This window comes from Lissotriton vulgaris, unplaced genomic scaffold (assembly GCF_964263255.1).
Source record: "Lissotriton vulgaris unplaced genomic scaffold, aLisVul1.2 SCAFFOLD_2192, whole genome shotgun sequence".
NCBI classification, from domain to species: domain Eukaryota; kingdom Metazoa; phylum Chordata; class Amphibia; order Caudata; family Salamandridae; genus Lissotriton; species Lissotriton vulgaris.
In genome coordinates this window covers 1-288,358 of record NW_028253192.1, presented here as the reverse complement: position 1 = coordinate 288,358, position 288,358 = coordinate 1, and the positions used below count along the sequence as shown (strand labels likewise).

General features: G+C 45.4%; 1 protein-coding gene across 7 annotated transcripts; it reads right to left on the bottom strand.

Annotated features, from left to right (window-relative positions):
* Nucleotides 1-91,178: 91,178 nt before the first annotated feature.
* Nucleotides 91,179-284,302, bottom strand: LOC147661126 (mitogen-activated protein kinase kinase kinase 7-like). 7 transcript variants are annotated; one of them, XM_086951306.1, is made up of 13 exons: nucleotides 284,169-284,302; nucleotides 283,140-283,264; nucleotides 265,098-265,226; nucleotides 253,020-253,150; nucleotides 241,498-241,579; nucleotides 223,950-224,077; nucleotides 222,343-222,502; nucleotides 199,561-199,602; nucleotides 187,497-187,564; nucleotides 149,537-149,651; nucleotides 131,162-131,223; nucleotides 115,666-115,781; nucleotides 91,179-93,885 (listed from the first exon to the last, which is right to left on the bottom strand). In XM_086951306.1, the coding sequence occupies exons 1-13, from the start codon at nucleotides 284,258-284,260 to the stop codon at nucleotides 93,705-93,707; spliced, it is 1,431 nt and encodes a 476-aa protein (XP_086807432.1). In that variant the 5' UTR covers nucleotides 284,261-284,302; the 3' UTR covers nucleotides 91,179-93,704. The 7 variants fall into 7 exon arrangements, with proteins under 7 accessions (XP_086807432.1, XP_086807433.1, XP_086807430.1 ...); XM_086951307.1 differs by having other exon boundaries at nucleotides 187,497-187,561; XM_086951304.1 differs by lacking the exon at nucleotides 199,561-199,602 and adding an exon at nucleotides 198,004-198,084.
* Nucleotides 284,303-288,358: the final 4,056 nt, after the last annotated feature.

Here is a 288,358-nt window from a genome sequence, read left to right as displayed (position 1 = left end):
ACTGTCGCGAGGAAACCCTGTTGAGCCGTGTTGGGGGCGTAAAGCGACATTAGTACCAGCGGTCGCCCATCTAGGCGTCCCTTCACTGCCACCAATCTCCCCTCCTTGTCTATGTGTGAGTCTTCAACGTCAAACGGGATCCCCGGTCTCACCCATATCAACACCCCCCTGGTGTAAGAGGAGAACCCCGTCGCGTAGATCTGGCCGCGCCACCGCCTGCGCAGGGTGTGTACCTCAGGGGCTGTTAGGTGTGTCTCCTGAAGGAATGCTATCTGCACCTTGTGCCTCTTCAAATATGAGTATATCATGTACCTGCGCGAGGGTGTGTGTATTCCGCGTACATTCCAAGTACAGATTTTGACCTCAGCCATCAGTATTCAGCATGTCAGTTTCGCCCGTTCTCCCCCCCCGTTCCACACACCCCCCCAGGGAGCTCTCCACCATCCAATCCCAAAACATCCCCACACTTGTCCGTGTAACACCGAAATGAGTCTAGTGAGCACCTTGTCAGGCCATGTATGCAGCATATCACAGAAGGGAGAAGGAGGGTGAACATGAACTGGGGAAAATACCATAGGGTCGGTTGCCAAACGTGCAGCCGTCCAAACATTCTACAAAAAGTACTAACAATCCATTCTGGGGGGTTGCTACCCACAAAGCCCTCCATACCGGCAAACCCGAATACCTGGCAAAAAAACTCAAAAAAGCAGGCGAATCCAGGAATCTGAGAAGCTCTAACTTCCTCCTGCTCATCCTACCTGAAACTAGAAAGAAAAGAACAATGGACTGCTCTTTCACGGGTAACGCCCCCCAAAATTTGGAACTCCATCCCCCCGCACATCAGAATCATACCGTCTTTTGTGGAATTCAAAAGTCAACTCAAATCCCTGTTCCTCAACTGTTCCTTTGGTTATGGATTACACGGAACAGACAGCAACCACAGAACTATGCGACCACATTGAACCTTGAAACCAAAGAAGATCTGCATTACAATTACGCAGCTCTTACTCTGACACTCGTTGATTGTTAAAACCTTTCATATGTCATGCTTTTGTTAATTATATGTCTTCTCCTACTGTAAAGTGCTCTGTTACCTTTGGGTCTTGACAGCGCTATAGAAAACTTCTTAAATAAAAAAATTAAAAAATACATTTCACGGCCAAGACCTGGAACGAGCTCCTGGTCAACATCAGAAATGCCCCCACTCAGAACATCTTCAGGACGACACTCAAGACCAGACTCTTCGACTGAGCGGAGCTGCTTCAACCCAACTCCCCTTCCCCCAGTGCCTTGAGACCCTCACAGGTGAGCAGCACGCTTTACAACCCCCTGATTGATTGATTGATTGATCCATCTCTTTCAACCACAGGGCTGTATGTTCCATACCTTTTGCTATCTAAATGGCATATTCTAGTGTATGTCTTTCATTAAAAGTTTGTCTTTTATTTGTGGTGCAATTTACTATCTGGTCCCTTATCAATGAATCATTCAACAGTTCAAACCTGCAAGATTCAGCTAAACCCCTCAATGTTACAGGATAAGAGGCAAGGCAATATCTTTATCATCTTTTTTGTGCTCTTGAAAAAACAATTATGACTTTCAAGTACCACATTAGTTTTTGGAGTAAAATGCAATTCCAACATTTGAATTGTCATTTCATAGATATTGCTTGGTTGGCCACCTCCCATTCAGGCAAGTTCTCATTATTTTCCCTTCCTTCCACTCATAGATGATGAAGCAATATTGTTTGATGTCTCAACGGACCATACTTGTCCCTAGACCCATGCTAGCACATAGGTTAAAATAGCTTTTTCCACTGCTTCCAAGGAATAATGGGATCACCAGGCTTCAGTAGAAATGGTGATGGAGAAAACAGACTCTGGTCTGCCATTGCACCTGGAAAGAAACTGAAAAATAAAAATCTAAACTATAAATTTAAAGTAATAAATTAAAACAATTACTATAACAACCTAAAACAAATAGCAGGATCATTTGCTATTATCACGTTCTAGTCTTCCTCTTTTCTTTTTCTTCCTCAACTTGTTAGGAATAGTCTTTTTTCTATTGCTGTAGTTACCCTGTAAGCACTTCCGGTTTCGATAACTTTAAAAATGTTCCACAGTAAGTAAGTGAGGGGTTGCTAGTCGCAGGTAATAGCTTTATTTAAGTCTTTTGGGCATTTGAAATATTCTGATAGTTATTTAAACTAAAGGTTATAAATGCGCTATATTGGTGTGTAGAAATGTCAGTTGGATCATGAAATCGATTTTTAAAAAATTTTAAAATGTGGGCATTGCGGCTTCCATTACAGATTTTATTGGCATTCTTGTACTTCCGCTTAGCACGCACTACTGCGCGTCTTGTAAAAGGTTGCTTGGCAACCTTGAAACTTTAGCGTGCATGTGCCCTCGTGCAATCAGAACGTTATACATTTCACACACACAGAAGTCTCCTTGTGTGTGGACTAACAACCGTCAGGAAGGTTCATATTTTAATTCCAAGAAGCTAAAATGTAGGGCCCCTTGACAATAACAGTACGTATTAAAAAATACATCACTGTAAATCAGTTTGCGGTGGAGAATAACACCAAAGGTGTGAAAACAGCAATTTTAAACACACACTGTAGAAAGTGGAAAGCATCCAGCGGGCCCCAGCACAGCTGATATAAGCGTATTTGCGATTAATCAATCAGGGGGGTTTAAAGCATGCTACTCACCTGTGAAGATCTCAAGGCGCTGGGGGGGTACAGCCCAGGGTCAGCCGAAAAGCCAGGTCTTGATGCTCTTCCTGAAGGTGTGTAGGGTAGCGTCTCATGTTGACCTGGTGCTTGTTCCAGGCCTTAGCCACGATGTAGGGGAAGACTCTTCCACCCGCTCTGGTTCTGCGGATGCATGGGGTTTCTGCTTGTGTGAGGTCGGTGGAGTGGAGGTTTCTCTTGGGTACATGGAAGGACACTCTTTCGTTGAGGTATTTGGGACTGGTGTTGTGGAGGGATTTGCAGATGTGGGTGAGTAGCTTGAAGGTTACTCTCTTCTCGACTGGGAGCCAGTGGAGTTCTCGCAGGTGTTGGGTGATGTGCTCATGTCGTGGGATGCGGAGGATGAGTCTGGCTGCGGTTTTCTGGATGGTATGGAGTTTGCGTAGCAGTGATTTGTTGATTCTGGCGTAGAGGGCATTTCAGTAGTCCATTCTGCTAGTTATGAGTGCCTTAGTGACAGTGCTTCTGGCTTTGGGGGAGATCCACTTGAAAGTCTTGCGGAGGGTGTTGAAACAGGTGAAGGCGACAGCTTTGATCTGGCGGGTCATGGGGAGGGAGGAGTCGAGTATGATGGAGAAGTTCTGGGTGTGGTCCGTGCGGGTGGGGGGTTGCCAAGGGCGATGGGCCACCAGGTATTGTCCCAAGCTGAGCGGGTGGGTCCAAGGACGAGGACTTCTGTCATCTCCAAGTTGAGCTTCAGACAGCTGCTGCTCATTCAAGCTGCGACGTCTTTCATTCCATCTTGGAAGCTGCCCCTGGTGGTTTTGGAGTCCTTCATGAGGGAGAGGTTTTCATCAGGGTGGGATACTATTCTGAGTCCTTGCTGTCTGATGATGGCAGTGAGGGGGGCCATGTAGATCTTGAAGAGTGTGGAACTGAGCGATGATCCTTGGGGTACTCCGCAGTTGATGTTTGTGGGTTCGAGAGGAAAGGAGGGAGTCTTTCCTTTGGGTTCTGCTAGCGAGGAAGGAGCGGAGCCCGTCGAGGGTGGTTCCCTGTATGCGGGCGCTCTGGAGTCTGGCTGCGAGAGTGCAGTGGGAGACGGTGTCAAAGGCTGCAGGGAGGTCTAGCAGGATGAGGGTCGCGGTGTGGTCTTGGTCGAGGAGCGTGCAGTGAGAAGGGCGTTCTTGGTACTGTGGTTACTGTGGAATCCGGGTTGGGAAGAGTCAAGGATGGTGTTCTCTTTGATGAAGTTTGTCAGGTGGGCGTTGATGATCTTCTCCGTGACTTTGGCTGCGGAGGGGAGGAGAGAGATGGGTCAGTAGTTTTTTAGTTTCTGTCGGTCTGCAGAGAATTTCTTGAGGAGGGGCTTGCCTTCTGCGTGTTTCCAGTAATTCGGGAAAGTTCCAAATTCGAAGGTGGCGTTGATGGTGTGTCGTAGCCCGGGTGCTATGGCGGCTCTGTGGAAAATGTGCAGCAGGCAGGGGTCCGTGAGGGCTCCTAAGTGAGTGCCCTTCATGGTTATGGTGGTATCTTCGGTGGTGACCGGGGTCCAGGTGGTGATGGTGGGCTGGCTGTTGTTGCTGGAGGGAAGGGTGGTTTCTGGAGTCTGCTCAATGAAGTTGTCGTAGAGGGCCTTGATTTTTAGGTGGAAGTAGGAGCCAAGCTTGTTGCAGAGGTCCATCATTTTTTGAGCTGTCTGCCGGAGCATCTGGCTTCTTGGAGGTCGGTGGTGAACAAGGTGGCCATTCAAGGGACGTGGTTTGTTGGGGTTGCAGGGAGTGCAAGCTTGTCTGCGCAGCTGGTGATCCAGCTTGGTAGTTTCTTGGCTGCAGAGTTGGCGTTGGTCGGGGTGGGGGGATTGTGGATGAGGGTGGAGTTGAGGTGCTCCTCTGTGACCTTGCTCCAGTTCCTTCATGGAGTGGGTTTGTGAGTGGTGGCAGTGTTGAAAGCGAAGTATACGCAGTGGTGGTCCGTCTGGAGGGGCTGCATGGTGTGGCTGAAGCAGATGTTGTTTCCTCCTGTGAAGATGGGGTCAAGGGTGTGTCCTGCTTTGTGGGTAGGGGTGGTGATGAGCTGTTTCAGTCTGAGAGTGGCAAGATTGCCCAGGAGGGCGGAGGAGTTGGGATCGCTGTGGTTGTTGAGGTGGAAGTTCAGGTCTCCGATGAGAATGTAGCCCATGGAGACGATGGCGTGGGGTGCGATGAGGTCAGTGATGGTAGTGGTGAATGAAGTACGAGGCCCGGGGTCTGTAGGTGAGGGTGCTGCGAAGCGTAGTTTTAGGGCTGGTCTGGATCTGTAAGTGAATGGTTCGGTGGTGGAGGGGGAGTCGCTCATGCTGGAGGTGGAGAGTCGAAGGGAGCTCTTGTAAGCAATGGCGAGTACTTCTCCTGGGAGGTTGGGGCAGTCCTTATTCGGATCTTGTATCCATCCGAAATGGTGGTGGCAATGTAGGGGGCAGATGAGGCGTTGGTCCAGGTTTCCGTAAAGAAGGTGACGTCTGGCAAGAGGGTGTCGAGGAGGTCCCAGATCTCTACAGGATGTCTATGCAGTGAGCGCACATTTAGGAGGATGCACTTCAGGGCTTCGGGTGCTGGCATCTGGTGTGGGTACATCGGTCGTGAGGGTGCGGAGGATGGTGAAGGATTGCCGGCAGTGTCGGCAGGAGAACTGGCCGTGGGATGGTGTTTGGCATAGACAGCTGGCAGTTGTTGTTCCTTCCGGGGTTGAGTGCGAGAAGGACATCTGAGTCGCAGCAGTGGGAGGTTGGGGAACCAGTGTCCCTGGCACTGTGCGTGGTTGTGTTGCGGACAGGCGCAGACAGGTTTGCCCTTGGTGTGCCAGCAGCACTCCTGCTGGACGCGTCCCCTGCGTGGCTGCCCAGCAGCCGTCATTAAATAGGGAAGGGGAGGGAGGTGGGACCGGGAACCAGCAGGGGGGAGGGGCCGCGGGGGCAGTAGCAGTGGGAATAACAGGTACAGAGGATAACAAGGCACAATAACAAGACACCAGAGGCACAAAAACAGAACACTGACAAGGACAGAACAAGACGGGCACAAACACAGAGACAGACAGCAACGCCTTGAACACCTACCAGCAGATGTGAATCGGGGTCAGCGGCAGTGGCACAACAGCAGAGCTGCTGGGGAAGAGAGCAGGTCTCTGACACATAACTTCACGCAGAGACACAATCCTAATAAATGAAAGTCTTACCGATTTCCATACAGTTCAGTTACAGTATGCATGCAGTACACAGGCTGCCACTTAAGATTCATTTTTCATCCAGAGGTGGAGATGTCTTTACCTGTCCCTTGCACAGGATCTCTTTGCCATATAAAGAAGAATGCATCTTCAGTATTCTTTAAAACATCTTAATTTCTTTAAACATCTCAAGAGTAGAGAGAAATATCCTATTCTCCCCAGCAACTGTCGCCCATAACATTCTCTTTTTTAAAAAAAATCTATTTATTAAATTTTGTCGAAAAGCATGTCAGCAATCACCAATTACTTAGATACATTTCCATCAGGAAGAAATAATTATCATACACTTTTACATAAGAACATAACACAGTGCACAGATATCTTCGTCGCCCAGGGGATGGGGTGTCGCCATACCAAGTGTCATAATGTAGATCTTACTATGTTTGTGTGATCATTTTCCATTGCAATCAATAACATGTGCTTTCCTCGATCGCCACATTACAAGCCAAGAGGATCTATCTGGATGCTAACTCGAAAATAAACTTAACTAAAAACAATACAAAAAATAAAAAACAAATCAATAATCTATGACTGCCAGAAATGGATGTGGTTCAATTATATGTTAGGAGTTAAGTGCCGACACTGTATTGGGGGGGACCTTAGAGGGGGTTAAATCCAGTCCTTCGCCTAGAGCATGTGGCGCAGGGCTTTCGGGGCAGCCTTTATGTGCATACTTATTCATCAGTCTCCGTCCCATCACCCTGGGGGTCCCGGCCTGATCCATGACGAGTGTACCATGACCTGGCGATATCACCCCACGGCACCACATATGGCTTATGCCGTTTAGTAATCTTATCCTCAGAGATTAGTACATGTTCCTCCACAAGGACCCAACAAGTGACATCCTTTTCCCATGCGGTAACCAGGGGTGGTGTCTTAGCTTTACAATGAAGCGCAATCCTCCTCTTGGCCATGAAGAAGGCCAGATCTACAAACCTGTGCCCCAACTCACAGGATTTAGGTCTCGGAAATAGGCCCAATAGACAGACCTCCAAGCTGCACGGCAAAGTGCGATTCAGCACTACATTAACCAAATCTACAATCTTGTTCCAGTAGTTCGAGAGCATCGGACAGGACCAGATCATATGGTCAAAGTCCGCGTTCCCCTATGAACACCTAGCACAGGCTTGGTTGTCTTTATTGTAAACCATATTCAACCAATGTGGTGTAAGGTAGGTCCTGTGAAGGATGTTGAACTGAAGGGCGTTAAAGGCCGTATTCCTCAACACCTTCTTTGGGCTTGCTAAGACTCTCTGCCATTCCCTATCTGTCAAGGATCGTGACAGCAGTCCCTCCCATATTTCCCGTAATCCTGGCAACGACCTAGGCGCCAGGTCACTTATGGCTTTATAAAGCCAGTGTACCAGGTGCCCTGCGGAGCCCAGAGTCGCCACCGCTTCCAGTGCCAGGTGGGTATCCGGCATCCCAGAGGCAGCTCCCCAAAGTTCAGACACCGCCCCTCAGAGTTTATGGTAGTTCAGGAATTTGCCCCGGGGAAGTTCATGATAAGTAAGAAAATCAGCCAACAGGAGCCACTCCTTATCTCTGTAGCATTTGCCCACCGTATGAATTCCCACCTCCCCCCAACCCAGTAGTTGTCGCTGTGTAGGGGGGACCCAGCCCTGCCTGAGAAATGCCCACAAGTGGAAGGCCCGGGGCATACAGTCTCGTCTGAGAACGGGACACACATCTTTCCCAGCACTTCACCGCTACTGGTAGCAGCGTTCCCATACTAGGTATCTTCTGGTGGCGGTTGAGAAGCCTGGGGAATAACCTTATATGCAATACCCCAGTGGAAAGAGAGAGTGTAGTTAAGTTGCTACCATCTAACCATCTTGCCAACTATTGGAGTTGGGCTGCCAAATAGTACGCTTCGAAGACTGGGGCCCCCAAAGCTCCGTCCGTAGGTGGGAGGCATAGGGTCCGCAACAACACTCAATTACAGCCACCATCCCATATGAGATCTCTGAGAAGCCCATCCAATGCCCTAAACCACCATTTCAGTATTAATACTGGAAGATTAACAAACTAATACAGGAGGCAGGGAATAGAACAATAATTTTCGATAAGGCCAGCCGATCCATGAATGGTAATTTGAGTGTGCACCAGAAGGCCACTTACGATTGCAAAGCCCTCAGGGTGCCTCCGAGATTTCCATCAAATAGGTCTGCCTGCGTATGGTATACCTGTATCCCCAGATATTTAACAGACACAGGTGCCCATGCCAGAGTAGCCGGTAGGCTCAGCGGTCTAGGCATGGCGTGGTGCATTGGGAACACAAACATTTTTCTCCCATTCACTCATTGACCGGACATAGCGGCAAACTCGTCGAGGATGGCAAGCACTTGGCGGACTCCTGAAGTCTCATCCCGCAGATAGATCAACACATCATCCGCATTAAGCGAAATGATGTGAGGAGACCCACCGAGCGTTATCTCCAAACCCTCGCATTCCCTCCACATTCTCGCCAAAGGTTCCATGGCAAGAGCGTAAATCAGCGGCGACATGGGGCATCCCTGCCGGGTCCCCCTATGAATGGGATACGATGCCAAGATCATGGTACCCGTTCGCACACGTGCCATGCGGTTTCCATAGAGCAGACAAATCCACTGTAACCATCCATCTCCCAGCTGGAAAAACGCCCATTACCGCAAATAAAAAGTCCCAGCGTAGGGTGTCAAAGGCTTTTTCTAAATCGATCACCACTACCACTGCATCAGGATAATCTCTCAAGTCAGGATGAAACATAACATGATATAATCTTCTCAGATTACTGGGCGTGGAATGGGAGTGGATAAAACCACTCTGGTCTACATGTACCAGTCGGCCCATGTAGGGTAGGAGTCTCAGGGCCAAGAGTTTACTCAAAATGTTTAGGTCAGTATTTAACATAGATAGCGGCCTGAATTCCGTTAATCCAGGATGGGCCAATTTAGATTTGGGCAGAGGGATCACTAGCACCTGCCGGAGTGGGGACCGTAGGCGCACATCACGTAGTGCAGTGGCACACATGTGCTCCAAATGCGGAGCACGAATATCCATATAGGTACTATAAAATTCGTCCGGGAGGCCATTTGGCCCTGGTGTTTTCCCCCTTGCCATTTCCCTAATAGCTGCCCTGATCTCACCCACTTTTATAGATGAGGCTAACTGATCCCGGTCTTCGTGGTCTAATTATACCAGTCTTTGCTCGTCCAAATAGGCTTGTAACTCTTACCCCTGGGATGGCCCTGGAAGGCCGTACAGGGACTTATAGTAGTCCTTAAATGCGTCATTGATTAACCTTGGGGAGGAGAGAATTTGACCTCGGAGGTTCGTGACACTCCCTATGGGTGAACCCCTACCCTCAGGTCTGACCAACTAGGCCAGTAGTTTACCAGCTCTGCCCCCCTCTGAGTGCTGTGTGACCTGAAACTGTTTAAAATCAAGGGCTCTCAATCTGTCCCAGGTAGCACTGTAAAGGCTACCTGGGACAGATTGGTTCTCAAGGTTTTGGACCGTCGCCGCAGTTTCCCTATCCAGTGTCAGGTATTGGGCCTCTAAATCTATCAGTTCCTGGGTGACCAATCGTCGAATGCCAACAGTCTTGCCCAAGCAGTACCCCGTGTCACTACTTTAAACGCTTCCGATTCTATCAGGGGAGAACTGGCAGTTCCCTGGTTGACAGAGAAATAGTCCATCAGGACCCCAGAAAGACCCTGACGGAACCCCTCGTCATCTAGCAGTGACGGGTCTAGCCGCCAGCGGGGGATCGGGGATCTCTCCAGGATCGGGGTAAACCCAACAAGTAAAGGGCTATGGTCCGAAAGGGATCAAACAAGATATTCTGCGTCAGTCATCATGGGTGACAAAGTGGCAGAACAAAAGACCATGCCCAGGCATGTGTGCAGGTCATAAAGAGAAGAATAATAAGAATATTCTCTAGGCTCCTCGTTATGTAGTCGCCATACCTCATGAAGGTCCCAACCCGTGGTCCAGGTTCTGGGAAACAGCCTGAACAACACATTTTTAACAACGAGTGGCCTTAACAACGACTCGTAAACAACGACCTGCAACTGAACCACGACCACCTCAACAACTACTACAACGAGTAGCCTTAATAACGACTACAAACACAAACAAAAATTTAATACGTTTTCATGTATCTTGTGAGGCCAATAGATGGCGCTGTAGGATTGTTTAACATGGTTTTTATGCTGACGTGTTTTTTTTTAAATCGATTTAAATAATGGATTTGGTTTTAATTTTACATTTTTTATGCTGCAAATTAAGTTACCATTCTAGTTGTGACCACTTTCACATCCCAGCTTCACTGTGTCATTCTGTGTGATCTCTGGCATTTTGCATTTTTTAATTCAGATTCGATTACTCGGTGCTAAAAAAAAAAAAGTATCCAGCAGCTACTGAAATATATATAATCATTTCAAGAACAGACCACACGGCACTTCCGCTTTCTTTATCCGATTCTAGCAGGGGTTTTTTCATCACTACGATCACCCTTAACGCGAGGTTCATTAATTTATTTTCCACCATTCTTCTCTATTTTCTGCCATTATTTCTGTATATATAAGAATGGCTCCGCTACTAGCATTTTCCTGTTTGATGACAACATCCTAAAACAAAGTGGCCCTGTTAGCAAAGTAAAAAGAGATTTAGCTGAATAAAATGTCAAAACCAGCAATATTTTACTGAAATACAAGACTGGAGATTAACAGATAGTAGCATTGTAGAATAGTGACATTAAAATCTGAGATAAGCGCCTAAGTGTAAATATTAGTATTTAAAAAAAAGAAAAACAATGTAAGAATGGTATTTTAAAAGATATCAGGTTTTCATTTACACCAGTTTAAAAATATGGGTAGATTCGGTTTAAACGTCAAAAGAATTAAGTTTGTGGTTCAGTTAAGTCGTGGTTCAATAACTTAGTGGTTAGCATTTGGTCGTTGTTTAGCCTTCGTGGTTTAGGCACCCGTGATTTCAGAGGTAGTTATTTAATCATACAACCCCAGATTCTTAACCCTTTAGCGGTGGCAGCCGCCAAAGCGCCCCGCAGAGGAGGGGTGGATATATCCCGCTGAATATCGTAAACACAGTTAAAGTTGCCTCCCAGTAGGAAAGTCTCATGGGAAAAACCGGCCAGCGCCCCGGACAGCCAATCTAGAAAGGGGAACTGTTCTCAGTTGGGGCTGTGCACACTGCCCAATGTGATCTCCATGCGCCTAAGAGTGCCCATACCCACTACAAACATCCCCTCAGGGTCCACTACTTTCCCGGTAAGCTGAAAGGTCACCCCTGGCCTAATCAATATCAGTACTCCTCGGGAGAATGGGGAGTACGTCGTAGCAAAGAGTTGGCCCTGCCACCTACGCCTCAAGCGGGAGACCTCCGCGTCAGTGAGTTGGGTTTTCTGGAGCAAAATCACTTGTGCCCCCGCCTCTTGATATAATTAAAGACAATATAATGTTTAGCTGGAGATCCCATGCCCCTAAAACCATAATCCCGTCTGGGCTATCCGGGGATGCAGCCATCAATCCCGTATGTAAACCCCTCCATCCCCCCCACCTCCGACCCCTCCCCAAACTGTAACCACCCTACTGGCATAGAACAACAAATCCCCTCTAAACAACTCTCCATCCCAAGAGCGGACTGACAGCGGTCAGCTGCCCAAACACACAAGCAAATCGCATAGTGAAAAACTCACACCAAATCGGAAAGATCCAAGGCTAACTGCGCTAGGACCTGCGAGGGGCACAGTGTGCCGGGGAACCAACAAAGCAACCAAAAAACTATGTTCACAGGGCAGCAGCCTTATTAGTCCATTCCAACCCATACCCGGGAGCGCCCTCCCAGAGATACCCCCCTCCCCAAGTCACTCCCAACATTTAGAAGAAGCCTGAGTGATCTCAAACTCAATCCCGTCCAGCCAAATTTTAAAGGATATAAAACCACAATGTAAACAGGCAGGAGAGAGGAAGCAGGAAGGAAACCATCTCTCACTCTCTAAAACCACCAGCCCTACATGTCATTCGAATGCTGCGATTTTATTATGGGCAGCATGCTGCCAGTGGTTCGGGAGGCATCCGAGTCAGTTTCCTCTTCGCCATACTTTGTTTCTGAGTCCGTTCCCACAGAGGAGGCCCCAAAACACACCATGAGGGAGACAGCTTCCAGCGACGCGACTCTTTCCATTGCATCTGGGACGGACTCGGCTTCTCGAGTTCCGTCATTTTTTCGATGCTTCTGCAACCGTCTCCCCTGGCAGTCCGCACCAGACGACCTATGCTCCTGACGCGGCTGTGAAGGACGCCCCGCGTGGTAGGCCTCAACCCAGTCCCAGGCTGCCTTCAGGTCCTCACAGAAGTGGGTCTTCCCATCGAGCATGATCTTGAGACAGGCCGGGAGCATCAGCGAGTATTGGGCCACCTCGTCCCGCAAAGCCTTTTTAACTTCTAAGAAGGAGGAGCGGCGGCGCTGGACCTCCAACGTGTGGTCCGGGAACAGCGTGACTTTACTGTTCTCGAAGAGAAAATGACCAGCCTCCCGTGCCCTCCTAAGTAGCAAATCTCTGTCCCGGAAATGGAGCAGCCGGGCCGTCACTGCACGGTGTGGTCGGCCAGGCGCCGATGGCCGAGCAGGGACACGATGAGCCCTTTCCTGGGTGTAGAAGGGAGAAAGGCCCTGAGGCGCCACAACGTCCCTCAGTCATGCTTCCAGATAAGTGACCAAGTGTTGTCCTTCCACTCCTTCCGGAAGGCCCACCACGCACACAGTGTTTCGGCTATTGCACCCTTCTGCGTCCTCTGCCCGTTTCTCCAGTTGACCTACCCTGTTGGTCAGCTCGCCCACCTGAACCGACACAGCCTGCTGGGCCAGTGCACACACCTCTAGGGATGATTCCGTTTGCTTCACCCGCTGAGAAAGCTTAGCATGTTCGGCCCGCAACAAACCAAGACCAGCCGCCACAGTACTAAGGTCTTGATGTTGGGTCGCCTTGGTGTCCGCTATGGCCGCGAGAATTTTGGCCAGTTGTTCGTGAACCGGCACCTCCGCCTGCTCAGCAGCAGTGTCAGTCGCAGGAGAGTCCATCTTGCTGTCCTCTAGATCTGGGGGGAGACCGACCTGCTTTCCCCATGGTTTCCCCATGCCTGGTATCCCCCTTTCTCCACCTGGGCCCGGGTGCGGAGGATCTTAAAAAGACAGGAAACTGTTGGTTGCCTAGCTGGTACCCACCACTCCAGGGTCGTACACCGTCTCACGGGTCCCACTGGCGCCCTTCCGGTATTCACAGTTCAGGCCAGAGCCCTGTATGACCCACTCCACTCTCAGAGCCAACGATGGCGGTGCGGACAGTCCACCACAATCACATGGTCTCCTCCCAGCAACGAAGGGGGCCCGCCTGCACCCACTGCCAAGGACCAGGGCCAAGGACACCTTTCCAGGCAGTGTGAGTGGTACCGCTCCCAGGGCTGTCTGCCAGCCTAGTTCATCTGCAAGCGGGCGCTGTCCAGGATCTGCTCCCCTCGGGATCGGGCTAACGTAGTAGTCCCCGCTCCCAGCCAGGGGACCAGTGCTTTGCTATGAGTGCCCCAGCAGCCCGCCACTGACCCCCAGAGATGCAGCAGCGTCCACTCCACTAGTCCTGTCCTTTTTCCCATCTCCAGATCTCACCGGCAGCACCCACCTTCGTGGCATGGCAGCGCCTGTATCTCCACACTCGCCGCTGCACAGGGAGCGTCCTGCGCCGCTCCATCGGTCCACTCACGGAGCACACCCAGCCACCTTGGGCACCTCATGGCAGGGCTCCCCGGTCCCGGGTCAGTGTTCCGTCCGGGGCAATGACCCCCAACTCAGGGCTGCAACTGCATACTCCCGATCTGGAGGCCCATTCACGGATCCCATCCAGCCACCTCAGGTGCTTTCCAGCGGGGTTCCCTCATTCGCGGGACTGTCTGCAACCAGCAGGGACGATCCGCCTCTGCCCGGGGCAATGACCCCTAACTCAGGGCTGCAGTCGCGTACTCACCACCGAGTTGCGCATCGGCAACAGGAGCCGCCATCTCGGGCCGGGCTGGCCCGTCCGCTCCTTCACAGCTGGCATTCGGTGTCGCTCCTGAGGTGCCCCTGTGGGAGATCCAGAAGCCCCACGGTTTCACAAGGGCGGGCATGTCGTCTTCGTGCACCCCCAGGTTTGATTGAGATCGCCTTTTACCCGTAAAAATGAGGGCTCACGCATCCGCCATCTCCGGCTTACAAGCTACGCCCCGCCCATAACATTCTCTTATCATAGAATTCTACCAGTCATCAAGGCAATCTTTCAGATGACATCCCCACAAATAAATATTAAAGTAATAAAATTCCCCAGCAGCAGGGCTCTGAACTGACCTTAATCAAAAAGTCTTGCAGGATGAGCGGGAAAAGTGCCCGTCTAGCCGGACCGGACCATCCAGACAATAGCGCTTCATAAAGTTATAAAGAGAAGCCCACATAGAGTGCGCTCTCCAACCTTCTGGAGACTAGTTCTTCGCTAATGCATAGCAAATCTTAATGCAGAGTATAATCCATTGAGAGATTGTTCTCTTTGCACAGCTTTACCCTCCTTTGCTCCGGCCAATGAAAGGCTGATCATCCTGTCAGTGATCATCAGTACGATCGATATCGAAACTAAGGGTCCTCTTTGGATCCAAACAATGAAGCCGTTCATGCTCCTTAGAAGGGTGAGGTGGAGTACAGAACCCCATAAGGGTGATTGCTTGACTAGCATATGAGGGGTCACTTCCTTGCATAGAAAAGAGGCATGTGTTCTGAGAACCAGTTGTCCTGAATGAATGCAGTAAAATGAGGGTAAACTGAAAAAGCCTGAGACTCACTCAACCTCTGGCCTGAGGCTATGGCCACCAAGAAGAGAATTTTGAGAGTCAAAAGACTGAGAGGGCAGTTATTCATTAGCTAAAAACAGATGAGCTCATCAAAAAGGTGAGGACCAGATTTAAGTCCCATTGTGGCAGTACGAAGGCAAAAGAACGAAACATGTATTGCAAAGCTTTCAGACACCTAGTCACAACGGGTGAAAAACAGTGAAAGCTGATCCGGCAACTTCAAAAAAGCAGCGTTAGCCACCAAATAACCTTTAACAGTGGCCAGAGCCAAGTCCTTCTGGGCTATGGAAAACAGAAACAGCAACACCTTAGACAGATGGGTATAAAAGAGGTCAATGCACTTGCCTGAAAATGAAGCTGCAAATTTGTCCCAACGGCAGGCATATAGAGATTTTTTGAGGGATACTTGACTGCCACAATAACATTCACAACCTTGTGATGAAGGACAATAGTGCTCAGCTGCTGCAGCTAAATCTCTAAACATGAAGAAGGAGTGTGCATAGGTTGGGGTGGAGGAGCTGGCCCTGCTTCTGTGACAAAAGATCCTCCCAAAGGAGCAGCTTGATCAAAGAATGAATGCTCAGATCCAAGAGTTCTGGATAACAATGTCTCTGTGCCTAATCTGGAGCCATTAGGATGACTTGGGCCTATTCGGTCTTGATCTTCTCAAAGAGTCGCAGCACGAGTGCTATCAGGCAGATAGGCGTACAGGATTCCCATGTTCCACTCTCAGTGAAATGCATTTCCCAGCAAGAGGACCTGTGGAAACTCCATCCACAAGTGCTAACAATGCACATTGTCAGCAATGGTGAATAGTTCAAGCCATGGTTCTCCTGATTACAGGAAGAGACCTGAACCACCTCTGGTTGGAAATGCCTTTTGTGGTATGCAACACAAAAGGGGGATGATGGACGGAGCGTTTGAGCAAATCAAACACTCACCCCCAGTAAACTGATCTGGGTTTAATCCATCACCATTCTTTAGCTCACTCAGCCACCCCAGTTCAGACATGGCCATATGCAAATCAGTCTGACCCTGTGCCTCATGGGAACAGTCCAGCCCGAACTACCAAGCCATGTCTTCCCTGGACGAGAAATAAGCATCCTGGGACCGGTTTCAATTCTCAATCCTCATCAGCCAGGCTATCTTGAATCCAGTGGCCAAGTGAGCAAGGGATTAACGTCTGAGCATACCCTGCCAACTTAGGGCGAACAAAGCGATACAAAAGGGGATGATGGACGGAGCCTTTGAGCAAATCAAACACTCACCCCCAGTCAACTGATCTGGGTTTAATCCATCACCATTCTTTAGCTCACTCAGCCACCCCAGTTCAGACATGGCCATATGCAAATCAGTCTGACCCTGTGCCTCATGGGAACAGTCCAGCCCGAACTACCAAGCCATGTCTTCCCTGGACCGGAAACAAGCATCCTGGGACCGGTTTCGGATTCATAATCCTCATCAGCCAGGCTATCTTGATGGACTAATCCGTCCATCATCCCCTTTTTTTTCTCCTTTTGTGGTATGCAAGGCATCAACCGCTGAGTTTGTCTGCTATGGCTTTCAGAGATCCTGCCAGGTGTTGTACGACCGGGAATATGTCCTGACGTTATTTCCAGAGGGGCAGTATGTGGGCATGACTGGAAGAAAGGTTAAGCAACACATCTGTGAGCATAGAAGCTCCATCAGGTGCAAAAAAGTCGCTACAAAACTCACAGAACATTTTTTGACAGTCAATCACACCACAAATGATTTAAGGTGGACGATAATTGAGCAAATACTATCAGGTGACAACATAACCCATCGTCTATTCGAAAAAGAACCACGCTGGATATATCGTTTATCAACTCATACATCTGGATTGAACGATAATATACCATGGTCCACTGTGAGGAATAGACAATGAATTTTATGTTCTCTTGATTCGACAATAAAAGAGCTGTAATTTCAAAAACATCTCATAAAAACCACAGATATTGATCTAACATGTGGGTCCCTGAGTAAATAATTGCCATCTCTCTTTAGTCTTTCATTGACGTTTTAATTGTCCTTACCTAAAATAAAAACAGACACCTCAGGGCGATGAGTTGAATGCCCATCAAGCTGTAATGTAATAAATATTTCATAGATATCGACCAAACATCTTGGTCCGTGAGGAATAAAATGACTACTAAACGCTAACTCTTTTAAGTTTGCACTGACGTTTTTTGTGACCTTTTTCCCAAATATACATATATAAATGCTCACTTATGGGAACCAACATGATGTCAATAAAGTTTGCAGACTCCACCATAAAATTCGGTATTCCCTTACATTACAAATTATTGCCTCTTTTCACACAATCCCTTAGGGAGAAATCACGAGTTCAAACAACACGTGCCCTCGTAGTCCAATGAACAGGGCCATGTTTAAATACACGAAAGTCGAGGAAACAGTATCCTCGGGACACCGTGCAGGAAGGATAGGTTTCTAGCGGGCTCATGCCAACTGACAACTAAGTGATTAGGAACGGCGAACTTTTGCCAATTCTTCCCAATAACCGGGCGCTTTCACCCACATACTCGTGGTATCTGTAACAATCAATTTGGGCGTTTTCTTTATTTCCCAACAGAACGCCCGTAGGCTGCCCCCCCATGATGTCCATGAGGCTACTTTAGTACCTTACATAAGTAAGTTTACTATTGACTCGTTTGCATGTTGGGCACAATGGTTATATGTAAATATTTTTGGCATCACTGGCAACTATGATTTACGGACGACCTGACCTCTCGCCATATTTAATATACGTGAGTCCATGAAATATGAGTGACTACTTATTTATGGTGACCTAACAAAAGTCACAAGAGTGTCCTTATAAATAGTTCAGGTACGCTTATGACCCATTGTTAATAATAGCGGAAACGATAAATAACAATGGAACACGGTCACCAGTTTCGACCTGGGCTTTAAACTCCAATGTAGACTATAACCAATGCATGCTAAATATGGCACATTTAACAAACGAACAGAGACGAATGATTACCTGAACAGAGCATTACTATTACTGTGCTATGTCTTTTTGTTTCAGGTCTTTACACAGAACGCTGTAAAATAGAAAGATACAACCGTGAGTACGAAGCAATCGCATTGGAGGGTCTGGGAAGGGTGCATCTTAGCGTGTGCAGACCTCCCGTCCCCCCCCAACTTTGATCCTGAAGAAAACCTATAATCACATAAGGTTGAAACATGTCGACCACCTTTTAATTCACATTTTGATACTACGTGGCCAATAGAACCATGAGAAGTATCCCATCAGCTTTTTAATTGTGTTACACTGGCTCCAGAATACATTCATTTGATGAGCACATGATGTACACCTTTTAAAACCTCACAATTTCATTTATTTTTCACCCCCTCACTACACAAAAAAAACAGCTCCGCTGCAATTGCAGGTGTCGCAGCACACCAGAGTGGCATTCGGCTACTTGGGTGGGCCCCGATGATGAAGCATGTCACCGACCAGGTCGGTGAGTGAGGGGTTTCTTATAAAAGAAAATAATCCCTTTTTTTTTCTTTTTTCTTCATTCTTCTCCGTTCTGGATTGCTAGTATTTTCTGTCCTGGTGACTACTCCTTCCTTTGTTTTTTGCAAGATAATTTAGGGGTCCAAGGAGTAGGTATCTAAAAAATACCCTTACTCTCTCTTTGGTATGAGCATCCTTGCACAGTGCCCACTACCTCACCCCAACCTGCTTGCTTCAGTACCTCATGGCAATGGTGTTTTTTATGAACACCTGAACCAGCCTGCCTTTTATGGATGGTAGAAAGGCTTTCAATACCAAGCGGACAGCCCACAACTCCAACAAGTTGATTTGGAGGCAGGTTTTCACTGGAGTCCAAAGTCCTCTATGCTCCACCTCTCACAGATTGCCACCCCATCCCAGAAGCAATGCATATGTTATCACTGTGCAGTCTGGGCGGAGAAGGGTCCTATCCTGAACTGATCGCAGTTCAGTAGCCACCTCTGCAGGTTTCTTGCAGGGTCCTCCAGAATCTGGACTGAGTCTGAGAGATTTCCCTGATGTTGTACCCACTGGGACTCAGATCCCACTTCAGAGGCCATTGTTTGACATTAGGGTAAAGGAGGCCAACTGACCCAACAGCCTCATAGTGGCTCTCACAAAAAAACAGACTTGAGACTAAAACATCAGTATCATAGCCCAAATGTCCTGGGATCTGCGCCAGAGACAAGGTGCGAAATGTTACTGTGCCTAGAATAGCTCAGATGAAAGGAAGCTTTTGGGAAGGAGTCAGATTTTACTTCAGAATGTTGATAAAGAGCCCCAATGAATAAAAAAGGTTCACTGTAGTCTGGAGGTGGGTGAAGACTGCCTGGGATGAGCCTGCCTTCAAAAGTCAATCATTTAGTTAAGGGAAGACTGGGATCCCAACCTCCGGAGGTGAGCAGCAACCATCACTGTAGTGAACACCTGAAGGGAGCTAGTGAGGCTGAATGGGAGCATAGCAAATTGAAAGTGCTTGGAGTGCACCGTGAACCGCAGCTAAGGTTTGTGGGACGGTGAAATGGAAATAAGTGTCCTGCATGTCCAACGCTACCATCCAGTCTCTAGGGCAGACAGGATCTGGGCAAGGGTGAGCATCTTAAACTTTCCTTAGAAAGGCATTGAGAGGGCAAAGATCCAGAATAGGATGGAGACCTTCATCTTTTTTCAGCACTAGAAAGTAGCTGAGCTAACAACCACTGCCTACTTCTGGTGTCAGAACCCTCTCAATGTCTCCCTTGGCCAAAAGGACCCACACTTCTTGGTGCCACAAGGACAGATGATCCCCCAACAAATATTGTACCAACAGTGCCATTGGCAGTGGTATCTCAAGAAATGGTAGTGTGTAAACCGGCTGCACAATTTGCAGCACTACCTTGAGGTGACTGCTTTCCATGCCAATAGAAAGTGCTGTATCTTGCCTCCTACCGGATGACTGTGTATTGTAGAGGGAGTACTAAAGAGGTCTGGGGGTGGTAGTGGGAGAGGTGAAGGACTTGGCAGAACAATGCTCTTTCTGTCCATACGGCCTGTGGGAGATTCTGCCTTGGCTAGAAAAAGTCTGGGATGCCTGTTTGTCTTGAGGATATGGGTGGTACTATTGATGCTGAAAGCCACAACCGTAGTCTCAAGTGGGGCGAAAGGAGGCATGCGGCTTGTGCAGAGCAGCAGCTAATCCTACAGATGGAGCTGTGACTCATCTGTCCTTTAATCACTCTAGCCCTTCATCCACCTAGTCACTGAACAGGTGGGAGCCATCAAAGGGTATATCCATCAAACTTGATTGGCCATCCCCCAAACAGCTTGTGCATCATAGCCAAGCATGGCATCTAAGGGCCACTGTAGACCCCATTGATATTCCAACTGAGTCAGTGGTATCAAATCCACACAGCATTGTGAATTTGACAGTGACCAGGCCATCAGCGTTGGCCTGGATAATGATCACTCGGGCCTCATCAGGGACATTGGGGAGCACATGCGCCACCAAGTCCCACAGCCTGTGAGAATAAAATCTCAGAAGACAAGTGGTATTGGCCAAACCCAGGGACACGCTGGTGGAGGGAAAAGGTTTTACTGGATGTGGCCAGCCTCTTGGACTCTCTGTGTAAAGGCAGTGGGGACAGCTCCTGGATTGAAACTCGCTGAAGATGCCTGGTCCACCACACTTTCAGTAGTGGGATGTGGTGTCAAAAACATGGGATCCCCAAAATCGAGCAATCCAGGCGTGGCACTAAGTGGATCCCTGAACAAGGCTTGGTCTAGGATCCCATGAGAAAGTCCATAAGGGCAATTATTAAAGGAAAGTGTTGGCTCTGAGCTTGCTGTCCCGGCTGGAGGATGCCATCAATAAATTAGTTTTCAGTTCCACCAATGGAAGCTGAAAGTTGTAGTGTGTGGTATGACGCGACGATGTAGAGCGTGGCGGCCATTTTAGGCTGATAGGGCGGAGCCTGCGACATAGACAGACATGCCCCAGGCGCTCTTGCCACATATAAAATAAAGTTAATTTACTTCCCTGCAATCACGCTTGCTGTGGTCCTTTGGGGTGAGCTCCCCTCCTACAATTGACAACGAGGTCGGAAAGGGACCGCGAGAGGTGCCCCAAGCCACTGCGCCACCCGCAGTTACTGTGAACCACGGCCACGAGGAACAGCAGGCTGCCTGCAGGCACAGTGTGGAGAGGAGAGCGCGGCAGAGGAGCTCAGCCGCACTGCCATCGCAGCCCCACCACAAGGATTGCTGCCCCGGCTCCGGCTAGCAGAGCCCACCAGCGACTACAAAGGGGGAGTTGTGCTCACCAGTGAGAGCGGAGACAGTGAGTCCAGTCCATCGCTCATCCAGCACAAGGAGCACAGACTCTACAAGGAGGTCCTGTAGGCCGAAGAGCACCCACAGTGAGTAGATCGGCCTGCACAGGAGGAGAAGGAAAGAGGGGGAGACACCCACCAGAGCAGGGAGAAGCCAAGCACCACGTCCAGAGTAGTCCTCTGACTGCACCTAAGGTCCTGGCCGAACAAGCCCAGCATGGCGCGGGGGCGGCTCTGCGCTTCCTCAGAGCCCCACACGCCAGAATGCAGAGAGAGCGCCAGGGAGTCCCGAAGGTGGTGAAGAAGTACCCGAGAGACAAGCTGTGATGTGCACCCAAGCCTCCTCGCTCACGACACCGGTCCCCTTCCTACCCAAGCCGGGTGATCCCTCAATGAAATGAGAGGACTGGAGGGAGTTCTTCTTGAACTATCTGGACGCGTTAGAGGATGAGAATGGGAAGCATTTCCCAGCAGGAGAAGGAGGAGAATACTACTCCACAACTTAGGCCCTGAAGGCATAAGAGTCTTCCAGAATCTAGTCCCTACGCCACGACAAGCGGTTGACAATGACGTGTTTCAACATGCGATAGAAGACTTGAACAACCACTATAGACTGGCAGTGTGCACGTTCATAGACAGGTACAACTTCCAACAAAGAAAACAAGATGTGGGCGAGTCCATAGACGAATACGTAGCAGCGTTAAAGAAACTGGCCATCACTTGTAAGTTCGGCACATTGCATGATGAATTCATCAAAGACCAAATTGTCATGCACACCACAAATTCGGCGATCCAAGATAAGCCGTGGGTAAATGGAGACGCGTCCCTGAAGGAAGTCATTGCCATGGTGAAAAAAGCAGAACTATCCAAAAAGTGCACAGAGGCAGCAAAAAGGGAAACCACCACAAGAACCATGGTCAACAGGATCTCCGAAGCCAACCCACAGGACAGAGGCAAGGCAGAGGCAGGAGACACGAGGACACAGACCAAATGAATGCCCAAATCATCGCCAATGAAGAGATCCACAAATGACGGAAAGAACAAATGCTACAGGTGCGGCAGCCTGTCCCACGCGTCCCAAGAAAAACGTTGTCCAGCTTTCCGCACCAAATGCATGTACTGCAGAATAATGGGACACTACGAGACAGTGTGCCGCCGCAAGCAGAGAAGACCCACCGTCAAATCCAATGCACAGGAGTCAGATGTGGAAGGGGAAGCAGAAGAAGATGAAGACAACGTGTTGTGCGTTGAGGAACACATACTGGGCATTGACTGCAACCGCTCCAAGAAACCACAGTGTGACCTGATCATTGGAGGAGTACAAATAAAGATGGTGGTGGACTCAGGATCCCCGTACACCATAATACAACGCAAGGTATGGGATGATTGCTTCAAACAACACCTGGGACCTCACCTGGAACCACCGGACATTCGACCTGTCACGTTCACGGGAGAACCCATTCCCATGATAGGGTATCGAACATTGAAATTTGAATTCAAGGATCGCAGTGAGGAGTGCAAGCTATACGTCGCAGAAAAGGCCCCTCAGAGCTAGGATGGTTGGACCAAGGTGATCTAGGCATACAACTGAATCCTGGCGTTACTACACAAGTTCTGATGACCAGGCCTGAAAAATCGCCAGACGTCACTAGAATGAAGGAGGACTATCCCACAGTGTTCTGTAGCAAGGTTGGAAAATTGACGAAGTCCACGGCCAATATCGAACTTAAAACGGATGCCAAGCCCGTGTGCCACAAAGTGAGAAACATCCCATTGGCAATCAGGGAAATGGTACAATCGGAGCTACAGAGGCTAGAGGACATTGGCATCATTGAGCCAATAGATAGTGCGGAGTGGTTGGCACCGCTGGTTGTGGCAAAGAAACCCAACGGCAAGGTCCGCCTGTGCATGGGCCTGAGAGAACTGAACAAGAACATAATAGTGGAAAAGTTCCCGCTACCAAGGATAGACAAAATGTTGAACGAAGAGAGTGAAATGGTTTTCCACCATCGACCTCGCGTCAGCGTACCATCAAATAGCCTTGCATCCCACAAGCCGGAAACTGACGTCTTTCATAACTCCGTTTGGGTGCTACCAATTCCGCAGGTTGCTGTTTGGACTAGCGGTGGCGGCGGCTGTATTTCAGAAACTTATGCACAAACTGTTCAAGAACACTGAAGGCGTACAGTACTTTCAAGACGACATCTTGATAATGGAAAAGAACAAGGCAGACCATGATGCAAAACTGTCCACAGTGTTGAAGGTCTTGGAACGTAATGGACTCACGTCAGAATGGGAGAAGTGCCGAGTTGGAATGACGTCTGTCACCTACTTGGGCCACGAGATCAGCGATCAGGGCGTCACGCGATGCACAATGCTCTTGCTATCAAAAGTTTCCCGACTGGTGCTCGGGAAAATTTATAAGGTGAGAAATCTGTTGTTTGAAGTCTCTATCAGAAAGTTGTGTTACAAACTGGTATTGTTTTTTGTATATCTGACATATTCCATTGACATTTACATAGTACATGCCAACACAGAGTGTCGAGGAGAGAGAAAAAGGACTGTTTACCATCTTTATTTGGAGGAAAAAGCTTGGTCTTTGGCTCAGATTTATTTAAGTGTAAGGGAGAAGGAAACTGTACCCACATTCTTGCTGTACGATGGGTAGATGCAACAAATTTTAAGGATCCAATAGTAGTAATAGATGGCTGTACCTCTCCCCTCAGTTACTGGTCCTATGCACAAACGCATCAGTAAAGAATTTTTAGATGGCAGATCAGTTAGTATCCATGGCCACTACAAATTTTGGCAGATGCGACCCATACTTTGAAAAATATGTTGCTAATTATGGCAAGGAAGGATGTATATCAGTAACCTTCACAATTCGACAACTGATATGGAACAAGAATTGTCTGTATCTGAAAAGATCTATACACTTGTTGTGAGCTGCTTTGAACCACTACCACTAGAGATTAAGAAACAAGGAACAATGTCAATGCAAAGCAATGATGCTATTACATATGAATATGCCTTGAATGTTTGGCCAGCGAATAACTACAAGGTTAATGGAGCAGGCACTCAAATATTTTAATATTGGTTATATATACGCACCTGTAGCATTCAGCTTTGCTATGTATAATATGTCTGACAAATGTACACATTTGCAAGGAATAAGGGAAGAAGAGCTACTTGTATTGTTACAGAAAATACCTGAAAAACAGAGTGAAACTGGAAGAGGGAAAAGGGATTTTTGTAATGGATGCAATACAGGTGGGGTAGTTAGCAATTCAATAGGTCTCGTAAGTAAAAATAAAAGACTACATTTAGCCAACGCATAGGGAAACAGCAGACAATCAGTTGTCTAAAAGCTACCGACAATTGGATCAATAGCAAAGAACTGCGAATGTTTACCAGGAAACATTAGACAATACAATACATATACCACAAAGTATAGCTGGCATGGATACTGCTATCAGGGAGCGGAGAAGCGAAATGAATATAGGCAAGCATTGCCTCTTCACTCTTCATCATATGGCAACATGGGTGAGTGCAAAGATGTGGAGGATTGCTTTGGGCAGGATTGACGCCGTTGTTAATGTTTGCCCCGCCAGTTGCTACAAATGCATCAAAGGAAAACACCAATAAATGCTGACCAATTACATTTAGCTACTATTAACTCACCAGTATATGAATCAGGTGACTCACTGATTGCAGCCACTATAACCAGTCATGATGGTCAGATATCTCAACACATGGATGCCCAACTCAATTTGGGGTGGGGGGATATGCATGTTTTTTTGAGGGGAGGCGCACACTTGGCCTGAAGTATTTTTTTAAGGGAGAGGGGCACGTGGTCCCCCTCACAGAATAACTTTTCGCCCCGGGGACCCAATTTAAGTTATAGGGGAGGGGACCCCGGAGTACCGTTTTTGTTATCCGTCATGTTTGACGATAAACTAACATTCTAAGCTCATGCCAATGCCACCGCCTCGTCATCTTTTTACACACTGAGAATGATTAAGAAACTCCTACCCTTTCTTCCACCCAGCACAGGTAAAACCCTGATTAGCATCCTAGTCATGTCCAAAAGTAACTATTGCAACAGCCTGCTCTTGAATGCCCAGAAAAAGATCACAAACTACAGATGGTGCAGAATGCCGCTGCAAGGTTAAAAACAAGTACCCCCAAGTACAAATCGATCTCCCTGGTGGTGCAAAACCTTCACTGGCTACCAATCACAAGTCGCATAAAATTGAAGGCCCTCTGCATTGCCTTCAAGGCCATTCACAACACCGGACCGGACTTTCTAAAGAAAGCTTCTGTGCTCACCTGCCAAGCAGAACCCTATGTTCCTCAACTGCCAACCTCCTTATGATTCCCCGCACAAATAAGGTTTCCTGGCGCAACAAAAGATTCTCTGTTGCTACGGCCAGACTGTGGAATACCCTCCCCCAGCAAATTAAATCTTGCCCAACCCTACTTGCCTTTTTTTGGAAAAAGGCATTCAGGTTATTAGCTTTTATATTTCATGAGTTATCTAGATGCTGATTTGGATCGAAAAATTCTATTAAATCATTTGTTCAAAAATATTTATTTATATCTTATCTTGTTTTACCTTTTTTCCATATCTTTTCTATTGTTTATACTTATGTAGACACTTTTTTTGTTATTTTTTCTATACACATATTTATACATCTAATACATTATAGTTACTATACAGTAGAATTTTTTTTTTTTTAAACTTTCAACAATACGCAGAAATTATTCCCTTCTTGCCTTCACGAAGCTAATAAAAACCTGGCTTTTCAACCAATGAGCAGCACACCACTGTACTACCGCCTCTTCCGTCTATTGCGCTGAGACACCCACGGGTATTTGTGCACTCTAGAAATTGCTTAAATAAAATAAATAAATAAATATAAATATATATAAATATATTTATATATATGGAAATGCACTGTTTCAGTTTCATAAGTCTTTATTTCGATTATCAAATCATAAAAGACAGAAAGTATCAAAGACAGGATAAGAAAATTGGTAAAAACCATCATAACAATCATCATTTAAAAAGTATTTACCCCTTCACTGCGGCGGCTATTCCGCCCGCAGTACTAAGGGGGTGGGGCGGCCGTGCGGCGGCCGGATGCTGGTGACGGAACCGCTCCGTCACCAGCGTCGGTGGCGCTGTGCTTATGACGGAGCGGTTCCGTCATGGCCCGCCCCACTCAATGGAACGCTCAGCGCAGGCGCGGAATTCGCGCCGCGCAGGCGCTCCGAGCGGGCCATGACGGAAGCGCTCCGTCATCAGCACAGCGCCACCGCAGCTGATGACGGAACGATTCCGTCATCAGCAGGCAAGGGGTTAAACAGTATAGTAAAGACTTTATAAATATAATACCCCATAAAACATTTTCCATATTAAAATACGTTTGGGTTCCTGGTTTGAATAACCCATGCCCACCCAAGGTATTTTGCAACACCAACCGCTACCAGCTCAGAAGTGTTGGTACGAAATATCCTCATGGCTTTGGTGCTCCCTTTAATTTCTAGCCTACAGCAAATAGGCCTGATCCATTTCATTCTTGGGGCATAATATGCAGGGCAGGCAAAAAGAAAATGGCCCACACTCTCCGGATGGTCTAAACAGAAAGGGCAGGTATCGTTTAAATTGGCAGACCACTTTTTGGTAAAAGAGTTAATAGGTAGTGACCCAACTCGGAACTGGTGATATAATTTCCGGTTGAGAGTCTTAGTAATCACATCCCAGTAGATCTCTAGGGAGGGGGTCACTTTATGAGCCAGGAAAAGACCTGTTAGGCTAGTGGCATCAGACTGTACAACAGAGCCCAATACAGATCTTTGAAATCCTGTTTAGAGGGGAACGTAGAACTCCCCGGGGAGGCCCAAAGCTGGTTTAGACCCATCTCTTCCAGCACCAGTTTCACTTCCCTTAACCATGATTTTACCTTGGCTAGTTCGTTGGCAAAGAGGCTGAGTTCTGAAGAAGTCCAGAGCCGTTGCCACAATGCCAACAAACAATATCGAGCCAGCTCATTAATGGGTTTACAGCCCAAATCTAACAACAGAGGTTTGATAGGTGTAGATTGAGGAAGACCTACCAAATTCCGCAAGAATTTGTTTTGGGCTGTAACCAGGGAGGTTAGATCTTTGAAACCCCAAAGGTCGGCACCATACAGAGTGGCTGCATTTATTTTTGCTTCATAGATCTTAAGTACTGGAGCAATACGTTTGGTCAAGGACTTCTTATGCTCCTGGATTAAACAACCCGTGAGGCGTGCAAATTTAAGATATATTGCCTCAACCTGGGGTTTCCAGCAAAGGCGATAGTCTAAAGTCACGCCCAAATAAGTCATTACCTCCACTTGTTCGATACGGGCACCTTTTAGACTAACCGAGCTTTTAATGGGGCGGTTTTTACTAAAGACCATAAATTTAGTCTTACCAACATTAATTTGCAGATCGTTTCCCCTGCAAAACTCATCAAACCTGTTGAGTGCTGTTTGCAGCCCCCCTCGAGTTTTTGAGAGAAGCAAAGTATCGTCCGCGAAAATTAACATCGGGTACTTTGTCCCACCCAGAGATGGGGCATCAGTCGGGGTGTTAGCAAAAAACTTAACTACCTGATTGATAAACAAAAGAAAGAGGGTGGGGGCCAGCACACACCCCCGACGGATGCCGCGTGTTACTGGAAAGCTATCGGTCACCTGCCCTTGTTTTCCCCATCTCACCCTGGCAAAGTTATCCTCGTGTAGCCTAACCGCAAATGTCCAGGAGTTCTGGCGGCAGGCCCATGGATCTAAGAACATCCCACATTTTCTCCCTTGGCACAAGGTCAAAAGCCGACTTGAGGTCCACAAAGACGGCATAGATTGCTCCTCCTCCCGACAGAACAACCTTCCAGTACACCATGGTTAGTCTAAAAACCTGGTCTATTGTACTGGTGCCGGATCTAAATCTGGCTTGCATTGGGGAGAGAATGTTATCCGGCTCCATCCACCCCTGGATTCTTGCGAGGACCATCCTAGCAGCTATTTTTTGGATTGAATCAATTAAACTTATCGGGCGGTAATTTCCCGTGGCCGATCGGTCCCCTTTTTTAAAAAATTGGTAAAATTTCCGCCCCTTTCCAAGAGTCCGGGATCCTTGCCCCTTTAGCGAAGGCATTAACGAGCATGGTTATATAGGGAACCCAAATATGTAAATTAATTTTAAAAAGGTCTTCCGGTATTGCATCCATCCCTGGGGCTTTCCCTGATTGTACTACACTGAGGGCCTGCTCTGTATCGGAGGTGGTAAAAACAAGCGTGAGGCTAGAGCTGGAAGGCGAGAATACTCCCTTCACCTGCTCTGAATGGTGATCTATATTTAAAGCCCTAAACTGGGATGAGTAGAAAGCCCCCCATTCATCAGGAGAGACGTAATTGACTGGAATTCGGGAGTCTAGATTCATACCCCACTTTACAATTTCCCAAAACTTGATTTGGTTGGATGATTGACACGCCAGGAGGAGCTCGGACCAGTGATGCTCATCCCACTCTTTCTTCGCAGCCCATTGAGCTCTTTTATATGTTTGCCGCGCCATTTTAATGTCACCAGTGACTCGAGATTTTATCGCTTTGATCAGACTGCAACGCGCTACCCTGCAACTCTTATTATACCATTTATTTTGGGTGCCTAGTGCCTTTTCTTTCCTTAGATTTGGCGGTTGCGTAAGAAGGGTTTTAAGTTTTGAGAAGCACTGGTCATCCAGGTCACTAATCTGAGGGATAGCCCTTAAGTCATGCAGGTCACTAATCTGAGGGATAGCCCCCAAACTAATCTGAGGGATAGCCCCGAAAAAATGCACTGAAAAAGCAAATGTTAGGTGAAAATGTCTGTTAATACATACCATTTCAAACAAACAAATGTACTGAAATTCGCAAGTTATAGTTATTGCACGCAACTATAACTCGGGCCCTCGTTATATACTGCTTATGACCTCACATATTTCATCACTCATGACATGATCTATGACATCATTGATAATATGACCCCAGCATCTGAAATGAAATCATTGATGACAACACTACATGGTGGGGCGTGAGATATAGTTACTTGAGATAACTGTAACTGGTGAATTTCAGTGGATTTGTTAGTTTAAAACTGTATGTTTTGACTGACATTTCACCGAACTAGAACTTCCCTTTAACCTTTGATTGTTTTTCAGTGAAAGTTATTTTAGTGGAAATTTAGATATTATTACCATACCTAGCTATAAAGCCACTTGAAATTTTGTTTTTTTCAGGGAATTTCTAGTTAGTTTTTTTTAACATGAATTAATTTTATTACCGTATGTAACATCAACCTTATGCAGCCTTCAGCCATGCGCGTCATGGAGTTAGGCACAAGGGCAGGTAGGCAGCCGACTCAATGTTGTGCATGGGCTTGCATCCAAACCCTCTTTGACAGACAACCCCATGGCACAAACGGCTTTTGTCCATGCACAGTGGGATTTGGCCACAGGCCTAGTCCTTCGCTCAGCCCCCCACTGGTGCCCAACCAGTCCTCTGCTCCCAAGTCATGTTCAAAAGGGGGGCTAAGAATAGGGACTGGTTGTCGTTTTAAGTGAGGCAGACCTACTGACTTTGTCAAAGGGTCAGAATACCAAAATATAAACAGTGGGACTATTGGATTCATGACGGGATCAGGATATCATCAAATATAAAGCACATGTATTGTTGTCTTTGCTAAAAACAATTACCAATATTTACAATGATATGTATATTTGAATAATTCATACAGTGCCATATTTAATAAAAGTCATTGTCATACAAAATGTAATAAAGGGTACATTTAAAAAACACACCAAGCTGTATTTGACTCTCTTGTTTAAAGTTTTTCAAGCTGCAAAGTGCAGCCATAGAATCCACCACAAGGGCCATATGCACTCCAGCTGAAGAGCATAGAGCTGCAGCTAGTAGTACTTTCAAAAAGGTATGGTAAACTATCCTGGAGTCATGGATTTAATGACCCAGGAGACTTACTATTTATTTTAATGAAACCTTGGAACAAAACTATGGTTAGATCATGCAGGGCAGCAGTTCTGGCATGCTTTGATCCCCGGAACACCGAACTAAATTGTGCCCTGGTCAGGTTTTTGGATCAAGCAGAAAAAAGAGTTTGTGATGTGATCGATCCAAGTAACCTTCCATCAGAATAATATTTACTACTTTTATTTATACTGGACTGGAATTCGCACTCCTTTTTTTACATATGTACACTTTTAAATATTTTTTTATCTTTTTTAACTTGCAAAGGTTTTTTAAATCAAGCAATAAAAGTCTTTAAAAAATATATATATATACATATATTATTTTAATGTTGCTGGGGGCCTGCCTGCTTCACTCACTGCAGGACCCAGAACATTAAGAAAAATGCTTGGTGGTACTCCTACCCATTCTAGGGAGATCACCAAGCTCCTCCCCAAAAAAGTTTAAAAAACCCTCACAGGGCTCTATGAGGCGCTCCTCCAAGGAGCATTGAAAAATAAATGAGCAACTACTGATGTTCATTTATTATTAATTTCTGTATTTTATTTTGGGTGTCCCAGTATCCACCCAGGACACCCAGATACTTATTTATTGTTTAGTCCGTGGGAGAGCCCAAGGGCTCTTTTGCCCCACCAGCCTGGGTACCAGCATTTATTTATTAGGGAGAGGGGCATGCAGGACCAGTCTGCGAACATTTACAGATTTTGTAGGCCCCAACCCCATAGCTGTATTTATTTTTAACAGGAGGGGGCGCATGGCCTCCCTTTCCCAAGCCTTTTGTAGAACCTGGGAACCCCATTCCTTGGGCCCGTATGGACTGTTAATATGAGGAGGGTGACCCACACCCCTCCCCAAGCCTTTAAAGGCCTAGGGACCCAATCCCCCAGGGCCTAAAATGGGTGCCCAGAGGTCCATATGAGACACCCACAATACACAACATTGCGGCTGTGGGGGGAGCCCCAGGCCCTCCTGCATGCACCAATCATGGGTGCATACATTGCTCCAGCCTGGCGAGAACAGGTTTTTTTTCTCTGTTCTCGCCTGGCAGGAGCAATGTCTCTTTACCTGCCTGCAAAAGCACAGGCAGAGAAAATAAATGTGTGCTCCCACCCAGTGAGGGCATTTTTGCAGCTCTCGCCGGGTGAGAGCAGACAATTTTCCCTGCTCGCACTCTTGCAGGCAAGGAAATTGTGTCCCAGAGGTGTGTTCCACAGGACATAACAGAGAAGCTGGCCCGTGGGGATGGGGTCCCCAAGGCCTTTCAAGGCTTTAAAAAATATTGCCCCACCCCCTGATCACTTGACAACCCTTGTGCTTTTATACTATATATAAGTTTTTTTGTTTTTTTTAAAGAGCGGGAGCTAAGTTTTGAAAGAAAAAAACGGTTTGCCACAGATCTAAATATCCACTATAAATTTGAGGTGTTTTAAAAAAAAGATTTAAAAAAGGTTTTGATCCCATGGGGTATCTCTCAAGGACTAGAGGGAGCAAGGTATCCTTATCCAGCCCATGTATACATTTTTTTAATCCTTTTTCCTGGGACTCGGGGCTCAGTCCAGAGTCCTAAGATGGCTGCCGCTACGAAGTTGTTGATGTGGTGGCAGACAATCACACTTCGACTCGTGATCGGCCAGCTCTGTAGATCCCCTGCATCCCTATATATCTATATTTTTAAACCTTAGTTTCTCACAAAGTCTTGAACAGAATTACAACAAATCATAAAAAGCACACTTTCTGAACCAATATCTAACTTTCTGCCACACGCGGTGCAATTTCCTTCTGTTGTTTTTGCAATATTGCGGTTCAATTATCAAATGGAAAATTGCATGGGGAAAACACATTTTGGGGCCCTCCTCCCTTTGACAGATCACCCTGAAACTTACCAGGAAGGACCTAGGGTGGATAAGACTTTTCCTGTAGAGTTTATTGAAGATATTTCAAACAGTGCCAAAGTTATAAGGAAACCAAAAAAGGCTTTTCATATGGAAACATGGTCCCAATTATAACTACCCAGTGGTGACCATCACTGGGATGGATGGATGGATGGATGGATGGATGTATATATGAATAAGTTACTTACCTTCAGTAATGCCTTACCTTGTAGAAACAAGATCTAGCTGCAGATTCTTTACCCTTGAATTATCCTCAGGCGCCAGGCTGGATCCGGAACCTTTTCTACAGCCGTAGCTCTGCACATCAGTAGAGGGCATCGAACAACTCCATAACAACGTCGTCCACCGGATGCGATGCTGACAGAGTCCATATAAGCCCTTTCTTGACAAGATGATGCCAGTTTCATCCTCTTCTCCTTTCGCGCTACGTAGCCATGTTTAGAAACTGCCATGATAACAGTGTGCCCAAAAATAATTTTCTTTTTGAAAAACGGTCATAATTGTTTTATTTTCATGTATATTGTTCTTTTTTTGTATAAAGCACAAGAGAACATAGAAAGGATCTCGAAAGAAAAAAGAAGAATCAGGTTGCAGAGTGGAGAGGATGGGTAGGTCGGTCAGGAAACTGTGGCTGGATCCGCTCTCTACCAGATAAGGCGTTACCACAGGTAAGAAACATATTCATCAGATGAAGACATCCTGCCGCAGATTCCTTACCTTTAAATGAGATACCCAATCAATAGACCCCTGGGTCTAGGAAACGATTCGAGGAGAGATCCCCAACTAGGCCATTCGGTCTCTTATAAGAAGGAAGAGGGAGACTGGCTGTCAGCAAGGGAGCTGAGAAAGAAGGCATCTCACCAGAAACATTGAGGAGAACCGCATACAGAACTAAATCCGCAACTTGTGCATAAACATGTCGCCAAAACATGGGTCAAGACACCATGGCAGAAGAATAAAGACGAGTTGGAAAGAACATTCCACAGAAACATAATACTACATTGTTCCGTTAATGTCAACCGGGCCAAGAAAACGAAGCAGAAGCCCAAGGAGAATAGATAAAACTACTGAGCCAAAGCTCCTAGCCATATAAGGAAGCAATGCAGAGCACCAACTAATATTATAAGAGAGCATTGCAAGCAATAACAACAATTAAGGCCACAGACCGCACATGATCAGAAGAAACACTGCAAGAGGGAAAGGAGCTCTCTGGACTATCCAATGTAGAACCCTCTGGGACGGATAGCAGAGAGAGAGAGTTCAAACTAAACATGCAGAGGCCTCCCCAGGGTACTGAGAAAAGCACAACATAAGTCAAAACACACTCCTCCTTAGGAAAGGCAGAAGATTACTCAGTATGGAGATACTTAACAAAGGAAGGTATAAAATATATGGATAATATATATATGCACACATCTATATAAACTTATGAAGGAATGACAAGAACTAGAAAATGAGAACATTGGTATTCAGGATCCAGAAATAGAATTACATATTATTACACATCATGAACTAAATGTATGTAGCAAAGCCAAGACGGAATTTAAACCAAGATCTAGATTTACACCAATAACACTGAAGGAGTCCGTTGATATATTTAACAATTTGGTGACTCAAGAAGTGAGGAATCTGTAAATCAACACAGAAAAAAGATAAAGCACAAAAATGATATGTGAAAGAATATGAAGCATTATTGAAGAGACTAGGAAATTTAATGAATTGTGTTATCAGGAACTCTGATAAAGGAAGGAATCTGCCCTTCTGGGCTATGAATAAATATATGAATGAAGCATATAACCAATTGAACAATCCTTTGTGTTATTCAAGGATCACATATGATACTTTGAAATTGGTGAAAAAAACACGATACAATGGTGAATTGATAAACTGGAGAGATCAAGGCTTATTGAGCCATGAGGAGTAACAGTTTCTGTATATATACAAAATTCCTGTGCTTTATTTAATACTCAAAGTACATAAAGATAGAATTCATCCTCATGGGTACTCCAGAATTTTAGCGATAGGGAATGAATTTGAAAGTAGTTCCTAATAGGGAACAAACATTACAACACAACTTTTACAATCCGTTGCTATTACATCACATGCGTTACAACGCATGCAATGTTACAACGCATAGTAAAAACTGTGCATACCATTACATCACATGCGCTTTTACAACGCATGCGATCACCACCCCCTTTTGTACCACTTTGTTCGCCATAAGTTGGCAGGGTATGCTCAGACGTGAGTCCCTTGCTCACTTTGCCACTGGATTCAAGCAAGCCGGGCTGAAGACGGCTGAAATGCAAGAAACCGGTCCTCGGAAGCTTTTTCCGGTCCAGGGAAGGCACATCACATATTTACTTAACCTAACCTGAGCTCGATCTTCTGTCCTGCCCGCCCCGGTCCGACTCGGCAACCAGTGCCGTTGAGCGGAGGGCGGGTCAGGCAGAGCCAGGTCACTTCCGCTATCTCACAGCGGTTAGCGCTCTAGTTTGCTGCACGTTGGGAGGTATTTAGGCAGCGAGGAGCAGGCGGCATTTGCGGTAGGGAGGACGGTGGCAGTGTCTCCCCGACCCGCTGACGCCCCGGTCTAGAGCAGTAGACTTACGCTGCATTTTATGTGATTTTAAAGGTGAATGTGATTGAAAACTGTAAAAGGGATTCCTGACACAATTTAACAGCGCCGTGTTTTAAACTGAGGCTGTTTCCTCACAACGACGTGCACCTTGGACGACGCAGGAAGCAGGAACCGGGAGCAGAGACGGCGACGCTGGAACCACGAGGAAAGAGGTAAGGCAGATTGTGCTTCGGGTGGGGGTAGTGGCTTAGAGTTGGGCAGTGTTGTTGTGTTTTAGCGTTAGGGGTAGTGTAGGGGTTGGTGCAGTGCGGGAAGTGTTGTAGTGTCGTAGTTTTTTAGGGTTAGGGGTAGTGTAGGGGTGGGAGTAGTGTGGGTAGTGTTGTAGTGTTTTAGGGTTTAGGGTAGTGTAGGGGTGAGAGTAGTGTGGGTAGTGGTTTAGGAGAGGGTAGTGTCGTAGTGTTTTAGGGTTAGGGGTAGTATAGGGGTGGGAGTAGTGTGGGTAGTGTTGTAGTGTCATAGTGGTTTATGGTAGTGTACGGGTGGGAGTAGTGTGGGTAGTGTTGTAGTGTTTTAGGGTTAGGGGTAGTGTAGGGGTGGGAGTAGTTGGGGTAGTGTTGTAGGGTTTTAGGGTTTAGGGTAGTGTAGGGGTGGGAGTAGTGTGGGTAGTGGTTTAGGGTAGGGTAGAGTCATAGTGTTTTAGGATTATGGGTAGTGTAGGGGGTGGGAGTAGTTTGGGTAGTGTTGTAGTGTCAGTGTTTTAGGGCAGTGTAGGGGTGGTAGTAGTGTGGGTAGTGTTGCAGTGTCAGTGTTTTAGGGTTTGAGGTAGTGTAGGGGTGGGAGTAGGGTGAGTAGTGTTGTGGGATTTTAGGGTTTAGGGTAGTGTAGTGTTGGTATGGGAGTAGTGTGGGTAGTGTTGTAGTGTCATAATGGTTTAGGGTTGTGTAGGGGTGGGAGTAGTGTGGGTAGTGTTGTAGTGTCAGAGTGTTTTAGGGTTTAGGGTAGTGGAGGGATGTGAGTAGTGGTTTACGGTTGGGGTAGTGTCATAGTGATTTAGGGTTAGGGGTAGTGTAGAGGTGGGAGTTGTGCGGGTAGTTTTGTAGTGTCGTAGTGTTTTAGGGTTTAGGGTAGTGTAGGGGCGGGAGTAGTGTGGGTAGTGGTTTAGGGTAGGGTAGTGTAGTGTTTTAGGGTTAGGGGTAGTGTAGGGGTGGGAGTTGTGTGGGTAGTGTTGTAGTGTCATAGTGTTATATGGTTTAGGGTAGTGTAGGGGTGGGAGTAGTGTGGGTAGTGTTGTATTGTCGTAGTGTTTAGTGGTTTAGGGTAGTGTAGTAGTGTTTGTGTAGTGTAGTGTTTTAGGGTTTAGGGTAAAGTTGTAGTGTTTGAAAAAACTACGCATACCATTACATCACATTGCTTTTACAATGCATGCGATGTAATGGCTATCTACGTCGTTGTGAGGAAACTGTGGCTATTTCCTCACAACGACGTGCACCTCTGATGATGCAGGAAGCAGGAACTGGGAGCAGAGACGGCGACGCTGGAACCACGAGGAAAGAGGTAAAGCTGATTGTGCTTTGGGTGGGGGTGGGGGTGGTGGTTTAGGGTAGGGTAGTGTCGTAGTGTTTTAGGGTTAGGGGTAGTATGGGGTGGGGGTAGTGGGGGTAGTGTGGGTAGTGTTGTAGTGTCGTTGTGTTTTTGGGGTTTAAGGTAGTGTAGGGGTGGGAGTAGTGTGGGTAGTGATTTAGGGTAGGGTAGTGTAGTGTTTCAGGGTTAGGGGTAGTGTAGGGGTCGGAGTAGTGTGGGTAGTGTTGTAGTGTCATCGTGTTTTATAGTTTAGGGTAGTGTAGGGGTGGGAGTAGTGTGGGTAGTGTTGTATTGTCGTAGTGTTTTAGGGTTTAGGGTAGTGTAGGGGTGGGAGTAGTGTGGGTAGTGTTGTAGTGTCATAGTGTTTTAGGGTGCAGGGTAGTGTAGGGGTGGGAGTAGTTTGGGTAGTGTTGTAGTGTCGTAATGGTTTAGGGTTGTGTAGGGGTGGTAGTAGTGTGGGTAGTGTTGTAGTGTCATAGTGTTTTAGGGTTTAGGGTAGTGTAGGGGTGGGAGTAGTGTGGGTAGTGTTGTATGGTCGTAATGGTTTAGGGTTGTGTTGGGGTGGGAGTAGTGTGGGTAGTGTTGTAGTGTCAGAGTGTTTTAGGGTTTAGGGTAGTGGAGGGATGGGGTAGTGGGGTAGGGTAGTGTCAGTGTTTTAGGGGTAGTGTAGGGGTGGGAGTAGTTGGGGTAGTGTTGTAGGGTTTAGGGTAGTGTAGGGGTGGGAGTAGTGTGGGTAGTGGTTTAGGGTAGGGTAGAGTCATAGTGTTTTAGGATTATGGGTAGTGTAGGGGGTGGGAGTAGTTTGGGTAGTGTTGTAGTGTCAGTGTTTTAGGGTAGTGTAAGGGTGGTAGTAGTGTGGGTAGTGTTGTAGTGTCATAGTGTTTTAGGGTTTAGAGTAGTGTAGGGGGGGAGTAGGGTGAGTAGTGTTATAGTGTTGTAGGGTTTTAGGGTTTAGGGTAGTTTAGTGTTGGGTGGGGGTAGTGTTGTAGCGTCATAATGGTTTAGGGTTGTGTAGGGGTGTGAGCAGTGTGGGTAGTGTTGTAGTGTCAGAGTGTTTTAGGGTTTAGGGTAGTGGAGGATGTGAGTAGTGTGGGTAGTGGTTTACGGTAGGGTAGTGTCGTAGTGTTTTAGGGTTAGGGGTAGTGTAGGGGTGGGAGTTGTGTGGGTAGTGTTGTAATGTCATAGTGTTTTAGGGTTTAGGGTAGTGTAGGGCTGGGAGTAGTGTGGGTAGTGTTGTAGTGTCATCGTGTTTTATAGTTTAGGGTAGTGTAGGGGTGGGAGTAGTGTGGGTAGTGTTGTATTGTCGTAGTGTTTTAGGGTTTAGGGTAGTGTAGGGGTGGGAGTAGTGTGGGTAGTGTTGTAGTGTCATAGTGTTTTAGGGTGCAGGGTAGTGTAGGGGTGGGAGTAGTTTGGGTAGTGTTGTAGTGTCAGTGTTTTAGGGTAGTGTAAGGGTGGTAGTAGTGTGGGTAGTGTTGTAGTGTCATAGTGTTTTAGGGTTTAGAGTAGTGTAGGGGTGGGAGTAGGGTGAGTAGTGTTATAGTGTTGTAGGGTTTTAGGGTTTAGGGTAGTTTAGTGTTGGGTGGGAGTAGTGTGGGTAGTGTTGTAGCGTCATAATGGTTTAGGGTTGTGTAGGGGTGTGAGCAGTGTGGGTAGTGTTGTAGTGTCAGAGTGTTTTAGGGTTTAGGGTAGTGGAGGGATGTGAGTAGTGTGGGTAGTGGTTTACGGTAGGGTAGTGTCGTAGTGTTTTAGGGTTAGGGGTAGTGTAGGGGTGGGAGTTGTGTGGGTAGTGTTGTAGTGTCATAGTGTTTTAGGGTTTAGGGTAGTGTAGGGCTGGGAGTAGTGTGGGTAGTTGTTTAGGGTAGTGTAGTGTTTTAAGGTTAGGGGTAGTGTAGGGGTGGGAGTAGTGTGGGTAGTGTTTTGTTTTAGGGTTTAGGGTAAAGTTGAAGTGTTTGAAAAAACTACGCATACAATTACATCACATTGCTTTTACAATGCATGCGATGTAATGGCTATCTACGTCAATGCGAGGAAACTGCGGCTATTTCCTCACAACGACATGCACCTCTGATGCTGCAGGAAGCAGGAACTGGGAGCAGTGACGGCGGCGCTGGAACCACGAGGAAAGAGGTAAAGCTGATGCCTTAGCACCAAGCCTGTTGTTTAAAGAAAGAAATGTAATATAGACATTTATATGCTTTTGAATCTGTGGAGTAAAGCACACCTGCTGTATCTTATTTGTTATGTACTCGTGACCTACTGGATTGCTAGGTCGCGGATGAGCGCAGATGTGCTTGCCTTTGGCACGCCTTCAGTGCACCAGCGGGTGCCATTAAATAGGGGAGGAGGGAGGGAAGCTGAGCTGGGAGGCGGGAGGGTGAGTGGCAGGGGGAAGGGCTGCGAGGGAGCAGCGGGGGGAAACGAGCAAAATGCGCAAAAACCGTCTTACAAAAAACTGTGACAAAAATAGTGACAAATTAACAGGATTGACAATACTTATACACCTACAATAAGACAGCAGAGAGAAGGATGACACAGGAAAAAAAACTGGCACAACAAGGCAGGGGGGCAGCAGGCGCAGGCTCGAACCCTACCAGATCCGTATCAGCTGCAGCAGCACAACGGTGGAGCTACTGGGGGAGAGACCAGGTCCCTGACCAGGGGTCAGAGGTCTTGCTTGCTCATCCCAGCAGCAGCCGCCATTAAACAGGGGAGGAAGGAGGGAAGCTGAGCTGGGAGGCGTGAGCATCAGGGGGGAGGGGCCGTGGGGGAGCAGCGGCAGGAAACTAGCACAACACTCAAAAACAGTGACAAATTAACAGGATTGACAATACTTATACACCTACAAAAAGAGAAGCAGAGAGAAGGATGACAGTGGAAAAAAACTAGCACAACAAGGCAGGTGGCAGCAGGGGCAGGATTGAACCCTACCAGATCCCTATCAGCGGCAGTGGCACAGCGGGGGAGCTACTGGGGGAGAGAGCATGTCCCTGACCAGAGGTCAGAGGTCTTACTTCTTTATAAAAAGTAGAATATTAGAAAAGAAGATGTTTATGGGAGTTTGATTTAAAAAAAAAAAAAAAAAGAGTATCACAGTGAGATGAAAAGATATATCATAGGAGTAGTGTAGTCACAATTAAAAGATAAGAAAATGTTGTCCACCTGTATATGAATTAGAAAGAAGTAATACTTGTTAGGTATGTATTGGAAAGTGTTTGTCAATGTGGTTTTGAACTTATATGACCGCTTGGCATATGCTTAGATTGTGAGACATGGTTCTTGTGGTTGCACATAGCTATGTCTACACAATGGGACTTTTGAGTTTACTTAACCCCTTCGATGCTGGTGACGGAACCATTCCGTCATCAGTCACGGTTGAGCTGTGCTGATGACGGAATGGTTCCGTCAAGACCGCACCCTGTTCTGGAATGTCCAGCACCGGGGAAGAATCTGCGCCGCACGGAAGCGGTTAAGATGCAGGCACTACCCTTGCACACATTCATTCACTGAGGCATATGGCTGAGATACCCGCCACCCCCTCTCAACACAATCCCCAAGAATTGGGAAACCGGAAACCGTTCTTGAACTTTTGGAAGGCGGGAAGGGAGTCACCCTTCCCGGCCGTATTTATTTAAAATATGAAACAAAATTAAAACATTAAAATAACAGTTTCATATTATGTACAATTTCATTTCCACATTACGATGTTTGGCTAACCTTAACAGATCTCTAATACAAAGGTTCTCCTAGCCGAACTAACATCCTACAAAACATTTGACTTGAAATTGTACATCCTAACGTTACGGGCCAACGGCAAGGTCGTAACCGGTGTCAGATCCCTAAACCAGAAATACCCCCCTCACTTGTGAGAGGAGTGACCGCACAGAGGCGTACCTCAAGTGCATCTACCAATTTCCCTTTGTACTTGACGGGGGCCCCAATAAACTCGACGCCATTTAACGGTCGTTCGAGGACTCGTGTGAGGTGTCTAAAAGGTAGCGTAAACCCCCTCCCGCACCCCACACAACTTACCCATCTGCCGTCGCAGATGTCCTGGCCCCGGGAAATTCCCCAGGAGGGGCCGTAGCCCCTCCTATCCAGGAAGGGGCCTTGACCACCTTTCCTTTCCTTCCGGCGGCCTCTCCTTAGACAGGACCGCCTCCCCGTTGAGGGGCCAATTGGCCACCTCCCCCGCGCGCTCCCATCCGTAATGGGTGACGCCCCCTCATAGGGATCTTCGAATTACTGCTCACCGATCATGACCTTACCGCCCGACCAAAATAAATACGACAAGTCTAACTAAGCTACTGAGATTACAAAGCAAACATCACTTATTACCAAGCGTGGATACTGTTCAATCCTTGCTCCAAAACTTTATTTGCAAAATATACTGAAAATAACCAATCTTTATTGCATCTTAAGAAATTTCAGATATCATCACAACCTGTAAGAAAACAGAGAAAACAAAAGATACTATATCAACTGTATTCACAACGAATCGCTGTCCTCAGGGGCTGGTGGGTGGGTCAAAATTGGCTCTTCGTTCCGTCTCGAGCTCACGTGCAGCGGGGAGGTGCAGCTTCAGAGCACAGGAACAAGAGGATGCTTTCTTGGCTTCCGCTCCTTTTATCCGTCTTCAGGGTGGGCGTGAACCCGCCCCCGCCTGCCTCCGAGGGCGTGGCCGGCCGCGTCGGTGTCTAGGCCAGCCCACTCTAGGGCGGGAAAAAGGCGCGCCCCGGCTACGCCGCTTCGGGCATACCAGCCGAGACTCGCCTCCCGCCCAAGATGGCTTCCCGGGGGGATCGAGGTACTCCACCATACGTTCGGGGGGACCGAATGGTCGCCCCTTTCCATATGGCTGAGATACCCGCCACCCCCTCTCAACACAATCCCCAAGAATTGGGAAACCGGAAACCGTTCTTGAACTTTTGGAAGGCGGGAAGGGAGTCACCCTTCCCGGCCGTATTTATTTAAAATATGAAACAAAATTAAAACATTAAAATAACAGTTTCATATTATGTACAATTTCATTTCCACATTACGATGTTTGGCTAACCTTAACAGATCTCTAATACAAAGGTTCTCCTAGCCGAACTAACATCCTACAAAACATTTGACTTGAAATTGTACATCCTAACGTTAAGGGCCAACGGCAAGGTCGTAACCGGTGTCAGATCCCTAAACCAGAAATACCCCCCTCACTTGTGAGAGGAGTGACCGCACAGAGGCGTACCTCAAGTGCATCTACCAATTTCCCTTTGTACTTGACGGGGGCCCCAATAAACTCGACGCCATTTAACGGTCGTTCGAGGACTCGTGTGAGGTGTCTAAAAGGTAGCGTAAACCCCCTCCCGCACCCCACACAACTTACCCATCTGCCGTCGCAGATGTCCTGGCCCCGGGAAATTCCCCAGGAGGGGCCGTAGCCCCTCCTATCCAGGAAGGGGCCTTGACCACCTTTCCTTTCCTTCCGGCGGCCTCTCCTTAGACAGGACCGCCTCCCCGTTGAGGGGCCAATTGGCCACCTCCCCCGCGCGCTCCCATCCGTAATGGGTGACGCCCCCTCATAGGGATCTTCGAATTACTGCTCACCGATCATGACCTTACCGCCACAGGCCGGATAGTTGACCGGCTATCCGGACCCCCCACAACACTCCTGCCTAAAGGTCATGTCATAAAGTCTTTAGCCAGGCTATCAGGTCTCCTATGAGTAACTCGTTCCCCATCCGGGACAAATGAACACCATCCCCCAAATACATACTGTCCCCTTTAATACAACCATGCGAAATAGAATGCAGTGTACTTGAACGGAACAATCTACTCACTTTATTATTAATTTTCAGAGCAAAAATAGAAATAGCCCCCCGCCACACTTTTCGTGGGATCATATGGGACCATGCAATTGTGCACCCTGGAACTCTTCTCGCCAACCAACTTACCGTGGAAAGCATCGCCTCAAGAAGAAGTCGTCTACCAGTGGTCACCAACTCATTGCCCCCAAGATGTACTATGACTACAGACGGCGGTGACCTCGTCCGCCCTAACAAACCCTCGAAAAATGATCGAAACTGGTCAATACAGAGCCCGCCCTTTCCGTAGAAGGACACACTGTACCCGTATTCCCCAGCCACGTGAATCATGTCACCTGCTTTGAATACGTCCGCGGCACGCCTCACGTATGAGTGGCCCACGACCCACACCTCCTTTTTCACAGCCGGTAATGTCTGACCGCTGGCCCCCCGGTGTCGGGTCGACTGCACAGTCCGCCCCGCCTCGTAGGCTTGCGCAACTGAAAATCAAACAAAAACAAGAAGCGCGAGTACATCATTACAGCTTCACAACATGTGCAACCGCACATACCTCTTATAACAGTTCGAGGACCAACGCCCCACACGTTTTACTTGTTCAACATTCAGACCCCTGGCTGTAGCCTCCGTAGCAGCCCCTATCCGAAAGGAATGGGTCCCAAAGTCGCCGGGGTTCAAGCCCGCGGCCGAAATCGACATCGCAAGCACCCGCTGAAACTGAAACCTCGTCAGTGGGGTGGCGTCAGCGTGTCTTAACAAGGTCCCCCCCATGCTGCCACCCTCTGCGCTAAATATTCCTCTACGCACACAACAGGGCACATGGAAGACCCGGGGATCCTCTGGATGATTACGCAGTCCCCGATTGCACCCTGATCGGATTTGGACCTGACAAACGAGACCGTCATTGTCTCCTCCCTGACCTGAATGTGTTCCCGGCACAGTCCCCCCATCGTATCCTGCTTGTTCTTTGCCACTAATTCGCTTACCCGCATAGCCCCATGGAATGCTAATGCAAATGCGGCTCGGAACAACACTGCTTCGTACTGGGATGAACATGTTACCGGTAGCACGGACAATAACAGGGCCAACCTATCCAGACCTATCGGGTGCCTATCGTCTACTCTGCGACCCTCAAGGCGTTGCCACCCACGTAGCGCTTTCTGCACAACGAAAGACGCTGTCGGGTCCTGGATCCCATGAGCCCTTGCCATAAAGGAAATGGCGGCCCGATGCCTCTGGGCCGTAGCTACTGACTTGCCTGCCTGATGTAAAGAGAGCAGGAATCTTACTACAAACTCTTCCTGACCCCAAAGTTCCCCCCCGGCAGTACCCAAAAAGGCCCAATAGGAACGGAACGCCCCTTCATATGCCTTCCTCGTCCTGGGTGCTAAACTCTCTCCCACGAGGTCTTGTAGTTCGGGGCACCGAGAGACCAGAGAGCTTCGGGAAAGGGTGCCGCCACCGGGTCCGCTGTGGGCAGAAAACCCCAGAAGGCCTGCATACGGAAACGAGAAAGCGCATCAGCCGCTTGGTTCATCACCCCCGGCACGTGTCGCGCCCTAAACAGTACATTCAGTTGCATGCACAACAACACAATTTCCTTGAGCAGTCTCAGAATCAATTTGCATCGTGCTGCCTGACTATTGATACACTCAACCACGGTCATGTTATCAGACCAGAACACCACAGAGTGATCCCTAAACCCTTCTGGCCATGTTTTCAAAGCCACCAGAATAGGGAACAGTTCGAGAAAAGCAATGTTACTCGTCAACCCGCACTCATGCCACCATGACGGCCATTTTTGAGCCGACCATTGTGTACCCAATATGGCGCCAAAACCCATACTCCCCGCCGAGTCTGTCCAAAGCCCCAACTCCTCGGAAGACACCGCTGGTTTGTTCCAGACAATTCGACCATTGAAATCCGCCAGGAATGCAATCCAAGTTCCCCCAAATGCGCATGTCCTGGCGAACCTCTGCCGAGAGTCTCGTGCGATGATGTCCTTCCTTCAAGCCGACCATGGATTGTGCAATCGAGCGGGAAAAAGGGCACGCCATCGGCACTACTCTTAGGGCAAAATTCAACTGACCCACCACCTGTTGCAATTGATGCAGGTTTACTTTCGTTGCACGAATACATGTCTCAAAGGATAACCTGAATTTTATCACTTTTTCCTTGGGTAATCGAAAACAACCTTCCACCGAGTTGAGCTCGATCCCCAGAAACTCGATCAAGGTCGAGGGACCCACAGTCTTACCTGGCGCCAAAGGCACACCGAATTGATTCATTAGGACACAAAAATCATGTAAAGCCTGTCCACACTCAGAATCCCCGGCTGCCCCCAAAAACAGAAAGTCATCGAGATAGTGCATTACATGTTGAAAACCTGTCTTCCTCGTGAATACCCACTGCAGAAAACAACTGAACTTCTCGAAATAGGCACATGAAATCGAGCATCCCATTGGCATACATCTATCCATGTAATAGCGACCCTGAAACTGAAAACCATGTAGACGCTGATCGTCTGGGTGTACCGGGAGCAACCGGAACTCTGACTCGATGTCCGATTTGGCCATCAGCGTCCCGGGCCCCAGGCGATTCAACATGGCAACGGCCTCATCGAAAGATGCGTACCGCACCGAACATACTTCCGGGTCTATCGCGTCATTCACGGAAAGACCACGTGGGGCTGACAAATTATGTATCAGCCGAAACTCACCCGGGTCCTTCTTGGGGAACACCCCTAGAGGAGAACACACAAAATTAGCAACCGGTGGCAAATCGAATGGACCGGCGACACGACCTCGAGTCACCTCTTTCCCAATCTTTACCTGCACCACCGCCGTGTGCTGTAAGACCGACATTTGATTCTTACAGTTTGGTACCCCCTGAAAATCCCCCACTGGGATGCGGAAACCATATGAAAACCCGTTCCGTAACACCCCAGCGGAAGCATGATCCGGGTATTCGCTGAGCCAAGGAATCATTGCCATGGTATCAATCGGGGTCGGTAAAGGCGCCCCTCGGACTATATTAGACCTGTTTGGCGCCTCCCTTACCACCGTTATCACCCGTTTTGGCTCTGCACATGGACTCAGGATGGGATGGCTGCCCGCACCCACCACACTCATGTCTGAATTTGCATGACCCCTGGGGCCTGGTACATTTGCCTCTGTTAAAATTCCAACAGATCCCCCTTTTACCTGTGTTGCCACTCGGCTTCGAGTGGTACTCGTTACCTGCACCCGTCCGAAAGGGTGTCCCAGAGTTTTGGCGGGAGGATTCCCCCCCGTTACTCCCTACCAATGGCACCTTCAACATCCCCGTACTCTCCATTTTTTGCCAAGACACGGAGTCGTAACAATCCCAAGACAACAATGGGTTGTGTTCTTTAGCTTTTCTAAACAGATTATCATAGCAGAACCACTGATTGCCCCCATATGCCACAGAATACTCCATAATACGCGACTGATAAATGGGTAACTCGGTCAACAACTCAGGCCTGCGCTCACCCATAATGGAAGTAAAAATGCCCCACGCTCTGCCCCAAGTACCAATGGTCTCGTCGACCTTAAAGGCGGCCATTTTTGCGCGCCAAACACTCGGATGCATGAGCTCCTTTTGACTCTTCACATGCTCGATCTCGTAATGGTCGGTAAGCAATGAAAACATGTTTACATATTTATCCGCCCAAATCAATTCCTTGATTTCTTGTGGGACGTGCTGGGCAATCTTCTCCTTTCTAGAAGGTACAGACCCCTCCCCCGCAATCGGCAATGGCCGCTTACCTGAAGTAGACCCCACGCTTGTCGCCGAACTTGGGCCTGCTGTACTTCCAGCCACCGGAACCTGTGGGGGAACAGAAGATGGCGCCTTCGCAGCCACCCTAGATTCCCGCAGTTGCCTCATTACTGCCCGGGCGTCGTCAGCCGTGGCGCCCTCGCTATCGTTTCCCAACCACGCTGCCAATTGTGCCGCTAACTCGGGGGGCATATCCTCCCTGTTCACGGGGGTGACCACCACAGGGATTGGATTCCCTTCTTTCGGCACCGGGGTTGGCTCCTCTCGAAGGGTTTCGGGAACCGGGGTCTCTCCCCCAAGTGCTCCCCTTCTGGGCCTCTTGCTTTTTCCACCGGGGATTGTTCCCTGTAAAGGCCGTTTCGGTCCTCCCTCCCCGTCCTTAGCCTCAACCTTTTTCTTCAGATCGGCTATCTCCTTCATGAGTATGCGGAGCATCTCCTCGGTACCGACCCGCTTTCCGACTTTCTTGGGCATTCTCAGACGGGATATCTGTAAGACAAAAAGAGAAATTACAACACTCAAAATTGGCTCTTCGTTCCGTCTCGAGCTCACGTGCAGCGGGGAGGTGCAGCTTCAGAGCACAGGAACAAGAGGATGCTTTCTTGGCTTCTGCTCCTTTTATCCGTCTTCAGGGTGGGCGTGAACCCGCCCCCGCCTGCCTCCGAGGGCGTGGCCGGCCTCGTCGGTGTCTAGGCCAGCCCACTCTAGGGCGGGAAAAAGGCGCGCCCCGGCTACGCTGCTTCGGGCATACCAGCCGAGACTCGCCTCCCGCCCAAGATGGCTTCCCGGGGGGATGAAGGTACTCCACCATACGTTCGGGGGGACCGAATGGTCGCCCCTTTCCAATATCCATGCACGCATCTACCTACCCAGTCATTACTCATGCACTCATCCAAACACCCAGATAGTAGTGATATACTCATGTAAACATGCAGGAAGTAACTATGCAGATATGGAATGACCCATGGAGTTCTGATACACACAGGGAATCATCTAGGTAGTACCTGCATCCTCACAGAATCACCTAGGTACTATGTATGTACCAATTCAATCATCCAAGGATTATTGATGTATTCAACCACAAATTCATGTTTTTACAAGTTTTACTGAATAATATGTACTCGTTTAGAACCATCTCGTGAATCTATACTACTATTATAAAGGAAGAACTTTGAACCTTTGAGGCCGGTAAACTCGGGAACCACAGCGCCAATCCACACATCCAATACATTGTTTTAATCGTCAGGGTGTGCAGATGGACATAGGCTATATAAACTTAATAAATATACGTTATTTAAAAAATTTACAGAAAAAAAGTAGTCCCTTGGAAGAAGCGCCGGCCGCGACGTGCGTGCTGACGTGAGGAGCGCGGGGAGGAGCGGCGTCCAGGAGCGCGACGAGGACCGGCGGACATGGCGCGGGGAGGAGCGGCATACAGGCAGTGAGGAGCGGCAGACAGGCGGTGAGGAGCGGCGGACAGGCGGGGAGGAGCGGTGAGCGGCGGATGAGGAAGGTTTTAGTTAGGAGCAGTGAGCAGCGGAAAAATGAAGCAAAAATTACAATCGTGAGCAAGAGGAAGCAAATGGAGCATTACAAAAGTGAGCCAAACGGTGCATTACAGGCGGAAAAAGTTACGTGTGCAGGTTACAAAAGCGTACATCGTGAGCAAGAGGAAGCAAACTGAGATTACAAAAGTGAGCCAAAAGGTGCATTACAGGAGGAAAAAGTTACGTGTGCAGGTTACAAAAGCGTAGAAAGTAAACATAGAGGTATAGGAGGAAAAAGTGACGTGTGCAGGTAGCAAGAGGAAGCAAACGGAGCATTACAAAAGTTAGCCAAAAAGTGCATTACAGGAGGAAAAAGTGACCTGTGCAGGTTACAAAAGCGTACAAAGTAAACATAGAGGTATAATACTGCAATATATGGAGGAAGGCTCCGGGGGACCAACGTACAACGTCGTGGCGGGTGGGGGCCCTGAAGCCTAATTGCTCCCGGACAACATCGGGACGGGCTGCTAGTTATATATACATAAGCTGTGCCATACTCTTGGATGTAGTTGGAAGAATTAGTGAGGTATAAGCTTTGATCAACATTAACGTGCAGATTGGTAAATGCACCGTTTCCCAAAATGTAGATCTGATAAATTTAAGTAGAATAGTACTGAGATAGTAAATAGAGCACTAACACAGCAGTAGAGAGGCATCCAACATCTACTATGTTGTGTTTGTTTTTATAGTGTTGAGGCACTCTATGTACTTGTACACTTGGGGCTAAATTTAGACGAAAGCAATGCAGTGTGGAGCTGCAAGTCATTTGACTGCATCACGCTGCATTACAGCACTTAAAGGTTTAATTATTTATGAGACCATTCTTATCCAAACTACACATCCATTTCAGGCTATAGTACGTATGGAGCCAAAGTCAGGCAAGTTACCCCCAACAGAGCTGCAAAATGGTCTAAATGGTAGAGTAGTGTATTTGCCATTAGATGTCAAGAAAACATTGAAACGGTAGGGGTAGATCGAGATTTAGAGGAAGGACTAGTAATTCTTGTAAAGGGTGTGCCTACCAAGAACAAGAAGATATGACAGGAGTTAGTAGAAGTTACCACAGTTAAAAGAAACAACTTTAAATCTCGCACAAAACAATGTTTACTATAGAAATGTGGAAAGCCTACAAGATATCACACATATGGAGAATCAGACATTTCCATCAACAGGTCAGAATGAGAAGGTGGATCAGTCCAGGACAGGTGAAATTTATGAACATTATAGCATCCACACTGTGCATTCTAAAGAAGATATTAGTGATGTCATTGGGCAGTTTCAAATAAAGGAATCAGTAGGAGCTCCATTAAATGTGTTAGGAAAAAGTTTAGAAACTCAGTGTTTCCCGCATCCTTTTCCTACTGGAGTAGGTGGCACTTGTATTACAATTTAATAAACCAAATGGCATATCAGCGTGGGTCTAATGAATATTGGTATCAGAGCTATGGTGAACTCAAGTGCATGTTGAGGATCCTTGGAGCACCTACTTGGTTGCTGATGCTGAGTTGTGCTGAATATGCTTTGGATGGCCTACTAGAATTCTTGCAGGAGGCAAATTCAAATATAAAAGACATTCATCGGAAGACACCAGGAGAATTGTGCTCCGTAGACCCTGCAAATGTTTGAGGATTTTTTAATCACAGATTTAAAGCATTGATAGCTTTGATTTTGAGCAATACCTCCTCTTGGTGAAGTGATTGCTTTATTTTGGTATAAAGAGTACCAAGCCAGAGGTGCTCCCCATATTCACATGCTGTTGTGGGTAAAATATACCCCAAAGTTTAGAACAGACAGTGATGAGTCTATGATGTCTTTTATTGTGCAGTATTTAACTTGTTCCATCCCAAAGGAGAGTTGTGCAGCATTTTAAGACAAGTTCTATGATTCCAAAATCATTGATGCAGAAAGTACTTTCAGAGAAGATACAGAGCAAATGGGACATTTTCTAGAAGATGTTGTTTTGGATTCCCAAGACCTGCCATCTCAAAAGGAAGTGTCAACAGCTTTTTGTCTGCAGTCAGACATACACTTACAAAGATATCACCAAAAATACATACAACCTAAGAAGAACAGAGGCCTCCAAGTACATTAATGACTGCAACCCTGTGATTCTGAAGATGTGGAATGCAAACATGGATGTGCAGTTTGTTACAGACAACACAGATGTAAGATGTGGGGGAGATTTCAGCAGAAAAGAGCCTTATGAAGAAATTGTACAGTTTTAGTTTGAAAATGCTTGCTCACAGAGAGATAGGCTCCTATGGATGTGGAGACTGGTTATGCTCAGCTAGTTTGTTTTCTAAATCTAGAGGAGTTCTATGGGTGAGTTTAGGGTTTGCTTATACTCGTAACAGAGTACTGACATCTTTTCGTGAAATTCAATATCTTGCAGAATTTGAGCCACACCGTACAGATATTTTGAACAGTAACATGCTGGATACGTACTATCCAAGAAGAAGTCACCATCTGGAAAGGATGTGTCTTAATGAAATAATTCAACATTATACTTTCAGAAGTAATGTCAGTGAAAACATAGATGAAGGCAAGTTTGCTGTGCCTGGATGTGAAGGATGTTTGGTGAGACTTCACAAAGGAAATGTAATCAACCATAGAAAGCTAAGTTGCCAAACTCCAGATAAAAGAAAGCTTTTCTATTTAGCCTTGTTACAGTTGTTTGCGCCATGGCAAACTGAAAGTGAGCTACTTGAAAAATGTCACTGTTATGAAGAATCTTTCAACGCTGGGAAAGACAGCATTGAGTGCTCTGTGTTTCACTGTAGCTTCAAATGTTGAGAGATGAGATTGAACAAGAAGAAAAAAATGCTGCTGAGATAGCAAGAGAGAGTTCTCAGAGCAGTCAAAGTTAGAAACACCTGGAAGTCAAGATCCACTTGGGAAGCCAATCATTGAAAATGAATCTGCAATATCTATGAATGAGGTGGAGAATGCAAAGCAGCAAATAAGATAGTAAACTGTGGATCTAGAACTACTAAGACAGCAATTGAATGCAGATCAGAAAGACATTTTTGAAGAGGTAAAAGGTAAAGTAGAACATGGGTTTCTCCATGAGAATAAAAAGTTTGCATGTTCTATACATAAACCAGTTCTGTAGTACATACGTGGTCAAGCTGGAACTGGAAAAAGCTTCTTGATAAAAGTACTGACAAGTTATCTACAGAAGAGAACAGAGTCCAATTTGTCGTGTGTAGTCACTGCACCAACAGGCTTAGGTGCTCATAAGGATGTATGATGGTACAACGCGGTACATAACACTGCAGTACCATCACAATGCAGCTTTTACAACCACGACTTGCTCTGTAGGGTGCTGGACTTAGGAATAGTATGATTTACTATTCCAACTCCCGCCTATGTACAGTAGGGAAGGTGTTGGAATAGTAAATCACACTATTCCTTATTTTAGAGCGCCCTCCAGCGCAAGTCATAGTAACCACTTGTGTTCTAAAATCCGCGTTGTAATGGTACGGCTGTGTTATGACTGCGTCGTAATGGTTGTTTACCGCTCATAATGTTAAACGAGTAACCCTTCATCGATTGTTAATGCTGCCTGTTAAACATGACAACAAATTACAATACAATACAACACATTATCTGGTGATGCTTATCATGAAGTGGGGAGATTATTAAAGAAATGAAAGCTACTAATTATTGATGAAGTCAGTATGGTGTCTAACATAATGCTAGCTTTTATACATTTAAGAATACAGCAAATATTAAAAACTGACTATGATGTACTTTTTAGAGGAAAACAGTAAACACTTAATAGTTTTGGGAGATCTGCTACAACTAATTCCCGTAAAAGGACAACCTGTATGCAACAAACTACTACACAATGGAACAAGGAATTCACTAGTAAAAAATTGGAAATGTAAACATTCGGGAAAACATTCAATACAAAGTTAATCCAAAATATGTGCCAAGCATCAGATATGCATTATGCAGATATACTAAAGGATATATGAGTGGGAGTCCTCACAAAAGAGGGAAAGACAGTATTACAAAGCGGTCTCATCATAAATTTGTTAATAACTGATGTTTCAGCAGCTGAAGTAATGTACAATTTTGTTAAGGAAGAGAAGTCTATTGTTTGCTTGATGCCAACTCTTGAGGAGTGTAGTAAATTCAATGAAAAATTACTGCAACTGGATAAAAGAAGAGATTGTCGGAATTAGAGCAAATGAATCATCAAGAGTTACAGTGCTACGAACAGGAAAACTGCAATCAATGTTAGAAAAGTCTGTGTTGAAAACTGCAGGATTAGAAAAAGTTACATATCTGTAAAAATTGTTGTGCAATCTTACGTCATAATTTAAATGTTGAAGAAGGGCTAGTGAATGGTGCAACGGGTAAAGTTATGAATTTTTTTAATTATCCAAACAGAAACGATGTGGAATACTTAGCCATAAAATATGATGATATTTCTGAAGTTAAGCAGTTTGGTAGATGTGTTGTACGTTTCCTAGTTGTGAAAGACTTGCTTGTCCAGTGAAAGCAGTTCCCACTGTCTTTACCGTATGCAGTAACTATTCATAAATTGCAAGGTTTATGTGTAGATACTGGTCTTGGTAATATTGGTATTAGTGTTAAGCATGGGCGGAAAATCCGTTCCGCTCGCGGATTTTGCGGATTTTCGGTAAATTCGCAATCCACGAACGCTCGCAAATTTACCGAAAATCCGCAAATTCGCACGCAGCGGATTTTTTTTCTTGGTGATACAATTTTGCGGCGTGCGGTGTAAGTTCGCAATTGAGAACATGTAGGTGCGACGGGCAGCAACAATCTCGCACTCGTGAAATTACAAAAATTGCAATTCTGCACAAGAAATCTACTAGCAAGCAGCATAGACCTTCTGAAAATGATGATTTTTATCAGAATAACTCCTCAGGTTGACATTTGCCTGCACTTTTTTGGATTTGAGGCCTTTTGATTTTCTTTGGGTAACTTTTGGATTAGAAATCAACTTTCTCATATAAGCTTGTTGGGGGCATTACAGTTGCTGTAATGCTGTTCTGCAGAAAAACGAGTTTTGCAAAAGTGAAAGCAGGTTCAAAAGTTCAAACTCATCATTAGTAACCATTCCCTGTAGTGCTTCCTGACAAGGGCCCCTCCAGAGTTCAGTTGCTAGTTGCAACAATTGTATGACCCTGCTCAGACCCTCACAGCAGGCTCATAGAATAGCTACAAGTAGGCCACAAAGGTCCTGGAAAAAAAAATTGCACTGCAACAGAAAGCAAATTACAGATAAGGAAGCAGGTGCCAGACTGGAATTTTAAAACAGTGACACATTAATAAATCAACCCCAAATTAATTCATGTCAGTTGAAGCAGGCAGGTGTGCTTGCTTTTTCCCCCCATAATCTACAGTGATGATGAACCAGAGGGTGGCATTGATGTACCAGAGGGTGGCATGGGTGAAACAGGGGGTGGCAGGGGTGAAACAGAGGGTGCTGGGTACCTGTGATGATGAACCAGACGTAGAAACAACATAATCGTGACCGTTGCAAGCCGACATGTAAGTTCGCAATTGCGAACTGGTACAAAACCCTCGCGAACTGTCAGAAATCCTTGCGAACTGACAGAAATCCTTGCGAACACAAAAAAAAATCTGCAAATTCGCGAGAATTCGCGGATTTTGCGGATTGCGAGTTCGCAAATTCTCAAAATTCGCAAACGCCAGATTCTCAAAATTCGCCCATGCTTAATTAGTGTATTTAAAGAGGGAATGTCATATGTTCTTTTTCACAAATTAGAAAATTGGCTGGTTTATTTTTGATTGGTTTTGCCGAGAAGAAAGTAAGTGCTGATGTGAGCTGTTAACAGAGTATAATCGGTTAAGAGCTCAATATGCACCTCATTTAAGCCAGTATCATGTGGTTTAAAAAGCAATACTGTGACCAAAGTGGAAAATATCTACACAGTCTATCACAGTTGAACAGAAAAGAAAATCAAAAAGGAGGACAGAAAAGAAAACTAGAGCAAAATGATGAAATACAAGGCTATCACTTTGATAATAAATCTGAGTTAACTATTATGCAAATTTACTGTTAAATGGACTATTTAATTTGCCTCATTTTACAAATTCCATTAAAGAAAAGGTAGATGAAAGAATGTCTTCACAACTGTGTAGTTTACTTGAATAATTAAGAAGTGATAGAAGTATTATGCATTCTGCGACTGGAATAAGAAAACTCACTGATGACTGTATTGGATCAGTAGTGCTCTCTCAAAATCTTCAGCAGGATGCTCAAGAATTTCTAATAGTAATGCAAAGACTATTAGATGAAGAAGACGTGAATATCAATTAATTATTTGATTTAACTTATAAATGGACCCATAACTGTGAAGATTGTGAATTTACGTCTAGCACTAAATCAATTCAGAATGATTCATCTACTTAACATTATCAGATTGTGAAGCGGTGCCATTTGATATTTAACTAATAACACCCATCAATATATGACCTGTCCAAACTGTAGATCAGAACTTATGTCAACGTTGTTTCTACAGAGGTATGGAATATCAATTAATTATTTGATTTAACTTATAAATGGACCCATAACTGTGAAGATTGTGAATTTACGTCTAGCACTAAATCAATTCAGAATGATTCATCTACTTAACATTATCAGATTGTGAAGCTGTGCCATTTGATATTTAACTAATAACACCCATTAATATATGACCTGTCCAAACTGTAGATCAGAACTTATGTCAACGTTGTTTCTACAGAGCTATGGAATATAAATCACAGTCATGCTACAACGATGCAGAGTGCGTATCTCAAGCGAAACCATCTTTTCCACCTTTTATCGGGTCTACTGGTCCCCTGCGAAATTGTCAAAATCTTCCGGAACTCAGTATGTTTGTTTGAGATGTCAAGATCCCCTAGCAAATGACTGCCATATGTTTTTAACTTGCCCAGCAATCACCAAATTTTGGATGGACTTATGTGAATTTCGGACGATGTAACAGGAATTCAAATAGAAGTGACATCTGTACTTATATTTTTTGGATTAGGCCAAGTTAGCATTTTGGTTTCAAATAAAATGGCCGCAAGATAAATTTTTTATGTTATCTTATTGGGTAGACGAGAGATCTGCAAACCCTGGAAATCGGCTGTTCCACCCCTATTTTCTGAGTGTAAAAATAATATCATACATATAAGCCAACTAGACACGGCATGTGACCCTAGAAGTCGAGAGAAGGTATGGGCCATGATGGTTGACTGGTGTCAGAGGAATGAGGTCCAATGATTAAGTCAATAAATAGCTGTTGGTTCTGGTCCCCTTCATCTGCATGATATGCGTGAGAGGGGTAGGAGTGGAAGCAGCTAGATTTCTTGTGTGGAAAGTCTCTATTTCCCATCCGGCCCTCCAGTAAGGGAAAGGGAGTATCGCCAACAAGTCAATTCTCGCAGAATAGGACCAAAAAAAACAAAAAACGATGCAGAGTGGAAGGTACTAAGTTAGGAACTAAAATAGAAAACTTTAAAGCTGCACAAGTTTCCATCTTAAAAAGAACTTTCACAACTATTGCAATCATATTTCATGAAGGAGTTAATATAACATCTAGACACCACAACAATATATTTAAGATGTCAGACAGGATGGACAGAGTGCAATAACAAACAATTGACATTTAAATCGAGGCTACCCAAAAAGTTACCAAACTCATATCTGCGGTTTCTACAACCGAAGTTCTAAGGAGAATCTAAGATAAGAAAATGTGGTATTGTGTTGAACTATGTATGGATTATGTGTTTCTGAGACATTATTCGGCCTATTGGGGGTATTGTCTACAGCAATTTGTTAGAAATGATGGACTCTTTTTAACTGCGGGAAAGGAATTTATAAATATTTGAGGACTACAATGTGTTACTACAGATAAAAAGTAAATGGAGGTACAATAATACCAGTAGCCTTATGTTGCATGTGAAAAGTCTCTTAGCCGCTAAATAAAAGTCCCATTTTGTTTCTGCTACAGCAACTTCTACAATGTACTATGAGTTCTGTTTTTCATACATTGACTAAGAACAGTCCTTGTCTTGGACCTTTTCATTTGTGGCGCATCACTGGTCAATTCTCAATTTCTCAATGTGTATCAAGCTCTTCCAGGTTCAACTATATTTCAGGAGTATGTACTATGTCATGATTCTTTGTTTTCTGCTTTTTCGAATAAGCAGTTTCATCTTGTCATTTTTCACTGTATTGATTTTTGACACTGCATTGATATATCATGAATACCATGCATTCTCGTGTTTTTTTCATTATGAACATAAATTACCAAATAATTTCATGTTGACAGTGTGTGTGTGTAATAAGGGGCACTCTACAATGCTTTAGCATTACATATTTCTTGAAGTACGTATATTTTTGCGTTTTATGGACATGTCTAGCAATTTTTCACTCTTATGCCCTCAGCATGTGAGTCATAGTTTGACTCGCACGATCTTATCATCACCCCTTACTTGCATTTATTGTTCTACAACTTTTGATTGTACCATTTATGTACTTCAAATGTTCAATAATCGTCATATTTTTTTCACTAAAAGGAGGCACTCCCTCGCTCCTTGCGTCATAGTATCTGTAATATGGAGCGTTCGCATTGCTGCATCAATGAGTATTTAGAAATGTTTTAAGAATGTGGAATTACACTGTTTATAGGTTTTATAATTGTTTACAGTGATGTCATCTACATGCGATGCTCAGTTCAACTTGCATAAATGTACAAACTTCATGTTTGAGTTTATTTGACTGTTTTCTGAACGTGGAATGTTCCGGATTGTGTGGTTGAGGGACGCCTCCACGTAGCTCTGAGCTTCCTGTCCCTTGGCTCCTCCTCCCCCCCCACGAGGCTGATGGCGATTGTCTCGGCGTGCGGTGTGTTTGCAGCGCCTGCCGAGTAGCCTTTGAAGCAGCTTCTGAATGCGGTGCCGTTGGATGCCGTTGGTTTTTGTGCCGTGCTGTGCTGTGCTGAAGTAGCAGGTAGAGAGAGAAATTCTGTGGCGATGTGAGGTGAGCTCGGCGGCTTCATACAGCGGCTGGCTCTCCTGCTACTCTGTCTATGATATATATCCTCAGTGACTGTTTGGAAAATGATCGGTTAAAGCGTTGGAACTCGGATCTGAATACCATCACTGTAGGCACCGACACAAAAAGTTTGCTGCTTCCTTGCTTTCTTTTGCCATTTCATGCAACCCGCCGCTTTTGTTATTACTATTATCCTGTTGGTAGTCCCCCCGCTGCCGTAGCCTTGTACATCTCGCAACGGCCGCAGTGTGGGTAAGACTGCATGTTCCAGCATCCTTAGCGGCAGGGGTCTGGCATTGTGTATCTGCAGACTGCAGTAGCTAGTGGTCAGTGTGATCTGGAAATCATTGACTATTGACTTTGACTTACATCAGCGAGGACTTGGTGTTTGGGGGTCCTCACCTCGCTCTACCCAGGAACACTTTGCCAGCATCTTCCCCTCGCCGCCGCCGCCGCACTTAGGACCTGTGCGCGGCCGCCGAGCAGGGGAAAAGACTACGTTTCCCAGCATTCCTGGCACCAGGAAGCCGGACGAGAGCACGCCCACTGTACGCCTGGTGGCGCTAAAAGCGCGAGAAGACTACCCGCTCGCGGGCGTCGCCGGGCTGAGCCCGGGGACGACCAGGGACGGGACGGGCCACCCCCTGTGGCTTTGCTGAAAGGTACTGTAACAGACTGGATATGGAATTGTAATAATTGCATTCTGGGAAAACGGACAGAACATTGCATTTGTTCTAATTACCCTGCTTCGAACTGTGCAACGCAAGATAGCAAGAGGGCTTAAATTACTAATATAGCTATTTGTAAAACTATGGCGACTAAACCCAAAACTCGCTCGGCGAAGAGTAAAGCTGGAACACCTCTTAAACCAAAAAATCCCGACCTAGGGCCTGGTGAAGCACCCATCCATAAAGCCACTCCAACGGTCATTGACCCAATGCTACGAAAGGTCGCAGGGGATATTGAGCGCGCGGAGAGACGTATATCAATGACTTTAACTTCCCTGCCATTGACACCAACTCAAACTGAGGATGCAATCCAAGGTGATAGATCACCTGAAGGGATCTGTGATCACCTGAAACTCTCTAGACACCATCCCATGTGCACAACTAGTAGCGGAGGACCAAGCACCTATAAATATAGATACAAGCATAACACCTAAACCACCCTCCAAAAAACGCCAACACAAAATCAGACAAACAAGGGCTAAGAAAAAGAACAACAAATGCAACAAGTCAAAAGATATAGAGGAGGAAGTCCTAATAATAGAATCTAAAGCCGCCCCACTTCCTCCGAGGTGGCTTGACCCTATAATTCTAGAGCTACAAAAGCATCTGGAGACACTTATAACTAGTTTAATCAAACCACTAGTAAGTAAGGCAGACAAAATAGCTAGCGAATTGCAAAGACAGGGCAAGGCAAGGGAAGCCCCAATAACAACACAAAATGGTAAAGGGATTTCAACAAATAACATTCCAGCCCAACGACCAGCACCATCCAATAACTGTGTTAGCTATGATCAATGCACCATTGCTCAGGTGCATGTTGCGACTGATGGGGCAATAGCAGAACGGGGTGGGAGTGTTAATACACATGGAAACTCGGACAGAAATAACATTCAAAGACAGGGCGTGGGAGGGCCAAGGTAGACAGACAACATCGGCACCTCATATCAGGCAAAAAATCAACACCATTTTACCGAGCAAAATACTAGAGCACAAGGCCCACTTCCATGTGTAAACCTAACCCCGGAAGCAAGCCCTTTTGTTGTTATCTTCACAGGGGTCCCAGGGCTAGGACGAGGGCAGAGAGAAACTTTCACAGAATTTAAACAAAAGATTTCAACCTGGTTAAATATTCATAGACCCTTAAAGGGAGGAAGAGGGGGGAAGATTTTAAACTTAAGGAGAGCACAGAGGGTGGGAACCAGAAAGAAAGAAATAGAGGGGAATTGTGTCATCGCCAACTTCAGGGACCCGAATCTTGTGGAGTATATACTAACCAATGACAACAGAAACACCACTAGCACTATAAGGACCATGCCTTTAGCATATTTTTACCCGAGGAAATTGATGACACGCCAACCAAACTTTCACTTCATGGGGAGAAATAGATTCATAGAGGGATACGATCCTAGGCCCATGGAGTACGGCATGCAAAATATAGCATACCAGGGAGGTCCCCAATGGACAAATAGATACAGCCCCTTACAATACATGGATGAAAATGAATGACTGAGGGAAGTAGAGAAGGTTAAGGGAGAAAAGATTGTAACACTGGTAAGAGGGGAGGGGGTGGAGGAAAATGAAGCCACCCTAAATATGGCAGAAACCCCAAACAATGAAGCAATAGAAATAGGGAGGGCTGGCAACGAAACGATAATTGATCCAAATCATGTCATAGGGATTGCGAATAGTGGTGAAGCACAGACACGAAAAGTGAATATTCTGACATGGAATGTAGCGGGTTTAGCAGGTAAATTTGATAACCCTGAATGGAGGAATGAGATCCAGGGATTTCATATCCTGGCATTTCAGGAGACATGGGCAGTCAGTGCGGCTCCATACCAAATAGAGGGCTATAAGTGCTTTTTTGTGCCCGCACAAAAAGACAGGCCGGGTAGAGCAAGAGGAGGGTTGGCGCTCTATGTCGATCTAACATTAGAAGGTAAATGGACTGTACCATCTTGGACATCACTTACCTTGCAATCGGCTATATTCCAGAGTAGAGCGTTGAGGGTGCAGTTTTTCAATTTTTATAACCCGGGACCCATAGATGGAAAAAATGGCGCTCTCAATGAATTAGACGAAAAACTTACACACGAGGCTGAGCTAAAGAAGGGGGGGGGGGTTCCAATGACAATAGTACTGGGCGACTTTAATTGTCACCTCTGCCCAGTTCTGCTTCAGGACCATCCATATTGGGACTCTTGCCCCTTTAATGAGGGGCCTCATTGGAAACATAATCAGGAGGGCACACAATTAAACGCAATGATAGAAGCCCATTCATTAGCACATACGATGGACCTAATAACCCCAGAGGTAGAGGGGACATATGTACCAACTTTCAAAGGCAGAGGGAGTTCTACCATAATAGACTACATACTAATATCCTCCTTTGCCAGAAATAGGATTGTGATGGCTAAAACTAAATGGAGCCCCTTTAGTGACCATAACCCTCTCGTTCTGGAAATAAGACACACCTGTGGGGCGGGTAAACCCAAAGGGGGGGGAAATTAGCCTCGAAACAACAGATCAGGGAAGGCGACTTAAGTGGGCAAGGGTAGACTCTCAAGAGTTTTATAAATCTCTTGTCCAAAATGGAAGAAAAGAGATAGGAGACTGTCTGGACCCCCTAAAAGAAGGTCCAGAAATAACGGAATCCTTCATAACCCTTACAAGCATAGTAAATAAAATGCTGGAAGTCAAAGGCCTGAGGAAAGAGCTGAAGAACCCACGCTGGTTCGATGAGAGCTGCTCCAAAGCATTAAGGGATCTAAAAGCCTGTCTTAAAGTTAAACCAAGGAATAAGACCGACGTGGCCACTTGTAGATTAAAATACAGAACCAAAGTAAAAGAGCGGAAGAAGCTGCTTCAAGCAGAAGTGTGGGCAGATCTTAGAGAGGTGGGAGAAAACAGGGATTTTGTAGAATTCTGGAAAATTGTAAATCGGCCCTGTTTTAATGAGAATTCTGCCCCGGTGATTAGTAATAACATCCTCCCAGAGGAATGGGTCAACCACTTTCAAGGGTTATACAACAAATCACACCTAGCAATTCAGGAGGGCGAATGGCAGGGTACGCGGAGTGATAAAATAACCTTCTCGGTAGGGGAGATAATAAATGCAATTAGTGGATTGACCCCAAACAAAGCCCCTGGTCCGGATGGTACCCCACCGGATCTATATAGAAGTAATATAGATCTATGGGCACCAATTTTAACAAGGGTGCTAAATGCAGCCATCAAATCTGGCCTACCACGCTCCTGGTCCACGGCACTGATTGTTCCCATATTTAAAAAAGGGTCCAGGGATGACCCTAAGTGCTATAGGCCGATTTCGCTCATAGATGTTTCTGCTAAAATTATGGGGCAAGTGATTTTGAACAGGCTTATGGAGTGGACGGCGGAACATCATATCTTGGCAGAAATACAATACGGGTTTAGGGAGGGTAGATCGACAAGTGACCAGTGCCTAAATTTGTATCTCTTGACAGCTAAGTACACGAAAGCAGGCAGGGGCACGGTCTATATGGCATTCATGGACCTAGCCGCGGCCTTTGACAATGTCAATAGGTCTAAACTATGGACCATGATGCATAACCTAGGGATAGAAGAGGGGCTGATCAATATCCTGAAAGAGCTGCACTGGAACACCACGGCCAAGGTTCGTTTCAGTCAAGAGGGGGGCGAACTGATCAATTTTTATGTTCAGGGGGAGTAAGACAAGAGTGCATATTAGCCCCTTTTCTTTTCTCCTTTTACATTAATGCCTTAGAGAGTGCCCTCATCGCCCTAGAAGATGATTCCTCCAAAGTAGGACAGCGTCATGTCCCAGTACTATTGTACGCGGATGACGCGGTCCTGCTAGCCAGGACCCCAAGGGCTTTGCAACTCCTGGTGGACGGATTCGTTAAGTTCATGGGGGACTTGGACTTGTCTGTCAACCTAACAAAATCCTTTGTCATGGTGGCCTGTAAAAAACCTACTAACAAGAGCGTGTTCAAAATTGGGTCACAGACTCTGGGCAAAGTAAAGACCTTCCCCTACTTAGGGCTGCTAATGGACGGGGACATGCTATTTAATCACCTGCTCGAGGCCCATTGCACCAAGCTTGTGTCCTCAAATGGGGCAATTTTGAGCTTTGCCCGTAGATTGGGACGCTGGTGCCCAGAACAGATGATAGCGTTATATGCCTCAATCAGTACAGCTAATGACTTGTATGGTGCTGAGATATGGGGCTTTAGGGACTGTAAGCAACTTCAACAGCATGAAGATAAATTCTTTCGGAGAATCTTAAAAGTCCCGCAAGCCATCCCTGCTGAAATTGCCCATGATGAATTGGGGATGCCATATATTTCTGATATTGTTAAACTAAGGCCAATTATGGCATGGATGAAACTTGGACTAACCCGGAGGCAGCTCTGACCAGGGAAATAATTACAGATTGCTTACAAAGAGACAAGGCCCTACAAATCCCCTGGTTGAAATATGTAAAAGACTCTTTAACAAGTATTGACCAGGGCCAGCTTTTTAATGATCCCTCCTTGATTGTAAATAGTTGTAAAATGAAGGTAAAAAAATTGCTTTTAGAAAAATATGTCGCTGATAGAAGAAGTTGTGGCCTGGCAAAGAAATCACTAGCAGCCTATGACCTTGTAAGAAATGGAGGGGGAATGGAATCATATCTGTTTCTTATGTATAGCCAAAATGATCGGTTTTTAATGTGCCGTTTTAGGCTCAATTGTTTACCAAATATTTTAGCTTACCCTGCTGGTTTTACCGTATCAATTGAGCAGAAGGGTGCCTGCGGCTGCGACAATAGGTCTCCGCAGGACTTATGTTCATTTTATAGTAACCCCAGACGATTGTTTTTGGTAGACATTTTAAAGAAACAGAAATTCCGCCAAGCAAGAACTGCATTGTTGTTTTTACAGAAAGCCACTGATCCCCACACCCTATGTGCCATTTTAAGCTTTTTTAAAGTAGCAGTAAGATTGAGGAATACAAGAAATGAATTAGTGTTTAAAATTATACGTGCCCCGTGAATCATATCCTCTCTTCTCTATTGTTGTTTTTAACATGAAAAGTTCAGGAATGATATGTAATGAAATCGAATGAAATTTTATGTAATGTGCTTTTATGAGGAATTTTTATTCTTCGAAATAAAGATTTACTGAACTGAACTGACTGTTTCCTTTAGTACTTATGCCCTGCAGCTTTCTACAGTTTCTCTTCGAGTCTTTCTTATATTATTACTAATTAAGCGGAGGCTTCCCCTCTCTTCTTGCCTTAGTCGCGGACCATACGTTAATATGAGCATTTGCATGAGACAAAGCATCGGTTTTCAAACAGAGAGGCTCCTGCACTCTTCACTGTAGTATTGGGTTGCACGACTACTTAAGCATCAGCTTTTGGAGTAGATGTTGGACTGGGCACACACCGCTCTTTCACTGATTTCACTTGGATTGTTGGTAAGTGTGAGCACACGTTTGCGTTTTACTTTTTGTTTCTTTTTACTCAAAATAGCATTATTTTCTCTGACAGGGTCACATTATTGTTATTCATTATTACTTTTTGTTCAGAGTAGGTTGTTTACACCACTCTGTACACAGCGACTTTTCAGCCATTGGCTCATTTACAGACCCCGCTGTTTGGAGGTATTAGACACATTCATTTGTCACAACTAAACAACAGCATCCATTAGTTGCATGTTAATCTATTGAGTGACAGCACCCGAAGGGGCACCTGGTGTCTAGGACTATGGTAGAGCATGTCAAAGATACACGCTAGTTGATGTAGGAAACATGCATAGAGGTGTACTTTTCATAATCAAGTCTTTTAATTCATGACTTGCCAAAGTTAATTTTTACATCACAATAGGATTGTGTTTGGTGATGGCTTCGTTTGTGTCCTGTGATGTTCACCTTTCTTTCGCACTTTTTCGAAGTCGGGCTGACTATCTGGCTGTTCACTATCATATCTGGTGAGAGCGATTTACTGCATTCTATGTCTTTGATGTTCGCCTCACGTCATTCAGTGGCAGTTTTTTGCACTTTTTGTTTGGTCGAGTTCAGTATGATGTATTCTTATTACAACAACTATTTGCTTGTAGATTACCCTGATGAAGGGCTATTGTGTATGCCCAAAATGCTTTCGGAATTGTTGAATCAACATGGGAACTGCACAAATATCATCTAACTCATGCAGAATAAACTTACCTGTGATGTGCTTATGTTTGTACAATAAAACATGAATGAGCTAAATTAATCGCTTCAGTGATGTCTTAATAATGGACCTTTGTACATTGGAATGTTGCTTTTGGGTTTAAAATTTGAATATATAGTTAAGTGTGTTCATTACTTGAATGTAAATGGTATATACTCCTTGAGTAAATCACAGTAGGGCCCACTGTGTTTAGGGCATAGGTCCTAGTTTTCTCCTTCCTTTTGAACAGGGTGTCAGAGCGGAGCCTCCTTAGAGGGTGCACACTTTAGAAATCTACATTGTTTCTTCTGCACATATTGTATTACATATTGGTTTACCAGAGTCCAACACAGCTGGTATTTTGCTTTTCTAACAAGAACAGTTTAGACACCATTTTGCTTAACAGGGGTGATGTTTACAAATGAATATGTAAAAATGAAGACTGCTTCATAATTGTTGGACATTTTGTACCAGACATAATAATATCAGTCCAAAACCACAAAACCCTGTCTTGTGGACGTAAAGTATGTCAGTATGCCTTGCAATAGATACGTTTCATGTCAATAATTACTGTTGCTCTCCAATATCGTTTTTTTCTGGGGTGTATTACTGCAATACGTCCAATATCTTGAAAAAATATATATGGGCCAACGTCTCTTGACAGTCACATAGAACAGCATATGATGTCTGAAACCTTAATCTACAAAGTGCATCCATACACCAAAAAATGAAAGTTTGCAGAAAAAGTACAAAAAATGTGTGGCGAACAAAATGACACCTCACGGGAACACCACCTTCGGGGTAACTGGCAGGTACTCAACAGACTGGGCCCCTTTTCTCATCACTGGTCGTCGTTCAGTTCGGAAAAAAAAACAGAATGTGTCCAAACAAAAACAACCAAGAAGTAAAAAGTGCGCAATAGCAGAAACTATCACTCTGCTCGTGACAGAAAAGTGTTAAAATCAACAGGCACACTCTTTGCAACTTTATTCCTTTCCACTCATTCATTTACTCAGGTACTACTGTTGCACTGATCCATTCACTCGCGCACTTCCAATGCACTCATCTATTCACCCAGGTACTAACCATGCACTCATCTATTCACCCAGGTACTAACCATGCACATATCTAATCACCCAGGCACTATATATGCACACATCCAATCACCCAGGCACTACCCATACACTCCTTCATTCACTCAGACATTATCCAAGCACTCATCCATTCACTCAGGCAGTATGCATGCTGTCTTCCATTTACTTAGGCACTACCCATACACTCATCAAATGATCCAGGCACTACCCATGCACTCATTAATTCACTCTGGCATTACCCATGCACTCATTCATTCACCCAGGCACTATACATGCACCCTTCCACTCATCCATTCACTCAGGCACTATGCATGCGTCCCTCCATTTACTGAGGCACTATCTAATCACTCGTCTAATGACCCAGACACTACACTTGCACTCACATATAAAATCACTCAGCCAGTACCCACATACTCATCCATTCACTCAGACACTACCCATGGACACATCCAATCATGCAGGAACTACCCTTACACATCTTTTCATTCAGGTACTGTGCATGCACTCATCCATTCCCTCAGGCACTACCAATGCACTCATCCAATCACCCAGGCACTGCCCTTGCACTCATTCATTCACTCATGCACTCACTCCGACACTATCCATGCACTCATCTATTCACTCAGGCGTTGCCCATGCATACACCCAGGCACTACCCTTCTACTCATACATTCATGCAGCCAGTATCCATGCACTCATCTATTCACCCAGCTATTATCCATGCACTCACTCATTCACTCAGGCACTATGTTCCACTCTTCCATTCACTCAAGTACTACATATGCACTCCTTCATTCAGCCACGCACTACCCATGCACACATACAATCACCCAATCACTAGGTATGCAATGATCCAATCACTTGGGCACTACTCAGGCACCACTGCAGCACTCATGTAATATCCATGAACCAGTTGTGCACTCATTCAATTATCAGTACACCAGTCATACTGTTATTCCAACATATATACATACTTTTTTTTAAATTGTAAAAAGCAGCTCCAACAGGAAAGTTTTTTTTTTATAAAGCTTTTTTTAATGTTTTTAATGTGTTTTGTTCTTTTTTTATAACAAAAATCGCAACTAGAATAGCAGAAATTGAAGAAATGTGCACTGAAAAATGTGCAAAACATATAAAAGAGAACAATTAACATATATGCAGTTTTGCAGCATTCTGAATAGCTCTAAGAGACTGCTCACCAGCACTTATGACAACATTACAGTCCAAGCAGTACGTGGGCATTCTGGACATCTCTGAAGCCATATATGTTGCAACACTTTGCACCTCAGAAGGAAGTTTTAGACAAGGAATTGTTGTTGCTGCCACTCAAGTAGATGTCCTCCAGCCTCCCTCTGCTTGATCACCAGTTGGAGAGGTTTTAATGATAGGTTTTTAGATGGTATAAAACATGGATGTTGTCCTACATAAACATTTCTTGTTCATCCCTCTGGAAAAGGCCCTAGAGCTGATTGTGCATTTCATAAGTTTGGCAGCTGTTTTTGAGTAACCTGATGGGATTGTAAAAAAATAAATCCCATGCAACACTGGATCTCTTTATCTTCAGTCATCTACCTCGTCCACATTCTGGTCCAGCTGTTGTTCCTGCTGACCCCATCTACTGGCTGTGTTGCCATTTCTGCTAGAGAAAAAAAGGCCAAAAGGTTTTCAGAGGAGAATGAATCCACTTGCTCAGAATGGAGTTTCATGAAAGAAGATTCAAGGAGGAGGAGTGGGAGTGCACTTCCTATTGATTTTACTGAAAATTATATTATCCAATGATATCCCTTGTTTTGCCGGTCATGTGATTTTCGTGATGACCGAAATATTTGTTGTTACCGTGGTGAAACAGAATTGCAAAATACAATTTTAAAGTAATTTTCTTTAAAACTGGAAAGAAAAGCCAAACTTTTAATACAATAACATTAAACAGATACACTGAACTTGGTGACAATTCCTCTACATGTATGTTTTAGAGTTGTTAAAAAACATGTGCTATCCGTGACTACCGACATCATTGAGACTATCGCGGTCTTCATGGAAACAGGAAAACGGGTTTGGAGGCGACTATTATGGAAACTCACTAGAAAAATAGGAGTCTAAAAAGTGCACTAATAAACCTCGAATGTTAAATATACTGTAGAATATGTCTATATATATGTTTTACACTTTGTATAAACCATGCGCTCTTCGCGACTACCGTCATCACGATTACCTAGGTAGTCACAAATAAAAAATATTTGGGAGAGGTGGCTTTCTTCTAAATTGATCATAGAAAGAAAAGTTAAAGGAATATTCTGCTATATATTTAGAGTTAATCTTTATTTAAAAAATGTCCAAGTGTTTTTTTCAGTAGGTAAGATACATTTACTGATGACAGAATCTCCACTGTAAATGCAACTATGTTTTGCCAACTTGTCATTTGAGATGTCATCAGTGATGTCACTGCCCAAGTCATGAGTGATGTAATATTTGAGGTCATAAGCAGTGCATTTAGTGGGCACGAGTTATAGTTCGCTCAGCTAAATATAACTGCTGAATTTCTCTGGTTAAGTACGAGTGAAATGCCAGTCTAACTATAACGTCCCTATAAACTGTTTTTTTCAATGAATGTATATAGATATATATACACATACACACACAAACACAGAAGAAACACTGTACAATAACAGGTGTCTAAGAAGGGTACATATTCCTGCCACAACGATGGTCATGGGCCAAGATGGAATTGCAGCTAGTAAGCAATCAACCAACCACATAGCCTTGTATAAAAGAAAAAAAGAGGGGGGGGAATCCCAGACCCCACAAAACAAAGAAAGGAGGCAGAAAACGACTGAGCTGTGAGAATTAGGTGGGTGAGAGGCCGGTGAAAAGAAAAACAACAGGGGAGGAACAACCCCGGTAGAATAGAAAAATAAGAGAACTGTAAAAAGTCCAACACAGGGAGGGCTATGCAGACAACAATACCCAGTCTGAAATAAAGAATAACAGATGGAGAAGGGACCTGGCTGAAGCAGTAAACAAGTTGGCGGCAATAGTATGGAAAAACCAACGCCACAAGTGAAGGTTCAAACCAAAGAACCAGTGTAAAAAATAGAAGTACCAGATGGCGAGGCAGTGACTACAGCCTAACAAGCATCGAGGCTAGCAGCAAAAGGAAAGATTCACGTGCACAGGATGACCTGTGCCTGGAAACAAGCCATTTGTCTTCATAAGTGAGGGTCCTGAGGTCACTCAAGATCATATTTGGTATGCTCCTTAGTTGAAGGGAGAGGGGGCCCCCCAAAGGGTTACAACTGGATCCGCGCTCGTGAAAACTCCCTGAAAAAGAATCCCAAGGGATCACCAGCTTCCGCACAAACCAATCCAGAGTGAGTGGTCAAGAAATCCATGTTCGAGAAGAAATGAAAGATGAGAAATAGCCATAAACCCCAAAGGGGTAGAAGGCTCATCTGAAAAACAGCCAGGCCAGTTACTGAAGGTAGGGGTTGGCATCCCAGGTGTCATGAAAACGTGACCAACAAAAATGCACCAAAGCAAAAAAGCAACAGTAGCTTCACGCAGGGCAAAAGAAGAATAAAACAGGCCAACCAGAATGAACACAGATGAGAAAGGATCGGCAGAGTAGGCCACCCATTAACAACGGTTCACACAGAAAAGAAATCAAAAGAGATTATCCCCAGATAGACTGAGTATGGGGGAAAGAGGAGAACGGTATAGCAAGCAGGCTTAAAATTTTGCTTCACCCGAATATCCTGAAAACAGGGTAAAGCAAAGTCAGTTTGAGAGTCAAACAGATGTTGACCATAGAAAGGCTTGTCCACCACGGTGGATTGAACAACCTCAGAATATCCAGAGGTGCGTAGCCAGGCATGCCAGCATAGAGCTACCGAAAGAGCCATAGGTCGTCCGACAGAATCGGTGGTATATATGCCACAACTAACAATTTAGCTGCCTGCTTTCTATCCTATCTATCCTGGAACATCTGAGTAAGAGGGTCCCAGGTGTCATCAGAGACAGAGGGGTGAAGGCGCAAGACTGAATCCCACAAGACATGAGAAAATGTGCTCAAAACTCGAGCAGCATTAAGGGACCGCAAAGTGGAACTGGTGGCAGAAAAGATATATTGACCAGGAGGATCAAGACTTTTAGACTCTCTGTCTCGAGGGAACGCCGGCCTGAGGTTGTTCAATCCGCGTTGGTGGACAAGCCTTTCTATGGTCAACATCTGTTTGACTCTCAAGCTGACTTTGCTTTACCCTGTTTTCAGGATATTCAGGTGAAGCAACATTTTAAGCCTGCTTGCTATACCATTCTCTTCTTTCCCCCATAATCAGTCTATCTGGGGATAATCTCTTTTGATTTCTTTTCTGTGTGAACCGTTGTTAATGGGTGGCCTACTCAGCCAAGCCTCTGATGTTGGGGAGGCTGTAGCTGTTTGAACCACAAAGCTGCACAGTGTAGGTTGTCTGCAGAGGCAGATCTGGTCTTCAAAGGTAGGGCGATCCTATGAGCTATAGACCAGTCCATGGAGGCCCTTGAAACGGGTAAAGCACAAGAGCTCAACAGAATATCAAAAAAGGCTTCACTGAAAGGGAGCACAGGGTCCGCCCCCATCTGGCCCTGATGAAGCACACCAGTGGCCATCTCTACAGAAGGGAGCTGAGGCTTCCAACCACTGCAACCCTCTGCAGAAGCTCAGCGACAGTAGATCTAGCCCTAGTAGTGAAGCTAGGAGGAGCAAATAAGCACAAGGATGGGGAAGAGTCACGGACATTAGCCTCACCAAGGTCAGACACCTAATGAAACTCTAGAGGAGGCGGAGTAGTGTCACTTTTGTCATCACTGATATCACCAAAATACTTTTCTCCCAAGGGGAAGATAGCAGAGGGCTCATCTAAAAGCAGAGGAAGGTAGCCCGAAACAAATTGTTCTGACGCGGCTACCAAAGTTGAAGAGTCAACACCTTGGGTTGCGGAAGAGAGACAAAGTAGGGGCGATCAGCACTGTTGTTGCAGATACCAGCGGACCCGACACTGGCTTCACAGATGGGAACCCCCGCCCCCCCCCAAGAGCTGTGAATCGGAGCCATTAATGGGTTTGATCATAGATTCAGCAGGCCTCGCTGACACCAAGGGAGGACCCATCGGCTTAGAGTCAGTCGAGGCTTCACCGACCTCCTTTAGGCAGAGACGCGCACCAGAGTGAGGGGGAGAACAAAAAATGACATGGAGGGAGAGATAGTATACCCTCATTTGATCCAGAGTCGACCCAGCACTGGGAGGCACCGAAAGGTGTGGGACAGATTCTTGCTCCAACCCGAAACAGGAAGAAGAGGACGTGGTAAAATTGGCAAAGACCATGGTACTGACTGCCTATTGCTTGACTTACCAGCCAACAGCGAGGGCCAAGGACTTCGAGAGCTGGCCCTTGAGCGGTCCTCAGACAGAGAATTGGAGCACGACTGATGAGGGACCTTCGACCACCGCACCACTGACAGTATCATTCGGCACTCCTGCAATGCGGACAACCGAAGCTGAAGACATGAGCCACACCCTTCTGAGTCACGGTACACACCCATACACTACATGCAAACAGAATGAGGGTCGACATCGTAGTCCACAGGACCCCGAAAACATCCAGAAGAAAGCACACTGTTTCGTCGTTGTCGGGATAGGTAAAAAAAAATGACCAGAGGTACAGCTCTTCGGATCCGTGTAGAAGCGCGTGAAGGAAGAAACTGACGTCAGGGGAGGGTTTATAGGGACTCTGTAGACATCACATCTGGTGAACGATGTTACGAAGTCATTCGATGCCCTCGATTACCCAGAGGCATTGCTGTAAAAACTTTTCCGGATCCAGTCTTGGTCCTGGGGATAATTCAAAGGTAAAGAATCTGTGGATAGACGTCTCTATCAGATATATATCCTACCTGGATGGAGGTAGAATATAGACTCCTGCATATGTAAGGGCAATAATCTGATGTTCACCATTTTATACTTTCAATATAGTTTGCATGTTTATTATGAGTTAAATGCTGTAACAGCAAATCAACACAATGTACCTCTGCTCAGTGCAAGCTCAACAAAATGTATTCTGGATTTCCCCATTACTGCATCGATCATGAGGTCAATTAGCAGCTGTGCCTTGTAAAAAACAAGTTAGGTAGTATATACACTCATCCTCCTCAACCTGGGGCCATAAATCGGATGAGAACACAGAGTCCGTTGGAACACATGCTCCCTGTTGCTAAAAAAACATCCATCAGACACAAACAGAGCATACAAAGACTGGACTTAAAATAAAATTGTGCAACTTTTGTAGATTTGTTGCATTTTCTAATAAGGGTTTCAGTGTCTAACCACAAAAGCCTGGAAACAGTTAGACTGGCAAGGAGGTTAGGGAGTGCTCAAGAGTTGTCTTTTACATGTATATAAAGCTGTTGTTTGTGTATAGTTAGAGAGATTTAACACTTGCATTTTGAAGCAGTTACAGTGACATTAAACCTTCTCTGAATACGTTGAACTTCTGAGGGGTGTATGTCTTGATTCAGGAAGTGGTGTCTACTGTGGTTCATATTATTGCAAGTTTAACCACAACAGGGGCAGCCCAACTTACCTAGGACCAGGGGCAGAAGGACATGTATAAACAACAAAGGTACCAGGTGATTAACCTTTTTACATTGAAAAAACAATAAATGCAAATTTGCAAAAACCATTACACTGAGAGATATGTGTATACATGGCAAAAGTGAAAAAGGAAAGGTGTACACACACACAAACTAAAAAATATTTGATTCATTAGAATTTACATTTTTCAAAAGAATCCCAACACAAAGTAATAACATACAGTGACATGTAATCCAGTTAAACTTTTTGCAGCAACTAACCTGATGCTGAAGATTAACCTGCTGGATATAAATTCTAAGCAATCCCATTCTGGGAATTCATATGTGGTCTCACCAGAGACCAGGATTGCTAGCCTATCCTCACCTCAGGTACATCTGTATGAAACTATGAACCAAGACTCAATCTCCCGGGCCAACCCCTACGTGCGACCTGAGCCTAAAAACATATCCAGCCTCATGTATAATTTGCGCGCAAGGGAATAGTATGAGAATTTGCAGGCTCCTGGGTGTAACTCCCCCCAGATATTAACCAACTGCAATTGATCAATCCACGAGGAACACTTCTGCAATAGTAACACACTATGTTCTTCTCAGTGGGGCACATATCAATATTGCAGCTAAGCACCATATTATAATCGCCCCACATATTTAATTAGAAGGTTTTATATAGCGCTAACATGACCCTTTAGAGTATTAGAGCGCTTTACAAGTGAACATAGGGCAAAGACGAAGGAAAACAGTTATTGCACCCAGATACAAAAGGACACAAAAGTGCATGCATAAAAAACGTAAATACAGCAAAACATCAAAAACAGACGGCCAACAGCACTACTGCAAGTAACGGAAATGATCAGGTGAATTTGCTCATGAGTAAAGGATTCAGTTCTTTCTTTGCTCATGAGTAAAGACTTTAGTTCTTTCTTGAATTAAGGGGTCAGTCTTGTTTCTGGGAACAATGAATTCCAGATCCTCGTGGGCGATCCCATAGAAGGCTTGGTTGTATGTTTTCTTTTTGGGAAAATCTTTGTGATTTCAGCAGAAGAGTGCTGGAGCTCCTGGAGGATCTATTATTGTCCGAGAGCACTAACGTCTGAGACCGATATCTTGAGGCATTGTAGTGAAGGCCTTTGTGAGTCATACAAGCGATTTTCAACTGAATTCATGCTTCATAGGGGATCAAATTGAGAGTGTTAAGGTCAGGGGAGATGTGATCTGCAAATGTCTCAAAACCCATTGATTTTGCCAGTGCCACGGTTCGACATCCGCCAACGCTGAGATCTGTGGGTTTCACGCAAGGAGGCTAGAGGGGGCATACAGTATCTCCAGATGAGCTCTTGTGCGCTGTCTGTCCCATGCCCACCGAAGGGTTTCTACTGTATCATGCCATCCCTTGGTTTCCGGTATCCCTGTTATAGGTCCACTTGAAGGGGGACTGGTGTTGCTATGTCTGTTTCCACAGCCACATGGGGCTGAAACGGGGTGGGGAGTAGCCAGTATTGTAAAACATTAGCTTGTGCACAGAACGCATAGAGCGGTATATCTGGTGCCCCCCGCCCACCCTGCGTGAGGAATGTGCGCAATTCCCAGGAAACACATGCTTGCTTCTCCGCCCAGACCTAGGAGATTAAAAAGGAGCGCATAGTTTTGAAAAAGGCTGGGGTGAGCGGAAGCAGAAGGTTTAGAAGAAGCATAGAAACTTGAGCAATATAACCATTTTAGCAATAGCTACCCGGCTGGTGAGGGATATAGGCAGTTTATTATGCTTTTATTTTCCTTTCAAGCCAAGAGATAGCGCTGCCATAATTCCAATTCCAGATTTGTTGCTCATCCAGACTAAGCCAGATACCCAGATATTTCAAAGGGCCATCTGCCCATTTCAATGGGCACTCCAGGTCGAAGAGCCTGGTTGTTGTGGTGAGAGGAAATAAGGTGGATTTGGTCCAGTTTATGTGTATACCAGAGAGGCCGCTGAATTTTAAAAGTTCACTGAGGACTGGGCCCAAGATAACCTCCGGGTCAGTGAGATATAATGTCATGTTGTCTGAATGAAGTGAATTCAGAAGGCCTCTGCTACTAAATCCCAGGTCCCTATCTGCGTCATTCTGGCTAATCCTCAACGCTATCAGCTTCATCGTGACAGCGAAGAGGAGGCGGGGAGGGGGCAACTCCGACAGGTCCCACAGAAACTACTGAAAGGGCTCGAAAGCATACCATTCATGCGCAGTCTGGCCGATAGTGCCGTATAGAGCAGTTTAATTTGAGCTATGAATTTACGGACTAATCCCAATCCGTTCCAGAATAGGCAATAAGTATGGCCATTCAAGTGCGTCAAATGCTTTAGTAGCATCAATGAATGCCACCAGCGCCATTGATTGTGGATACAGATAGTGTAGCACTGTGAAAAAGGTGCAGATGTTATGAGTAGTGGAATTTCCAGGGATAAACCCTGGTGTTCTATTAATCCCTACCCCCTATTCAAGCGCTTATGGCTTCCCTCTCATTAACTGCACTACCCCTTGCCTTTGGCACACCAATGAGTGACAAGCAAGGGGTGTAGTACATAATGTATACTCATTTATTTAATCTTATTTGTTTTACTGACGCATGTCTATTCATGACACGCGTGTTGTACCTCTTTCTCTCTCTCTCTCTCTCACTGTTCATAGTTGTGAGCCAACTGAGCCATGCCAAACACTGGATAAAGGGTCTGTCCCTTTCTTTGCGCGAAGTCCTGACCTACATATTACATTTGAGGCTGCGGAGAATGATTTAGTCTTTCTTTTCTCCTTTTTCCCCACTCAGGGCGGGAACCCACGCAGGACTCCTTCCTGCCTTGGTACATCCACCACGCAGGTTGTATGTGAAACATCTTTCAATTCTGATAGATTTCTCTTACCAGTTGATGAGCATACTTAGGTCCTGAAGAATTGCCGATAAGGCATGAAACATGTTGACCACACCACAGGCGAGGGTTGAACGAAGCCAAACCCCCTTACTTTTGAGCTTCGGTACCCGTCCCTTCACTATTTTAATAAGGCAGTTAGCCACATGAATAAAGTAACCTGAAGTGGACTATACTGACCTTTTTTAACCTTTCCTTCACGCTCACTACTTCACCCCCCAGGCCCCTCACACACACGCATCTGTTGGCCAGGAACAAAAGAACTCCACCAAAGAGTAGCACCCCGTGCTACCCGTCAGGCATTGCACCGCCAGCCTGTCACTGGAGCAGGAGGCCAATGATGATACAAAACAACCATCAGGTAGGATGACAGCAGTCGTCCAGCTTTTTAGTTGTGTGAGGCATCCTAAGTTCCGATATGGGATTACCTTTATTCCCTGTCACTATTTTACACAACTTTCAGTGAGAGAGTCACTCCTCTAACCATTACCTTTTGGGGAACTTTGTACATTCTTTGGTTTCCAGTTTAGTAGGACACGTACACTGGACCCCGGTAAATATTGTCCTCAATTTGTCCCTCCTTGTTGTTAAATTGCTCTGCGTGGGTCTCCCCCATGGGACTTTCAGGCTACCAACAGTGAAAAATTCTCACTGCTTTGGCCCATCTCCTAATCAGAAATACTGATTAGACCAGAATCACAGCCTGCACTTCTCTGGCTAGCATATATCCCTTACCCCAGCCACCCTCCATCAATATGGAGGATGTACCGGGCCTCAGTTTTGATGAGGATGCCATAGCCGAAGCCTTAAGAACAGCGCCACCCCTGCTCACTAACCCTACTGCCTCTGCCCCTGGCACGTCCAATGATGAATGGTTGACGCTAACCGAGATGAAGAAAGAACTAATAAGAATTACTATACACGGTATTATGATGACAGAATACCTTAGGAGCAACATAGCCCCACAGGGACTAATTGTGAACATCATCCCTAGACTGTTCCTAGAAGACAAACAATTTAAGGTCGATTGGTGCCAGGTGTCATGGAAATGCACCAAAGATTTACTTTTCCTAATCTCACAAACGGCGAAACGCCTATCTGATGCCTTACTAGAAAAAATTCCGGCTTTGGAAGCCACAATGAAGAGTACTATCAATAAGAATAACAAAGCTGCCTTCACCACCAAGCTAGCTGAGATTAATCAGGAAATGGCAGATCACCACGAATTTCTCTTGAAACCGAAAACAACAAAACTCCAAAAAGACATTACAAAGTTTGAAAAGGAGAAAGTCTACCCTTACTTAAAGGACGGCTTCAAAGGAAAAAAGACCAACTACTCCTCCGATGACAACTCGGACAACAACAATAGACGAGGTTCCACGAGTAGTGACTCTAGTGGAGGCTACCCTGCAAAAAACACTCGGGTCCCACAACGCCCCAACTGGCAACAAGGCTACCAACAAGGTCCAATGTTCCACTGCCCGCCACATATGACACCTCCATGGCAGTACCCCTTCTTTCCACAAGGCCCACCGCAGTTTTACCCTTTGAACCCGCCACCTTTTCAAGGCAGAGGTTGGGGCAGAGGAAGAGGGCGAAAGCGAGGCGGGCAGAAAGGGGTACAGTGACAAGACCAACCGACACCACAGACCATGATGGAAACCAGGAGCACCACCTCCAGGGGGAGAAAAGTCTAATTGTCAACCTTTCAAATAGGGTTCTGACTCCGACGGAGAAGAGCGTCTTGGAGAAGGGCCTTGGATTTGTCCCGACGCCCACCCCAGACAGCTTTCAAGAGATGATTGAAATAAGACAACTCTTTAGGAAAGTACGCTTACGAGCCTTTTTTGACGACAAACCAGAGCCGGCTAGCCATGACACCGGATTAAGAAAACCCTCTACCTTCACCCCCACTGATGGGATGGTCCCCCCAGAAGTCCTGACATTCGAACGAGCGGTCCTTGCTAGCCTGAAGAAAAAAAACACACGTCAAACAATTTCAAAACTTGACGAATGCGGAGAGACAAGCATCTATCACTTTAGGCAATGATGACTCTATTGTCATCAAACAAGCAGATAAGGGTGGCGCCACGGTCATCCAAGACTATGAGGATTATGACCTCGAATGCAGACGACAACTGTCCAACAAAACACCCACTACAGACCCCTTACTGTGGATCCAACGAAACGGCTGACGACTACTATCATGAGTCTAGTAATCGAGGGAGAGACAAATGAATGGATTACTAAAAAGGAGGCAGACTTCCTCATCACCATGGAACCAGTCACGCCCTACTTCTATACCCTGCCTAAAATTCATAAGGGTACTACCCCTGTCCCCGGGAGACCCATCATCTCCGGAATAGGGTCACTCCTGGAGCCATTGTCCCAATTCTGTGATGTCTTTCTACAACCCCTGGTGAAGAAAATTCCATCATATCTCCAAGACACCAGACACGTCCTTCGCTTGATCAACGAAGTGGACGGTAGAGAAGACGTTGACATCCTCTTAACCTTAGACGTGGAGGCCTTATATACGAACATCCCGCAACAGGCAACCCTGGAGGCCGTTGAGTCCACATTGAGGCTGGAAGAGTGGTCATCCCCCACCCCGATCTCCTTCATCATGGAACTAGCCAACATAGCTCTAACAGAAAAAAATTTCAAATATGAGTCACAGCTTTACCATCAGATCCGCGGAACCTCGATGGGTTCTACTTTCGCACCGAGCTTGGCCTGTATATACATGGCCACCTTCGAGAAACACTACATCTACCCATCTGATCGCAACCCGTTCCTCGAAAACCTCACCCTATGGCGTCGCTACATCAACGATATTTTGGTTTTCTGGAAAGGTGACCGAACCAGCTGCGAGGCTTTCTGCGCATGGATTAACCTTCAGGATCCTTTTTTGAAATTCATGGGTACCATTTCCGAACATTCTTTACCCTTCTTGGATCTGATGATCCAGTTGACCCCAACAGAAATCACTACTACCCTCTACAAAAAAGAAACCGACAGAAACAGCCTCCTTTTGTATAATAGCCACCACACCAGAGCCCTGAGGGATAATCTGCCATTTGGACAATTTTTGAGGCTCCGCAGAAATTGCACCTTGGTAACGGACTATAAACAAGAAGCCACTTCCTTACAACATAAACTCCAGGACAGGGGATATCCGACAAGACTTCTTTAACAATCAGTGAAGAGGGCGCTCAACAATAACAGAGACTCACTCCTGGAAATCCACACTAAGGAGATAGAGGACACCATCACATGCGTTACCTCCTACACTAAAAACTCTACGTTCATCAAAAAAACAGTGAATTCCCATTGGGGGATCTTGAACACGGCAGGCTTGGACATCCCCCGGCCCCGATTTGCCTTTAAAAGAACATCCAATCTCAAGGACACTCTGATCCATACTCGTCCTAAGAAGACGAACACTCGTCCTCAGAACACCCTCTGGGATTTGCCTCCAGTTACGGGCCACTACCGATGCGGCTCATGTGTGATATGTCCCCAGTCAACCCAAGGGAAAACCATAGTGCTGTCAAATGACTTTACCTGGCATCTGAACAAACATACGAACTGCAATAGTTCTAAATGCATCTACATGCTGACTTGTCCATGCAAGTTAAACTACATCGGTATGACGATGCGCACTGTAAAACTGCGCATTATGGAACATAACAGCAACATTCGCTGCAAGAAGACACACACTCGGCTATACGAACATTGCAAACAACAAAGCCACCCTGCTGAGAGCATACAATGGACTGTCCTTGAATGTCATACATCAATCAACCAGCAAGCGCTATATAGAATCGAACAGCGATGGGTGCATCGTCTACAGACAGACACACAGGGACTTAATGACTCTGTTCCCTGGAATATGCTAGCCAGATAAACCACGCTTGGATGGCCCTAGTAACAGTATAGGCAACACAGTATCCCTTCACTTTTGACATATGGGACCAACACATATTTGTGACCCACCCCCCTTAACATCTTGATGTTCTGACATATTGCATTGCTTGCTCCCCTTGATGCACTATGCCTTAGGCATCTCATCTCCTATTTCTAGGACTGTTAAGAAACTTTCTTCACAATCCGCCCTTTTCTAAAATAGAGAGGTTGAGCACCATAAAGTTCACCCGCCCCTTGCCAACGGGCGAAACCAATACAAAGAAATCCCCCAGGCTTCTTTGGCAACAGTAGAGCCCGTGTCTTTTCTTAATACCCTTTTAGATCCATTTACACGGACCCAAAACACATAACTTGACTCTGTGCCATGATGGGTTACCAGGTTTACCAGGTTCCCTTACCGGGAGTATCCCCAACCCCATTGGAGTGACACAACACCTTCATTCGCCCTAACGGGGGCAACCCCACTCCAAGATGGCGCTCAATTTGGACGCTTCTGATAGTATTGCCTTCCCCTCCCCGCCTGACACACCACGCTTGGCCACGTTACCTAGCAATGCTCCCTCAGCCACGCCCACCCACGGCGAACGCGGAAGCCCGCATTCAAAAGCTACTGAGACTCTTGCTCAGTTACCGGCTGTCCTGCGATCCCGTTTCGCCGCCGTGGTAGGGGTAGGTGCCTTTCAGCATGTGCCTCGAGCTTATCAGGTAAGGGGGGGTGACGGGCTGAATGGGGCTAGCCTGCGGTATCTTCCGTTCGGTGGATCTCCCAACGTAGCTTTGTGCTGTTTGGTTTCCGGTGCCCCGGTGAACACCCGCACGGACTACTCTTGTCCTGGGCTCTGCCGGAATGCTTTTCCCGCTGGGTGCCGCCGGACTTTGGGCAGACTCGTTTCCTCCTATGGAGCGTTGCGGCGATCACCTTCCGGGAGCAGTGTCCCCATTGGTGGTTTGATCGCGATCGGCTCCGGGCGGCGGGCCTGTCCGAGGGCCGTCTGGTGCCCGCGGAGCTATTGCCTCCGCAGCCTGCCTGGTTCGGATGACGTCCCCTGGGGTTCCTTAGGGTCCGTGACTGGGTTCCATACTGCTCGATGGCTAGCTCAGCCTATCTCTACCGCAACCCTTGATGTCCTTAATTACGAGGACAATGTAACTTTGTTCATCTATGCCTCCCCCCCCCCCCCTTTTTATACCCAGGTAATTACCTAACAGCTCAGGCCCCACAAGGACAGTCTGTGGGGACCATCCACCAGGGATTAGGGGTAAGAATTTTTCATTATCATCACACCCTGGCGTTCTATTAATCCCTACCCCCTATTCAAGCGCTTATGGCTTCCCTCTCATTAACTGCACTACCCCTTGCCTTTGGCACACCAATGAGTGACAAGCAAGGGGTGTAGTACATAATGTATACTCATTTATTTAATCTTATTTGTTTTACTGACGCATGTCTATTCATGACACGCGTGTTGTACCTCTTTCTCTCTCTTTCTCACTGTTCATAGTTGTGAGCCAACTGAGCCATGCCAAACACTGGACAAAGGGTCTGTCCCTTTCTTTGCGCAAAGTCCTGACCTACATATTACATTTGAGGCTGCGGAGAATGATTTAGTCTTTCTTTTCTCCTTTTTCCCACTCCGGGCGGGAACCCACGCAGGACTCCTTCCTGCCTTGGTACATCCACCACGCAGGTTGTATGTGAAACATCTTTCAATTCTGATAGATTTCTCTTACCAGTTGATGAGCATACTTAGGTCCTGAAGAATTGCCGATAAGGCATGAAACATGTTGACCACACCATAGGCGAGGGTTGAACGAAGCCAAACCGCCTTACTTTTGAGCTTCGGTACCCCTCCCTTCACTATTTTAATAAGGCAGTTAGCCACATGAATAAAGTAACCTGAAGTGGACTATACTGACCTTTTTTAACCTTTCCTTCACGCTCACTACTTCACCCCCCAGGCCCCTCACACACACGCATCTGTTGGCCAGGAACAAAAGAACTCCACCAAAGAGTAGCACCCCGTGCTACCCGTCAGGCATTGCACCGCCAGCCTGTCACTGGAGCAGGAGGCCAATGATGATACAAAACAACCATCAGGTAGGATGACAACAGTCGTCCAGCTTTTTAGTTGTGTGAGGCATCCTAAGTTCCGATAAGGGATTACCTTTATTCCCTGTCACTATTTTACACAACTTTCAGTGAGAGAGTCACTCCTCTAACCATTACCTTTTGGGGAACTTTGTACATTCTTTGGTTTCCATAAACCCTGACTTGTCAGGTCTTGCTATTAGAGGAAGTAGAGGTTGCATCCTATTTGCTAGCAACTTCGCATAGATCTTGGTGCCAATATTTATTAACAATAAAGGTCGATAGGAATCTAAAGACTGGTTTGATTCCCAAGTTTCAGTAGTGTTTGGACTATCGCTTCACGCATTGATGGGGTGAGTATGGCAGTGGTCTGGGCCTTCTTGAACACCTCAAGAAGGTGGGACACCAGTAGATCAGCCTACACCTTGGCGAACGTGGCTGTTAAGTCGTTGGACCCTGGGGCTTTATCTTGAGACAGGCTGCTAATTACCTGCAGAATAGCATTGGACGTGGATGGTACATCCAAATATTCTCTATGTGCCCTCCCAAGCCACAATAATTCAATGGATTCGAGGAAGGGTTGGAGCTCCTCAGGTGTCGACTGATGGCTAGCTGCGTATAAATTGGGGTAGAAATGTGTAAATCGGTCCAGGACCTCCCGGGGGCCTCTTATTAATGTTTGATCTTTGCCCATAATCTCAGACAGGTAAGTGGAGTGTGTGTGGCGTTTGAGCACATTAGCTAAGGTTTTACCTGGTCTGGCCGCCTCCCCGTAACGTCTAGCTTGGGTATATTTTTCCATGAACTTCACCTCACGCTGTGCCTCTTCCCTAAATTCCAAGGGGAGGAGACCTTTAGGTACAGATGAGTATCATCCGTGTACATATGATAATGAATATTTGATAAGCTCAGAATTTCGGTAAGAGGTTCCATGAATAAGTTAAAGAGAGTGGGTTAAAGGGAGGAGCCCTGCAGGACCCCTAGCATGACAGGGACTGGACTTCAGGTAGCGATTATTTGACCTTGAATCTTTCAGATCTGTTTTGGAGAAATGAGGTGAACCAGTATAGGACATATCCTGATAAGCCTATTCTATGTCTCAGAAGATCGAATAGATGGTCATGTTTAACAGTATTGAATGCCAAATATAGGTCAAGAAGGATTAGGAGGCAAGATTAGAAGAAGACCTGATCAAAATCTGCAAATCAGTAAAGTCAGGTTCCCCACGGGACCCATCATCTCCCAAACGGTTGGCCGACAGCTTGATGACACTCGAACCATACATTAGGCATCTGCTGGATACCTCTTTCAACTCCAGCAGTTTGCCTATGGAATGGAAACAAGCTGTTGTGCTCCCCCTCCGCAAAAAGCCCAATATCAGCTTTGATAAGCTGGAGAATCTGCGTCCCATCTCCCTTCTACCTTATTTCTCCAAAGTGGCGGAGAAGGTAGCCAACTTGCAATTAATGCAATTTGTGGAGAATACGAGCCTCCTACACCCCACCCAGTTTGGATTCCGGCCCCGACACTCTACGGAGTCGGCTCTTCTCATGGCAACCGAAACCATCAGGCAGGGTGTTGACGAAGGCCACACCATGGCCCTGATCCTATTAGACCTGAGCGCCGCGTTCGACACTGTAGCTCATTCCATCCTGCTACAGTGTCTGAACAAGGGAGGGGTAGGAGGCGCAGCTCTAAAATGGATCCAGTCGTTTCTATCCGGACGTGGTTTCCAAGTCAGATTGGGTGACTGCTACTCAGAGCGAGTGGCCCTCGACCAGGGGGTCCCGCAGGGCTCGTCTCTGAGCCCGACACTTTTTAATCTCTATGTTGCGCCGGTTGCCACCATAGTGGAAAGTCACGGCCTGCGCATGGTATCATACGCTGACGATACACAGCTCGTCATCTCCCTATCGCGAGCGCCCGGTCTGTCGGCAGACATCTTCAGAGCATGCATGCAAGATCTTGCTGCCTGGATGTCTGCCAACTGTCTCAAGCTCAACGGAGGCAAGACCGAGGTGCTGGTGGTGGGGGGAGACCAAGCAGCCTGGACATCAGAGTGGTGGCCACCCTGCCTAGGACCCACACCAGTCCCATGCAAGGAGGCGAGGAATCTCGGTGTTTGGTTCGACTCTAAACTCACTTTCGAACCTCAGGTCAACCGTGTGATCGGCTCATGCTTTGGGACCCTCAAGACCCTTAGGAAGGTCTTGGAGTTCCTTCCCATCAAAGCTCGCCAAACACTTGTGCACGCCATAGTCACCTCCAAAATGGACTATGGCAACTTGCTTTACTTGGGGACTCTCGAGAAGAACCTAAACCGTCTGCAGGTTTTACAAAATGCCGCAGCCCGGCTGGTCCTCAGACGGCCTAGAAGATCAGCCTCAAAATCCACGCTTCAAGCACTACACTGGCTTCCGGTGAGAAACAGGGTGAAATTTAAAGCACTCTGCACGTGCCACCGGATCATCAACGGAAGGGCACCCCTCCCTTTGCACGATCTTCTGACACAATATGAGCCCGTGCGTTCCCTCAGATCATCTGGCACGCGTCGCCTGGCCATTCCTAAGGTGTCCAAAGCCAGGATGGGTGGCCGGTCCTTCAGGTACCTAGCAGCGTCCAGTTGGAATAAACTCCCTATAGCGCTCCGCCTGGAAACCTCAGAGCCCACCTTTAGAGCTAAACTGAAAACACTTCTCTACTCTCAATAGTGTTCCTCCCTCCCTTCTGCCTGCACTGGGATCTCAGCGCGGGGACACGCCGTCGGCGTCACCATGCGCTCTACAAATCTCCCTATATTAATTTTTGTCCAGAATTTTCAGTGCGTCATCCACTATGTGAATCAGAGCAGATTCGGTATTGTGCCCCAGGCGAAAGCCAGATCAGAAATGATCCAGAAGGCAGAATTGTTCAATGGGGTTGCAAAGTTGGATGTGCACACATTTGTCCAGGAGCTTCGCCAGCGTTGTAATGTTCGAGATTGGGAGGAAATTGTTTAGGTCTGTGTGGTCCGCAGACGTTTATTTAGGATAGGGGACATCTGCCCCCACTTTAAGCTTTCTGTTATAACTATTTGAAGAAGAGAAGCATTACCAATCTTGGTCCATACTGGCAGTAATAAATATATGACCTCTTTGAAGAAGTTAGAGGGCAGAGAATCGACGTAGTGGTTAGAGAGATTCAATGCTGCAAGAATTTTAAGGGTTTCGCCTTCGCTATAGGTTTTGAAGGAAGACTATGAGGCATTGTTTTGGAGTGTGAGTCCTTCCTGATGGGCAAATGGTTAAGGCTCTCAGAGGGGGAAAGGGCGGCGTTAGTAGAAAGAGTATGATGCTCCTAAGCAGTCAACAGGTCAACTTTCATGTTTTTGGTCTTCTCAAGGACGGGAGCAAATTCCTCACTAGGTAACTAGTAGGTTCCTGCTTAGGTTAGGCCATTTGATTGTGATTTAATAAGTTCAAATAGTGTTTTGGTTGGTTTTCAGCATGGTCTAATTAGTTTCTAAAGAAGTTAGCTATCGACTTTCTAATGTTTTTGTAGGTGTTCCTGGTAGCTCTCAGAAGCTTAAATTGTCAAGGAATGGAGAATTTCTCCACCGAAATTCAACTAGTCTTCAGGTACGTCTTTATGTATTGAAGTTGCCATCGTACCATGGTTTGGAGTCTTTGGTGGACATTCTTTTTAGTTGTTGTAGTGCAATGGAATCTAGGATAGTCGTCATGGAGCTGAAGAAGTGGTTTGTAAAACCCTGTACATCTGATATGTCTTCAGGGTAAGGCAACAGGTTCCCACTGAGAAATGTCAGTTGATCGATGTTAGTATTTTCTAAGCTCCTTTTCCAGATTTTAGGTTTCATTGGTAGAGTTTAGTCTTACAGCTTCATTAATGAGGAATGTGATAAAGTAGTGGTCCGACCAATCATAAGGGAGGATCAATTCAAGTTGGAGTCAGCCTTGGCAATAACAAGATCGAAGATTATTCCTTGTCATGCGTGGGGCTGTTGCAGATTTGAATCAAATCAAGGTCCAAAAGTAATGTCTTGAGGCTTTTCACGTTAGAGTAATTTAGATCATTCCAGTGTAGGTTGAGATCTCCGAGGAAGATTTGGATGCCTTGTTGACCTGTGTTTGCAGTAATGATATCCATAAACTGTTCAATGAAAGCGAGGTTGTCCTCTGTAAGGTGACAGAACATGTGCAGAGTGCAAAGTGGTCTGTTACATGTGATATCAATACAAAAGTATTCACAAGATAACAGCTGAATGAGACTTTCACAGAAAGGCTATTATGGTGAATGCAGGCAATGCCACAATCAGATCTGTCTAATCTAGTGATAACGTGGTTTAGAGGGACCAGTATGTCAAAGATGGGTGTGGACGATTCATTTAACCAGGTTTCAGTCAAGATTAGAAGGTCAGGATCATGTGTGAGGATAAGAACAGCTATGTCAGCCACATTTCTTGAAGCCGATCTACAGTTAAGAAGTATACATTTGAGATAAAGGTTGGGGGTAGCTAGGGTGTATTGTGTGAGGGTAACTGGCTTAAGGTTGTGCTTATTAATTCCTCCATGTTTGGGTCTTGGATCTCTATGTGGATTAGGAGGGATGGTAGGATTAGGGCATGCTTGTATGTGTTATCAGGGAGAGATGAATTGTGATAGTCTTGCAGAAGATCATAGGAGCGGATGAGAGAATGGATATCATTGCCCAATAGATGGTCAGTCAATCAGAATGACTGAGTAAGCACACTGGGGTATGGTAATCTTCTCCATCTTGGGTGCATGTGCTTCAGAGAAGGTGAGATCATGTTGGTTGGGAGGTGTGTGGAGTGCATGGTTGGGAGGTGTGTGGATTGCATGGTAGGGAGGTTGGGAGAATGGTCACTGTGAATCGAACTGCTCATAACCACATCCTTATTAAGGTGTCTAAACTTGGGCGACTAGGATAAGGCCAAGCAGGCTTTGTAGGTCTGCTTAGAATTGTTGTAGAGTGAGATCTTGTCAAGTCTGGCGTCTAGTGAGGGGTGTGTACAGAATACTTGATTTGGGGCAGGGGGCGAATGGAGGGGTGGAAGTGGGGTTTAAGGGGTTGGGATAGGCCCTAGGCATATGTGGGGTATCAGGGAAGGGAAGAAGGATGGGGGAGGAGGGGGGGGTGGGAGTAAGAACGGGAATAGAAGGAGATGGATGGCGAGACAAATACAATATTGGTGTGGGGAGCTGGAGACCGGTCACTAGTCAAAGTTGGTGGTCCAGCTTAAATCGTTGATGCAAGTAATTAGTTTAAAAGTTAGGAGATTCTCTCGGAGTTGAATTGGGTGTGTAGTGCGGTTACGGGTAATACATGGCTGCATAGTGGGGGACTCTGGTGATGTGTTAGAAGTGGTTACTGGGTTTGGAGGATGAGAGGTGGGGGAATCAGACCAGATAGCCGTTTCCTTGATAAAAAGAAAAATATCAAGTAACTCCAGGTTGCGGTTGGATGATTGTAGGAGGATGGTCCCATTATTGTATATGGTGATTGCTACTGCCGCTCTATAAATCGGTCAGGGGACGATAGAAATGCTGAGACCATGAGAGGTTTTCCTAAAGGTGAAGCTAAAGAGTAAAGGGATTTCCTCCATTGAGCTCTTCTCTTCATGCAAAGGATGAGGTCACTGGTTAGAGCTCCTTTGTTCATGGAGAAGTAGGGATCCGAGACCAGGGTCTCGGTGTGATTTGAGAAGTCTATGTTTAAAACTTTTGGAAGCTTTTTTTGTCAGATTTGGTAGGTACTCAATAGTATAGGCACAGCTTCAGTTTGGAGGCAATGCTTTTTTGAAAATGAGGGGGTGAAGGGAGGAGGGGAAGGGGAACAGGGATCATTTTAAAGGCCACGTGTTGGGGACTAGGTAAGTAGCAGGTTGGGATGAAGTTAGGGACAATCGGTATAACAATTAGTAAATGATGAAGTAAAGACAATTAGCAAATCATGAAGTAAAGATCGTGGGGTGAAGGCCAGGGGGACGGGAGAGATAAGAATCCCTAGAGGATGCCTGGGTGAAACGCAGCAGGGAATGGGTGTAAAGATAGGAATCACTAAAGGATGCACAAGTGAAACGCAGCAGGGAGGGGGAAGAGGCTAAGAGGGGAACCTATCAAGAGAACGTATCAAATGGCCTCATCATAGGGCATCAAAATGACCCTAATTACACATTTTACAGCATAGTTGTAACGAACCGTTACAAAAGTGCAGGCTAGAACATGCCTGCGTACAAATCAAGGAAACAGACAAATGGTGAATGGCTATAGGATGTTATAAGTCCCCACATGGCCTTGGGGTAGATTGAGGTTAGTAGGCAGAAGAGGCTCAGGTTAATAAGGGTGAAAGAAAAAAGAAACGAAAGAGGGCGCGATTGCATGGGCTTGGTATGTGTTTCTGTGCAGTGAAGGAGAGGAATAGTACCCTTCCAAGATGGCTGCCCGCTCAACCTGAAATATACTTAGAAGTCCTTCTGTGTCAGGGGGCTCATGCTGCTGCGTTTTTCTGGTGTTCCCAGTGCTCCAGGAGACCTAGCTTGGTTCCCATCTTGAATCCACAATGACATGCCCACCATTTCAAACAAGCAAAATGGACCCTATATGGTGAAAGTTTCAGAGGGGACCCACAAAATGGTTAACTATGTCAAAAAATATTTTCTATTATTATGTTAAATTAACCTACATCACAAGCCTGCTAACTCTGTTAGAGACGTAGATGAAGAAGGATAAGATCCATGGGGAGCTTGAGATGGCTGATGCCACCCTAGTGACCAAGCCGATGCAGGAGCCCGCAGGGGCAGGGTCCGTCCACGATGAAGTCGCTGTGTAGTGTAGTGGCCAGCCCAAACCCAGAAGAGTGGGATCGGATGCACCGGTGTTCCCAACCTATGTCCGAGACGCGAGTCCAGATAGCTGAAATGACCCACAGGGGACAGGATCCGTGCTGGCGGCGAGTAGTCCGGTGGACAATGCCAATCCCAGGAGAAGGAAATGAGGTAAGCGTCACAGTGAGGAGTGTCTTCCTCTTAGGCTAGCACACACCAGTGTCTGGACCCCCAGCGTCAAGCTCCAATGACCTGACTGCTCTGGCGGGAGAAGGGGGAAACTAGCCTTGCAAGCCGCACTCACAATTGTCCTTTAGTGTATCGGTAGAGGCCTCCACCACAAGCCGAGCACCCAGTCACCAGTGTCCTCTTCTCAGCAGTCTTCACCTCAGGCGAAGAAAGCGGAACGGTGTGGTGGCGAACAACACAAAGTCAGCAGAGGCATAGTAGAACAGACAGCTTGGAGCCACTGCAACAAACAAGTGTGCCCATGAGCAAAAACAAGTTTCTCCTAAGGTATTTCAGCAGTTGCACAAGTAAATCCAAGATGTGTGGGTGGATGGCCGGGTATTGTCAGGTAATCACACAAATGTGGTTCCACACCCAGGAGCTTCCTTGCTGAGCTACTTCTTGGCAGCCATCTTGTGTATTTTGTATTCCCTGTACCTTAACACCCATTGAGCGAGAACGTTGAGGAATTACATTTGTCTTACATTGGGAGCATACACTTTGGCGATTGTAAAGTAAACCCAAAGCAATGTTCAAGGCGCCAGAGTATAGAGCCAATCTGGGTCTACAGACTTCTGCATTTGAACAAATAGTACTCCTGGGGCCACACAGATCACGGTACTTTTAGCAAATGAGTAATCAGTACCCAGTATTTGACCACCCCAGCCATGACTAATGCAAAAAGAGGAGTTTCTTGGATACACAATATATGGCATTTCAGCTCTTTAGACTGGAATGCAGACGATATTGTTTGGACAATACCACCATGCCTTTCAAGTTTCATCCAGTTATGCATTGAACAATAAAGCATTCGTGCCCCCCAACTCCCTCCCTTCACAATCGCTCTATTCCTTCTCCATGTCTGGCTGGAGAAGTAATAGGATCCCCCATGCAGCAACACTTGTAGTACACAGTCTTATCACAAAGCAGATAATCATTAACCAGCATAGGTCTTTCCACAGCTTGAAGCCCAACTTACTCATCACACCATTACCATTCAAACTTATCACTATTACCCAAATAAACAGCATTCTGTCCCAGATGGATCAGTGCAGCTTTGGCATGTTTGATTGAGAAGATTGCACAAAAACGAACCAATAGTGTTAACTTCAATGTTCTTGGGACCCTACTTGCAATTTAAGGCCTTCACCATAGTAAAATACAGCTCAATCACCTCTATGGGTCAATCCCAGAACAATTCACATAAATAAATTGCTTTGGGGCCCACACCTTTTACAGTGTCATATGAGCATGTCCACCATCATGGGAGTCACCACTACACCCCAACTCAAAAGATCTAGCGAGTCTTCTGCATCTGAGAACAAATCTGCAATCTCATTCCCAGTGGCTAAGTTCTTGTCTGGAATGCAGGGATTGGCTGTGCACCTCTACCACTACGTTTTGTCCAGATGGTCACAAGACTTCTAGGTTCTTCAGGATCATGGTCACTCTCTCTCAGCCTGTTGATTTTTGTCTATTCCTTTGTCCGCAGGAGACACTCAACTGCCCTCCAACCAGTCTCACACAGCAGCCAAAGGTTCAATCAGATGCACTTTGTTCAGTTAAGTTGTTGATCAATGTTCTGACTGTGATGGCTGACAGAGCTGTTAGAAGAATGTTTTTGAAGAGTGATGGGGGACATGGGATAGAGGGGCAACCAGCCTGCTAGCTTTCACAAGATTGAGAAATTCAGGTGGTGATAGTTCATTGAAGGACTGTAGAGGCTGTGTTAATCTTCCTATAGAGAGATTTGTTGGAAATTGGTTAGTGCTGTTGTTTTTTTTGCTTTAAATATGAATTTGACATGTCTGCTTTTGTTGTGTAGAGTCGCCAATTTGTGACAAACTTTCTGAGATATGGAATGGGTTCTTCAGTACATTTCGGAGTGTGGAATTCTGTAATTTATAACATTCTTTATCGAGGCATTTTACGTTGTGGATTTTGCTTTAATAGTAGTTTTTTCTATTATTCCCTTGTGATCTGTTGTATCTGTGTAGGCTTTTTTTCTCTAGAGGGTTGCTTATTTTGAACCAGGTCAAATTAAGTTTTGAGATTTGTTGTTTCATAGTTTTTAAATCTGCATTCATCCAAGGGGCTTTTTTCTATTGTTATGCTTTGATGTTTTTGGTGGTCATAATATATTATAGGCTTTATGTAATAATCCACTGAGTTTTTGAACAAGTTTATTGAGTCCAGATCCGGGTTTGGAAGTTAATAGAGTTTTTAGTTCCTGCAAACTCAGCATTCTAAAGTCGATATGTACTTGCAGGTAAGCAGAGTTTAGCTGGGGTGAGTTGTGATGTCTTGTGCTGGAAGGTAAAAGGGCAGTGGTTTGACCAGGTGACTGGAGTAACCCTTTAGAATGTGAACAAGCATTTATTGTAAGGTATTGCAAAGGAGCTCTTTGGAAGTGTTAGATTTTGTGCTGCAGAAGCTGGAGGCTGAAGGTGATGTGCTATTGATGATTGTGTTAGCAGTACAGACACTGTTGGTGTGGAGGGTCGATATTTTGGTGTGTGTGTGAGTGGTGGGGAGACAGTTTTAAACCTTGGGAGATGGGCTGTGGAGTTGTCCTTGTATTACTAGGACTATTGTGTAGTAGAGAAGGGAATGGGAGGTTATAAAGTGGGGTGTGAAGTGGCTTTCTTTTGCCTATTTTGAAGGTGGAAAGGGGATGGATGAGAGGTGCGGGTAGAACAATGGTTGATAGATGAGTGAGTCATGTTGTGTATTTGTGGACTGAGTGGTTGGGGTCTGTTGCTTGGAAACGGAGGTACAGATGGGTTAGAGGTTGCCTTATTTGTGCTGGTATTAAGTGCACAGCGGACACGCGTTGGTAATCTGAAATGGATGAGAATTTGGGAATGTCAGATGCTTTACAAAGAAAGGTTGTGTGGGTGTTTGGGCTTGTATTGGTTTAGTAGTATTGTCTGATATTGGTGTGTGACTTGAGATGTAGAATTTGCACGTGAATGTTGAAGGAGAGGGGAAACGGTTGGGTGTTAGAGCAGAGACTGAGGAGCAGAGAGGGGAGAAAATGAGGGCTAGAAGTAGGGAGAATACAGGGAAAGGCAGGTTTATTCGAAGAGAGAACTAATAAAACAGTGCTGTCATGGACTTTGGGTGGCAGGAAGAAGTGGGGTTGCGTAGGGGGAGGATATGGAAATGGTTGATCAGAGGGTTGGCATGGGTAATATTTGACTAGGCAAAGGGTAAGGAAAGGATTTAAAGAGAAGAAGAGTTTGAGGGGCATATTGATAACTACAATTTGGGTTGCCGCATAATGGGGATAGGTGTTTTGGATTTGGGTTTAGCACAGAGCTGTGGTATGGGTAGAGGTGACGGGTCCCTTGTGTGGACGAAGGTAAAGAGGGGTATGTGGGAGTGTCTTCCAGAGGTGGATAGGGCTTGGTGGGTGAGGGCTGGTTAGAGTGATTTTGTTTGCTGGTAGTGGTAGATGTGTGATTGTTGAGATTGTGTGCATGTTTGTTGTTGTGGATGTCTTCTGGATAATATGGAGGGGTACAAAAACAGGCAGCATAGCTGGTCATAGGCCCCATCAGTGTCAAACAGGGAAACCTTTGCTTTGACACCCAGGCTTTGAGACCAATATGGAGAGGGCTAGTATAGGAAGGTATTGAGGTCACGTTGAGTCCAACATTGCTGAGATGCAGTGCTCAAACGGGATGATATCCAACCTGTGAAATTGAATTATTGTAAAAGTAGTGTCTCAGGTGCCAACCGTATAAGAACCAATATTGGCCAGATGGAAAGAAATACAGTGAAGTGGCTCATGGGGCTCTTCCACTTTATTTTCTTCCATTTACTGTAGTGCAGCTGACCAGAAAAATGTTAAACCCAGCTTGTTCTATTTTTAATACTCCCACATGACATCATTGTTTTATAATGTGATCTGGAATATTTATTAAAAATGTCAAATTGTTTGACAGAATAATCACTTACCATAGAATACATTCTACTCAATATCAAGCACAGAACTGCTTCATAGAAACACAACGTCTGTGAATGTTTGTAGCAATTTGAAAGAGACAATAGGGTGCTTGTAATGACAGCCCAATGAATTTAATCTACAGAACTTCAGGTATTTGATAAATCATGGTAAAAGGTCAAGGAAACTCAGATGACAGCACAGAATATGTGCAAGTGTAAGCACATTTTACACAGAAAAAGATTAACTAAATTGTAAAGCCAATGTGAAGTAAATAAAAGAAATCCATACAGTGCAATGAAGAGGAAAGAAAGCTTTAACCACATCAGGAGTCACAGAAATTAGAAAGCAAATCTTCACACTGAATTACTACATACATGATTGTGGTCAATAAACACTTAGGTTTCTGCCGAACTATTCACACCAGCGTCAGGCGTGTTCAAGTAACTGTGGAACAACACGGAATAACACTCATTGCATAGGTACTTGTTATACAATTCTGAGGCCCTTCATAATGTAAACATAATAGAACACATTGTTTAACTGCATATGTACAATCAGCCCAGCATTTGTCTTCACATTAACTACCCTAACTTTACAAAACTGTTCTGTGCAATATCTAAAATACAAAGCATACTTCTTTCTTTAAAAATGTTGTTTTAGAGTATGACACAGCAAAGACCTTTTACATCTCTATAGGATGCAAATTGTTAATGTACATAGTTACAATTGCTTATGTCTCACCTTCGGAGTCATTTGAGAAGCGAACAAAGAATGTTAGGAACTGAATAACTTATGGAAGTGGAAAGAACAGGTAAGCATAAGAAATTGCTGTATGAGCAAAGCTCTCCAGCTAATAATCTTACATATTTTACATTTAATTTTGAATAGAAAGCTAAGGCCAAGCGTATATGCTACCATAATTCCACTGTACCAGCACACAGCATCCATTAGAATCTGAATCCATTTTGGCTGCATGACACACAAGCAGGGATCTATGAGAGGGATAACTAAACTATTCTTAATACTCTCCAGTTATTTTTGCTACCAATTTAATTTTGCTAATAATATGTATGCCGTTAACTTGATCCCAATATCAGTTTCAGCCAGCTAATGAAGCGATTTGTTAGGGTTTCAGGAATGATTCTCCGCCCCCTTTTTAAACATAACCAGGGTGGAGTTCAAATTACTTCCTCTACGCCCTAGCTTGCCAAGAACACATTTTAAATACACTGAAATACTACTAGAAATAGCCTACCCAGGAGGTGAAGTATGTATGCAGTTTCATTATTTACAAGATTAGGGAAGGAAGAAAATCGCATTATCATAGACATTTTGATATTGGCAATTTCCTACTAGATATCCTATCCCTAAATAAGCATATACAACAAGCCACAGAGCAAAATGATCACAACAAAGCTTTAATTGTCTTTCTTGCATTATGGAAACACCTCAGCATTTTTTGCCTGTCATTTGTGGCAAAAACAAGATTTGACATGATCATACACAAAAAGCCCCCTGTACTTTATTAGAATTAGGTTGCTGAATTGCGCGCCAGCAACTCCGTTTTACAATGTAAAAGTTGACCACACAATTCATGTCCCAGACTGTTAGTGACACATTTCACTCAAACAGAAGACTCAGATGTTCTATTCTGTGACAAGTAAATATCACAATACTGACCAACTGTAATCAAATACATTTAAAAAAATCCATGAACGTAATTTGATTTTGGCGATGCATCTTTCAGAAGCTATAATCAGATTTGCACTTCTGTTGTATTATTTCAAATACAAACACTTAAAAAATAAATCAGTTATGTAATGTGTAGGGAATGATTACATGAGCAACATCATACACTTCATATTAAACTGCCTTCTATTCAAAGATACACTGACACAAAAAGATACACAACATGCATATACATCAAATTTACAAGAGACCCATTTTGTTCAAAGTATCAATGACACATATGAGACAGATGTCAAGAGGCCAATTACTGGACATGAATGACCATTCGTTTCCTCAAAATAAAACTGAATGTTGGAAGTGATAAAAGATGCACACAGTTACTAAAGCACTGTATCCAAAGGCTTGAGCTTCATTCTTGAAGAATAAATGCAAGTTAACAAAATCTGAATAATGGTACTGTTTTCCCATACTTAGTTAATTTTCTGCAGTGAAATTAATTGGTAGATACAATTCCAAGCCTTTAAACACCTGTCAAATACCCAGTAATTTACCAAACATACGATACAAGAACAAGATGGCTCTCGCACATGAAAGGTTATTGTACTGAGCCAAACCTTGGCACTCCTTGCCTCCTTCTGCTCCTTCCGAGCAAAGATTCTCACAATTCACACCCTCTGTTAAAAGCCTGGCTGAACTTCACAGTCTGATTCTGAAGGTGTTGAATGCTGCCAGGTGTTCCAGACACTGTGCTACCCTGCAATCCAATGAGTTGCCAGAACACGATGTCCATCATTGAAAAGGGAAGGATGCATTGTGTAATGAATGCCACAAGCTTGGACATCCAGGGCACAATGAGATGCTGCCCTATTTAGACATCATCCTGTGTGGGCACTGAAAGTTTTATCTTCCTGCATCACGTTGCCCCTCAAACATCCAGTGCGAGTCAAGAGGTACCTTGCCGTTTTTGCTGCTGACTTCGTATCACTTCCAACTGTTTTTTACATTGCTGATAGTATGTAGAGAGACTTTTGCTTTCATCCAAAAGCTTTTTATGCTCTTGCACTAAACGTGATGTGTTCTGTTGGTCTTTTTCATCCTGGTCCAGTTCTGCTATTAGTTCTTGCCTAAAAAATATTTTAAAAAGCGTAAAATATATAACCTGCAGTAAGCAACCATACAACATCCAGATATAAGCCACACATGTATAATCTCATTTGAAATTAAATTTGCTGACAGCACAAAGTATACATATTTGTTGACAAAGCAATAAAGGCAATTAACAAACAAATCTTAAATGCGTGCATTTTCTTGGGGCAAAAAGGACAAAAATATCTTCATGGAGATTCTGGTACCCTTCACCCTTGCTCTCCCTCCTCTAGTAGAGGAAAATTCGAAAGTTCTTCTGGTAGGACCACACACATGATGCGAACCCCGATGTCGTGCTGACAACCATCCTTAACACATTTTATTAGATGTTTTTCTGATAAGCAAAACTAAACAACAAGCTAGGATATAATGTACATGGATGAGTGGGTGGATACTGTAAATAGGGCTGAGCACAGCTAAGAATAACAAAATGTTCAATAAAGAAATCGCTCTACTCTGCAATTTTGAATACATTCGTTTCAAAATAATTGAGAATCTTAAGACAGCATATGCGAAGAGGCTTCAAACTAATGACCTGTCTACAACTGCCAGCAGAGAGCAAAATCTTTTCTAGATGAAGCTTTCAACCACTAATGCTTGCAAACAGTACGCCAAAGAGTCCACATCACTGTCCTATAAATGTCTGCAATGCATTTGTGACTCAGGAAGGCAGTCAATGTTGCCTTGGTTTTGGCGAAATAACATTCCTGAAAACCCTGTGATCCCATCAATTAGTAGTACACTATCTACCTGGCTACTGTGCCTATAGCCACTTAATTGTACAAAGGCCAACATACATTTTGATAAAATGCTGAGAAACTTTGAAAGCAGTAGCTCTTTTTCAGGTACACATCCAGACCTCTGTAAATGTTCAGATAATGTTTTCTTTTTTGATTGTGGCTGGGGAAAAAAGGATAATGTTACTTACCCAGTTAGCATCTGCTCTTGGCATGTAGAGCTGTAGATTCAAATGTTTTGCATACTCCTGCCATCTAGTGTTGGGCCAGATGTTTGCAAGTTGTTGATATTCTTCTACGAAGTCTTTTCTAGTCACAAGGTAAGGTGACTCCTCCTTTCGGTGATAGTGCGCAAGGGCATCGACTCCATTGTTAGATTGTTTTCCCACAAGAGGGTGAGAAAGGAGTAAGTAAGTGTAGTGTATAGATGTTCATGCGTATAAATGTATAATGAAGAACTGCAACAACTACAGGTACCCAGGGAGACATGTGGGCACATGTGAATCTACAGCTCTACATGCCAAGAACAGTTGCTTACTTGGTAAGTCACATTATCGGTTTGAGTGATGTGTGCTGTAGATACACATGCTTTTCATAGATTAAAAGCAGGATATGCCCAAAGCATGGCTAACCTGTAGATGTTGCAGTTCTTTGGAACAGTGTTTTAAGTACTGCTCGGACTACATTAGCTTGTTGGAGTGCTTACACATCTATACAATAGTGTTAGGTAAATGTGTGTGGTGTAGACCATGTAGCTGCCTTACATATGTCAGCTAGTGGAATGTTAACTTAAAAGACCCTGTGATTGATTCCACTGACTTGCTAAGCACTCTTGTAGGGGGTGCATGTGAAACCTTGCATGGGGTACGTTTTCTATGCAAGACTCCATCATTCCTAGCAGTTGCATGAACACTCTGGCCGGTAACGTCAGATTGGGTTGAAACTGGTCGAATGGTAGTCTGAATATTGAGTATTTTGGCTACACTGGGAGAGGCTAGAACCTTGACTGTGTCTAGAGTGGCTCCTACATAAGACTGCACCTGTGAGGGATGCAGGTGAGACTTCTGTGCATTGATGGTGAAGCCCAGTCGACGAAGTAGATTTATTGTGTTCTGTGCATGCTACAGACAGTTTGGTAAGTACTGACTTTGATGAGCCAGTCGTCTAGGTAGGGGAAGACATGAATTAGTTGTCTTCTTAGATGAGCAGCGACTACTGCTAGGCATTTGGTAAAAACTTTAGGCGCTGTAGTCACTCCGAAGTGAAGTACCTTGAACTGGTAGTGCTTGCCTGCAATCACAATCCTCTGGTATTTGCGATGATCTGGATGAATTGGAACATGAAAATACGAGTCTTTCAAATCCAGAGTAGACAAAGTCTACTGCTTGTAAAAGTGGGAGTATTTGTTGAAGTGTCACCATGTGAAAATGCTCTGACATTATGTAATGGTTTAGCTCTCTCAGATCTAGAATAGGTCTTGGGGAACCGTCCTTTTTGGGGATGAGAAAGTACAGAGAGTAAACCCCTGAGCCCTGATACTGTATCGGAACTGGCTTGATTGCTCCTTTTAGTAAAAGGGACTGGACCTCTTGTTTTAACAAGTGTATGTGTTCTGGAGACAACTTGTGAGAGCAAGGTGGAATGTTTGAGGGATTGCTGTTAAGCTCCAGGCAATAACCATGTTGGATCATTCCAAGCACCCATTTGTCTGTTGAATTGTTGAGGTTTTCCCCCGTCAGGTGTGGTATAATCGGCGGAGGGGGGGAAGCATGGCCAAGTCACTGCTTGTTGGGAGAAGGAGAGTTATGGGGTATGTTACCCATACCCCTGCCCTTGAAGTTGTGGCCTCTATAACCACCTCAGAAAAAAATCTCTTGAGAGAGAGGACTGGTTCTTACCCTTGTTAGCCAAGGTATTTTGATCTGGGATGTGGTTTTTGACCTTCTTCTGTACGAGGAGCGACAAAACTAACCCCTGTTGGATGCAGTCTGAAGTGCTCCAATAGATTTTAAAACTTCGGTGTCCTTTTTCATTTTCTCGAACGCCTGGGCAACGTTCGGGTCAAATAGGTGTTCCTTATCAAACGGTGTGTTAAGGTTCGAATGTTGGACCTCAAGTTTAAAACCTAAAATCCTAAATCAAGTGTGTTCACTGAGCAGTATGCTGGTGTTAAATCTCTCTATCTGTGGTGTCTGGGGCACCTAGAACACAGCGAATAGAGAAATTAGAAATGCGTTTACCCTCCTTCACTAAGTACTGTGCTTTAGCCTTATGCTCGTCTGGGAGATATTGGAGCAATTGCTCCATTTCGTCCCAGTGTGCTCTGTCATTTCTGACTAAAAGGCCTTGTGAATTTGCAATGCGCCATTGATTTGCTGCCAGAAGCGTCAATTAATTTAGACTATTTATCTGGCAGAGGAGCATGCCCTGATGTTTGAGAATTTGCTCTCTTACGAGCATTTGAAACGACTAGGGAATCTAATGCCACTCGTCCCTTGATAAAAATGAGGTCTGTAGGCGAGGCCTTATATTTTTTGTTCACCCTATGCGTTAAGATGCAGGCTCTGACTGGATCTTTAAAAATCTCCTCAGCACGTCACATCATGCCTTTAAGCATTGGAAGTGATTGTTTTGACCTGTGTGTGGATGATAAGGTCTCAAACAAAAAATCTTCTTCTAGTGATTCTTTGTGGACCTCTACCCCATGTGCAGCCCTGGCAAGGAGTTCTTGTTGTGATGCATTGTCATCTGGAGGAGATGGTTTGGCTGGGTAAAAGGCTGGATCAGTATCACCTGGGGGATCCACTGTGTAATATGTCCATGGATCTGTTGGAATATTCATACCCCCCCCATCATCTGCATCATCGTCATGATGAGATAGAGGAGAACCCTGAGGTGTAATTTGCAAAGGGTTCTCAGTTGGCGATGGAGGTGGAGGCAATGGTATATGAAAAGGGCTTGTTGCCACAGAGTTCTTCTTCAAGGGGATTTTTTCAGTGCTCTCTTCTTGAATCTTGCAATTCTGAGGTGGCTTTATGTGAATATGGCCAGTGTCAGGGTTAATAGGGAGCCTCTTTTGCTTCGGATCGGGTGGCAATCGGATAGTACCCAATTTTGAATCCAAAGGGGTCTCTGTTTCGGAGCCAAATTCTTCGGTGCCAAAGTTTTCGGTGTCGACGGAGGCTGACCTTTCAGCGCAGAAGGTTTTGTCTCTGAAGGCTGCTTGGCTTTTGGCGGGGGGATTTCGGCTCCAAGCCGGACTTGTGCTTGGAACCGGAGGCTTTGGATTATGAGGAGGACTTTTGTCGACTGTACTGAGCCATAAGGCTTGATTGGTAGTTTTGGTGCCAGGCCCGAAGGCGAGCGTCAAACTTGGTCTCAATGCTGACCTTAGCCAGGAGGCAGAGGTGGTGCCAAAGCCTTGTGCTTTTTCAGACTTTGTGGAGGCAAGGGGTCTTCGGTACTCACGTCACCATGTCCCTGTGACAGTTCTTCGATGTCAAGGTCTATCTCGAGCTCCGAATCGGAGTTTGAAGAAGGCTTCTTCCTCTTCTGCTGCTGATGACTTGATGTCTTCTTGTCTGGGGCCTTCACCAAAGATGTCCGGCGTGTCTTCGATGCTTTGACACTGCATTTCACGATGTCAAGCCTCACGATCGCGAGGAGTCTTTTTTTGATCGGAACGATCTGCAAGTGTCGCAGTCTTCTTTCTTTGTGCTCCAGAGAAAAGCACAAGTTGCACACTTCGTTTGAGTCGGTGCGCAGGTACTTCGCGTGGCACCGAGCCCAGAATTTAAACGGAGTCCGATCTATTGACAGAGAGCTAACTGGGCGCGGTTGGGTCTTGAAGGCTATCCACAAAGCTTTCCGATCGAAAGTCGATTCCGATGTCGAAATGATAAGCGAAGTAGTGGGAAATGCATACGGAAACAATACAGTTGAGGGACGAGAGGATTGCATGTCGAGGGGAACACCAAGAACGGTTTTGAACCGGAACGCAACAATACACATCCGAACCATACGCACTATCACCGAAAGTAGCTCAGTGATCAATGGGAAATAGATTAGAAAGCTTACCAAATACTTTACTTGAGCAGTGAGCTTTAATTGGACTCTTCAGAAACATTAATGCATCCTAACCAAGTGTTAGTGGGGAATTTACCTGACAAACCTTGTTATTTTTGTTTACAGATGATAATCTACAAGGTTAGCTATCCACAGGCCTGTGTTATTTTTCCACAAGTTAACTGGTGTGATTTAAATATCAAGTTTTTGAAATGCGGAAACTGCAATTTGACATTACATAAATGTTCACAATTGAGTGGATAAAATGGTAGGAACCTTGAGGTAAATAGTGTAATAAATTGCTGAACCACATTTATGTATTCATTTTAACATGTTCATTTGGCTTTCTGTATGTGGGCAGCGGGATACAAAATTAACATTCCGAGTTGCTGGGGAAATAAAAAAAAGGTTTCCAGCTGGCTTACATTTCAAGGAAATAGGAGAGGTGACCATATACAGAGACTTACAGATATCTGTACACATGATGAACACCCCTAGTGATAACGCGCTTTAACAGTAACAAAAGGAGGTGACAATCATTGTTCGCTTATCTAAACGGAGCCCAAATGGTGTAAACCTAGTCACTTCATGCATTTTTGCAGAATTCAATATCCTACAGTAGTGCATGACCAATTCTGCAACATTTATAATTTTTCCTATTCCCAATGGTTTGCCCTTTCCAGAAGTGAGTGCACAACTAGTGCTCTGGCTCATTGATATTAGTATAAGTAATTTATCGCAGCGGTTTTTTAAGCACTTGGGAGAAGTCCAACTGGGGAGGAAAGGAGCAGAGCGGGACTCCATTACCCAGGAGCCCTGCAGCCACTGCCAACGCGCTCCACCCCCTGACACCGCCACCTGAAAACTGCTTGCGGCCCCCGCTTCGCGGGAGCCGCTCGCAGCAGTTTTTGAAGCACTTGGGAGCAGTCCGGCTGGGGAGGAAAGGAGCAGAGCAGGACTCCATCGACCAGGAGCCCCGCAAGCACTGCCAACGAGCTCCACCCCCTCCGCCACCTGAAAACTGCTTGCAGTGGTTTTTGAAGCACTTGGGAGTAGTCCGACTGGGGAGGAAAGGAGCAGAGCGGGACTCCATTGACCAGGAGCCCCGCAGCCACTGCCAACGCGCTCCAACCCCTGACACTGTACAGCCTACATCATTGGGAACTCCCCCCGCTTCGCGGTATGCGCGCGGGACGCGCGCCGGGCCAAGGGCGGGCCCGTTTTAGCCTGTTCGAGGCCGGAGCAGGCTGGGCTGGGCCTACCCTCTGACATCGCCTCCAGGACATTGGCCCCCTGACTTTCAACTTCCAACGGTAAGACCAAATCTCTGGAACAAAGAGCTGTGAAACTTGTCAACCTGAGGAGAGGGCCCTCTCTATAGCTATGGCAAGTAGCATTGTAAAGGAGAAAAAGGGCCGAAAGGGGGGAGATCAATGGGAACATTGGATTATTTTATCACAAAAGCCTCTAACGTGATTGCCCAAGAGATAGAGTTAACAGAACGACGGTTATCACTTGGTCCAGGGACAGCGAGGTGCCTAATGGAGGTTGGACACTTGCGGGATTCCCCTTCGCCTCAGGCCAGCAAAAATGTCGGTAATAAGGATCCACCGCTGTTGGGTAAAGCTATCGTGACCATGGCGGGAGACACTGTGTCTGAAAACAACCTACTTGGCAAGACTGCTCCCCTTAAGTCCAGTAAGGAGCCACCTAATGACAAACAAGGTCCTAAAAACAAGAAGAAGGCAGGGGGCCCACAAAAGGGAAATCTTTCCATGGGAACAAGGCCAACAAAACCGGTACCAGAGGGACAAACTTGTGGAACAAAATGCGGAGGTGGAGACGGAGTCTGTGACAACTCCAGTGACTCCGAACATCCCGGATACCTCTGAGGTCCCCGTGGTCACCTTGAACAGCGCCTTTTGGGAGAAAGTGGGGACTATCATTCCTGATTGCCTAACGTCTGTAATGAATAGAATGTCAGCTATTGAAGCAAATTTAGTAACCATCATTAATGCTTTAGACCAGATCTCTGGGATTTCAACAAGCACCAAGAACACCAATATGGGGCACTCGCCCCCAACCCTTCCTGGTGTTACTCCCAGAAGTAGTGCAAGGCCCCTAACAGACCTGCAAAGGGCTGAGGTGGACGGGAACTCGCTACCAGCCAAATCCGGCTCTGCTATGTGCCGGAGGGACCACGGGGATAGGAGCCTACCATCAGCTAAACTGGGACCGATTATATATATATATATATATATATATATATATATATATATATATATATATATATATATATATATATATATACACACACACACACACACACACACACGCACACACACACACACACACACATATATATATATATACACACACACATATACACACACATACACACACCATATGGGCAAATAAGGTATTGATGTGGAAAACAAAATTTGATGATAGAAATTAAATTACTGTACATATTTTTGTATTTTAACAAACTCCCATCTTCAGGGGTTAATTCCTCATGCTAACTAGGGTGCAATGCCTGCAATTGGAAGGTAAACCTGTGGGAATCGATTAATGACCGTCAGTAAAGATTTAAAATTGCTGATCATTTAAGTTGATACTTCAGGTTATCCACATGAAGTCCATGGAGGTGAATAAAACTTTGCTGTTAGACTTTGTTCAAAACCTTGTTTTATCTTCACATATGCATAAAAGAAATTATAATGTTTTATAAAAATGTTCACCCTTGCTTCCAGATGTGAATTTTGTTGTTGTGGAATCAAGTAGACTTTCCCACCAAGGAAGTATTTTGCAGTTCTCAATGGATGTGTACCAACTGAACAAGTTACTTACCTTTAGTAACAATATATCAGTAAGAAACATAGGTTAGTTATAGATTCCTTACCTTACAATTATCCCCAGGTGTCATACTGGATCTGGAAAGCTTTTCGGTAGCAGTATCCCTGCGTGTCAGAAGGTGGCGTCGGGTCACTCTGCGTTAATCGTGGTCGCTGGGATGGCGTCGCGGTAGCTACACAGACACCGCCCTCGCGCGCGGATGTCAGTTCTGTACACGACTTTCTATGCCAGAAGCGCAGAGCCATGCAGGACACTGACCACTGGTGCACAACACTAGGGCCCGGAAAGAATATCCGCAACCCTGGAAATCAGTTCGCAGAACGGAGAGAATGGGTGGGGCGGTAAGGAATCTATAACTAGCCTATGTTTCTTACAGATATATCATTACCGAAGGGAAGTAACTTGTTCATCTGAAAGAAATAGTTAGTTATAGATTCCTTACCTTAGAACAGATACCCCAGCAATACCAACCCCTGAGGTGGGTCTGCGAACCAAGTTCACACCAGAAAGTCCTGGAGAACAGAACGGCCAAAGAAGCCGGCTCTCCGGACTTGGCTGTTGAGGCAGTAGTGTTGCAAAAACGTGTGCAGCGATGCCCACGTAGCTGCCTGACAGATGTCATTTAGAGGAACTCCTCGTCCCAAAGCAGTAGTGGCTGCAATCACCCTGGTGGAATGGGCGAGCGGCCCTCTGGAGACTCCTTCCTTGCTAGCGAATAGCAGGCTTTGATACACAAAAATGACCCATCTGGAGATAGTCTGCTTGTGTACGGCCCGACCTTTCTTGGCGCTCATGTAGCCAACAAAGAGCTGGTCATCCACCCAGAACTGTTTGGTGCGATCCAAATAAAAAGAAAGCACAAATTTTGGGTCCAGACGTTGGAGCCTCTCTTCCTCTTTCGAAGGATGCAGAGGCGGAGAGAAGGTGGGCAACGTGATGGTTTGCCCAATGTGAAAGGAGGTGACAACCTTGGGAAGGAAGGATGGACGAGGCCAGAGGACAACTTTGTCCGGATGTACAGACAGAAAAGTAGGCTTGGATGAACGGGCCTGGAGCTCGCTCACTCACTCACTCACTCCTCTGGCAGATGTGATGGCCACCAGGAATGCAGTCTTAAGAGTTAAAGCCTCAGAGGACAGTTGTGAAGCGGCTCAAAAGGAGCAAACATTAAAAAGGTCAAGACCAGGTTCAAGTCCCACTGAGGCATAACAAAGGGAATAGGAGCAAAGAGAAGAGTTATGCCTTTTAAAAAACGATTTACAACCGGGGACTTGAAGAGAGAAGGCTGATCAGGAAGCTGAAGAAAGGCAGAAATGTCCGAAAGATAGCCCTTGATAGTGCCCAGAGCAATGCCCTGCTGGGCCAAAGAGAGAAGGAACAAGAGACCCTCAGAAAGAGGGGCAGAAAGGGGATCCACAGCCTTTGCTGTGCACCATGCCACAAATGTGTTCCAATGGCAGGCGTATACAGTCTTAGTGGAGGACGCCTGGCTGCCAAGATTACATCACAAACTTTGGGAGGCAAGTCAAATGACGTCCACTGCCGACGCTCAATCTCCATGCAAGGAGGTGGAGGCTGGAGAAGTTCGGGTGGAGGACCGTCCGCTGCTGCTGCGACAGAAGATCGTCCCGAAGAGGCAGTCGGATCGGAGGATAGATGGCCATGAAGAGCAGCTCCTGATACCAGACACTTGGTGCCCAATCTGGAGCCACCAGAATGACTTTGGCCTGGTCGCACTCTATTTTCTTCAGCACTATGGGCAGAAGTGATATATGCGGAAATACGTATAGAAGACCACAACTCCACTCGCAACGAAAAACGTCACCTAGTGAGTGCCGGCTTGGAAAGTCCAAGGCGCAGAAGTGCTGACATTGCGCGTTCTCTTCGGTTGCGAATAGATCTAACCAAGGCTCTCCCCACTGTTGAAAGAGGCGTTCAGGGAACCTGCCAGGTATTGAACCACCAGGGATATGCCCTGATGCCCGTGAGTCCTTTAAACGCTCTAGAGCGTTGTCCGCTTTGTCGCCAAAAAGGTTACGTCATTAAAGGGCATGTCCATGAGAGTATTCTGGACATCCCCAGAAAAGTGGGCTACTGACGTGGAAATCGTCCTGCCTAGAGCGTCGGCGGTATCCAACCCAAAGGTGCCTCAAAGGAACTGTAACTCACACTCATGCCACGCATTGCGAATTTTATTTTATTTTTTATTTAAATTTGTTTTTATTGTTGCAGTAAAGTATTTCAGTACAGAATAAGCAGACCGCCGGCGTGGCTTCAACATTCAGCCACGAACAGCTATGTGTGCAACGTTTTCTTGCTATATAGAACTGGTATACATAAACATGACTTCGGTGTATCAGTGCATTATAATCATGCAAAGGCTCCTGTAGGCTGAAAGGTGATGGGACGGTATCGCCATAGGGGCGATGAATAAGATCAGATGGGTACTTTCATGCCGTTACAGCGCCGGATCTAGATCTGTACTGTGCACTCAGCAGTGTTACCAGTGAACAGGGGGGTAACGAAACTGTGGGAGGGAAGCATGAAGGCGCTAGCAGGGTCTAAGTCGGGAGATAATGGCGGCGGGTGTCGAGGGGTGGGGGGGGTGGGGGGGGGAGAAACCCATGGATGGCCGGACCTGCGAGAGGTTGCCTAGGATATAGGGGGTTATCGGGGTCCGACTCTGGGGTGGCTCACTTCAGGTGAAGGCTACCGGTCTTCTCGGGTGGGGGGAGGGGAAGGGTCAGGCGGGTCTCCAGCCTGCGTGGACTGGCGGAAGCTGTGGAGGAGCATGGCCCATTCCATGGAGATGGGAAGCTTGCGCGCGCCTTTGGCTTCTTCTTCCCTTAAAGCGTCTTCCTCCGCTGCCGCCCATTTGTTAACCGCCCCCTGCCAGTGTGCTATGGGGGGACCCTCTGGGGATCGCCAGCGCATGGTTATACATCTATTGGCTAGTAGGAGCGCTAAGGACACGAAGCGCCTATGCACCGGCTCACGTTTAGAGATGTGGAGGATGCCTAATGCACTGGATTCCCAGGTGGCTAGTGTAGTGAGACCCGTGAGTTCCAGTAGTGTGTTGTGCACCCCCTGCCAGAAAGGTTGGAGATTGGGACAGTCCCAAAACATGTGACGGAAGTTCGCAGCTGGGGAACAGCATCTGGGGGCACAGGAATGGCGTGGAGGGGTAGTACTTCTGTAATCGCGCTGGGGTGAGAAATGCCCTGTGTAATATATAATATTGAATATTTTTGAAGCGGGCATTTCTAGAAACGCGCTTAGGGGCCTCAAGAGCTTTAGTCCACTCCGAGTCGTGTAGAGCACGGCCTATGTCCTCCTCCCAAGTGGCTCGTAGGGTCGTCAGGGGGGTGTATGAGAGCTCCCGGATGGATTTGTATAGCCATGTGACCAGGTGGCGACCCACCCCCATATGTAGGATAGTATGTATTACTGGATGCATGTCTGGCTCGCCATTTTGGAGATTGAAATGGGGTCGGTATCCGTCGAGCAGTTGCCTATACCTGAGGAATTGGCCTGGGGGGAGCCCGTATTCTGCGACCAGGCGGTCCAGCGGTTTCAGCTGACCCTCCTCGAAGAGTGATTCTAGATCTGTGATGCCACAGTGGGACCAGTCGGCGAGTAGTGGGGCCGCAAAGTAGGAATCCTGCTTGGGGCCGCCTATTAGCGGCAGCAGCGGGGAGTATGGGGGTCTAGCGGGAGACAGCCGGTGAATCCGTAGCATACATCGGCGCGCTATCGTCACCTAGAGGGGGTAAGTGCGCCGCGGCTTGGTGCCCGGGAGGAGCAGACGGGTGAGTTCCGGAGTCACGATTCTACCGGTAGGGGTAACCGTCTCCTGAGGGTAACGGTCCGCCGTCCAGTAGGATAGCCACTGGAGCTGTGCTGCGAGGAAATATGCCTCGAAGGATGGAGCTCCGAGTCCCCCCTGTGTTGTGGGGAGTTGAAGAGTTTTCAGGGCGACTCTGTGGCGGCCTGCTCCCCAGATGAGAGTTCCTAAGAGGGAATCAACGTCGCGAAAGAAGGATCTGGGTGGTATCACCGGCAGATTTGTGAAATGGTAGAGGAGCCGGGGGAGCATCACCATTTTAGCAAGGGCTATCCGTCCAATCGGGGCCAGTGGCAACTTATTCCAGAAGGCGACCGTCGGGCGCAGACTCTCGAGTACCTTGCGGTGATTGCCCTCAAAGATGTCCGTCGGAGAATGGTATAAGCGGACTCCGAGGTATCGGGGAGCCTCCGTGGACCACGAAAGCCTATGTGGTCCAAGGTCTATGTCTCGGGGGGGTAGGTCCGGGTGTAGGGGGTAAACCGTGGACTTGTCCCAGTTGACTTGTAGACCCGAGGCAGTTGCAAAGTCCGCCAATGTGGCCCCTATGGGGGTTAGGTCCATTTCAATGTCTCGGACATATATGAGGAGATCATCCGCGTACATGGACACACAGGGGGTCCAGTCTGCAAGCGGCACTCCCCAGTCCATCCCCTCCTGACGCAGTCGAACCGCCAGCGGCTCGACCGCTAGCGCGAACAGGAGGGGCGATAGGGGGCAACCTTGTCTTGTGCCTCGTCGGACTGCAAACGCCGGTGAGATACGTTTCCCGATACGAACTCGAGTAGTGAGGTCGGTGTATAGGAGGCGGGTGTATGCCAGGAGCGTCGGGCCGAGATTAAGGCGCCGCAGGACCGAAAATAGGTAGGGCCAGGTGAGGGTGTCAAACGCCTTCTCTAGGTCCATAATGAGGCAGGCAGCGCGGGGAAATCTGTCGCGTACCTGATCTTGGATATGGAAGACTCGGCGGAGGTTCTGTGAGGTATTCCTCCCGGGAACAAAGCCGCATTGGTCGGGGTGGACCAGCGGGCGTATGACCTGCGCATAACGATCAGCTAGGATCTTCCCCAGGATCTTACAATCAGCCGACAGGAGTGTGATAGGTCGGTATGACCCCATGTGAAGCGGATCTCTGTGGGGCTTAAGAAAGGTGACAATCACGGATTCCCGTAGCGACTGGGGTAGTTTCCCCAAGTGGAGTGACGCCCCGAACACCCGTGATAGACGGGGAACTACCAGGGGAGAGAATGTTGCGTAGTATTCTAGTGGGAAGCCGTCCAGTCCTGGTGCTTTATTTCGGGACATGGCGCGTATCGCTTGGGTAATGTCCGAGGGGATTATCTTGGCGTCTAGTGTGCGCTTGTCGGAATCCGATATCGTGGGCAGCGTCAGAGGGTCCAGAAACTGATCTACGGTAAATGCGGTACAGCATGTCGGGGCTTCGTATACTCGTGTATAATGGCGTTGGAATGCGAGGAGAATCTCCGCTTGCGATTGCACCAGTACACCCTCCGGGTTGAGAACGTCCGTGATCGGCTTGATTTCGGTGTCCTGCTTCGCCATCCAGGCCAGAAGAGCCCCGGTTTTGTCTCTGTCTTTGTGCACCCGAGAGGCGTATGCCCTGAAGTTATACTTACGGAGGTCAGCGCAGGCAGTTTGGTATTCCGTTTTGGCCTCTGCCGTGAGCACGGCGTGTTCCTCCGAGTCATCAGGCCGTTTAGTGAGAGCAGCTAGAGTTTGTTCCGTCTGTAAGAGCGACCGTTCTAAGGTGCGGCGGACCCCCACTATCTGTTTGATGCATTCTCCCCTCGCCACCACTTTATACGCGTCCCACTCCACTAGTACCGATGACGCTGTGTTCTCGTTGTGCATAAAGTAGTCGCTTATGCTGGTTTTGTGCGCGTCTCTGAAGACCGGGTCCGTTAGGCAGTCTCTGGGGAGGCGCCAGGTGGGGACCGGTGGATGCGGGGGCGCCAGGTAAGCCGCAGTATGTGGGCATCATGATCTGAGAGGATCCGTCCCAGATAATCTGTAGACGTAACCTTAGGGAGGATCGGAGCAGAGCAGAGGAAACGGTCCAGGCGGACCCGAAGATTGTGTGGAATCGAGTGGAAGGAGTAAATGCGAGCCAGTGGGTGTAGGTGTCGCCATGCATCAGTGAACGCCCAGTGTGTGGTCCATGCCCTGAAGAGGGCCGCCTGCCGAGGGGCCGGGGAGTGTGTGGGGGGAGGGTGTGAACGGTCCAGTGAGGGGTCTAGTGTGCAGTTAAAGTCGCCTCCCAGCACCCATGGGACAGTGGTGAACTGGGCCAGGACGCCCGTAAGGTGATCCCAGAACCGGTCCTGATCTGTATTAGGGGCGTATATGCTGCCCAGTAGTACCCCTTGCCCATCAAGAATTCCCTCCAGAAGCGCGTATCTGCCCTCCCTATCTACTACTCGCCGGAGCGCCCGGAAGGGAGTACCAGGCCTCACCCAGATTAATGCGCCGCGTGCGAACGCTGAATATTGTGTGGCGCAGATGGTCCCTCGCCATTTGGCTTGTAGGCGAATGAGTTCAGTAGCGTTAATGTGCGTCTCTTGTAAGAACGCTATGTTGGCCGCCATGCGCCGTATGTAGGAGTATACAGAGTAGCGCTTGCTGGGTGTGTGTAGACCCCGTACATTTAGTGTAAGGATACTAATGTCAGAGTGGGGGACAGCCATTGCTAGGGTGACGTGGTTGGGGGAGGGGCCCCTCTACAGTTCCCGCGTGTCGCCTATGTGTGCGTGTCGTGTATGCTCCTGCGCGCCAAGCTTCCTTAAACGTGGGGGGGGAACTGGGGAGGTGAACAGGAACTAGAACTTCGGGTGGGTAACTGTCCCAATACTGAGGATACGTCACTGGGGGTGGCATATCCAAACTAGTGTCCCACTAGGGGAGAAAGTCAACAGTAGTTTGCGGGGGTGGCAGCATGTGTCTTCGCTGGGCCTGTGCGCGGGTCGGGCTCTAGTAGGAGAAATATCTATCGCTCGCTGGCGCTTACAATTATCTAGTAGGTCAGTCTAGGCTTCTAGACGTCGCGCATCATCACAGGCAATCAAGAAAAGGATATGTCAGGTGACAGTTCAGTTGTTCACGAGGAAGTGACAGGTTGGCTGGTGAGGGCAGCGTCCAGAGTTCATGCCACAGCAAGGGGGGAGGAGATCGGGCCAAATCCCGACATGGTTCCATCGCTGTCTCGATCTTTCTCCGGGGTGAATAGGTGTGGCTGACCTTCCAAGTCCGAAGCAGGGGGTGACAAATGTAGTTCAGTGACCGCCCGCAGGGCGTCTCGTCGTTCCTGCATGATTTGGGTGAGATCGGGTGAGCCCGCTGGGGAGGACGCCTGGCTCTTGGGGTGGCCAGATCGCTCATGGTTAGCGCCACGTCTCCTGGACCGTCTGGAGTCATTATTGCGTGCCTTCCGGGGTCCGGGCTTAGGGAGCAGCGGGAAGTGAAATTCGGTCCAGTCCTGTGCGTCTGCCGCCGTGTCGAAGAAGAGGGCTTTCCCCTTGTGGATCACCTTGAGGCGGGCAGGGAACAGCAGGGAATATTGAAGTTCGTTTGCACGGAGGCGCCTCTTGACTTCTAGAAACGTGGATCGACGCTGTTGAATCTCCCTGGGAACACCATAACGTGTTGGTCCTCCACCTGCAGGGGGCCCGCCGTCCGGGCCGCACGAAGCACCGCATCTCGGTCCCGGAAGTGCAGAAACTTGGCCAAAATGGGCCGCGGGGGAAGACCAGGTTTGGGTGCCCGGGCCGGGACCCTGTGTGCCCTCTCGATGGAGAAGTATGGCGACCGGTCACAGTCCGGGGTGAATGATTTAGTCCAGGATTCCATGTAGGTCAGAGGGTCTGAGTTTTCTATCCCCTCCGGCAGGCCCAGGACACGAATGTTGCAGCGTCTCGAGCGTCCTTCCAAATCCACTGTGCGTTCCTCCAGGGTCGCCACGCGGCGTAGGATCTCCTGCACATCTGCTGCCTGCGATTGCACCGTTGGTTGCAATTCAGTCACGATCCGCTCACCCTCCTTCACTCTGTCCGCCAGTTTACGGTGCTCATCCCGGATCAGGCTAATGTCTGTTGCCAGGGTGCCTAATCTCTCCTCCATCGATAGGCGAGACATTTCTATTGCTGCCAGCACCTGGTCCAGCTTCGTTGATAGCGTAGGGTCGGCTTGCGACGTATTGGACTGTGTCCACGCCCTCGTCTGGGGCATCTTCTCGACAGCCGTTTCTGGGACTGCCGTCCCCTGGGTGTTCCTCGGCTTCCCCATGGGTGCTGCTGAGGGGAGGAGGGGGGGGGTTTTCCCCTCGGTCGTCGTGTGTCCTGCGGGTGGTAGGTCGTCGCCACGTGGTATCGGTGGGTGAGTGGGTCACCACTCCGGTTCCTCCGGGTCCAAGGCGAGGCTCGTTTCACCCTGGGGGGGCCACCACCAAGGGCGTCTAGGGTGGTATGCGGTTACCGGGCCGGTGGATTCGATCGTGTGGGGGCCTCTGCACCTCACAGGGCAGGGTCCAGTGCCCACGCTGACCGGCAGGGCAAGGTCGGGTGGCGTGAGCTGGGGAGGCGCTGACAATGTCTCCAATGCAAGTGGGATGCTCTCGTCCCCAGAGCGGGACTCGTGGCTGTTCCTGGTGTTAGGCCTGCACAGTCTTGGGTGCTCTGGTCGGGTGACAGCGTGCTCCGTGGCTGTCCTCGTGGGTGGGTGTGAAGAGGGGGCCACCGGGGTGCCGACCTGAGATCCTTAGGGAGCAGGAGGGGAAATGGCAGTACAGCACTCACCGATGGCAGTGGCGGGGCCTCCAGAGCGCTCAGCTCCGTGCGAGTGGCGGTCCTCCTGTAGTCCGCGGTGGCAAGCTGTCTGGGTTTGAGGGCCGGTCAGGCTCCCGGTAGTGACACAGCCTCGGGGCGTCGGGGCTCCGGGGTGGCGGCCGCCATCTTGGGAGCCGGGGCTCCGGGGTGAAAGAGGGCTCCGTTCGGTGTTCCAGCCCTCGCAGGGGTGGCTCCCTCACCTCGCTGCGCGTCCGGGTAGGTGGTATCCCGATGTTGGCAGGCCTCTCCAGTTCCGCCCGGGCTCCAAGTGGGGCTCCCCACCAGCCCGGGGTGTCAGAGGTGGCTCGTCAGGGCCGGCAGCGCCAGGGGGTCGTGGGAGCGCCCTCTCCCTCGCTAATGTATATTGCAGAGTTAGTGCCCGACCGGCTGGGGCAGGTGGTATCGGCCCAGGGGGGGGGGGCGAGGTTCGTGTCGTTCCCGGCGCCTAAGCCTCCGTGGGCGCCATGTTAGGGTCAGGCACTCGGGCTCTCCACCCAGCCCCCAACGAAAAGTTCTTCGGATCCCTCTGTCCGGTGGCTATGTGGGCTGCGCACCCCTGCAGGGCCTCGTGTAGGTGGGGGGGGGCCCCGCCAGGCATCGGCGTCGGGGCTCCGGGGGGGGGGGGGGGGGGGGGGTCCGTGGTCCGCTGTGGCGGGTCGGTCGGTGTCACGGCCCGATCAGGCCTCCGATGCAGTAGAAGCGCCGGGGTTGCGGAGCCTTGGTGCAGGCGGCCGCCATCTTGCGCACCGGGGGTGTAGAGGCGGAGCTGAGCGCCGTCCAAGGTGGACTCTCGAGGGCCGGACCCACAGTTTCCCCGGGATTCCCCACTGTCGTCAGCTGGCAGTATCTTCTGTGGCCGTCGCTGAAGGCGTCGGCTCTTAGCGGGTTCCGCGTCCAGGAGACGGGGCTGCGCCCGCCATTTTCCACATCGGCGCTCGGCTTCGGTAGGAGACTCTCCAGGGCGCGCTGTCCGTCAGCTGCTTCTGCAGGTCGCTTGGGGGATGCCCCAGGTCAGCACAGGTGATATGCGTGGAAGTTGAGGCTCCCGGCGATCACAGGTAATGGGCAGGATGCTAGCCCGATCGCGGAGCCTCAGCAAGACACAGCCGCCATCGTGGCTTGCTTAGCCACGCCCCCTGCCACGCATTGCGAATTACCTCACATATAACATTACTCTTGACAACATGACTGTGACGTCTGAAATGAGATCATTCAAGAAAATATGGTCCACTGCATGAGTTATAGTTACTTTAGGGCACAAGTTATAGGTACTTGAGATAACAATAGCTGGTGAATTTCAGTGGTTTTGTTTGTTTAAAACAGTATGTTTTAACTGACATTTTCATCTAACTAGAACGTTGCTTGTGACTGTAGCTATATTTTATGATTGAAGTGGAGTTTACTCTCTTTTCCGCAGGGGCCCAATGTAGGCTCATCACTGTGTATTCAATGTGATTATGTCTATTCATGTTAAAGTGGATTCTTTGGATGCACCTTGTACTTTTTGTATCTTTATTAGGTTATTTATTTGATAGTGCTTTTTCACCATTAGTTTAAATTTGGCATACACATTAGAATCTCTGTGTGGTGAACCCACTCATAGGGTATGGGGTCGTATTCAAAACTCCTTGTTGATAAAACAGACTTCATGCAGATATTTGTAATCTAACCCTGCTTCTAAGGTAGGTCCTATCACCAATATGAAAATAGTAGGCACCTCAACACTAAAGGGAAGAGGGATACAATCCTGGCAAAAGTGGGGGCTGAGAACTTTAAAAATATTTATTTTGATGAACTGGTTGGAAGTAAGGCGCATAGTGGTATTTGTAGGAAAAGATATTAATTGTTGGTAGGGTGCACCCTGGCACTGATGAGAAAAGGAGTTACCTTAATGGGATGGTTAAGGGCACTAATGGAGATGAGGCTGGAAATGTTGTCAAGGGGCAGGAATACCCTTACACCATCACATATTGCAAAGGAGTTATAGCACTGAAAATTCACAAGCATTTACAATGCAATGGTCTCGTCTTTGTTTAAGTTAGAGCTATTGGCATTGCTCATGACATTTTTGTTTTTAAAACATATAAATAAATGACATTGTCATTTACAAGGCCAATAGTTTAATCTCTCGCAAATGCGAGACCTATAGCATTTGCACCCACATACACACACTCACACACACACACACAGAGCAACACACAGAGCCACACTAATACCCAAGTTCCTTGCACCATCGACTACCGCAGGATCCTCACCTGTGTGATGCTTTAGAGTAAACGCATTAGTCACACAAAGTAATGATAGTTTGCTACCACTGCATCGCAAAACTATACACGCAACATTACAGGATTCTAAAATATCGCCAGCCTACGGATATTTTTGCTGTTGCGCTAATAACAAACTTCATTTTGGGACTCAAAGCGGCTATGATTTAAGGTAAATTTGTACAGGTCTGAAAAAAAAACATTTACTGTGTTCGTTCCAGAATACTGCATGTTTAATACACGCCTGTACTTTTTTCTCTTTCTCAATCTGTGTCGTTGCACTCGGCCATGCTTGCCTTAGAATTGAGGCACTCTGCCACGCTTGCCTTGGGTTTGGGACTTGATGTACTTTTTATTTTTAAAAGGCACATCGTTATTTTCCAACTTCAGTCTAGTTATCACTCCATGGGGCGTGTTTAAATGCAGTGAATCGATGAAGATTAAAACGAGAGGGGGTGGGAAATATAGAAGTTAGAAAACGGGACCTACCGGGAAGATTTGAAGCAGCTCTTGAAGGAAGACAATAAGGGGCTGAACATGCTTGAATAGGGGAAATCAAGGTTCTTAAGGGGAGTTGGTGCACGAAATGAAAGTGATTTACACGAGCCAGAATAAAAAAAAATGAAGTATAAAATGAACAAGTCAAACAGGCTGTGGGATTGAAACGGGAAAGTATAAAGTTAGACTGCAAGAGCTGAAGCGGAACATTAAACAAGAAAAATGCCTCAAAACCCTCATGGTGATTTGCCGCTCTCTATACATATCTGATTCACTGACTGATTTAAAAGGTGTGCAGGAGATAAGAGCAGTGGACGGAAAGCTAGATTGGAAGGCAAGATTTAATAAGGTGCCAAAGCAGAAGGTCGAAAAAGTATAAACTCAGTCAAAGCAAATGTGTAAAATAGCATCTATAGATCAAGGTATGAAGCGTAGCCTTAGATACATTCAGTTCATTTGTGCACTTTTGTACGGACAATATGCATGGCGGAAATGCGCCATGTACATCCTAGCAGGCTGAACTCAGAATGGGTTACCTTGCTCAGAGGTAACCCATATCTGATCACAAGGCCAAGGGGGGGGTGGGGGAAGAAAGGCAGGTCTACTATGTACACACGCGCTCCGACTCACCGGTTCAGCTGATCCCTCTGCAGACCTTGCCACTGTCTTTACAACTTAGAAGATATGTGCACCACCGCTGCTCGCCGGTCGCTTCTCGTAATATTACAAGCTGCCCCGGAAAGCGCTGCTTCAGCTGCTTGACGACTCCCTCCAGCCTCCCCACCTCCTACACAGCGCAAAATGGCGACCAACCGCAGTAGGTTCTGTGCCGTTGCGCAGTGATGCGTCCCAAGAGCGCCCTCGCGGCGCATTGCCATATCACGCATGCACGGCCCAGAGGCCTTAACTTTAAGGGTGATTTAGTGTCTGAAATATATATTGTTTAACTTTAAACTTGTTAAGTTTAAATCCGTGGAACGATTGTATGACTTGAACAGCACAGACTTAAATATGTAAACTATACATCGCTCATGCGAGATACTTAAGCATCCCCTCCTCGGAACAGTGAAGTTTAATTTTACCCAGCAAGCAGACTGCTGAAAAATCTGTAATCAGTAGATCGGCCATCTTAAAACTTGCCGGCTCCCTTTTGCATACAATTAACGTGCGGGCTGCTAAAACAGGGGTAGTGCTCTTGGCTTTACCGGGCTGCGGTGGTGAAAACCGGGCAGATGAGGGGTAGGCTCCCCTCGAATCCGAGGTCAAGCAGAAATGGATCGGAGAAACGCCCCGTCATTTTCAGACTGGGGGGCGTGTTTTTCTTTCTCTCCTCTTCCCATTGGCTGGAATGTACACAACGGGCGTGTTTTGGCTGCTTGTTTACATTCCAGCCAATGGGAAGAGGAGAGGAAGAAGCGAAAAAACACACCCCTCAATCCCAAAAAGACTGGGTTTAAATGGAAAGACAAACCTCTTCTCCAATGGCTGGCCTCCGTTTAGAAAGCCAGCCAATGGAGAAGAGGGGCGGGTTCAAGCCCCATACTAAAAAACATAAGATCTCGCCAGCGAGACTGCGCAAGCGCAGCCTACGCTGGCCGAGACCTAACTACGGCACTGAAAACACATAAAAACTCTGACATGAATTGGATTGTGAAAGCTCATGCCACTAATGAAGGGCAGTAAAGCAAATATTATCCTTTCACTGCTAGGCCATCTAAGTATTTATTTCATAAGTGCAGGAAAAGGGTTGTCACAGAAATGTAGTCTCATTCATGCATGCAAGCAAGCTCACATAGGCAGCCATCTTTCAATATTTTTTTTTTTTTTTTTTAAACTTACTCAAAACACCATTTTACCATTGCCGAATGTGCTAACTAAAGCACTGGCAGCCAACTTAAAATGTTTTTCTAAATACTTTACTGGTAACAAATAATGGAAAAGCAGATTGTAACACCCAACGGGTAAAATTTCCTGCATGGGGTATGGTGCAATGAATCTATGGCAGCAGAGGCCCAAAAGCAGTGTCACTAGAGATGGTCAAACCTCGCAAAAGTAAAATGAATAGATAACTATGTAAAATAAAATATTAAAATTATGAGTACACATTGTCCGCTTAGCCCTGGCAGCAAACTTTACTATTAGGATGTAATACACTCACACAGAGGTAATAGCTTAAGTGTACTGCATTATTTCCCCTTACTGTATGCTTTAGTGGGCGGATGCACAACATGATTGACATTTTAAGAAATCCATGAATGAAGACCGCTAACCAAATGGTGGATATTAATTTTTTTAATAAAAATTATAGTATTCAGCGGCAGCTAAACAGTCTGAAAGGACAGACCTAAACAAGGAAAAGAGGGCTTGCGGAGAGACTTGGCAGAAGGGAAAGGCTGGCACAGCAAACTCAAGCTTGCAGAAATATCGAGGACTAGGAGGGAAACGAGGCAAAGGTGCATTCCATTTTTTTTTTTAAAGCCATCGTAAAAGGTAAGAGCCCTGGTAAGGTACCATACAAACTGTTAAGTCAAATGAAGTAAAACATCATCTGACAATGCAATATGACGCCACAAATAAATTAACCACTCAACACCGTATACATCCTTAAAAGTGTAGCAGTATGATTATACAATGCATCAAAAGTGTTTTCACTTACTTTCTCTGTAATAATAATGCAATTTCCGTCTGAACTTTCATATATTCCTGAGCCATTTTACAATGTTGTTCAAAAACTGCCATAGATTCTTTGGAGTTTGGACATGGTGCTAGAGGCTGAAAATAAACAGGGCATGTTAAAAACTAATCAACTGATATCTTAATTTAAAACCTGCTAGAATGCGCCTGAAATACATGTACGCGCTTTGAGAAAATAGTAACCCGTTAAAAATAAGTGTCAAGCCAAGCCCGGTAAAATCTTTGTGCTCCTATGCCAACATCTGACTCAGCCCTAAAAATCAACATTTAGTACTGTCACTTTTCCGCTGTCCAAGGGAACATTATCAAAGCTCCCCTTAATTGGGATTATAGCATGTCATAGTGCCAAAATGGACGGCTCCAAAGATGTTTATAGCTCACATCAGATGAAAGGCGAGGACCCTGACTACATACACCAGTAGCAAGATTTACAAGTTCATCTTGGGTAACAGCAGTCCTGCTGTGGAAATTTCGTACCAGCAATCCACCCTAAAACTAATTGCGATTACTATTAATTGTATACTGAGAAATCCAAAATAACATTTACACATTTCAGATGAAATGGGCTTTATCTGAAGTGAAAAGGTGTCTTACTGATGTAGAGAGTATTTACATTCCACACTTTCATTTATTTGCTTAAAGAAAAGATTTTCAACACCTACATGCAAAAGACCAACTTACCATGCATTACGTTCTCCACTACTCTAGAATAGGAAACCAAAACTGTTGCCAACTGCCCTGGCTAAGGCCATGTCTATAGGCCTGTGTGCCCTAAAGACACCCATAAACCATGTTCCAAAGGGAAGCCAGGCACTGAACCATGCAAACAACGTTCCTAGGAAAGAAGACCACGACACCGCACAAGTACAATATTTACAGGGATACCATAAAGTTGCCTAAATGTGTTAATAGTTTCTGTAATGGATACATCTGTGTATTTCTCATTCCTAGTAAGAGACCCTTACATCCCAAAGTTATCTATATTACTCAATCTGATTTTCTGTTTCAACCCAGGACTTCCAGAGTGACTCCAAGGGCTAGTTGGCTGCCTTCCTGATCAGAGAATCATGGACAAAAAAGACTCCAACCAACTTGAACCCGCACCTAGATCGTGCCTGAGTGAGTTCTGCCTCTGCAAATGGTACCCCTCCCGGCCAGGACCCTTGGAAGTTGTGCTAAAGGTGCTCAGATTGTCCAAATCCAAAACTTGGGACTTTTCAGCTGAAAATTGCTGTGACACCGAGAGCAGACTGGGCCCTACCCGAGTGCTGAACCACCCCAGGTGCATAGCCAGTTAACCCGACTGTTATAGCTCCTAAGTTCGTCTCCACAGCAGAAAATCCTGTTCAGTAGCTCCTCGCTGAGAAGGTTATCCAGCCTAGTAGAGCCCTTGCTGACTACAACCTGCAGCTGTATCCCGCTGGAGACTGTCAACTGCCAAAAAGTCCAAAGTTAGAAATCTTCACTGTGACTTTGTCCAGGGTCTCTGTGATAACGAAAATTCCTCCTAGGACACCACAAGCTGCCTTGCCCCATTGAACTTTAACTTCGCAGACATTTTTCTTGAAAAATTCTCCTAAATTTGTAGGTAAATGGAAACCAGGCTCAATTCACTTCGTGTATCCGAACAGCTCTCCATCACAGTCGGTAAAAAACATTCTAGTTTGCCCTTTTCTCACGCAACACTTTGATCTTTTAGTGATATTTTTCACCTTAAACTTTAAATATTCACAACTCCAGTTCTACAGATTGGATTTCTGTCATTTTGGTGTCAAATAATATATCAAAAATTGTACTATTTTGGGGAATTGATGCTGGATTTTTCTTAAGTTCTGTTTTCACTTTATTACTGTAAGTGCTGCATAAATACTTTACACATTGCCTATAAGTTAAGCCTGACTGCTTTTGTGTCAAGCTACCAGAGGGTGCCGCACAGATTAATATAGTGACTTTTGTGGGTCTCCCGGACAAGGACTGTGACTGTTGCTTGAGATGAGCTCAGTCCAATTACTCACAGGCAGTTCTTTTGTACACGGAGCAAAATGTCCAACCCCAGTGGAAGGAGTGCTTTGCCTCAGCATAGTGCTTCTTGGAGGGCTAATGTTCTTGGGAGTCATCACAACATCCCTTTCGTGGGTGAAGCTGGATGAGAGGCAACTGGGAATGGCTTGGCAAGGAGAGATGCTGGAAGGGTCGGAGTCCTCTTCTTCTTCGGCAACAAAGGGGCCCTGTTTGCAAAAGATGTCAGGTGGTATACTTTGCAGTGTGCCCATTGCCTCGCCCGTCAGTACCTTAAGCTCTTTTAGCTTGCAGCGGTGGTCTGAAGAAAGGGACAAGTTACATATGTCATGACAGTCTGACCCCAGGTACTGGGCATATCACAGGTGGCAGTTTGGTAAGAGTGTCTGTTCACTCACCCTTTAAACTATCTGTATTCTAAGATGCCGAAGCTTGAAGAGGTTGTGCATGTGCCCCTAGAAGGGTGCAGGGGCCACAGCATGCATGCAGGGACTAGGTTGCTGGGTGATGGTCTTCTGAAAGTGTCTGACAAAAAGTGTGATGGAGGACAGAAGTTGCCCATTGCAGGCTGGTTCTTCTAGGTGCTTGTTGTCTACTTTCAACCACGTGGGCCTGAAAACAACATGAGACACAAATCTTGAAGCACTGTTGGTACATGTATGAACCTGATGGCAGAAAAAAAAACATGGAGCTGGTGCCCATGTGCACTAAGGGAGGACTCACAGTGCATCCTGTGATGCGTAAAAAGTTTTCAAAGAAAAATAACCTGCAAACATTCGAGCCCAACACTAGACGGCAGATGTATGCAGAGCATGTGCACCTACAGCCACACTTGCTATGAACATTATATGCCTGATAGTTAAGATGCAGATATCAGGATACAAATCTTAACACTGTGTTTTTGGTGTGTTTGAGGTCTCTACAGAGAGAATTCTTTTGAGCAAGTTATTTTGTTAAATAATGCCTCTGAGAAAGTGGTTGCCCTCTTGCCACTCGCCTCAGTGGCCATGAATGGAGAAGGGTGCAAAATCTTCCTTTTGAAAGGCGTGAGATTTACTAGCTGCTGAAAATGGTAGGCATCTTCCTCTTCCTTCTCTCTAGTAACTTCTCTTGTGGAAAAAAGGGTTATTGGCCTTGTTACTATTGGAGATGCTGCTAATAGGGATCTGCTACCTGGCCACTGGCCCAAGGACTGGTAAATTGTCCCTTCAGAAATTCCTCCTAATTTTGATGCAGACCAACTGATTTCTGCATTCATCCTTAAATTATTTCCTGATGACCTCTTTGTCAGTGTGGAAATTTAAGAGGTGCCCAAGCCAGGAATGTAAAGCATGCTGTTCTTGGTAGCATTGGGTTTTGAGGTCTTTGAGACACAACCATTACTATACTATAATCATTCCTCAGCTGTACCGTTCTAAGTAATAGATATCATTTGGATTGGCACCACTTAATCTCCCCTCTCAATCTGCACAAAGTATATCTCATCACACATTGGGCTGCTATGTGGCTACATCTGTGACGGATTCCTGGAAGGGCTTGTTATAGGTTCCCAGCAACACTGCTAAATTAGATGAACTCATGAAGAAGTGCCACATATTTTCTTTCATACAAGACTAGTCTGTGTCTAGTGGTAGCAAGAAATAGGTAGAGGAAAGTTCATAATATTTATGACCGACAAATAGAGAGGTACATTATTCAGCAAGAAAAGGAGAATTGATTTCAGAGTTGCATAATTCCATCCTTTCGATCACTGGCTATATTTAGCAGAAAGAACAATTGATGGACAAAATGCAGAACAATGTCAAACTTTCACCTCAGTACAGAGATGGATTAGTTACTTACCTGTAATCCTAGTTCTCTTCCAGGGGTATCCTCATCAAAGTCATAAGCATTAGAATATTCCCGCCCATGCGCCGGACCCCGGAAACAATATATTATATGTGCCCCACATATACATATACATATATATATAAATATATATATATAAAAATAAGCAATTGCAGCCAAATAAAAACAGTAGAGCTGGAATATGCTGTGAAGAATTTCCACCATACATGTGTATTAGCATTAGAAACATAAGAAACAACACCAATGCTTGTTTAGAAACTGTTTTAATGCTTAGAAAGCAGTAGAAATTCTTATAACACACTGTAAGCATATACAGCTCCCAGGCTGCATTGCAAATACCCAGTCTAAAAAGACTGAAAAGCTAACCCTGTGGCTGCATGTACCAAAACTGACGCTGTGCCTTTAAGGCACCTCTGCCCCTAGCTTCCCATCATGCCTCAGGGGTTACAGTTAGGTCAGTTGTTCTTTTCGGAGACTGAAAACCAAACCATGGTAATAACAGGTTAAAACATCTCCTAGTTAATAAACCAAGTCCTTTGCCCGGGGAGGCGGGAGGGTTGCTTATGACTTTGATGAGGATACCCCTGGAAGAGAACTAGGATTACAGGTAAGTAACTAATCCTTCTCTTCCAGGGGATCCTCATCAATAGTCATAAGCACTAGAATAGAGTAGCGAGCCTCACCTCATCCCTGCGGGCAAAGGAATCAACAGGTAACATTCACATTCGTAGGCCCAAAAGTAGGCCTTATTCTACCCAAATAGGTTTCTCAAGGAGGCTTGCCCTACTTGAGAATCCGCCTTGTAAAGGTATGGACTGATTTCCATGTCGCAGCCTTGCAAATTTCTGACATGGGAATGTCATGTAAAAATGCTGTTGTGGCTGCCTTCCCTCTAGTGGAATGAGCTTTGGGTGATTGTAACAAAGGTTTGCCAGCCAGCTGGTATGCTAGTTTGATACATGAGACAATCCATCTGGAGATGGACCTTTTGGCTGCTGCAAACCCGGTCCTCATTGAACCATAATTGACAAAGAGTTGGTCTGTCTTTCTGGTGCCCTTCGTTCTTTCTAGGTAAAACTTTAGCACCCGTTTAAGATCTAACGAGTGCAGCGACCTCTCAGCTGGGGTCGATGGGTTAGGAAAGAACGAAGGAAGGGTAATCGTTTGGTTTATATGAAAATCCGATACCACTTTTGGAAGGAAAGAAGGGTGAGCCCTCATTACCACTCTGTTGTGGTGAAACACAGTGTAAGGTTCCTTGGTGCAGAGTGCTTGAATCTCGCTAACCCTGCGAGCAGAGGTTATTGCCACCAAGAAGGCCGCCTTCCAAGTGAGATGCTGCAAGGAGGCCTTGTGTATAGGTTCAAACGGTGCAGACATCAGCCTGGAGAGAACCAGGTTCAACTCCCAGGGAGGAGAAGGATTTCTCACAGGGGGATAGACCTTCTTCAATCCCTGAAGGAAATCCTTAACCACTGGGACCTGAAAAAACGACGTTTGTGTAGGCGATTTTCTGTACGCTACTATGGCAGATAGGTGAACCCTGATAGAAGCGTATTTCAACCCTGATGTCGCTAAGTAAAGGAGGTATGGGAGGACTACCTCTTCTTGTCCTTTGGTAGGATTAAAGCCATGGTCCTTACACCAAATGAAAAATCTCTTCCACTTGAACGCATAAGACGCCCTTGTGGAAGGCCTCTTTGCCTCTCTTAAAATATTCATACATTCTGGAGGCAGATTTAAGTGTCCGTATTGCAAGACCTCAGGAGCCATGCAGTCAGGTTCAGTGACGGGAGGTTGGGATGCAGGATCCTCCCGTTCATTTTGCTCAACAGGTCTGGCCTGCATGGCAGACGTCTGTGTGGACACAGCGACAGATGTAATAGGTCTGGATACCACCATTGTCGCGGCCAATCCGGAGCAACTAGGATCATGTCCATGCTCGATCTGATGAGCTTGGCCACCACCTTTGGAATCAGTGCCAGAGGAGGAAACGCATAGGCGAACATTCCTGTCCACTCCAGCAGGAGAGCGTTCCCTTGTGTCCCTGGTCGGTGGAACCTGGACGCGAAGGCGTGGCATTTGGCGTTTTCGTCGTCCGCGAATAAATCTATGTCTGGACGGCCCCAGCAACGGAAGAGTTCTTCGACTACTTCGTCGTTTAGCACCCAGTCTGGCTGATCTTCGAAGTGCCTGCTGAGTGCGTCCGCCTTTGTGTTTAGCTCGCCTGGAAGGTGTACTGCCACCACCGACAGTCCCCGAGCCAGAAGCCAGTGCCATATTGTCTGGGCCTCCTGAGACAGAGGGCGAGACCGGGTTCCTCCCTGCTTGTTCAGATAGAACATAGTTGTAGTGTTGTCCGTCTGAACCAAGATTTTGTCCGTTGTGATTGCTGGAAGGAACGCTTTGAGCGCCAGATGAACTGCTCGAAGTTCCAGCATGTTGATGTGGTATGTCTGAAGGTTGGTCGACCAGCGACCCTGAATCTGAAGATGACCCATGTGAGCACCCCAACCTTCCAGAGATGCGTCCGTTACCACAGACATCGAAGGAAGAGGCTGCTGAAAAGGGACTCCCTGCAAGACATTCCGAGGGCGAGTCCACCACTGTATTGAGGTCAGTGCTGCTTGAGATAGGATGATTCGATCCTCCCAATCTCCTGTCGCTTGGTCCCACTGATCTTCCACAGACTCTTGTAGAGGACGCATCCTCAACCTGGCGTTTGGAATTAGGAAGATGCAGGACGCCATGGAGCCCAGTAGAGACGCTACTTCTCGCACCTTTGGACGAGGAAACTGAAGTAACTTTCTGCATTTCTGCCCCATGGAAGATAGTCTCTCCTGCGAAGGAAACGCTCTTCCTAAATTTGTGTCTAGAACTGCTCCCAGATAGTGGATGGTTTGTGTGGGATGCAGGACTGACTTTTCTGTGTTCACGTGGAGCCCAAGCCTGTGTAGTTGTTGAAGACACAGACGACAGTCTTTGGTGGCTTGATGAGGGGACGGACTCTTCAGGAGCCAGTCGTCTAGATATGGGTACACAAAAAGACCTTTTTTGTGTAGACATGCCGCTACCACTGCCATGCACTTGGTGAACACCCTTGGTGCGGATTTTAGACCGAACGGAAGTACTTTGTACTGGTAATGCTTGTTCCCTACCAGAAACCTCAAGTACTTCCGATGACCTGGTGTTATAGGAATGTGGAAGTACGCGTCCTGTAAATCCACCGAACACATCCAATCTCCACTTTGTAGATGAGGACATATCTGATGAAGTGCCAGCATGCGAAACTTCTCTTTGACCACCACCTTGTTGAGGGTCCGAAGATCTAAAATCGGTCTGAACTTGTCCTCTTGGTCTCTTTTGGGGACTAGAAAATACCTTGAGTACACTCCTCTCCCCCTTTGGGTTGGGGGTACCTCTTCGATTGCGTTTTTCTTTAAGAGGACGCTCACCTCCCTTTTGAGGAGGTTTAGATGGTACGAGCGAGTCTTTTTTGGAGGAATCGGTTGTGGTCTCTTCCGGAAACGTAGCGCATATCCATTGCGCAGTATATTCAGCACCCACTGATCTTTTGTGATGCTGACCCACTCTGCCAGGTGTTGCGAAGCACTTCCTCCCACTGGAGTGGGTAACGGCGCCAGAGGAAGCCACTGCTCAGGCCTTGCCTCCTCTAGGTGTGGTAGAGGACTGATGATGTCCGCCTCTGCCTCTGCCCGATTTTCCTCCTCTGTATTGTGTCTTCCCTTGTGGCTTGTTCTGAGACCATTGAGGGGTTTGAACCCTCTGTTGGCCTCCCCGGTTCTTGTTGGTCTTGAAGCGTCGCTTGAACAGCTCTTTCTTCTTTTCCAGACCAACCGCCTTCACCGTGTCCAATTCGGTTTTCATGCGGGTCATTTCCTGATCGGCATGTTCCCCAAAGAGTGAAGATCCTGAGAAGGGCAGATTAAGGATGCGTTGCTGGGTATCTGGTTTGAGACCAGTTAAACGCAACCAAGAAGATCTTCTCGCGCAAACCCCATGTGAGTAGGCATGTCCTGCTAGAAGGGCGTTATCTGCGGATGAACTGATCATTTGGTTTGCCACCAAACAGCCCTCCGTCACTGTTTCCTCAAAGTCCTTCTGGTCCTCCTTGGACAATTTCTCTTTGAATCGTTCCATGGAGTCCCACAGAGCTCTATCGTACCTGCCGAGAAGTGCTGAGGCACTAGAGACTTTCAGGGATGAAGCTGCTGTGCTGCACACTCTGCGTCCCCAAGAATCTTGGGTCTTGCTGTCCTTGTCAGGAGGAACTGAAGAAGAAGGAGCGACTGCGTGATTCTTCCTAGCTGAGGCTACGATAACTGAGTCCGCCGCAGGCTCCCCTTTAACAAAGATTGGATCAGAGTCGGCCGGCCTATACTTTTTCTGGATACGTGCCGGTACCGCCCTGATCGCTGCTGGCGTGAGGAAAACCTCCTTGATTGGGTCCATTATCCCTGGAACCAATGGGAGCAAAGGCCGTGAATATGATTTGTGACGAAGGGTCTCAAAAATCACAGTAGTGGAAACTTCTGGAACAGCCATTTCTATTTGAAGTTTTTGAGCGCCCCTTTGAAGAACGTCCAGATGTGTTGACGTCGTCAAGCGGGGAAGCTCTGGAGCGAGGGCTGTCTGCCAGCGTTGGGGAGTAATCCCCTTTAGACGATCTCGAAGAAGATGAGGAGGAGGATGATGATGGTGTTCTCCTTCTCCTGTGGTGAGATTTTTCCTTCCTCACTGGCGATCTTCTCGGTCGGTCTTCCCTTCGAGGAGAACGTGATTCTCTCGGATGCTCCCTTCGTGGAGATCTCGACCTCTCAGTTCGTACCTCCCTTCTCGGTGTTCGAGACCTGGGATGCTCTCTCCGTGGCGATCGGGAGACCCTGGGGGTATGCGACCTTTCCGCTCTCCTCTACCGAGAGCGTGATCGGTGCCTGACAGGACTCTGTCTGTCTGTCTCTTCTATCAGTCTCTGAAGAGGTGACCTGTGGAGTGGGCTTACATATCTTTGCAGCCTCTCCGTCGCTCCAGAATCCTTCCACTTGCTCAACGGAGCATACCATCTTGGCGAGAGTGTTATCTTTTGCTGGGGCAACGGACTTCTACTCCTGGAAGTGGACCTCGATGAGCTAGAGGCACTTGAGGAGGAATGGTGAGAAGCCGATTGAGTCACCAAAATAGTCGAAGGCACTGAAGGAGATTTTCGTCTCACCGGTGTTGGCAGACGTCTTAAAAGTCTTTCCCTTGACGTTGAACGCCTCTGCGGCGTCGACGGAGTGATAATCTTCGACGTCGAACGCCTCTATGACGACCTGTGTTCTCTCGACGTCGACCTGTGATGTCGAGCCGATGACGGAGTCTTCTCCCTCGACGTCGAACGGCGTCGCCCTGCCTTCGACGGAGGTCTCGACGTCGAACGGTGTTGCCCTGCCGTCGACGGAGGTCTCGACGTCGAACGGCGTTGCCCTGCCGTCGACGGAGGTCTCGACGTCGAACGGCGTTGCCCTGCCGTCGACGGAGGTCTCGACGTCGACCGACGTTGGTCTGTCGGCGACGGAGATGGCATTCGACGTCCTGTCGTCGACGAAGCCCTTGATGTCGACCTGGCATGTGGCGACGGCGGAGGATCGGACATCCTCGACGTCGAGCGCCGACACGCCTTCGACGATGATCCCTTCCTCGACGACGATCGTCCGAGGGGGCTCTTGCTCCTCGACGCCGAGCGCCTCCGTGGAGACGTCGGCGGAGGTGTCACACTCTTCGAAGCCTGTCGACGTTGAGACGACGGCGAGTGTATTCTGTCTCTCGACGCCGACCGTCGCCTGGTTGACGGCGGCGGAGTTGACTTACGTCTCGACGCCGATCTTCTCGTCGACGGAGATCTCGTGGCTTCTCTCGACGCCGATCGTCGCCTAGTTGACGACGGCGGAGCTTTCTTCGTCGTCGGTGATTTTCTTTTCGACGACGATTTCCTCATCGACGCCGGTCCCGACGTCGACGGAGCTTTTTCTTTCGAATTGTCCATCAGATGTCGTTTTTTCAGCGCCGAGCCCGGCGCTGAGGTTGATGGACGCTCTGACTTGCCTTTGGAGGGAGTTCTGGGTCTCTTTGAACTCTTCCTCTCTGTAGATCTTCCCCTCATGGATCTCTGGGCCAGACCATAGAGCCTGTTCCTCTCTCTGTCTTTTAAAGTTCTGTCAGACAGGTTTTGACAATGAGAACAGTCTTTTGGATCATGATCTTCTGGCAAGCATAAAATACAGACCTCATGAGAGTCCGTTTTTGCCTTCTTGTGGCCACAAGAAGGGCAATCATCAAATAATGAAGGCATCCTGACAGGAAAACCTCACAAAAATTCGACTGCTAAGCAGTTATTTACTTGACCCTGATGTTAGAAGTCAAAGTAAATCAAAAAATTGTTCTTTTGAAGATTTTCTGACTGAAAAAGGCAGAAAAAATGTGGAGCTGTGTATCCAGGGTCCTTCCTGAAGGAGCCGGAAAGAACAACTGACCTAACTGTAACCCCTGAGGCATGATGGGAAGCTAGGGGCAGAGGTGCCTTAAAGGCACAGCGTCAGTTTTGGTACATGCAGCCACAGGGTTAGCTTTTCAGTCTTTTTAGACTGGGTATTTGCAATGCAGCCTGGGAGCTGTATATGCTTACAGTGTGTTATAAGAATTTCTACTGCTTTCTAAGCATTAAAACAGTTTCTAAACAAGCATTGGTGTTGTTTCTTATGTTTCTAATGCTAATACACATGTATGGTGGAAATTCTTCACAGCATATTCCAGCTCTACTGTTTTTATTTGGCTGCAATTGCTTATTTTTATATATATATATATTTATATATATATGTATATGTATATGTGGGGCACATATAATATATTGTTTCAGGGGTCCCGCGCATGGGTGGGAATATTCTAATGCTTATGACTATTGATGAGGATCCCCTGGAAGAGAACTGGGCTTAAATCCATCGTTTTTTTGCTCCCCATGCCATTCTAGTTTGGACCCAGCCATATGCAAATCAGTCTTGACTTTGTGCCCAATGGGAACAGTCCAGCCCGAACTGCCAGGCCAGGTACTCCCTGGACTGGAAATAAGCATGCTAGGACCGGTTTCGGGCTTTCAGCCCTCAGCAGCCAGGATAGCTTGACTCCAGTGGCATGGAGAGCACGGGGCCCACGTCTGGCATACCAGTCCCACTCAGGGTTACAAAAGCAAAAAGAACAACTGATGGATAGAATGCAGAACAATGTCATACATTCACCTCAGTACAGAGATCTGGGCCTAAATCCATCATTTGTTTTTGCTCACCAGTGTGGACCTAGCCATATGCAAATTAGTCTTGACCCTGCGCCCAATGGGAACAGTCCAGCCCAAACTGTTTTGTTGGCATTGTCAGCATTCCGTCCATCATTTGTTTGCTGTAACACTTTTCGCCCTAAGCGGGATGGGTATGCCCAGACGTGGGTCCCTTGCTCACTGGGCCACTGGATTCAAGCTAGCCTGGCTGAAGAAGGAGGACATACCCTGAAACCAGTCCCAGGATGCTTGTTTCCAGTCTAGGGAGGACATGGTCTGGCAGTATGGTCTGGACTGTTCCCATGGGGCACAGGATCAAGGCAGATTTGCATATGGCTGAATCCAAACTGGGGTGGCGTAATGGGCAAAAGAGCGATGGATTTAACCCAGATCTTTTGACTAGTGGAGAATGTTTGCATTGTCAGCATTCCGTCCATCATTTGTGTGCTATAACACTATATTTAGCAGAAGCCAGAAATGGTTCACCATCAGTTGTCAATAAAACCAGGAACTCCTAAGAAGGATCTTGAGTTTGCAGGGTCTCAAATATCATAGATGTCCCCTTCCCAAGAATAGTCAAAGGAATTTTCAGTGCAGAAGTAGTCCTCAAGTATGAAAAATAAGATTGGTAATTAGGCCTTTGAATTAACTTATCCAGAGGAATCTGATGTGCAAGTACCCATGTGTGCCCTTACTGCATTTTGCTGGCAGATTATAACCGCCATAACATCTAAGAAGAGATATTGACAATAAAATATGTTAGATGCCCATGAGGTAACTTACTATTCCTCTGGCATGACCTTACTGGAATTGAGGGTCATCTTTTCCTGCTGAAACTTACAGAGGCAGAACCCCAGTTGTTAAATTAAGTAATTTCAGGACCATCTCTATTGGTTGCAAATGTCTCAAAGTTGACAACTGTGAAAGAGGCAATTCAGTCTACTTATTGAGGATCTTTCGGCAGTATTCAAGTGTGTGACTCTTTGCAGGGTCATCTCACTGTTTGCCCCTTTCCTGGGCTAGTGCGATGAATTCATCAAAGGATAGCTGTAACATCCTCAAGCAACTTCAAGCTTTGCCTTCTCATTTTCTTCTAAAGAACTTTAGACAGCATGACTGTCAAGTACACAACAAACATTGGCTGAGTGATTATGTTTCCATAACACTTTTTCAGCAAAGGAGCATGTGCTTGTTACACAAAAATGTGACATGGGGATGGGAGAAGTGTAAAATCAGAAAATACTGTGGAGAATAAATGGGAAAATACCTCCTTTCCACAAAAACGCATTCAAAACCAACAGGACATTATGAAAGCCAGAATTCCAGCTAAAGTAATTAAATTGGTCCATGGATCTACATGACATCACCACTATCATGGGCTGAAAGCTAGAGACGTTCTGCAGTATTGCCTTTTGTTCAATGCCTTTCTACGTAGATGGCTTGGAGAGCCTTCAACACAATGTAGCAAATAATGTGGATCCACGAAGGGTCCAATTTGGGAGCAACGTATGGTTACTTTGTTAAATACCTTGCTTTTGATAAAAGGTACTTCTCTATGGACTTTGCCGTGAATGTAATCATCTAAAAGGTGAAAGTTTCTTGTAAAAAACACTAAATATATACAAAGCGAAATAAAAATGCCCCACGAAAAACTACTTCTAAAGCTGTAATAACTGAAAAGGCATACACCCAGAGACAAAGATCCTGGCGTGACGGGGACGACAAAGAACAGAGGTCAAATCTTGCAGCGCTGCGCTGAGGATCAGTGGTGCCACTTGGTTGCCAATAATTGAGTTTTAATCCTTGTTTAGCCTCAAACATGCATTTCCTCTTTAATTATTTCCACTTCCCTGTTTAAAATAAGGGATTTAAAAGCAGCAGAATTATGACTGCACTCTTCAGTTTAAATGTAACTTGCTAGATAAGCATTAGTTCTTAAGATTGAGAAAAGAGAGACTGACCTCTATTAAAAATGTCCGGAAATCCCCTACACAAACAGGGATGTTCATTACGGTTTTAAGATATTTAAGGTACCAACATGGAGAACCAGAATGTTCAACATAACTGAACTTGCGATGACTTCTACATAGTTTTGCTAGCATCAAATCTATAAAATGCTTACATGAAAAGTTTTAATTATGGAGTTACACACCATTCTTCCTGGGTAGTCCTAGATGCATAGGATACAAAAAAGGGTTTATTTTGATGCAAAGTTGGTGGCTTCTTTCCGGATGATTATAACTAGTGTGCTCCATTGCCGGATTGTCTGGACTGAAAAGCATACATCTCTTTCCAAGCGTAAGTGTGTTTAGGTATCTGGATATTTTTATTGGATAAGTGCAAGAAGCATCAAATGATGTACTGTTTTTTAAAGCTGTTAATATGTTGGTGCCTTCAGTTGTTGGTGCCTTCAGTCAGTGGATAAGACAGTGTATCAGGTGTTGAAATCAAGAAGTTTCATTGCTGCATAGATGGAAACTCATAAATGTGTTTCATCAGCACATCATTCTTTAGTGATCTATAGACATTTAAACCTCAGGATGTGATGAGCTGGTATCTTGATGTAAAATTAGCTCGTTGTTTAAAGTGTGTGAATGGTTTGGCTCCAGGTTATCCATTTGAATAATTGGTTATACGTAATGCAATGTGTCTTCTGCATTCAGCAAATCTGGGATTGTTAGTTACCTAACACCGAAGGTAGAGGTCATGGGGACAATAGGTTTTCTGATCACACCCCAAAGCAATGGAATAGGCTTCCTTTGGAAATGTATTATCTAACAGACTTTGATTCTATTCAGCAAGGCTCCGAAATGCTTCTGGTTTCATTAAATTAGAACTGGGGTGCAGCTATTGAATAAGCTCTGTGAGGTCAAATGGTACAAGGTAATATTGTTTGCTATATCTTTTAGGAATTATACAAATAACAAGTTCCCATCCCTGCTTAGATTGTATTCATACATATACAGCCTTGGAAGCAGAAGAAAACATCTGAATCCTTACTAAGGTACATGGGCCAAAAAACATGCTTCATAAATAAGGCACCAGGTGCTCAGTTTCCACTGATTTTGACAGATAAATACAGACAGAAAACAATTGGTTTTCATCTCTGCATTTTTTAATGTAAATACAGAAAATAGGTTTTCTTCTGGACAATGCTTACTATTGTCAATCATGCGTGCTAGGTAAGCAGCTGTGCAGACTGACAGATAGGGGCGTTAAAACCACAAAACAATACTAGTTAAGCATAAATAATTGCAGGAGTGCAGCTGTTGAAGCTGTTCTACAATGCTAATAAGTTTAGATAACTGTATTTTACTGTAAATGGCAAAACCCTGTAGGACATTCAAACACATGTAAACATTTGTTGGTTAAATGAACATGGAAATATAGCCATTACAACTTCAACTTACACACGTAGCACACAAAAAGTGTGGCTGAATACAGATAAAATATATATGGATAAATCAGCAGCGGCCCGTCTGTAAAAGCGGAGGGGCAACGCCCGCACCTTTGAAGCATAAAGATGGTCTGTCAGGTTGAGCAAAGGTCAGCCTGACAGACACACTATTTTCAGTTTAGGCAGCCAGGAGCTAGACATGACCTAAATGTTCAGACTCCTGGCTGCCTGAGGTGAACTGTGCTGGGCTGAGGATGTCACATAGCCTCTGGGTGTGACATCCTCAGCTCCCCAAATGCCCTTGAGGCCCTTCCCCTCATGATGAAGGGGAGAATCAATGATAGCCTCTTGCCTGAGCGTTTCATTTTTAGGCCCTTAAATGTCCAGTGCTAAGTGTCTATCACAGACACCTCATAGAGTGGTTGGGTCAGCAGTCTCTCTCTCATCCAACTCTGTGATGAAGCAGGGGATGCTGCCTCCCTTCATTGGCTGAACTGGTCAGCCAATGAAGGGAGACAGCAGTACCAACCTTCCTGGCACTTCCGAGGCTTCTCTCACTTAGAGCAGCAGCAAGAAAGAGGTGTGTTCTTATTAACTGGTGCGTGCCTGTGTATATGAATGTACGTGCATGAGTGAGTGAGTGTTGTGAAAGGGTGTGTGTGCACCAGTCTGCATGTGTATGCATGGGTGTGAGTGTGTGTGTGGGCCCACCCTCCCTTCTAAGTTGTACTCGCAGGCCCCCACTGGGATAAATACATTCGGAAATGTCCCAAAACAAATACCATAAAACCAGGAGCCCTATTTATAAAACTTACATTTTATAGCACTCAGAAATTTAAGCAAGAGAACAGTGTAGTCAAGTATTACCTGCAGCTGGTGATCAAGAGTAAGATATGCCATTGGGATGGAGTTATCGGATCCATTGGTATCTGAAGTTAAAAGGTTCAAAGTGAAGCAGTCATTTACTTAAAAGTGCAACAGCTATCAAACACATTATCCAATAAAAGATTTTGTTTTTAATGGTCTTGGCTAATGCATTATATATGTTGTGATATGTTACCAGGCACATTCACACAGTAATCAACATTTACATAGTTGTTGTTTTTAATGTACAAATTACCAAACTGCATTAAAACCGGTCTCCAATTTTTGTATTACAGTGTAGATGTGAGATTATTAATCAGCTTTTATTACCAAGTATTCTTGTGAAATTTCCCCGCATAGAGAATTTCAATCTTTGGATACACAACCTAAACAATAAAAATGCTTCAACTGCTGTAGATTACCAAGAACCCCAAATAAGCCTCTCAACATATGCTCATCTACCCATTTAGCAATAAACATCTGGTCTGTTTTTCTCATGCAGCATTGATATTTTAGACTTACCGGTTAAACCAGTGGTTCCCAAACTTTTTTGACCTGTGGCTCCCTTGACCTAATCCGCAGTTGGCCGTGGCTCCCCACCATTTTTTTTTACCGGTGGGTGGGTGGTATGTACCTCCTGTTATCTTCCTTAAAGTAATTGGGACACATTCTTTCACTCATCCAACCATCCGTTCTCTCATCCATCCACCCTTTCACTTCACTCATCTATCCATCCTTTTGTCCATCTACCCCCTTTCACTAACTCATCAATCCTTACATCCACCCTTTCACTCATCCATCCATTCACCATTTCACTTATCAATTCATCCATCCATCCATTCACTTGCCCATCATCTACCCTTTCATTCATCCATCTTTTCACACACCCATCCACCAATTCACTCACCCCTCAGCTGGCCTTTCACTCATCCATCCATCCGTTCACACACCCATCCACACTTCTACCCATCCATCCACCCTTCCACCCATACATCCACCTATTAACCTTTTCTCTCATCCATATTTCCACTCATTCACTCATCCATCCATCCTTTCTTTCATTATTTATCCATTCCGCCTTTTATTCATGAATTCATCCTTTCAGTAATCCATTCAGACATTCCTTCACTTATTTACTCACCCAACTTTTCACATTATGAGCTGAGCCTTTGTCTGTAGAGTTGCAGGCAGAAGAGGCCTATCAAGAATGAACTACAGCAAGGGGTCAGGTGGTGGAGAGTTCACTATGCCCCTTCACATAGGCAGACTGAAAACGTAGAAGTCATGAGTCATGCATGATGCACAGTGCCAGGATGTGAGGTGACTGTAACATGGTGTTGTTTCCAGGGCTTTAAGCGGTGTAAAAAAACTGGGGGGTCTCTTCAAAGGAGGTGTTGGATGTAATTAAGAGCGCAGTTTAAAACACCTAGGCTAAAAATTTGCGCTTAGCATAGTGTTGCGCCCGACTGGTATTATGTTGTTTATGTCATTTCATCCAGATATGTAATACAGAAAATATCATTGCACCAACAACAAGCCAGGACTATTGGCTTTGTCAATGGTTGCTAGTTCCTTAAAATAAAAAAGCAGCAACCATGGCTTTGTTGAATATAATACTGAAAATACTTCAGTTAAAAAATTATGAGACAGTGAAAGAACGATAACCTTTTTTTTAAAACTTTTTTTTCTTTTAAACTTATTTCACAGGCTTCTTTAAATGAGTGTTCTCTCACACTGCAGCATGGGCGTTTTACTTTGTATCTAACAGAAGGCCCTTCTGTACACTGAGGCAGGAGGCCGCCGCCACATGCTTGAACACCCCAGACTGCCCCATTGACATTCAGTAAGTGGCAATCAGCCCCATACAGAATTTCAATGGGCGGGTGGGGCTGCTCTTGTGCTCCTGGAGGAGTGCGAGGCTGCTCCAGCAGCGGGGGTGAGGCCTCTCACAGGGGAGCAGTGCTGCTCTCTGTGATGGCCAAAATTACAGATAAAAGGCAGGGACGGTCCGTGGAATTTACGGACGGTTTGTCACCCTAGTGTGCGCGGCGCCCCTGGCACCTCATTACGGCGCACTGGGGTGCCGCGGCGCACAGTTTGGGAACCACAGGGTTAAACAATATAAACAGACTTATTATTCTGGGATAACATTCAACAATAAAAACTGAATGCAACCAGAAAGAAACCTAAAAACACTAAAGGGCAACTCTTCTTCACTTGGACTAGAGCAAACAAATATAAAAAATGCTGCTTACACGATTGCTAACCAGTACCCTAAAATATGCCATATGGATTATGTTATTTACTCTGCAAGCATCTGTTCTTAGCATTTAATGTTGTAGATTCACATGCTTTGCATACGTCCGCCATCTAGTGTTGGGTTCAGATGATTACATGTTGTTTTTGTTCCAAGAAGTTTTCTTTGAGTCGCAAGACTGTGTGACTCCTCCTCTTAGTAATACTGCGCATGGTCATCAACTCCATCTTCATATTGTTTCGCCGTGGGTAGGTGAGAATGTAAGAATGCAGTCTTTGTAAGCAATAGATGTCCATGCGTAAATATGAACTAAAGTGTATGAACTGCAGCCTACACAAGAATTATTGGGGAGGAGGGTTGGCACACGTAAATCTACAGCTCTACATGCCAAAAACAGATACTTAAAGGATAACTAATATAAGCCGTTCGAGGCATGTGTGCTGTATATACACATGCTTTGCATAGACTGTAAAGCAGTTCCTCTCCCTAGGCCGTGATTAACTTTTGAGGGTAGCAGCTGTTTGAAAAAGAGTCTGAACATCCAGACAATGTTTTGTGAAAGTGTGTGGGGTAGACCATGTTGCTGCTTTACAAATACCAGCAATAGGAATGATACATAAGAAAGTAATGGAAGCTCCAATTAATCTAGTGTAGTGAGTCTTTGGGGAACTGGTAGAAGTTGTTTAGCTTTTATATAGCAAGTGTGGATGTATTTGACTATCCATCTTGAAATGCCTTATTTAGATATTGCATTTTCCATAGGAGGAGATGCAAAGGCAACGAACAATTGTTTTGTATTTCTGAATGATTTTGTTCTGTCAGTTTTGTACATTAGTGCCCTTTTGACATCTAAAGTGTGTAATGCCCTTTATGCAACTGTGTCTGGTTTCAGATAAAAACAGGTAAATCAATGGATTGATGGATATGAAAATTAGAAACCACCTTTGATAGGAATTTTGGGTTAGTTCCAAGTATTACTCTGTCACAATGTATTTGAAAGAAAAGGGTTAATGCCTGTATTTAATACACAAAAAGTAGCTCTGCACCCTTCTAGTGAATCGAATATAAGTATGTTTCTAAATATTAATCCTTATACATGACTTTATAAAGATTCAAAGATGCCCGTCATTTGATGGTGTGGATGCCTGCTTGCGAAGTGTGGGCATTTCGCGTTTTCTTTTGTTGCAAATAGGTCTACTTGTGGAAACCTCCACTTGTGAAAGTATGGTTGAAGAACGTTGGGGTGAATTTCCCATTCATAGACTTGCTGTTGTGTTCTGCTCAGAAAGTTCGCAATTTGATTGCTTCTCCCTGGGACATGTTCTGCTAGCAAGTTAATGTTGTGGTGTATTGCTAACCTCCATATTGTCTGTGCCAGATAAGATAATTGGAGGAAGTGCCCCCCCCTCGTTTATGTAAATACATACTTGTCATGTTATCTGTTCGAATTAGGACAGCTTTGTGTTGTAGGTGAGGTAGGAATTCTTTGATTGCTAGATGAATAGCTTGCAGCTCTAGGTGATTTATATGAAGATTCTGGTGTTTTGAATTCCATACTCCCTGAATAGGGAGGTTGTTGAGATGTGCTTCCCAACCTGTCAGGGATGAATCTGTTGTTAGAATCTTTTGGAAAACTGAGTCCTGAAACGACCGCCGCTTGGATAGATTTTGTGGATTCCACCATTGCAGAGAGTGATGTGTGCGGCTGTCTACCAACACTAAATTGTGATGCTGACCCAGTGATTGAGTACATTGTTGAGAGAGACATTGCAGTAGAGATCTTCTATTTAGTCTGGCACATGGGACTACGTAAATACAGGACGCCATTATGCCTAGATGTCTGAGAAATGTTTTTGCAGGAATGTGACTTCTTGTTTGAAACTGTTTAATTAATGTTACTATGTTGTGTACTCTGTGTGTGGGTATGCTAATAGGTGTTTGTTGAGCATGGCCCCTAGGTACAACTGAGCAATATCTGGTTGTATATGAGACTTCCGTAGGTGGAGAACGAGCCCTAGTTGATCTAGCAAATTTAGGTTTTTGTGTGTGTATATTTTACAAAGATTGAAGTTGTTTGCTTTGAGTAGCCAGTCGTCTAGATATGGGAAGACCTGAATATTTTGTCTGTGCAGATTTGCTACTACTGCTAGACATTTTGTGAATACTCTCGGTGCAGTGGTAATCCCAAAGGGAAGAACTTTGAACTAATAACGTTTCTCTGAAATACATTTCTAAGGTATTTCCTGTGTGCAGGGTGAATATGGAAATAGGCGTCTTTTAGTCCCCTTTCTGTAATAACGGAATGATCTCTTGGAGAGTGACCATATGAAAGTATTTGGATACAATATGATTTAACCCCTTCGCTGCTCATGACGAGCTCAGCTCGTCATGCAGTACACTGGTCGTGTGCTTATGACGAGCTGAGCTCGTCATGAACAATGAGAAAGGAGGATCTGCAGCACAGGAGGGGAATTGCCTTAGCAGCCATGTGGTTAATGGTCTAAGATCTAGAATGGGCCGCAGGGATCCATATTTTGGGGGGATAAGGAAGTATAGTGAGCATATTCCTCTTACCTCAAGTTGTTGTGTAACTGGTTCTATTGTTCCCTTTTGTAACAGAGCTATTATCTCGTTTCAGAAGGATTTCATGTTGTGTAGATAGTTTGTGTTTGCGAGGTGGGATATTTAGAGGAGTTGTTATGAGCTCCAGACAATAACCATGTTGGATAATGTCAAAGATCCATTGGTCTGTGGTGATTGATTTCCAATTGTTGAGAAACTGTTGAAGACGGCCCACAACAGGTGTTAGATGTTCTGGAGGAATGGTAAGGAAGTCATTGCTTGTTATTGGCATTTGAGGAACGGGTGTTCTTTCCTCTGCCTTTTCCTTTAAAATTGTTTCCTCTATAAGAAGACCTGTAGAGGGTTCTAGATGTAGAGGTTTGTCCTAGATTTTTGTATTGTGACCCAGAGGTATCTGTGGTAGGTGTTTCTGCACCTTGTTGCAAATTGGACCTACGAAAAGAACCACAGTGTGTTTTAATTTACAGAGCTCCCATTGATATTGCTACCACAGTGTCCTCCATTTTTTCAAGGGCTGTGTCTACTTGAGGTCCTAAAAGATGTTCTTTATCAAACAGAAGATTTAGTATGGCTTGCGGTACTTCAGGCTTAAATCCTGACACCCTTAACAGAAGGCTGATCGAACAGTGTGCAAATAGTAAGGGCCTACAAAGACCTTTTTAGGTAGAAAAAACGGTTAGCAGATCTGATGTTACCGAAGATAAGTAACTTGCTTATCTGACGGAGACATTTAGCTGTAGATTCCTTACCTTAAGAGACAAATGCAATACGCAAACAGGTTTAGACCTAAAAGTCCTGGAGGGCTGAAAGGGTGAAGTGCCCATCACCAAGGACCTCGCTGTCACAGCAGTAGCGTTTGGTAAATGTGCGCAAGGATGCCCATGTAGAAGCCTGACAGATGTCCAGGACAGTAAATCCATGAGCTAAAGCAGTAGACACAGCTTTGAACCTTAGGGGGGTGCTTCTAAGCAAATACGTAGCAGATCTGAAAGCAGAGTACAATTCATCTGGAGATGGTCCATTTCTGCACTGCTTCCCCCTTCTTTGTTCTAGTGAAGCGTACAAAGAGTTGATCGCCCACCCCATGTTCTTTAGTAAAGTTGATATAGAATGACAGTGCCGTTTTAGGGTCCAGGTGGTAAAGTCTCTTCATACTTAAAGGGGTGAGGTGGAGAAAAAAAGTAAACAGTGTGATCTGTTGGCCGTTGAGAGAATATTGAACTTTTGCTTAAAAAAGCTAAAAGAGTGCAAACTATTAAAAAACTTGAAGGCTGCAGCTAAACTAACAGGTTTGTGCGATGAATCACAACCAAGGATATCTAACATATTTACACCACTCTCAAAGGAAAAGGAAACCCTGAAGGAAGGAGACAAGGAAGACGACAGTAGCAGCACTCTCAATGATAATGGAAAGCTAAAGGACGTATTGATCAATAGGAGTTCTAGTGATGGAATAAATCCAACTAGCACTAGTGAAAAAAAGGCGGAAATGGCTACAGATCTGATCGATCAAGAACGGGACTATGTGGATGCTAATGGACAAATTAAAGCTGGGGATAAAGAAACGGAAGTTGGGGGCGGAGATTCGTCAGAGGAATCTAACTCCGAAATCTATGAAACTGGGGTCTCGATCACTAGCGAAATTGAAAGTGATATTGGAGGCACAAGTGCGGCTAGCGAGGATGAAAACTCACCAACCGCTAATCTGGAAGTAACCGAGCTAAAGATCAATAATAATAACGAACCGGGTCAAGACTTGGCTTCTAAAAAAAAACGGAGAAGAAGAAATCCAAATTTAGAAAACCACACAAACCACTAGATGATGAAACAACGGATCAGGGGAGCAACCAGGACCAAGCAAAGAAAAACAGACCCCTCCGGAAAAGTCAGACTCCTACATTGAAAGGAGACACAGAACTTAAAAATCCCAAAATTGGGGCAGCTGAATAGAGTAAAAGTAAGGGAAAGCAACAACACCATGATACCGACAAATTAGGAGGCTCTCCAGAACCATCATTGAGGTCCTGAAGACGATACAGGATTTTCACTTGGACGTCAAAACAGATAGTCAAAGGAATCATGACGCGATTCAACAACTCCAAGGCGCTATCCAGAAGGTAGATAATACCTGTATGGAGATAGTGGATAGGATGGCCTCGGTGGAGAGCCGCACCGAAAATCTAGAAGCAGATGTCATCAAACTCCAGGTTAAAGAAAAATCTCAATCTGCTATTATCGAAGACTTGATGATAAAGGTGGAGGACCTTGAAAATCGGGGAAGAAGAAACAATTTTCAATTTTTGGGAATCGCAGAAGGGGCAGAAGGAAGTGATGTCAAGGGCTATATTGTAAGTCCTCCATGCCCGAACTATCAAAATGGGAATTGGAACGAGAAGTACAACGTGCTCATAGCTTCCCTCTGACACTCCCCAAAAGTCCTATTAAAGAAAAATAGTACCCAAGAGCCATTCTGGTTTGCTTCGGAAACTTTCTTTTAAGAGAAACAATTTACGACCTGGCTACACCAACGAGCAGGAAAGAATTTCAAGGAAATAACTTCTTTGCCCGTCCAGATTTTGCACACGCAACGGTTGAACGCCGATGGAGGCTGAGACAAGTTTTTGCCCCATTTGAGAAAATTGGAGCAACCGTTTTTTTGCTGAATCCAGCGCGCCTGAGAGTACTCTACAAAGGAAAGACAAAGAACTTCACAAGCAATATCCAAGCTGAAGCTTACTTGCATGAACTCTCTGAACTAAGAACATAGGAGGGGAAATACTAAAGCTAACCATCTGAAACGCTATATGGCTAAAGAATAAGGGAAAATAAAAATTCTCAGGCGATCAAGCAGGCGGTGATACTAGGATCACTCGATCGTCCATACCTGGGGCCCCTTGGTCCCAGGATGCCTTAGGGACTGGTTGTGGGGTGGAGGTGTAAGAGGGGAGGGGGGAAGGGTGGGTGAGAAGAAAACAAAAAAAATGGAAAAAGGAAGGAATGGTGCAGAATAGGTAAAGGTCAACGGAGGCAAGCAAGGAAAATGATCTTTGTAAGGATTTTTGATACAGGTTGTAACACTAAGTGATGAAACGCATTAATATATGTACAATGAATGTGGGGGGATTAAATGATTAGAGGAAAAGGCAGAAATTAGCATATGTAGTAAAACATAACAGAATAGATCTTCTCTGCTTACAAGAGACCCACCTCCCTTGGTCTAAGAGAAATTTGCTTTGTATAAATGGATTTGAACTATTAGCCTGTACAACTCAAACATCAACAATCGGAGGGGTTGCCATTCTAGGAAGAAAAAGTTTAGGGAAAGCGAAAAAGGTGAAAGTAGATAGTAATGGAAGATGGGTGATTATTGAGATGGAGCTGGGTCTAACTATCTGTACGGTGTATGGTTCTAATGAGGACGATCCCGAAATTTACGATTTCCTAGAAATAGAGCTTGCAAATTGGCCCTCTCCTCTGGTGTTTACGGGAGATTTAAATATCTCATCTGAATGGGGGATGGGCACATCGTATCAGGGAAGAAAACCTAAAGTCTTTAAGGCGGTTCAATCTATGTTAGCTTCTCATGGGCTTCAGGATCTATGGAGAGTTAAAGAACCTTCAAATCTAGGTTATACTTACTTTTCAAATCCAGCCCAGAGATATTCAAGATTGGACTACTTTTTGTCTCTGTTTTGGAATCTGAAAAAGTTAAGATAAGTAGACTCCCAAGGGTCATTTCAGATCACAACCCCTTGCTGCTAAACTACGATATGGGAGGGCTAGAACGGTCTAAAACAAACTGGACCTTTGAAAGAAGGCTGTTAGCAGATAGCAGATTCGTGGATTATTTGAATAAATGGGCTGGTGAATTTTTTGCGGCAAATAGATATAGCACATCGCGAAATGGGGTCTGGGAGGCTTTCAAAGCCGCTCTAAGAGGAGAAACAATCAGCTGTGCTGCCAGGCTTAGAAAAGAAGATAGAAGCGAAGTAGAGAGACTAATGGTCAAATTAGTTGAGGTGGAAGAACAACATATAAAGGATATTGCTACTGGCAGTAATACTGAGGCTAGTCCGGGAGTTCTGTTGGCAGTAAAAGCGGCACTGCAGAACGAGGTTACACAGAAAGCAATAGGGGAGTACCAATCATCAAGGGCAAAGAGGTATGAAACGGGAGAGCAAGCTGATAGAGCACTTGCACTCCAGATCAGACAGGAAAAAACAAAGAATGCGATTCCATGTATAGAAGAGGAAGGGATAACATATACAGAGATAAAAGATATCCTAGTGGTATTAAAAAAATACTATCAGAAATTATATGAGAAGGATCCTTTTAATAATGATCAGGAGGAGAGATGTATTGACAGAGGACCGTGTTTGGATGATACACCAAGAAAAGCACTTGATAAGGATATTACGTCTGAGGAAGTCTTATCTGCCCTGCGAGAATTAGCGCCAGGGAAAGCATCTGGTCCTGATTGTCTCCCCTCGGAGGTTTACAAAGCTATTGAAAAAGAGATCGCTCCTCTTTTAGTAGATCTTTTTAATGGGAAACTGTACTCTGGGGTGGTCCCCGATTCATGGAAAGAAACTAACATTATAGTCTTTCATAAGAAAGGCAAACCAGCAGAGAATCGGGGGTCATATCGACCTATATCCTTAATAAATGCCGATACCAAGTTATATTCAAGGATCTGGGGCGAAGAGGTTGGGCAGGATCATAGGCGGTCTGGTCTCTCCATGGCAACACGGTTTTGTTCCTGGGCGTGGTACGACAGATCACACATCTAGAGCAATAACTTTGTTTGATGCCCAGGAAGCTGTGGGGGGAGGGATGGCCATGATCCTGCTCGACGCAGAAAAAGCTTTTGATCGGGTGGAGTGGAGCTTCCTCTGGAGCATTCTGGCCGGGAGAGGTTTGGGTCCAAATATTGTTAGGGCTATCAAAGCTATGTATATAGACCCAGAAGCAACATTTACAGCAATGGGAGAGAAATCAGATAAGTTTAAGATAAGTAGAGGGACACAGCAGGGTTGTCCCTGCTCCCCCATACTATTCGCTCTATACATTGATCCGCTCATTCAGAAGATTTTAGAGTGCCCTAGAATATCTCCAGTGATTTATAATAGCTACGAAAACAAGATCTTAGCTTACGCTGATGATCTGGCGATTACTACAACAGACCCGCAGCAGGCACTCCCAGAACTGGTACAGATGGCTAAACTTTTCGGTCAAGGTTCTGGATATCTTCTGAATGAATCTAAAACCCAGATAATCTGCTCTAGGAACATACCAAGACCCGACCCAAGGTATGTTGATTCTGCGGTATATTTAGGGGTTAAGATAAATGCTACAGGAGGTAAGATAGTGGAAGAGAATTACCCCCCCTCATTAAATCCATAGAGTTAGAACTGAAAAGGATGGATGCCCTTCATCTTTCGCTGGTCGGGAGAGTAAATGTCGTAAAAATGGCGATGTTTCCAAGGGTGCTTTATCTATTTAGAGCCATTCCCCTATATATTGAGGAGAAAATTCTGAAGCAATTAGAGTCTGTCTTTATCAGGTTCATATGGCAGTACGGTAAGGTTAGACGTTCAACGACCCTTATGTCCCTTCCGTGGGAAAGGGATGGGATGGCACTTCCGAACCTGAGATTGTATCACTGGACCTGTCTCCTAATCCAGATGTCAATCCTGTTTCAATGCGACACTGATGCAACTATTACAGACAACCAGGGTCCCCCTCCCATCTTCAAACTACTGATGGGGGGGAAAGCTACTGGTCTACTGCTGACGGAACTGGAATATAGGTTCTATAGGAAGGCACGATTTAAGCTCCTGCTAGGTGCATGGCAAGTATGGAAATCAATCTTAAAATTTTTTCATATCCCTAAAGTCAACCCTTCTCTCCTCTTGGTAAATTCTAGCCTTTTTCCTCACTTAAGTAATGATGGGATCCTACAAGTCTGGAAGGGTTTAGGGGTTAAGACTATTGGAGACCTAATGGTAGGAGATAAGATAAGCGGGTTTGAGGACATGCAAAGGAGATATGGCCTCCATTCAAATCAATGGCTTATATATGGTCAAATCTCCGGTATCTTACAGGCTTGTAGGCCAAAGCTCAAACCCCTCGTAGACTTTCCTGTGGTTGAGGGTATAAGAAGAAGGTGTAGGAAGATAAAAGATGTTTACAACATGCTGGTGTCCAGATTACAGGACGATGTAGGAAAAGTAGAAAGTGACTGGGCAACTAAATTGGGAAACCCGGATGTAGATTTGGACTTAGCATTAAGCTTGAATAAAAAGATTTTTCGGGCGTCCAACTTACGAGCACAACATTTTAAAACAGTTTTTAATCTGTACCATACACCGGCTAAATTATTTGCTTGGGGTGTTAGGAATGATGGTTCCTGCCCGAGATGTAATCAGGGGCAAGCCGACCTACTACATATGTTTTTTACCTGTGAGCGACTGGCCCCCGCCCTGGATGGAATAACAACATTCTGGGAGGGGCTGCTAGGTCATAAGATCGATCTATCCCCAACACTGATGTTATTTGGCTCAGATTCTAAATTGGTTTTAACAGATGACGAGGCTGCTTTGGTTTTTATGTCGGTCGCCGTGCTCAGAATCATAATCTCGGCCGGATGGAAGGATGTTACAGCTCCGTCTTTTCAGATGCGGATCTCTAGATTCTTGGCCATTTACAATATTGAGTCTGGCCTCTATGAATTTAAAGGTGTTAAAAAACGAGAAATGGGAAGACGATTATTTGCCCCGGTTAGGAAATGGCTGGACGATAGAATAAGAATTTGAAATGTACTGTATTGCTATATTTATTAACCGATCTTCTATATAATTTTTATCCCCACATAAAATATTGTGTTATTTAACTGCTTATATATGTATCAGATGTTCCTATACCTTGCTTATGGCTATTTATTTATGTATTTCCTTATTGCACCATGAACTCCAATAAAAATGTTTTTAAAAAAGTGGAAGGGTATCACAACCTTTGGCAGAAAAGAGACAATGGTTTGGAGAACTACTTTGTCTAGGAAAAAGCTGGTGTACGGAGGTGGAAAAGAAAAAGCCTGCAGCTAGCTGACTGGCCTGGTCGAAGTGATAGCCACCAAAAAGAATGTCTTGATTGTCAAAGCTCAGAGGTAAAAGCTAGGCATGGGTTTCAAGGGAAAACACATCAAAAGGGTTAAAACCAAATTATAATCCTATTGGTGGATAATGTGTTTCTTAGCACTTCAAGACACAAACTTGTCCCAATAGCAGGCATATACAGTTTTTGTTGATGGTTGCCTGGCTGCCAAGATCATGTCACAGATCTCGGGAGAGAGGCTGAATACTCTCAACTGTCACCACTCAATCTCAACACATAAAAGTGGAGCGTGTGCAGGTTTGGGTGCAGGATCTTGCCCTGTTGCTGCAACAGTAGATCCTTCTGAAAGGCAGCCTGATCGGCAGTCAAATGATCATGCTCAGGTGTTCTGGATACCATACTTTCCTAGCCTAATCCGAAGACACCAGCATGACTTGCTCTGGCAGTTATGTTGTTTTTCAGAACTCGGGAAAGCAGAGGTATCTGCTAGAAGGAGTACTGTATTAAAATCTAGTCGGATTGTGTCTCACAGCGACAGCCACTTTGGAAACTCCAGCATGCAGAAATGTTGACATTAGACGTTCAGGGTGGAGGCAAATAGCTCTAGCCAAGGTTCTTCCCAGTCCTGAAAGCTACCTTGAGTCACGGACGGATGAAGATTCCACGTGTGGTCCTCAAGGCATCGACGGCTGAGTATGTCCGATGTACCGTTTAGAAATCCTGCAGATACTGCATGACCAGGAAAGTGTCTTTATGCTCCAGGTATGCACAGAGTCTGTGACCCCACTAGGCACTGCTTGTTGCAGTGCCACATGACGGCAGTGTTGTCTGTGAACACGTGGACCAGCTTCCCTTTGATGGAAGGTAGGAAAGCTTTAAATGACAAGCTCTTAAAGCCTGATTTGAAGCGGAGTCTCGGCTGGAGACAGAGACCCCTGAACTCCACCTCTCCCTGATTTTTGCCCGATCGATCCAAGAAACAACGCATCGTCACTGTCAGTTCTGGGTCGCGAAGGGGTCTGCCACGGACCCAATCGTGGTCTGTTAACCACCACTGCAGATCTTTCGTAATCGCCAACAAAATCTTAACCAGGTCAGAGAGATTACCCCTGTGCTTTGCCCATAGGGAGCCTTTTGCAGAGTCGACATATGCCATTGGGTGTACTTCACCAACTAAATGCTGAAGGCCAAGAAACCCAAAAGTCTCAGAGTCAGTCTCACAGGAATCCAGGACTGAGGTTCAAACATAGGGATCGTAGCCAGATTGTCCTGGACTCGCCACTCCGGAAGGTAGATGCAGAATTGACCTGTGTCCAGAATGATCCAAATAAAAGAAAGCATCTGAGAAGAAGTCAAGTGTGACTTCGGCACTTTGACAGTGAATTCCAGTGAATGCATAAGGGCCACAGTATCTGGAAGAGGGTAATGACTGTCAATGGTGAGCCTGTCTTCTACAGCCAGTAGATGTAGGGGAAGACTTGTACCACCGACATCTGCAGATGTGCAGCAACTACCATCACCACCTTCATAAACGCTAGAAGGGGATTGGCAAGGCCAAATGGGAGCACAGTGAACTAGAAATGCTCCTGACCCACAGTGAACTGTAGGGTATGCCCAGGTGCCTGAGGATAGGAATATGAAAATATGCATCCAGCAGGGCCAACACTACTCTCAAGTTTCTAGGGTCCAGTACAGGCAGAACTTGAATACGTGTTAGCATCTTGAATTTATCTTTTGTCGAGGAGGCATTGAGGGAGGCATAGATGTAGGATATGGTGGAGGCTTTAGTCCTTTTTTGGCACCAGAACGTATCAGGAATAGCAAGCACTACCTACTTATGATGCCGGCACACTCTCGATGGCGCATTTAGCCAAAAGAGCCTGCACTTCCTGGCACAATTAGGGGAGCTGGTCCTCCGTCTGCCGATCCGAGGATGGTGGCAAGGGCGGCAGGGTTACCAAGAACAGAATGGTGTAACTCCACCGAACAATCTGGAACACTAACTTGTCTGAAGTTATGGCTTGCCACTGGGGCAGTTGGTGCCTGGTCTTGTCTCCAACAGGATGTCTGAATTGTTGTGAGGGCATGCTAAAGGGGTTTGGAGACTGTGGCTTCCGGGGTCAGGATGGCGGACTGTGCAGATCTGTAGCCTTAGCTTCCACTGGACTTGTTGGAGCTGCATTTGCTGCCACAAAAAGGATGAGAAGCCTATGGCCTTGGTGCTTCTGCTGGAAGGGACATGGCTGACAGCCCCTACCATAGCCATAGTCATGGAAGAGGCAAAAAGCAGGGAGAGGGTTATTTTGGACCATGGCAAGCCTCAACAACCGTGCGGTGACTCTTCTCTCCCTGAAGTTCTAAAGCACTGAATCAGCTTTGTTGTTGAATACAAGAGTGCCACTAAAGGGCATTTCCATGAGGGATGCCTGGAAATACCCCGGAGAGCCAGATAACCTCTGTCAGGAGTGGCATCGGAGTGCCACAGGAGAAGCAATAGCCCTGCCCAGTGAGTCTGTTGTGTCCAGGAGCATCTGATGGTGAACTATGCTGTGTTCCTGCCATCAGCAAAGACCTGGTTAAGGATGGTTTGTGCCTTTCTGGGACCATAGTCGGCACTTGCACAACTGAGTCCCACATAGTGTGGCTATATCGACCCAAGAGGCATGCAGTATTCACAGACTACAGTGCAAGGCTTCCAAAAGAGAAAAACTTCTTCCCAAAGGGATCCAGCTGTTGGATTTCAATACCTTAAGTTGTGTTGGGTCGCTCCGGCTCTGGGAAATTCAGGGAGTGGGCTTAGGCTTTGCGGATGGAATGCAGGAGCAGGGCCTCCACTTGCAGCGTCATTGCCACACTTCGTCTAACGACCTGGACTGGCGCAGCGAAACCCAAGCGTGCTTCGACTTCTTTAATTTTTTTATTTGTGGGACTAACCCAGCGGAGACTTGAGCCTCGATGAGGACAGATGAGAACAAATGCAAGAGCGTGCCAGGGACCTTCCACGAGACCGGGACCTGGAGTAGAGTGGAGTCCTCTGCTGTTGGTATGCCAGGAGCTTCAGATTTCGCTCCAGTCGCCTTTGGATTCATGGTGCAGCAGTCAGGGCAGTTCATGGAGTTGTGGTTCAGCTCCAGGCACTACAGACAAACCAGATGAGGGTCCATCACAGGCATTTGCCTGTGACATACAGCAAAGGGTTTAAACCCTCCGGGCTCTTTAGGGGACATCGCTTTAAAATTGGGAGCAGCCCTTCTCTAGAATTGATGGAATATTTAAAGAATAACAGGGAAAAAAGGCAGCCAGCAATTCGACAACTAACTTAACCAAACACCTTTTGAATAGATTTCTATGGTCTCATATCATGCATGAATTACTTCATGTGGAAGAAGACCAATACTCTTACAGCATTCCAAGGCATGCGAAAACATAATGGCTGATTGAAGCCTTAGAAGCATGCTTTCAATGTCTGACTAAATCAGCTGGAGGAGGGCATTGATTTTATCCTGTCATAAGAGACGTGGCAGTGCTGCAGATATTGTTAACCCGAGGGTTGAATTAAAATAGAATTTTGAATGCTCTGGGCTTTCAGTAGCATTCTTAAGTTGTGCACTCTAATGTTTGCTCAGTCAAATTGACAGGTGCCAGACTGAAGAACACACTGTAGCAAGTTTGCTATGATAAGTCTTCCCCTTTATTTCAATTTTCTCAGAACGAGCATCTGAGTTCCACAAAATCAATACAAAAATAGTTTTGTTGCCCTGACAACAAGCCCAAAATCAATAAGGTTCTCACCAAAACAAAATAGTGAAGAATTTAGGATGGTGACAAGGCTGTGTCTAGCTCAGTGCTGCTACCAAGATTCCAATAGTTGGAACGAAGTTCAACTAGAGACCATTTAGGTACCAAATGGTCTCTGATATTTTAAGTATCTTGCGCGGGGACAGATGTAGAACATCAGCACCCATCGTGGCTCGTACTGTGCACCCTCTGGGGTACTAAACTGCAGATATCCATATCGCAAAAGGGAAGTAATGGTCAAGATTTTCCAACAGCAGGGGTACACACAGGACAGGAGGTACCCACTAAACTCAAGAATTCAACAAGTCTGAACTTGGAATTGGGCAACATGGTAAATCCAATTTGGAGAAAGTCCCAGTGGGCTAGAAGGAAGGTTTAAATGGCTTGAGAACGAGAATGGTGTGCAGTGGTCAAATGGATAAAAACCCAATGGCAGTGTTAAAGAGGGAAGGCCTTCCTTTATGGATGGGAAAGGGCAGATCTACTCATTATAGGTTTTGAATGTTTGATTCAGGACTGCATGCTACCCAATAGATGCAGGGAGCAAAGTATCTGCAGTTCCACATTCTAGGCAGTGATCTTCAGTTGTCTCAGTGAGCATGGAATTCAAGGACCTCATGGCTCCTGGGCAGCTGAATCTGTAGAGGTGACTATCATGCAGAGGAAACTTCAAATCCATAGTGAGGAAGACTTACTGCCTCAAGGGGGTCTGATTTTAAACCACATTAGAGCCATAGGTGGAAAGCCTGGACACAAACCAAATGTCAGCTTTAATCAAAAAGTCAAACAATGTAATCTTGAGAAACTATATTGACTTTGATCATTGTCTTGATGGGCCTTCATATAATAGACAAATCAGATCTGCTCAATGGCAATAAACATATCTAAACCTGATGTGTGCAGCTAGAAGGATCACATTGCGTGAGGGCATCAAATGACTGAAAGTAGACTTTTTTCCAGGGACAGGTGGCAGGAGTCATGTTGATGGCAAGGTGGCGGGAGTCATGTTGATGGCAAAACACTAGTTCAAACAATGGAGTAACCCGGTGTCCCTCAGAACCTGGGTAATATAGACGTTTGAAGAAAAAGCGGTTCTGTCGGGTAGCCATATTATTACTTCAAAATACAATATATGAAATAGAAAATGTTTGCTCTCAACACACACAAGGAGAAAAAACCAAAACTAGTACTCTTTAAGTCTGTGCTCAATCTTTATCAGAATTACTTCATTCCGTTATGAGCTGTTTGTTTGTATCAAATGAAAAAAATCATGTACAAAATACTGTTTAGTGACATTTGTGCATAGTGAAAAAGTGACAAAGTATGCAATATATACAATATCAACAGGGTGTTATATCTAAAATTATTAGTTATAGATATGACACCCTGTTGATGTATTTCATGTATTGTATTTTGAAGTAATAATAGGTCTACTCGACAGAACCGCTTGTCATTGAAACGATGGCAAAATACTAGCCAATCTGCAACTGATCATTCCTGTATTTTTGTAAGGGGTCCCAAAAATACTCTAAGGTAAAGGGGAATCTCTGGCTTGCTCGAACTGGCTTCTTCCATCATTAACTATAAACTTAAGGGCTGTCTTTGTGAAATTATTGGTATGGGATAAAGGGCTGGGCAATTGTCAAAACCCTGTTCTCCATGCTGACTGCAAGGACTTTGCAGGTCATGTAGATTAGGCGCTGAGGGGAATGGCACACCAGCCAGTGTTAACACCACAAATGGCCAGTTGCAGCCTTCTTTGGTGGGTGATGTCTTTAGGCAGCAGCCTACATTAAAGCCAATGTAGGTAGGTGCCTTGCCGCAACACCACAAATAGCCAAAACAGAGCACCTGACTACTACATAGATTGCTCAAAAAATCCTTGTCCAGGAGCAGACAATAGCAAAAACTAGAGGATGATAGTTAGCAAAAGGTTATGCAATCTTCCAAGCAGAGCAAACACAAATTGTCCATTCTTCATTTTGTGTGGCACCAGCTTACCCTTGTAGGACAAACACTTCAACCTTCAGTAACAATCTGTTGGAACTAATCACATGAAATCCTTCTTTTCTCATTCTTTTGTGAGGAAGCCTGACAAAAATGGCCATCAACTCTGTGTGAAGGGAGAGAGTGAACATGCAGCGACTTCTCACAAAGCAAGCTGACCAACAGCACCTCTTAATAAGGTCTTTTGAAATGAACACATTTAAGACATTGAACAAATGTGACAAGCTTGACAGGAAGAAAACAATGAATAGCAAAACTAAATTTATAGCAAACAAGTAAATCTATATGAAGCACAGCATTGAAATATGCAGTTTATGTCAGCAGAAAAGAGGCTGAAGCTGTACCACATGATGAGGATTTTATTGGTGTTTCAGAGGCTCCTAAATGCAGATTGGTTCTCTCCTCACAATACTTTTTTTGCCATAGAGTATTTTAATATGCTCAGCAGAATGACAAGCAAATTGCACGAGTGAGGCAGAATTCAATGTTGTAGAAATGCTTCTCTCAAGCCAAATGTAATAACTGCTACATGTTTGCAGGGAAATTATGCAGCAAGAGTGAACAATGAACTGGTAAAAATAAAAATAAAAATCCAACCAGGTAATCAAGAAATATTTTACCTGATGATTCATCCGGTGCCCATGGAAGACTGCGAGGTGGCTTGTCAGAGGTTGGCCCTGAGGTAGTTATCATTCTTACACTAGGACTAGATGACCTACTGCTATTTCGGCTTTCCTGCATGAACAATGAAAAAAGTAACAACTATGAAGAGATTTTTTGCTGTCTACCTTTCTTTACTTCTACATTCTATTTTCATTCAAATTATATACAGTACATATACATAGTAAACTATGTAAATAATATCAGTATATTGTTTAGGTAGGCATATTTAATATAAAAATAATTTTATTTTTAATGTATTAAACGGTTTTAAAATATCACAAAACAAAACCTAAGGGTATCTTTGAACAATACATAAAAAGTTGCTATCTAGCATCAAAGAAAAAAAGCTTGAAACTTTCAATCGTTTAAAAAACAGAGACAGCTCAAACAACAAAACAAACAAAAACAACCCAATCCCTGAAATACAATCTAAAAAGATTATATAGTCATTTTTGAGCTTAATAGATCTTCAAGCCGACAAAATGCAAAGGGAAGCTTTTACCACGTAAACACGCTCAAAGCACTCAAGGAAACCCTTCCATCTACTCCTGTTGGCTTATTTTTCCAGAAATTGGAGTACAAGTCTCATACTCCAACGTTGAGCTCCAACGTCCTCCAGATTTGTAGATTTCCAGCAGCATAATTCCTCTTTGATACTTAGTTTTTTAGATTTTCCCCCAGGTGGACAATCCACAAGTGTGGCAGAATTGTACCTTTGCAAATAAATATTTTCTACAAGCTTCTACCAATTTCTAGAAACACTAAAGCTGAACAGAACATTATTAATTCTTGCAATAATGGGCATAAACTTTCATGAAAATGAAAGTTACAAATTAGCAACTTTTATGAACTTTGACCAGACTGTCCAGCTTTAATTGTAAATAAAGGCAAAAACTAAAAGAACAAACTGTGCTGTCAGACAAAATGGGAAAGTTCAGTGTTGTGTGTCGACCCATGGACCGTATTATACAGTGTATCAGGTGCCCAACTGGTGAGGAAGCCTTTTTCTTGCTTACTTCGGGCACTTAGATATAACAGAAGCAGCATAGACTATAATACTTCACATCTCAAGAGGATATTTCCTCATTAGTATTCTGGCGTATCCTCAAGCACATTGGGGAGCCAAGGCCAGCTAACAGGGAGGGTGCCAGTCAACAGAGGTGTTCGCCAGGGCTGCGTGATGGCTCCGACATTGTTCTCCCTCTTTATCAATGGGGTGGTAGACCATTTGAGGGAGGACCCTGCCGATGCCCCAGTCCTGGCCGGGGAGAAAACACCTACCGTCCTCTTTGCAGACGACACCCTCCTGATGTCCAAAACGCCATCGGGTTAACAGAAACTACTTGATCGCTTTAGTTTGTTTTGCGACAAGTGAGGGCTAGCTGTCCAGCACCAAAACGAAGATGATGGTGCTATCCCCCCCCAAAAAAAGGCTAGGAAAGTTAATCTCACTTTAAATGGGGCTGCGCTAGAGGTGGTGGAAGAATTTGACTACTTGGGAGTCAGGTTGAGTAATAACATAAAATGGGACTCCCACGTAGCAAAAATGCTCCTAAATCTCAAAAGGGTTTCCGGAGTCATCCTGAGGAATCAGCGCTTGTCTATTAGCAGGCCAATAGCCCCGGCCCTCGCAGTTTATGAGGGAAAGGCGCTAGCTTCGGCGGTTTATGGCTCTGAATTGTGGGGTGGAGAGAACACGATGGACCTGGTAAGAGCTGAGAATAAGTTTGTGAGAGACTTAGTATCGCTCCCCTACTCGACCCCTCTGAAACCCCTCTTTAACGACATGGGCAAACGATCAATTGCGTATATAGTACGCCTCAGCCCCTTGCTGTTCTGGGTGCGCCTGAGAAGGACACCAGAATTGGCAAAATATGCCTTGGTGTTGGATGAGCTGATTAACCTGAATGCCTCAAAAAAGATAAAGTGGCTCAATAAATTGAGGCAGTTGGTGGCGAGTTTAGGAATGGCGGAATTTTGGGTGTCCCAGTCCCCACCACAAACAAATTGTCAAAAAAATATATTGGAGTGGGTGGAGGCTGAGGATCTAAAAAGCACAAAGAGGGGGCCTTTGACTAACCAATTCCAGGAACATAAGCCAACTAGGAAGTAAGAGCCCTTTCTGGATTACATTCAAATTCCAAGAGATAGATCCCTCTTCTTGAAGATGAGATATGGTATACTCCCCCTTAAAAAGTTTATAGAGGGGTGGAAAGGAGCGAGGGATCACGATGTTACTTGTCCAGGCTGCCCATGTACGTAAGAATCTCTACCTCACTTTTTGTTTGCTTGTAAGGCTTACAAGCACCCTAGAGCAAGATGGTTAAAACCTGTGTGTAGGGAGATGGGTGTTAGAGACTTCAGAACTGCATTGAGTATCCTTCTGACACAACATCCTTGTATATTGTCTATGGGGTTGCAAAGTATCTTGCTAGCGCTTGGTTCATACGGCCTAGGCTATTAGGTAATAGCAAAAATTAAACTCCCACTACATCCACATAAATGAATATTATTGAGAATGCACCTTAGTCCTCTGTAATTATCCTTTTTAATTGTATATAGATTTTAACCTTTTTTAAGATGAAATGGATGTAATACTTTGTACATTGGTTTTATGTTTAGTAATGTTTGTACTTTTATGACATGAATATATCGAATAAAGTATAACAACAAGAATATATTGTCTTGCATCCACACAATACTACAGACGCAGGTGAAAGAAGCAAGACACCGTCAGCTGGCGCACTGACTGCATAACGAGTTGGCACACAGAGCCAGTGGGAACCTGCCACAAGCACTCCATTCAATGTGAAACTTTCACATGCCCCCTTGCTCCTCTGAGGGCACCCCTAAGAAGAGGTATATGACACAAATGTCTAGTTTCTAGCAGCAAATCTCCCAGCGTTTCAAGATTTGATCTTTGTATTGGATAGCCGCACCTGAAGTACTCACAGAATGAAGGATGCCATTGGAACAATCAATCGCAGAAATCCAGTTGTGTCTAAGCATGGCTTAAAAAGGAGAGGATCAATTTCTTTTAAGCAGCGACCCGTTTCTAGAGGGCTAATAGCCACCCCCATTATGTTGTCCATTACCACTATTATGAACTGTACATTGCCGTTTGGTATAATATATGACTGTTGGAATTCTTGGAAAAAACATTTTGTCTAGCAAGTAGGTGGAAATCTGTGGTGTGGCCAACATCTCTTTCTAGGAGGCTCATTTCACAGGACAGATAGATGGGTAGATTATACCTACTTGAATTGTATCCTTAACTTTACTTAGCTCAAACAGCAGCCCTTTGCTAAAAACAGCAAAGAAAGTACATTCAACTCATTTTTAACTGAAGAAAGAAGGGGATATAGGAGGACACACTAAAGAATACAAAAAGTGATGGATGAAATGCCTGAATTAATCTCAGCCACTGGTAATTACTCAGGCCGCACCCCAATCCATAGCAATTTTGCACACCATGGCACCTCAGTTTGGACCCGGCTATATGCAAATCAGTCTTGATCCTGTTCCAGCTTGAACTGCCAAGCCAGGTCCTACCTGAACCAGAACATAAGCAACCCAGAGCCAGAGTGTGTCAGCTTGATATAAACTGAAAATACCCAATTAAGAGGTGCTGGATAGGAACATGCAGTGTCACCAGGAGAGGGTTCTAATCCTACAGCATAATGAAGAATAAATGCAGTTGTTTAGATGAGCATGGTGTGCAAAGTTAACAAACAAAAAGCATTCATGCGGACATAACCGCTCCATCTGCTTAGGTGAAGTCTGTGTATCTGTGATGGTCAGCTCCCTCAGCCCAAGTGGAGTATGAGCATTTATAATTGCCAGCACTACAAAGTCTACTTTGCATCGATGAAGGATCACCTGGACTACCAAAACACCAGCTACCTATTCCATGGTCTGATCAAGCACAAAAAAAAACAGGAAAAAATGATACGCCCAGGATTTAGCATCTTATACCATCAGTTTCTTTTGCTCCTGACAAACAAGTTACTTATCTTTAGTAACACTCTTTCTGGTTGACATGCTATTTAATGGCAGATTCCTCAACTTGTGAATATCCCCATTTGTACCAGAATGGATTTAGAAAACTCTAAAAGCACTCCTCTTGTTGTCCGGTAAGTGGCATTGTGCGACTCAGTTCTGATCTGGAAGGGGCGAGTGAAGCCACATAGAAGCGCCACCCATGCGTCCTGTCCCAACGTAATTTTTTTTTCATAAGCTTGTCCGTGCCCTGAGATGCAGACAGTATCAGTGAATAGGAACAGGCAGTGTGCAAACCCTGAAATCAGGACTATTTAAGATGGAAAGAGACCGTTCCACATAACAGGGAGGAAGGAAGGAAGGTGGTGAGATATCTGTAGTTAGAGAGAGTATCCACCAGAAAGATGGATATTTCTAAGGGTAGATTCCTCACCTTGTGAACAAATACCAAAACAGTACCTCCCTATGTGGCGGGTCTGTGGAATGGCTTGGAACAAAACGTCCTTCCCATAGCAGCAGACCTGTCAAAGCAGTAGTACTTCGTGAACATGTGCACTGATGCCCACTTAGCTGCTAGATAGATATCCAAGACAGGCACTTCATGTGCCAAATCAGTGGTAGCAGCCTTTGCCCTGGTGGAATAAGCCCCGAGACCTTCTAGCGGCTGCTCCTTAGCGAATGCATACAAGATCTTAATACAGAGGACTTCACTATCCATCGTCACATGATACGATTCTGCATGGTCTCTCCTTCTTTGCATCAGAGAATCCCCCAAACAGCTGATCATATGCTTGATGTTCCCTGATAAGACCAATGTAAAAGCTCAGAGCTCTTTTAAGGTCTAAGTGATGTAGCCTCTTTTTCCCTTTTAAGGGAGATAGAGCAAAGTAGGTCAGAAGTGATGTCTTGTCCGATAGGAACAGGCAGGCATGTTTAACACCAATTTGTCTAAAAAAAAGGTATTAGATGAAGGCTAGATAGAACTGGCCAGAAGCTCACTCACTTGGTGTGCAGATTTTATTGCAACCAGAAAGACAAATTTTATGGTGAGTAGGTGAAATAGATAACTGTGCACTGGTTCAAAAGGGGCACATATGAGAGATGTGAGAGCCATATTCAAGCCCCACTGTGGCATCACAAAGGTCTTAAGTAGAAATACATGCACAAACCTTTAGGGAAACACATTACAACGGATGAATTAAACAAGGACAGCTGGTCCGTTAAATGTTAAAAGGCTAAAAGCACAGACATATACGTTTACCAGTGCTAACAGCAAGTCCTTACTGGGCCAAAAGAAAAATAAAACAATATATCTGACCATTTGGCCTGCAATGGGTCTGTCAGGCGGGTACTGCATTAAGCTGCAAACAAATTTTAGTGCCTGGCATAAGCACATTTTGTTGAAGGGTGTCTGGCTCCTAGACTGCCATCAACGACTTCAGGAGGACGGTCAAATGAGTTTAACAATTGCTGCTCAGTCTTCACGCATGGTGGTGACGGTTCCACTGGCCTGGTACAAGACTATGGGCCAGATATATCAAAGCTTTTGCGACTCGCAATGGCCGAAATTCGAAGAATTTTGTCCTTTGCGACTCGCAAACGGCCTTTTTGCATTTTTCATATGTATGAAAAAATCGCAATTTAAGGAATCGCAATAATTTGCGATTCCTTATTTTGCCATAGCATTTAAGGAATCGCAAATTTTGGGATTCCTTAAATGATATGTATGAAACATTTTGAAAATGCGATTTTGTGTTAAGAAATCGCAAATTACCACCAACTTGTAGTTGGTGGTAATTTGCGATTTCTTTTAAAAATGCCCTATTTGGCATTTGTGAGGGTGGCATGTGACAGACAGACATGCCCATAGGGCATGTATGTGTGCCACATACACACACATGTAAATTTCTGGGGTGCAGCAGGGTGTCTTTGAGACACCCCTGCACCCTTGAAATAATTCTCAAATTGCGATTAGCAAATTGCAAATTCGCAATTTGAGAATTACTGCACTATCATTCCTATGGGCCTCCTGGCCCATAGGAATGCATTGGAAATTATTCTTTATTTGTGAATTTGCAAAATGCGAATTCGCAAATAAAGAATAATAAGGAATCGCTAAAAAATAGCGATTTTGTACATACACTCCATTTTGCGAATTCTAAATAGCGATTCGCAAAAAAATCGCTATTTAGGATTCGCAAAATGGAATCTTGATACATCTGCCCCTATGCCCTTCTGTTGTGACAGAAGGTCCTCCCAAAGAGACGGCCTGATTCGAGGACAAATGCTCCTGCCCAGAAGAAGTCCTGGTATCCACATTCTCCTGGGCCAGTCTGGAGTACTAAGGGTGACTTGGGCCCATTCGTTTCTGATCTTTTTCAGAACTTGGGGCAGGAGAGGGAGAAGTGGAAAGGTATAGAGAAGTACCATTCACCAGTCCACGCGGAGTGCATCTACAAGGGAGAGCCTTTTGGGGAAACTCTGGCATGCAAGTGTGTGGACATTGGACGTTCTCAGGAGTGGCGAAAAGAGACAGAGTTCACCCCATTGTTGGCAGATGCCCTACGCCACCTCTGGCTATAACTATCTTTTGTGATCTGCTAGGAGTCGACAGTTGAGTTTACACACTAAGGAATTTAAAATATCCTGCTAGGTGGTGGACCTCGGCATAGAGTCTCCTGGCACTGGACCCCACCCAGCCTTGTAGTACCACAAGGCAGTGATCTTGTCCCCTTGAGCACAGGCACCAACCTCACCTTAATGGTCAGCAGGAAGGTCTTTAACGCCAACCGAATCACCCACAACTCCGGCACGTTGATGTGGAAGCAGATCTCAGGCGCAGAATAGAGTCCTTTGATTTCCACCTTTCCCAGGTGACCTTCCTAACCCAGCACTGACTCATCTGTCACCACAGACAACTCCGGGTGGGACTCTGTGATGGAGTCAAATGGGATTTCAGCAGGTTGACTGAGAAGCTCAATGACGTAAAATGGTGTACTATCATCACTAAGTGGCCCACGACTGACAGTGGCAAGCAGGGCCAGGTCTGGTTTGACAGCATGGTTTAAGGTTACATTACAAAGCTCAATAACACAGATACCAGTTAATGGTGTGTTTATCTGGGCTTTTTATTTAAAAATGCCAGGCAACTTTAATCTGGTTCTAATTCATTTCTAGAATGACAACTTCTCGCCTAAGAATAATCAAAAGTATCATACCCTGTTTGAGCTTATTGATGACTTGTTCAAAATTCTTCCGGCTTAGGCAAGAGCCACCACTTTCTGTCGGGTAGAGATTTTAATATGAAGCTGGGAAGCAGGCCACCGGCAAATCGTTCAAACCCCTTCGTTTTTCATAATACTAGAGAGGTGACTCATGCTCAGGACCCTAGGTGAAATATCTTATGTACTTATTTAGTGCGCCAAGATCTATGTAATACCCTAGAGTTTTTGGGACCACTTAAATATTCTGGGCCAGATGTATGAAAGCATTTTGCGTTCGCAAACGAAGCGAAACGTAAAATTCGTCCGTTTGCGAATGCAAAATGGCCCTTCCTTATGTATGCAAGTCTTTCTGAGATAACTATCATTCACACCAAATTTTTTATGAGGAGGACTTTGACCCCGCATACCATTACTCCGCATAGTGCACCTACCCCACATACCATTACTCCGCATTTTTTACAAAGAGTGTGCATTTACCATGCATGCCTTTACAACTAAATTCGTTGTAAAGGTAAGTATGGTACATGCACATGCCGTGTAAAAATAAAAAAATCGGACGATCCACGTCGTCGTGAGGAAACAGAGGCTCTTCTGTTTCCTCAAAATGACGTGCACCGCCCCTCAGAGACAGACGTGAAGCAGGAACCAGGAGAAGAGAGGAACAACGAGGAGAGAGAGGTAAGGGGGGATTGGGCCTGGGGTGGGGGTTAATTTTTTAGGGTTTAGGGTAGTGTTTGTGTAGTGTAGGGTAGTGTTTGTGTAGTGTAGGGTAGTGTTTTAGGGTTTAGGGTAGTGTTGTGGTGTTTGTGTAGGGTAGGGTAGTGGTTTAGGGTAGTGTCGGTTGGTCGTGCAGGGTGAGTGTAGGGAACAGATTGGGGGTCGGGGGGTCGTGCTGGGGGTAGTGTTTTAGAGTTTAGAGTAGTGTTGGTTAGTCATGCAGGGTAGTGTTTGAGTGTAGGGACAGGACTGGGGGTCGGGGGTCATGCTAGGGGTAGTTTTATAGGGTAGTGTCTGTGTAGTGTAGCCTAGTTTTTGGGGTAGGGTCAGGGGGTAGTGTTTGAGTGTAGGGACCGGGCTGGGGGTAGTGTTTTAGGGTAGTGTTGTGGTGTGGTGTTGGTGTAGTGTAGGTAGTGTTTTAGGGTTTAGGGTAGTGTTGGTCGGTCGTGCAGGGTAGTGTTTGAGTGTAGGGACCAGGCTGGGGGTCAGGGGTCGTGCTGGGGGTAGTGTTTTAGGGTTTAGGGTAGTGTAGTGGTGTGTGTGTAGTTCAGAGTAGTGTTTTAGGGTAGTGTTGGAAGGGTCATACTGGGTAGTGTAAATGTAGGGAGAGGACTGGGTGTCGGGGGGAGGGTAGTGCAGGGGTACTACATTAGGGTGTAGGGTAGGGCAGGGTACTCTCACTTACCTTTAAAACTTAGACTATGAGTATACCTTTACTGCGCAAGCCTTTGAGTTGTAATGGCATGCGTGGTAAAGGTATAGTCGTGGTAAAAGTTTGCGTTGTCATAACTTGCGGGGTCATTGAATTTGCGTTGTAAAAATTTCGTGGTGATGGTATGCAGAGTGTTTGTTAGCGGGGTAACATCATATATTCCTTTCTGATGTGCAATTGAGCGATTACCTAAATAGCGAATGCAAATAGGGAATTGCAATTTGCGAATCCTTAATGCACATGTAAAAGCCTTTTTCTAAATACAAACTGTGCATTTAAGAAACGCTGACTATCATCAACTTCATGTTGATGGTAAACATGTGCAAATTTAGAAAAATGCACACAAAAATATTTTTCCATGTAATATGTTGTGCTTTACATGTGCACAACTTAAATTTTGGGGGTGCTTCTGCGGGGCATTAGGCCCATGGGCACCCTTGGCTTTCTATTCGCTAATCTGCAATTACCAATTAGGTAATCGCAAATTAGTTGATGCAAAACCATTCGCACCTATGGGCCTTTTGGCCCATAGGAAGGAATGGAGTCATATTACCGAATAGCGATTAGCTATTTACAGAATCGCTATTAGGTAATATTAAAGTATCGAAAAATATTTGGTGATTCCTACATACATAGCATTTTGCGATTACCAAATAGCAAGTGGGTAAAAATCGCTATTTGAGAATCATGAAATGCTTTTTACATATATCTGGCCCTCTATTCCAACATTTACAGGACGGAATGTAGATCTGTAAATGATAACATTCTTATACCAAGAAAGCTGAGACACTACATTTTACAAGGGGATACAAGTCCAAGTATTTATAGTGATCATAACACTCTGACTATTACTATTAGCATAACCATAAAGGATAAAACATTTAGTAGCATAAAAATTACCAAAAAGAATAATGGTCAGAAATCTGCAGATCTTCTAACTTAATTGCACAAACTTATGGAGACTAAAAGAAAGCACTCTTAAACCAATGCTTCTTAATGAAGGAGAGAATGCTGGAGGTAGTAGAGGCCTTCAATAAGCTGGGCGGTAAGACTAGGGAACTGCATTGGAGGTCCTCTGGAAGACTCGAAAGGCTGGTTTGATCAATTATGCAGAGCAGCTAACAAAAATGTATGTAGGACACCGAAACACCAGCCCAGAGAAGAGATTGTCAAATGTATAACTAATTATAACTAAGCATCTCTGGAAAAAAGGAGGAAATATTTAGGGGTAGAGGCCTGGGAGCACTCGTTTCTCTCATGTAGACTAAATTATACTAGCATCTTTTGAAAGGCGTACAACACGACTGAAACAATTCCCGTCGGTGGGTGTGAACATCAGACCTGAGCGGTTATAAAATTACTTCAAAAGGATTTATTGTTCACCAGTTAGTATAAATGATGGCACGGAGACTATTTTCCCGCCTTATCCTCCATCTACAGAGTTTCGATTGTCTGCGATCGTAAAAAGCCCTTCAAACAAAGTCCCTGGCCCTGATTGGGTACCAGTGGACCTATAGAAGGCTACAGGAAGTATATGGGCGCCCCTACTAACAAACATTAATTCAGCCTGCAAAGTCAGGCTTCCCCAGTTGCGTCATTCTGCCACTGTGGTACCGGTCTTTGAAAAGAGCAATCTTGAGGATTCTCACAGTTACAGGCCAATCTCTTTCTTAGATTTAGTTATGGTGCTAGGTAGAGTTGTGCTCGATAGACTACAGTCATGAACTATTAAGCAAAATAATTTCAGTATGGATTCAGGAAGTGTAACCAGAGTTTTGATAAAGTCTAAACTTGCATATCTTAATAGACAGATGTAGTGTTGAAAAATCCAGTTTGAAACATCTGGCCTTATGTATGTTTTGTGTGCATTGTTAAACAGACTGAAGTTTTGGGTTTTTCTACTTACATCAGTGCTCTATATTACATTAGAACATTGGAATGTTGGGAGCTCCATTGAAAACAATGGAGTGCTCCTGGCTTGTAAGTGCTGGCGTTCCAATGTTTTGTCACAGCTGCTGCTGTGAACAAAAGGCCTCATTGAGCCCAAGGGGATTTCAATCCCCTCCGGCTCCGTGAGGCCTTTGTTTTACAAATTAGAACATTCTGTCCTTTAGGGGCAGAATGTTTTAATAGCCTTAGAGCCCTCCGTAGCCATTAAAAGCACACTTCATGGAGCAATTGAACTTTGGAACTAATCTTTCAAGGACCTTTGCAACAGCTTGTGATTTCAAAAATCTATGGTTTCCTAGATTTTTTTTATAAAATGATATTAGATTGAGAGGATACATCAATTTCCTTATAAGGGGGTGATCTTTGACTCTGTAAGCTCTTGGGCCGTATGCTTATCTACTAGGAAACAACGATCTGTGGGATTGCCATTTAACCTGGGAGCAGATAATGGCCATAAACTAATTGTACCATTAATGGAAATATATAAAAGGAAATGCATTTTTGTCTTGACATATGGTTCCAGTATTTCGGGCTACAAGGATGTGTGCACTTTACAGGTGACAAAAAACAATGTGTGTATTGGCGTCTTGTGAGTGTACCTCCTAGTAGTTTACATCAAGTTATATATGAAAAGCTTGACCTAAGTTACGTGGATGAACAAATAAAATTGCCACCCTTGTCCTTATGGTGTTCCATTTGATGTAATAAACAATTTTTTATGTCAAGTCTGACATTGTTGTATGGCGTTTTAGGATTCGAGCGAAATTTCCCGATTCATGCCCTTATATAGGTATAATTCACATAGCCCTTATATAGGCATAGAAATATAACCTTATTTAGACATAGCCAAGGCAGTCCAAATACAGGCATGGCTACTTCCACCCATTCCAAAAAGCAGTCAGGGACATCCCCTTGCTCGAATATTGATTTGTCCAAGAACTCATGGAGTTTTCAAAGAACTACCATTCCCTTGGAGTTCTTTGATGACGTTATTATGCCCAACTTTACGTCAAACTAGGCACCTTCAAGGTATAAATATGCCTACACTTGCCCTAGATAAAACATGGTGGTTCAGAGCAGCTCGACTATCTACTTGCCCGACGCAGCTCGCTACAGCAAGTGCCGAAGGCAGCTGACCCTCCAGCTGACGCACTGATCGAGAAGCTGTCCTTTCTCTCGCTGAGAATCCAGCTCCAGTGTTTCCATGCTCCCCTCACGGGGTGTTGGGAAATCGAGTCCCGAGACAGAGATACCAGACCTCCTTCATTCTAAAACCAAGGTATGGAGCTGATTAGACCCTAAAGAGAAATCTTGGATAGATTTGTGGCAAAGAAACTAAACCTATGCTATACCACACTTACTTCTTCCCTCGTACTAGACTTAGGTTAGGTACATTGGGGTAGGCGAATTTTAGAAGCACCAGTTGAGTACTTTTAGCCTTTGTTATTTATGTATGTATTTTATCTATGGGTTAGAAGCCATACAATGCTTTTACAGTATTATTTTATAATACTGTTCACGCTGTACGCATTATACTTCGCAGCTGTCTTACGATTGTAGCAGTTCACTTTACTTGCATGAGAAAGAAGACTGTTCAATAAATCCTACTATTGAAAACGCCCGTCTCTCTATTTCTCTGCACCTCTGATGAAACGAAGCATGAATGATTGACTGAGTAAAATATCTATCTATTGTTTCCACGACTCTGAAGATACGTTTATTCTTGGGGAAAGAAAGTTGTCATGTTTATGCTGTTGTCAGAAACGAATCCCTTCTTGTTTATTCGAGAAAGTTTCTAGTGACCTCTGAGCTAGCTGGCACTCACAATTAAGACTAATATATTCGATAGAGACCTAGTAGAACTCAGTCCTACGTCAAATCTATAGGATATATTATTCCAATGCGCAGAGCCTATTGGGAATATAGGAACTACACTACAGGGCGCCCAACGTGGGGCAAGGGACTAACTTAACACTAGATACTAGAGTAACTCAGTCGTGCTTTTCACAGAGACCCTTAAAAAACTCCAACGGACGCCTGGAGTGGGTAAAAGGATAAAATATCTGCTATAACGGAGTAGGACGAAAATCCTATGTATTAGTTTTTGGTTTGTTCAACGTTGAACGATACAGTGTTCCAAAATATTGTGCACCTTATCTTTGTCTCCTTGAAACTTGCTCTGGAAACTTTCATTAAACCTTGTCGAATAATGACGGCAATAACGCAACCGGTGGAGATGCAGGAACTGCAACTCATCCGGGCTTAGACGTTACAGGTTTCCAAGAAACTGACCCGGATGCTATAATCATCCCGGAACACTTAAGGTAAACCACAATTATAAAGCTTATAACAAATGTCCTATCACCAAGAGGTGGTAGGGTAATTTTTGTCATAGAGGCACATGAATATCGGTAGAGGTATTCATGGGTTCTTTTTTTCCTGAAGCAAATCCAGTATCACATGTGTTTCACTTCTAAAAAGCAGAGGAACATCCAATGGAATACACTCCCTTCGAGGATGTTGAAATACCTTTAACATACCAAGAGCATGCGCTCTGGTTTAAAGGCGCCCTACTACATCAAAATCACATTACCAGGCTCGGCCCACTAGGTAGACCACGAGCAACATGGCTGTTACTAGCCTGCTATACACCACAGCCTGCCATTGAAGAAATTACAGTTGGGGAACTATTAGTCCATTTAAAACAACTAATTAAAATACATAAACAATTGGTTCAATATGTCATGCAGATTCTAACAGTCCAACCTCCTATAAGGATTCCACAACAAACCCCTCACCAGGGGAACACAAATAAATAAAATCACACCACAGACTATACAATCAGTCATTGGTAAGCTGCCTGCAAAAAGGGAAGAAATTCCATTCTGGATAGCTCAAAAAATTTCTCAAATCGAAGTAGTATTTCCCGATACTATCCCTCATGAGAAACACAGAATTTTAACAATCTGTTTACCAATGGGGATCGCACCACACCTGGAGGACTGTGACACTTGGGGCACAGTCTTTGCTGGAATCTACACCAAAACACATGGTGTTCCGTCTATGGCGGTAATACCAGACGTCCTGAAAAGATTCAAAATTAATATGGGGCAGAGCCTGCTTTAAATCTGGGTATGAAATTACTGAGAGATTTCGAACAGGTCTTAGCTATCATATTAGCCAATATTAAAGGTGAGGCAGCATCTGTGGCGATCCGCCAAAAATTAAGAGAATTTGATGTAACTGAGCAACCATAGGAACTGGCGTGAATAATTGAAAAATCCTATGAAGAAATAGGTAGAGATAGTTTGGTTGGGAAACCAGTCAAGCCCCAACTAACAAAGTCCTGAAAAGGTCTTTATTAAAAACACTCACTACTCCCAAAAAGAAGTGGGAAAATACTGAACAAACTTCTAAAGAGAAGCGTTCTCAGTCCAGAGGTAGGTTTGCTCAAAAGGAGCCCTCTGAAAAGAGGTATAACCTCAGGAATAAGGATAATTTGAAAAAACCTGATAGATATCAAGATACTGATACACGTTTCTCTCGTACCCTTCAGACTTTCTCACAGAAATTGGAAAGAAGAGGACGGTCAGAACACAAGGAAGAACGCGTGAAGTTCAAAGACGATCAACAGGTTCCAAAAAATAAGAAAACCCAATTCACCAAAAAGAAGGTAGCAGGTCTAAAAAATCAGACATGCCGAGGATCTTGAGGACACAACTCAAGAACGGGGAGTGGGCCCAGACAATGCTGGACAGCGCAGCAGAAGTCACCATAGCTCGCAAGTTCTTGAAGGATCATCTGGAGACAGTGGACTTGAATGAGTACATCCAAGTTGAAACTGCCGATACCAGTGTTAGTGTACCCCACAAGTTATATGAAATAACGCTCCGGATGTTGGGGGACATAACTAGGAAAGTAAGAGCACTCTTTTGGGAGAAGCTCTCAAAGGGTTATGACATTCTTCTAGTTGAAAAAGACTGGCCACCAAAATTTGTCAGGGATTGCCCACATGGCGAAGACCTCATTATGCCAGCTTTCTCAAATCATATTCCAATTCACTTATAATACACCTATGCCAGAAAACGGGCTGTAGCCCAGGCTCCGAAATTATATAAAATTCATGTAGGGGATGAGGATACTCCTCACCATAAAATCCAGTTAAAAACACAACCAACTGCACAGAGGCAGTATTCAGTTAAGCAAGAAGCTAAAAAACAGGTCAGGGAGATATTAGATCAACTTAAATATCAAGGAGTGATTGAAACATGCACCTCGTCAATGAACAATCCTTTGTTTCCGGTCTCCAAACCAGACAATACATATCGTCTAGTTTTGGACTACAGCCATTTAAACTCTTGTTGCAAAACTTTTGCAGTACAAAACACACACAGTGCAGCACTAATAAATAACATTGTGTGTAAAAAATATAAAACCACATTAGATATGTGGAAGCAGGTACTTGACCGCTTTCTCAATTATGGGGACACAGTGTCACTTCTGTCGTCTCCCCAAGGGATTCAAGAATAGTCCGAGGTTATTTTCAGCTAGAGTAACAGAGTTACTACAAACGTATGATGATGAGGCATTATCTTATGCCGATGACATCTATTTAACAGACGATGACTTGGACAAGCACTTGAACAGAGTGAATACCTATACTTGGATTCGCTTCTGAAGGGTATAAATTAAACTTTAAGAAATCAGGAATTGCCCACCTCAACGTCCTTTTTCTAGGATACGAGTTATCAAGTGAAGGCAAAAGCCTGGCAGCCTACTTTTTAGAAAAGTGTGCACTGCTCCAACCTCCAAAAACGCTGAAAAACTGACAGTCAATTCTAGGTTTCCTGAATTTCAGAAGAACTTACATTCTAAATTACGCAGAAAGGGTTAAACCTCTCTACGAATTAATCAAACCTGATTTCAAAACAACTAATTGGACTCAAAAACACACAGAAATTTTGCGTTCAGTGCAAACAGATATGTTAGCAACAACACATTTACAGACATGCATAAACGTACGCAATCTTGTAATCAGAATAATCCCAGGAACATGCGGATTTATGTACTTAACCTTTAATGAAGGTGAAAAAGTACCAATAGCTCATAAATCACACTTGTACACACAAGCTGAAATGAAATTCACTTCTACAGAAAAAATTCTGACAGTAGTTCAAACTGCAGTAGCAAAAGAGAGAGCCCTCGCACAGGGAAAACGCATAATGGTCGTTACTCCTGTACCTGCTTTAGAGGCAGTGACAAAAGCTAGCATTCCAAATGCAAAGGCTTTACATCCAAGATGGATACAAAGGGTTAACTCTCTTGCTGCAACAGACGTTTAATAAGTTTTTGATCCCTACTTGAAAACACAAGAATTTCTACAATACGAACAAGAATGTCCTCTGCCCACTGAGATTCTGCCTCTAGAACAGCACAAATATATAAATTATACAGACGGATCGGCACAGCTCGCAAATGGGAGTAAACAAGCTTAAAGTGTTGCGTGCGTGATTGTTAAAGGTCGCTGGCAAATTCCGACCTATGGTCACTAAAACACAATCTCTCGGAGATTGTACAGTTCAGCGAGCTGAACTACAGGCATTCAAGATGGCGCTTGAAAATAGTGATCGCGAATTCCCCACACTCATAGTGTGCAATTCGTATTACTGCTTTCAATCTTACAATGAATACTTGCAGAACGGTTTCAAAGACGCAAAAGGTGGCATAATCAAGCATTAGTTGCTTTAAGGAACAAGTAGTTCAATTAAAGAAAGAACTACAAAAGACTCACATGATCCACACGTTGAGTCATCAGCGTGATGGCGTTCATATTGAAGGGAATTCATTGGCTGTGAAGCCGCAAAGGCAGCTGTTCAAATGGCTTCCGTAGCTGCAATCACTCGTTCAAAAACAAAAATAAACTGTGAAATAATGCAGGCTGTCGCCGCTTCCAACAAAGACAGCGGTAAAACGTTACCAAAAGTCTTTCCACTCAAATACTTGTATATAACTGATGCAAATAATGTTCCTTTTGCTTGAATCCCTGCAATGGAGGATAGAGCAATTCCAAACATGTAACATAGATTATGACTAATCTTAGCAGCACATGAAGGGCTTGCCTCTGCACACGCAGGTGTTTCCGCCACAGTGTCATTATTAAAACAGAGATACTGGTGGCCACGCATGAGGAAACAGACCAGAAACTATGTTTTGGTATGTGAAATCTGCCAGAAAATGAAGGTTTTAACAGTGAAACGCCCGGCGCAGACGTCCCTTTTAATTTCAGATAAACCATTAGCATGCGTTTACCTGGATCACTGTGGTCCCTTACAGAGGGATGGTAACTACAAATATATCATGGTTGCAGTGGGTTCATGCTCAAGATTCATTTGGATGTTGCTTCAGTGCTCTGCTGACGCCCGAACTGTTATAAAAGATTTGCAAGTCTTTATCGGCACATACACAGTCGGCACGCTACATTCTGACCAGGGTCCTGCGTTTAGCTCCAAAGCATACAAGGAGGACATGGCCAATCTGGGCATTGCATTGCGGTTTTCTAGTCGATTCCATCCTGAGGGAAAATCTGTAGTGGAAAGAAAAAGCCGGGACATAAAGCAATCTATAACAGCTATGGTATTCTGCTCGGGTGACGGGTGGGTCAAACATCTAATAAATGTCCAACGTAGTCTAAATAATCTGCCAAGAAATTCTCTGGGTGGAATCACTCCATACGAAATCCTTTTTGGTACTAGAATGCTTGTCCAGGACCTTGATCATCACACTTCAGTGGTAGAACAACAACCTTTTGATATCAAAGACCGTTTGGCTGTTTTGCAGGACTTAAATGAAACAAGGAAAAGTCAAAGCAACACACTGCAGAAGCCAACGACCACTGAAGGGGAACCACCCGTCTCAACAAGGCCTGTCTGGGATCCAAAGATTGGGGATCTAGTCAGAGAAAAGATTGCGGATAAGAAGGAATTCAGAAAACCAGTACCCGTGCTAGCAATCCACGGATCAAGAACGGTATTACTACCGCCACTTGCTGGAAGAAAGGAGAACAGGTTCGTATCTATCGACCTGGTAGAACCAAATTATGTGGCCAATCATAAGTAGTAGCCCAAGTGGACTCCAAAGATGTAGCAGACGACAAAATCTTGCTACTATCCAAGAGGTTCAAACTGAGAGACTCATCACCTTTGAGGAATCTGCAGTGCGAAAAGAAGGACTAAGCCATAAAGCCATGGAACTTGTGCCTCTTGAGACCCAAATAACAGTTCATCAAGAAAATCCTGTCTACAATGATATAGCATCTGACCATACTAATATGACAAGGGATCCAGTAGCTCCAGTGATTTCAAGTAATCCTGATGCAATACCTACAATTGACAGAACTGCATCTGGCTATTTCATTAACTTTGATACGTTTTCCGAGGATCCCAGTGAGCCCGAAACGAAGGCAGCAAATAAAACTTTTAAAAAACACGCTAACAGAACTTTTTCCATCAACTTGGAAAAAAGTATCTGGTTTCACCATGGGTTGAACTTTGGATTGTGCTAGGCGTACTTTTTCTCCTACTTTGGCTAATTCTTGTATTAAGTTTGGGAATGCTGATAAATGGAAGATATAGTAAAATTAACACAGCAAGTGAGATCAACTTACTCCTCAAGCCACACAAATCATCTCATCGTGAACAAAGAGACTTGACTTCAGTGAACATCACAGCTGTTCCTATACCTGGTGGTATAGCATGGGACAGAACTGATAATGACATATTTGGCCCTGCAGAGCTGTTGAAGATTCCACATCAATTCAAGGTTTCCTAGAGTGACTTTGTTTCACCCAGCACATTTTCTGATGAATGGGACTTTGAGACAGTTAATAATAATTAGAGATATCTGCAAAATTTACAAAACAGGAGTACTTAGAAGGTTCATCAGATTATGAACAAATGTACTGTTATAAACACTATGGTCATTATTTGCACAAATCTGCGAACCCTAGAAATTTTTATAATTTCAACCAATGGGAACATTGTCCTACGCCACGGAAAGGCTGTTCAAAAACATTCTATGAAAATGTTCCATACTTCTCAGGTTTTAATGTCTCAAATGCAGAAACTTTTTACTTTAAAAATGTTAATAAGACAAGAATGAAAAGTATGTTGACTAATACTAAGCAAATTTATTTTGCAGCCTTTTATGTCCAGCTGTCCTCATTAGGTTTTGACTTTTGGAGTGACAACATTGAAACAACAAGTGTCTGAGGTTCAAAAGGCTAGCAAGTACAGGTAACGGAAGCTTTATTTCAAGCCTGCATTATCCCTGAACAAATAATGTTTTTGAATGACACTGTGCAACAGACATCCTGTCCTGGCCTAGCCAAGATAAAAGATTTGAACAAACAGTCCATACCTACACCTACACCTGATAGTAAGAACACTACAGAAGGAGGGGTCGACGTAAGAACAATTTTACTTTACTTAAAAACAGAACTGATCCTGATTGGAAGAAACGAAGCAGGCACGATTGACTGACTAAAATATCTATCTATTATTTCCACGACTCTGAAGATACGTTTATTCTTGGGGAAGCAAACTTGTCATGTTTATGAGGTTGTCGGAAACTAATCCCTTCTTGTTTATTCAAGAAAGTTTACAGTGACCTCTGAGCTAGCTGGCACTCACAATTAAGTCTAATATATTCGATAGAGACCTAGTAGGACTCAGTCCTACGTCAAATCTATAGGATATATTATTCCAATGCGCAGAGCCTATTGGGAATATAGGAACTACACTACAACATTGAGAAACTGGGTAGACCTTTAGTATTTTGAAAACCAACCAAAATAAAGCTAAAGGATAAAAGGTGGCTCAAACAGACTTTTTTTTAATCTAAAGTGTTACAGGAAAAATAAGCCATCTACTTAAACTTAAAAACCCATCTAATAAAGAGTTTGCAATGATTCAAACCTCTCCAGACCTGGAACCATACCTTGACTTAATGACCCACTCTTGGGAGACGTCTCTCTTTAGTAGACTTAGCCATGAATCTATAAGGTGGTAATTAAGTTTCCTCCTGGGCCAATATGATACGGCTTCAATATGTAACAGCCCTTATTCAGAGCACTCACCCCAGACATTACTTCATTTTTATATTCTTTTGTAAATTCTTTGAGGGCTTTTTAACTAAAGTTTTTATTGGCAATCTTAAGGAGAATGGGTTTTTACAGTTGTGGATCTTAAGGAAAATGGGCTTTTTAAAATCTACTCTACAGCATCGCAAAAGCCTAATATTTTAAATCGATATGGTATAAAATGTTTTGTATCTTATTGGGGATTTTGGGGCATAATATTTCACTGTTAATTGCGAACTGTTGCGCATTTATTTCAAAATATATTGCAAAAGATTTGAGATATTTATTGTTTGAATGTACTTTTATGATTATTAACTAATAATCGAATGAAGATTACATTTATTGAATGATGGACCGCCAGTCGTCAAGATAGCAGAAGAATGGACTTTGGCAGATGGGCAGCAACCACCATCATCACTTTTGTGAATACCATAGGGGCACTGGTGCGACAGAAAAGGAGCATGGCAAATAAAGTGCTTGTGACCTACCTTACACTTCATGTAGCATCTATGCCTGTAGAACAGTGGTGTGAAAATGAGCGTTGCAGGTCCAACACTACAATTCAGTCTCCAGGATCCAAGGCAGATAGAACCTGGGCCAGGGTGAGCATCTTGACTTTTTCTTTGTGCATGAAGGTGTTGAGAGGATGAAGCTCTAGGAAAGTGTAGGGGCCTCTATCCTTCCCCAAAAGGAATGAGGGTATAACACCCAGTTCACACTTCAGAGGCCGGCCCCCCTTCTCTATGGCTTCTAGGGTCAAATATCCTGCACTTCCTGTTGTATAATGGCTAGATGGGGGGCCTCCAAAAGGTGTTAAGAGTGCAGATGGTAAGTGTGGTGGCTTGAAAAGGAATGGCAGGGCATAGTCCTGTTGGACAATATGCAGGACCAATTTCCTGGATGTAATGAGTTGCTATCCCTGCAGGAAGTGACTGACCCTGCCTCCTACCGGGTGGCCGTTTGCTGATACAGGAGCACTAAAGGGGTCTTGACATTGTTACTGGAGGGGTGGAGGACTGGGACGTACGCTGCCCCTGATGGCCAGGTCGCTGGCTGTTGGGTCTGGGAGGCCTTGTGTGGACGGTGGTGCCCGACATTTGAACATTCCTGGAGAAGCCAGTGGAACTCAATTATGAGTGGAATTTGAACACCTGTAGTCTTATCTAGACAATCCATGATGTCTAGGCCCAAGCAGATGACAAATGTGGCCGCATACAGACCCTCTTGAATGATTTGGATTATAGAAACATGTAAGTTGTCGGAAAGCGCAGGTAAGATTTCACCAAACACACCCCAAAAGTGCTTGGGCGTAGCGTCCAAGTAAACAGCTTGAATTAACTGACCTCAAGGCAAGGCTGGTGAGGAGATTTGTTTCTGAGATGTAGCTGAACATTTGAAATCCATAGTAGGGAGCTAAAGGTCTGGGACCTCAGCAGCCCTCCTAATTACAGTGATTTTCTTCAATTGCCACTCTTGGGAGAAGGGGAGAGAGGCGAAGAGAAGGCAAACGGCTGAGGATTGGTTTAAGGCACCAATGCAGTATCTGGTGAGAAGTCCAGCCCACTGGCATCCTGTAAGTCCATGTACCAATTGTCTTCATTTTAGGGTGAAGCATTATAGGGTGAGGCTAATTCTTTCCAGTCCCCACCACTGTTGTCTCCAAATGGCTGGCTCTGGTAGGAGTCTGAGCCAAAAAGATGATTTAGTCTTAGGCACTTCCTCATACACAATATGCAGTAGAGATCTGGCCTATGATGGCCTGTGGGAGTAGTAGGAGAACAAAGCACTTTCACCTCATTGGCTGACGGTTGGGCTGTTTCAAAGGAGATGGATGAGCTACTGAACTACAATGCTGTTCAGGCTTTTGGCTCAAAACGAAAGAGCTAAATGCTCTCCTTAGAAAGAGGAAAGACATTATCACCTTCCTCCTTGGGGAAGGGAAGGTAAAGCAGATACTAGCCCAACATTTACTTTTCAGATGAGTATGTGAAATGTCACAAATTCAGGGAAACAAGTACATCTCAGCAAGGCAGGCAGTAGATCTCGTTTACGAAGGGGAAACCTTGGGGAAGCGCTGACTGAATTGAGTACCTAGGGATAAATTGTACAAGTCCCAGACAGAAGTTAAAACCAGATGCCCAGTACTAGGGTTTCAAGTCACTTCAGAAAGACGAAAGCGCATGGGATGTGGACAGAGTGGCAAATGCAAGGCTCCCTCGAGAGATCCTTGAAAATATTTTGCAGTGAATTTATGGGGTACCTAGAGGTAATGCATTTATAAAGATAAAAAGCACCAGAAAACAAAGTTTATTCTCGCTAGAGGTAAGCCTCGATAAATGCATGCGAGGAAGAGATGGGGAATTGGCAGAGAGATGCACATGGACATAAAAATAACTATTTGAATTTCCCACAATTTGGAATTACAATATTCAAATATTCTTTTTGAAGTGTAGCATTACAATTGTGCTAGTCTGTTACAAGTCACATCAAAATAGTGCAAAATAATGTTTTCGTAAAAAAACTCTCCCTCATCCATGCTGTGATAAAGCAGTCAGGAAGGCTGAGCTTGGGTGTTAATTGATGGAGCGTGCGCTGCAAATTAACATTTTAATGTGCACGCTCACCAGAACCTCCCTCTGAAATAGTGGCATGCATTTAAATTTGAAAATAATGTTGATAGGCCACAGAAAAAAAGGGATTGTCTGGGGAAGTCCTGGACACCTGGTCACCCCGGTTAAAAGGGACCTCTGGCTAATCCAGTACAGAGTGCAGATTTTCAGCCAATCTATCAAAGGAAAAAAAAAAGTTCTTGCGCACTAAAAATGGGGCAAGGCCTGATGCAAAGCACTGGTAGCTGTTTGAGAGGGGACTCAGTGAGAGGCCGCTAGGAGTACTTCAGATCAAGAAGAGCACATAATGGGTCCCTGGCTGAGGGGATTGTACAAGAGGCTGCCTAGGCTAATGGGCAGCACAAAGCCTTCAAGGACTCAATGGCCTTGTGAGCTGGAGCATGATTGGGCATTTCCTTCGAACTAATGGAAAGTGTTTTGGTGGCGGGCCACAAAAGATGCCTCAGGCACAGTCTGCTATGAGGCGTATAATGGGAGCTTGGGCCAAGGCCCAGTGCAAGTGTACATAATGCCTGTTGCAGAAGGAAAGAGACTACTCACATCTGATCTGTGTTTCCTCACATTGGAAACAGAAAGACAGAAAGACAACCTCTCAGGAGAGATTCCCAACTGGATAGAAGCCCAATTAAGCGGATTGTGGAAAGAGGATGCCAGGCAAAAGGAAAGCACGTCTCCTCTAAGGGTGAGCAAAATTTGCATCGAAACACTACATTAAGGAAAAATGGGCATAATTAAGCAAAATGCAAATTGGTCATTTCAAGCTATGTTTTAGAGCAAAAATCATCTGCGCCTCAATTTTTTGGCATTTAAACAAGAGAACAGCAAACAACTGCTGCTCATGTTCTGTTCCTATGCCAGCGAATTACCACAATGTGTACTGTTTGCAGTCAATTTTAACCGTGAATGGTACAAGATTATGCAAAATGGCCTAATGGTGTAATTTCGGGAATATCATGTAACAAGTGTAATTCGAAATTCCCCAAATTAAGTTGGCGTAACTAAAATTTCATAACAGCACACTTTTTTCTCGAACAAAGTAAAGGGTATGGGGAAAAATATACAGCAGGGCACAAGCTGAAAGTGAACCTTGAGAATTAAGTGTGAATGCTTTGCTTCTCATTTCATTCAATTTTATGGAGGGCAATTTTTTTCATTATCTCGGACTTGAGGTACAAATATCTCATGCACATATATAAATGGAGTCTGGTTAAGCCTACAGCGGACTAACCGGAGGAGGCAAGTAAAATAAAGGCTTGATTTTTGCAAGTGAACTTTCGTCCAACACTTTTTATTTTAGGTATGCAAAATATTCTAGTTCTTTTCCCAGCTAGCCTAACAGCTCGGTTGGGTAAGAACATGAAGTATTTAACAGTCAATGCCACTCGGGTCCATAAGAAGAAGAATCCGAGTAAAAGGGCACTCAAAACAATCGGTTGTTTGGTATTGGGTAAAGCTATAGAAACAGGCTGCTTTGAAGGAAACGTAAGATTTTTTTGTTTTTAAGTACATGGGTCCTAGAGCGCTGCAGAGCAACGATGTTTATGTTTTATAGCACTTCATACCACACTTGTGCCGTGCCTAAGAACTGCAAGCAGCAGTTGTTATTAGTAAACATATTAAGGACCCAATCTAGTAAGTGATGCATACAAACCGTGTTGAAGAGTTCCGTGTTGTGCGCTATCTTGCCTCGAGTCATTCAGAGCACTCGCGCACATGGTTGATTCATCCACGTGGGTAAGAAATTGCATGCAAGTTTTGAAGGGCACCACTATCAAGATTCTAGGTCTGTTGCGGTCAAGCCTTTGAAGCATGGGAACGGCTCTTAATTAGCAACATTTGTTCAGCCCGTACCAAAACAGGCTTTAATTGGGAGGTAATCTAGAGAATGATAAACCTCTCGAACGTTCTTGGCTGCAAGGTGAACTACTGGTATTAAGGTGCTCAAACGAAAACACGGTTGCGTCACGGTAGTCCATTCCAAGTTTACAACACACTTGGAATCTATGTTGTTTCGGAAGCCTAGGAGATTTTAGTGGAAGTATTCATGTGGAATCTGCAGAACCTACGTATCCTGTGCCTCCACACAGGGTCTGCTTTTAGGGTGGGCGAGCTGGGCCCCGGCCACCAATTTTCTGAGGCACAAGGAGCTGTGTGCCAACAGAAGCGCTCTTCTCATCTTGCCCCAGCCTTGTCCTTGTCTGTTCGTTTTGGTCTGATTTGTCAGTATAAAGTGGTTTTATTCCTTCATTATAATTAAGGCTCCCCGTTTTCCGTTTTTACAGAAAAATACAGACGGAAAACAATTTATTTTCTTGTCTGTATTTATTTTTCAATGTGGATAAAATCGTTAATGTTGTGCTTTTTGAGTGATTCTAAATAGACTTCGCTGTGACTGCCAGGTCAATAACTGAGTGGATAGATAGATAAGGAGGTTAAAAAAGAAAGGAATTTTAGTAAAGAGGCTTAGCCAGCAATAGTTATGCACAACGCTGATACTGAAATTTGTATATTTTCATATAAGTGCATTGATTTATCTTCAGCGGGTGTTCATATCACTGAAACCAGGCAGGTGTTCAAGTATGACTGCATATTTATTGGTTAAATTAATGTGGAAATATAACCGTTTCAGATTTACTTTTTTCAGAAAACCCATAATAAATATGGATAAATACAGATAAAGTTGACAAAAAATAAATATGGATAAATACAGATGGAAATGACAAAAAAATAAATACCATAATGCCAGGAGCCCTAATTATAATACGGCGGCGATGTTTTAAACACTTTTAGCCCCCTTCTTTGCCCTCCCTTCACCCTGACCCTTGCTGGCACTCACAGATCAAGTAAATTGGGGAGAGGAGTTGGCCTAACGGCTAGGGTGGTCGACCTCGAATCTGGGGGAACTGGGTTCGAATCTCGGCAATGACGCTGAATGAACATCCTGTGATTCTTGGCAAATCACTTAATCTCCCCTTGCCTAACAAAAATGAATGTGTCCTCATGTTATGCAACTGGGAGTATGTAAAGCGCTCCGATACCCGATTCGGGTCAAGTTCGCGCTACATAAAACTCGGTTGAGAAAAAAAAATCATTTGCATGAGGCAGCTAAGCTATCAAATATTTGGGGGAGGTCCGGGGATGTTTGTGTTCAGGGGGCAGTCCCTGCTCGTCCAGCTACTGACCAGTGAACACAATAGGGACCCCCTGCTGCCTCCTTTAATTCACTACCATCAGGAAGGGCGCCAAATGTCTCTCTGCCCACGCCCAGGGCGTTATCTTACCCAGTGCGTTATCTTACCCAGTGTTGTAGGGGTGTTTTGCAGCTGTGCCACTGTGAAGAAGAGACGAGGCGGGCTCGCCAGCTGCTAGGAGCTAGAATTCATACTGGCTAAGTGGCCGCAGCTATTAATGGCCGATACCAGTCACTTTGACGGACTTCTAAAGATGGAATTCGGCAGTTTTTTTTCTTCAGCACATTCCTCCCAAGAAATGACCTCACCTCGTGTTGCTTGGCCCTGGCATATGCTCCGCGTGGCTTTGTTAAATGGCGCAAGCAACAGTATTGCAATGGCATCATTTCTCTGGGGCGGTTTGAAGGCAGATCGGCATTCACCAACAGCCACGTCTGAACAAAATACGCTGCTACATTTTGGAATGCTGATCTGCAGTTTGCCGACACTTCTGTCGGACGTCTTGTTGCGTTTCACTCAAAGCACCGAAAGAGCCTCTGGAGATGTTCCCATCTAGATCTTGCAGGAGCTCAGTCGAGGCGTATTTGCAGGATTAAAATTATTCTGAGCTTGAAAAGTAGCAGGAAATACAAACTGTTGTTAAGAGACACCGATGATGCTCACTAAATTATAGATTGTCATTCCTCTACTTAAGACGTTTATCGCATTACATAATCTTGAACTCCAGCTCGCTTCAATGCCAAATCTAATCTGCAGAATGGTACCAGAAAAATTGATTCACACTTAGCAGAAACATATGAGATTCTTTAGCAAAATCATACAAGTGGAATTCAATCTATACTTCAGTATTGAGAAATAGTTTGGGGTCGATAAAGGCTTTAGTTAGACCAAAGTACTTAATTTCGTTTCAGCAAAATGTTTGTTGACAGAATGGGTAAGTCTTAGGTCAGTAGAGGCATATGGAATGAAGAAAGAGATATACAGCACAAAAACATACCACGATCAACGGAATCACAAAACCACATGAACGATACTCTCACCCCAGCACAATCTGAAGCAGTTCACAAGCAAACGATTTTTATTCCATACTATTTTAGTATTTTTTAATTTGCCAAATAATTTCACCCATTAGACTTCGTTTCAAAGAGTGTGTGTAAAGAAACACTTATAGGGCCGAAAAGTGTAGAATTCAGACACGAAGCACTCTTCATAAATAAGTAGAAGAGGTCACACTGTGATGGAGCCGCCTAGATGCCTTTATAAAATGCTGGCAATTGGCACGATCAACACTGGTATGGATACAATAGATACATTGCTTAGTTTAGATTTTTTGTATGTATATATTACTGCATTTTTTGTGTTTCAATTTAGCACACATCGGCTTCAAAGGCCTCTGGTGTAAAGTTTTAATTAAAACCATAGCAAATACATCGTCAATGAATTCTCACTCATGAAACAGAGAAAAAAAAAGATAAGCAAACAAAGTTTCTAATAGTAATAAATATGAGCAAACGGGAAATACGGTCAGTAAGGGCATTGTTATGTTAATTTCGATTTATATAGCGCCAAATCACCGACAGGTCTCTTAGCGCTTGCTTTGGGAACCCGTCCTGGCTTTCCCTGCCAGATAACCCCTACTGGGTATCCCCAAGGTGAAGACCAGGCATCCCATCGTGGGGGGCCGTAGTGGAGATTAAGCAAGCTATTGCCCAGAGTTGCAGAGTGTGAACCCATGATTCAAGTAGGCACCGAGGCGAGAATTATCGAGTCCGTGGACATTTTGAGCTCAAGACCCTGCCGCGTCGGGAATTGAACCCTCGTCCCGGGTCTGACCTCTGCATCAGGGTCTGCCTCCTCTAACCAGTGAGCCACACTTCTCCACTAGAGCAGTAAAAAGTATAACTGGACTAAAGACAATGAAAAAAGGGAATGTGTGCGCTATCTGGATCATAAGGGTTTCAAAAAGACACTTTTAATTTCCATATCCCGGATATTTCCCCGAAACAAACCCGTGTGGAATATGTGGTACAACGGTTTCTGTAAAGGAGGAGGCAATCCAGCTAAGTCTGATATCTTGAAGACATATGTCACATGTAGATATTGTAGTTTGGACAAATTCAGCCTGGCATCAGCTAGCTGGTTTCCTTTGCAATGCAATAACCTACTCAGCTGAATTATTACTATTAGATAACGCTTGCGTCCTGATTACATTAGAAGCAAGGCAAAGACAAAGCAACAACTGGGCAACCTAGGGCTAACCTATACGAAGGATATATATCCAAAGTGCACATTCCTGATGCACTCGCAATTCAAAAAGTTAGGCTGTCTACCCAACTAGTCGATCGAGAGCTATCAGAAGCTCCCAGACACCTTCAAAGTAGCTCGCAGCCGTTCAGTTCATTTTCAAATAAGCAGAGTGTCACATTTTTCTTTTAAGGATAAGGGAATGCTGTGTTTACTGTCCATTATCGTCAGGCTACAGACAGCAGAGACTGATAATGAGCAGTGCTCCAGTCAGATTTAAGGGCCAGGCTGGGTCACAGAGCTTAAGAACTGAAGCATTTAACTCTTAAATAAAATGCTTTTTCGACTCTATATTGGAGCGTGATAACAAAATTATGTTTCTGAATGGTTTTAAATAAAAAAAAAAATGAAAAGGTTACCTTAATGATTAGCTCTTCAGTTTAATTTTCTCCCATTTCAAAGTGCCTTACAAGTAGAAGGCCTTTGCTCCCAGTGGCAAGTAGACTGTGCCATATTTATAACTGAAAAATAGTCATTGTTTTTTAATGGGAGAAATGTAAAGTGAAGAAAACATTTTAAATTAAACATTAAGTATCAATGTCTTTCTCCAATTTCAATTAAGCCAAATACCACCTAATGTTTTATTAAGTATGTTTAATCACATAAAATTCCTTCCAATAAAACAAATGTTTGTTTTAAAGTTATAAATAAGGCATCATGTCTACAGGTCACTTGGAGCAAGATGCTTGGTGTTTGTAAATGTGACACTTGGAAATGGGAAAACATTTGAATGACTAGTTTTATGGAATCCACATAAACAAAGCTAACTTCAGTTACATTTTGTTGATTCAGTGCCATATTTCTTGTCTAGCCCAAGAGTTGTGGTTTTATTAGTGGACTCTCTGTGGCGGCTCTGGAGGGCGCGAGGGGGCACGCAAGGTAAAGGGTGCACGGTTGGTGTGATTTTTTGGGAGCGCGTGTGAGAGAGAAAAAGGGTTTTTGGGCAGTGAAGAGCGAACTGAATTATTCGTAGAAGTTATGATCTAAGCACAGGAGCACTTTGTTATGTGTTGTTGCACCTTTGAATGCTTTTTGGGGACAATCTATCGTAGTTCCTAGTACAGGCTTGTGCTTTCATCAAGCTGGAAGGGCTTGGTTAGGATAGACACATTTTTATTTTTAGGAAGGGCAACTAGTTTTTTTGCCACAGCAATTGGTGCTGCATAGTAAGTTTAACTTTTCCTGTGAGTTGGTGCTTGTTGCATCAGGGAATACATCATATTTAAGAGTCCAAGTAGCATAAGGTATTGTTTACTCTGCAAATATGTCTGGGGGAGCAAGGAAGGGTGCTAAGAGGGCACGCCCAATTATTAAGATGGAGGAAATGATGCGTAGGATGGATGAGATGTTGGCGCTTTTGTGTTCACATGGCACCCAAGGGGGCAGCAAGAAGAGCCAGCAGTGTGGGTGAATAGGCCTCAGAGGCCAGGGGCTGCTCCTCAGCCTGTGTTTTCCCTAGTGAGGAAGCATGTTGGTGGGCAAGGGGGTCAAAGACTGCGAGCCACCCCCGAGGTCATGCTGGTGGGCAGTATATGTGACGGGCAGGGCAGTGTTCCTACAGAGGTTGTGGCGGGGTAAGTCCTACTGAAGGGTAGGGCAGCCCTCCTACTGTTGCAGTGCCGGCAGCGAAAAGCAGCAGTGTATAGACTGGTAATGACTTCATGGTGAGTGGGGTGAGGCCAGTGGGCATTGCAGGACAGCCGCAGTTAGTGGCGAACTTAGCCAGTATTTTGCATTAGCTTTCAAAGTTAGGCGTGCGGTCCGTACCCTTATTGGGAGGGGCACTGGCAGGGGTAGTGGAGAGCGACCATGTTGAAAGAGCCAAGAGGCTGGTGGCACATTTGGATGGCAAAGGTATACAAGGAAAGGTAGGGGTGACAGGTGCTTCAGCAGTGCATGGGTCAGTAGTAGCTGGTACCTCCCAAGCGGGTAGTGTGGTGCAAACAGTGCCGGCAGCAGACAGTCCCTACCCCTCCTTAAAGTTTTTACGCCTACAGGTATGCTGCCGCCATTGCCAAGCTTGGGTTTGGGGGATGGACGTTCAGAGCTCGATCAGTTGGGCAGGCATGTGCATCAGGATGTTAAAGAGAAGATCTGGAAAATGACTTATTTTGATATGCGTGAATTCATTGTAGATGTGCCTGACAGAGAGGAGAGCAAACGGTGCAAGGAGTGCTCGCATTCTAGGGAGTGTGGGAATTAGACTTACAAGAAGAGGGTGTAAGAGACTATTATAAATTGGATCAAAGGTTTCTCAACTTTCCAGGCAATCATTGCGGGTAGAGTCCCAACTCTGGGGTGGGGGGCAGCCGGCATTCTACCAAAAGAGGATAGTTGTGTGCATGATGAGTTTGGAGGCACTATGACAAGGAATTCAGGTGTATTAAGGTCAATAGACCCACATTTGAGGTGGGATGAGATCGATATGAACACATGGTTGAGCCACAATAAACTGAAGGTGGAGGTTGCTTCAAGCCAGCCCTTTTGGGAGGGCTCAGGGGCAAACAGTAACTCAGGTGGCAAGACAAGAAAGGGGGCATGCTGGGACTTCAAAAAAAAAGCTTGCTCCAGAGATGTGCAAGTTTGAGCAATGTTCTTTCTGCAGCCTACCCTCATACCCAGAGTCCAAGTGTTTTACAAAGACAAAGGCTAGGGGCCCCAAAAACATGAATGAGCACTCATTATTGGACAAGGCCCCCTCCCTGGTAATATGGAAAGCAATGGTTGTGTAAGTGTGACCTATTGCAGGAACCAGCAGTCATTAAGGGCTAACCCTAGCATTGCCAGAGAAAATTAGGAAAGAGAAGAATTTGGGGAGGGTGGCAGGTCCTTTTGATACCATCCCTTTGAAGAACTTTGTGTGTTCCTTTGAGGGTAGTCCCGAAAAAAGACCAGAGGGTGTACCGTCTGATACATAACCTGCCAGCACCTAGGGGTCAGTCGGTCAATGAGGCTATCGATAGAACATTGTGCTCAGTTAAGTATGCCTCACTAGATCAGGCAATTACAATTCTCCAGGACCTTGCTAGCAAAGGGAAATATAGAATATGCTTTTCGGCTGCTTCCAGTGCACCCCAAGGACTTTCATTAATTGGGTTTCCAATTTGAAGATGCCTTCTACATTGACAAATGTATGCCTAGGGGCTGTTCAGTTTCCTGTTCTTACTTTGAGAGGTTTAGTACCTTCTTGGAATGGGTATTTAGACAGAGAGGACGACACCATTAGGCTCTGCATTATTTGGATGACTGCTTATTCCTGGGCTTGCCTGAAACGGAGGAGTGTGGGAAGGCTTCAGAATGCTTCCAGGAATGGAGGAGTATATTGGGGTACAACTTGCACAAGCAAAGACCTGTGGACCAGCAACCACAATTAAATTCCTAGGGATAGAACTGGATTCTAGAGCAGGCGTGTCCAAGCTCTCCCAGGAGAGGTCAGGGCATTCACAAAGGCGTTGGAAGAATGCCTTAAAACCCCAAATGTGATACTACATCAGTTACAGGTGGTAGTGGGAGAGTTGAATTTTGTACTCTACATCATACCCATGGTCTGACGGTTTTCCATATTTGGTCTGAAGTTGAACCACCATCATACTAGGTGGACAAGTGAGGTCTGCCAGGGCATGAGAATATGGGAAGCAGTTTTGAAGGATTTCAATGGGGCGGTGGTATGGCAAAGCTCTGCCAAGACCAATAAGGAGTTGATCTCTTTAGAGATGCTGCAGTCAGCGCAGGCGTTTGAGGCATTTGGGGACATCATGGTGTGCACAACGATTGCCAGGAGACTGGGTAGAATCTGGGTTGGCTGCGAACATTGGGTTCCTAGAGCTCTTTCCCATTTTGGTAGCCTTCACTATATGGCCAGAGCAGTTTCGCAATCAGTCATTGCTTATCTGGTCAGATATAATGACTGTGGTGGAATGCATTAATCAACAAGCAGCCAAGTGTAAGATGATCTTGCGATTACTGAAAGAAATCATATTGCTATGCTTGAGACTAAATGTTGATTTCACATCAAAACATGTGCCTGGTGTATTGAACAATGCCACAGATGCTTTATCTTGCTTAAGATGCATGTTTCAGGTATCACCACCCAGAACCAGCGAAGTTCCTATCACCCTTCCCGGAGCAACTCTGGCAGCTTGGTGCCCCAGTCTACCAGACCTTGTTGCGGCCAGTTTAGCACCCAGGACCAAGTGTGCCTACGAAGGGGCATACATACTGCTCATATCGCAGGTGAATGTTTTTCACCTGAATCAGTAATCACATTCCTAGGGTACTTATAGAGGGCCTGGGTGACCAGTGTCCTATGCCAAGCGACATATGGTGGCAATTCCCTTTTCGGCGAAGATGCAGGGCTACACGGATGGGGCAAAAGCATTCCTGGTGCAAAGGGGACTGAAGGGCTTGCAGTGCATAGAGGGGTGTAGGTAAGACTCCAGATGCCCCATAGAAGCATCAAAACTGGCTAATATCATGGCCAGTCTATGTAGATCACCAGATGAGGTTCGCCTTTTTAGGGCAGAGTTCTCTTAAGCATTTTATGGGGCATGGAGGGTGGGAGAGCTGGTAGCGAATAACAAAAATGACATGAGGGGAGCAAACAGATATTCAATGGCCAAATGGCTACCTGGCTGTCACCATTACCCATTCTAAGACCGACCACAAGGGTAAGGGAGATCACATACTGATTCACCGATCCCCAGGGAATGACTGTTGTCCACTAGGGAATCTGGAAGCCTTTATGGCCCACAGGGTACAAGGAACGGTAGGCCTACTTTTTGGTACGCCACTCACAAGGTTTCAGTTTGCCAGGGTGCTCAGCAGGGCTCTGGTGTCAGCAGGTTTGGATCCGGCAGACTATACTTCCCAATCATTTCGGATTGGCGCAGCGACCGCTGCTGCAAGCATGGGATTATCAGGACAGGCTATACAAAGGACAGGCAGATGGCAGTCTGTTTGCTACAAGCACTGTGTGAGACTGAACATGTTGTGAAGGTAACATTCTTCTTGTATGATTTTCCTAATTCCTTACAATTTTCTTCTGTAAACACAAGTGGAGGAGATGTTAAAGTGATGCAGCCGATTGATACTTCACTGCCTCTGGTCTACGCTGGAGCAAGAGGCATTCCAGATGTGCTGGTGTTGAGCCACTCCTATGTGAGGCGTGAGAAAAACTTTCATTCTGAGAGTGACTACACATTACAAGTAAAGAAAGATGGATATCAGCTGACTTTCTAAACACAACAGGTGCTACTCCTAGCCCACTGGAGAGCTGCACTGACAAAAATGTTGCCCCAGAGGCTTACGCTCCCAGGTGTGATAGCAATGCACCTAGGAGGCAATGATTTGACAGAGCTAGGTCGGAGAGACTTGTTTGAGTTGATTGTCATTGAAATGTGTTGGCTCTCAAAGAAGTTCCTGGAGGCAAAAATTGCGCGGCCCAACATTGTTCGAGGTTGAATTGGAGAGATGGTAAGTGGGTAAGGGCTACCAATGAGTTGGGGTACTGGTTGAACCGAAAGGTGGTTAAGTTGTGTAGGACGGCTCGTTTGTCAGCTATACCTCATGGGCACATCAAAGATGAGTGTTTTCTTTAATTACAGGAATGAGTGCACCTCTCGATAGAAGGTAATGCAATGTTTCAGGAAAATTTGCTGGCCTGGCAAGGCCAAAGTGCCATGTGCATGGCGTGGGTAGAGACCCACCTTCGGGTCCCTTGTCGGCATCCTTTTTATTACACATTTAACATCAGCATCCATGGACCCTCTAACGGGTGCTGCCACCAGGTCGCAGGGAGGTGGCAGGGTCGCAGGGGGTTCGGGCGATCGCTGACACGTGGTCCTTAACCATCAACCACCCTCACAGGCGCATTTGGACACAAAGCTAGCAGTGCCCCTTGGGGGGGCGAGGATCCGGGAAGTAGGGGGTGCCCGCGGCAGGTAATATAAGTGCAGCCAGGCTCACTGCACAAGAACACTCTGAGGATGGAGAGCCATGGTACAGGAGAGGGAACGGGGGGCCTTCCATTAGGGCAGCCCCCATCCTTTGGGACAGAGGAGGTGTAAGAGGAAGGGGCACAGAACCAGTCTTGATCTCACTCTGTTCGGCTATGGAAAGTTTTGATGGTTCCACAGGAAGAGACTAGTTATGGTTAGGTGATTCTCATTTACTAGTCTCTGTTAAGGCTGGGTCTCACTAGTAAACGAGTATGTTAATAGTGTGGTTATTGTGTAAAAATGTTATGATAAAAATTGTTTTGTGTGAAAAAGTAATTAATACAGCCTGGGGACTTACGATGCTTAATCTAAAAAAAATAAGAAATGGACTTGGGACATTATATTTGACATTCATGTATGTTAGGTAATAGTAAGTACCCATGGGATATTGGCGACTTCCTGGCCCTATGTGCTCCTATTAGCAAAAAGAAGGGCCGGGGTGCCAACCTGTGCCAACAATGTAAGTCTGCCTACAAGACTTGATATATTGCAATAACACTACTGAAAAATATGTACTTCAATAACTTCAGACTACACTACATGGAGATATATGGGCTCATCAGCTTAAATTTCCAGCAAAAAAGGAACGAAGCTGCAACAAACACACTAAGTTAAGCGTTACAAAATACCGAACAAACACATCGTCTGAGTGTTTACTTTGAGTAGGAGTTAAAACATTTTTTATGGAATAAGCACTAGATATGTAACAGTAATATTATTACATTGGTTCTTAGAGGAAAGTTAATCTATTAATATACCAAAGCATATTGCTCCACCATAGGATTTTTGCTACACCGGAAATACTTTAATGCTTCTGGGTCTGCACCCGACCTGGTCCAATCACCACCGCTATTACCATTGGGAGCCTGGGCAAACTAGCCCTGGTTCCATGGTACCCCCTTCCCCCTCAATAAGCAGAAATGACACTTTTGAACAGCAGAGGGATGAGGCCTGTGAACATTCTTTTTTACATTACAGTGTCAAATCCTGCTTCCCTGGTCTTCTAGGTTTACATGAACACTTGAAAGGAAGGAAACAGAATGCCAAGACAATTCTTGTGCATCCACTGTTTGGTAGGACAAAAGCTGGCTTTTCCAGCAACCAGACTTCTGCCACTGGGTTTATTGTGGGTAAAGTGACTTCTCCACATTGAAATGTAGTGTTAGATGTGGGAGGACACTTTGAAATTACCACAGTACAGTTCCCAAACACACCTCCAGTCATCATAGCCAACGTTTAGCGCATTAAAGACTTATGCCATCTAGAAAATGCCTAAAGTGGGTATGGTGGAGTCTGGGAACGTATAACCCATTGGTTAGGGTGTGCCTAGGAGTCATTCCCACCATCTAGTTCATGACAGGCATATATGTACCACTTCCGGACACCCACTTCGGAACACTGCTGGACCTGAGGAAGAACCGAAGAGGAGCCCTGAAGGACTGGACCCACTCCCTTTTGTAGCCGGGAATAAGATGTGGAAATAAGATGTGGACTCTAAGGTTCATAAACTGACCTCTTTTTCAAGGTAGAGGGATTTAACAAGCTACAAAAGCCTTTTGTTGCAACTGCCCAGCGGCAAAGGAAAGTGGACTTTACCTTGGCTGTAGGCTTCTGCCAGACACCCTGCAGTCTCAAAGCAACTCTTCTGAGGTCCAGGACACTTTAAAAGTATACACCTGTGGTGAATTGCGACTTAAAGACTAAGTCAGAAGGTAAAATCTTTGACCAGGAAAACCTGGTTGTTATATCCGACCTGCACACCATCGAGGTCAGCCTCAAATTGCACCTAGGTCCCAATCTACTTCAACCATTGACTATCATTGATGCTTTTTTTTTTTTTACTTCTTACAGCTATTCCTGATTAAAACTTTAAACATTTCTATGTATTGTTCCCCTCCTGGATTTTGGTCAATTTGATGTCATTTTATTAATTTATAGTCTATTTTTCTAATTCTGCTTGGAATTTTATTGTTTTGATTTTTGACCTAGATACTGTTTTGGTACTGTAAAGGACTTTACACGTTGACCTAAATTGAGCTGGTCTTCTCTCTGCCATAGCTGCCAGGGAGCTGAACTCAGGTTACTTTAGTGACTTTGAGGGTTCACCCTGCTAAAGGTTGAGATTCTTCCTTGGGGTGGAGTCATTCTCCAAAAGTAATAATCCAATTTCTTACACAAAGGATTGACTGCCTGAGCGTAATTTATTGATTCTAGGAATGATGACTAAATAGGAACTGCTGGAGAAGAGGGATCTAGAGTGCGTGTATTTCTTAAAAATAGAATAGAAGGTATTGTGGAAGGGGTACTGAAGCACTTTGTGACAGAGGGCTATGAAAGTGGCCTGCTTGCAGACAGAAAGCCAATGCAGACCTTGGAGGAGAGGAGATATTTGGGAGGACCTACTGTAATTGAAGATTGCAATTGAAAAGGCACACTGCTACATTTCGGATCAGTCAACGTTTGAACAAAACAACTTCATAAAGGCCAATGAACAGCGAGTTGCAGTAATCAAGTCAGATCTTAATAATGACTGGGTCAGGGTTTGTTCAGCAGTCTGGGAAAGGCAAGGGGTGATTTTCATAACTTTTAACCCTTTCGATGCTATAGACGGAACGGTTCCGTCATGAGCCCGTTGGCTCATTATAACCTTCAGCACAGCGCGTGAATTCGCACCGCGCTGAAGGTGTTAAAAGGAAAAAAATGACCCTGCCCAAAACCTACAATTGGTGGCTTTCTTGTCACTTTCATTTGCTTGCTTTTTTATGGTCTTCCTTCCCATTCTTGCGTTTGTCCCTCCCCTAGAGCATAGCCTCTTAATCATCCTTTTTCACCGGATGACTTATATTCTTCCACCACTCACATGCAGGGAACTATTTTTCCACTCAATAAGAGTGCATGTGTTTTCTGATTCTCACTTGTGTGCAGCACCCTGTGCGCAATCAGTGTTGCTTCTCCCTGCCAACTTGTCTGTAAAAGCACTACGCTAGGTACATTTTTACTGGTGTAGGATTAAAGAGAAGACTTTAGTGATTGCCCTTTGCTTTATCTTCCTGCATTCTGCATATGGCATGAAAGCGTAGGCTCCTGCAGACCAAGGCTTTTATGATGCTGGGGATAGGCTGGCTGCTGTACTCACTCAGCGGGCATTTGAGGCAAAAGGTGTACTTAGCATGACTAAAAAATAGCTATCTCTTCTCCCGGAGGCCCATGAATCTTGTCTATGGGCCTAATGCACAGAAACAAATGGTTGGAGCATGTTTCAGTTCAGAGTCTGTAAAAAGTAAATTAACCATGGCAGGCATTTCCCTTTACATTTATACACTTCTTTTTAATTTTTAAATCAAGTTCAGAGTTTTCTGGGTGAAAAGAATTTGAAAAATAAAGCAGCGCATTTATAAATATTGAAAGGCGCATGACGATATAGGATACCGGCTCCGTGCCTCAAGCAAATGTTTTATTGTCTCACATGCACCAAAGACTTTGACCAACAAAAAAAGTGTGCAGAACGTTTTCCACGTCAAAGAGTGGCCTGCATGCATCTCCAGAGAGGCGCAACATTCGCTAACAATTGAGCGATAACGGTACGAAGAAAAACAAGCATGAGCTCCAGAAGGCATTTCAATCGTGCAATGCTTACAGACACATGATATTGTGCACGTTCAATAAACAGAAGACATTTCAATAATTGTCAGCACTGTACATTATATCTGCTAACAGTACCATTTCAGTAAAACGGTGGTGTTACTCTTGTTACCCTTTCATTGACAGTAATAGAACTAAAGCTGCATTTGAAATAAGCACGAGGTATCAATAGCTACAGTGTTATTTTTGTAAAACTTACATTACAGGATAATGCAGCTCCATTAAATTGTATTACTTTAAACACGAGTACAGTGTTTTTTTAAAGGACACCATCAACCCCTCTGTAGAACACTGCATGAATCTGGCAAACACAAACAAACAGCTGTGCAGATGCACTTTAAAGTACTCATGACAAACAGCCTCAACATCGTGCGATGGTGTACAGTAGATTTGAAATGACAGAGAAAGCTCCTTACCGGACCGGACTCTGTGCCAGTTACGCTCAGATCTTGGATGGACCTGCGCCGCTGCTGCCCGTTGCCTGCTGGACAGGAGATAAAATAAGGAATTGTCTTTAGAAACCAAATAAGAGGGCGCGACTTGCTGCACCGGGAGCTTGGAATTTGTACAAATCCATAGACAGCGAGAGCGGGCGGGAGGGAGAGCGAGAGGGGGCAGACAGCTGCCGAGTTTTAACTCAAAAAACGCCGGGCTGTCATCAGAAGTCTCCTAATACAATGACCACTCCTACCACATGAATAGCTGCCCTCGCCTCCGCCATCTTCGGTCACATGTGTTCCAACAGTCGCTGCGCCTGGGGGCTGCGACTGATGACGGCATCTATTTCCAGGGACTTACGTGATGTGGTTTCTACAGCGGGATTGCTGACATAAGTCTGAGCTCGCGGGAACCAGTGGCGCGAGTACAGTACTGCCTCATCCGAGGAACCCTTCTAAAGCCAGCTTCAGGCACACTAGGACAACATACAACTGTTGTCTTTTATCCAGTCTAAATTAACGCCAAGCCATGATTTTTTCGTGCAAACCAGGAGCAAAATTGAGCTGTTGCACTCAATCTACTCAATATTAGCCCTCACGGTCAAGTTCCTCAAACTGAACTCTAGCGGTCAATGAAAAAGAATGGTACAACGACTCCCACCACCTGCTAGTAATGCTCAACCCTGCAACCTGCTACTGTCTCTATCTGCTAGTGCTGCGTCTATCTGCTGCTGTGTCCGACACAGCTTGCACCGAGCCCAGAGCACCGCCCAAAATGAGCGGGGCGCGAGGCGGGCATGCTCGCCCCAGCAGTTTCTTTTTACGAATATGCTTGTTTATGTTGTCTCCTGAGTTGGGAGATCAGCTGTCCGAAAGGAAGCACCAAAATGCTGCGAGTAACAGCTGAGACAATGCCCCGCATTCCAGGTCCCTGATGGCGGCATTACGTAAGTCCTCGCCTGGCAGGTCGCAGTCAGAGCCTGCACTAGAACAGTTGCGGCTCCGCGCGCCCACATCACTCGCCACTCAGCTGGTTAGGCAGCGCTCTCGTGGCGTGCCTCTCGCGTTTTTTTTAAACCGCGTTTTTTTTAACTGCTTTCCAAATCCTATTTTCTTTTAGTCTCATTCGCTCCCTTCCAACCGTGTTCTACCAGTCTACGGAGCTTAGGAAGGGTGAAAAGTTGTTATCTGGCTTTCTACCCTACCTACCTGCTTACTGGGTAATAATTTGGTTTTCTACCCTACCTACCTGCTTACTGGGTAATAATTTGGTTTTCTCCCCTACCTGCTTACTGGGTAATAATTTGGTTTTCTACCCTACCCACCCGCTTACTGGGTAATAATTTAGTTTTCTACCCTACCTGCTTACTGGGTAATAAGTCAGCCATGCAATGGCTGCTTTTATTAGGGGCTGAACATGGTCTTAGAGAACCCAGTGTGCATCGGGACAGCGGACAACTCTAGTCAGCACAAAATTCACATCAGCAAATCCCTGACAAGCAACACGGTCATTAAAGAACAGGTCAAATATTACTATATATAAAAGTGTACTGAGTGCAAAATGTAATTCTTGGTGGATAAATGGCACACAATTTCAAGAGGCAAGTGGAGATTAGTATGATTAGTCGATGCCAAGACAAGGAACGTTTGGGGCAGACGTGGTTGCATTCTTTATTTCTTTAATTAGCTCGAAAGGCTGTGACACACAGAAAAATAACACGTGCACGTGACGCTTCTGGCACACACACAATCCGTGACTGGAATCCTCAATTCAGGGTCACATTTGTGAATTTAAAGAGCACTGCAAACAGGCGGATGAAACATTAGACAGATGTTGCTAAAACATAAAAACGTAGGATTAGGTTTTGCTGAAAATAAAGGCAATAGGAATTTCAGATTACTTGGAACACCTGCAGCCAGCTGTAAAGGGAAAATCTAGGCAGCATGCTGAAAATCAAGCTGTAAGCGATACGCAACTGTAACTCAGCAAATACACTGCAGATGGCAACATGTTCAGGCAAAGAGATTCCCAGCGATCGTCAAGAAATACTTTTTGCTTCAGTGTCAGGACTACAGAGTGCATTGTAGAGCACCAAGCCATCAATATGTCCAGATAGACCTGATACAATTGAGGTTCCATAGGAGGTATTAACAAACATGTTTAGTCATAGCGTTCAGCATTCACCTCGAAGAGTTTTGGCCACGCCGCCTACTTACGGCTTTGAAGCTGGATATAAACTGCTTTATTTATAGCAGTGTCATATTTAACCCCTTCGAAGCTAATGACGAGCTGGGCTCGTCATGGCGCTTACCTGCCATGCGCGGATGACAAGGCCAGCTCGTCATCAATAATGGTAATTTTGGTTCTTCAGCGCAGGACGGGAAAACGCCTAGCAGCCATGTGGTTAAGAAGCCAAGTTAAATAACAAACTCAAAATAAATTGCTAATACCGCAATTTTAAAGATGCTGATTAAGTAATTGACAAATATATCTGGACTTTTGCATTGCTGGATAAGAACGCACTTGGGTTTCAAAAGGCACAGTTGAAAGACGCCCTAACCAAAAATAAATTTTAATCAGTGAGACAAAGTCAAAGAATGTCAATATTTCTGGTGGCTAGCATACCACTCATTTTCAGGTATCAGTTACTGGGAAAGCCCTGGTAGTAGCCAGATTATTAAAACATCCTCCACTTAGAAGCAAAGCACTGATGGCACCATGAAAGCGAAGCAAGTGAGCACAAACGTCCCTAGAAGAGCACCCATGTCTCTTCCAAACAAACATCTATCCATTCATCCTTTCACCCGTTCATCCTTTCACCCTTTCATCCATCCACTCTGCTGACGTTATGTTATGTTAATATTTATTTATTAGGCGCTCGTACGCCCGGAGGCTTCATGGCGCTATCAAAGGGAACATAACACATAAAATCTCAACAGTAAGCCTGATTGAAAAGCCATGTTTTAAGAGAGTGTCTAAAAGTGAGAAGATCTGAGCTCTTTTTTAAAGAAAACAGTAGCGAATTCCAAAAGGTGGCTACAAGATCGTCAAAGCAGCAACCGCCAAGGCGTTTTTTTCTTAAAGGGCGGGACAACCAATAAAGCTTTATAGGCAGAACGAAGATTTAGTGAAGGGTTATATCTAGAAAAGAGGTTTTTTTTTTTTTTTTTTTATAAATTTCGGACCTGTGTCCTGTAAAGTTTTAAAAATAATACATCCAGTTTTAAACGCAATTCGCTGTGCCACAGGCAGCCAGTGAAGTTGTTTCAAGCCAGGTCTAATAGACTGTCATTTTGCTTGTTTAAGAATAAGCCTAGCAGCTTAATTCTGAACAAGTTGGAGTCTTTTTTGCAAGCCCGCTGGAAGTCCCAAATAAAGACTGTTTGAGAAGTCCAGTCGGGACAAAACAAGGGCAATGACAACCTGAGTAAGTGCGGCTTGCGTAAGGAACTGGGCTATTTTTTTTATTTTCTTAAGTTGAAAGAAGCTGGCAGAGACTACTGTGCCAACTTGTCCTTTCAAAGAAAGATCTGCACTAAGTGTAACTCCCAGCCTTTTAACCGAGAAAGATCTCATTGGTGGAGCCCCCATGCTAGATGGCCAAAAGCATGGACTCCAACTTAGTTCGCTTTTCCCAGGCAAGATAAATTCTGTCTTGCCTGGGTTAAGCTTCAGGTGATTAAGACTCATCCACCTCTGTATGTGTATCATGGTGTTTTGAAATTCCACCACAGAGTCTGTGGTATTAAGAGGAAAGACAAGTTGGAGATCATTCGTGTAATTATAGATGGTGACTTTGGCATTCCTTAGGGAGTATAATAGTGGGCGAAGAGACAAATTAATAAATAATAAGGGTGACAATGATGATTTCTACCATTTCACCTTTACAATTGTCATCCATTCCTTCTGTCATCCATTCATTCGTTCATCCATCCATCAGTCAGTCTTTCACCATGCCATGATCTATGCAAGCATCACACATCTATCCACACATCCTTTGACTTACCTATCAATAAACTTTCATCCATCAATTGATCATTATTTTATCCATTCTCTGATTTCCATTCATGCTACCAGCCTACCGCCCTCCCATCCCTCAGATTTCCATTTATGCTGCTATCCTTCACCTATCATCTCAGATTTTCATTTACGCTGCTATCCATTCACCTACCCACCCATCTTCTCAGATTTCCATTTACTTTGTCATCTTTTCACCCAACCATTTAGCCATCCTCATATTACTCTGCATCCATCCATCTGATTTCCATTTACACCTCCCTACACCCATGCCATTATTGCTGCTCTGGGAGCAGCTTTCACACCTCATTAAGGCTAAGCACTGCTGGGGAGCTGATGAAGAGCTAATGCAATTTAGCCTGCATGAGCTTCAGACAGGGAAAATGTAACTTTCTAAAACATTACTTTTCTCAAGTATTTATTGTAAAGCAGACTTCACCAATGCATTACCCCTGTAATAGATAAGAAAAAACTTTGAATAACTATTTTAGCTGGTTCCTGTCAAAAGTTAAAGATTAATGTTTATAATCTGTACTTTTGAGTTCCCAGCTGGGGCCTAGAAAATGGCAATTTGGGGAACCTTCACGATGATGACTGGGCTGAAGCGAAGATGGCACCAAGGATGCGGTCCATTTTCTTCATACTCCCTCTCATTCAAGTTAAATATCTACACAGATATCAATACAATCCCACACAAAAGTCTGGAAGATGGAGAAATTAGGAAACCCATATTTTCAGGGACGCAAATCCTCCCTAGGTACATACTATAACATGATCTGGAACTGGCCACTAGTGATGGAGTACTGGCTGCAATCAGGGACATATTAGGAAATGTGATGGGAAGAATGATTACCTTAGACACCAAAATGATCCTTCTCATCATAAAGGAACATTTGGGTTGCCAGCATCATATCCATACATTAATTGCCATCTGCCTATTAATCCTAAAAGAGATTTGGTTCACCATTGGCGAGAAGAAAACAATTCTGCACTAGAGGAATGGGTCAGGGGAATGGACTTCTGTGCCAAAACAGAGGAATTAGTTAACACATCAAGAGGTGTGCAGAGAAAACATACCAACATTTTGAGTGAATGGTGGATCTTCACAAGCGGAGATAAGACTGGTTGGGAGCTTTTATTATAGATCAGGCCTTTGATTGCTTTAATTACATACATATTGTAGACTGTTGCTCTACTGACTGCAGCATGTAATAAGGAACACACTGCCTATATGAACCCTCCTTTTTGGTTTTGTTTAATTCCTAATTAATACTGAAAGCAAAAAAGAGTTTTATTTAAAAATCCAATTTAATGAAGTAGGATTTTTAATTACTATAAAAGAAAAGTAACTTTTAGGAACTTTTTCCCTGTCTGAAGGAGGTCTTGGGGGCTTTCGTGTTTGCTCTCCAGCTTCCCCAACCAGAGATCAGCATCTGAATAGGTGTGATTGAGATGAGAAATTCCTCAGAGGAGCTATACAATCAATCAATCAATCAATTGTAGAGCGCACTACTTACCTGATAGGGTCTCAAGGCGCTGGGGCGGGGGGGGGGGGGGAGGGAGGGTATGGCTGCAGCTAGTTTTAATTGTTTTAATTGTGGGTTTGTAATGCGCTAGAATCGACTCCCGAAGGAGTATCTCTGCGCAGTAGACCGCGGGGGAACCCGTCCTGGCTTTCCCTGTGAGATGGTCCCTACTGGGTATCTCCAAGGTGAAACCAGGCATCCCCGGCGTATGTGGGGGGCCGTTGTGGAGATGAGGCAAGCTAATGCCCAGAGTTGCCGAGTGTGATCCCTGGTTAGAGTAGGCACCGTGGTGAGAATTATCGAGTCCGCTGACCCTGGTCCACGACCCTGCCGCTTCGGGAATTGAACCCTGGTCCCGGGCTGTCCTCTGCTCCCGGGTCTGCCGCCTCTAACCAGTGAGCCACACCACACCACTAGTGGTCGAAGAGCCAGGTCTTGAGCAGTCTTCTAAAGGCCGGGAGGGCTGTGGTCTGACGTAGAAGGAGGGGGAGGGCGTTCCAGGAGTTGGCGGCCCGGTGGGAGAAGGATCTGCCCCCAGAAGTGGTTCTGTGAATGCGCGGGACGGTGGCCAGGGACAGGTGTGCGGAGCGGAGTTTCCTGTTGGGTACGTAGAAGGAGATTCTGTCGTTGAGGTAGGCAGGGCCGGTAATGTGGAGTGCCTTGTGTGCGTGGATCATGAGTTTGAATGTGATTCTTTTGTCGACGGGGAGCCAGTACAGGTCTCTTAGGTTCGGGGTGATGTGGTCTCGGCGTTGGACGTTGAGGATCAGGCGTGCGGAGGCGTTCTGGATTCTTTGGAGTCTGTTGATGAGTTTGGACGGGGCTCCGGCGTAGAGGGCGTTTCCGTAGTCGAGTCGACTGCTGACGAGGGTGTGTCTGACGGTTTTCCGTGTGTCCGTCGGGATCCATCTGTAGATCTTGCGGAGCATACAGAGGGTGTGGAAGCAGGAGGAGAAGACCGCGTTGACTCTGTTGGTCATGCTGAGCTTGGAGTCGAGGATGACCCCTAGGTTGCGTGCGAGGTTGGTTGGTGCCGGGGTTTTCCCAGTGATGCGGGCCACCAGGAGTCGTCCCACGCTGAGGGGTTGGGCCCGAGGATAAGGATCTCCGTCTTGTCCGTGTTCAGCTTGAGTCGGCTTACCTCCATCCAGTCGGCGACGGCCTCATGCCCAGGTGTAGGTTGGATTTGGCGGTGAGGGGGTCCATGGTAAGGGAGAGGATTAGCTGGGTTACGTCGGCGAAGGAGATTATTTTGAGGTCGTGTATTCTGGCGATGCGAGCGAGGGGGCGCATGTAGACGTTGAACAGAGTTGGGCTGAGGGAGGATCCCTGGCGGACGCCGCAGGTGGTTTTGGTGGTTCCGGATTGGAATGGGGGAGGAGGACTCTCTGGGTTCTGTCGGTGAGGAAGGAGTTGGTCCAGTCCAGGGCCTTGTCTCAGATTCCTGTGTAGTAGAGGCGCGTGCGTAGTGTGTGGTGGCAGACGGTGTCGAAGGCGGCAGAGAGGTCCAGGAGGATGAGGGGGGTCTCGGTGCAGTGGTTGCTGCGGAAGCCTGACTGGGAGGGGTCCAGGATGCTGTTGTCTTCTAGGTAGCGGGTGAGCTGGGTGTTGACGATCTTTTCTATGACTTTCGCCGGGAACGGACGAAGGGAGATGGTCCGGAAGTTCTTGAGGTCGCGCGGGCCGGCCTTGGGTTTCTTCAGGAGGGCGTTGATCTCAGTGTGTTTCCAGCTCTTCGGGAAGGCGGCGGTCTCGAAGGAGAGGTTGATGATGTTGCGCAGGTGGGGTGCGATGAGGTTGTCGGCGATGTGGTGGGGGAACGGGTCAGACGGGGAGCCTGAGTGGACGGTGCTCATGGTCTTACGTCTTCGGTGCTCACGTTGGGCCAAGAGGTCAGGGGATCGTGCAGGAGCTGGGAGTGGTGAGTTCTTTCTCAATGTTGAATAGTTCTTTGCTGTTGTGTGCGTTGTTGTCAAGGCGGTCTTTGAATGAGGTTTTTTTGGTGGTCCTGATGAGGTGGTGATGGTTGCGGATGGCGTCTTTGTGGGCTGTGTGGTTGGCGGGTGTTCTATCGTTGAGCCAGATCTTCTTGAGTTTTCGGCAGGTGCACTTGGAGGCTATGAGCTCCGGGGTGAACCAGCTGGCTCTCTGGCTGGTGTCTCTGTCGGTGGGTTGTTTCATGGGCGCTTCGGTGTTGGCGCAATCCTCCATCCAGCGTCTGAGGGAGCGGGCCCCCTCCTCGAGGTCGATGGGGCTGGTCGGAGGATTGAGTGCAAGGTGCGTTTCTAGTCGTTCCTTGGTGACTTTGCCCCAGCGTCGGCGGGGGATCTGTAGAGTGCGGTGGTGGGTAACGGGTTTCTGGAAGGTGAAGTGGACGCAGTGGTGGTCAGTCCAGGTGAGCTGGAGGTGAAGATGGCATCGAGTGCGCGGCCGGCAATGTGGGTAGGGGTAGTGACGATCTGTTACATTCCGAGGGTGGCTAGGTTGTCGACCAGGGTGGAGGAGCTGCTGTCGTTGTTGTTCTCTAGATGGTAGTTCAGGTCGCCGAGCAGGATGTAGTTGGTGGAGGTCAGGGCGTGCGTGCTGATTAAGTCGGCGATGGAGTTGCAGAATTGGGGACGTGGGCCGGGTGGTCTGTAGATGAGGGTACCTCTGAGGGTGGTGTTGTGGTCAGTGTGGATCTTGAAGTGCATGTGCTCGGTGGCGGTGAGGGTGTCGTCGGTGTTTGTGGAGACCTTGATGGTGTTCTTGTGGATTATGGCGATGCCTCCTTCGACTCCATTTGTGCGGTCTCTGCGCAAGATCTTGTATCCGTCGGGATGGCCACTGCGATGTCTGGGGCGGAGGCTTCGTTCATCCAGTCTCGGTCAGGAAGGCGACGTCTGGTGAAGTGGTGGTGAGTAGGTCCCAGAGCTCGACGGCGTGCTTGCGTGCGGAGCGGGTGTTGAGCAGGATGCAACGCAACCGGTTGGGTTCTGTTGCTGCGGTAGTGGGTGCCTCGGCGTAGCTGTTGCTGTTACAATAGGTCACTGACAATTGACAGGTTGACCTGAATGGGCAGAGATGACACTGCTGAACCTCACTGAATATGCAGGGTAGGGGCTGTGTGCATCCTTGTTGACATTGGTGACAAATCATGATGGAGTGTCAAATCCTGGTTAACAGGTCTCTTAGGGGTTATATATATATCATTCAGGCACACCTGAAAGGCAGAGAACATGATGCCAAGAAAACCTTTGTGTATCCACTGTCTGGTTACTGAAAAACCCTGCTTTTGTTCTACCAGACCTCTGTTACTGGGTTTATTGGGGGTACTGAGGCTGACTCAAACTGGATCTTAGTGTTACATATGGGAGGACATTAATATTACCATATTACACTTACCACACACCCTAGGGGGGCCCAAGGTGAGCGTGTTCAAAGACTTTTACCATCTCGGTAATGCCTAAAGTGGTTAGGGACAGCCAAGAAATCATTTACCCCATTGGTTAGCTCGTGCCGGACATAAATGTTGCATCACCAGCCAACCACTTTAGAACACTGCTGGTACTGAGGCAGATAGGATCCCTGTAGGACTGGACCTGCTTCCTCTTGCACCTTAGACAAAGAAGTGTACTCCAAGGATCATAAGGCTGACCTCCTGTTCCAAGCTCCAGGGATACAACAAGCAACAAGAGGTCTTTTCTGCAACTGACCAGCTTCCCAGTGGCAACCGGATGTGGACTGGACCCTGTTGTTGATCTCTTTCGGACACCATGTGAGTATCTAAGTGTCTCCCATAAGTGTAGTCATGTGATGGATTGGGACTTAAATGACTACGTCAGAAGGTAAAATCTTTGACCAGAACGAGCCTGGTTGGTGTATCAGACTTGTTTTCCATTGCGGTCAGTCGCAAATTGTGCCCAAGGACCAGTCTGCCACGACCAGTGACTAACATTGGACCCCCAAGCTTCTTAGCACTATTCATTGGAAGAAAAATTACAAATTCATATCTCAGGTTCCTCTTATAGAATTTTTGTCATTTTGTTTATCAAATGTTCCTCTGTTTTCCAAAGTCAGTGTGGGATTTTCTATTGTAAACCATTTTTAGTTTATTACTGTTTTGATATTGCATGAATGCTTACACACTGCCTTAAGTTAAGCTGGTCTGGTGTGTGGGATAGCAATCAAGAGTTTGAGTTCAGGTTAATTTACTGAATTAAAGGTTCCTCCTCACAAGGGCTGTGGTTGTGGGTAGTCACCCACCCCCAAATAATAATCAAATTCATAACAAATATTTTCTGTTGAAAATGTTGGTAATTATTATTATTTGGCATTTTTTCCAGTGTACCTTATCCCATTAGTAGACGATGCAACGTTTCGCAAGTGTGTCAAATGGAACAAAGGCAACCCTGTCCCATCCTCAAATCTGTGCCCTATATCACGTAATGTGGTTTTCTGTGGTGTCATGCTTGGGACTAAGGTCATCTGATGTTTTTTCAATGATGTAATCATTTAGCTAATTGGTGGTATCCAAATTTGAATACACCCTCCCTCTTATTAATCAAAGACTGTTGGCAAGTACGTAGCTCTGAGACTGTTTAGATCACGAATGATGTTGGTGAGATGCCATTTTGAAACTGTGACAAAAGAAAACCCACATCCTACTATGTGGTACCTAAACGTTTTGAATCCAGTAAAAATAATAATGGAGTCCCTCCTCATGTGAATGCCTTTAATGTAGATTGCCCAAAGTATTACAATGATAAAATCAGAAATTGACAAAGAAGGACATCACAGTCACTTCTATTAGAAAAAGTAAATCAATTCTGCATGGGGCATTTTTTTAGATAGAGTTTTAAGTGAAAAAAAGACACAATTAAAGAAACTGAAGCAAAAAGCTCATCTTGTGATTGTGATACATCGCCTTGATTTAGGAAAGCGCAATGCGAATCTATGGTACCTGTTATGATGATTGCAGGGACATCCAGAATGTTGCCATATGAAGCGGTTTTACGATGGCCTGGTTTAGGCTTGGTATAGGCTGCAAAAATACACAGACACAGGACACATGCAAACTACTACAAATGGTTTGAAAGCACATTGATATAAGCAGTGTAAGTTTTCACTAACATACGACCACTAACAACAAAAGGAAGTCATGCACAACTATTTCATGCAAACTCAATATTCCATCCATGCACAGAAGAGGGACACTGTTAGTACATCTAATCAATACAACATCTAACAATGCATAACAAGGAGCAAATTAGTCTTTTAGGCACGTTACTATATGGGTAAACTGTAAAAAGGAGGAAACACACAAAGCAACACTAATGTGCAAGAAAATCCTATTTTTCTCAGAGCTTTGATTTGCTATTGACTGGAAGCTCTGTTAAATTTAATGAATACGTGACAACTGGCGAGAATAGGATTGGTTACGGAAAAAAAATTCTGTAGATTTATGCAACATAAGGCCAAAAGACGTGATTTACAATGCTTTTTCTGGGAGTAGTTGTGCCTTACTTCTGTCTTAGCTATGGATTACTCCTGAATATCCAGGCCAAAGTCACAAATTATTTTCAGTGGTGGTTCTGCCTTATTCCAGAATTAGGCAAGACACTTACTCATGATTTCCAGCAGTAAGACAAGAGATACTCTTGGAGTGGATTAGTAAAACTTTTCATACATGAGCAAGCATGATCTATGCCAGGACATTGTGAATAAGTCAACCCAAGTCTGGAATAAGACAACAAGTCTAGGGAAGGCTTTGTGAATCATGCAAGGACATCCAGGAGAAATTAAAAACCTAAGAAAGGAGTAAGGTATATCTACACAGCCTAAATCCTTTGGGACCCAGGTCCAAATGTTATTTTGAGAATACCACAAAGTTTCTTGGCTAGATATTTTACTTAGGGTGACAAATACAAAAAGAACAGGTGATGGAAGGAATGCTGAACAAATCCAACATTCACCCTGTCTGGGAAGAGTATGTCCAGACTTGGGTCCCGTGCTCACTGTGCCACTGGATTCAAGCTAACCAGACTGATGAGGGGTGAGACCCCAAACCCGGTCCCAGGATGTTCATTTCCAGTCCAGGGAGGACCAGACCTGGCAGTTCGGGCTGGACTGTTCCCATGAAGAGCAGGGTCAAGACGGATTTGCACACGGCTGGGTCAAAACTGGGGTGAGCAAAAAAATGATGGATTAGACTCACATCTGAGACTAGGGGGTGAATGTTTGCATTGTTCAGCATTCCGTCCTTCATCTGTTTTTTTTTGTTTTTTTTAAGATGTTTTACTGTTATGCTTCCTTCTGGAAAAATCACCTGGCTGATCTAAATTAAATTCTAAAACATGTAGTGCACATTCTGTCATACAACTGCAGATATAGGTCAGCTTCTGAAACTGATCTCAATTTAGTTGAAACATAATTACAACAATATATAATGGAGACAGTAGGTCATGATGCAATAAGATCAATATGTGATAAAACAATTCAGGCGGAATTTGTGACTTACATTTTCTTGTCGTTAGGCAGCACAAGTCATGCTTATAAGATCCTTTTTGTGCCAGTATGCAGAAATGAAGTAAATTTTAATAAAATAAGAAGATTTGATCCTTTCAAATCACATTTCTTTTTCAAAGCATTGATTCATTTATTAAGCTATCTTCACAGATATAGCTTAATTGCGAACTAGAATAAACATGAATTTTACAACAATGTATGCCCCAAATAAACTTCACTTTTACTGCATACATGGATTGAAGCCTTATTGGCACAGGTTGTGTATGAACATATCTAATAGGCTTTAAGCTAAACATGTTGGCACACCTTTAGATCTTTGTTGAGACTGACATTTAAAGCTGCCAATAGCTGAAGATTAATATTTTCCTCATGGCATTTCAGAAAACAACATCAAGGGCAGAGAGGAAGTTCAGACTCATCTGATAAGCTTGGAACACAGAAATGAAGGTATAGAAAATGTTATTTTGTAGGCTCTCATTTTCTTTATTAGTAGGCCCCCACTTGAACTCTCCATAACAAATAAAGCATTGCAAAAGACATGGCCCTCCCTGTCTTTTTTTACCACCGACTTCTCCAAGTAGGTCTCACTTGACTGCAAACATAGGCTTATAGGGTAAAGTTAATTTTATGATGCGTTCACTCCTAGACCATTCAAATTCTCCAATTCCCAGCTTGTTACTTGCCGGTCACTTAACAGCAAGATCAGAAATAACTTTTCAAAGCATCTGTTTAGAGCTTTGCATACTGGAATGGTGCATGCATCACAAAATACACTACAACTTTATCCCACTTCTATATCCAGGTCCCTCCTATCGCAAAACTGGGAGGAAAATTCTCCTAATTTCGATGAAAATAAATCAATGATGAAGGACTGGTGTATCCTTCGCACTACTATGTCAGGTGAAAAATGTTGTAGGGCTAAGAAGCACAAATGACATGCATTTGATCAATGCATCTTGCGGATGTTATGGTAATAGGGAAATATTTTCCAAAAAAGCAGCTCTTGGCTCACAAGGCTTGTGCATGAGAGCAGATACGACTATGGTGAGTGGCCATCATGGGGTACGCCACCTGACTTGGTATAAAATATGTCCCAAGCCATTCAGATGAAGCCTGATTACTTAGATGGCACAAAACCAGACATTTTTGTGAAATACAAGGTAGATACTCTTGAAAAAGTTTCAATTGTTAAGTGGAAATCGCTGATCTTGTATTGGGCCATGATGGTGAATTTCCTGCAACTGACAGAACTTCTACATTGTCAGAGATAGGGCCTTGATGATCAAAGCCAAGCTCCTCAGGAACCAGATGCTCAAGCCGAAAAAGTTTTGGGGGTTGCCCACTGCTGTTCATAAACAGCAAGTCTCGCCTCAGTGAAAGCCAGCTGGACCATTGGTAAAGGACAACAGAGAATCAGGCCTGTTTGGCCAACAAAATCACTGTGCAGCCATAGGTGTCCTGATGGTTAGTAGTCTCTTCGGGATCTTCAACTAGTGCCCATCCAAGAAGAACACCTGTTGCAACATGGAAACCTAAGAGATAATCCATGTCTAAGGTTCACTGATAGCAGGCAGAATTGTGAAAAATTGCCTTTTCCATTTGTTTTGATGAAGGTAAGGGCTATATGATAATCAGTGTTCTCCACCCGCACCCACTTGGCTCTATCCGTATCTGCCTTTAATTAGAGTGCATTTAGATGAATCAAATCAGACCCACAGGTCATTATAAAACATGTCTCAGTACCATCCTCACCTCAGTTTGGATTTAAAGAACAACCACTATGCAGGACAGCCGCAGTGTGAAACCTGTGGACCCACAAGGCTGTTATGACGCTGTACTCTACACAGAAATAGAAGTCTCCTTGACAGAGGAAAACATTCTGGGGCCATCAGCTAGGAAATGCCCTTGTGAATGGTGCTAGAGAATTAGGAGTAATTCACTGAGGACCCAAAATTACAAAGGGTCCGACAGGTAGGGTTAAATTCTTTGCAGCCAAGATCCTGGAGGACACCAATACTAAGGGAATATCCAGATAAGGGTAGAAGCAATTTTCATTCAGCCCTAGGGACAGTGTTATTTAGTTTAAGTAATGCACTCTTGGATAGTGCAATAATATTTTCTTTAAATAGGAGTAAGAGAGTCTCTTAAAATCACATTAAGCTCCTTGTGGCATGTATTTACTTGTTGAAGAGAAGTACTGTTTTCTCTCCAATACATAGCCTTAGATGCCCTTCTTTTCAGACATTTAAGATGTGGCAGTGACTATATAATTCTTGTATTGCTGTGACTTCTTATCCATTGATGAATCACATTTCTGGAGTACATGATTGAAAAATGCAGACATACTTGTCGTCACATGTATAGGCTGGTGTTCATGATCCTAGAACTGTTATCAGTTATGTCCCCGGGCAGCAGCAATTTTAGCTTGGCCTCTTCTTTGATCAGATTTGGTGCTTTGTCAATTATTTGCTGAGATTCTGCAAATGCAAGCATAACTTGCCATGACTGCATTTTCCTCAGCTTATCTCATCGAGAGAACCACAGACCAAAGTGGAAAAATACATTGACACTCTTCAGTGCCATTACATTCGGAAAGAAAGACAAGCCGTATTTCAGAGGACAACAGCTGAGAGGCTTTCCAGCGTACAGTGACTAGATTCGAAGCAGCAACTACATCTGGGAAGCAGAGAATAGTGTGGTCACTGTAAGCCGACAAGATCATGGACAGTACAAATTCACTCCTTGCAACTAGACACTCAAATCTGACAGTAGCAAATCACAGAGTATCAGGACAGGGAGAGAGAAGGACAATGTTACTTACTCAGTAAGCATCTGCTCATGGGATGTAATGCTGTAGATTCACATGCTGTGCATACTCCTGCCATTTAGTGGAGGGCTCTGACAAGTTCAAGTTGTTTTTCTTCGAAGTCATCTTTTCGAATCTTGAGGTATAGTGACTCCACCTATTGCTGGCAATGCGCATAAGCACGTACTTCATGGTTAGATTGCTTTTTCTGCACGAGGGGTGAGGATGTAGATAGAGCATAGAGATACAGAAAGATGACCATGTGGAAGTAAGATTAAGGATGAAACGAACGTCTGCCACATCTAAAGGTGCCCAGGGAGAAGGGTGGGTGCATGTGAATCCACAACTACATGCCACAAACAGATGCTTACAGGGTGTGTAACATTTTCAGTTCGCGGCATGTGTAGGTGTAGATACACATGCAGAGCATAGATTTTAAAGCAGGCCTCCCAGGAGAAGTGGCTAGCCTGTAGATGTTGCAGAAGACTTGGAACAATGTGCGAAGGACAGCCTGACCAACATTAGCTGGTTGGCGAGCTAAAACACCCACAGTTATGTTTGGTAATTGTGTGGGGGGTTAGACCATGTAGCTGCCTTGCAGATGCGGAGTATAGGAATATCACTCTAGAAAGCCACAGAAGATCCTTTTTTGCTGCTAGAGTGTGGTCTAGGAGCGACAGGCAGAGGTCGCTTAGCTTCAGCATACCAGGTCTGCATGCATCTGAGCCAGACAGCATGCTATACCTGCCTTAGAGTGAGGACGCCCTTTGAGTGGTTTAGAGAAAGAGACAAAAAGTTGCTGTGTCTTACGGAAGGGTTGTGTCCTATTAATGTAATACTTAAGTGCTATTTTAACATGTCATGTGTGAAGAGCCCGTTCTGCTGCTGATGCACAAGTTACTTACCTTCGGTAACGATATGTCTGTAAGAAACATTAGTGTTAGATTCCTTACCTTAGAATATCCCCAGGCGTCAGACTGGATCCGGAAAGTTTTCGTCAGCAGTACCCCTGCGCGTTGGTAGGCGTCGTCTGCGGCTCCACGTCCGTTGTCGGCGTCGGGATCGCCGGAATGACTTCGTCGGAGTACTAAGACGCCGCCCTCACACGAAGACGTCAGTTCTGTACATAGATTTCCGTGCCAGGAATGCAGAGCCATGCAAGAAACGGACACTGGTGCCATGAAACTAGGGCACTCAAAGAGAGATACCTTAACCCTAGATATCGGTTCGCAGAACGGGGAGGATGGGTAGGGCGGTAGGGAATCTAACACTAACTAATGTTTCTTACAGATATATCGTTACCGAAGGTAAGTAACTTGTGCTTCTGAAAGAAACAAGTTCGTGTTGGATTCCTTACCTTAGAATACATACCCCAGCAATACCAACCCAGGTGGTGGGTCTGCCAACCAAGATCACACCAGGAAGTCCTGGAGAATGGAACTGCCAAAAATGCCATCTCTCCGGACTTGACTGTCCAGGCAGTAATGCTTGGCAAACGTGTGCAGCAATGCCTACGTAGCTGCCTGACAAATGTCCTGCAAAGGGACTCCCCGACCCAGGGCAGTAGTAGCTGCCGTGGCCAGAGTGGAATGGGCGCGCAGCCCCACAGAAGGCTACTTTTTAGCCAAGGAATAACAGACCTTGATGCACAAAACGACCCACCGAGAGATGGTCCGCTTGTGCACCGCCCGTCCCTTCTTAGGGCCCACGTAGCCAACAAAGAGTTCGTCCTCCACCCGGAACTGTCGTTTGTGGTCTAGGTAAAAGGAGAGAGCACGTTTTGGGTCCAGACGGTGGAGCCTCTCTTCCTCTTTCGAGGGATGCGGAGGCGGAAAGAAGGTGGGCAAGGTGATGGACTGGCCGATGTGAAAGGCAGTAACCACCTTGGGCAGAAAAGAAGGACGAGTCCTCAGAACAACTTTGTCCGGATGGAGAGAGAGGAAAGGAGGCTTAGATGAAAGTGCCTGGAGCTCACTCACTCTTATGGCAGAAGTGATGGAGACCAGGAAATCAGTTTAGAGAGTCAGAAGACAAAGAGGGCAATTATGAAGTAGCTCAAAGGGAGTGCACATCAGATAAGTAAGAACCAAGTTCAAGTCCCACTGAGGCATCACAAAAGGAACAGGAGGGAACATGTGCGTGATGCCTTTCAAGAATTTATTTACAACAGGGGACTTTAAAAGAAAAGGCTGATCAGGAAGCCTCATGAAGGCTGAAATGGCTGAGAGATAGCCTTTGATAGTGCCCAGAGCAGAGCCCTGCTGGGAAAGACAAAGAAGAAAGAGGAGAACCTCTGAAAGAGGGGCAGAGTGGATCCACAGCCTTTGCTGTGCACCATGCCACAAACTTGTTCCACATGCAGGCGTATACTGTTTTGTGGAGGGACGCCGGGCTGCCAGAATGACATCACAGACTCCACGAGGCAAGTCAAATGGCCTCAACTGCGGCCGTTCAATCTCTAGGCACGTAGGTGTAGACTGGACAGGTTCGGGTGGAGGACCGTCCCCTGTTGCTGCGACAGAAGGTCCTCCTGAAGAGGCAGACGAATCGGGGGATCGACTGACATGCCGAGTAGCTCAGGATACCAGTACCTTTGTACCCAATCCGGTGCCACAAGGATGACTTGGGCCCGGTCCAGCCTGATCTTTAGCACTCTGGGCAGAAGTGGTATAGGTGGAAAGGCGTACAAAAGACCGCAACTCCACTCGCGACGAAAAGCGTCTCCGAGTGAGTGCCGCCTTGGAAATTCCAACGCGCGAACTGATGACATTGCGCGTTCTCTTCAGTGGCAAATAGATCTAACCAAGGCTCTTCCCACTGCTGAAAGAGACCTTGCGCCACGTCCGAGTTCAGATACCATTCGTGATTTATCATTCACCGGCGGCTGAGTTAGTCCGCCCTGGCGTTCAGGGAACCTGCCAGGTGTTGAACCACCAGGGTGATGCCCTGGTGTTCCAGCCATGTCCAGAGGCGCTGAGCCTCCTGACAAAGGATCCATGACCCCACCTCGCCCTGTTTGTTGCAGTATCACATGGCGGTGCTGTTGTCCGTGAACACCTGCACTACACTTCCCCGGACGGAGGGAAGGAATGCCTTCAGTGCAAGTCGGATCACCCGCAGCTCCAGAAGGTTGATATGGAGCCGGGACTCCGCCGGAGACCAGAGGCCTATGATCTCCGGCTCTCCCATGAGGCCCCACCATCCCAGGAGGGCCGCATCCGTCACCAGTGTGTGCTCCGGTTTGGGTAGGGAGAGGGACCTGCCACTGACACAATCGCTGTTGTGAGCCACCACTGCAACGGACACGCAGTGCCCTCCGAGATCAGGACGTGGTCGGACAGTTTGCCCTGATGCTGTACTCTCTGGAACTTCAGGTCCCACTGCCGAGCCCGCATCCGCCACCTGGCATGATGCACTAGCAGGATGCAGGAGACCATCAGCCCCAGGAGCCGCAGCATCATCCTGATCAAAACTCGGGATAAAGGCTTAAAGATCGGAATCAGAGCCTGAATATCCCGAACCCGCTGCTCGGGAGGATTAACCTGAAACTGCGCCGAGTCCAAAACCACTCCGATGAAGAGGAACTTTTGGGAGGGACTCAAGTGTGACTTCCGCACGTTGATGGAGAACCACAGCAAGTGCAGGAGATCGGCCGTAGTCTGGAGGTGGGAGACGACTGTCTGGGGAGCCCGCCTTCAACAACCAGTCGTCGATATAGGGGAGACTGGAATCCCTGATCTGCGCAGATGAGCTGCGACCACCGTCATCACTTCACCCGAGGGGTATTGGTGAGGCCGAAGGGGTGCACGGTAAACTGAAAGTGCTCGTGGCCTACCGTGAACCGCAGGTAGCGTCGGTGGGCCGGCAGGACGGAGATATGGAAATAAGCGCCCTGCAAGTCCAACGCTACCATCCAGTCTCCAGGGTCTAGGGCAGCCGGGACCTGAGCTAAAGTCAGCATCTTGAACTTCTCCTTCCGGAGAAAGCCGTTGACGCTCCTGAGGTCCAAGATAGGGCGTAGGCCCCCTTTGCCCTTCTTGGGAATCAGAAAGTAGTGGGAGTAACAATCACAACCTACTTCTGGCCCAGGAACACGCTCGATGACCCACTTGGCCAAGAGGGCCGTAACTTCCGCCAGCAGAAGTCGCAAGTGATCCCCCGACATGCGGTGGTACTCGGTGGCATGGATGGAGGGGCCGCCTCGAAGGGGAGGGAGTAGCCCCTTTGACGATTTTCAGCACCCACCTGTCCGAAGTGATGGAATGCCGGTGGAGTAGGTGATGGTGAACCTTGCCCCCCACTGGGGTTGAATGGGCCTGAAAGCTCCGACTAGGAAGGCTTTGTGGCGGATGCTGCGGGAGCGGATGTGGAATGACCCGGCCTTTGTCCCCCTGCACCACTACGATCCGCGACCTAGTGGAGGTTGGTTCTGCAGCCTATGGCTGGAAGAACGTGTGGGGCCGCCCCTTCCTTGGCCACGAAAGGGGCGAAAAGCAGAAGTTTGCTGGCGCTGGCCCGACAGGCCCAAGGACTTGGCCGTAGCCAGTGAGTCCTTGAAACGCTCAAGCACGCTGTCTGCTTTGTCGCCAAAAAGGCGACGGCCATCAAAGGGCATGTCCACGAGTGTGTTCTGGACATCCCCCGAAAAATTGGTGGACCTCAGCCAGGCGTGGCACGGATCGCCACCGTCGTGGAAATAGCTCTTCCTAGCGGGTCCGTAGTCCGTAGTATCAAGTCCACATCAGATGGAATACCATGCTGCAGCAAGAGCCTGGGTGAGCTGTGTCTGGGCAATCTCCGGACACTGGGGCAGCACGTCCGCCACCGTATCCCACAGAGTAATTGTAACGGTCCAAAAGGAATGCAGTGTTAATGGACCCCAATCCTAGACTGACTGAGGAGAACAGTTTCTTCCCAAACTGATCTAGCCTTTTGGATTCCCAGGAGCGGTCGGGAATGCGGTCTGGGACATGGTGGCCTGGATGATCAGACTCTCAGGGGTGGGGTGGATGGACAGAAAGCAAGGGTCGCCCGGAGCCGGCGTCGGGCCACGTTCCGATCCACAGAGGGCACTGTGGAGGGCCTGGACCAGGTGCCCATCATAACGTCAGTGAGGGCCCCATTGAACGGCAGCAGAGGCTCCGAAGAGCTTACTGGCAGTTGAAGCACCTCAATGAGGAGGTTAGCCCTCACGGCCGCTGCAGGGAGTTCAAGTTTCAAGGCTGTGGCCACCCTGCACAACACCACAGCATAAGTAGCCCCATCCTCCGTAGCCACGGAAGGAGGAGAGAGAAAACCAGTGTCAGGCGATGTGTCAAAACCACTGGCATCCCCAGCTCATATGTCCAGTCCTGACTTAACTGGCACTGCTGTGCCAGAGGGTCCTCAGGCCCCTCTCAGTCCTCTCAGTATCCGTGTCCTGATAAATAGGCATAAAGGATGGAGCCGGGTCGTGAGTGAAAGTCTCACCCATCGGCGCCGGAGACGGCGATGTTCCAATGTCGGACCCGGACCGGGGCCTAAACCAGGGACGGCGTCATCCGAAGACAGCGCAGGGAGTGGGGGAGGGGGGAAGGGGGGAGGGAGAGGGGGGGGGGGGGGAGGAAGAGGGGGGGGAGAGGGGGGGAGGGGGGGGAGAGGGGGGGAGAGGGAGGGGGGGAAAGAGGGAGGGTGGGGAGGGGGGGGGAGGGGGGGAGGGGAGGAGAGGGGGGAGAGGGGGGAGAGGGGGGGAGGGGGGGAGAGGGGGGGGGGAGGGGGGGAGAGGGGTGGGGGGTCAGAAGAGAGATGTCGCCTCTTCAACTTCTTTCCATGCCTCGGCTTACCTGAATGCGATGACTTGGAGCCCGACGAGCGGTGATGGCCGCGGCTCCGCGACCGGTCCCTCAACCGGGACTTCGAACGGCGCGGAGCAGACAGCCGGAGCTTGAGAAGCTTACAGGACCGCTTTCAAAGTCAAGGCCCGGAACTAGGGGCACGACTTGTCATCCTGGTCGGCCCCTAAACAGTATAGACACCGGCGGTGGGGTGGGGGTCGGTAACCGACATCAGTCGGTGACAGGCGTCACACGGATTGAAACCGGGCATCCCTACCGTCACCAGGTGTCAGAGTTGACTCGAAAAGGATAGTCAAAACAACCAAAAAGTTAGTCAAAAAGTGACTAAGGGTACTAGCTCTTCCCGGATCTGCGCTTGCTGGCGCGGCAAAAAAAAGAACTGGCGTCAGCGCGAGAGGGCGGCATCTAAGTACTCCGACGACATCATCCCGGTGATCACGATGCCGACGACAGAAGCAGAGCAGCAGGTGACGCCTACCAACGCGCAGGGGTACTGCTGATGAAAACGTTCAGGATCCAGTCTGACGCCTGGGGATATTCTAAGTTAAGGAATCTAACAGTAACATGTTTCTTTCAGATTTTGGTTTTGGAAGAGAACACTGGAGTTCTATGGTATTATTGAGGTGGAAGGTAGAGACCACCTTAGATAGGAATTTAGGGTTTGTCCTGAAAACTACCCTACCGTGGTGTACTTGGAAAAAGGTTCTTCTAGGGTAACACGCCTGATTGAAGTGATGGCTGCAAGAAAAACCACCTTCCAGGAATAAAACTGGAAGGAACAAGAGTGAAGCCATTCAAAAGGAGGGTCCATTAGTCTAGTGAGAACAATGCTGAGGTTCCATATAGGAGTAGGTGACACTTGTGGTGGAATTATCTTTTTGAGCCCTTCCATGAAGGCTTCGATAACAGGTGCCCTGAAGAGTAAAAGTGCGTTCTCTGTGTTGGAGATAAGCAGCGACAGCAGCCAAGTGAAGCCTAATAGAAATATAAGCAAGGCATGAATTCTGCCAATGAAGCAGGTAATAAACAAACAAAGCAGGCAGATTTAAGTACCCTAATTCTAAGACTTCATGAGCCAAATTGAAATATTGAGCTGCAAGAGATGGTCCGTCTGGTTGGGCAGCTTACCATTAGGCAGTGGAGAGAGGTCAAGAAGAACAAGTTACTTACCTACAGTAACACCTAATCTGGTAAAGCCTATCTAGCCGCAGATTCTTTATCTTAGAATTATCACCAGGCGTCAGACTGGATACAGAAATCTTTCTTGAGCAGTACCCCTTCGCGCTGGGAGGTGGGGGTCACTCAGCTCCACGTGGTGTCGTTGGCACTATCCGAACTGGAAATTACTTTTGCGGTGCCTATGTAGGCACCATCCATGCACGCAGACAGCAGTTACTTTTTGTGACTTTCCATGCCAGAAACGAGATGTCATGAAGTACACTGACCAGTGGAGTGGAAAACTAGGGCCCTGAAAGGGGAAAGCCCTGTACTTAGAAATTCGGTCGCAGGGCAGGAAGGATGGGTGGGTTGGTAAAGAATCTACAGCTAGACAGAGTCTCTGCCAGGTAAGGCATTACCGAAGCGAAGTAACTTGTTCATTGGATAGATTTCTAGCCGCATATTCCTTACCTCCCGGAGGTGGGTTTGCAGACCAATTTCACACGAAGTCAAGATCATTCTGCAAGGTTCCGCCTTAAGTTTCCTGATCAGCCTCGGAATCAGTGGTATTGGAGGAAAGGCGTAAACAAATGCGCCGAACCAGGCTATCGAAAGTGCATTCCACAGTGAATCTCGATGGTGATCCAGGATTGCGTAGAATTGGCATTTCCTGTTTTCTGGACTCGCAAACAGGTCTATGGTCGGAATGCCCCAACAGGAGAAGACCTCGTCGAGGGTGCTCTGATCCAGTTCCCACTCGTGACAGCTTGATCTTAGATGAGTTAATGCATCCGCTGTCGTGTGAGTGTACCTGGGAAGTGTTCCGTTGAATGAGAAATCCTGTGAAGGATTACCCAGTCCCATATTTCCTGGGCTTCCCTACAAAGGACTCGGGATCTTGTTCCACCCTGTTTGTTTATATAATGCATGGCCGTCGTGTTGTCCGTACGGACCAGCACTGTGGCATTCTGAATCCTTGGAAGGGAAGCTTGCAAAGCTAAATGAATGGCCTTGAGTTCTAGCAGATTGATGTGGAACGTGCGTTGCTCGGGCGTTTAATGACCGCTCACGTGTAGATCCTGCAACACTGCCCCCCAGCCTTCTAGTGAAGCGTCCGTGGTGAGAACCATGGGAGATGGAGCGATCTTGAAAGAGAGACCCTTCGAGATATTGTCTCTTATCGTCCACCAGCTGCCTGCTTTTCTCATTAATGGTGTCACTGTTATTTCGTCGTCGAATGAGCACTCTGCTTGGCGCCATTGCATGTCTAGCTGCTCCTGCAGTGGACACAACCGTAGTCTGCAGTGCGAAATTAATGGTATGCAAGATGAAATCGATCCTAGGAGCGACTTGTACAGACCGACCGATAGAGAGCTCCTCTTTTGTAAGAGGCGAGCCGAGAAAATGAGTGTTTTCTGTCTTTCTTCTGCATCGATTTGTATCCAGAATGGAACCTAGAAATCTGGCCGACCTGGATGGGCGTAGGACAGACTTGGAGTTGTTGAGTTGTAGACCCAGCTGATTGAAAAGTTGACTGCAGCTGTTGACTGCTGTGGAAGCTGCTTGAAAGGATGGAGCTTTTATCAGCCAATCATCTAGGTAGGGTAAAACCTCCAGAGATTGTTTTCTGAGAAACGCCGCCACTGGAGCTAAGACTTTCGTAAATATCCGTGGGGCGGATCTGAGACCGAAAGGAAGTACCTTGAATTGAAAGTGGCTCTTGTCTACTGTGAAGCGTAAGAATCGCCTGTGAGCTGGATGGATCGGTACATGGAAATAAGCGTCCTCTAGATCCTGAGTTGCCATGTAGTGTCCTGGATTGAGAAGACGTAAAATATCATGAAGAGATATCATTCTGAATGACAGCTTTATGAGATAGGTGTCGAGCTCCCTTAGGTCTAATATTGGACGCCACTTCTCCTCCTTCTTGCGAACTAGGAAAAACCTGGAATAGAAACCCTGTCCCCTTTGAGACAAAGTACAGGTTCTATCGCCCCCATGATGAATAGTTGATGGGCTTTGAGACGTAGAAATCGTAGATGTTGTGACTCGGTGGCGCGAGGAGGTCTGGAAGGTGGGAGTTGCTGAAATTCCAACGTGTGGCCAAACCGAATGATATTTAGGACCCACCGATCTGATGTTATGATCATCCAGCTTCGTGGACAATGAGAAATCCTGCCCCCCCACTGATGTTACTGGAGGGGGAGGAACAGTAGAAAGAGCCAAGAGGCCACTATCGCCGTTTAGATGAATCTCTCCCCTGGCGACCCTGTTGACTTCTTGTTGGCTGGCGAGAGAAAGATGCTGATTGGCCCTGTCTCAGAGTATTGTGGCTTGTAGGTTTGTGACGATTGAGAATATGAGGCGTAGCGCTGTTGGCAACCTCCTCTGTAGCTTGAAAAATTATTTCCTTTTGCCCCTCGGAAAGGTACCTTACGATATTGCAGAGTGCCTAAGGACTTGGCCGTCTGTGTCCTTTTTGATATCTTGTAAGGCGTCAACTATATGCTTTCCAAAAAAAGGACAAATCTAAAATCTTATTCTGCACCTCAGGGCGAAACCAGGTAGCCCGAAGCCAACCGTGTCTTCTTTGGACAGCCGAACCTGCCAAGGCACGAAAAGCAGTTGTGGCGATGTCCATGGCGCAGTCAATTATTTCCGAGGAAGAACGCTCACCTTCCTCTAAAATCTTCCTTGCATCCGTCTTAGCACTCTCAGGCAGCTGATCCATAAACGGAGACACATCGCACCACATTTGGCGATCATATTGTCCCAAAATTGCAAGTGCATTGGAGGCACAAACCAGGAGACTTGACATTGAAGAGAATCTTATGCCCACATTGTCAAGGCGTCTACCTTCCCTATCCGGTGGAGAAGCCAAAGGGGCCAATGGATTCTCCGATTTCCTTTGCGCTGCCTGGGAGATCACAGAGTCTGGCCTCGGTTGGCCAACCAGGCAAGCAGGACTACCATCAGGGGCCTTGTACTTCTTCTCCAGCCACGGTAGAACCGGAATAACGGTAGCTGGAGACTGCATGACTTTCACACCCTCAGACCACACATGCTCTATGATGGGAATAGAGTGGATGGATTTTCTGTATGGTTCCTTGAAATCATAGAAGAAGCAGTCCGATTGAACCATTGGTACCGGAAGACCAAACCTTTTAGAAGCTCTTTCCATGAGGTTATGGAAACCTCCAATGTCTGCTGGAGGGGAATCTACCGGATCCGGTGAAGGAGAGGGTGGATCTGGAATAATGTAATCGTCCCACTCTCCATTTGGATTTGAGACCTCTGTTACACCCCCTCCATCATCAGAGGAATCGTTGTCATTATCACCATACGTCTGACCTGTGGTGACAGCCTGTCTCTCTTCAGCAGGTTCCTGTTGAATTGGCTGAACCACAGCAGCGGAGTAAGAAGGCGGCGGTGGTGGAGGAGGTGGCTGTATGGATTCAAAAGATTGGGAATGAAATCGTCTCCTACAATCCATCAACATAATTTGCAGGTCATTTATCAAAGAGGAGGGCATAGAGACTATACCATGCTGAGATTGCTCCTGCATTCTCTCTCTAGGAGGAGGCTGTTGCTGTTGTTCGTAATAGTCATCCGAGTCTGAGTCCTGGTATTTTACCAGGAGCTGAGATGGGCTGTAAGCATCCCCATATGGACTATCATCCTCATCCTCTGAATAGTCTTCCTCTCGAAGTAAGGCTGGATGAAAAGGCATTACCTGTCGTTGCGATGTCATGTCCGGTGTAATTTGGCGTCTTTTTATCGAAATGTTAACTTTTTGTACCGTTGATGGGGCCACCGTCGACTGGATCGTCGTCGACTTTGCTGGTGATGGAGTCGTCGTCGACGAGAGTACCGTCGCCTGAGAAAGAGTCATCGTCTACGGCTGAGAAATCGTAGACGGCATCGACGACTAGCTCGTCGTCAATATCAAAGAAGCCGTCGTCATAGTCGTCTTCGTAGTCGTCGACACCACCGTTGGCGTCATCATCGTTGACGTTGAAGATATCAATCTCGTCGACAACGAAGAGAAAGAAATTCCGGCCGTCGACAAAGTTGTCGTCGACGAGGTAGAAATGGGCGTCTGATGGATTCTCGCCGTCGACGTACCTGAAGATGCCACTGTCGACGAGCTTCTCAGATTTCGATTCTTGAGGTAGGGAAACAGATTTTTTAAAACCTTTTGTTTTCCCAGGCGGTGGAGAGAGAACAGAAGGCCCTTGAAACCCCTTCTGAGTAGAAACCACCTCAGACGCCATTCCCCCTTTCTCCTTTGCACCTCGGTGAGCAGATTTTTGGGGACTAGACCTATCAGAGGTCTTTTGAGAGGCCTTAGAAGGAGGTTCAGCAGATGTTGTAGGGGACAACCTACCCCTCTTTTAAGATCTTCTTAATGAGGAAGCTGAAGAGGAATCCTCGCTGTCGCTGGATATGACCTCCTTTCTAGACTTCATCTTCTGCAGCCAGGTCATAAGTCTTCCTTCTCGGTCCCTCAATGTTTTAGTGGAGAAGGTCCTGCAGATCTTGAAATCAGTGGCTTTGCGGTCTGGGTACAAGCAATAAATACAATCTTTCTGCTTGTCCTCCACATATAGCCTCTTCTTTGAGCAGGTAGCACAAGCCTTGAATAAGGCCTTCTCCTTATCTGACATTTTGAAGAAAAAAGGTTGTATTTTAAGTTGTAGAAAGAAAAGTGAGCAGAGCTCAGAGGAACCTCCCTTAGCACAACGTGCGGTAGAAAATCTGAGGCTCTCTCAGGAGGGTTCTATGGGGTGAGGCTATTCTGATTGGTTGTTGCAATTTTTGGGTCTATTTTACAAAAAGAGGTGGATATGCTACAAAATTAGGCCTAGGCCTTTCTTTCTCTTTTGTACCTACTGCTATGGTATTTTTCTATTTACTGAGGCTCCCATTCCGACGACGGGGGAATGATACAAATCATGGGAATCTATGAAAGTTCCAATACTGGGGCAAATGTCCAAACTGCAGAACAAAGTCAAAGGGGAGATGCATTAGGAGAACCAATCAATGAAGCACAATTATAATCTCTTCCGACGAGAAATGGATCTTAGCTACCCCGGTGAGAACACCATATGGCATCGAAGCAGAGCTCGAAGGGACATGTCTGAGCCGGTCAGTGGAGAAAAAACACTAACAATGGAGCTGATGCCCATGCAGATTAGCAGCAATAGGAGGAGTCACTATATCTTGTGAGTCGAAAAACTTCTTTGAAGAAAAACAACTTGCACATGTCAAGCCCAACACTAGATGTTAGAAGTATGCACAGTATTTGTATCTACAGCTACACATGCCGCGAATGGAAAATGTTACTTACCCAGTAAGCATCTGTTCTTGGCATGTAGAGCTGTGAATTCACATGCTTTGCGTACTGCTGCCATCTAGTTTTGGGTCCGGATTTGTTCTCCAAATAAGTCTTTCCAGTCACGAGGTAGGGGACTTCTCCTTTCAGAGCTAGTGCGAACGGGCATCGACTCCATTGTTAGATTATTTTCCCACAGAGGGTGAGAATGGATTTAGTAAAGGTAGAATAGACATGTCCATGGGTATGTATGTAAGATAATAAAGAACTGCAACAGGTATAGGTACCCGGGGGCAGGAGGACGCATTTGGATCCACAGCTCTACATACGAACAACAGATGCTTACTGGGTAAGTAACATTTTCCATTCGCGGCATGTGTAGCTGTAGAGCTTTAGATCACATGCTTTGCATAGACTATACAGCAATATCCCCCAATTAGGTGGTGAACCTGTAGCTGTTGCAGTTGTTTGAAAAAGTGGTTTAGGTACTGCCTGGCCTACATTAGCTTGTTGCCTCGCTAACATATCTACACAATAGTGTTTGGTGAATGTGTGCAGCATAGACCATGTTGCTGCCTTACAGATATCAGTTAAGGGAATAATCCCTAAGAAGGCCATAGTAGCCCCTATTTTGCGGGTGGAATGCTCTCTAGGGGGGTATTGGCAATGTTCTTTTTGCTTTTGTATAACATGTTTGGATACATTTAACAATCCATCTTGCAATACCGGATTTAGAAATGGGATTGTCTTTGTGTGGTGGGGAAAAGGCGGATTTGTCCTACGAAAATCCTTTCTTCTTTCTACATTATATAATAGAGCTTTTCTGACATCTTGTGTGTGTAGAGCTTGTCCTACTACAGAATCAGGTTGAGGAAAGAACACAGGTAACTCAACTGATTGATTTGAAAAGCAGAAACCTCATTTGGAAGAAATTTGGGATTGGTTCGAAGAACCACTTTGTCTTTGTGAAGTTGAAAGAAAGGCTCTTGCAAAGTTAGTGCCTGGAGTTCACCAACTCTACATAAGGAAGTGAATGTAACACGAAAAGCAATGTTTCATGAAAGAAATTGAAGTTGATATCTGTGCATTGGTTCAAAGGGTGGCCCCATTAGCCTCGTAAGGACTATGCCCAAGTTACATATTGGTGCTATTACTCTTTTTAGTTCTCCCTTAAAGGCCTTGATCACTGGTACTCTGAATAGAGAAAAGTGTAGTCTGTTTTTTGAGTATGCAGGTACTGCTGCTAAATGCAATCGAACAGATGTATAAGCCAATGCAGATTGCTGTAAGTGTAAGTGATAACAGATAATGTTTTGTACTGCAGCATCCAGGGGATTAATATGGTTATTGTTACAGTATGTAACAAAACGTTTCCACTTTGCTGCATAACATGCCCTAGTAGTGGGTCTTCTAGCCTCCTTTAGGATATTCATACAGTCTGGTGGTAATTGTAAATAACCAAACTCTGACTTCAGGAGCTAGATTGCTAGGTTGATTTCCATTGGGATCTGGATGCCTCATTTCTCCATGGCTTGAGTGAGAAGACTGGAGTTGAGATACAGCTTTTGGTGTGGTACTACTGAGAGCTCTAGCAGGGCTGTAAACCAAGGTTGGCGTGCAAGCGAAAGTAGAGGGCTTAATACAAAATTAAGATGGGTGGAGAGTTATCTTACTTCCGATCAAGTAGAATATTGTAAGGGGGTGGCAATACTGATCAGGAGGGGATCAGGAGTCTAGTTGATTTCCTCTAAAACAGATCACTCTGGGAGGTGGGTTTTAGCGACCCTTAGGTGCTCAGGTACAGAGTTTGTCTGTGTAGCGTTTTACAGTCACAACGTTGATGACCCCCAGTACATTGTAGATTTGCAATTGACACTTGTAGGGGTAACCACCCAGATTATCATCGGGGGAGATTTCAGCACCCTATTAGACCCAACTAAAGATAGATCCACTAGTAGAAGGGGAGGCCAAGCTCAAGCACCAAGGACAAGGCAGGCCTTGAAACACATGCTATATGAAATAGGCTTGGTTGACACATGGAGATACCCAAGGGGGCAAAAGCAGGGATACACCTTCTACAGCAAAAATATAATAACTTTTCAAGGTTATATTACCTATTAGTAGATAGAGTTTGGGCTGGGGGACTGAAAGAAGTTAATATTTGTCAGGGGCATATCTCAGATCGTGCTGCGGTCTGTGTAACTTTAATGGGGGTAAGAGCAATCCATAACACGAAATGGACGTGGAAAGGGTCCATCTTATTAGACGTAGAAGTGTCCACCCTCTTGAAAAAGAGAACAGAGTTCTTCCTGGATAATGCCCACTCAGACCACATTGGAGTAATCTGGGATGCCTTTAAAGCATATCCACGAGGTGATTTACAAAGTTAGGCCACCTATAAGAATAAGCTTGAAAGAGCGGAATTGAGAAGCTTGGTGGAAAAAGTGGGGACTACAGAGGTCAAATTACTGCAAATGACAGGGCTAACTCAGGATATAGAGAATATAACGAAACAGCTGGAGGAAGCAAGATTAAATTACAAGATCAATCTAGAGACAAAATGCTGGGAGGGGTGGACAGCAGGACGTATGCAACAATTTGAATATGGAGAAAAGGATGGAGCATTGTTAGCATGGAAGTCGAGGACTGAGAGGTCACAAAATTATATTGGGGAATTGATCATTAACCCTCAGGGTGATATCTTGAATAAGGATAAGGACATGTAAGATAGCCTGGTCTCACTTTTCTCTGAATTATATACGGAGGAAGTGCGATCGGAAGAGGGGAGCTTGAAACTATGGTTAGATAAATTAGGACTCCCAGTGCTCACAACAGAGGGTAGGAAGATAATGGTTGCCCCAATTATCGAGGAAGAAATAAGAGAGCAGCTTCTGCACTTGAAGAATGGTAAGGCAGCTGGCCCAGACTAACAGCCAGTTGAGCTGTATAAATTAATCACCGATTAAATAGTTTTGGAAATTAAGCTGTTGCTTAATTAAGTCTATAAGGGGGAAGAGCAGAACCCAAAATTATGGAGGGAGGCCACAATAGTGCTGATCCTAAAACCTGCAAAGGATCCTAGGAGAGTTGATTCATATCTGCCAATCTCCCTGTTAAACGTAGATTATAAAAACTATTCTGGCATTTTGGCAGGGAGAATGGCAAAGGTGGCCCACCAACTGATTCATGCAGATCAGAAGGGGTTACCCAAAAAGACAAATTCAAGAACACTATCTCTGACTGAGATAGATCCAGCAATTGCATGTTCGATTCCCTTGGCCGTGATAATCATCGATGCCAGCAAGGCGTTCGATAGTGTTAGTTGGGCATTCCTCTGGGCACTTTTGGAATTAATGAGCTTCAGTGCAGGTTATATTATGGCACTTAAAAATTATATGAATGCCCTACGGCTAAAATTCTCCTAAATGGTTCCCTAACTAAGAGCTTCAATAGCTACAGAGGTACGAGGCAGGCTGTCCCCTTTTGTTTGACATCTATGACGAGCAGATAATTCCTATCCATTCCCTCTCCTCTCAAAGCAAAATAGCACTATATGCGTATGATCTAATAATCTACACCTCTGATCCGACCCGAACACTATCTAGGGCGGAGCAGTTGACAAATGAATTTGGGGAAGTATCCGGATACTCAGTGAATATCTCCAAGACAGAGGTGATGTGTTGGAATCTTGAAGGTTGGGGAGGTAGAATGAGTGCAGAGATAAAATATCTAGGGATTATTATAGTAAACCAAACTGACGAGATTCCATTGTGAAACTTAAAGAGGGTGGCTAAGGAGGTTGATCGGGCATTATCCAGGTGGAAGAACCTTCCATTAGCGGACCACGAGATAAACCAAGGGCGCAAAAACAGTCCAAGACTTGCAGAATGCCATGGTGATATGAAAACTACAAAAAATTCAACACTTAAAAAAAGCACTGTCTGTGGAACAGGGTCGAGAAAATGCCGCCCTATGGATACATTTTGTGGGTTTAACCACTGCATAGAGCGATGGGTGCGGCTATCTACCAACACTAGATCAGTCATCTGACTCTGACTGGATCCACTAACTTGCTAAACATTCTTGAAGGGGACAAATGTGAAGTCTTGCGTGGGGGAACAATTGTAATGTAAGACGTCATAATCCCTAGCAGTTGCTTGAAGACTTTTGCTGGCAAGGATTGGTTGGGCTGAAATTGAGTGAGAAGGGACTGAATATTATGAATCCTGGCTGTATTGAGAGAGGCTAGAGCTTTGTGGTGGCTTCCTGATAAGTTTGTGTGTTTGTTGGAAGGCTGTAGGGGAGACTTCAATGCATTCACTGTAAAGCCTAGTTGGTGAAGTAAGTGAATCGTGGTTTGAGTGTTTTGGAGGCACATTTGGTAAGTGCTGGCTTTGATGAGCCAGTCGTCCAGGTATGGGGAGGCATGGATGTGTTGTCTACTCAGATGTGCTGCGACTACTAACAGACATTTGGTAAATACCCTGGGAGCAGCGGTGACCCCAAATGGTACTACATTCAATTGGTAATGATGACCCGCTCCCATGAATCAGAGGCATTTGCGATGACTGGGATGAATTGGAATGTGGAAATGTAAGTCTTTTAAGTCTAGAGTAGACATACAATTGCCCTGCTGTAGAAGCGGGAAATGTGAAAATGCTCTGAAAGTATGCAGAGGTTTAGTTCTCTGAGATCTAGAATAGGTCTCAAGGAGCCGTCCTTTTTGGGGATGAGAAAGTACAGGAAGTACACACCTGTTCATTGATGTTTGAATGTCACAGGCTCTATGGCTCGTAGTGTGGGCAGGTCACAGCTTGTTAGGGGAGGGGAATTACGTGGTGCAGAACCTCTGCCTCGACCTTTTTTGTTGTTACTCCTATATCCCCCTCTAAAGAAACTCTTTGCAGAGGAAGATTGACTGTTGCCTTTGTAAGAGGTGGCAGTATTGTTTAAGGACACGGTTTTCGACCCTCCATGGTAAAAGGAGCGACAAAAGGAGCCCCGATTGGAGGGGACTGGAGAGATCCTATAGATTTGGCTACCTGTGTGTCTTTTTTCATTTTTTCTGATGATTTATTTACTTTGGGCCCAAAGAGATATTCCTTGTCAAAAGGGAGTATTTAATATAGATTGTTGTACATCTGGTTTGAAACCAGAAATCCTCAACCATGCATGTCTCCTTAGTAACACACTAGCGTTGATCTCTCTAGCTGCAGTGTCTGCAGCATCTAAAGCGCATCTAATTGAGGAATTGGACACGAGTTTCCCTTCCTAGACTAAATCCTGGTTTTTCGCCTTGTGCTCATTTAGGAGGTGTTGTAGCAACTGCTCCATTTCGTCCCAGTGTGCCCCATCATATCTGGCCAGTAGGGCCTGGGTGCTGGCAATGTGCCAATGATTTGCTGCTTGAGCTGCTACCCGTTTACCAGAGGCGTCCAATAGTTTTGACTCTTTGTCTGGAGGGGGAGCATCACCGATAGCCTGTGAATTGTGCCGTTTACTGGTTTTAGAGACTACGTAAGCTTATAGTGGTAACTGTCCTTTAATAAAGACTGGATCTGAGGGAGCAGGCTTATACTTTATCAATCCTGGGGATGACAATGCGGGCACGCAATGGATCTCTAAAGATGTCATTGGCATGTCTCATCATGCCTTTAAGCATAGGTAGAGTGTGACTAGCCCTTTGTGTAGTACTGAGTGTTTCAAATAGAAAATCTTCCTCTAAAGATACCTTGTGTAACTAAACCCCATGATATTCTGCAGCTCTAGCCACTAATACTAGATAGCCTACATTGTCATAAGGAGGGGAAGGCTTTGCAGGGTAAAGATCTGGGTCGTTATCTGTAGGTTATTATGTCTGATTATCCTTCCTAGGGTCTATTGGTAAGATATTGTCCCTCCCATCTCCATCATCATCATCATCATCATCATCATCATCATCATCATCATCATCAGGTGGTGGAGAGTTAGTTGGTGTAATCATTAAATAATGCAAAGGTGGAGAAGTTGGAGTAGCAGGAATGCGACAGAAGAATTGCAGGGGAGGGGTTAGTACCTACATTCTTCCTCTTGAAAGGAATAAAGAAAGGTGTGTCCTCTGACTCGGGTTTGCGTTTCTGAGGTGACTTAGTAAGAACACATCCTGTATCTGGTTTTATATAAAGATACTTTTGTTTTGAGTCCAATTTGGGTGTTGGGGTGTCGAAAATCGGACCCTGCAGCTTCAGAGGAACAGTTTTAGGTATGGGCACCGAGGATTTTGGTGCAGGAATAGAATCAGTTTTTGTCGCTGAAGGTTTCGGAGCTGAAGGAGACTTTGTTTTAGCTGTCAACGAATTCGGCTACGAAGCGGTTTTCGGCTAGGAGCTTGAAGGTCTCGACTCAATCTCAAGCCAGAAGGCTTAGAGATGTGTTTCGCCGAGCCGAGGTCGGGCGACAGAAACATCTGACCATGGCCTGAAGGCAGGGGGTGGGACTGAAGCCTTTTGTTTCGGGTGAGTTGGAGTTTGGGTTAAGGGGCGTTCGGTACTCATGGTACGTTGACCTTATGGCAAGTCTTCTTCTAACTCGGAGTCCGATTCTGGAACGGAGATTAGTTCCTCTTGTTCTTCCTTGGCCGTTGTGCATCGATTTTGTGCTCGGATCCTGCGCCGAAGATGTCCGGCGTGTACTCGACATTTTGACTCTACGTCTCGCGATGTTGAGCCTGACAATCAGAGCGTTTTCTTCGATTGGACAGATCTGCACACGCCGTAGTCAACTTCGTTGTGCTTCGGAGACTAGCACAAGTTGCACACTTTGTGCAAGTTGGTGCGAGTATACTTGGCACAAAACAGAGGGCAGAATTTAAACGGAGTCCTTTCCATTGACAGGCGAAGTAAGAACGATGTGGTTAGGCCAGCCAACCTTTCCAAGATGTTCGATCGAACAGAGGTTTACCTCGACGGATATAATATGTGGAGAAGTGGAATATGCGTTCGAAAAAATAGCGACTCGAGTAGAGTGGATTGTGCACGGAGGGGAACCCGAAAAATCGGTTTCGAAGCGCAGCGCAGCAATACAAGTCTGAACCCGGTGGCGGAAAAAAACTATCTAACAATGGAGTCGATGCCCATGCGCACTATCACCGAAAGGAGGAATCACCTACCTCGTGACTGGAAAGACTTCTTCGAAAAAAAACAACTTGCAAACATCCGGACCAGACACTACATGGCAGGATGATGGAAAGCATGTGATTTACAGCTCAAATGCCTCAAACTTTAGTTTCTTGTTCACTGGACATACTGGGCTACTACGGATCTCTGAGAATGGGGAAGGGGTCACTGTCTGAAATAGGATCGATAGTTACAGTGCTGGAGCTGAAGAGATCAACTAAATGAACATTGTAAAAACTTTGTATACATTCTCCATTTACCTTTGCTACCAACTAAATTTATCACAGATGTTTTTTAAACAAGACAAGTGTGGGTTAACAGTACACCAATTTAGAAAAAGCCCATAAATTACTTTCACTGCTAATGAATAATCACAAATGAGATCCGTTGGTGACATACTTCTAGAAGCTAGTTTACATAGTTCTTAGAAATGTTACTTTATGTAGTCTGAAAATTCCACTCTGTTCATTCATTATTCATAATGTACCTGCAGAGGCAGCAATCCTCGCTTCTAATTCTGACATGTCTGCACTCATCCTCTTGCTTTCTGTCGGAACAAGAGTGGATGGTGGACGTCCTCGAACATCATACAGACTCTCCACACTCCCACCACGAGAAGGAGGCAAACTCAAACGACCAGATTCACCCTGAAAACATTGAAAAACACAAATGCTGAAATCCCCAAAATATCACAAGTTAAAATCGGCATGCAATCGTATACTAACATAAGAATTTTTTGTGTTGCTGGAGTACTGGCTAATAACGAAATTCAGGGTAATGCCAATAGACGACTGGGTGGTAAATTGTACCATTTGAAGCAGATTACAATCATTTGAACTTTCCCATCATTTAGTGGCAGTGTTCAGAAACAAAATGTATTTTTTCTGCAATAGTTCAAATAGATGTCAACGTTAATATATTCTGTAATAGCTCCCTTTCACATCCACCCACAATACATCACACATCAGAACCATCTGGGGGTTGCCAATACATTAGCACAAAGATATATAGCACATGATTTTCCCTTCCCTATCCTCTAGGTGTGGCTGGCAGATGCCTCTGCATAAAACTGTCGACCTGGCATCTAATGAAGCCAGGCATTGCTAATGGTATGGACAGTACATGCTTGTTACCAGGAAAAAATCAACAATGAAGAATCGGATAAAGGGTCCCAGTGAGTTCCTAGAAATCCTCACGTGTGGAGACAACACAACAAGTCTAACAGCTTGGTAACAGAGAGGAGATCATCCATTGTTTGGTTTTGGTCTGCATTTGAGAAGACCTACTATCAGATCACACAATAAAACACACTGAATAAGCACAGAAAAAAATGCTGCTGGGTGGCTATGCTTGTAATACAAAAAAATATTAAAACAGTAGTGCAATCGTAAATAGTTTTCAAGTTCCAATATTGTTAACATGATTAGAAATAATGTACTGTCTGTCTTGGAAATGCAAAACAATGATAGACTATAGACAATACCATTCCAAGACTGTTTATAAACAGTGGCCACACAGGATGCAATGCACTGCAAAAATTAAATGAATGGGAAGCACACCCTTGTAATACTGTATGTTGAGCGCATTACATTCACAAAAAAAAAAAAGGAGAAGATAGAAATGAAAGGGGATCTATAAATATTGAGCAGTACGATTGATCACCGGTTTGCCACAGTAATAAGATAGGCCTGCTGTATTAAGCATTAACTTTCCTATATGGCAACAATCAGACAAAGTCCTAAAAATATAAATATTACAAAATTGCAGTTGGACAAACATTTTTAACTTCTCTTAAGGGAGCCCAATATGGATTTGAACCGTGCGTCTAATAAATACATTTTCAGATTCAACCAAAAGTAGAAGATGTAGTTTCAGTGAGTCTACCAAAGCAAGAAAGTTATTTGTAGCTCATACCTCAGTGGCAAGTTCATTATATGGTGACTTTCAACCATACAGGATAGCATGCACAATACAGAAATTAACTTTATAATAATACAAAGCTAACTGCTTGCACTTTCGCAAAACCTGCATATAAATTAAAAGGTATATTTACACAAAATACAATCATTTTAGATGGACAGTCTTATTGCTTACCGATTGCTTGGACTGAGTCTTGATTTGTGCCAGTTTTGACTCCAAGCGTTTCATTGTATCATTGTTACTTGCTGGGTAATCACCTAGATCATTACTAGGATCACTTTTATTACTGTCAAAAAAGGAGCCTGTAAAATATATATATTTTTTTTATAACAAACATTTTAAAAGGTTAAATGGTTATTACTTCAGACCCAAATAAAACATAATGAATGAACAAGCCCCGACACATGTTTATACATACACAGTAAATATTCACTTAAAAACACAAAGTGCACTTATGGTTACAAATTAAAACAAAAATATGGCAACTTATGGTTAGGACTATAACTAGCACAACAGCCTTGCAAATCATAATTTGCACGTTATCATCTCACAGGGTGTTTCTCAGAGAGCATCAAACAGTGTTACATATTCACAGCAGGGATGCGGAATTCCTATAGCCCGTCGCCTAGGACATATTGTTTGGGGTCAAGAACAACAAGCTTTCATGTGTATTTTGTCATTTAGACAAGAGGCCCAACCCCCTACAGCACAAGCCCTTTGGCTGCCGGTTTACAGTACCACATTATGGATCACGGAAGGGCATTGTCTGCAGTTAGGTAATATTTGTATACATGTGTTAATGCTGTTTAAACTTGTATTCATGGCTCATTAATGCAACATCTTTATTATTAGGGTGAGCACTCCAAGTAGATGTTGTAAACTCCGACTGCACTGCGGATAGTGGTTCCAGTATAAAAATGTTTACACACATTTTCAATGTTTAGCAATATGAGGCTATGTTTAATGCTCCCAAAATACTCTCCGATTAGATGCAAATACTTGGGGAAGCTTGAAAGCAAGATTGAGGATTCGTTGCTTTCAAAATAAAATGTTCACAAAAAAATGCAAAAACATTTCGATAAACTTCTGTAAAAGTTTAGGTACAATTTCTTTGCAGCATCAGTAAGATATGCTGATGTATGCTAGTATTTCCCAAAAATATCCATTATGGTAAATCAGTGAAACCAGTTTTAATAAGATTATGGGAAAGAAAAATAAGCAAGCACTGGTAAAGCCAGTGGGTCTGAAATTGTTGGTCAGCTTTTTGGTTTTGTCAAGGTGTGACATGTTTTGGCATGGCTTATGTAAAACCTTATTGGTTTGGGACCTGCCCCCCTTTGCCATTATAACAAATATTGCCAAAAGCAAAAATTGTTTTGCTCTCAAAAAGCACACATTGCCACAGCAGTTCCTGGCAATGAACAAAACGACTGTGTCGATATGCTCCTTGTGAAAGAACAGAATGATGTCACTCAGTGAAGTTAGCCAATAGACAGAGAGAGACCGACAGAATTTTAATAAACACAAAAGGTCATGGTTAGCACCAAACCTAATTAGGAGCCCAATTATTAAATAAAGTCTTAAAAGGGCACCCATATCCTTGCATTAAATGCAGATATACGGATTTTGTGAATTCACAAGACTTTACAGAAGCAGGCAAAGAAATAGTACTTCTAGAAAATATTTGTGAACTGCATTTTAGCATGAGCAAATATGCAGGTGTAGATTTGCTCATTCAAAAATCTAAGTGTTTGCAAGCTCACTTTCCCTCAAAGCACTTTTTGTCCAACCGGGAAAGAAGTTTTATGTCTGCCATTGTCCAACCTTGCTCCGTATAGGAAAAGATTAGAGAAGAATAGGTGAAAACCCTTAAAACATGCAAGTTAGTAGGTTTGCGCAGACTTAAAAGGGCATTCCAACCCTGGAACTGTTGCTTACCTTTACCTTCAGCACCAGTATGTAGATATGCGGAAACGTGGCAACATGAGTGAATTGCTAGTATTTCAACCCTACTATGGAAGGAACCCTGGCATAATCACAGAGGCTATTTCAGAGCTCTTATATAATGAGATTGCTGCCATAATTTGTCATTGCATTACATGGCACAAAAATATTTTTTCTACAGGACAAGTAGATTTATGAGCAACCTGCCTCATGGACAAGTAGATATTTTATTAAATTCCACACCATGTTCACTGGTATGTAGAGCAGGGTTGTTCATTGGACAAAGTTCACTCTTGATATTATGTTATGCAGGCTTTTTGTCAAGTGTCTTCTGCAGCTCTAAGGCTACTTTGAAATGCTAAGTAAGGAAGGTTACCTCAGTCACATGGATCATTTTTTCCATTTACGCTTAAAAAGAAAATATCCAGCTTCTCTTCTGGCCTGTTATTTATTTGTTTTTACTGATTCTACCTCTTTTTGTTAACTGCATACTTTTAATAAAGTTCACATCACTGCTCTGTGGCTTAAGGGGACCTCATTTGGAGAGTACCACCTTCTCTGGACCCCGTAAAAGGTTGAGAAGTATGATCAAGCACTAAATAATAAAATCATCCACGTACAACTGAAACTGTGAGCACACTGGCCATAATGAATTGCAAGAAGGAATGGCTCTGTTCCACTCTAATTCAGAATTCACTGACCGCCTCTTATTGTGCAGAATCTGACCATGAAGACTAATCGTTAAAGAAATACCACAATACAATACCATCCCTTTAGTGAATCAGCGTGCTCCAGAGAAAAGAGAACGTTCCGGAAGCTTGGCAAGAAGTCCACTGAAAACTGAAAGGACTGAGATCAAAGATTGTCCTTAATATGATTAGCCTTTCCATTGCTTGTTTAAAATATATGTTAAGGTGACATAATCCAGGCTAAACATAACTTCACTTCTGCCATGCACAGAGAGGGTTGGTTGCTAGGTCTGTCCTTGAGCCATGACCATTTTTATTTGAAAAGCATTTTATTTGGGTTTAAACACTGCCTCACGTACGCTTGTGACCATCCTGAGGGGTTCGTTGTTGTGGGCCCACAAACCCTCTAATGTCTACATTGTTTGATATCACTTGCTGTGGATGTGTAGACCTCAGAGGATGTGAACCCAGCATGAGTGTTGGCAAACTCTATGGCGAAACTCCCTTTTGAAAGGCGGGGTACTTTTGGTGGACCGGATTTACTCAGGGGTGCAGGGATCCTCAAGCTACCACCCAAAAGGCTGGTTAATATGATGTTTTCAGGACAAAATGTCCGAGTCCCTTTGTCTGGCATTGGCAGCATCAACGGTTTTCTTGAAGTTGCGGCTGGCCAATGACTGAGCTTTGGGTCCACGTACTAAAAATGGATGACAGTAGAACCAGCTCCCCCACCCAATGGGATTTGTTAATTTTTATAATTTGGTTCGCAAATGGTCTGCGAAATCAGGTTTGCAAACCATTCGTAGATCAATGTTCCAGATATATTTATACCGGTTGGTAGCTCAATTCAATTTGAGTCTAACAACACTGCTGAACTGATTTACAGCAAACCAATCAAAGGCACTTCCTTGAGTAAAATTCGATTTTCGTGGCAAGTATGGTGGAATTCCATCAAGCATTTTTTCTGTATCAGAGCAAAGAATCATATGGGAACTCAAATTAGAAAGGTCACTTTTTTTTACCTCCCTTTCTTCTGCCCCAGATGTGTTTGAAATCTGCAAAGCCGCACCAAAACCTCTGTAATACATAATTATATATATATGAACTGCAATAGCTGCCCATCAATAGACTATATGGTTGTAAGCTAAGATGGTAGCAATAATTCCTTGAGGACCTGGAGCTAAATACTTGAGAGAATAAAGGCTGGAATCGAATATTTAAAATAAACAGAACCAAGTATGGATTAGAATCTGACATCAATAATTTCTGTTTGAAACAAGCTCTTTGTCGCCATTATTAAAGAATTGAAGGCGACGTTATAGGCCTGGGCATGGAAGAACGTAACTACCTTTTACGTGGATATTTTGCTCCACTGTTATATGATCAAATCGCCACACAGATTGTATAAGTTTACTGCACTACCAGACGCTGGTCTCTTTATAAAAATTGGAGAACATTTAAAACAATGCTGGTCCTGTGATGTTCAAGTCTTGAAATTATCAAAGAAAGTCATTCATAAAATCACAATAACCGCTCAACACCGACTGATACTAGGTAGAACTAATGTTGATGGTTTAAACAGGGAAATGCTACTTACCAGTATGCATCTGTTCTTGGCATGTAGAGCTGCAGTTACACACCGTTACATAGATCGCCATCTAGTGTTGGGCCAGGATGTTTGCACTTGTTTTTGTCCTGAAAAGTCTTTGGAAGTCACGAGATAGGGGAATTCTCCTTTGGATCACATTGCGCATGGGCATCAGTTCCAGCCTTAGATGGTTTTCTGTCGCCAGCAGGGAAATGGAGGTTTGTAAGAAACAGGAAGGATGCCCATGTTAGCTTTATCTAATTAAGATAATACTGGAACAGATAAAGGTAGCCGGGTGGGCGTGTGTAACTCTGCAGCTCTACATGCTAAGAACAGATGCATACTGGTAAGAAGCATTTTCCGTTCGAGGCAAATGAGCTGAAGATTACACACTGTTGCATAGATTATATAGCAGTACCCCCTCCTAGCGGCAACCACTAGTATCTGTTGCGGTAGTTTGAAATAGTGTTTTGAGTACAGCCTGGCCCACAGTAGCTTGTTTAGTTTGCACATCTACACAATAGTGTTTTGTGAATGTGTGCAGTGTAGACCATGTGGCTGCTTTGCAGATATCATCCAAGGGAATGTTCCCTAAAAATGCCATTTAAGCCCCTATTTTTCTTGTAGAGTGGGCTTTAGGGGGAACAGATAACATACGTTTAGCTTTGTGGTAGCAAATTTGTATGCATTGGACAATCCACCTAGCTATCCCAGATTTTGATATGGGGTCACCTTTGTGTGGTGGTGCGAAAGAAACGAAAAGTTGTTCGGTCTTACAGAAGGGGTGTGTTCCCTCAATGTAGTAAAGCAATGCTCTTGTCATCTAAGGTATGAAGAGCTCTTTCTGCGACTGTTTGTGGCTGCCAGAAAAATACGGGCAGATCCACAGATTGATTGAGGTGGGAGGGAGAAATGACTTTAGGAAGGAATTTAGGATTAGTTCTGAGAACAACCTTTTTATGATGCATCTGCAGAAAAGGTTCCTGAATAGTTAGTGCTTGTAATTCACTAACTCTTCGTAGAGAAGTAATAACTACTAGGAAAGCAACTGAATTGTAGTTCACATTTATGTAAAGGTTCAAATGGAGGTCACATTAGCCGTGTGAGAACAATGTTTATATTCTGCACAGGTGAAGGTGGTGCTCTGGGAGGAATTATTCTTTTGAGGCCTTCCATAAAGGCTTTTATGGCAGGTACTCTGAAAAGTGATAGATGCAGTCTATTTTGTAGATATGCTGCCATGGCAGCAAGATGCAGTCTAATAGACGGGTATGCTAAGTTACATCTTTGGAGTTGTAGTAAGTAGCCTATGATGTGTTGGACATACACATCTAGGGGATTGATGTTGTTTTTATGACAATATATTACAAATCGTTTCCACTTGGCTGCATAGCATGCTCTAGTGGTGGGACGTCTAGCTTCTTTAATGACGTTGATACAGTCAGGGGGAAGGTTAAGGCAACCGAATTCTAGGACCATTAGGAGCCAGATCACAAGGTTGAGCTGAGCTGGGTCCGGGTGACTGATCTCTCCACGGTTCTGGGTTAAGAGGCGTGGAGATAGGTATTGTTTTTGGTGCGGCACTACAGAAAGTTGTAGCAATGTGGTGTACCACGGTTGTCTGGCCCAAGTTGGAGCAACTAGAATGAGAGTTAGGGAATGTTGCTGTAGTTTGCGCACCACTAGTGGAATGAGTGGGAGAGGCGGAAAAGCGTACACAAATCTGCCTGACCAGTTCATCCATATTGCATTGCCTTTGGACAGTAGGTGTGGATATCTGGCAGCAAAGCTTGGGCATTTGGCGTTTTTGTGGGTGGCGAAGAAGTCTATCTGAGGTTGTCCCCACATCTGAAAGGTTGAAGAACTTGTGGATGAAGTTTCCACTCATGGATCTGTTGTGTCTGACGTGTTTTGTACCCCTGGAACATGTTGGGCGAAGAGGAAAATGTTCTGAGGTATAGCCCATCTCCATATGTTATGTGCTAGCTGAGAGAGTGTGTCCCACCTTTTTTTTGTATGTAGTACATGGCTGTCATGTTGTCGGTGCGGATTAAGACAGCCTTGCCTGATATCTGCTTTTGGAATACTTTTAAGGCTAGGAATATGGCTAGTAACTCCAGGTGGTTGATGTGGAGTATCTTCTGTTGTGCTGTCCACCTGACCTGCATGGTGTGTTGCAGTAGATGAGCTCCCCAGCCGGAGAGCGATGTGTCCGTTGTCATGACTATTTGAGGAACCGGCTCTAGGAACAGTCGCCCGTTGGAAAGGTTTTTGGTGTTCCACCAATGCAGAGAGCGGTGAGTACGACCGTCCACCAACACTAGATCTGTTAACTGACCTTGAGCCTGGTTCCATTGGTGTGCTAAGCACTCTTGAAGGGAACACATCTGGAGTCTTGCATGAGGCACTATGAATATGCAAGAGGCCATCATCCCTATGAGTTGCATGAACACTCTAGCTGGAAGAGAGGGTTCAGTTTAAAATGTAGTTAGAAGAGCTTGCATGTTTGCTATTCTGACGGGAGAGGGATAAGCTAGCGCTTTTAAGGGTGTTTATTGTGGCGCCAAGGTATTGTTGTATGTGGGACGGTTGCAGATAGGACTTGGTGTGGCTTACTGTGAACCCCAGGTCGTGGAGTAATTGGATTGCTGCGGGAGTGTGTTGTACGCAATGGCTGTATGAGTCGGCTTTTATGAGCCAGTCGTCGAGATATGGGAAGACGTGAATGTGCTGTCTCCTTAAGTGTGCTGCCACCACCACTAGGCACTTGGTAAACACTGGTGGTGCTGTGTGACGCCGAATGGGAGTACTTTGAATTGATAGTGCTGACCGTCTACTAAAAATCTGAGATACTTCCTGTGAGCGGTGTGAATGAGAATGTGGAAATAGGAGTCCTTGAGATCTAGAGTAGCAAGGAAGTCGTTTTGTGAAAGAAGAGGAAGGAAGGACCTGCTGGAGTGTGACCATGTGGAAGTGGTCTGATTGTATGTATAGGTTTAGGGGTCTGAGGTCTTAGAAAGCCGTCCTTCTTTGAGATAAGAAAATACAGGGAGTGAACTCCTTTGTTTCGTTGGTGCAGGGGAACTGGTTCTATTGCGCTTTTTAGTAAGAGGGATATTACCTCCTGTTTTAGCAGTAACAAATGTTCTTGTGACATTGGACGCTGTTTGGGTGGTATGTTTGGGGGGGTAGATGTTCGTTTGAGAGTAAGCCGATTGAATTATTTGTCGCACCCACCTGTCTGATGTGATGTCGGTCCAGACAGGAAGGAATTGTTGCAGCCTTCCCCTGACTGGAGTGGAATGGTGTGGGGGAAGTGGAGGGAAGTTATTGGGTAGGGGTGGAGGCAGAGCGGGAGTTGTTCGTTTTGCCTCTGCCTTTGTTATCTAGTGAAGGTGGATTGGGTAGGCGTTTTATAAGAAGTGGAGGGGTTATCAGAGGAGTAGCCTCTGGTGGTGCTTTTGTAGGATGAGCGACAAAAGGAGCGTCTGGAAGCTTGCGACTGCAAGGCTTCCATAGATTTAGCTGTTTCAACATTAGGGTCAAATAGGTGTTGCTCATCCAATGGTTGATTGAGGATGGAATTCTGGACTTCAGGTTTAAAGAACAAGTTACTTACCTTCGGTAACGCTTTTTCTGGTAGATACTATATCTGCCTGTGGATTCCTCACCTTGTGAATATCCCCCTTGCGTCAGCAACATTCGGAAATTCTTTTCGTAGACTTGCGCCGACGTGGATAGGACGTCACAGAGACACGGCTCCGCTCGCGATTCCGCTGACGTCACCGACGCCTATAATAGGCCCATGCCGGCGTGATGACATCAGTTCCGCCCTTTTTTCCGTGCCATCGAGGCACACGGACGGACCAATGACATAAGCAATATACACAGTACACACAATAAACAATTGCCAAGGAGAAAAGCACATAGTGTGGAGCAAATGCAAGAAAGCAAATAAAGCAACTCCTTAACAATCCAATATATTAACAATATAATACAATAATTCTTGTAAAGAAGAGTGGACAACGAGGAGGCGGGTGGGTCAGTGAGGAATCCACAGGCAGATATAGTATCTACCAGAAAAAGCGTTACCAAAGGTAAGTAACTTGTTCTTTTGATAGATACATCTGCCGTGTGGATTCCTCACCTTGTGAATAGAGTCCCGCAGCAGTCCCCACTCCCGGAGGAGGGTGTCCACCCTTCTAAACCAGGAAATCCTGAAGTACAGAGCGCGCAAAGTGGCCGTCCCTCCTGACTTCGGTATCTAAGCAGTAATGCTTCGCGAAAGTGTGGAGGGAAGACCAAGTTGCCGCCCTACAAATATCCTTTACAGGAATACCTCTAGCCAAAGCAGAGGTTGACGACTTAGCTCTCGTAGAATGAGCCCTTATACCCTCTGGAGGTTCCTTACCGGCCAAAGAGTAGCAGATCTTTATACAGAGGACAATCCATCTTGATAAAGTTCTTTTATGGACCGCTCTTCCCTTCTTGCAGCCAGCAAAGCCAATGAAGAGTTGGTCATCCAAGCGACAGTCTTTAGTTCTGTCCAAATAAAAAGACACCGCCCTCTTAGGGTCTAGACGGTGTAACCTCTCCTCTTCCTTGGAAGGATGTGGGGGAGGATAGAAGGTAGGGAGGGTAATGGATTGACCAAGGTGGAAAGGAGTCACCACCTTAGGAACAAAAGCAGCCATGGTCCTTAGAACCATCCGATCAGCATGTATGGTCAGGAACGGGGGCTTGGAACTTGGAACTTAGAGCTTGAAGCTCACTCACCCTCCTTGCCGAGGTTATTGCAACAAGGAAAATTGCCTTAAAGGTTAAAAGCCTCATAGGACATTTATGAAGAGGCTCAAAGGGAGAGCCCATCAGAAAAGTCAAGACAGGATTCAAGTCCCACTGAGGTATAATAAAAGGAGTAGGAGGGAACTTGTTTACAAGACCCTTCAAAAACCTTAAAACTACAGGAGACTTAAAAAGAGAGGGCTGGTCAGGCAAACAAATAAAAGCCGACAGAGCCGAAAGATAGACCTTAACCGTGGCTACTGCAAGCCCCTGTTGTACCAAAGAAAGAGCAAAACGGAGCACATCAGACAAACGGGCTCTCAAGGGGTCAATTTTATTCTCACCACACCAAGTGACAAATCTAGACCATCTACATGAATAGACAGTCTGGCAGACAAGATGACATCCACCACGTCAGGCGTGAGAGAATAGGAAATCAGGTTGCCCCGTTCAATCTCCAGGCATGAAGGTGCAATGTCTGGAGGTGGGGGTGTAGAACCTGCCCCTCCATCTGAGAGAGGAGGTCTGCCCTGAGAGGGAGACGGAGCGGCGGGTGAGAGGAGAGGTGGAGTAGATCTGTACACCACACCCTTCTTGGCCAATCCGGGGCGACCAATATAACTTGGGCCCGGTCTTGGCGAATCTTCCTCAGAACCCGAGGAATCAAAGGTATGGGAGGAAACGCGTAAAGGAGTTGATTTCCCCAACTCAACTGAAACGCGTCCCCCAAGGCTCCTTGCATCGGATACTGGAGACTGCAGAAAGATGGGCAGTGAGCATTCTCGCGAGTGGCAAACAGGTCCACCCGAGGAGTCCCCCACGTCCAAAAGACGTGACGAGAACTGCCGACTGAGACGGTCTGCACGCACGTTCAGAACTCCGGCCAGATGATTTGCCATCAGACAAATCCGGTGGTCCTGAACCCAGGACCAGAGACGCAGAGCCTCTCTGCAGAGACACTGCGACCCCACTCCTCCCTGCTTGTTGATGTACCACATCGCGGTCGTGTTGTCCGTCAGGACTTGGATCGTCCGACCGCGAAGGGAAGGGAGGGAGGCCTTGAGCACCAAACGTATCGCCCGCAACTCTAGAAGGTTGATGTTAAGCAACCTTTCCTCTGGAGACCAAAGACCCTTGACCCCCAGATCCCCCAGATGAGCACCCCACCCTAGAGGGGATGCATCCGCTATTACCGTGGCCACCGATGGAGGTAGATGGAAAGGCTTTCCTTGCGACAGATTGCCTTCCACGCTCCACCAAGACAGATCCGCTGCAGTTTCTCTGGAGATCTTCACTGACTCGCCGAGATCTCCGTTGTGCTGATACCACTGCCTGCGGAGACACCACTGGAGTGCCCTCATGTGCCAGCGTGCATGGTTGACCAACAGAATGCAAGAAGCCATCAGACCGAGCAGGCGAAGGACCTTCAGGACTGGAACGACCGCTCCATTGTAAAATAAAGGAATCATTTCCGGAATGTCGCGAATCCTTTGAGGAGGAGGGAATGCACGACAAACAGTAGTGTCCAGTACGGCACCAATGAACAGGTTGCACTGGGAGGGCACCAGGTGAGACTTGGGTACATTTATCGAAAAATCCAACCTGAACAACAACTGAGTTGTCTCTTGCAGATGATGGAGCACCTTCTCTGACGACTACGCTTTGATCAGCCAGTCGTCCAAATAAGGGAACACAGGTATCCCCGACCTCCTGAGATGAGCTGCCACCACCGCCATCACCTTGGTGAAGACTCGAGGCGCAGTAGTAAGACCAAACGGAAGGACCGCAAACTGGTAGTGCTGCGACCCAACCGTGAAACGGAGATACTTTCTGTGCGACTTCAGGATTGGGATGTGGAAATACGCATCCTGCAAGTCGAGCGACACCATCCAGTCTCCTTCCATCAGCGCTTGAAGAACCTGAACAAGGGTGAGCATCTTGAATTTCTCCTGCTTCAGATAGAGATTCAAGATCCTGAGATCCAGGATTGGACGAAGCCTGCCATCCTTTTTGGGGATCAGGAAATACCGGGAGTAGCATCCCTGACCCCTTTCCTGCTCTGGGACCACCTCTATCGCACCCTTTCGTAACAGAGTTAGAACCTCCTCCTGCAGAAGAGACAGATGTTCCGCGGTGCAAAAACCTTGACAAGGAGGGTAAACAGGAGGGAATCCCCGAAAGGGAAGGGCATACCCATTTTCTACAAGATTGAGAACCCAAAGATCTGTTGTAACCGATTCCCAATCCTGTAGAAAATGGGTAAGCCGACCCCCAACCGGACCCACATGATCCTGAATAGCGGATCTAGGGCTGCTTTTCTGCGGGAGGTGGAGGAGGAAGAGGGCTGACGTCCACGAGGACGCGCTCTTTGCTTTCCCCTGTACGATCTGTACACTGAATTTTTCTGCTGCTGCTGTTGCTGCTGTTGGCCTTGCCGGAAATTCCGAAAGGAGCGACCAAAGCCCATGAACCTCCTGTTGGAAGAAGTGCCTCTGATCTGGAGACCCAAAGACTTAGCTGTCGCTCTGCAATCCTTGAATCTCTCAAGAGCCGCATCCGCCTTCTTCCCAAACAGACCAGAACCATCAAAAGGAAGATCCAGCAAAGTCGCCTGAACATCAGCCGAAAAGTCCGATGACTTAAACCAGGCTGACCTCCTAGTGGCGACGGCAGTGCCCATGATACGAGCCACAGAGTCGGCAGTGTCCAGACCACTTTGAATCACCTGGCGAGCCGCCGCCTGAGTATCAGAAATCACTTCCTCAAAATCCTTCCGGTTGGCATCAGGAATTTTTGGAACCAGGACACGCAAAGAGTCCATCAGGGCATGCACATACCTTCCCATTAGACAAGTGGCATTAGTTGACTTCAACGCCATGCTCGCCGAAGAAAAGGTCTTTTTTTGCAACCTGGTCCTGCTTCTTTGCCTCCTTTTCACATGGAACCTGAGGAAAGGCACTAAGACTCCATTTAGAACAGGCAGCCTCAATGACTAGGCTCTCTGGCGAAGGATGAGAAGACAGAAAAGCCGGATCCTCAGGAGCAGCCCTGTACCTCCTTGCAACACTCTTAGAAACCGCAGGAGCCGACAATGGTTTCTTCCACACCTCCATAATAGGATCTGTCAAGGCATCATTAAATGGAAGTAAAGGCTCAACCACAGAATTCGGAGAATACAAGACCTCAGTGAGAATATTGGACTTGAACTCCACTGTAGGCAGAGTCAATTGAAGAAGTTCAGCCGCCTTCCTCATAACTAGATGGTAAGGTTGGATATCCTTAGAAGGAGCACCAGAGCCTGAGGGCAACTCCCCCTCTGGAGAGAAATCAAGAGTTCCTGAATCCGCCAACTCCTCAAAACAGCTCTCCTCCAATTCACCTTCCTAAACACCAGATTGTGAATCCAGGTACCTCTGCTCTTCCAAAAGGCGTTGAGCTTCCCTTCTGGACCTCTCCTTTACACGCCTCGCAGCCGGATCCACCTGCGGCTCCGACGGATTCGGGGCCGCCGCCGGTATCGAATCCGATGGCACAGAAGAATGCCCTCGAGGACGATCTGGAGCGGGCGACGCTGGAATCGGCGTCGACGACTTCGGCGGAGCCGGAAATTGCCAATGCGGCGTCGGAGCCGGCATGTAAGGCATGAATGGAGCAGGAGGATAGGAGTGAGGAACACCCAGGCTGAAAGCTAAAGGACCCATGGGACCCGAAGGTGCACCAGAGGGGTACCACGCCCTTGAGAAGACGTCATACATAGCGTTAAGAAACGCTGAAGGGTCCTGGCCTGGAGCAGGAAAGGGCGGCTGAAAACCATCAGGCCGGTCCTGAGGAGGGATCGGATTCGGCTCTTCAACAGGCGCAGAATCCACAACCTCCCGAGCCTCTTCCTCTTCACAGGCCGGTGACGGCGCCGGAGACGGATTCGGAGCCGGAGAAGGTACCGGAGCCGGAGTGGGAGAGCGCCCATGCGACTCGGAAGGTGAGGCCTCACCTTCAGGCTCAGAGACTTCGAGAGTAACCACCTTCGAACGTACCTTCTTCGGTGACCTCAACCTCGACCCCGACTCCTTACCAGACCGACGTCGGGACTCATGTCTCCTCTTCTCATGTTTCTTCTTCGACTTCGAAACATGATCCGACGCCGACTTCGAAGACTACCTCTCTCGAGAACCAGATCTCGACCTCGCCCTGGACTTCGACCTCGCTCTTCGAGAACGAGAACTCGACGACTTCTCCTTTCCAGCTTTCACCTTAGCAACCAGGAGTTTGGCTTCTCTCTCCCTCAGGGCCTTCGGGTTCATCTTCCGACATGAAGAACAATCCTCCACATCATGGTCGGAACTCAAGCACCAGATGCAGTCATCATGGGGGTCGGTAATAGACATCATTTTACCGCACTCCCTGCAGGGCTTGAAGCCGGTCTTCTTTGATGACATCGTCGAAGAGACAGGATACAGAGAAGCAGAAATTTGCAACAAAATGGCAACAAAGTACCAGTTGGCTACAGAGATTCCCGATAACCGTTAGCGTCGACGACGCGGAAAAAAGGGAACTGATGTAATCACGCCGGCGTGGGCCTATTATAGGCGTCGGTGACGTCAGCGGAGTCGCGAGCGGAGCCGTGTCTCTGTGACGTCCTATCCACGTCGGCGCGAGGCTACGAAAAGAATTTCCGAATGTTGCTGACGCAAGGGGGATATTCACAAGGTGAGGAATCCACACGGCAGATGTATCCATCAGAAACCTGAAATGCGTAGCCAGGCATGCCTATGCAAAAGGACACTGGTATTAATTGCCCTTGAAGCAGTATCTGCCGCATCTAAGGCACAACGGATGGAGGTATTGGTGATAGTTATACATTCTTGTATGAGTTCATTGGCACTATTTTTATATTTGTCTGGGAGATGCTGCATTATGGATTCCAGCTCATCATAATGTGCCCCGTCGTACCTTGCTAACAGAGCTTGAGTATGGGTGATGCGCCATATGTTTGCTGCCTGTGACGCCGTCCGTTTGCCATAGGCGTCCAGGAGTTTAGACTTCTCATCTGGTGGGGGGGGGGCTCACCTGATGTTTGGGAATTGGCCCTTTTCCACGCATTGGAGACTACACGGGAGTCTAGTGGTGCGGGCCCTTTAATGAAGAATAGATCTGTAGGGGCAGCCTTATATTTTTTCTCGATCCGGGGATTGAGAAATCGAGCCCTGACTGGATTTTTAAATACCTCTGGTGCATGCTTAATGACCCCCTTAAGCATGGGTAGAATTGAGGTGGACCTCTGTGTGGTGTGTATGTGTCCATGAGAAAATCTTCCTCCACAGGGTGTGCGTAGGTCAACCCCATGGTATTGGGCAGCTCTATAGACGAGTTGGTTAAAGCCCATAGTGTCCTGGGGGGGGGGGGGGGGGGCGGGGGGGGGAGGCAGGGGTATAAGTCATCCTGGGGAACGTTCGGGACATCTGGGGTGCTATAATCATCCAAGGGGTGAGGGAAGTCATGAGGACTAGGATTCCCTAGTGGTTCATTGTCCACACCTCCCCCTGTATCATCAGAGGTGTTATCCACATCATCATCATCTTCTACTGGAGTAGGGGATGGTGTAGGAGAGTAATGTGGTGGGGGAGGAGGTGGAGGCGGGGGAAGAAAAGAAGGAGAAGGAGGAGGGATCCTTAATGGAGAGGTTGCAATGTCTCTTTTTAGGACGAGGAGCCGGTGTAGGCGCATCTAGTGGTCGTTTTTGGAGCTAAGAGCCAATTGACCAGTTTTAGGATCCTTCAAAAGAGTTTTTTGGGTAGGATCTGGTCGAAATAGTTCCTCTGTGTAAGGTAGATCCTTCGGTGTCAAGGTCTTTGGTTCCGGAGGCTTTTTCGGCACAGACTCTATAGCTGTTCTAGGTTCTTTTGGCTTTGAACCATGACCGTTTGCTGTGTCTTTGGTCGGTGGAATGTGGTGTTTCCTCAGTTCCAAGACCTTTCTCGGGTCCGAGGCATGGGAGTCGGGGCCCTTCGGTGGCAGATTTTTGGTCGGCTCTGAGTGTGTTCTCGGTGTCGAGGAGCCGGTGCCAGTCTTCAGCGCCGAGTGCTTGGATGTCGAAGCAGCAGTCGGCATGGATGAGGAAGAGAATGGCTTCTTTTTCAGTGCTGGGATGTCGGTACCGGGGGTAGGCTGACTCGAGCCCGAGTCGCCTGAAGGCTTAGTAGGCTTCTTTACCGGGCCCAAAGGCGTTGCATGGGAAGCAGTCTCTCGGAGTGCACATGGGCCCGAAGGTGAAGGTGTGACTGAAGCCTTTTTCGAGGGAGGGTCTGGGTCGACGGATGTACTTACGACCCACTGTGCTGGAGTGATGTCCTCGATGTCCGAGTCCTCGGCTTCAGAGTCACTTTCGACCTGCTCCTGTTCTGGTACGTCGATGCCCTCTTGGAAAAGGTCGTCAGGGATCGAAGATGACGAGCGAGCCATGGTCCTTCGAGCTCGTCAGTCCCGAATTGTCTTTTTGGAGCAGAACAGTCCCTGGCCTCGTGGGTCGGTGAGAGGCAAAGGCACACTGAGGACACTTCTTGAATGGCGCCCTTTCCATGAGCCAGAAGATAAGGCCCAGGTAGGCCCGGAGGCCTTTGTCGACGACCGGAATCGATGACTTCGAAGTTGTTGAGACTCGCCTCAAAAGGGGAACGCGTTCGAGACAATACCGTCGAAACGGGAGAAGGATTGCACGCCGAAAGTAGAATAGATTCAAAACCGGAGCGCTGGAAACCCATCTGAGCCCGATGGCGGAAAAATACAAGCTAAGGATGGAGCCGATGCCCATGCGCAATGTGATCCAAAGGAGAAGTCACCTATCTCGTGACTTCCAAAGACTTTTCAGGACAAAAACAAGTGCAAACATCCGGGCCCAACACTAGATGGCGATCTATGCAACAGTGTGTAATCTGCAGCTCATATGCCTCGAACAAATGTATTTGATAAAAGTGTAGTGTTTGTTTCAACCTTGATAAACTATATATTAAATGGGAAAATGGAAGAAGAGTGCTGAGGTATCTAATCAGTTCTAGAAAGAAAGCATTAACCTTCTTGATCCCAAACCGACAAAAACTCTTTAGAAAGGTTCGGCCATGGAAAGAGCACAAAGCTCCCTTTCCCTTCTCACTGATGTCCATGTCAGAAAAAACAGAGCTAAGCTTCATAATGTAAGAGGCTATGGGTGCAAGGGTTTATACATTAGCCTAGAAAAGATCAGGTAGTGATCTTATACCTGTATTAAGAATGTTCTTCTAAATATTAGAGAAGGCAAATAAGGCTTGCACATGTATAGTTGAATAACAGTTTCTGGTAAACCAAGTGCTTTTTTATAAGACATTCTAGGAACAAGATAAGTCAATAGTCCTGTAGAGATTACAACAGTAACACCCAAGCCATGTGATATTTTCGTGTGCCTCGTGATATGTCAAAGCGACCCCCATAGCCTTGAATATACAAGGTAGGAAACACTTTCAAGGATTGGCTCACTGACCTAATATACTGTCAGGAGCAGCTCAACAATTATGCAGAGCTGCTTCATCCGGCTTCCAGGCCTAACGATATTTGGGACCCTTTGAAAGGCTACCTCCTGACACATCCGTTAGCTACTCCTCCCTCCAATGATAAAGTGTAACTGCTTGTGATGTATTACTGTAAATTGATAGCATGATGTTGTACTCTGCCCGCCAGGTCAATAGCAGATCATTTCCCATACTTTCATGCTAACTGCATTGAGCAATGTCAGGGTTCCGTTACTCTATAGTAAGTGGTTGGTGATGTGATATCTTGTAATAGACTAAGGTGAATGTTGACCTGTGCCGACACGTACAGCTCTCCCGGCCAAATTGTTGAGCCCCTACTCAAAAGATTAAGGGTAACGTTATGGACTTCGCTGACTGTATCCGGTGCTATAAGTTGCTTCTGCCTGCAATGCATACAATATTTTAATTGGTGCAATTGTGTCTGGAAAATGATGGATTTTTCTTGTACTGTAACTTCTCTTTAACCGCATCGCTGCAGCGGCTTTTCCCGCTGTGTGCGGCAATTTTCAAAAAGCTGCGTTACATGACGAGCTAAGCTCGTCATCAGCATCTGAGTGCCGTAGCTGATGACGAGCTGAGCTCATCATCAGCAGCGAAGAGGTTAAAAAAAAAACAATAAAGTAAAAAAAGAAAAGGTAGGAAACACTTGCTCTTAATGTGTCTATTAGCTTCAGGTACAGCACAGAGGAGGCAGGAATCCTAATCACCGTTTCATAAAGAAGCGCACAGCATAGGAAAGGTTAAACTTTGTTGCTCAATCAATGGAGCAGCCCCAAAAATAAGGACTGGCATAATCATGCTATGGCATTTTGAAGTCTATAGCGGTTACATACCCTGATCCCAAATATATAAAGTCTTGCGAATCAATGCAAGAGAAGAAAGAATATCCTGTGCCCAAGTTGGAAACAGAAAATAGGCCTATACAGGATTATCACTTCCCTCTGCTCTTCAAATGTACTAAACAGTTTCAGCAACATGTGCGATAAAAGTACGTTTTTGAAGACAGCAGGGTTTTCTACTGCCTTCAGCCTACGATATAGAGTTGCAGCATAAAAACACAGTTTATCTGATACAGCTTATTTGAGAAAAAATAAAAACACAAAATAGTGGAAAATGCATTTTCAAAATCAGTGTCAGTTTTTCTTTACAGATTATACCTGTACTGGTGGCAGAATTACTTTGGCCTTCATCTGAATACTGACAAGGATACTGCAGAGACTCGTCAGCGCCAGGAAAATACTGCAAAGGGAACAAACAACATTAGAAAAAGCATTGAAAAAGCATTATTTTTGCTTCAATTAAAAAAGAAGTACTTCTTGGTAAGAGCATCTCCTCTCACTTGCTATACAGGCAGTTGATTAGCCTATGTGTGCAAAATTCCCACTATGTACTTGAGAATTCTCAATGTTGATTTTGAGAAGGAAGACTGGCAGGCTTCACCACGGCAAAGATTATCTGCAAATGGGGCAATTATGCCAAAATGGTGAAGAGTCTGCACCCGCAAGTTTTGTAATAAACATGGGTTGAAGGGAATTTCAGGATGGACTTATCATATTCAAATTTACTTCTGGCTTGGCAGAGTTAAGAACATTTCCATTTATACATACAGAATTATGCACCTAGTCACCACATTGAATGTAAACATTCTACACACTAAAAATGATTCTCCCCCCCCACCTTCTTATGACTGGAAATCAATGTGCATTGGAACAACCATTTCGCCCTGAAGAAGTTCTGTTTTCAGAACGAAACGCGTTGGCTGTTTTTTTTCCTAAAACGGATCATTAAATGAGCATTGAAAATTTATACTAAGACTCAGAGTTTGTATGTGAAGACACTAAGAGAATTGTCTAGTTTCTTCGATTTTGATGGGATTGACTTACAAAGGGGTGCTTTTCCATATTGAACAAAAAATGTACTTTTTACCCCAGGTTTGGGTGATGCTCGTAGGACAGGGAGCATTTGGAAATAGCACACCAGAATTTGAAGACTAATTTGAGTGGTGAACTTAGGATTGGTGTCTTTATTTTCCTTGACAGGTCCACTGTCCAAAGTATTGTTGTATAAATAAACTGCTAGGTCTAGTGGTTGTGTTGAGTAAGGACTGTGACAGAAGAAATAATTGCTCCTACTTGCAAATGCCTGGAGTCTGCTATATGCAGTTTGTAAATAATACTTAGGCCTAAAGTTTGTAGTACCCTTTCTGCAGAGATGTTAGGGCTTTGAAAGAAAGCCAGAGGTACTGTTTGACAGGTGTGGAGTGGAGACAATACCGTAGTTAGAAACATTGGGTGTTCGCCTATAACAATTTGGTCCTTGTACATAGTTAAGCATAGTTCATTTACTGCGAGTACAAGAGTACTGTTTTCAATGTGAGATACTTGTATGTGTCTTGTAAAGCGCACTGCTGCCCTGAGGCGTTGTGGCGCTGTAGACCGCTGGGGAACCCGTCCTGGCTATCCCTGTGAGATGGTCCCTACTGGGTATCTCCAAGGTGAAACCAGGCATCCCCGGCGAATGTGGGGGGCAGTTGTAGAGCTGAGGCAAGCTAATGCCCAGAGTTGCCGAGTGTGATCCCTGGTTATGGTAGGCACCGAGGCGAGAATAATTGAGTCCGCTGACCCTGGTCCACGACCCTGCCACGGCGGGAATTGAACCCTGGTCCCGGGCCGTTCTCTGCTTCCGGGTCTGCCGCCTCTAACCAGTGAGCCACACCACTCCACCACTTAAGTGAAGGTTTGTGTATATGTTGAAAGTTTGGCTTTTTAAGTTGAGAACACTGGTATCATGGCGGATGTCTTGAACTTTCAAAACTATTGGAATGAGCGATAATGGGTGAAAGCACACCAGATTACTGACAGGGCATTGCCTAGTTGAAGATAATGCCTGCATGTGAAGGTCTGGCATTTTGTGTTTTCTGCTGCTGCAAATAGGTACATCGAATAGGTTCCCTATTGTATACATATTTTGTCTACTAGACTCTGTTCTACTTCACATTTGTGGGAAGCATTCGTTTGCTCAGCTCAACCTGGTTTTTAACCCTGAAACGTATGTTTTATCAACTGTATGTTTCTAGCAATTGCTCTCTTGGATATAGACTATGTTGGATATGTGCTCAGGAACATCTTTCTCTTCTCTGGAGTTGAGGTAAGAAGTTTTCCAATTCACTGTAAACTCCAGTTGGTGTAGTAAACTCACCACCTTAGTTAAGATTGCTTTGCATTGATTGGAGTTGCTTGTCTTTACCAGACATTTGTCTAGGTTAGGATACACATTAATTAATGATCTTCTGAGCAAGTCTACTACCACTGCCAAGATTTTGTTAAACACTCAGCACCGACAATTCACCCCTCTCATCACATGTGGAAGAAGGCATCCTTTTGATTTATGGTTGCCAGGTAATCATTCTCTTCCAACAAACCTCATGCAATATTGTCATCTCAAACCTCTAGCTTCTGACAAACTGGTTGACAAAACAGAGGTGCAGTTTTGGCTGCAAATTAGTCTTCCTTTGAATTCCAAAAAACGGAGTTAATCACTGTGTTAATTTTCTCTTGGGTACTCTCTATATTGCCTATTTTTGTAGCAGCTCTAGTACTTCCAACAGGAGCAACTGTTTGAAATCCTTTTTGTATCTTTGTTGTTTTGGTGGTATTTTAGGTGGCGTTTTCAGAACTTCTATTCAATAATGATGTTGTATAATGTTTGGCACCCTTGTGTCTAATGTAATGGCCTTCCATGTGCCTAAGAAGTACTTTACGCCCTGCCGGTGGTTATGTGTGCTGAGGAATCTATTAGTAACTTTGAGAACAGGGAGGCTGCTCCTCCAGGAGGTGTAGCCTCGGATTTCTCCTCGGCAAGAAAAAAAAGCTTTGGGTCGCTGAGTTGGCTGCCATTGGGATTTGTGCTGAAAAGACGTCCCAGTGTCTTTTCCCTGTGTTTGTGGGGTTTAATGTGCTTTTCCTGGTCCTCTCATGTCTGAGCTTTCTCCTTTCTTAATGTGAGGGCCCCTATAGCCTTTGCTGTTTCTCTGGTCTTTTTTTATATATCCCAGTGATTGGTCTACCTGTAGATCGAAAAGGCGGCTGCCCATAAAGGCCAAATCCACTATATATGCCAGTAACACAGGCTTAAATCCGGAGATACGTATCAATGCATGTCTCCTTTGCACAGTACCTGTTGCTATCTATCTGCGAGCTGTACAAGTAGAATCTAAAGGTGACTTTAAACACAAACTGGTGATATTTTTGCCTTCTCCTAGACCCATTTTTACCCTTTTCTGTTATTTGTCAGGGAGGTAGCATAGAAGGTCTTCCACATCCTCCCAGTGTTGATGGGCATACATATTTAGGACGGCATTGGATTAGGCAATATGCCATTAGGTAACTTCTGTACTTAGCATCTTCTTAGCCACCACCTACTGTCCCCCCCACCACCACCACCACCATGTCCAGTTTCTTACTTTCACGGTCTGGAGAGGGGGGTCCCATGGAAGCAGGCAGCATGGCTCTTTTACTGTGAGGGAGTCAATCGCCACATGAGCTAGTATGCATTTAATGTGTGGTGAGAATTCCTTATATCTTTCTCAATTTAAGGAGCAACATCCCTGGAGGATGCTGATTTACTGAAAACCTCCCTTTCAGGCTGCAGGATACTGGTGAGCAGAAGCACGGTTAGGCTAATCTTGTATGCAGGGCTCAGAATCGCTAGGAGAAAGCAGCATCTTACTTTTCCACTTTCATTTCAACACCAAACCCCTTTTTGTGGTACCCCAGGACAGAGCGGTCATCAGGAGGTGAAGTTAAGAAGAATAAGCGTCAATCCATTCTTGAGAGGAACCTGCTTCTATGTCTCTGCATAGTGTCTTCTCATCTTCATTTGCCTCAAACCAAAACTTCCTCTGTGTCCTGGTGTGTGCAAACCATTTCTTCAACACTCAAGTAGATACCTACTTCGTCTTTTTGTCGTGTTTTGAGGCCTTGGCTACTCTTGTCTAGGCTTCTTCCCCAGTGGCTTTGTGCTGCTATATAGATTTCTGAAATGCTCTTTTCTGTCGGATTAGTAGTTCTGTAGTGCACTTTTCTCCCTCTTGAAGTAGATGATGTCGGAAGCCTGTTTGTCTGTGTGGAAATTTTCTTTCAAGGGAGCTGTTCCTTACTTCCCCTTTTGAGCTTTATGCTCCTCGGAAGCCACGAAGATGCTTTTTGGCAGATCCTCATCAGCCGCTCTTTTATTGGAACTAGTAAGACTGGGGGAGATCTTGAGCTCTTTCAACTGTATTTCTTCAGCGTCGAGGGCTCAATTTTATGCTGTTTTATTTTGTTGCTAAAAGACTTTGGCCTCAACGTCTTAAGGAGCAACTTGGATGCCTAGTATCCTAACGACTTATGTTTTTTTTGCTTTGGGACACTGCAAGTTTAGAGTCTTTTTAGTCGAAAAACCTCCAACAGAATTTCCTCGAGGTCTTCGCTTTTCGAGCCTCTTCAGCCCCAATGTCATGTTCTTTAGAAAAACCCATCTCTTCCATCAACTGATTGTTACCCTTCTGCCTCTCTAGCTGAGAGAGTTCTGTTTTATCTGCTGCCTCCCACTGGGCACGTCAAACCTTGCCTCTGTGAATTAGAGTCTTGGGTTTGAAAAGTGAGCAGGAGTAATGATCCTCGGACAAATGTGTCCTCTGCAGGCAAAACAAACTGGAGGCTTGCAGATAAGGGTGAACTTCCTACGGCAGTTGTGGCAGAAATTGGTGAGAGAACTCCTACTTCAAAATGGCATTATGGCTCCCACCTTTACGAACTGTCATCCTCCGATCACGTCGACCCCTACAACTCACCAAAATTATCCCTTAAAGCCTTGAGCCAGTGACGAGCACTGAAATTAAATGTCCCTAGAGACTTCATGACAAACCTTAGACAACTTAAGCAAAAGCTCCAGCAGTGTTTCACCAAACTCAATGGCAAAAAAAATATAAAAAAATGGTGGTCCACCAAGTGGGGGAGTTTTCTTTGGGGTTAGGGCGGGGGGTGGCAAGGGAGGACTTGGGTACTTACCTCTTGATGGGAGTTGGGGGACGAGTTCAAGTGGCTTGGGGGTTGTTAGGGAGGGGGAGGTCATATGGTTGGGTTGGGGGGCGCGAGCTGGGCGTGCTGCGGGGCAGGGGTGGGCGGGTGGGAATCAGTGTGCCGATAGGGGCGGAGGCCCATGTGCAGGGTACAGTGCGACAGGAGGTGAACAGGCTGAGCAAAGAGTACCCCCCTGTAGCGCGATGTCTGTAGCAGAGTTGAAAATCCTTACACTGAATGCGAAAAGGCTCAATAACCCAATTAAGCGGCGCACTGTCTTGTCATACTTGGAAAACTCAGGGGCCGCGATTTGCTTACTCCAAGAAACGCACTTACTCACCAAGGATTGGCTCAGGAGGAGATCCCATGCGTTCCCCCAACAGTTTTTCTCTTCCACACCCGATAAGAAGGCGGGGGTTGTGATTCTGATTTCCAAACACTTTCAAAGCCAGGTGGGAGACAAGGTTGGGGAGATCAAAGACAAGCTTCTGGCTCACAGTATCACAGTGGGAGGCATGACTGACGGTAGGATCCCTCTATGCCCCGAACACGGGTCAGGAACCTTTAATCAAGAATGCCCTGTCGGAGTCCCTACGCTCACCCGACCCCTTCCTACTTCTGCGGGGGGACCTTAACCTGGTGATGGATCAGGAGAAAGTCAGGTCGGGTCACCGCTTTGGCAGCGCAGGTGCCATTTCGGCGACAGGGAAGGAATGGCTAGCACAGAGAGGGCTGAGGGACATGTGGCGCATCAAACACCCAGATACCTCACACTACACTTTTTATTCCCACGTGCATCACACGTACGCCAGATTAGACCACTTCGTAAGCTCCTCTGCGTTGGAGACCCGGGTAGGTGATGTGGACATCATTCCAGCTGCCATCTCTGATCATGAAGCTGTGGAAATAACACTCAGAGTCCCGCACACCAAGAGACCACCAGGTCGGGGGAGGTTGAGGGAACCCCTCCTGCAGCGTAAGGAGATAGTTCACCAACTCTGTAAACGCATCACTGATTATCTCGAGCTTAATGACTGGCCAGACACGCCAGAGGCGGCTGTGTGGGGGGCGTTAAAAGCTGTGGCGAGGGGCGAATCGATAGCCATTTCGGCAGCAGAGGTCAAAGACCGCAAGGCCAAACGAGAATGCCTAACGACCAGGGTGGGTGAATTGGAACGAGTGCACAGCAGTACAGGAGCTCCAAGAATTTGGAAACAGTTGAAAGTTGCCAGGGCTCAACTGGCAAGCTTGGACACGGACCAGGCCAAGTACGAGCTCTTAGACTAAGTCACACATACTATGTGGGGGGGGGGGGACAAAACGGGACGCCTCCTTGAGAGTGTGCTCCGGGCTAAAGTCCAGCGCTCAAAAATATTGACCTTACGCAACAAAGAAGGGGAGGAGATCTACGACGAGGCACAAATAGCGGGTGCTTTCAGGGACTTCTATGCTTCTCTCTACAGGGCCAATCCCGCGCCAGAAGGCGGGGCCGACGCCTACCTGCACGGCGCAGCCGTCACAGCACTGAACTCAGCGAGCGCAGGATCCTTAGATGCGCCCATTAGAATCGAGGAGGTGCTTAGCGCCATCTCCCGCTTCAAGCCCCTGAAATCACTGGGTCCGGATGGTTTCTCCTCCTGCTTCTACAAACTCTTTTGCCCGATACTCGCTCCGGTCCTTACCAAACTCTTCAACTCATTCCAGGGGCCCAGCTCCATTCCATCAGACATGCTGAAAGCGGACATCATAGTGCTGCCTAAGCTGTGCAAGGATCAGTCCCAGTGCTCCGCCAACCGACCAATCTCCCGATATAATCTCGACTTCAAACTTTTCAAGGGAATACTAGCCTCAAGGCTCAGCCCTGGTCTCCCGGGGATTATAGAGCCAGACCAGTCGGGCTTCATCCGCGGCAGACAATGTAGTGTTAATACCAAGCGCATCCTACACTTAAGTAACAAAGCCCACTTCCAACAATCAGACTCCGTTCTCCTGGCCATCGACGCCGAGAAGGCGGTCGACCGAGTTGACTTGGGCTTTCTCGAAAAGGTTTTGTTCCACTTTGGGGTTGGGGAACGCTTTCGGGCGTGGGTGGCAAGCTGCTACCACCACCCACAGGCGCGGATCCTTATCAATGAACTGAGCTCATGCCCCTTCGAAATCCAACGGGGCACCAGACAGGGGTGCCCACTCTCACCCCTCTTATTCGCGCGCTACATCGAGCCGCTAGCACAAAGGGTTCGCGATAACACGGCATAAACGTCGGCGGGAAGCCAAACCCAATCGGCCTCTATGCTGATGACATCCTGGCGGCGTTCGACGATCCTATCCGCTCAGTGCCGGCCTTTCTGCAGGAGGTGGAGACTTTTGGCAGTGTCAGGTATCAAGATGAACAGGGGGAAGTCAATGCTACTACCCCTTGGTAAAAATGCCCACAGGCAACAGGGATCACCCGCATATGGAGGGGGATTACTAGTCCAGAAAGAGCTTCCCTACCTGGGTATCACCCTCACGCCATCTACGGACCAAACGGTGGCCCTAAACTATACCAAAGTCACTCAGCAGCTCCATAGTGATCTCAGACGATGGCGGCAACAACCTCTGTCACTGCTAGGGAGGATTGCGGCGGTGAAAATGTCAGCACTCCCCAAGAAATTATATATCTTTCAGACTATCCCAGTATTACCCCCAGCTGAGGCGATTCAGCACTTTATCTGGGCAGGGAAGCGACCGCGTATGAATAGACAGCTAGCTTTCCGGGGGATGGACAAAGGGGGGCCTAGGGATTCCCCACCTGCATCAATACTTTCAGGCGACACAGCTGCGATACTTGGTGGAATGGTACAGACCTGAATCAGAGAAGAGGTGGCTCTTCCAAGACAGGGCTATGGCCCATACCTCCCTATGGAAAAAACCATTCCTCCGACGCACTCACAGACCACGCTACCTACAGAAATCACCCATAACACGCACACTATTAGGGGTTTGGGACTCGGTGGCCGCTAAGCGGGAACTCACGTCATTCCAGTCTCCGCTGATTCCTTTATTAGACCGTCAGACTTCCCTCCGGGTACTGACCCCCACATGTTTTCGCAATGGCGAGGCTCCACATGCAGATCAGCAGGGCATCTCTGACTTAGAAGGCTTCATTTCATTTTTTTCCTGTCACAATCCTATGACATCAGATCGCCACTGCTCTACCAATATTTCCAACTCCGGCACTGGCTTACGCAGCCCAAGATTTGTCCCTTCGCTGGGAGGATGACGGGCTTTGAAAAGTGGCTTGTTACAAAGGAATCGGACAGGGGTTTGATTACAGATCTCTATAAGATGCTTTTTCCTTCCTCTGAGTTACATCGCTCAGCCGGCCAGAGGCGCTTGAAAGGGGAATTGGGAAGAAAGCTTACGACCCGGGAGTGGCAGTAAATTTACTATAGGGCCAACCACACGGCTCGGAACAAGTCGGGTAGAGAGACAGCTGTGAATGTAATTTTAATTATTTTAGGGTGTTAAAATATCGATTACAAAAATATAGCTGACATAAATATCGTTGTAAAAATATCGTTTACAAAAATATCGACACCCTATACTTAAACAGGTAAGTACATAAATATCGACTCCAAAATATCGTTGTAATTAATATAGATGTAAAAAATATCGACTTTTTAAAATAATTAAAATTACATTAAATAATAAATAAATATAAGTACTATTAACAAAATACATTACATTACTTTTATTTTTTAGCTATTTCAAAAAAATTTGCTACACTTTTTAATTATAAACTTAATAAATGTGGACATATAAATTGATTTTGCACATTACTTTATATAACAACAATAATACATACATATAATTAAAATACCCCTTTACCCAACAACCCAAAACTGACCCTGAACCCTAAAAATACCCCTTTACCCAAAAACTGAAAACTGACCCTGAACCCAAAAAATACCCCTTTACCCAGAAACTGAAAACTGTCCCTGAACCCTAAAAATACCCCTTTACCCAAAAACTGCACACTGACCCTGAACCCTAAAAATACCCCTTTACCCAAAAACTGAAAACTAACCCTGAACCCTAAAAATACCCCTTTACCCAAAAACTGAAAACTGACCCTGAACCCTAAAAATACCCCTTTACCCAAAAACTGAAAACTGACCCTGAACCCTAAAAATACCCCTTTACCCAAAAACTGAAAACTGACCCTGAACCCTAAAAATACCCCTTTACCCAAAAACATTTTCACAAAAAAATTAACATAATTAATTACATAATTATTATTCAATTAACTAATTGAAATTAATTAACTATTATTTATTACACTATTTATATTCATTTAAAACATTAAATAATGTATTATTTCATTATATTTAAATTACTTCCCACCCTACTCCCCTATAAACCCACAACCCGCTACGGAACTATTAATACTAAATTCAACTGAAAATACATTATTAAATAATAATATACTTTCTAAAAATACTACTTTGACTACAAATATTCATTAAAAACACTACATTACTTATAATTATTTAAAAAACGATATTATTGTAAACTATGTTTTTGTAAACGATATTTATTACAACTATATTAATGTTAACAATATTACTTACTTGTCTGTCGATATTCTGGTCAGACAATATTTTTGTCATCAATATTTCTTCCTGTAGATATTTTTGCAGCGATATTTAGGTTAGTCGATATTTTTACGACGATATTCCTGCTCTGTACCGGCCACACATTGGTACTTAACCCCAGCTAGACTACATAGATGCAACCCATCTCGGAGCCCGACCTGCTGGAGGGGGTGTGGTGAGCAGGGCACTCGGACGCATCTCCTATGGGACTGCATAGAGGTTAAAGCCTAATGGACGTCGGTCCTCAATGACATAGACATATCCCTTGACACTGAAATCCCATGGTTCCCAGCCTACAGCATTCTGGGGCTCCCGAACATGCTCACTTTCCCACTGAAAGCCATTAGAGGGCGGCAAATGGGTTTGGCGATTCAGGCAGCCTCCTAATATATTCTGTCCCTCTGGGGGTCCAACACGCGGCCCACGCACACGGGCTGGTTGCACAAACTTTGGTACACACTGGGGATGGAACGTATCCAAGCCACACGCACGCAGACTACAGCCACATTCCATAAGACCTGGCAACCACTGTTAGCACTCCTATCCCAGGAATTCAATGAAATCACATGTCCAAGATACCTTCGCCTAACTGAGGCATATCATGCCACCGCAGAGCCTGAGACAGAGGTACAGTGAGCACCCTATAATTACTCTCCATCTAACTCAATTGAATCAGCACACTGGTGGGGGGGGGGGGTAGGGAGCCAGAGGGGGAAGGGGTTTGTTGGTTTTATTTGTTTTGTTTTTTAGCCTGGGTTCATGGAAGCTCTTTATCCAGATCCATGCATCGTTATGACGACATGTTCCAAGATCATCCGTGGGGCTTGGTAGCCCTGGCAGGGCATATGCATTTTATGTACAGGGGCTACTTCAATCTGCCATTTACACACTTTCATGGCCGCTATATTGCAATGCACTGTTTTTGTACTTTGTTTTCTTTCTCTGAAATCAATAAAAGAAATTAAACCGCCCCCAAAAAAATGGTGGTCATGCAATGGGGCATTGTAGAATTACGGTTGATAGCCACCAAAGTAGGAACAAGTTTTGTACCCCAACACTTCTGGACCCAACAATTAAATGGTGGAATTATAAACAGCATGTATTCCTGAAAGAGAGATCTCATGATGCACAAGCACAGAAAGAAGGAGATGGGCAGGCAATGTCTCTTTTCTGAAAAGTGTGTAGTCTTGGCCTCTCCTTTCGGTCTTTCCTTTATGTAGGCATTGCTTTGGACAGGTCACAGACGTACCTGTAGAAACCTGCATCACCCAGACTCTAGGTGTGACAAAAAGTCTCTACCTCTGCCTTCTTACAAGATGTTTCAAGCTAGACACCAGCACATAGTTTCACAATGAATTAGAGGTGTGGTTGGAACCTGAGAAACGTGCAGCTGGAAATGCAGGGAGACTGGGGGCAGCAACCCGGATTACCACTAAACACTAGGGAGCAATCGACATACCGGGAGGATATATATATCTGAAGGTAGGAGACCCAAACACTATACCCTGATCACATGTATCCAAACACTCTCCTGCACAGTCCACATACAGTTAGGGAGGATGGTTGAGCCTAGTTGTGACATACCAGACAGAGTTACCAAGGAAAGGCAGTACGCACCTGCACATGGTTGGTCAGGAGAACTGTGACATAAGTCTTCTGCACAAGAAAACATTATGTGTTGTTGAGTGACACAAAGCTAATGTTATATAAATAATAAATATCCCCATCACTGGTATTAAGTAAGGCAAATCAACCTTTTTCTATCAAAGTACAGAGAAGGAGGCAGGTTTCAGTCATCAACGTCTGTTGGAAACCAAAGGTGAGAAGCACAAAGTAGAATAATTGTTGGTGGTAGGGGTATAAGGAATTAAGAGGCTCTAAATTGTCATAATCACTAAACAAAGATATCATTTTGGGTGCTACAACAAAATGCCAGTGCTACTAACTTCAGTTTCATTACCTGCTCACATATCTACCTACCCGCATTAGGTGTGTCATTATTTTCACTATTTCCTCCATTGAAGGCCGCTGAGGTGGATCTTTTGACCAGCAACGTGTCATTAAGCTTTCAATAGGCTTAGGTAAATTTTTGATCAATGGCGGTCGAGTACCTACAATTAAAGCACAAAACACAAGCTAAGAGATGTGTACTTCTCAGAGAAAATTAAGATTTTCCTGACATTTGAAAAATAAAAAAGGGAGTTACAAAAAACAATCCTTGCTCAGAAATCTTAATGACTAATGTACTTTTCAAGCAAAGGATAATCTCACTGAAATATCATTTTAGACGATACAGTCCAGTCTTACACTTATTTATGTACTTTCTCTTTCAACTTGAAACTGGCTACAATAAGCTACTGCTATTAATCTTTCCATTTCCATTACCAACCTCAACCTGTTTCTAAAGTCCTGACAAGATACACTCAAGCCATCTAAGATCAGTGGAGATCATTATAACTGTGTTACATTCAAACACTGGCAAAATTAGGCAAATTCCTAACCTTGTGGCTCATCTCACCAGGCGTTAGACTGGATCTGGAAGATTTTCACAGCATAGTCCCAGTGAGACACTAGGTTAGGAATTGTGGCTCTGTATCAACCTCGTTCTGCTCCGGCAGTCACAGTCACAATCAGATAAGTGCCACTCTGCACATTCACATCAGGTTCTTTCTTGACACTGTCTGCGCCTTCAGATGCAGAGCCAAACAATCAATCAGTTGTACCAGAATTCAGATCTCTAATTTGGGACCTTTCTAGGTGGAGAAAAAGACCATCCCACAGAAACAGAAGGCGGGAGGACCGTGAGGAATCTGCATTTATAGTATCCACCAGAAAGAAAGCTACCAAAGGTAAATAATGTGTTCTTCTGATGGATACTCCTAACCGCAGATTCCTCACCTTGTGAATAGATACCAAAGTAGTACCTCCAAAGATGGAGGGTCTGTGGTCTCCCAGCTGAACTTGGCTGTTGAGGCAGTAGTGCTCCATAAACGTGTTCAATATATCCATGCTGCAGCCCGACAGATAACTAGACATAGCACTCTACGTGCAACTGCAGTGGTCAAAGTCTTTACTCTGGTGGAATCAGCCCTCAGACCGATTGAGGCTGCTTCTCAGACAATGCGTAGCTGTTTTTAATACAGATTACGATCCACTCTCTGGTGATTGATGTAAAAACGTAATACTCTTTTGCAGTCCAACTGAGGTCTCTCCTCCTCTTTTGAGGGGAAAGGTGGAGCAAACAACAGCGGAAGAGTGATGGATTGTCTGACATGAAAATGAGTCACAACCTCCAGCAAAAAGGCCAATCTAGTCCTCAGCCCCAGTTTGTCCTGAAAAACTGTGGTGTAAGGTGGCTAGACTGACAGCAAGGCATTGATGCTAAAACAATGAGAAAAACAGTCTTCATAGTCAGGGGACATAATGAGCAGCTGAGTTCTGGCTCAAAGGTGGTGTACATGAGAAACGTGAGGACCAAAATAAGATCACTTTTGGCATTACGAAAGGTTTCAGAGGAAACATACGAGGTAGGCCTTTAAGAAATCTTATCACAACAGATGATTTAAACAAGAACTGGTCTGGTAAATAGAAAACGGTCCAAAGGGCCAACAAATAAGAAAACAAGTTAACTTACCTGTAACTTTGGTTCCCCAGTATTGGTAACTTTCATAGATTTCCATAGCTTGTATCATACCCAGTCGTCGGAATGGGAGCCTCTGTAAATAAAAAATATCACAGCAGTAGATACAAACGAGAAAGAAAGGCCTAGGCCTCACCTCATTTTGTAGCATATCCACCTCTTTTTGTAAAAGAAACCAAAAACCTGCAAAAACCAATCAGATTAGCCTCACCCCATAGAACCCTCCTGAGAGAACCTCTGAGCCTCAGATTTTCGTAGCTGTTGTGTAACAGTAACCACATCTGCTGAAGGCTGAGCTTTCCCAGGGGAGGAGGGTGGGCGCATGGGAATCAATGAAAGTTACAAATACTGGGCAACCAAAGTTACAGGTAAGTAACTTGTTTTCTTGCCCCAGTATTGGAACTTCCATAGATGCCCATAGCTTGTATCAGTAGCTAGTAGTAAGCAATAAAAGCACATTTTGTCACATGAATATCGAAATACCTCAGTATCCATACTTTCATAGGAAGTAACTTGACATTGAAACAGTAGTCAGTAAACATTATCAGATACAAAATGTGCAATAATAGGAACGAGGGATAGAAGGGAAAGCTCACCGCTCATTGGAAGAGATTCCTCAGGACTGCTTGTCCGACTGCCACCCCACTCCTTGTGGAAGAGTCCAAGCAATAATGCTTTGTGAACGTGTGGGCACTGCTCCATGTAGATGCCCTACAAATGTCATTGATAGGAACTCCGGCGAAGGGAGCAGCAGAAGATGAAACTGATCTCGTGGAGAGAGCTCGTACATGTCTTTCTAGCGGCTTACCTGCCGCTTGGTGACAATAGTGAATTGCACTTGAAATCCAACGTGAGATTCCTCGTTTTGAAAGGGGAAACCCTTTTCTAGGAGCACTATAAGCAACAAAGAGTTGTGAAGACTTCCTGAAATCCTTTGTGCTTTCAAGATAACATTTCAGACATCTCTGGACATCCAAGGAATGCAGAGACCTTCCTGCTGGAGACGTAAGTCGAGGGAAAAAAAGATTTCAGAACGACAGGCTCATTCAAATGGAAATCCGAAGGGACCTTTGGAATAAATTTCAGATTTGTTCTTAGAATTAGAGTGTCGTTTTTGAACTGTAACAAGGGTTCCATAATGGTGAGAGCTTGCAGTTCCCCAACCCTCCTAGCGGACGTCAAGGCTAAAAGGAGGGCCACCTTCCATGATAGAAACTTTAGATCCGCTCTGTGAATAGGCTCAAACGGTGGTCTCATGAGATGAGCTAGAACTAAGTTGAGTTATCACATTGGAGGCGGAGGCCGAATTGGAGGGAAAACCCTGAAAAGACCTTTCAGGAATTGTTTGACAATCCTAGCAGACCAGAGAGAAGGACCTGAGGCTGTCCGTCTGAATCTAGAGATAGCCGCTAGGTGTATATTGAGAGAGAATGTAAGGCAATATCTGATGAGGAGCAGAAGAGAACGGATGGAGGTTCTCTCAGTGGCACCATAAGCAGAAACATTTCCATTTTGCGTGATAGGTCTTATTTGCACTCGGTGCGCGAGCTAGAGATAACATTTCTTTACACTCCTAAGGGATATTTAAACTTTGGAATTCTCGGTGCTCAGGAGCCACGCTGTCAACTGAAAAGAGATCGGATCTGGATGCAACACTTGGCCCTGGGACATTGTCAATAGAGATGGAATGGGACATAGGTGAACCGGCTGATCTTGAGAGAGCAGGAGAAGCTCTGTGAACCAGAATTGGCAGGGCCACGCCAGTGCAATCAAAAGCATTGTGCAGGGTTCTGACTTGGGTTTCCCGAGTAGCCTTGGAATCAGGGGAATTGTAGGAAAGGCGTAAACAAATGTGCCTGACCAGGCCATCGAAAGAGCATTCCCCAACGAGCCTCGATGATGATCCCTGCGTGCATTGAACCGGCATTTCCTGTCTGGGGTGGCGAATAGGTCTATGGAAGGAGTGCCCCACCGTGTGAAGACCCAGTTGAGTGTCCGGATTCAGTTCCCACTCGTGACAGACCGATTTCTGACGACTCAATGTATCCGCTGTCGTGTTGAGGGTACCTGGGAGATGTTCCGCTGAGAAAGAAATTCTTTGTAGAATTGCCCATTCCCATATCTCCTGGGCCTCTTTTGAAAGAATGAGATCTTGTTCCGCCTTGTTTGCTCACGCAATGCATGGCCATCGTGTTGTCCGTACGGACCAGCACAGTGGAATTTCGTATCCTCTGAAGGAAAGCCTGCAAAACCAAACGAATTGCCCTGAGCTCCAGAAGGTTGATGTGGAGAGTACGCCATTCGGCGTCCAATGGTCGCTCACTTGCAGGTCTTGCAAAACAGCTCCCCAGCCAGACAGCGAGGCGTCCGTGGTCAGAACCAAGGGAGATGGAGCAATCTTGAAAGTGAGATCTTTCGAGATATTGTCTTTGATCGTCCACCAATTGGCTGCTTCTCTCTTGTCGTCGAACGCATTGGCAACATTGCATGTCCAGCTGTTCCGGCAAAGGTTTCATATGCAGTCTGCAATGAGGAATTAAGTGTATGCAGGATGAAATCGATCCTAGGAGAGACTTGTATAGACGAACCGATAGGGATCGTCTTCTTTGCAATTGACAAGCAGAAAGAATCCGCCTTCTTTGTCTTTCCTCCGATGGGAAAGCTTTGCAGCATCTCGTATCCATAGTGATCCCTAGGAATCTGGCCGATCTGGATGGGAGTAGGACAGAATTGTCCTTGTTGAGTTGAAGACCCAGATGATTGAAAAGTTGAATGCAAATTTTGACTGCTTTTGTAGTTGCTTGAGAAGATTGAGCTTTTATCAACCAATCGTCTAGGTAGGAAAAAACCTGTAGAGACTGCCCTCTGAGAAACGCTGCCACTGCGGCCAATACTTTTGTGAATATCCGCAGAGTAGATCTGAACCCGTAAGGCAGGACTTTGAATTGAAAGTGGCTCTTGGCTGCTGTGAAGTGTAAAAATAGTCTGTGAGCTGGGTGGATCGGAACGTGGAAGTATGCGTCCTCGAGATCCAGAGTCGCCATGTAGTCTCCTGGATTGAGAAGGCGCAAAAGATCGTGAAGTGATACCATCCGAACAACAGTTTTATGAGATAGGTGTTGGGCTCCCTCAGGTCTAAAATCGGGCGCCATTTCTCCTCCGTCTTGCGAACCAGTAAAAACCTGGAATGGAACCCTTCTCCTCGTTGAGATAGAGGTACTGGCTCTATTGCTCCTTTGATGAGCAGTTGATGAGCTTCGAGACGTAGAAAATGTAGATGTTTTGATTCGGTGGCACGAGGGGCTCTGGAAGGTGGGAGGTGTTGAAACTCTAATGTATGGCCAAACAGGATGATATTATGCACTCACCGATCTGATGTTATGATCTTCCAGCTGCGGAGACAGTCTGATATCCTGCCCCCCACTGATGTTACCGGGGGTGAAGGAACAGTAGACAGAGCCGAGACGCCGCTATTGGCGTTTGGAATAATCTCTCCTCTGACGACCATGTCGACCTCTTGAAGGTTGGCAAAAGAAAGACGCCGATTGGCCTTGACATTGCAAGTACTGGGGCTTGTATGATTGCGAAGATTGTGAATAGGAGGAGTAGCGTTGTTGGTATTCTCCTCTGTAGGAAGAAAAACCCTTCCCTCTCGCCCCTCGGAAAGGCACTTTGCGATATTGTAATGTGCCTAAGGACCTTGCAGTTTCTGTGTCCTTGTTGATGTCTTGTAAAGCATCATCTATGTGCTTACAAAAAAGCATGTCTCCATCAAACGGCAAATCCAAAATTTTATTTTGTACCGCAGGTCGAAACCAGGTAGACCGAAGCAATCCTTGCAGCTTTAGGACAGCCGAACACGCCAAAGCGCAAAAAGGAGTTGTGGCAATGTCCATAGCACAATCGATAATTTCTGAGGAAGATCGCTCCCCCCTCCTCAAGGTTCTTCTTCGCATCGGCCTTGGAACCGTTTGGCAGTTGGTCCATAAATGGAGACAAATCGCACCACATTTGGGGATCATATCGTCCGAAAATTGCAAGTTCATTGGAGGCTCGAACCAGGAGCATGGACATAGAGGAAAACCTCTTGCCCACATTGTCAAGGCGTCTTCCCTCCTTATCTGGTGGTGTGGTAAGGGGTGCCGATGGATTCTTTGTTTTTCTCTGAGCCGCCTGAAAGATAACGGAGTCCGGCTTCGGTTGGCCAACCAGGCAAGCAGGACTATCATCTGGAGCCTTATATTTTTTCTCCAGTCGCAGTAGAACAGGGATAACGGTAGCTGGAGACTGCATCACCTTTATTCCTTCACTCCATACATGCTCTATAATGGGGATAGAAAAGATGGATTTCCTATAAGGCTCCTTGAAATCATATAGAAAACAGTTTGATTGTACCACCGGAATCGGAAGGCCAACCCTCTTAGAAGCTCTCTCCATAAGAGTATGGAAACCTCCAATGTCTGCTGGAGGAGAATCTACAGGATCCGGTAAAGTTGAAGCGGGATCTGGAATGATATATTCGTCCCATTCCCTATCAGGATTCGGGACATTTTCTACATTCCGTTCATCACCTGAGGAATCATCATCATCATCTTCCTGCCCCGTGATGATATTCTGTTGTTCATCCAAAGGTTCCGGTTCTGGCGGTTGAGCCGTAGAAGTAGACAGAGGTGGCGGTGGTGGTGGCAGTGGAGGCGGTTGTATGGATTCAGAGGCTTGAGATGGAAATCTCCTCCAATAATCCAACAACATGATCTGCAAGTCACTCATAAGGGAAGACGGTATGGCCACCATGCCTTGATGTGATTGTTCTTGAGGCCTATCCCGAGGAGGGAGTTGCCGTTGATTTAAGTAATCATCAGAATCTGAGTCCTGGTATTTTACCTGGAGCTGAGATGGACTGCACGCATCCCCATAAGGACGATCTTCCTCATCTGAGTATTCTTCACCCAAAAGTAATGCAGGAGGTAATGGTGTCACCCTACACGGAAATGTCATTTCCGGTGTAATTTGGCGTCTTAATAGATTTTGACTTTTTGCACCATGGAGTCTAAGGAATCGTCGTCGGAGAAAGCATAGTCGTGGGAGAAAGGATCGCCGACGACGATGGACAGATTGTCGACGGTACTGTTAGTACCATCGTAGCCGTCGTCAGTGACGTCGTCGAAATCGCCTTCGTCAACCCCATCGTTATCGATGTTGAGGTTGTTAACCTAGTCTACGCCACTGTAACAGGAACCTGCATTGTCGACGAAGTCGACAGCAAAGCTCTCGACGAAGGGACCATCGAGGGAGCTGAGATCGGCACCTGGTGAAATTTAGCTGCCGTCGTCGCCCTACCTGATGATGTCGTCGTCGACGAACGGGTTTTCTTCTCTGATTTTCCTTCCTGAAGTACAGCTGTAGGTTTCTTGAAAAGTTTCGCCTTTTCAGTTGGTGGAGAGGCAATAGAAGGCCCATGACTCGCCTTCTGAGCAGAAAGTACATCAGGAACAAAGTCCCTCCCTCTCCTTTACACCTCGGTGAGGAGTTTTTTTGGACTGGGCATGTTAGACCTATTAGAGGTCTTTTGAGAGGCCTTAGCCAAAGGTTCAGTTGAAGTTAAAGTGAAGATGTAGCAGAGGAGGAATCTTTGCTGTCACTTGAAATGACCTCTTTCTGTGACTTCATCTTCTATAACCAGGTCAAAAGTCGTCCTTCCCTGTCTCTCAGGGTCTTGGTAGAGAAGGTCCTGCAGATTTTACTATCAGTGGCTTTGTGATCCGGGTATAAGCAATAAATACAACCCCTATGCTAGTCTTCAACATAAAGCCTCTTTTTAGAGCAAGTAGCACAGAGGCCTTAAATAAAGCTTTCTTTTCTTTATCTGACACCCTGAAGAGAATATAGCCGAAATCCAAGAGTTGTTGAGAAATCTGAGCAGAGCTCAGTGGAGACTCCCTTAGCACAACGTGCGGTAGAAAATCTGAGGCTCTGAGGTTGTCTCAGGAGGGTTCTATGGGGTGAGGCTAACCTGATAGGGTATTGCAGGTTTTTGGCCTCTTTTACAAAAAGAGGTGGATATGCTACAAAATGAGGTAAGGCCTAGGCTTTTCTTTCTCTTTTGTATCTACTGCTATGGTATTTTTTATTTACCGGGCTCCCATTCCGACGACGGGGAATGATACAAGCTATGGGAATCTATGAAAGGCAACCAACAGTGCCCAATACAAGATCTTATGAAAGAAACAACAGTAAATCCAACAATTTGGCCTGTAACAGTTCTGCATTTTGGTTTTAACACCATTTCAGAAACTTGCCCCAGCGCATTGCATGAACGGACTTTGTAGAAGGATGCCCAACATTAAAAAAGAAATCCACTATTTCTGGAGGGAGATCAAATGTAGTCAACTGTCACCTCTCAATCTCAAGCATTGAGGTGCCGACTGTGTAGGCCCAGGTACAAGACCTGATTAGAGGATAGATGCTCAGGCTTAGAATTTCCGGGTAGCACACTATCTTATCCAGAGCCACTAAAATGACTGGGATCTAGCAGTTCCTAAAGTTCAGAACTCCTATCCGAGAGGCAGAGGTGGGCTTCTCTGAAAGCCTCAAACTATAGCGATGTTGCGAATGGCTCCAGAAATTCGAAGTGCATTGGGATCAGCTTCGGAATTGGCTCCTTGGCGGGGAACAGGAAGCTAGATTGGTAACAACTTCAACGTCCTTGCGGCTTCTTTGGAAGAGAGTGGCGAGACTTGGACGAATCCTGCTTGGCCATCTTGTGCTTCCTCTTCTACTTTGACTTACCTGAAGACTTGCAATGCGACTTTGACCAGTCATTAGAAAGGGTCCACGTCCTTTACTTTGAGTGGAAACCAGACTCCTGCAACCTTTTCTGGTGTTCTGAAGCATACAGCTTGGCTTTGTATTACCAGATTTTCTTTGGATTCATAAAGGCATGTTCCTTGCACGACGTGGAGTCGTGCCCTTAACCAAAACATCATAGACTTACCTCATAGGGATCGGTTACAGACAACTGTTTCCCTATAAGGTTTAAACCATGTAGTTTTAAGATGAAACATGTTCCCCTGCACACTGGAAAAGAAGAATTTTGAAGAAAAACTCAACTGACGATAAAAAGTTGGGAGCTAACTCCTGATCCCATTTACTAAGGTGAGGAAAGAAAGGAACGGATATCAGCCAGCATGGGTTGCACTTACATGGAGCTCTGACAGTCACATCCCAAAGAGCACTGTCACGTGGGGGCTATGCTGTAAAAATCCTGAACATGCACGTATCCAGAATGCCTCAGATGAATGGCAGTCTCTGTGAATACTGTCTGGGGATATTCACAAGGTGAAAAGTCAGTGGTTAGAAGTACACAACAGAAAAAGAATGCTGAATAGGACACACAAGATTACTAAAAACGATTAAGGTGAAACAGTACCATGGTGGTCCTTCATCACGGCTAGTTAAGATAACTGGAGACCCGAGAAATTGGAAGAAGTAATAAGGGTTAAAAGCTGAATCAGGTTAAAAAGGTATGGAGTAAACGTGTGCAGGTAGCCTTAGAACGAAGACACTTGTGTCTTCCGGAACACTGTAAATTGTGGAAGGAGTGTATGAAGATAGGTCTTTTGTTGGCTTAAATCTGGAAAGCAGTATATATGATTTTACCATTGAGGAAATATAAATAGCACTCAGGGCCCAAAAGATGAACAGATTGATTTGCATATGGCTGGGTCCGAACTGAGGTGGCAGAAGAACAATGGGTTGGAATGCTATCCCAAGTTATTGCCAATGTTTAGACTTATTGCAAGCATTCCTCCCAACACCTTTCGCGTCTTTGACAAAAGAAGAACAGAAGCACTGGTCCTGATCGGATCCCAATACACTTTTAGGTCTGGCTTGATAGTGCAAGAAATATCGTTATTAATTAATTAAGATATACAGACAGGAATACAGCCCCACACAGAGGAATATACTATCACACCTCATGCTACTGACTATTTAGTGCCTCATTTCACATTCTAAGAAATTATTCCACTGGAGTGCACGAAGGATAATATCACAAATAAAAAGCAAACGTAACTATCTCGCTGCTTGTCACATACAGATCTTTTTCTCCACTATGCATTTTAAACAAAAAGCAAGGCTTTTTTTCTTTTTAACTTCCTTTTCCCCCCAGCATTGGCAAAGCAAATAAGGCAGGCTTTAACATGGTACATCTCATTTGTGCATGCAATGCGTGTAAACTTCATTTGTGAATGCATGTGTTTACTTGCGCTGGCACACTAAACCTAAACCAAATGGCTTTGTCAATGCTTGTTATTTTAAGGACCTGGTGGCCTGGGCTCCTTTCCTTTTTAAGGCGTTCCAAGTGGATTTGTCCACAAAATTGCCCAACAGCTGAAAGTCAGCAATAATTATACTTTTGCACAAAAAGTGTTGACACGAACCCTAGTAATTTTTAACTCGATTCTGTTAACAAATTCAATATTTACAATCCTGGGTACAGCCTTTAATAATAATCTCTGGTGCCGACAGGGGATCATACAGTAAGCAAATGAAGTTGAGCCTCTACCTATTTTACATCAACCTTAAAGCAGATTCCAATAAAAACCTTGATATGAAATGCTACACATGAATTGTGTACCACTCAAAGAATGACCAATGTCATGCCAATACAGCTACCCAGGTAAGCTTTGGAAACAGAGGAAAAATGCCAGAATTATACATTTAACCTACTTATTAACGACCTGCAGAGTAATCTTTGAAATAAAAACGAATTCAGAATTAGAGATGAATGTTACCAAACTGAAAATTATAGTAATAAGACCAAGAATATCTTTAAAATACTTAACATTGATGGCCATCACTTGAAAAGCGTAGATATATTTGATTGTCTGATACCGAGAAATTCAGTCATCTTGTCAGGAAATCCCCAAATTGCAAAACCTTGAAATAAACTGAACCAGTACAGCCATGCAATTCTGAAATTTGAAGCTAACTTGGTGTTCATACTATCAGGTAGGCATTACAGGTTTATAGGGAGAATATATTCATTTTTGTACCCAAAGGCTCAGAAATCTGTGGATGTTCTTGTTGTAAAACCTCAGAGATAGACAGCTGAAGGAGTTTTAAATTTCTTTAGAAAATTACTTTCAGTGCCTTCTTAACTTTGAAGGAATTTGCTATGAATGGCACTGGAAAAAATTCAATCCTTAGCATGCTTTAATGCAGTTACAGACTTAGTTAAAACTAAAGGGTAGGACATATAAGGGCACACTTCAGCTGGATGGACACATTCTTGAAAATTCAGTTGCAGATGCATAATGACCGAGTTACAGGAAATAAATCTCTCACCTTTGGGACCAAGTAATACAATTCAACAAGTGTAGCAAAACAATTGTTACTGTGGCATTGTAAAAATGGGCTGATACAAGAGATAAGGAAATAGCTGCATCCAGCACAATAGCCTTTGCCTACTCCGGACCCAAAAGAAGGGCAGGAGTAAACAACTCATTCTGGGTGCTGTGTTTTTGCAAACATCTATTCTGCATATAGACTTGAGATGCCACAAGTAGCCTCATATGAGGAAGATGAACGAAGGGCACTTCAAAGGCTTGATTGAAATGCTGGCCACTTTTCATGTTATGTCGGATTATAGCATATCATAACAAAACAGAATTAAACGCTACAGAGAGTTCTGAATGTAGGAAATGTGAGGTCAGCATTACAGGCTAATCATGGTTTATCTTGATTTTTGTGTATACAATTACATTCAGACATGCAAAACGAGAGTAAACATTTTAAATCTACAACACCCACAGTGACAGCCTATCTTTTGACTTCTGGAATTACTTAATCCTAACGCATGTTGATGACAATTTTTAAAAACAAACGTTTTGCTGTGCACCCATCGTATTGATGTGCACTCATTTTTTATGTATTATTTTACTGCGTACAATGTAATGCATTTTATGAATTTATAACTTCAAAATTAATTTTTTTTGTTTGATTGCAGAAAATCCCCTAATTTAGTAGGCAAGAAGTCTTAGTGACTAACTTGGTTACTCCTGACATACATGGTGATACACAGCTTAAGAGTTTGCATTCTGGCAAGACCAACTCAGCCTTAATCCTGAAGGCATTGATATACTGAGTTTCATTAAACTTTGCAATAGTAACGACTGATGTTTACAGATTTAACTGAGAAAAAAGAAGCAACATAAAAGTCATTAATCTAAATGATCAACTTGAAACAGAAAAACAAAAAAAAAGGCAATTCATTACAAGTACATTATGAAAATACCAAATCTTTACAATGTAAACTAAATGAAAATGTCATGACATATTAAAGAACAAACACAGAACAGCAAGTGGAGGTAATATGTAAACAAGTTTATTTACAATGAAAAGCTGTAACCACCCACCATTGTGCACAGCCCACATGATGCGGAAAGCAGGACCACCAATCTCATCAAAGGGTTTTCTTCGGGTTATCACCTCCCAAAGAATAATTCCCCAGCTAAACACGTCACACTTTTCACTGTAGTTGCTGCCTAAATAAAACAGAAAAAGCATCAAAATGATTACTAGAAAGAAATGAAGCAACTTGTATACGAAAGTTCAAAACCAAAACCCACATTTTATAAAAACTGCACTCAGTGAATTTACTCAGTTACAAAAATATGTTGCATCACAAAGTATCTTATGTACAAAACCTGTTGAGCTGCAAACCCTCAGATTCCCAAAATCATATGAGTCTGTGACGGGGCGCAAAAGCAGTGGTCCCCTACTATTTATGAGTCAAAAAGGTACATTTCAATAGCTTGTGACTACAAATGCGGTTGCAAACCATTGTTCAGTCAATGATCAGAGTTGTAGAAATAACAGATTTACAAAGTGGTACTTCTCTCAGTGTGAACTGTTCTGTGAGTACTTGGGTTGGAGGGGGTGGTGTATGGTGGAGCAAACATTGGTAAACATTCTAATTCCATCTCCCCTGGACGTTTTCTCAAAAAGAGATTTTATTTTAAATCCGCTTCTGTCCCTTTAATGGATAAGGAGCCACATGTATGAAGTTATTCTGAGTTCGCAAGCAGGCCGATTAGCACAATTAGCTTGTTGGCGAACGCAAAAAAAGACTTTTCCAATGTACCAACCTTCATTTTACGATTTGGTAACCTGTTAACGAATCGCAAAATGGGTATGCGATTTGATATTAGGAAGGGGCATATTTAGGCTGTCCCTTCCAAATACAGAATCGCAGTAGTATGTATGTATGTTTTGCGACCAAATACCGGTCGCAAAACATTCGCAGTTTATTGTCAGATTAAAACGGATGGTAACCCATACGCAAATGAGAAATTGGAAGAGGGTCCCAAGGGAGCCTTCCCCTTTGTGAATGGTAGCAAAAACTTTTAAGAGCAGGCAGCAGTCCCATGGACCATTGCCTGCTCTTAAAAAATGAAAAGAAAACCTTTTATTTTATCCTTTTAAATGCAACTCGTTTTCCTTTAAGGAATATGGGCTGCATTTAAAAGTAAATTATTGCTTTATTTAAAAGCAATCACGGACATGGTGGTCTGCTGACCCCAGCAGGCCAAAATCCCCTTGATTTTAGCGATTCCTAAAGGGTCACAAATTGAGCCCTACCTCTTTACTATTCATGAGATAGGCGGATTTGCACCCCCATAGGAATCACTAAATGAAACTCATGGAGTTTCATAGATTAGGAATAGCGATTTCCTAATTGTGAGTCACAGAAAATTGCAATTAGGTAATCAGTATTCCTAATATTGATACATGTAGCCCAAGTTTTTTTATTTTTATTGAAGCTTTTTGTTTGGGAAGGCAACTGCAGAGACTAAGGTCTGCTGTGACTTGCACGGCTAGAGGGCCACTCATATTAACCAGCCTAACTAATAATCAATTAAAAGGACATTTTGAAACCACGAGTTTGGATTTCTGCATTCTGATCATCAATTGTGAGTCTTTTGCTTTCTCGCCTTAAGTGCGCCAGGTATGCCCAGACGTTGGCCCTGGGCTCACTGTGCCACAGGAATCAGATATCCTGGCTGAAGAGGGGTGAAACCCCGAAACCGGTCCTAGGATGCTTGTTTCCGGCACAGGGAGGGCCTGGCTTGGCAGTTCCGGCTGGACTGTTCCCATGAGGCACAGGGTCAAGACTCATTTGCATATGGCCAGGTCTAAACTGGGGTGGCATGGTGAGCAAAAGAATGATGGATTTAACCCAGATCTTTTGAGTGGGGGTGAATGTTTTGATTTGTTCTGCATTCCGTCCATCAATTGTGTGTCTTTTGCTTTCTCGCCCTAAGTGCACAAGGTATGCCCAGACGTGAGTCCTGGGCTCACTGTGCCACTGGAATCAAGCTATCCTGGCTGAAGAGGGGTAAAACCCCGAAACCGGTCCTAGGATGCTGGTTTCCGGCACAGGGAGGGCCTGGCTTGGCAGTTCCGGCTGGACTGTTCCCATGAGGCACAGGGTCAAGACTCATTTGCATATGGCCAGGTCTAAACTGGGGTGGCATGGTGAGCAAAAGAATGATGGATTTAACCCAGATCTTTTGAGTGGGGTTGAATGTTTTGATTTGTTCTGCATTCCGTCCATCAATTGTGTGTCTTTTGCTTTCTCGCCCTAAGTGCACAAGGTATGCCCAGACGTGAGTCCTGGGCTCACTGTGCCACTGGAATCAAGCTATCCTGGCTGAAGAGGGGTAAAACCCCGAAACCGGTCCTAGGATGCTGGTTTCCGGTCCAGGGAGGACCAGGCTTGGCAGTTCCGGCTGGACTGTTCCCATGAGGCACAGGGTCAAGACTGGTTTGCATATGGCCAGGTCTAAACTGGGGTGGCATGGTGAGCAAAATAATGATTGATTTAACCCAGATCTCTTGACTGGGGGTGAATATTTTGATTTGTTCTGCATTCCGTCCATCAATTGTGTGTCTTTTGCTACCTCATTACTATTCATGAGGTAGGCGGATTTGTGCCGCCCTAGGAATCGCCAAGTGAAACTCATGGAGTTTCATAGATTAGGAATAGCGATTTCCTAATTGTGAGTTACAGAAAATCACAATTAGGTAATCGCTGTTCCTAATATTGATACATGTGGCTCAGGTTTTTTTTTTTTATTGAAGCTTTTTCTTTGAGAAGGCAACTGCAGATACTGAGGTCTGCTGTGACTTGCACGGCTAGAGGGCCACTCATTTTAACCAGCCTAATTAATAATCAATAATCGGGTCGTTTTTAAACCCCATGAGATTGGACAATTTGCAGTAGGTCCATTTAGTACATAAATTGCATCCCCATTTAAAAGCAGTTTGCACAACCCTGGTTTGCAAACGGGTATCATACATCAGGCCCAACATAAAGAGTTCTTTCAAAAATATATCAATGCACATGAACTTCAACTGAAGTCTGGCGGTGAGTGCCTTTCATACATGCTATGTTCATCAGCAGCTGCAATATGTACGCTTCATCTATATTAACAAGCCTCTTTCCCATCCTCCCTTTGGGGGCTAACACTTCGCATGCATTGCCACACAACCTGACATCAGAACTCTTGTTGATTAGCTTTACTATACAAGACAGTAAGGCTGGTATCACATGAATGTATAAGCCCACGTACAGCAACAAAACCAGTGCTAAAGAAAAATTTTCTGTATCTAAATTCTGTTGACCTGACAAGTACTTGCACGGTTTGCACACATTAGCAATTAGTAAAATACAGGGGAAATATTTTAGTGAAAGGCTGTTTGCTAGAGTACGTCTACATGGCAGCAGCAAAACTGTTCACATTGGCAGAGTCTAAACAGTAGCGCCTTTAAAAGGAATAGGAAAATCATCTTAATGGATACCCAGATAATTCTTTCAACTGAAGCAGCAGAAAACAATTTGCCTCTTGTTGAATGGGATTTGGAGCAGTCCCAAAGCTTAACTTGCATCAACTGATTAAACAGATCGTTCTAATGCACATAGAACATTTCAGCTGAAACCTGTTCTGTATAGCAGTTTTATGACTATGAAACATCAGAGGCACATGTTCTTAGAAAACAAGCAACAAAGGCAAGAGGCTTTTGTATGGTGAAACTATGTTAATAAGCTTCACTAAAACATAAAATATACGTACAACATGGGTAGCAATAGTCCAAGACTGGTATAACACCAGCATGAGCTGTACACTGGGGAGGTTACGGAAGTTTGGGTTATAATATGATAGTCACAATATCCACCCCATCACCAAGGATGATTAGAGTTGGGTCAAAGTTTCTATCTCCACTGTGTCTCTTTATGCTAGCAACACTTAATTTGTGTTAAATGGAAATATTCTTGAAACCCCGGTGTATTGTGCATATTAAAATGTGTTCAATGGACTGCACATGGTATTTTGTTTAGTATCTGTATGAGATTTGAGCCAATTATTCCTCATTTGTATACTTTTCTGTACTTGAGTCTTGCAAAGGTGCCAAATTGCCAAACTAAGGTGGCTGTCAGTGATGGTAGCTTGATTTTTGTTTTAAAATGAAAAAATATAACCATAGATAAGAATTGTCTTTTCACCACATCTTTATCTTCAACACACATCATGGATCCCTTTAAGGGTTTAGCTTATCAACATCTGGAATGGGTGAATCATGGGAGTACGTGGTTTGTTGGTGTGCGAACACAAGGGGTTTGGCAAAGGACTTATGACATTAGAGCAAGACTGTTCTCTGGAACTTATGATTAATATGCGTAAAAAAAAGGTCCCCCTAACACCGCCTATATCAACTTTTATGCTATGTACCCAGCTCGATTACAGTGGAGAATTTTATAACTTTGGGTGGGATCTTGTTCTCCTACTGTCATTCAAGTTGTTTGCAAGTCAAATACTATGAACGTCAGAAGTCATGTCGGGTCAGCTGGATGAGAATTTTGTAGGCTTGAAGGGAGTGACTCAAAGATGCAATCAGTCCTCCAAGTTGCTTAATTTGGATATGAAAAAGCGCAGAGTTGTCATTTAAAAGGCAGCAGAGGAAGACCTTTGCTGGTTAATGCCTTCTTTCCACTTGTCAGACACCCTGTTCAAGGCTAAGATAAGCAGCACGTAGTAAAAAGAAAAACTAACATTTGACCTATGTCCTTGATCAGACAGCAGCAAATGTGTCAAGATCAAAATAAGATTTAAACAACCTTTATTGCTCATTCACTTTCTGAATGAACAGAACACCTGTACCTTTCCAGCTTAAATTCACTCGCCAGAACAAATCAGTGGGTCCTAAAAATAGCTTGACCTGATAAAATCTGACACGCCTTAACGAGTGGGCGAGTAGATTTTTCTTACCCTGAAGCCCGCATTTGAAAATATTAAATAATCTTAGTAGCCTATCTGCACACCACATTGGTCAAACTGTGTTTGCATTTCTATAAAATGCAAAAAGAACAACTGATGGACAGAATGCAGATCAATGTCAGACATTCACCCCAGTACAGAGATCTGGGCCTAAATCCATCATTCTTTTGCTCACCATGCCATTCCAGTTTGGACCCAGCCATATGCAAATCAGTCTTGAACCTGCGCCCAATGGGAACAGTCGAGCCCGAACTGCTAGACCAGGACCTCCCCGGACTGGAAACAAGCATCCTAGGACCGGTTTCGGGCTTTCAGTCCTCATCAGCCAGGATAGCTTCCAAAGTTGGGATCTTTTTAGATGAGACCATACTAAACGATACAGGAGGTGGGAGGGTGGTCATCAATCTGCAGTTAGATTGAGTATCCACCACAAAGAGCTTTACCAAAGGTAGGTAACTTGTTCTTCTGATGTATACTTCTAATTGCATAGTACTCAACTTGTGAAGATATACTAAAGCAGTATCTCCCAAGGTGGTGGGTCTGTGGAATAAATGCTCAGGTAATAGTGCTTTGCAAACAAGATTACCGTAGTAGTCAAATATCCATTCCGGATGGGACCCCTTATCCTGCAGGGGGTCGAAATTTTATCAACAGTATCAAACAAACCTTGCAACTCAATCCTTTGAACTTTGAAGGGTTGTATAGAGATTTATGTGCAAACAATCTTGAGGTTGTTTGCGTTGATTTTGGAAACTTTCCTTTTTTAAGTTTAGTCAAATACTTTACATTATTGTTTTCATAACAATTCTTTTATATAATCCTGGGTTATGTTTTTTGAGGGACACTTTGTAATCTGTATATGTGTATATACTAAATAATATCAATTATGTATCTATGTCGGGCATTATTATGTATGTTTGATCTCCGAGTGGAGCTCTCCTTCACCAAGTCCTACTACTGTTTCATTCATGCGATTATGCTCTTATTCATTCAAGTATACAGATATTTTTCCAATAAGGAGCAAGGTTGTATGTAAAATTATTTAAAGCCCTCGTTTTTGTTGAGTAGGGTTGCCTGTGTGCTGAGATAATAAATATCCAGGAAGGGCCCTCTGTGTGCCGATGCAGTAGTAGGGGCCTTGACTCTGGTCTACCACATCTATAGGTACCCGGGGAGGCGGGTGTGCGCATGTGAATCTACAGCTCTACATGCAAAGAACAGATGCTTACTGGGTATGTAACGTTTTCCGTTCAAGGCATGTGAGCTGTAGATCACATGCTTAGCATAGACTATACAGCAGTATTCTCTCAAAGTGGTGGCTAACCTGTAGCTTATACAGTTGTCTGAAAGAGTGTTCTGGGAACTGCCTGGCCTATATTAGCTTGTTGTCTCGCTAACACATCTACACAATAGTGCATTGTGAATGTGTGCGGTGCAGACCATGTTGCAGCTTTACAGATGTTAGCTATGGGGATGAAGCAATAGTAGCCCCTAGCTTGCGGGTGGAATGCGCTCTAAGGGGAATTGGTAAAGTCCACTTTGCTTTTGTATAACAACCTGTTTGAATACATTTAACTATCCACCAAGCAATACCCAATTTAGAGATAGGATTGCCTTTGTGTGGTGGAGCAAAAGCCAAAAAGAGCTGTTTGGTTTTACAAAAAGATTTTGTTCTTTCTATGTAATACAGTAAGAATTAGTTACTTACCTGTAATCCTAGTTCTCTTCCAGGGGTATCCTCATCAAAGTCATAAGCACATGAATATTCCCGCCCATGTGCGGGACCCCGGAAAACATATATATGTAACTCTGCATATATGTATATATACATATATAAAACACATACAATACAGTCCTCTCTGGAAATGCTGAACAATGCTACATCTAAATCTTCCTTCAGAATGCATGGACATTCTACGGGAGTCCAAGGTACCTTCCACAAGAACCTTGTACTCTATGAAGTGGAAGAGGTTTTATTTGTGGTGTGTAGAGAAAGGTTGGAGTTCAGTTACTGGCCAAGAGGAGGTCATCTTACCATACTTGCTCTATTTGGCCAAGTCTGGATTGAAATATTCTTCTATAAAAAGGTACATTTGGCAGCCATTACGGCTTATCGTAAGTCGCCTAACCAACCTTCCTTTTTTCAGATTCAGGTGGTTAAGGACTTCCTACAAGGGCTAAAGAAAGTTTATCCTCCTGTGAGACCTCCTTCTCCTCCTTGGTAATTGAACCTGGTATTGTCCAAGTTGATGCGCCCTCCTTTTGAGCCCATTCATAAAGCATCATTGCAACATCTTTCATGGAAAGTGTTTTTTTCTGGTAGCAATCACCTCTGCCCGCAGTCAGAGCAATTCAGGCATTATCTTCTAAAGAGCCCTATATAGTCTTCCACCATACTAGAGTGGTTATGCGAACCCACCCTTCCTTTCTAACAAAGGTTGTGTCGGGGTTCCATGTAAATCAGACTATTTCTTTACCCTCTTTCTTTCCTAATCCTACAACACCAGCGGAAAGGGCTCTGCATTCGCTGGACCTCAAGAGGGTTCTCAAGTTTTACTTGGAAGCCACGAAATCTATGAGAAAGTCTGACCAATTGTTTGTGAATTATGGTTCTGCTAGAACAGGTTTTGGCGCTTCTAAACAAACCATCTCAAGATGGATAGTCTCTTGTATAAAGTTATCTTACCAGTTGTCAAATAAACCTCACTCAACTAGGAGCAAAGCGGCAACAGTAGCCTTCCTGCATAATGTACCGATGGCCGAGATTTGCAAAGCGGCAACTTGCCTAGATTCAGACTCCAGAGCAGATACCCAAGTGGGCCAAGCTTCCTTTCAGAATCTGTTCCAGTGTTGATATTTTCGGAGTCTGTGTTCGCCTAATAGCGGTTTCTTATATCTGAATAGTTCTCGGTCTACTTGCCCGCAGGTTGAGGGGATGGGCTTGCTATTCTATCATGTGCTTATGACTATTGATGAGGATCCCCTGGAAGAGAAGGAAGTAGTTACTTACCTGTAATCCTAGTTCTCTTCCAGGGGTATCCTCATCAAAGTCATAAGCAACCCACCCACCTCCCCGGGCAAGTAGGCATGAGATATATATCTGTTTTGAAATGGTCAACCCTGAGGCCTGATAGGAGCTAGGGATCATGGCTGCCTTAAAGGAACGGTGCCAGATTTTGTTGCGGTTTATAAGGGTTAGCTTTTCAGCTTTCTACACTGTTGTTTCCTCTACAATGAAGCCTAGGTGCTGACAATGCTTTCACTTTCTTTGCAGGGTTACCTTTTCTGCTGTATAATAAAGCAGTTTTTAAAGGCTTTTTTTCTCCCTGCTTTATTGAAATGTATTTATGTGCAAAGACTTCTATTGCAGCATTGTTCAGCATTTCCAGAGAGGAGTACATTGAATGTGTTTATATATGTATATATACATATATGTAGAGCTACATATATATGATCTTTTTTGCGGGGTCCCACACATGGACGGGAATATTCATTTGCTTATGACTATTGATGAGGATCCACTGGAAGAGAATGCTCGTTTAACATCTACTGTGTGTAGAGCTTGTTCTGCCACTGAATCCGATTGAGGAAAGAACACAGGCAACTTAACAGATTGATTCACATGCAAAGCAGATACACTTTGGGTAGGATTTTGGGATTAGTGCGAAGGACCACTTTGTTTTGGTGGACTTGACAAAATGTTCCTCTATGGTTAGTTGCATTTCACATTTGTGCATTGGCTCAAATGGTGGGCCCATTAGTCTGGTAAGGACAATGTTAAGATTCCACACTGAAGCAGGTGGAAGTCTTGGTGGAATAACTCTTGAGACCTTCCATAAAAGCCTTGATAACAGGTACTCTGAAAAGGGACAGGTGCTGTCAGTTTTGAAGGTATGCAGCTATCGCAGTGAGATGTAAGCGTATGGATGTGAAAGCTAATGCGGACTTCTGCAAATGTAGTAAGTAACAAATATTTTGAATGGAAGCATCTAGTGGATTGATATGGTTGTTATAACAAACCACATCCATTTAGCTGTGTAGCAAGCCCTTATTGTAGGCCTTCTAGGCTCTTTAATGATATCCATACAGTCTGGTGGAAGGCTCAGGTAGCCAAACTCTCTGATTTCATGTGCCAGATCGCTAGGCTGAGATCTTTGGGATCTGGTGTCTTATCTCTCCATGGCTCTGCGTGTGGAGACTGGGTGTGAGATGTAGTTTTTGATGAGCAACTTCTGAGAGCTCCAGCAGGGTAGTGTACCAAGACGGAAAAGTGTAGGCAAATATCCCTGACCAGTTCATCCGAAGTGCATTGCCTTTGGACAATGGGTGTGTTTTGCAAACAGATCTATTGTTGGAAAGCCCCACGATCGAAAGAATGCAAGGAGAACTTGAGGGTGAAGTTTCCAAGAATCTGTTGTCTCTGCCTGCTGAGAAGATCAGCGATCTGAATGTTCACTCTTGCGAGATGTCCTGCCAGGAGATACATTCTGTGATGTATGGCCCACCTCCAAATGGCTTGTGCAAGACGTGACAGCTGGAGGGAGTGTGTCCCCCTTTGTTTCTGTAAGTATTACATGGCTGTCATGTTGCCAGTGTGTATCAGGACAGTTTTGCCTGCAAGATGAGTTCGGAAGGCTTTGAGTGCTAGAAATACTGCCAAACAGCTCTAAATGATTTATGTGAAGTTGTTTTTGACTCAGCAACCCTTGAATGGTGTGAGTGTGGAAATGAGCTCGCCAACCAGTGAGCAACGTGTTCGCTGTTAGCACTGTCTGTAGAACTGGGTCAATAAAAGGCCACCCTTTGGATAGGTTTGGTGGATTCCACCACTGCAGAGAGCAATCGGTGTAGCCTACCAACACTAGATCTGACAATTGACCCCGAGACCGATTCCACCGACGTGCTAGGCATTCCTGAAGGGTACGCATTTGAAGTCTATCATGATGCGAGATGCCATCATTTCCATTAGTTGCATATACACTTGAGTTGGTAATGACAGGTTGGCCTGAAACTGTGAAATTAGAGCCTGCATATTGCCAATTCTGGCTGCATTGGGACAGGCTAGATCTTTTTCAGTATTGAGAGTGGGTCCCAAATAGGTTTGTGTGCTGGAGGGTTAGAGATGGGACTTCAACATCTTACAGTAAATCCCAGATCGTGCAGTAATGCACAAGTTACTTACCTTCGGTAACGATATATCTGTAAGAAACAGTAGTTAGTATTAGATTCCTTACCTTAGAATATCCCCAGGCGTCAGACTGGATCCGGAAACTTTTGGGTAGCAGTACCCTTGCGCGTTGGTAGGCGTCGTCTGCGGCTCCGCGTCAGTCGTCGTTGGCGCCGGGATGACGTCGCCGGAGTACTTAGACGTCGTCCTCGTGTGCGGACGTCAGTTCTTATACACAGCTTTTCCGTGCCTGAAACGCAGAGCAATGATAAAAACCAACACTGGTGCCATGAAACTAGGGCACTGAAAGGAGATGACCTTAACCCTAGATATCGGTTCGCAGAACGGGGAGGATGGGTGGGGCGGTAAGGAATCTAATACTAACTACTGTTTCTTACAGATATATCATTACCGAAGGTAAGTAACTTGTGCATCTGAAAGAAACAGGTTAGTATTAGATTCCTTACTTTAGAATAGATACCCCAGCAATACCAACCCCGGTGGTATTGCCACAAATTTGTTCCACCTGCAGGCATATAACGACTTCGTGGAGGGACGCCTGGCTGACAGAATAACATTGCAGACCTCAGGAAGCAAGTCAAATAGCCTCAACTATCGGCGCTCAATCTCCACGTATGGAGGTGGAGACTGGACAGGTTCGGGTGAAGGACCGCCCCCTGCTGCTGCGACAGAAGGTCCTCCTGAAGAGGCAGACGTATCGGGGGATCGAGAGACATGCTGAGTAGCTCGGGATACCAATACCTTCGTGCCCAGTCTGGAGCCACAAGGATGATTTGGGCCCGGTCGCGCTTGATCTTCTTCAGCACTCTAGGCAGAAGTGGTATAGGCGGAAAGGCGTATAACAGACGGCAATTCCACTTGCGACGAAAAGCGAGTGCCGCCTTGGAAATTCCAACACGCAGCACTGATGACATTGCGCGTTCTCTTCGGTGGTGAATAGATCTAACCAAGGCTCTCCCCACTGCAGAAAGAGACCTTGTGCCACGTTCGAGTTCAGACACCATTCGTGATCCATCATGCACTGGCGGCTGAGTTCGTCCGTCCTGGCGTTCAGTGAAACTGCCAGTTGTCGAACCACCAGGGTTACGCCCTGATGTTCCAGCCACTGCCAGAGGCGCAGAGCCTCCTGGCAGAGGGTTCAGGACCCCACCCCGCCCTGTTTGTTGAAGTACCACATGGAGGTGGTGTTGTCCGTGAACACCTGCACTACTCTCCCCCCGGACAGAGGGGAGGAATGCCTTCAATGCAAGACGAATCGCCTGCAGCTCCAGAAGGTTGATATGGAGCCGGGACTCCGCCGGAGACCAGAGGCCTCTGATCTCCACCTCTCCCATGAGGCCCCCCCCAACCTTGGAGGGACGCGTCCGTCACAACTACATGCTCCGGTTGGGGTAGGGATCTGCCACTGACCCAATCGCGGTCCGTGAGCCACCACGGCAACTGTCTCGCAGTGCCCTCCACGATCAGGACATAGTCGGACAGGTTGCCCTGATGCTGGGCCCACTGAAACTTCAGGTCCCACTGTAGAGCACGCATCCGCCACCGGGCGTGATGCACCAGAAGGATGCAAGAGGCCATCAGCCCCAGAAGCCGCAGCGTCAACCTGACCAGGGATAAAGGCTGAAAGATCGGAATCGGAGCCTGAATATCCTGAACCCCCTGTTAAGGAGGATAAACCCGAAACCGCGCCGAGTGGAGAACCGCTCCGATGAAGAGGAGCTTCTGAGAGGGACACAGGTGTGACTTCGGCACATTGATGGAGAAACCCAGCAGGTGCAGGAGGTCGGCCGTAGTCTAGAGGTGGCTGTCTACTTTCAGGGATGAGCCTGCCTTCAACAACCAGTCGTCGAGGTAGGGGAAGACTGAAACCCCTAACCTGCGCAGATGAGCTGCGACCACCGCCATCACTTTCGTGAACAGCCGTGGGGCGCTGGTATGGCCGAAGGGGAGCACAGTAAACTGAAAGTGCTCATGGCCTACCGTGAACCGCAGGTAACGCCGGTGGGCCGGCAGGACGGGGATATCGAAATAAGCGTCCTGCAAGTACAACGCTACCATCCAGTCTCCCGGGTCCAGGGGAGCTAAGACCTGAGCCAGTGTCAGCATCTTGAACTTCTCCTTTCGGAGGAAGCCGTTGACGTTCCGCAGGTCCAAGATAGGGCGTAGGCCCCCCTTGCCCTTTTTGGGAACCAGAAAGTAGTGGGAGTAACAACCAGACCCTACTTCTGGCCCAGGAACGCGCTAGATGGCCCCCTTGGCCAAGAGGGCCGTAACTTCCTCTTGCAGAAGATTCAAGTAATCCCCCGACATGCTGTGGTATTGCGGTGGCATGGCTGGAGGGGTCGCCTCAAAGGGGAGCGAGTAGCCCCTTCGGACGATTTGCAGCACCCACCTGTCCGATGTGACAGTGCGCCAGTGGAGGAGGTGATGGCGAACCCTGCCCCCCACTGGCGACACATGGGCCTGAAAGCTCGGACTAGGAGGGTTTTGAGGCGGATGCTGCAGGGGTAGGTGTGGACTGACCTCGCTGTTGTCCCCGCCAATGCGGTTACGACATTCGCCACCGCGCTGGATGTTAGTCTGCGGGCCTTGGCTGGCAGGACGTGTGAGGGCGCCCCTTCCTTGGCCACGAAAGGAGCGAAAGTCAGCAGTTTGCTGGCGCGGGGCCGAGAGGCCCAAAGACTTGGCCGTAGCCCTGGAGTCCTTAAAGCGCTCAAGCGCACTGTCTGCCTTGTCGCCAAAGAGGCGACTGCCATCAAACGGCATGTCCATAAGGGTGTTTTGAACATCAGCCGAAAAGTTGGCGGACCTCAGCCAGGCGTGGCGACGAATCGCCACGGTCGTGGCCATCGCTCTGCCCAGCGAGTCTGTGGTATCCAGCCCAAACCGGATGGAATACCGAGCCGCATCTCGACCCTCAAGGGCTTGGGTGAGTTTAGTCCGGACCTCCTCCGGACATTGTGGCAGCACGTCCGCAACTGTGTCCCACAGAGAGTGGGTGTAACGGCCCAAGAGGCACACGGTGTTGACTGACCGCAACCCCAAACTAAGTGAGGAGAACCTCTTTTTACCATACTGTTCGTACCACTTGGATTCCCGATCGGGGGGAGCTGTCTGGAATGCGGTCTGGGAGTTACAGGCCTGGATGACCAGGCTCTTGGGGTGGGGTGGGTGGACAGGAAGCAAGGGTCACCCGGAGCAGGGAAGTGGCGCCTGGCCACGTTCCTATCTGCAGGCAGACCTGTAGCGGGCTTGGACCAAGTGCCCAGAAGAATGTCCGAAAAGGCCTCATTAAACGGCAGCAGAGGCTCAGCCGAGCTTGCCGGCGGTTTAAGGACCTCAGTGAGGAGGTTGGTTCTTACAGCCACGACGGGGAGCTTAAGGCCCAAGGCCAAGGCCGGGGCAGCCCGCGTCAGCACCACACTATAGGCAGCCCCTCCTCCGTAGCCACGGTAGGAGGGGAGACAAAACCAGTGTCTGGCAAAGTGTCCAGACCACTGGCCTTCCTTAGCTCACCTGCCCAGTCCTGAGAAGACTGGCACTCACGTGCCGGAGGGTCCTCGGACCCCTCCCAATCCTCCTCGCCACCCATCTCCTGATACTCGGGGTCAAAGGATGAGGCCGGATCGTAGAAGTAAAAATCTACTAACGGCGTCGAATACGGCACCGGGCCGAATCGAGGGTAGGACTGGGGACGACGTCGTCCTGGAATGGCGCCGGTGGAGACACTCTTGGGGCCGGGGCCGGCGCCGGCGAGGTCGTAAGGTCAGCCGGCGACGACCCGGATCCAGCGGGGCCCTGCGGCGTTTGGTCCGAAGTTGCCGACGGCGCCGGGGCCAAAGCACCTGGCCAGCTTAGGGACCCAGTCGGGGCCGCTTGGTCCAAAGGTGCTGCGGAACCCAACAGATGAGTGAACGACCTCGTGGCCACGAGGAAGGCCTCTATCTCCTCCGGCGTCGCGTTCTGCCCAGGGCCCGGCGGGAATGGAGCAGATCTCGAAGCCGCGTGGGTGATGTTGCTCGAACCCCCGGCCGCGTCGCGCAAGCGTCGGGGGGAGTCAGAAGAGCGATGACGCCTCTTCGACTTCTTGTGCCTCTTACCTGCAGACTTCGAGCCAGAGGACTGATGACGACCCTCGGAACTGTGGTGACTCCGGCCCGTGACCGGTCCCTCGACCTCATTCCAGACGGGACCTGGAGCGGCACGGGGCTGACTTCCGGAGCTCGAGTCGCTTGCGGGACCGCTCTAGTCTAGCTTTGGACGTCAGGGCCCGACAGTCTAAGCAGGACTTGTCGTCGTGGTTGGGGCCCAGACAGTGAGGGCACCGGTGATGGAGGTTGGTAACTGACATCAGTCGGTTGCAATCGACGCAGGGTTTGAACCCGGGCATCCCTACTGGCACCGTCAGAGTCGAGTGACTTCGAAAGATGATCAAAAAAGTTAGTCAAAGATTGACTAAGGATACTACTTTTTCCGGATCAGCGCTTGCTGGTGCGGAAAAAAGAAGAATTGAGCGTGCGAGGGCGGCGTCTAAGTACTCCAGAGACGTCATCCTGGCGCCAACGACGGACGTGGAGCCGCAGATAACGCCTACCAACGCGCAAGGGTACTGCTACGCAAAGGTTTTCGGATCCAATCCGACGCCTGGGGATATTCTAAGGTACGGAATCTAATTCCAACCGGTTTCTTTCAGATTGCCATGTTATTTGAGTGTGTTGGAGACATTTTGAGTAAGAGCTGGCTTTGATGAGCCAGTCGTCCAAGTATGGGAAAACATGAATCTGTGGTCTTCGCCGGTGCGCAGCGACTCCTGCCAGGCACTAGTCAATACTCTGGGAGCAGTGGTGACTCCGAATGGAAGCACTTTGAACTGGTAGTGCTTTCCCACTACCACAGACCTGAGATATTTGCGAAGAGCCCGATGTATTGGGATATGAGGGAGTATGCGTCCTTTAAGTCTAGAGTAGGCAGAAAGTCGCCTTGCTGTAGTAGTAGGAACACTTGTTGAAGTGTCACCATGTGAAAGTGTTCTGAATGAATGGCAGGATTTAATTCTCTGAGGTCCAGTATAGGCCTGAGAGAGAGACGTCCTTTTTGGGTATTAGAAAGTATAGGGAGTACACGCCGGATCCTTGATATTGTAAAGGGACTGGCTCTGTAGCTCCTGTTTGAGGAAGTGTAGATGCTCTGGTGATATTTTGTGTGAACATGGAGGAATGTTTGGGGGATTGTTGGTAAGCTCCAGGCAATAACCCGATTGGATAATTCCCAGGACCCATCGGTCTAAAGTTATTGTATGCCAGATGGAAAGGAATTGAGAGAGATGTTCCCCGACAGGTGTGGAAGGATCGGGGAAAGAGGAGGGAAGTCACAGTTTATTTGTTGAGGGTGAGGTACAGGGTGTGGACCTTTAACCCCTTCAATTGCCTCTATATCTGCCTCGAAAGTAACCTCTTGAAGAGAGTGACTGACTGTTGCCTATATATGATGTTGAGGTATTGTCTGTAGATATGTTTTTGGAGCCCCACTCCCCGGTAGAAAGAGCAACGAAAGGAACCCCGATCGGATGGGGACTGCAGGGCTCCCATTGACTTTGCAACATTAGTGTCCTTCTTCATCTTATCTAATGAAGTGTCTACTACAGGACCAAAGAGAAGCTCTTTATCAAAAGGTAGATTTAAGATAGAAGCCTGGACTTCAGGTGTAAACCCTGAAATTCTATGCCTACGTATCAAGACACTGGTGTTTTGATTTACGCTGTTAATAAATGTGATGTCATTTCAACCTTGCGTCCCTGCATATATTGCGTATCTAGTCTACCGTGGACTTATTCCTTGTTTTCCTGACTAATGCTCATTTAAATATTAGTAGCCTAGGGTAGCCCAGGACCCTAGTGGTCTCTATTGTACAATTGTTCCTTTTATAACATAGATTTCCCCTGGTCAGAATACTGGGGTTCCACGGTTCTAGAGAATATAAGCCTACCCTTAAGCATAGGCAGTGTATGAGTGGATCTCTGGGAAGAACTCAATCTTTCAAAGAGAAAAGCCTCCTCAAGTGACTTATGAAGCTGAACTCCATGATATTCAGCAGCTCTATTTATTAACTCTATGTAGCCTACATTATCAGGTGGAGCGGGTTTTGTAGGGTATAAATCTGGATCATTATCCGTGTTAGGATCTGTATTATAATCGTCCCATGGATCGGGACCAATGTCTACCCCATCCCCGTCATCCTGGTTGTCAGGTGATTGTGGTGGTGGTGAATTTGTAGGTGTTATTAACAAAGTTGGGGTAGGTGGGGAAGAAGGTGATAGAGGAGGAAGAAAGGTGTTCATCCCAAACGGTTTCCTCTTAAGAGGGATATGGTAAGTGTCCTCTGTTTCTGGTTTGCGTTTGAATGGCAATTTTGCATGAATATGTCCAGTTTTGGGATTGATAATCAGTACCTTTTGTTTCGGGTCCGTGTTTGAAGGCGGGTCTTCAAAACAATGCTCCTTTGATGGAGTCGGAGTGTTTTTTTGTTTTAGTGCTAATATTTTCAGTGCGGGTGTTTTCGGCGTGGAAGTGTTCCGATCAAAGACATTTTTGGTTTCTGGGGCGAAGCGATTTTCAACATAATGTTCTTTGGTTTCGGTGCCAATGGTTTGGGCTCGGTGCCCGAATGGGGCCGACTAGGCTCAAGCCGTAGGGCTCTAATATCTGTTTAGGTCCGGGCCAGAAAACGAGCGTTGGAATCCTGTTCTCGGTGTCAACTTTGGCCTGAAGGCAGAGGCGGGACTGGAGCCTTTTTCTAAGGCAGAGGTAGAGTCTAAGGCAAGGGAGTATTGCTACTCATGATACGCTGACCCTGCAAACTTCCTTTCCATGTCTGAGACTGCTTCAGACAGGGAGATGTGCTAGTCCTCTTCTTCGGCTCCTTGCACATTGTCGGCGTCTTGTTCGGAATCTTCTCGGAAGAGGACCGGGATTGAGACGCTATGTTGATGCTGCATTTCTTGACGTCGAGCCAGACGATCACAGAGCATCTTCTTGGATCAGAAGGACATACATGCGTCGCAGTCTTGTTCGTTGTGCTTCGAGAGAGACACAAGTTGCACACTTCGTGCGAGTCGATGCGCAGGTACTTGACGTGGCAAAGACAACAGAATTTAAATGGGGTCCATTCTATCGACTGCGAGCTGGCCTAACGGCCTTATACGAAGTTTCCGATCAAAAGAGATTTTTCTGAATTATACCATACCTCGGAGAATGGGAAACGCAATTGAATAACAATACCGCCAAGGGTAAGTGGATTGCGCGGCGAAGGAAACCAGAGAAACGGTGTCGACCAGGAGCACAGCAATACACGCCCGAATCCGATGGGGGAAAAAAACAATCTAACAATGGAGTTGATGCCCATGCGCACTATCACCGAAAGGTGGAGTCAAATACCTTGTGACTGGAAGGACTTTTTAGAAGGAAAACAAAGTGCAAACATCCGGACCCAACACTAGATGGCAGGAGTATGCAAAGCCTGTGATCTACAGCTCACATGCCTCGAACATATAGTTTTTTAGGAGAATGTGAAACAGTAAGGAACAGATTATAGACAGAACAGTGACACATTCAAATATCGATAACACTGTAATGCAGTAAAGCTAAATCATCTGATAGCTAGACCTGAAAACCCTTGCCATGCTCATCAACATTCTCTGCATTCATGCACTAAAGGGCCTGGAAATGTCCAGAGAAAATGTCTTCGTCATTCATCTATTATCTAGTGTAATAATCACACTTTCTGAAATGCCAGTACACTCACAGGTCAGAGGCCCAAATGCATCTAATTCTCATTTCAAGGCTTACTTCAGAACCTGACAATTTCATTTCTATTGACCAATGCATAGAAAGAATTTAAATATTGCAATTACAGTTGCATATTATTTCCATTACCTTCAAAAACTTCAGGGGCCATCCAAGCAGCACTTCCTTTGTTATTGGTCATGTGAGTCTGGATATCACAGGCTGTACCAAAATCACAGATCTTCAGCACTGTCCCTCCAGCAACCAAAAGCAAGCTGTGAAAAAAATACATCTGATGAGAATAACAATGACTTGAGTAGAATGCTATGCAAAAAACACCAATACTATAAAGGTATTACAAATGTAAGAGATTTTCAAGTTCTATTAGATAGGCAGATTAAACTGCAAAAAGTGCAAGGAGGAAATGTGCAGAATCAGCAAGGTCTGTGGCAAATCAGCAGCAATTGATACATTTTCATACTGAATGTAGAAAACTCATGAAGTGCGTGTTTGTGCTTGGTTCTTCCAGTATTACCAATACGGATTATCCTCTACTGTGTCAAGATCCAAAAAACGTAGCTACGCATCAGTAACTGTTAAGATGGAATTGCTGATTTTGAATCATGATCAATTAAATATAAATGAAGCACTTGCTTTAACACGTCTGATTCAGTGAGTATAAACAAAGGTTACACTGCTACTAGAGGGGTGACAGTGAGGGCAGGGGAGAGGGTGAGAGATAAACTCTAATGCTAGGAAGGGCTTTCTTGCTTACTTACATGGGCATGATGAAGAGACTGAAGGGAAGTGGCAACTGCCAGGTAGGTTGCACAGAATACTGAAACTAGGAGTGGTACTAACCCAGTAGGGAATATGTAGGGATCAAGGAATGATATTGTGCTCTCATAGAAAGTTAATACTCTGGATACGTGCTTCCTTACTGGTCCTTAAGTAGCGATCATTGTGTACGCATAAAAACAAATTCGGACACAATGCATATGTTTTGTGGTGAATAAATTGTTCAAGGCATCAAGGCAGGATATGGCCAATGGTTTGGGGAGTTTGGGCTGATTTTGATGTAATTTGGGTAAACAGTTGTAGTGGCAACACATTTATACAAATCACACATACACGTTTATGCCTGTATGTAGCATTCACATAAAGCAAATTAATACCTACTTAGGCGGCTTGAGGTCCCTGTGGATTAAAGCCTTTGGTTTCATGCTGTGAAGATACTGCACTCCTTGTGAGCATTGTAAACACCAGCTCATTGCATGGGCAGCATTGTACTGTGGCAATGGCTCAGCGCCATGCAGAACTGCAAAACAAAGATACAAGCTAAAACAAATCCACTTAAAACATAAAACAAAAATAGTGTATTATCCCCATCCTTTGCCTAAAGGATCAGTTAACCAGCATACAATCCAGGTCATGCAGAGTCAGGCCTTACAGAAAATCTGTATTCACTAAGGTTGATAGTAGCACTAAAATAGCTTCTAAGCTCGCATTTTAGATTTATAAAACATTTCATTGAGAAAAATACTGATTATTTTTTTACAGTTTCTCTCGTCTTTAATATGGTTTAGCAAACCATAAGGGGATTTAGAGTATTTAAGATTTATACCAGAGGCATAAAATGGACAGAAGAATAAGCGGACACCATATATATTATGGGGACACTAAGTGAAGGCATCTCTTGTATTTGTAAGCAAGCACATTTTGCACTCATTAATGGGAGGATAAATGGGAGGACAAATAAATAAACATTTTTTTTAAATCTAAATTTGTTTTTGGGACAGTTTTTATCACCTCTGACACAAACTTTATTGAACTCAAGTTCAACAAATGCAGCAAATTGTCCACATCCACGCCAGATTTACCAGATAACCACTGGCAAGATAAACGAGTGCCACTTAGATCCATTATTCATACAACTCCTTATAAGAAAGTGCCATATCTTGCATGGTATGCCCCCACTTTTTGCTGAATTGCTGATGTGCTTTGACTGAGTGTGCCCTGGGCTCCTGACAATCAGGTGCACAGGGCCTGTGTTTCTTCCCTAAAACTGTGTTGAAACTAAAACCCAATGGGCATCTCTGGCTACAGGTCAGCCCCTGGTAAATGGTACCCTAGGTAGCCAGGGCATTGTGACAACAGAAGACCTCTAAGGGCTGCAGCACTTATTGTGCCACCCTTATGGGCCCTGCACCTTGACACCCACACACTTCGTTTGCAGGCTGAGTGTCCTGGTGCAGGACTAAATAAAGAGTCGACATGGCACACATCCTTGTGTGCCATACCCACAAGCCCACTGCCCTCCCATACATCAGTCATCCCTCTCGCTGGGTGCCCTATGCCAGTGGTGTGGCACAGGTGCATGAGCCCTGTGCACTTACAGTACCCAGTTCCTTTCCTGGGCACTGAAAGTATATGGTGCTGGGAGGTTGTCATTATGAACTCCACAGCACCATAATGGCTACACTGAAGACTGAGAAGTTTGATATCAAACTTCTCAGCACATTAATCCCACACTGATACCAGTGTGAGATTTAATGTAAAATGCACTACAGAGAGCATCTTAGAGATGCCCCCTGAAACCTAACCTACAATCCACGTCTTGTCTGAGAGGCTGCCACATAGCAGACATGTTGCTGGACCACTGGGTAGAGAGCATTCCGCTCCCCTGGGCCTGCAACAATGCACGTACTGGGCGAGGTGCTAGGTCTCCTCCCCCAGGATGGGTAGTGTAAGCTTCAAAGGCATGCCGCCTTTGTGAGCCTCTCCAGGCCACTTGCTGTACTCAGCAACTGGCCCCCACCGGTTTTGACCCCCATTCTGGTGGGAAGACAGGCGGGAAACTCTAAATGAGGAAAGGGGGTGTGCCAGCCTCTTCCAACCCCACCCCTCAGGTGGGCGAGGCGAGGTGAAGCACAACTCCGGGCTCTGCCCATCTTGAGGATTGGGAGCCCTACCCAATCAGAGATAGGCTCCTGCCCCCCTTCCACAGGAGAGGAGCAGGATAGGGGGTGTACTCAACCAGGACAGGGACCCATTGGTCCCTGCCCTTACCCTACCTGTATCACCCCTGAATTTAGTATTTAGGTGCACCCTGAACCTTCCTTCCTCAGATCCAGATTCCAAAAACAAGAAAGAAGACCAAGAAGAAGAAGACCTGCTGTGCAGCTGCTAACAAGAGGACCACATCAACTGACTTGGCCCTAGCCCTACCGGTCTGTTGATCCTTGAACCTGCTCCTGCTGGACCCCGGCGTCTCCTGCGGACAGCAACCTCGAAATCCCCAGAGGACCTGCCTGTCTAGACCATCTAAACAGACTGTGACTACCATAAGAAGTGGTTCTGCTCCAACAGCAACACCCATGGTGCCAACCAGGAACCGCGATTCCAGCACACTGCACCCGCCGAGCCCGGCCTGTGCCTGAGTGGATAAAGACCCTGAGGACGTCCCCCCGGCGATTGTGACCTTAAATCCAGTGCCTAAGGACCCTCCTCGACGACCCAGACGACCCCTGCAGCCTCAGAACAAGGGACCCCTCCAACGCGACCAGCCGAGGGTAAGATTTCCTGACATCAAAAGACACCCATGCACCCGGTGCCCCACGGCCCTCTGAGCCCAACTCCTGGGTGCCTACCTATCCTCCAAGATCCCAACTTACCCCTTGAAGTGTTGGTCCTCCTGAAGAATCTCAGTCTCCGAGCCTGCAGCCTTTGTTCATCTTCCAAGTTTTCCATTGGATAACATCGAGCACCCACCAGCTCAAAAGCACCCTGCACCTAGCCGCCTGAGTGCTCCTGGGAGTGCAACCTACTTTCCCCTTTGCCCCGAGCAAGTGACCAGGAGCCCAGCTCCCACAGCAGCGTGGCCTGCTTGCCAGCAGCCACCAACCAAAAGCCCCCTGCCGCTCATAGTCTAAGATTGGGCCTAACTACCTCTGCACCCGGCTGCCCCTGTACCGCTGAGGGTATACCTACCTGACCCTGGGAGACCGCTGAGTTTATGCCCAGAACCTTAACTCTGCCAGTCGAGTACTTACCCAGAAGCCGATAACTCCATAGGGTAACATTGACTGGATTCACTTGAAAATTCTTCTATGTGTGGAGCTTGAAACATTTAAATATTCATCTAAAAATCAGCTGAAAAAAGGAATTCAAATTTACTCACCTGTAATCAGGAGAGAACCCAGGGCTGAATCTTTTAGCCCAGCACTGACCCTGAAAAGTAGTTTTAACCGTACTTAACAGTAACTTGAATTTCCTTCCATAGGAATCCATTGTATGGTTTTCACCAGAAAACTTTGTGTGGATTTTCAAAAACTACAAATATTCCTTAAAAATTGCCTGTATGACAAACGCATTCTTTTAATTGTTGAAAGGAGATACACCAGTGCAGGATCCAGGATCCAACACTGAGTAAGAAAAAGTAACGAGAACATTACTTACCTGCTAAGTGAATTTCCTCCCATAGGATAACATTGGTGACTCTATGTGAAAAAGTTTCTAAGTGTCAACTTTTAAAATACGATAATATTCCTTAAAATTCACTACTGTAACCAAAACGCTTTTACTTAACTGTTTACAGGAAATGTTCCAGGACTGAATCTAGGATCCTGTCCTGTGGTTAGAAAAGTAATCTACAAAGTAACTAATTGCATTTAACAAGAAATTCCCATTGAGCTCAATGTTGCATTGTATTTGAAATGGTGTTGCCTATTGCAACAATTGTAACTATTGTAATCAAAAAGTCTATTGCCTATTTGAAAAGTATTTAAATAAAGTAACTCATCCTGAGAAAGTATATTTTTATACCTTGTTGGTTCTAAAAATTAAACAACTATATATTTTGATACAAAACAATTGGCCTGGAGTTCAGTTCTTGAGTGAGTGAGACCATTTGCTGACTGAGTGTGCACAACAAATGCTTTACACTGTCCTCTTATACTGCCTTACTGCTCGACCAAGCTACCACTTTAGAGAGTAAGATTATATCTAACTTTAGCCTCTGCCAAACCTCTGGGGAGTGTGGACTCTGTACACACTGTATCTTAACTTGGTCCGGTATATACAGCACCACTTTCTTACATTGGTGGATCAGCGGTGAGATACAAAGTTGCATTTGTTGGACTACTTGGTTACCATCTGATCACTCAACAGAACTCTTAAATTGCCTTTAGAATTCTGATTTTCCTAATATTCTCTAAAATACTAAAAGTCTTGTAAGTGTCTTGCTTAAGTCCCATTAGAATTTTAAAGAAATAAAAGTTACTGTAGTCAAGGGTAGAGGGTTAGAACTGTCAGGTTAGAATGTCTCAACAGACCCCAGCTATTAGTGAAGATAATATGCAGGACCTGGT

What these genes read in the sequence shown, in the direction of transcription:
- LOC147661126 (XM_086951304.1), bottom strand. Translation starts at nt 284,260, where the DNA reads ATGAGCTGGTGTTTACAATGCTCACAAGGAGTGCAGTATCTTCACAGC. An exon ending in CATGTGGGCTGTGCACAATG is followed by an intron (nt 253,151 to 265,097) that starts GTGGGTGGTTAC and finishes CTTTAATTGTAG; the next exon opens with GTACTCGACCGCCATTGATC. An exon ending in GAGGATTGCTGCCTCTGCAG is followed by an intron (nt 198,085 to 222,342) that starts GTACATTATGAA and finishes GTATTTTTGCAG; the next exon opens with CCTATACCAAGCCTAAACCA.